The sequence below is a fragment of the Ambystoma mexicanum genome, chromosome 1q (genome assembly GCF_040938575.1).
Source record: "Ambystoma mexicanum isolate Mex_15411 chromosome 1q, UKY_AmexF1_1, whole genome shotgun sequence".
In the NCBI taxonomy this organism is placed as follows: Eukaryota; Metazoa; Chordata; class Amphibia; order Caudata; family Ambystomatidae; genus Ambystoma; species Ambystoma mexicanum.
In genome coordinates, this window is record NC_090922.1 from 316273825 (window position 1) to 316562182 (window position 288358).

Sequence of the window (288358 nt, forward strand, 5' to 3'; positions counted from 1 at the left end):
GAATATCCCATAGGGAAATATTTACGGTCGAATATTTACGGTAGTAACCACTGCCACCAGCCAGAAACTTTAGAGAGAAGTACTGTACGGTACCCTCTTGAAAATGAACACAGGGGAAAAACGATTAACCCCTTCCAGTACCTCCATGGTAAAATGGGTTGTACTGGTTAAGTTCATAAAAAATGACTAGTAAAGTCAATTGGGACTTTACATGCCCTGGGAGACAGTAGTCAGTCCCAGAGTATGGAGTCTATGTTTGGGGGTTGCTACGACACCCCTGTGTCACTGCACCGAGGGTGCTGTGTAACATATGTGAATAAAGATGGTTCCTATGGGGTTGAGAAAATCCCATAGACATTAAACACAAAAATAGCCTAGAACACACATAGCAAAAATGTCTAAGAGTGGGGAAAAGTGTCTCACTCTTAGCAGGAGAAAAGAAACAAACCCTTCAGATCCAGCAAAGCTGCTGGGGAACTCCATAGATAAGGGAAATTAGCCATAGAATGAGAATTCTCCCTAACACTCCTACATCTACAGGGGAAAATGCTTTGGTTTATATGGAGAGGGAGGAAAGCAAGAATTTTACAAAACGTAATGATGGGCAGTTCTTGCCTGGGAGGCCTGGGGGTTCCCAATGTGCGTAAATATCAAGTGGCATCTCAACTGGCACGCTTCCAGGCCTGGCTCACATTGACAGGGCCCCCAAAGTGGGTAGAACTGGAACAATCCAGACTCCTGGTCCCCCTCCGCTTTCTCCCATACATCCCATCCCTGCTGCAGAGAACCTGGCCAGGGATACTCACCTCTACCAAAAGCACCCTCAGCATGTGGGACTGGGTACTGAAATCGAGGGGAATCGCACGTGGCCTGGGCCCAAACTCCCAGATCCTCCATAATTCAGCTTTTTCTCCCGGATATCATCCCCCAAATTTTAAACATTGGGTTAGAGGAGGGCTTGAATCCCTAGCACTACTCTATGAGAACAGACAACCACGCACATTTGAAAATTGTAAATCGACCTTCCAGTTAGCCGAAACTGATAGATTCTCCTATTCTCAATTTCGTCACTGGTGCACTCACCCGCTAGTCCGACAGGAAGCCACCAGAACTCTTAGCCCCATTGAACTTACCTTACAGGGTGCGCCAGTGAGAGGTTAGATCTCCAGCCTTTACAAACTGCTACAAGAAGACATGCTTTCCCTTAGGCTCCCATACATGGCACAATGGGAAACTGACCTGGGGCATGCGGTAGAGGACCATACAGGAGTGGACATATGGACCAGAAGTCACTCGTATTCATTTTTACTACCCTCCAGTAGGCATCCACCAGATCCAAAAATCCATAAGTCCTCATTGCTGGTGGAAATGTGGACAGCTCGTCTCATACTTTCACATGTGGTGGTCCTGCCCCACTGTGCAAACCTGGGACCTGTGCATATGTGTCATAGAAACGAACACCCAGGTTGTGCTCCCCTGAGAATTCTCTGTTTAGGCTGAATTTCCTAACCTAGTGAGTCCCCCAGCAGCTTTGCTGGATTTTTGGGGTTTATTTCTTTCTCCTGCCAAGAGTGAGACTCTTTTACCCTCACTCTTGGACATAATTTGAGAGTGTTTCTGTAACTTGCTATGTGCTTATGGGCTATGGGGTATTTTTTCCCCATAGGCTATCATTGGTTTTTGAATGTGTGTTACACAGCACCCTCAGTGCAGTAACACAGGGGTGTCATAGGGACCCCCAAACATAGACTCCACACCCTGGGACTGACTACTGTCTCCCTGGGTCTGTAAAGTCACCATTGACTTTACTAGCCTTAATTTAGGAACTTAACCAGTACAAACCATCGTACTGTGGAAGTACTGGTAGGGGCAATTAGATTGCCCCTGGGTCTGTTGTCGAGGGGGTACTGTCCCGTCCGCCCTTGCCGAGTTCTGGCTGGTGGCAGTGGATACCACGGAAATATTCCACCGGAATATTTCCCAATGGGATTTCCCATTGTTTTTAATGCACCACTTTTTGGTGCAATGTTAAAGATACCGCCGGTTTATTTATTCAATATAAATTCACCGGTTGGGATTTTTCGCCAGAACTCGCTGCCAAAATGGCGTCTAGGTTCACTTCAGTAACCCTGAACCCGAGTCGAGCCTTTGTTCCACTTTTGGCGGGCTTCTACACAGAAGCCCTCCAAAGTGGTGCCATTCTGTCTGGGTACCACAGGGGGTGTGGGAGGGGGTTTAGGCACCCTGGACTGAGTTGCCTTGCCAACTCATGTCGCACTCTGGTGTGATTGGCCCAAGTGGTGAGCCACCCCGCTCACCACTTAGCATGTTTGAGTGACAGCTAGGCTGTATGAATGGGGGTTTGCTGCATAAAAGCAGGGTTTTTGGGACTGGTTCTTCAGAAGTCGCCACAGGACCTAAGAAGCCGAAGAGGGAGAAGCCGAGCCAACCTGCCAAGACGACACCACCGGTGGAGCCCTGCGGAACCGTCTCACCACTTTTCCCGACGACAGAGGAGATCTCCAGCCGGAGAGTCTTCTTCCCTTAACTGGTGGGGACAACCAGTTTCTGCCTTCTTTCCGCGAAAGAGGGGTAAAATCCTTTGCAACCGGAAAACTCCACGGCTGGTCTCATCCCTGGTAGTGCAACGACCTTCAGCTTTCCTCCACGTCGAGATCACCTCTTCCTCTGGACGACGCCGCGACTTGCACCCACTACCAGGAACAACTGCCACCGCTGGAGGATCCTTTCCACTTTTAAAGGTACTGTGTTCCGCCCGGCTTCCCTTGCCACCGATTGTACGGGGTAGATTTAGCCCTCGGCTCTCGAACCTGGGTAAGCCTGGGACACCCTAACTAAACTTTTCTAAACTTAGTAAAACCTTTTCTACTCACCTGCAAAGACTTGTGACATTGTGTGATCTTGGGCATATTTTCGCCTGGCTCTCTCTAAAGCGGGCCTCGAAGCAATTCTCCTTGATCCACAATAGACTACCTTTCTAACCTTATGTGAAAAGTGTTTTACCGTGCTGCTTTCATTACTTCTGCCTTTTTTCCCTCCCTTTTTCACTAACTTGTTGGAGTGCCATCTGACGTTAAGCGCTCACCTCTGTTTGGAAATAAGTGGTGTTAACTTAGACTTGTCCAACAAATGACTAGGGATGTACATATAAGTAATAGTGACTGTGTTTTGACTTGCTTACCTTTTTCTGTGCTAGTGTAATTTATGAGTGTGCCTTTGAAATAAATAAGTATATACTTTTACACCTAGCTCTGGTCAGTGTTTGCTTGTACTACTGTGCCTCTGTACCTATTATGTATCCTCTATATACTGCCTAACTCTTCTTGAGGGAAGTCTGACTGCTCAGCCACAGCTACCACAGTGAATCTGTGTGGTGCAGACTGCTACCAAGTGGGTTTACTGCCAACACCTGTAGTCTTAAATCTTTTGCAGTGGTCTCAGAGGGAACTGCACAGGTTTCTGCCTAACACCCTGAGAGCCTGAGGTGGTCCTACTGTGCGCACCAGCGCCCGGGTCGTACCCAAGGACAGGGAGATCAGCTGTTCTTATTACACAACTTCTACTAGCGGGAATGATCATGATTGCCCAAACCTGGAAGACCGCAGAAGACCGCAGAGGGCACCTCGATGACCCTGTGGTGGATCAAAATCGGGGACATTCTGATTGCAGAAAAAGTTACTGCAGCCAAAGCAGGCCTAATGCATAGGTTCGCAAACATTTGGGCCCTGGTTATAGAACACGATCAGATGTTCCCAGCGCAGACTCACAAACCCCGCTCTGCACAACTGGCCCTACAGGACAATGCTGAACTAAGACTAATTACCCGGCATCACTGGACTAAGGGAACATATGAGCCTGTGGAGTGGGTGGGGGAATAGGGGGAGGAGAGGAAGGGAATATCGGAAAAGGACCATTCAACTGTAAACAGCTATTGTGGTTTTGTGTATATGTTTTTGTCACCACATGTGCAACCAGTTTAAAATAAAATTGTTTAAAAAAAAACATTCTAGTTTAGACCAAGGTAGACGGCTAGAAATTGTACCGGGAAGTACCCGCGTGGGTAGTTGATTACCTCCAGGTGCCGAGTATCAAAAACCCTAAGAGCAAGGGAGTTGATTGTAAGATATTGCACAAATAAGTAGCTGTGAGAGGACATCGCCTTGCCCGTCTGGACAAAGAATAGCCACTGAACAATGCCAGCTTCCGGATCCAAGTATACAAACTGAGTACAGCCTGGATAAATACAGCTACGGCAGGAAGCCAAGCATTGTGAAATAAATGGACAGAGGGACTCTAATTCCTGAGACTATGTTTTGGGTGGGTGCCTGGGAACCTTTTGTTTAGATTGGATGCGCTTTGAACTGTTGTGGCAAATTGACCACTGATTTAATAATCAACTCATCAGGTAGGTTGTTAAACCTCTTTTTAATGGCAGTCAGCAACACATCATACCAACCTTTTAGACGAGTGGATTATTGCGGCTGTGGTCAATTTTCCTCAACAGATTTGTGCTGTTACCTGTATTCCTGCTGCCCTGTGGCGAATACCCAGGGGTTGCCAAACACGACTCTCAGTGATCCCCAAGAGCCCATGGCAAGACTATTTAGTCTGGAAAAGGGGACTGCTGGCAGGTGCGCCCTGGGAGTCGGGAGAAGTAGACCGAGCAGATGTGGAAGAGGAGGCGACAAAATCATCGATTAGTGAGCTCAGTTAATCACATTGCTATCTGTCATGATTTTATGTTCTGTTTTTCGTGGTGTGCCTGATCATGGTTGTGGTAGTGGTATCTCTTGTAAAGTGGAAGAGCAGATCATAGAAACGGTCGGCAATCCTAGAAACAAGGTGGGACGGTACCCTGTCTATTTCATATCACCCTAATCTGGTCTGGATGAAGATATTCAGGAAGTGTTTGGCCACTGCGGTACTAGAGTAACAAATAGGTTTACCAATACATGTCTGTATAAAGTCAATGCCTGTATGCCTAATGCTACTGCCTATGTGCCCATGACCACTACCTGTATGCAGAAAGTCAATGCCTGTATGCCTAATGCTACTTCCTATGTGCCCACGACCACTACCTCTGTGCCCAAAGTCAGTGCCTGGATGCTTAATGCTAGTGCCCATGACCACAACCTGTGTGCCTAGGGTCAGTGCCTGTATGCCTAATGCTACTGCATATGTGCCCATGACCACTACCTGTGTGCCAAAATTCAATACCTGTATGTCTAATGCTTATGTGCCCATGACCACTACCTGTGTGCCCAAAGTCAATGCCTGTATGCCTAATGCTACTGCCCATACTACCAATCTATGCTCCCAGTGCTATTGCCTGTGCACCCAAGGGCAGTACCCTTTCTCTCAAACCAAACACCTGTACGACCAATGCTTGTGCATGTCTGCCCAATTCCAGCGACAGTGCACCCATCAATTTCGCTGTTACTCAGCCCCACAACCACCATCTATTACCAAACTCCTACAACATAGTACCAGATGCTCCCCCTAGCCTGTCTCTCACCCTAGCCTTAATCAATGCCTGATCTCTGCCAACTCACGCTCTAGACATCCACGACCGTCTAACAGCCAACAACTTTGATGCCCTCGCAATCACAGAATCATGGTTGCCCGCTGCCGCAGGGCCAGCTCTCTCCATTGCCACCCCACAAGGATAAACTATCTTTAGGAGCAACAGATTGAATGCCAAAGGGGGCAAAGTTGCCCTCATCAGCAAAGATCACCTACATATTAGACTCAACGCCTCACTGAGCGAAAATTGCGACATCCTATCCATAAAATTGACCACTTCCCCTACCAAAATGATCACTGCCCACCTAGTCTTTCGCCCTCCTGGTCCTATCCTCTCATTCAAAGAAGACCTTCTCCAGACCTTAGAAGAAAACACCAAACCGTCCTCGCAAGTGCTCCTCATGGGAGACTTGAACCTAGGCCTCAACGATCCGATTGACCTACCATCCATGTCATTGGCTAACTCGTCTGCCATCGGCTTTGGTCATCACATCCACAACCCCACGCACGTCAAAGGGCGATCCCATGATTGGATATCCGATTTCACCTGCCACATCTCTATCACATCCAATACCTCATGCCCATGGCCCCACCACCTTGTAATTACATTCACCCTTTCCCTCGATCCACATTCCAAAGCACCCATCACCATCAACGCACTGACTCCCTTCCTTGTCCGCAGTGCCCACAAACTAACCAAAGAAAATCTGCTGCCGTTCCTTGATGCCCTCAACCCAGAGATCCTAGACATCTCAGACACAAACCACGTGCCACGTTTGATCGACTGCTACACTTATGCAATCGCCGTGTGATCTTCATCTACTGCACAAAGAATATTAGCCTGCCCAACTTTGGCTACCATCACCTGCATCCACATGCTCTGCCTTCCGATTTGCAGGCAGATTTGTGTTTAGGCTGTGAGTGCCACGCGGAGCGTCAGCCTCGGCATTTCCCAGCTGACTCTAAAATGGCCGTCAACACACTGTTCTGATTTTGTTTATACGGTTTCTAAGCAACAGGAGGCTGCGCAGTGTTCTATAGCCAATAGACTCCACCGGCAGGCGGAAGCCGGCCTCAACGCCTAAGGCCCCAAGCATAAGGCCCTGTCCCGAGCCATTTGGAGCCAGGAGGACCGATGGACCGTCCTAAGCTCTTTGCCCATTTCAAACTCTATCACTCCGAACATTTTTCCTAGGCTTGTACGCAAACTACCCGCTCTGACACACCAGCTACAACAACTTGACACAGCTGTTTCCTCTGGTTGCATGCATTATCCTGCGTTCGCTCGACCTCTGTGGTAAGAGTGCTCTTATCCCATATGCCCTCCTCATAGTATCCATAGCTTTCCTCTAACTAAAGCCTACTTCCATTGCGAGTACGCACCCCCCCTATTTTTGCCCCACGGCATCTGCACTCTTATTACCATTGCCTCCTACCTGCAAAAGTTATCCCACTAGCATATCCACTCCGCTGCCTCGAGGGCAAAGGTCTCTGTAGTCGATCACGCTTCGCATTCCTACTTCCTGCTCCTCACACCGTTCGATCATCACCTATCTGAAAACTCACTTCCGCCGGTGTTCCAGATCCGCATTGCTGCTGCGCGGTACAGTTGCGAGGTGCACCGCTACAGCTGTGAGAGCACTGTGCACCACCGATCTGTGAGGTGGCCATTGCACTCTATTTCCTCTGCACCTCTATGAGTTAACGCTCCATGTCATCATCGTAAATCATATACTGATTGTCATCTCTAGGCGTGCCTTGTATTACTTTTGTCACTATTACAGTGCTTCACCTGCCATACTATGACAATTTCACTAAAATGATTTACTAATGTTATATTAAGCACCTGATGGCACTGTTTTTGACTATTATGCGATTACAATCTAGAAATAACGACTAGGAATGTACCCAAATGTTTTTTTGACTATTCCGTGATCACTATCCAGAAATAACAAACTAGGATTGTGCCCAAATGTATCGTGTCATCTTACAACACAAGCTAACATCCATCGAGGCCCCCCCCCCAACCATGTGTCTATATGTTAGCATATGCCCATTAGCCTACTTTTAACAAAATGTGGTACCATTGCTTACATAACCGCCAGACTGCCCCGTTGCTTGTATTGACACCTACGTCTTGACACCCACGATTGTTCCGCGCACCTAGCTCTGCCATCTGACCTCCTAGCACACCACCAACTATATTTACGCTTGGTCCTTAGACCTCTGCTGCAAGCAACCCTCCCACCATAGGTCTTCATGGCGAATCTATGGGCTGTCAGTCTCACCATGGCCACTTTGCTACCACTCTTCAACACCATTGCACCTACTAAATTCCTCCCCCAACTTGCCTATAGCCACTTGCCTAGACCTAATAGCGCAATCTTAGAGAGCAACAACTACCCCCTGACACCTAGTCAGTGGATACTGCGTTATGCCACAAGGCCCACTCCTAACATACCATGCTCTACCATGTTCAGAGATGCTAGACTTCGTTCTCACACCAACCTCAAGAACACCCTACACTACAAGACTCCATTGACTAAATCTATTTGTCGACATTGACCTCCTCAATGCAATCAATACTGTTCCCCTACAGACACCTAAGCCCATCCTTTCAGTACCTCCTCTGTCGACAGATGCCTCCCCCATCAAAGGAGCTCTCATGAACGCCAGGTCTTTGATTGCTCATGCGCTAGATATAGCAGACATCATCTCGTCTAACCACCTAGACTTTTTAGCAGTCACAGAAACGTGGCTTCACCCAGCAGCAGGACCGTCCCTCATGCTAGCATTACCTGAAAACTACACAATCATTAGAGCTGACAGAACAACCAGTAGAGGTGGTGGAGTCGCATTAATTTCCAAAAATGACTTGGCCTCAGAGAATTCGCTAGCCAACCAATTTAATCGGGAGAACTCCTCTCTGCTAAACTCCCCCTATCAGCTACTCGCACATTACTTATCCACCTTCTGTACAGACCACCTGGCCCTTTGTCTCCCTTCGAGGAAGACATCACACACCTCATCACCCAAAACACCAAACCTAGCTCCCAAATTTTGTTACTGGGTGATCTAAACCTAGGCCTTCACGACACCCAAGATGCTAATGCCATAACCTTAGAAAACTCTCACAGCGTATCTACGATCCAATGCATAGCAAAGGCAGAACCCTGGATTGGCTAGCTGACCTAAACTGTAATGCAAAAATCCTCTCAAATTCCCTGTGCGCATGGTCTGACCACCACGTCATATCTTTGAGTTTCATGACATCAGTCGCCTACCACTTAGTGGTCAACAAGCACCCCCTGCCTTAACCAGAAACAACCGCCTGATTACCATGGAGAACCTACTCCAACCTATTATCAGCCCCCACAAGAATTCAGACAAGCATCCAGCCAACCTAGTGGACCTGTATAACCAGAACCTACTCCAAGCTCTAGATCAAATTGCTCTGCTCAAATTGAGAAAAGCCAAGCCTCCAGCACATTTAAAGAAATGGTTTTCACTAGACTTGAAAGCCTTAAGTAAATCCAAAAGATACGCAGAAGCTATCTGGAAAAATAAACTTGGTCCGGAATAAGAAAAATGTCAACACTGCCTCAAACACATATAATAATAAAAAATAAAAAAAATTTGCCACTTATATAGCGCTACGAACCCTCAGGTATCTGAGCACTGCTTATTATTACCCACGTTGTGTGGTGCTCATTTATCGACCTCGGAAAGATGAAAGGCTGAGTTTGGCCCCGCCGGGATTCGAACCTACGTTAGCAGGCTCTGCACGGATGTCAAAGCGAGCGCTCTACTCGCTGTGCCACTTGACCGGCTTAACCGGCTATAAAACTGCTATCTTGAAAACCAAAAGTGACAATTTCAATATTAAAATTCAAAACGCCAAGTCCAGCTCCAAAGAACTCTTCACCATCCTCAAAGAGCTGGAGTCACCTATCTCTCCACCGGACCTGTGCAACAAAGATGCCCTCTGGTGTGCCAACATCCAAAAGGCCCTTACTAGACAAAATCACACTATTACAAGCGAAAATTGAAGCATCTAGTGCCAAATCAAGGAAGCTCCACTCTTCTCCCTCCAAATCCTGTAGCCTATTTGAATTCTTCCCAGCCACTAGCAAAGAGGTAGTAGCCATAATTGCTAGCCTTAAACCGTCTAGATGCCAGGGAGATGTCTGCCCAGCCATAATCATAAAAGAGGGGGCTAAGGAATTTGCTCCCTTTTATCACATCCTTCATCAATGCCTCATTCGCCTTGTGTTCTGTCCCAAAACATCTTAGAGGCCTCGGTCATGCTTCTCATCAAAAAACTTAACCTTGACTCCAGTATTCCAACCAACTACAGACCGATAACAAACGTTCCTTTTCTTTACAAAATACTAGATAAAGCAGCTTATAACCAAATACAGAACCATCTCGAAGCCAATAATCTTCTGCGCCTCTGGCAATCCAGATTCAGACCTAGACATGGCACAGAGACAGCCCTCTTGGACTTAAAAATCCAAATGGATGAAGCCAAAGATAATGGAAAGCCTGCCTTACTCCTCTTACTCGACCTATCAGCAGCGTTTGATTTAGACGATCATAACATCCTAACTACTCACTTGACTGCAGCAGCTTCTTTTTCCTCTAAAACCGCTGCTTGGGTCCAATCCTTCCTTTCAGACGAACTATGAGGGTCGTCTCTCCTTCAGCTTCAAAAGAACCCTCTCCAATCACATGTGGAGTCCTGCAAGGCTCTTGCGTCTCCCCCAACCCTATATAACATCTTTACAAAGCTGCTGTTCAACCACTTAGATGACCTGGGCAACCCCTTTGCAAATTACGTGGATGATAGGCAAATTCTCATCACTCTCTCAGGCTCATATGACAAAGATTTCACATTCCCAAATTAAATATACCTCAGAATTCAAGCCATGATAGCCAAGAATGGTCTTTGTCTCAATGATGACAAGACCGAGCTACTGCTTATTGTTACAAGGCAACGCCTCAACAAACTAGATCCCCAATAGACCTCATTCAATATTGATGGGAATAATATCAAAGTGTCTAAGAATGCCAAAACGCTAGGGGCCTCATTACGACCCTGGCGGTCCCGTAATGAACGGTGCCGGTACGGGACCTGCACCGTTCATTACGGCATGCCCTATTATGAGGTTCCCTTGCGGGACCTGCTCAGAACGTCTGGTCAGACCAGACGCCCTTAGCGGGTCCTGCAAGGGGACCAGGGAGCTAACCGTTATTAGCTCCCTCCCCATTCCCATTGAGCCCAATGGGGGCTCAAATGGGAATGGGGATGGGTTCCTTCAATGAGGAATTACTGGGTCCTCCAAGGTTGGAAATGGCCCAGTAATTCCTCATTGAAGGAACCCGGAGCTGGAACCCGGTATGGAGGCAGCCATGCCCTTATTAAGGGCATGGCTGCCTCCATACCCGTAATGAGGCCCTAGGAGTCTATCTGGATTCCACTCTCTCCCTCTCAAGACAAGCAAATTGCAACATCTTCAGCAACTGCCTACACCTCCAAATTAATAAATGCATGCATACCCTTCCTGTCTACTATCAGTTGGATCAATCTTGCAAGAGCACTTATACTTTCTAAACTGGACTACTGTAACACTCTATGCTTAGGTACCAGTAAGCGAAATTTAAACACATTACAAGTGCTGCAAAACAATGCCCTCAGAGTGGCTCTAAACATTCCTCGCTCAAACCGCATCTCACAAGCCTGACGAGACACTAACTGGCTTCCACTGCAAGACAGGATTACATTCAGAACCCTAATGATCACCCATAAATGTCAGTCAAATTCGGCCCCCAAATATCTGGTCGATAAAATCTCAAGAAAGGCATCTTCCAGAACTTCCAGAACTCCCTACACTGCCTCAACATTCCCAAGTTCAAGTTGCTTAAAGCAGGTGGGTCTAGCTTCCCAGTGTTGGCAGCTAAGACCTGGAACTCCCTGCCTCCTGCTCTAACCATCCTTTCCGTCCCTCAGAAATAAGGTAAAATCTTGGCTCTTCTCCTTGCTTAATTAAGGATGTGTCTCCTAGATATGTAACACTAGGCGCTCACCTTTCGCAGGACTCATCCTAGAATTTTATCCTCATTTGTATAGAACTCTGTACGTAACTTTATATTATTTTTCAAGTCATTTGACTCTGACCTGTAACACAAGTGAAATGCCTTCCTTGTATATTTTTGTATCTTGTAATCACAATTCAAATGCTTACCTTTGTATATTTGTGTATCTTGTTATTGAATGTATGAGAACACTGCGTGTTCCCTGTAACACTAGTACCATTATGTAACAATTGTTGTAAATTCAAGCAAAAGCGCCTGGATACCCTTGGGTTTGGTGCGCTATATAAGCAAATAAAGAAAACTAAACTAAAGAATATTGTGGATCTCTATACCAAAACCTTGATGGATGCATTTGAATTCACACCCAAAAAAGCCAAACCATTAGCGCATTCAAACTCCTGGTACACCCAGGAGCTCATAGAACTGAGTGCTGAAAAAAGGCGAACCGAAAGCTCTTGGAAACCCACGCAAACAAGACCTCCTAAACCTCTCCAAGAAATATATGAAGGTAAAAAGGCAATCATCCAAACCAAAGCCAACACATTCAACTACAGAATTGCCAACGCGACCTCCAACACCAGAGAATTATTCTCCATCCTCAGGGAATTGGAAGCTCCATTCTCCCCCGCACCACCCCTCCCCTCGTCCACACTGTCCAAAGACTGTGCTTGGTGCCGTAGCATTCAGAATGCCATGCTGCATAAAATCGGTATGCTCCAAAAGAAAGTTCTCGCCAAACAAGCCACCCTGAATCCTACCAAACAAGCAACCATGAATCACGCTGATATTGAGTCTAAGCCCACACCCCCCCTCTGAATAACCCTATCCCGCCTTTATTTAGATTCAATGCAATCACCACCCCAGATACCCTACTTATCCTGAAAAGCCTTAAGCCCTCAAAATGCACAGAAAATATCTGTACAGCCCCCTTGATCAAAGACTGTGCTGAAGCATTGGCCCCTTTTTATCATGGTGGTCATTAATTCATCCTTCACAACAAGCCGGGTACCCTCCAGCCTCAAAGAAGCCTGGGTCTTAATGCTCATTAAAAAAAACACCCTGGTCCCCACCTCTCCAAACTACTATCATCCCATCACGACGGTCACCTTTCTGCTAAAAATACTCAACAGAGCAGCCTATGTCCAAATCCAGAGGCAACTTGAAGCTAACCATATATTTGGAGTTCGCCAATCTGGATTCCACTCAGGACACGGAACCAAATCATCTCTCTTTGATCTAAAAAATCAAATGGATGACATCAAGGATGATGGTAAACTTGCCCTATTGCTTCTACTAGACCTGTCCGCGGCATTTGATCTGGTTGACCCACAACATACTCTGCCGCCACCTCACCCATGCATCCTCCTTCGCACCATAAGCAGCCTCTTGGAGTGCCTCCCTCCTTGAAGGAAGAATAATGAAAGTCTTCTCAGAGAATCCCAGTGCAACACCTTCACCTATCAATTGCGGTGTCCCTCAAGGGTCTTGCGTCCCCTCATTTCTCTATAACATCTTCACAAAGCCCCTCTTCGACATCCTATACTCTCTCGGCATCGCATATACCAACTATGCTAACGATACACAAATTCCCCTCCCGCTCTCTGGTACATATTCTGAAGATGCGGCCACGCTAAATTCCACCTTCGCCATCATTCAAGCATGGATGGCCACATACAGCCTATGTCTGAATGATGACAAAACGGAACTCCTCACCATCGGGCAAGCAGCTGCACTAAAAAAATGAACCCTAAATAATCAGCCTTCGTCATCAACGGCATAGCAATCGCAATCTTACCTGCTGTCAAAACCCTCAAAGTCCATCTGGATGCCTCATTGTCACTATCCAGACAAGTAAACACCGGTTTATAGTCATAACATCGAAAACCAAAAAATCGAAAGTCAAAATCTCGAAAATAAAAGTAAAAAAAAAAGTTGCATTTTTTTATGACATTTTTTATTCAAAAATGGGAGGGGTTTCCCCCCCCAAACCCCTCCTTTTTTTTTACATGCTAGAGCCGAAAAATAAATGTAAATAAAAAAATGTATTATTCGACTTTTTTTTCGGCATTTTTTTTTCTCGAGATTATGACTGCACAAGGTAAACACCATTGCTTCTTCAGCAGCTTACTCCACCAAACTATTAAACGCCTCTAGACCCTTCTTATCGACAGACAGCTGCCTGACGATCGCCCGTGCAGTGGTGGGAGCCAGGCTAGATTACTCAATGTACTTTTTGCCAGCACCTCAACCCACAATCTAAAAGAGCTCCAAACCATACAAAATAATGCCCTACAAGTTGCCCTTAACCCCCCTAGAGCAGAACACATATCAGCTGTCCGTAAGGCAGTACACTGGCTCTCCATCTGGGAAAGAATCTTATTCAAGACCTTTACCATTACTTGCAGATGCATTTCCAAATCAGCACCACCTTACCTTACCCAAAGAATCTCCAAATCTCACTCGACCAGGCCCATCAGAACACCATATACTCATAGATTAGTTCAACCTAAATTCAGACGCGCTAAAGCTGGAGGAACACACTTCCCAGTTACAGCAGTGAAGCAATGGAACTCCCTCCCACTCAACCTAAGATCAGAGGACTCCTACAGGGCCTTCTGCAGAGACCTCAAGACATGGCTCTTCAATTAACCTGCGAAATTGTAGTCTCTGCCACATACATCTCTGCTTCTAGATAAGCTTGTACATCTATCTGTAACTATGTATGACTTCTGCCTGTGCCTACGGCTTCATGTAACTGGTTCTAGCGCCCTGATGCCTGAGGGTTTGTGCGCGCTATACAAATGAAAAAATAAATCCATAGAAAAAGTAACCATGACACCCAAGAATTTCAGCCATGTACAGCACAGAATTAGAATTAATGAAACAAAGAAATAATAATGGTCAGAGTAGGGAATTACAGAACAGGGTCTTGTGTATGTGAGCTTGGTATGAATGCAAAGAAATAATACTGTATGCATGCCTCAGCGTCCTGTCTAATCCCTTTTCCTCACCCGAACCTTACCTGTGCAATGCAATCCCAGAAATACCTAGTTCTCCTCTTTCTATCCTAGTTCGGGAGCTGTAACAGGCTTTGTTTTCTGCTGTATGTGCCTTTGTCCTGACTGGTTCCTACCCCTGTCTCTGGAAGCTAGAGTGCTCTATGCACTGGGCAGCGTACCAAGAGACATGCACTGTGATGGACTGCTATGCCACAAAGCACAGTTACCAGGGTATAGATTTGGCCAACATTGGACAATTGTTTTACCAAATTTCTGTAACCAGGAAGGAGCAGAGCTTGTGTGACTCCACTCAAACCTCTGTATAGCAATGCTACAAAGCAGTCAGAATGCACAGGAATTACTCTGCCAGCCTCCGAGTGTGGTAGCACTTGGCGATGACAGAGGGGGGAAAGTGTCAGTTATGTTTTTCTTATAAAACCTCACAGTACACCTTCACTAGGCTCCCAATGGGGTATGTAGAGAGCTCAGTGCTTTAAGTGGGCCGGGGCCTGCTGGGGCCGGGCCCCGGCAGTCTCCAGAAAGTGGGGCTGAGCCGGTGCCCAGCCGGGGCCCCCCGTCCCACACAACATTGGCTGGATGCATTATCTCACCGCGGCCGCAGCCGCGACGGGAGATGCGCCCGTCATTATGTCGGCCAAGCTGACAGAAGTGCCAGCCAGCCACAGCGACGCTGAGGCTGGCAGCACTTCTGTCAGTTAGTGTGACTCCCTCTGATGACCCCTCATCAGGGTCATCAGAGGAAGTTACTGTCCCTTTGTTTTCCCTCCCCAGGTCACTGACCCCCGCGGGCTCCGTGATCTAATATGCAGATTAAATCACAGAGCCCCCGGGTTCACAGAGGGTGAAAGACGCCTCGGGCTCAGTGATCTATCTGCTCATAGCAGATAGATCACAGAGCCCGAGGTGCCTTTCTCCGGCGGCAAAGCTTTATAAAAGATGCCTTGAACTGTGTACGTTTCAAGCCATCTTTTATAAAGGTAGAAATATTTCTATGTTTATAAAAGACGGCTTGAAACGTGCACAATTCAAGGCATCTTTTATAAAGCTTTGTCGACGGACAAAGCCACCTTGCGGTTTGTTTTGTACGTCATCAACGCTTTATAAAAGATGCCTTGAATTGTTTACGTGTCAAGCCATCGTTTAGAAACATAGAAACATGTTACAAATATCTATGTTTCTCCAGCATGGGGTCTGGCATGGATTCACATGCTCATGAATATTCCCCGTCGTCAGGCTGGGAATCCTCGGTAAAGAAAAAACCAGTATCAGTTTCGTTTCTGATCTGTCTTTCGTAGCAATAACCAATCACTGGTCTCTGCGTCATACTGACCACAGCCAATGACTGCCCTCTACCTAAGCCCCGCCTCTGGCAGCCATCTTCAGATTTTTACCGCACGTTCATGTGTTGGGATCCTCGTGCTATTGCTCTCGAGCGTTAGTGCTATTTTTTCACGTTTTTTCTCCGTTTTTTTGCGGTCAAAAGAGCCTCAAGCTCCACCGACTCTTCATCCGATCAACGGGGACCCGTGTCGGATCCGTCTGCGCCCCTTAAGGGTGAAGATTTCGTCGAGCTACGCTTTTGGAGGACTCCAGAAGTTTCTCAGGCCCGGACATGGCCCAGGAGAAGGGAAGCTCGACGCCCGGAAAGCTGTTCAGGGTCTGCCCTGGATGCCAGCTGCAGAACGTCTTTAAGGAGGACGAACACTCGTTTTGTCTCTACTGCTTACATGAGGACAAGACGCACGTGGAGAAGGACTGTGCGTTTTGCGGCAATATGTCGGAGCGGACCATGAAGGACCGCCATCAACGTCTCGCCAACTGGCTGGAAGGGAAGAGCCCGTCAGGCGAGAAGAAGAGGAAGAAATCCGAGCGGTCTTCTAAGACCTTTGAGGACGCTCCGGCGACGGGGGTCCAACACAAGGCCAAGCACCGCGAGTCCGCTGGCACCGGGAGCGCCGAACGGTCGGGCTCTACGGGCGCCAGGCAGGGCGCACCCTCCCCGGCACCATCAACCACAAGCCAACGCTCTGGGTCGGGTAAGAGGAAGGCCGAGCACCCGGCGGAGCTCCTGGAGAGGCCCCGGTCGAGCTCGAAGGCCCCATCGGAGGGGGAGCGAGGCAGTGTCCCCCCCTCAAGGATAAGGCAGTGAGCGCACCTAAGGTGGTGAAGGCCTTAATCCATCCGGCCAAGCCCTCTATCGAAACTGTCGCGGCGGTCCTGGCTCAGCCTGTGGAGGCTACACCAGTGGTGGCGACCTCGGGGCTCAGTCTCCCTGCCACCTCGGAGGGAGTCCTCCTTTGTGCCCATCGATAGGACCCCCGTGAAATCCCCGGCGGGGAAGAAAAAGGGGGGGCAGGGTGTCGTCGTAGATTCGGCTTCAACCTCGGAGGAAGAGCTGATCGAGGTCTTAAGCCAAGGCCTCGGCGTGGAAGAAGACCGGCCCGTCGGGATGGATCCCGACGCAGGTGACGACGACATCGTCGAGGGTGCCGACGGGGCCCCTGATCGCCCGTCGGATTCCCCTCTGCCAGCGCCGCAAGACAACTCGGCCGCCATTTTGTTGGCTATACAGTCCTTATGCTCGGAGATAAGGACGAGACTACCGTTGCCGACGGAGGAACCTCTCCCGTCGGGGGACCCAGAACCGGGACCTTCTGGCGTTCCCCCGCCCAAGAAAAGAAGGATTCATCCTCCACCTCCTTTTCAGCCGTCGCGCCCCGTCCAGCCCTCCTCCCGTCCACCCGAGGGGATGATACGGGGACTGACACGGCAGCGACGGGTACGGACGACGAGGTCTACGACGAGGATCTACCGTCGTCACCTCCCACCAGGGCTTCTCCGCCCGACGAGATTGGATCGTTCCACTCCATGATCGCCAGGGCGTCCGAGCTTTTCCAACTCTGCGCTGAGGAGAAGAAAAAGGAAGGATTCCTTTATCAACGGCGCGAGGCCAAGAGGAAGACTGCCCTCGCTGTGCCTCTACTGGACGACATCTGGGATGAGGGCCTCGCCCTCCTCAAGAACCCTTCCATGACGCCAGCTAGGAGAGACCGGTACGAGAAGAAGTACCGGGTCCCGGACGCGGCCCCCCTGTGCCTCCGGGCGCAGCCTACCCCAGACTCCGTCGTCTCCGCGGCGGCCAGGAAGAAAGTGGGGGGGGGGTGCGGCCTCCACATCGACTTCCCCGCCGGACGGCTAGGGAAAGAAATTGGACACTATGGGACGCAGGGTCATCTCGTCGGCAGCGACGACGATTAAGGCGGCCAACGCCTTGGCTATCGTGGCCCGCTACGACAGGGAGCTATGGTACAAACTGGCTCCCCTGCTGGACTTCCTACCGGACGACAAGAGGGCGGAGGCCCTGGAGATCCTACAGGAAGGTGAGGTGGCGTCGGACCACGCCATCACTATTGCGACGGACATCGCCGACACTGGATTCCGCCAGTTGGGCAACGGCGTGTGCCTTAGGCGGCGTGGATGGCTCAAGGCTACGGACTTCCGTCAAGACGTACAGACCAGAGTCCTGGACATGCCGTTCGATGGGAACAACCTGTTTGGGAAAACAGTGGACAATTCCCTTCAGGCCATTAAAGCGGACACGGAGACGGCCCGAGCCCTTGGGGTTCTACAACAACGACGGCCGCCCTTTCGGAGCAGCGGAGGCAAGGGCGCCTCCAAAGGTCCCGGCGGCGGTTTCTCCACCTACCGTCAAGCGGCCCGCTCGTCGTCTCAGGAGGCCTACAGGGGACGAGGCAAGTCCGGCGGACCCCGCCGTCGTCGCCAAGGAGGCCAAGGCGGCAAAGCCTCATCGAAACAGGATTGAACCGGCCGTGGGGTCGGGCCCCCACCGATGCACCCCGGTGGGTGGCCGGCTGGCAAGCTTCGTCGGCGTGTGGGAGTCCATCTCCACCGACCGTTGGGTGCTGGACGCCTTAGCCCGGGGCCACGCGCTCGAGTTTCAAAGAAGGTGCCCGCGCGTCCCCCCCGTGGCCAGGAAAGAGCTTCACGTCCCTCAGCTTCTCCTGGAGGTAAAGGCGATGCTCAGGAAGGGCGCCATCGAACTCGTCCCAAAGAGGCTTCAGGGCTCCGGAGTTTACTCGAGATACTTCCTCATGAAGAAGAAGACGGGAGGATGGCGCCCCATCCTAGACCTGCGACGTCTGAACAAGTTCATCAAGGCGCAGAAGTTCCGGATGATCACCCTCCAGCACGTCCTGGGTCAGCTGGATGAAGGAGACTTCCTGTCGTCGTTGGATTTGGAGGATGCCTACTTCCATATTCCCATCCTAAAGGGGCACCGAAAATTCCTCAGGTTTGTGGTCTAAGGGCATCACTATCAGTTCAAAGCATTCCCCTTCGGACTGCGGTCAGCACCCAGGGTATTCACCAAGTGCCTTGCACCGGTGGCGGCGCAGCTGCGCCGCGAGGGGATCCACGTCTACCCCTACCTGGACGACTGGCTCATCCAAGCCAAGACGAGAGAACTTGCCGTGGAGCACACGGCAAGGACCGTCCAACTTCTCACGGACCTGGGATTCTCCGTGAACTACGCCAAATCCCACCTGGTACCCGCGCAAGACGCACTGTTTCTGGGAGCGAGGATCGACACAGTGTCCCTTCTGGCCTCCCCGTCGGAGGAGAGGACCAGGACCATCCTGGGCAAGGTACAGCGGATGTTGGTGGCCGACGCGGCCAAGGTGAGGTCCATCAAGTCCCTCCTCGGAATGATGTCTTCCTGCATCTACCTCATTCCCATGTGCAGGCTCCGGATGCGCCCGTTGCAGGAGTTCCTGGAAGCGCGCTGGATCCAAACGACGGGCAGCTTCGAGGAAAGGATCACACTCGACGAGAGTTTCCGACGAGCAATCCGGTGGTGGGGCCCCCGCGCGCATCTGACGGCGGGCATGGACTTCCAGACCCCCGCCCACCAGGAGACAGTGACCACGGATGCCTCCCTGGAAGGGTGGGGAGCGCACACCGAAAATCTGCACGCAAGAGGCCTTTGGCTCCCGACGGAGAAATCCCTGCATATCAATGTCCTGGAGCTCCGTGCAGTGTTTTGGGCCCTCAGGTCTTTCCTTCCGTCCCTCAAGGGCAAGGTGGTGAGGATCTTCACCGACAACACCACCACCATGTTTTACATCAGGAAGCAGGGCGGAACCAGGTCCCCAGCCCTGTCCAAGGAAGCGCAGGACCTGTGGCATTGGGCCATCGCCCAAGGGATATTTCTGGTGCCGTTTCATCTGGCAGGGATAAAAAACACCATCGCCGACTCACTCAGCAGGGAGCTGCGCTCGGGCCACGAGTGGGAACTACGGCAGGATCTGGTGCATCGCCTCTTCCGATGGTGGGGCACACCCCAGATCGACCTGTTCGCGACGGCGACAAACTCCAAGTGCCGGAGGTTCGCCAGCAGGTTTCCCCAGGCGAGGAGCATGGGCGATGCTTTCTCGTTCCCCTGGGAGGGCCTGTTCCTCTACGCGTTCCCTCCATTGCCACTGCTAATCCGGCTCGTCAACCAGCTCAAGAGGTCACGGTGCAGGATGATTCTCGTCGCACCTGCGTGGCCGAGGCAGATATGGTTCCCGGACCTTCTGGACTTGTCAGCGTCCCCGTCAATCAAGCTGCCGGTGGACGCGGATCTACTCTCCAGGGAAGGAGGCGCCATCCTCCACCACGACCTGAAGTTGCTGAACTTGCAGGCCTGTCTCCTGCAGCGCTAGAGTTTGGAGGATACGACATACCGGCCAACTGCAGAGAGGTTCTTGCAAAGGCCAGGCCGTCCTCGACTCTTAAATGCTACGGACACAAATGCAAGAGGTTCTCTGTCTGGTGCCACGCACAGAAGATTAACCCTCTACGGATTACGGCTCCCCAAGTACTGCCGTACCTGCTGACGCTGGCCAAAGCTGGACTGGCACACGCGTCCATCAAGATTCATCTTGCTGCGATCTCCCGATACACCAGAACCACGGGGCGGACGTTCTCGTGGTCTCATCGTCTGGTGAAAGAGTTCATGAAGGGACTGTTCAGATCGTTCCCACCGGTGAAGGCTCCGGCCCCGGCGTGGGAGCTCAACGTGGTGCTGACCAAGCTCATGGGACCTCCGTTCGAGCCACTGCACTCGGCCCCGTTGAAGTTTCTGTCGTGGAAAACAGCGTTTCTTGTGGCCATCACCTCCGCACGACGAGTGGGAGAGATCCAGGCCCTTTCCTGCAAGGCCCCGTACTTGACTTTTCACGACACGAGGGTAGTGCTCAGGACGCACCCCTCCTTCATGCCCAGGGTGCCGTCGGACTTCCACCTCAACGAACCCTTGGTGTTGCCTGTGTTCTTCCCGTCGCCTTCGTCGCCGGCTGAGAGGACTTTGCACTCGCTGGATGTGGCTAGAGCGCTGAAGTTCTACGTGGACCGCACGAAGTGCTTTCGGAAGACGTCACAACTCTTTGTGAATTTTGGACCTGTCAATCAGGGGAAGGCTCTCTCGAAGGCTTCCATTTCCAGATGGCTCTCCGGCTGTATCATGTACTGTCATCGGTTGGCAAACCGACCGCTGCCTGGCCGTCCGAGAGCCCATTCCACCAGAGCGATCGCAGCTACCACGGCGTTCCTTTCTGGTGTGCCCCTGCTGGACATATGCAGGGCTGCTACGTGGAGGTCGACGCACACCTTCACGAAATTCTACTGCGTCGATCGGGATTCCAGGGAGGAGTCCAGGGTCGGCCAAGCAGTGCTGCGCAACCTGTTCGCCTGAGGTGAGCCTGGTGAGGAGGTAAGATGCTTAATGTTGAGTTTGATGTAATGCTTAATGTTGAGCCGTTGCCACCTCCCGTGGTTGTGCATGTGTGTACTGCTATGTATTCTTTATTCATGAGCATGTGAATCCATGCTAGACCCCATGCTGGAGAAGGAACAAGTTACTTACCTGTAACTGTTGTTCTCCAGCATGGGTCTGGCATGGATTCACATGCGAACCCTCCCGCCTACCCCTCTGCGGCTCTTCACTTGGTCATACTGCCACTTCACGTGCTTCCAAATCTGAAGATGGCTGCCCGAGGCGGGGCTTAGGTAGAGGGCAGTCATTGGCTGTGGCCAGTATGACGCAGAGACCAGTGATTGGTTATTGCTACGAAAGACAGATCAGAAACGAAACTGATACTGGTTTTTTCTTTACCGAGGATTCCCAGCCTGACGACGGGGAATATTCATGAGCATGTGAATCCATGCCAGACCCATGCTGGAGAACAGCAGTTACAGGTAAGTAACTTGTTCCTTATAAAAGGTGGCTTGAAAAGTACACAAACCATAGTAAGGTAAGCACACAAGTGTGCGTAACTTACTATGGTTTGTACACTTTTCAAGCCACCTTTTATAAACATAGAAATATGTAACATTGCTATGTTTATAAAATATGGCTTGAAAAGTACACACACCATAGTAGTACGCATACAAACATATAAATGCTCACATACATTTATATATTTGTTTGCGCACCTTACTATGATTTGTGCACTTTTAGGCCACGCCCACAATGAAAGCCACGCCCCCAAACGAGGGCCCCCCCTCAATTTCTTACCCCACTTAAAGCACTGAGAGAGCTCCACCCTGTTCTGCCAAATCTTGAAAAGAGATCTTGCCTTGCTTGAGTTCAAAGGAGAGTCTGTCCTGGTGCTGTACGTGGATAATCTCTTACTGGCATCACTCCGTGGAGAGCATGCAAACAGGACACTCTTGTGCTACTGGCAGCTTTTGCTCACAAGAGTCACAAGGCTTTCAAACATAAGTTGCAGTTGTGTTTGCCTCGTTTGCAGTACTTGGGCCGTGATATTTCTGCAGGCCAGAGGCACTTCTCCCAAGATCACATTAAAGTGATTCAGCAGGATCCCAAGCCCCAGACTAGAAAGCAATTGAGGGGATTCCTCAGGATGGTCAGTTACTGCAGACAATGGATACACCATCATAGTTAAGCCTCTCTAAGCATGATTTGATCACCAAACCCAGCCATGTTCTGAGGCAGCAATGGAAGCCTTTGTCACCATCCAGCAAGAGCTCTCAGAAGCTCCAGCCTTAGGATTGCCATATTATCAAATCCTTTGTGTTGTTTTGTGATGAACCTAATGGGTTTGCCCAAGGGATATTAGCTCAGCTACCCGGGGAGAAGCACTGGCCGTATCCTACCACAGTATGACCCTGGACCCGGTAGTTGCTGGCTTGCACGCCTACCTGTGCGCTGTCGCCGCCACAACCCTGCTCATGGAGAAAGCTGATGTATTAGTCCAGGGACATCCTGTTAATGTTGCTGTGCCCCACTCTGTGCTTGCTCACCTGCTAAAAGGGAAGACACAGCACATTTCTAACTCCCGATTGACCGAGTATGAAAAGCTCCTTATTTCCGCTGCCAATGTTACCCTTACCCAATGCTCTATGATAAACCTTACCTCTTTGTTGCCAACCACCCAGGATGGGGAACCTCATGATTGCTTATTGGTCGTAAAAAAACTGTTGTTGCCATGTGCCAATTTGAAAGATGTTCTATAGCTTAACCCAGAGTTGATTCTATTTGTGGATGGTGTGAGAAACCTGAGAATATTCACACTCCTACTCCCTGGGATCCTCTGCGCAGGTGGAATCCTCTGCCCCGATGCCAGGGAAAGGCCATTGCTATTGGATCCTGTCCCTGGGGCGGAGAAACAAGGGAGATCACCTGGGTGGAGGGTCCTTGAGGATTGGGAGTGGGAGTGGGATGCCTTTAGGCAAAGAGATGGTAACCCCATTTGCCTATTGACAACCAAACTAACCCTCTCCCAAGCCAGTTGGCTATAATCATTCACACGTAACAAGTGACAGTACTGCGACGAAGAAGTGACCACAAGAGCAGTGAAGATTACATCGTTTCATCACTTTGGTACTGGGATGAGGAAGATGCCTATTAAGAGTTGTGAGGGTCAGGCATGTCCCTTTGATTGTGGTCAGACAGTGCTAATTGGCACTTGACAGGCTGCATGTGTATAAATGGATATCAGCCAGATAGGGAAAGAGAGAAGGAGCGCGACACGGGGAGCAACGCATGAGGAGGCAGCCATGGTGGGATTGGAGCTGCACAAGCCAGGATGCTGGCAAGAAACTCAGTGTACTTGGGGGACCCGATGTAGGTGGGCCGTGTGATTTCCCTAAGCCTGGGAGCTTTCAGACCCCTGAGCGTGCAGCAGGAGCTGCCATGGAGCCGGAGCAGAGACGATGCTGCCCGTGTGCCGATCGAGGCATTGAAGCTGCCGGTGTGCAGAGAGAGGCACAAGGCAGGCGGGCTGTGCTTGCACCGGTAAAGCACAGAAGACCGGGGAGTGTCGAGCTCCGGTGCACTCAAACAGGACCGCGAGGGAACACCGATCTGCAATAAGAAAAAAACGATGTGTTTATTGATGATCAAACTAAAGAGAAACTTAACTTTGAACTATCAAATGCTCATTGAATACCGAACTAAAGAGAAACTTAATTATGAACAACTAAATGTGCTTTGAATACTGAACAAAGGTCAAACTTAAGCATTGAAACCAAAAAGTGCGTGCATACTGAATATTGAACTGAATAGAACTTTGAATCTGAACAATTAAAGTGCACATTTTAACACTGAACCGAATTATGCACACGTGGCACAACGATTTAATTCAAACATCAAAGTCACGAGTATTGAAAGAGGATAAGAGTGAAACAGTGAACGTTTAAGAGTGAATGCAGTGTGACAAGGCCACAGCTTGCCAGGGGGTGGGGGACACATGGTGGCAGAGCCACAAGTCTAATAAGGAGAAACCAAGGAAGTGTGAAAATACCCACAATGCCAAAAGGCCAATAAAAGGACCTAAATGACAGTGACTTGGTGCACAGGAGCAAATGCCGAGGAAAACCTGTGTGTGTGTTCTGAAGAGTCCTGGGGCTCTGGTTGCACAACCTGTAATGGGTGGACCGTGCGGTCTAACAACGCCTCCTAGACCAGAGAGCCCTGCATGGTGAAACATAAGGACACTGAGTAACAGCCCAAGGAAACCACTGCATAAGAGCTGGCCAAGCGGGCCAGAAAGACAGGTTGACCTGGTGTTTCTTATGACTCTTTACTCTGGAAAGACTTTAACAAGTATAAGCAGCAGAATTGAAGTCTTGGGGAAGGGAACCCCGAGGATTACAAAATCCTCACTTGTTGTCTTGAGAGCGTAATCTCAAGACCTCTTTTGCTTTTGGATTGTGTTAGTTGAAACTTGGGGAAAGGAACCTCAAGGATTTGTTTAGAACTATATCGCCTTAAACTAGGAAAAGGTGAACTTTAAGACTTTTTCATGTAACTTTCTTGTGCTTGGGGAATGGGAGCTGAAAGTAAGCTGTGAGCTGGAAGATGCTTGGAACTTTGAGCTGAAGACTATTTCCTTTGACTTTGACATCCCTATACATTGGTTAATTGTGAGGGCAAGGATAGGTTTTCAACACAGACAGACTTTTAAGTTGAACTCTTTGACTCATACTTCGCTTTGTTTCGTTCAGGTAGAGAAATCCCACCTTAGCATAGGACAAGTTAGGCCTTCAACCATCCTGACATTTAAGTCAATAAATATCGTTTGTTTGAATTTTAAATCTGTTGTCTGTGTCGTACTTCATGATGCCTTCACAATGCTGTGTGCCTACAAAGTTAGGGCCGGGGTGGGTTGATTTCTGGTTATTTAATGTGCACCCCTCGTGCCGTACTGGAAGCATATCGACTGCCAAGTCCGCTGAGGTAGCTGAGCGTTTGGCCCGCACTCAAGTGAGCATCCTGAGTAAAGATAAGTCAGCTACTATTGATACCGACTTGCAGTATGCTCATGGGGTAGTTTATGACTTCAATGCCCTGTGGCAGCAGAGAGGTTACTTGACCTCATCAGGAACCCCGATTTGATTTTCAATGTCAAATATGTGTCTCCTTTGCTACATGCCTTGCTACTCCCAACTATCCTTGTCATAGTTAAGTGTCATGGACATGAGCCTTCTCAATTCTTCACTGCTGCTGGCAACTCTAGCTTATAAAGCAGCTCATTCGGCAGCCTTAAATGTGCCCCTGGCTCCTAATGATGTCCTTATCTGTGTTTCAGTCCAACAGTCACTGATTGCCTCTCTTTCCAGTCTAACTGTGCTTCAAGACCAAGCACCTGAGTCTGAAACTGAGTTTTGGTCAGGATATCTTTGTAAGTTTAGCTCTGATTCACTTTGGCGCTATCCAGGCTGCCGCGTGGGGACACCCACATTTATTTATCTATTTATTCCATTTGTAAAGCACCTAAGCCCTCGGGCATCAAGGCGCTGTTGCGAGCCAGTTAGGTTTTTTTTGCAGAGCTTCAAATCAATTTACATTTTAGACATAGCTTAAGGGAGGGTAAACATATTGTCAAAGGGGTAGTCAAACGACTTGCAGTGATTATGCAAAGAGCCAGGTTTTCAGAGCTTTGTGGAATGCCCAGTAGGATTCCAGTTTTCTGAGGTCTGTTGGCATTCCATTAGTGTGCAGCGACTGAAGGGAAACGCAATCCTCCCCTTTAGCCCTTTTCACTCTGGGCTTGAGTAATTTACAGTGGAGGGATCTGGTAGGCCTGTTTGGCTGTGCTCTCAATCTGGCCTGAATGGCACAATCCATAGCACATTCAGGTAAAGGAGCCCTGACTGCCATAGTGAATTGTTATTGGTATGCCCTTATCTTCACTGCAGTAGCTAAGGTCTATTGTTAAAATTGCTCTGTATGTTTGTCTCATAATGTGGGGTGAGCGGTGAGAACAAGACAATCTGCACATCCGATAGTGGAAGGTCCATTCCCGAACATGCAGATTGACTTTATCCAGCTCCCCTGTTGCATGAATTTTGAATATTATCTTGTTGAGGTTGATATTTTCTCTATACCCCATGCCGGAAAGTGCATGCAGGTGCTGTTGGCGAAGTGTATTCCCTGCTTTGGGCTCCCCCTCCTCCTTGACAATGACAGAGGCACCCATTTCACAGGGCAGGTTATCAGGCAGTTGTGTGCAGCACTTAGAATTTCCCAACAGTTCCACTGTGTGTATCACCTTTCTCCAGCATGGGGTCTGGCATGGATTCACATGCTCATGAATATTCCCCGTCGTCAGGCCGGGAATCCTCGGTAAAGAAAAATCAGTATCAGTTTTGTTTCTAATCTGTCTTTCTCAGTAGTAACCAATCACTGATCTCTGGGTCATACTGCCCCCAGCCAATGACTGCCCTCTCCCTAAGCCCCACCTCTGGCAGCCATCTTCAGATTTTTACCGCACGATCAAGTGTTGGGAGTCCTCGTGTTTAGCTCTCGAGCTTTTGCCGCGTTTTCGTGCTTTTTCAAAGAGAATTTCTCATTTTTCGGTCAAATAGATCCTCAAGCTCCACCGTCTCTACATCCGATTAACGGGGATCCGTGTCAGATTTTTCTACACCCCTCAAGGGTGAAGATTTCGTCGAGTTACGCTTCTTGGAGGATTCCAGAAGTTTCTGCTGCCTACCCGAACATGGCCCAGAAGAAAGGAAGCTGGACGCCCGGAAAGCTGTTCAGGGTTTGCCCTGGGTGCCAGCTGCAGAATGTGTTCAAGGAGGATGAGCACTCGAAATGTCTCTACTGCCTTCATGAGGACAAAACGCACGTGGAGAAGGACTGTGCGTTTTGCGGGAACATGTCGGAAGGGACCATCAGGGACCGACACCTTCGTCTCTCCAACTGGCTGGAAGGAAAGAGCCCGTCAGGTGAGAAGAAGAAGAAGAAGTCTGAGCGGTCTTCTAAGTCCTGTGAGGGTGCCCCGGCGACGGGGGCCCAACAGAAGGCAAAGCACTGCGAGTCCGCAGGCAGGGCGCACCCTCTCCAGCATCATCAACCGCGAGCCAATGCTCTGACTCAGGGAAGAGGAAGGCCGAGAACCCGGTGAAGCTTCTGGAGAGGCCCCGGTCGAGCTCGAAGGATCCGGCCGAGGGGGAGCGAGGCGGTGACCCTCCCCCCAAGGTGAAGGCCACAGGCCCACACAAGGTGGTAAAGGCCTTGATTCACCCGGCCAAGGCCTCTATCGAGGAAGTCGCGACGGCCCTGGCGCAGCCTGTGGAGGCTACACCAGTGGAGGCGACCTTGGGGCCCAGAGTCTCCCTGCCTCCGCAGAGGGAAGCCTCTTTCAGACCCATCGAAAAGACCCCCGTGAAGACCCTGGCGGAAAAAGAGGGGGGGCGGTGGCCATTGTGGACACAGACACAGCATCCGAGGAGGAGCTGGTAGAAGTCTTAGAGGGATCCCGATGAAGGTGACGACGAGAGTGACGGCGGCACTGGCGAGGGTCCTAGTCACCAGTTGCTTCCGGAGCCGCAGGATAACTCGGCGGCCATTTTGTTGGTGATACAATCCTTATGTTCGGAGATAAGGACAAGACTACCCTTACCACCAACGGAGGATCCGGAACCAGGCTCGACGGAGGAGCCAGAGCCAGAACCACGCCCGGCGGGAAGCCCCCCGAACAAGAGAAGACGGATCCATCCAGCCCTGCCTTTTCAGCCCTCGCGGCCTGCTCAGCCTTTACCCACATCCCCCGTCCCTGGGGATGACACAGGAACGGACACAGCCACGACGGGTACCAACAACGACGGCGGTGACGACGGGACGGAGCTCCCATCGCCCCGAGCCCAGGCCTCCCCGCCCGATGAGATCGGATCTTTCCATGCAATGATCGCCAGGGCATCAGAGCTTTTTCAGCTCTGCCCCGAAGAGAAGAAGAAGGAAGGTTTCCTTTACCAACGGCGCAAGACCAAGAGGAAGACAGTCCTCGCCGTGCCTCTGCTGGATGACATCTGGGACGAGGGTCTGATCCTTCTCAAGAACCCATCTACGACGCCTGCCAAGAGGGATCGGTACGAGAAGAAGTACCGGGTCCCCGACGCGGCCCCTTTGTGCCTTAGGGCACAACCGACACCTGACTCGGTCATCTCAGTGGCGACCAAGAAGAAAGCGGGGGGGGGGCATCGGCCTCAACGTCAACTTCCCCGTCAGACGGCGAAGGAAAGAAGCTGGATGCAATGGGACGACGAGTTATCTCGTCGGCGCAACAACGATTAAGGCGGCCAACGCCCTCGCGATCGTGGCCCGCTACGACAGGGAGTTATGGTACAAGATCGCCCCCCTGTTGGACTTCCTACCAGATGACAAGAGGGCCGAGGCTCTGGAGATCTTGCAAGAAGGCGAAGTGGCATCGGATCACACCATTACGGTGGCAACGGACATTGCCTACACCGGTTTCCGCCAGCTAGGCAACAGCGTTTGCCTTAGACGACGAGGGTGGCTCAAGGCGACGGATTTCCGCCAGGACTTACAAGCCAAGGTTTTGGACATGGCGTTGGACGGAACAATCTGTTTGGGAAAACAGTGGATGAGTCCCTCCAAGTCACCAAGGTGGACACGGAGACAGCTAAGGCCCTAGGCGTTCTCCGACAACGAAGGCCGTCCTTTCGGAGCACCGGAGGCAAGCAGGGTGCCTCCAAGGGATTCGGTGGTGGCTCCTCTACGTACCGCCAAGTGGCCCGCTCCTCGTCTCAGGAAGCCTATAGAGGACGAGGCAAGTCGGGTGGACCCCGCCGTCATCGCCAGGGAGGCCAAGGCGGCAAGGCGTCCTCCAAGCAAGATTGAACCGACAGCGGTGTCGGGCCCCCACCGAAGCACCCCGGTGGGAGGCCGGCTGGCGAAGTTCGTCAGCGTGTGGGAGTCCATCTCCACTGACCGTTGGGTGCTGGACGCCCTGGCCCAGGGGCACGCCCTCGAATTTCTAAAAAAGTGCCCCAGCATTCCACCCGTGGCCAGGAAAGCGAGGGTGGTGCTGTTTTTGGAGGTAAGGACGATGCTCAAAAAAGGTGCCATCGAGCTCGTCCCGAAGAGGCTCTGGAGCTCCGGAGTATACTCAAGGTACTTCCTCATGAAAAAGAAGACAGGAGGATGGCGCCCCATCCTGGACCTGCGACGACTGAACAAGTACATCAAGGCACAGAAGTTCTGGATGGTCAACGTCCAGCACGTGCTGGGACAGCTGGAGGAGGGCGATTTCCTGTCGTCGTTGGAGTTGGAGGATGCGTACTTCCAAATCCCCATTCTAAAAGGACACCAAAAGGTCCTCATGTTCGTGGTCCAAGGACGGCACTACCAGTTCAAGGCCCTCCCGTTCGGATTGAAGTCAGCACCCAGGGTGTTCACCAAGTGCCTCGCACCGGTGGTGCTGCTGCTGCGCCTGCAGGGGATCCACGTCTACCCCTACCTGGACGACTGGCTCATCCGAGCAGGGACAAGGGAGCTCGCCGTAGATCACACAGCGAAGACCGTCCAGCTTCTCACGGACCTGGGATTCTCCATCAACTTTCCCAAATCCCACCTGGTCCCGTCGCAAGTCGCACTGTTTCTGGGAGCCAAGCTCGACACAGTGGCGCATCTGGCCTCGCCGTCGGAGGAAAGGACGAAGGCCATCCTGGGCAAGGTGCAGCATCTGCTGGCCACGGACGTGGCCAAGGTGAGGTCCATCAAGTCCCACCTCGGGATGATGTCCTCCTGCATATATCTTGTGCGCCTGTGCAGGCTTCGGATACGCCCTCTGCAAGAGTTCCTCGATGCCCGCTGGATCCAAGCGACGGGCAGCTTTGAGGACAGGATCCTGTTCAACGAGACCTTCCGACGAGCGATCCGTTGGTGGGGCACCCGCGCTCATCTGATGGCGGGCACAGACTTTCAGACCCCATCCCACCAGATAACGGTGACGACAGATGCCTCCCTGGAAGGGTGGGGAGCACACACCGGAGAACGTCACGCCAGAGGCCTTTGGCTCCCGTAGGAGAAACCGCTTCACATCAACATCCTGGAGCTCCCTGCAGTGTTCTGGGCCCTCAGGTCCTTTCTCCCGTCCCTCAAGGGCAAGGTGGTGAGAATCTTCACCGACAACACCACCACGATGTTCTACATCCGGAAGCAGGGAGGAACCAGATCCCCAGCCCTCTCCAAGGAAGCCCAGGATCTGTGGCATTGGGCCGTCGCCCAAGGGATGTTTCTAGTGCCCTTTCATCTGGCAGGGATAAAGAACACCATCGCCGACTCACTCAGCAGGTAGCTGCGCTCGTGCCACGAGTGGGATCTACGTCAGGATCAAGTGGATCGACTCTTCCGAGGATGGGGAAAACCGCAGATCGACCTGTTCGCGACGGCGACGAACTCCAAGTGCCAGAGGTTCGCCAGCAGGGTCCCCCAGCCGAGGAGCATGGGCGATGCCTTCTCGTTCCCCTGGGACGGCCCGTTCCTATATGCGTTCCCTCCGTTGCCGTTGCTGCTCCGACTCGTCAACCAGCTCAAGAGGTCCCGGTGCAGGATGATCCTCGTCGCACCGGCGTGGCCGAGGCAGATCTGGTTCCCGGACCTTCTGGACTTGTCAGCGTCCCCACCAGTCAAGCTGCCGATGGACGCGGATCTTCTCTCCAGAGAAGGAGGCGCCATACTTCATCACGACCCGGAGTCGCTGAACTTGCAAGCCTGGCTCCTGCAGCACTACAGTTTGGAGGGTACGATATCCCGGCTGACTGCAGAGAGGTCCTTGCAAAGGCCAGGGCGTCCTCAACTCTCAAGTGCTATGGACATAAGTGGAAGAGGCTCTCTGTCTGGTGCCGTGCACAGAAGATTAACCCTCTACAGATTACGGCCCCTCAAGTGCTGCCGTACCTACTGTCGCTGGCCAAGGCTGGACTGGCTCACGCCTCCATCAAGATACATCTGGCTGCGATCTCCCGATACACCAGAACCACAGGACGGGCGTCCTTGTGGTCCCATCGCCTGGTGAAGGAATTTATGAAGGGACTGTTCCGATCGTTCCCCCCGGTGAAGGCCCCTGCCCCGGCGTGGGAGCTCAACGTCGTGCTGACCAGGCTCATGGGGGCGCCATTCAAGCCCCTGCATTTGGCACCGTTGAGGTTCCTGTCGTGGAAGACTGCGTTTCTTGTGGCCATCACCTCCGCACGACGAGTGGGAGAGATCCAGGCCCTATCCTGCAAGTCTCCATACTTGACTTTTCACGACACGAGGATTTATGCCCAAGGTGCCGTCGGACTTCCACCTCAACGAACCCTTGGTGTTACCTGTTTTCTTCCCTTCGCCTTCGTCACCGGCCGAGAGGACTTTGCACTCGCTGGATGTGGCTAGAGCGCTGAAGTTCTACGTGGACCGCACAAAGAGTTTTCGGAAGACATCACAGCTATTTGTGAACTTTGGACCTGTGAACCAAGGGAAGGCTCTCTCGAAGGCTTCCATTTCCAGATGGCTCTCCAGCTGCATCATGTACTGTCATCGGTTGGCAAACCGACCGTTGCCTGGCCGTCCGAGAGCCCATTCGACCAGAGCTACCGCTGCTACGATGGCGTTCTTGTCTGGTGTGCCCCTGCTGGACATCTGCAGGGCTGCTACGTGGAGGTCGATGCACACCTTCACGAGATTCTACTGCGTCGACCGGGATTCCAGGGAGGAGTCCAGGGTCGGCCAAGCAGTGCTGCGCAACCTGTTCGCTTAAGGTGAGCCTGGTGAGGAGGTAAGAAATGCTTAATGTTGAGTTTTGATGTAATGCTTAATATTGAGCCTTTGCCACCTCCCGTGGTTGTGCATGTGTGTGCTGCTATGTATTCTTATATTCATGAGCATGTGAATCCATGCCAGAGCCCATGCTGGAGAAGGAACAAGTTACTTACCTATAACTGTTGTTCTCCAGCATGGGTCTGGCATGGATTCACATGCGATCCCTCCCTCCTACCCCTCTGCGGCTCTTCACTTGGTCATACTGCCACTTTGCGTGCTACCAAATCTGAAGATGGCTGCCAGAGGTGGGGCTTAGGGAGAGGTCAGTCATTGGCTGGGGGCAGTATGACCCAGAGACCAGTGATTGGTTACTACTGAGAAAGACCGATCAGAAACGAAACTAATACTGATTTTTCTTTACCGGGGATTCCCGGCCTGACGACTGGGAATATTCATGAGCATGTGAATCCATGCCAGACCCATGCTGGAGAACAACAGTTCCAGGTAAGTAACTTGTTCCTTGTCTAGCGGACCAGTGGATTGCCGAAACAGTGACTTGAACCTCAGACTTTATGAAGTGTCAGGAGACCAGACTGAAATTGCCCAGTCGCTAGGCCTTGCCCTGCTCCACACGCACAATCACCACATGGCAAGCATGGTTTGTCCCAGCATGAGATCCTCACAGGGCGCTGTGAGGGGTCAGAAATGAGAGACGGACACAAAGTTGTACTTTCCTCAACTTTTGATCTATTTTTTCAAATCAAAAGGTGATGGATTAACACGTATCTGTCCCTATCCTAACCAATATTTTCCTACCTTACACACTAAAAGCTAAAGAAAGATGACCTTGTGTTCAAATGTATCTGACCTTCGTACTAGTCCATACAATCAAAGCGCATAAGGTAAATATGTCTATTTTTTGTTCAACCAAAATGTGCAAGCATTCAAACTCAGATTTCTCATAAAGCAATCCTTATGAGCAGGGTTCGATTACCTTCGCCTGAGTCGATTCAGGGAGATGTTTGCAAGAGTTTTGTTTCAACAGTGTTCGATTCAGATCAATGAAAATGGTTCCTTTCATCCAACACTTCTTTCAAATGGGTAAAAGAAATGTCTCTTTCACAAAACACTTGTTCAAAACCAAAGCATCTTTTTCTTCCGCAAAGTGTCCTTTTCAAGTAGAAAGAATGATTACTTAGAAAAATGTCACAACCCTTCATTGCACACTCATGTCAGCACAGCACATCATCTCTCTTGTTACACATTAGTTTATCAAAAGAACAAAGTAATGATAAGGTAAATATCTTATTTTCTCAGTACTCCTTATAACAACAAAGGTTTCTTCTTAAAGACAACTGTTCCTTTCCTGGTTCACTTGCCTACCAGGAATGATTTCAATTTCACACACACTACTTTTATGATAACAATGTTCTCTTCTTGAATACAACTCTTCCTTTCTTGGTTTACTTGCTTGCCATGATTTGTTTCTTACTTCACAAACATACAACCTTCATATAGCCTCACATTTTTCTGTTTGAAAGCAACTGTAACTGTTCCTTTCCTATTCTACTCGCCTGCCCGGAATGGACTTCAACTTCACACAACTCTCAATGGTTTCTCTGCTTGTAGCAAAGGCAATGTGGGTTCCAGGTTTTCCTAAATTGGCATCCCCTGTGAGGAGAATTGCACCCTTCTTGCCCTGCTTTCTCTTTCTTAGTCTTTTGGCTGGTGGCAAAGCGGGTTACAGGTTTCCCCAGACTGGTATCCCCCCATGAGGAGAGTTGTACCTTGTTTGCCCTTCTTCCTCTGCTTGATAGGCTCTTTGCTGGTGGAAATGCAGTTTCCAGTTTTCCGCAAGCTGATGTCCCATGTGAGGATAATTGTCCCCAGTTTGCCCTTCTTATCTACTTAGCCAGATTTCTGAATTGTCTTTAAATTGCAATTGTCCCTTATGGAGCACCACAGGGTTAACTCTCTAGGTAAACTCGCCGGCTTCCTTCTGCATCTCTGGGTGTTTTCACAGGGCTAGTGTGTGGTCTCAATTCAGACGGGACCATGACCTGCTGTCAGGCCCTCTCTGGTCTTCCAGCGCTGCCAACAGCTCTCTGGTGGTTGCTGCTGCTTACGTAGTACTTCACTGGAGCCCACCATGCTCCACCAGGTTTTCAGGTATGCTGGTCTGCTGGAGCAGTCCTCTGTCACCGGTGGGCTTTGCGTACCTCAGCATTCCACACCTCTGCTTCCCGCTGTGCAGACACTGCAGAATCCTGCTGTTTCCTCTTTGACTGCAACCATCGCCATGGCCTCTGCTTTGGCTTCTTCTGCTGCTTCTGCCACTCTCCTTCTCCTTCCTCTGATACTCAGCTGGGCTTTCAATTTAAATGTCCCGCTCAGCTGTTCAAAATCAAGTTTCCCAAAGTCACTTTGTACAACATTGTTTGGTTCCACTTTACGGTATTCCGTCAGAGCATTAGGGAAAAGGGAAGATTCTTGTGTTAATGGAGTTACGACCTTCCCTTGATATGCTTCTCCCCCCACATGATACTCCCTCATAATACCATCCCCATGGGCAGGATCAGGTAGCAGCTGCCTTCCCCCATGCCATGTGAGAGGAGTTCCATACAGGGGCTTTGGTGATGATTTCACTGAATTTATCAAATACACTTCCCCTAATGGCGCTGGTTTTCACAGCCTCTATTAAAAACTGTGAGAAACCCGAAGGTGTCTCACCGACTAGTGCCTGAGGATCAGTCATCCAGGTGGCCAGGACACAGCCATCACTTTTGGATCCAGTTCCTGGCGGTGGACCAGTGTAGGAGGATCACCTGGGTGAGGGGTCTTTGGGGAGTGGGACACCAGGTGGTGAGACGCAGTATCCCCTTCCCTGTAACACCTTTACTCCATCCTACCCAGTAGGATATTTAGGAACTCTACCCCCAACCCTTTTACCACACGGACAGCCCGCTATGAGAGAAAACAGACTAACACCCGAGTAGTATACCTGACGTGTCCCAATACAATGGTCAAGCAATTACTGACCATCACACACACCTGACTTCCATCAAGCTTCCCCACACGGATAAAAGGTGGAGCACGAGAGCACACTCTGAGCGAGGCAAAGCTCACAAGGGAACCAAAGTTTCGAGACAGCAGCTGAACGAGAGAGGAAAGATGGCAAAACCGAAGGGGATCGCAAGGAGGGAAGTTCCCTTGACCTTTTCGACAAGGAACCATTACTTTCAAGAAACCTCGAGTATAGACAGCGTAAGACCAGGCAACCAGGCTGAAGAATCCTGCAGAGATACCCGGGCCCCTCCCACTTCAATAATCAAAGCGGGGAGAATCACCAGCCGCCGTTTACCGTACTTGCCTCCAAGAACAAAGCAGTATCAGTGAAATCAACACAGTCAGTGAGGTGAGGAGACCGATAAAAGACCGGTCTGTGTTGAAGTCAAGGTTGCAAGCAGCAACATTGTATGGCGAGCGCTGAAACGAACATGATAAAATGCGTGTGATAAGAGACGCAAGTAAAGTTGAACTGTTGATTAGTGACTGAACTTTAAAAAGCAATATACAATACCTTTGACACAGTGGTCCGGCAGTGCGTTAGTGCTCAATCGAAGGTCTCTGTAAGGTATCCAGTTGAGAAGTTGAAAAAGTGAAAGTGAGAAAAAGGTTATATCAAGAAGATAACAAGTAATTGTGAATCATAGTGGTCCTGCGACGGGTCAAGCAAAATTCTGCCCACAGTCGAAAGTCTTAGATTTTGATGAAGTAGAGAAATTTGGTCTGAGCCTGGCAGAGGGAGACCAACTGAAGGTTTTGTGTGGGAGCCCGGCGGAGGGGGCCTAGGGGTGAACATTAAATCACCCGAGAAGTTGTATATGTGAAATCCTAAGAAAAAAGGAACTTTAATGTTTGTCGTGTTGCATCAGGCCCTCTGAAATAAGAGACTTTGAATGGCAAAGAGACTTTGGCTCAGAAGGCCTTGATGTTGAGGTTTTAAAATGCATCCTCGTGCTAGAGAAGCCAAAACGTATGCTAAGCTCGAGTGTGCCGCCTTGTCCCATGCTGAAAGGGAAGCCAACAGCTTGACTATCCTGACATATCATTTCTTGAACACTTTTGTTTTGCATAATATTGTTTCCCACAGTATTTGTATTTAGAGCTAAGGATTAGCAATAGGTTTATTAGTATAGGCCCTTTTATTTTGGCAGGCTTCACTAGGACTGCGTTATTATTATTTGATGGTCGTAGCTTGCTCCCATCTTTAGATTTAGGATTAGATAGTCGTTTTCCAAACCCAATTGAAGTTCAATAAACACCCTTGAACTGTGATCACTTGTGTCTATGTTACTGTTTGATAACATGCCTTCCTTACAAAACCGAGAAAGGAACTCTACATTACCCTGTTCATTTTCTTTCCGATGTTCTACAGAAAAGAAATAGGGGCTGTAAATCAAGAAACCGAGCATTACTCTTGCATAGTGTCCTTACGGAGGCTTAACCATTTAAGGGGCACATGATCTGTGATAAGATGAAACTTCCCACCAGTTAAATTATATTTTAAGTAGATCACAGCCCATTTGATAGCCAAAGCCTCCAGTTCAAGAGTAGCATAGTTCTTCTCTCAAGGGAACAACTTCCGAATGATATAAAGGATAGGGTGTTCTATACCATCATGACACTGAAAGAACCGCCCGTAGACCATTATGTGAGGCATCCATTTGTAGGATAAATTCCCTATTGAAATATGCCACTTTCAACATGAGTTCACTACACAAGATACGTTTTAGTTTGTCAAAACATACTTGATCTTTTGGGTGCCATTTAAGCTTCTGGAGTTCTGCATTCCTATGTTTGTCTGTTAGAATAGAGGTTATAGATGAAAAATTGGAAATTAATCGCCTATAATATCCTACTAGTCCAAGAAATGCTCTGAATTCTTTCTTAGGAGCTGGAGTTTCTTCAACTGCTTTAACCTTTTTCATTTGAGGCTGGACCAATCCATTCCATACAAAGAACCCTAGGTATTTCACTGCTTATCTGTCTAGATGACATTTCTTTGCGTTTGCAGTAAATCCTATATTCCTTAACGCTCCGGTAACCAGATACAGATATTTCATATGTTCCTTCCATGACTTACTTTATATGATGATATAATCAATACAAGCAGCACAAAAGGAAGTATATGGTCAAAGAACTTGAGCCATTAACCTTTGGAAGGTTGCTGTAGCCCCATGCAAACCAAAAGGTAAAACTTTGAATTGAAAAAGACCCATGGGAGTGGAAAAGGTCGTTTTTGGTTTATCAGGAGGGCTTACGGGAACTTGCAAATAACCTTTAGTCATAACAATGGTGGACAGATACACTGGAGCTTCTAAGCTGTCAATAAGATCGTCAATCCTAGGCATGGGCTTACTATCAAATTGGGATACTTCATTAACTTTTCGCAAGTCAATACAAAATCTCCAAGACTGGCCTGGTTTAGCGTCTTATACGATCGGCGAGAACCAGGGGCTTCTGCAAAGACTGTATAAGACTAGCGTTCAACATGACCTTTAACTCCTCTTGAATAATTATTTTCCCACTCTCAGGAATTCGGTAAGGCTTTAGATGTACAACCTTTCCCGGAGCAGTGCAAATGAAAAGCAAAACTCCTTTAACTCTTCCTGGTTCAGCCCTGAATACATCAGGGAATTGTTTCAAAAGGTCCATTAGGTCTTGTTTTTGATTTTGCGGCAGGTCTGAAGGAATTCACTGATTAGTGTAATTCTACTCTGACAGTAGACTAGAGAACCTCACTGAGGTATCTAGAATGGGATTTTCTCACCATTCTTTAAGGAGGTTAATATGATAGATATGGGTTTTAATTTTCCTATTTGGTTGTGAAACCGTGTAATTAGAAGATGTTCTGTAATCTCATAGGGTCCATGCCATCTAGAGAACATGTTGTTCTCTGAAGAAGGTAGGAGAACTAAGACTTTCTGACCTATGGAAAAGGACCTTGTTACTGCTTTCTTATCATTGTATTCTTTCTGGTGTTCTTGTGTTTTAACCATATTAGCCTGCACTAAAAAACTCGGATGGCTGCCATATGTTCTTTCAGTCGTTGAGCGGTTTGGGATAAGGGCAGGACTGCTTTCGCTCTCGCTTCCCACGTCTCTCGGAGCATATCCAAAAATCCCTTGGTTCTCTCCAGTATAATAACTCAAATGGGGAAAATCCCATCGAAGACTATGGTTTTCTCCGGATGGCAAACAGGGCCCATGGTATCATAACATCCCAATTATTTCCATATACTTCCACTAACTTCTTCAAGATGTGTTTCAAAGTGTTTTTAAATCTTTCAACCAAGCCATCAGTTTGGAGATGGTAAATGGAAGTACGCAAGTTCTTAATCTGAAGCATCTCTTTGACTTCTGCCACAAGCTTACTCATGAATGTAGATTCTTGATCAGTCAACATTTCCTTTGGTAAACCAACTCCAGAGAAAGAAGGAACTAGATACTTCAAAATGTGCTGTGAGGTGTTATTCCGTAGAGGAAAAGCCTCAGAGTAGCGAGTTGCGTAATTTATTACCACCGCGATATACAGATTCTGCAACTTTGATCGTACTAGGGGACCCACTATATCAGCATTTCATGCGGGAGAAAGGTACATCTATAATGGGTAAAGGATGGAGGAGAATCTGCGTACTTGTTTTCTGGCATAATGCGCAAGTGCTCACAAAATTCTTGATATCAGCATATATTCCTGACCAATAAAATTAGTTTTCAATGTGTGCCTGTGTTTTTGTTCCCAAATACCCCCCTGTCAGATGAGAATGAGCAATCACTAACACAATAGTTGTATGGCTCTTGTGTACCATGATTTGTAATATAGGGGTACCATCTGGTCCAACATCTCCTTTATATAATAACCCTTATTTGAGGAAAAAGAATGCCCCACCCCCTTTTCCCTTCCTTCCTCTTCGATTAATGTTTGACAAAAAGGTTCTGCAAGCAAGGTGTCATTTCTTTGATGACAAGCTAAATCTGGAATAATCTCAGATTCTTCCTCTACTATGGGGATATATTTAATTACTGATTCAGGAGGAAAATGCATATTTGCCTCTCCAAAATCCTTTATACCGCTGACAGTCGAATCGTTGTTCTTCATTTCTTGTGGTTTTGGAAACAGAGCCTTTTCCAATATTCCTTGAGCTATTCTTTCTCCTGCTTTAATTTGGTTGGGATTTTTCCCGTTATTTTTTATCATCACTTTTATATCTCCCCTATTATCAGGGTCAATTACTCTGGCTAATACATCCAAGCCATAGCACCAGGCCATTCCCGATTTGGAAGCTTATCTAATGTAAGTACCAGGAGGGGGCACTGCACCAGATTGGTGGATATCTTTGCTCTGTGTCCTGGCTGAAGTAATTCACCCATACTATTACATAGGTCAAATCCTTTAGAGTGTTCAACAGCAATGGTAGCATCAGAGGCTCTTTTACTGAGTTTCTCAAATGTAAGGGTTCCCCAGTTTGTGTCAACTGAATCCGATCCCACCCTGACACCGTATGTGAGGGGTCAGAAATGAGAGACGGACACAAACTGTAGTTTCCTCAACTTTATAAATATTTGTTCAAATCAAAAGCAGATGGGCTAAACACCTATCTGTCCCAACCAAAATGTTCCTACCTAACAAACTAAAAGCTAAAGAAATATGACCTTGTGTACAAAATTATCTGACCCTCACACTAGTATATACAATCAAAGTGCATTAGGTAAATATGTCAGTTTTTAGTTCAACCAAACTGTGCAAAAGTTCAAACTCAGATTTCCCATAAACCAATCCTTGTGACCATGGTTCGATTCCCTTCCGCTGAGTCAATTCAGGAAGACTTTTGCCAGACTTCCATTTCCACAATGTTCTATTCAGTTCAATGAAAAAGGATCCTTTTATCCAACACTTCTTTCAAATAGGTAAAGAAAATGTCTCTTCCACAAAACACTTGTTCAAAACCAAAGCATCTGTTTCTTCCACAACGTGTCCTATTCAAGTAGCAAGAATGTTTACCGACAAAAATTTCACAACCCTTCTTTCCACAGCATATCTTTGCCAGGACTGCTCAGCAAATGTCTCTTACTACACAATAATTTACCAAAAGAACACAATTATGATAAGGTAAATATCTTCTTTTCTCAGTACTCCTTATAACAACAAAGGTTTCTTGAAAACAACTGTTTCTTTCCTGGTTCACTTGCCTGTCGGGAATGGTTTCAATTTCACACACAACCCTTTTATGATAACAAATTTCTCTTCTTGAAAACAACTCTTCCTTTCCTAGTTTACTTGCCCGCCAGGATTTCTTTCTGACCTCACACACACAACCATCTTTATAGCCACAACGTTTTCTGTTTGAAAGCCACTGTAACTGTTCCTTTCCTGGTCTACTCATCTGCTAGGAATGGACTTCAAATTCCTGCAACTTATTTCTCTCATTGTTTACTTGCCTGCCAGAAATAGATTTCAACTTCACACAACTCTCAATGGTTTCTCTGCTTGTGGCAATGGCAATGTGGGTTCCAGGTTTCTCCAAACTGGTATCCCCTGTGAAGGGAATTGCACCCTCCTTGCCCTTCTTTCTCTTTCTCAGTCTTTTGGCTGGTGGCAATGCGGATTCCAGGTTTCGCCAAACTGGTATCCCCTGTGAGGAGAGTTGTACCCTGTTTGCCCTTCTTTCTCTGCTTGATAGGATCTTGGCTGGTGGCAATGCGGGTTCCAGGTTTTTACCCAAATTGATGTCCCGTGTGAGGAGAATTGTACCCAGTTTGCCCTTCTTGTCTACTTAGTCGGATTTCCCAATTGTCTTTACATTTCAATTGTCCCTTACTGAGCGCCGTGGGGTTACCTTGCTCTCTAGGAAAACTCATTGGCTTCCTTCTGCGTCTCCGGGTGTTTTGATGGGGCTGCAGTGAGGTCTCATTTGCAGGCAGGACCTCAGTCCGCTGTCAGACTCTCTCCTGCCCGCCAGCACTGCTGACAGCTATCTGGTGTTTGCTGCTCCTTGCGCAGCACTTTCCAGGAGCCTGCCAGGCTTCACTGTGTTTTTGGGTATGCCGGTCTGCTGGAGCCGCCTATCAGGTCCCTGTGCACCCTCCCAATCCTCCTCACCTGATTCCACTGAAGTAAGGTCCTCGGATACAGTACCAGATGGTTTGCTCTTCTTTTTCTTGTCGAAATATGGCTTTTCCTTAGGCTTGTGGTCCTTCCGTTCGTGTAAATAGGGTCTGGCTCCCCCGGAGGCCACCTTGGCAGAGCTGGAACCTGCCCTTGGGGGACCCCGGGGAGCCAGCCCCAAAGCAGGGAAAAAGCCAAGTGGCGGAAAAAACCCTGATGTCCAAGAGTCTTGATTGGAGTTAAACGTTCCGGAGTGCAGAGTAGAAACAAATGAAACGTGGCAGCAGGAAGTATAAGCAGCTATTCCCTGGGATCGGAAGCAATAGCCTCCAAAATAGAAGCAGGATAAACACGGAGAGTTTAAAGCAGGTGAGTGGTGCGGTAAGGAATAACTAACACCAAAACCAAAAATGCAGAGGTCCGCGTAAGGATCCCTGGCGCAGGAGTGCTCCAGGCAAAGAGAGCAGAGCACCGCTGAAAGAAGGGGGCGAACAGCAGGAAACGAAGGTAAGAAATGAGCGGCGATAGATGCCGAAATAGTACTAGAAGTGAACCGCAAGACAGCGGAAGAAACCCGATCCCAAAACAGGATGCGGATAGTAGGAATGCCGGCAAGACGCCGAAAGAAAGTAACGCGCGAAAAGGTACGGAAAGACAGAAAGAAACAAACCTTAGTAGGGAGGCAGGAATAAGAGATACACACAGAAAAAACAAGGAAGAAAGTCAGGGCGAAACTGACAGGTAAGAGGACTAAAGTTTAAGTCGCACAGAGCGTTGTGCCAAGAACAACAGATACAACGCAATGAGCGCGGGGGCGGGGTCTGGTAATATACTAGATGCCGCCATGTTGGATGAGGACTAGAGCGGTAGGAGAGCTAAAGTCAATGCCTCCAGCGCTCCCACAGCTTCCACTCGCAGTTCCTGACAGTATACCCCTGTCTCCTCGGAACCCCCCCGGCTTTCCGGGATGAAGTTGATGGAACCTTCTTAGCAATCGGGGGGCATGAATATGGGAGCATGGTTCCCAGGACCTCTCTTCTACAGGGTAGCCCTTCCAATGCACCAAGTATTGTACCCTGCCCTTACGATATCGTGAATCAACCAGGTAGGAAACCTCAAACTCATCAGGAACTGGGGCTACAGGAGTTTGCACTCTAAGAAACCGTCTCTGAAAAGGGTCTTCCTTGTGCAGTTTCAGGAGGGAGGTGTGGAAAACTGGATGAACCCTCTGGAGATATTCGGGTAACTTAAGCTTATAGGCCACCAGATTGATTCTGGACAGGACGGGAAAGGGACCCAAATATCTTGAAGAGAATTTACCAGTGTGAACCCATTTTGGCAGGAACTTGGTAGACAACCAGACTAACTGACCGGCTTTCCAGTCTGGGTTATTAAGCCGGCCCTTGTCGGCCCACCTCTTTTGTGATTGTTGACTGGTTTCGTGTGCCTTCTTGGCTAAAGTATGTACTTCATGTAGGTCCTTCAGTATACTGTCTAGGGCAGGTACATTGGTTGAAGGTCTGTTATTCCAAGGTAAGTGTTGAGGATGATAGCCATAGGTACAGTAGAAAGGGCTCATCTGGATGGTTGTATGGAAGGAATTGTTATAGGCGAATTCTGCCTGTGGAAGGAATCGAAACCATTCGTCCTGCTGGGGGCTACAAAAGCATCTTAGGTACTGTTCGAGGCTTGCATTAAGCCTCTCTGTCTGCCCGTTACTCTGGGGATGGTACCCTGAAGAAAGAGCCCTGTGAATACCCAATGATTGACAGAGCGCTGACCAGAACCTGGAGGTGAACTGAGAACCTCGATCCGATACAATGGTCTTGGGTAAACCATGAAGACGAACCACATCACAGAGGAAAGTGGCTGCGGTTTCTGGTGCTGTCGGTATATGGGAGAAGGCGGAGAAATGAGCTAGTTTACTGTAGGAATCTACCGTAACCATGATTAAGATTTTACCATATGATCTGGGGAGGTCAACAATGAAGTCTGTGGAAATGTGCTCCCACGGACGTTCTGGCAACTGTGGCTGTTGCAATAATCCAACCGGTTTCCCCGTTTGGTACTTGCTAGATGCGCAAACAGGGCAAGAGGATACGTATTCCTGTACGTCCTTCCTAATGTTGGGCCACCAGAAACCCCTGTGAAGTAGCTCGTATGTCTTCCTGATTCCAGGGTGGCCTACCAGGGGGGCATCGTGACACCAGGAAAGCACTTGTCTCTGTAACGGCTTAGTGGGAATAAAGAGACCAGAATCATGGTAAAAGAGACCATCACTAGCTTGAGTAACAGTAGAAGGTAATCCGGCTTGCACATTATACTGTTGGATCAGATCCTGAAGAAAAAGGGAGGCTGCTGCAACTATCTTAAGATCCGGAAACACCAGTTTGTGATTCTTATCGTTCCCTGAGTCGTCCCCGTATCTGCGGGACAAAGCATCAGCCTTATGGTTCTCCGAACCTGGAATGTGAGTAATTATAAAGTCAAATTGTAAGAAGAAGTAAGCCCACCTGGCATGACGGGCATTTGTGCATTCCATCTGTTGAAGGACTTGTAGGTTGCGGTGGTCGGTGCGGATTAGGAAGCTATGGGCCGCACCTTGCAGGAGATGGCGCCATTCTTGGCAAGCTAACTTGATAGCCAACAGTTCTCTCTCAAGGACAGAATAGTTCCGTTCACTGCTGGTCAACGTTTTAGAGTAGTAGGCAACCGGGTGTTCTTCCCCATCATCAGCCTTCTGGAGTAGAATGGCCCCTACTGCCCCAATGGAAGCGTCTGTTTCCAAGATGAACTGTTTAGCCTGATCTGGTTGGACGAGAATGGGAGCTGAAATAAACAATTCCTTTAGTCGTTGAAAGGCTTCTCTGGGTCTTATGTCAAAGATGAATTTGACTCCCTTTTTTAGAAGAGATGTGATGGGTAACACTATGTTGGAAAAATTGGGTATAAAACGTCTGTAAAAATTTGCCAACCCAAGAAACCTTTGTACTTCTTTGACGTTCGAGGGTTCCTTCCATTCCACTATGGCCTTTATGTTCCTTGGGTCCATCTCGATGCCGCCCTTAGATAGGATGAAACCTAAGTAGGATATAGTGGTCACCTCGAACTCACACTTCTCTGGTTTGACCAGCAGTTGATGGATTTGTAGACGATGTAGTACCTCCTTGACAAGTCGGCGGTGGTCTTGTAAAGTGCGAGAAAATATCAATATATCGTCTAGGTAGACGACAACAGACAGAAAGAGCATGTCCGAAAATATCTTATCCATGAACCGTTGGAATTTAGCTGGTGCATTTACCAGCCCAAAGGGCATCACCCTATATTCAAAGAGCCCCAAAGGGGTACGAAAGGCAGTCTTCCATTCGTCGCCTTTTCGTATCCTCAAAAGATGCTATGCACCTCTTAAATCAAGCTTGGTAAAATAGACACCCCCCTGGACTGCCTCCAGGACTTCTCGTATCAATGGCATAGGGTATCTGTCGCGAATGGTGACTTGATTTAGGCCCCTGTAGTCTATGCATGGTCGTAGTTCAGAGGTGTCTTTCTTTGGGATAAAGAACAAGGAAGCCCCACAAGAAGAATTGGATTCTTGGATAAGTCCGTTTTGTAAATTAGCGTCCAGGTAGTCTTTGAGAGCACGTTTTTCTGGCATGGATAATGGATACATGCGACCAAAGGGCACCACTGCTTCCGGCGTAAGGTCTATGGAACAATCTTCATTCCTATGAGGGGGTAAGATTCTTGGCAGTGTATCTTGGAACACCTCAGCATATTCCTGGTATTGGAAGTTTCATGCAGTTAGATCCGCAGTATGGTGAGTTGAAACTCACTCTGTTGGACGTCCAGTCGATGGTGGGGTTATGCCGTCTCAACCAAGGTATCCCGATAACCAGGGGGAAGTGAGCTGCCCTGATAAGATCGAAAACCATATACTCTTGATGATCTCCCAGTTTCATCCTCAATGGAATAGTCTCGTTGATTATGGGACCTGAAGACAACGGTGTACCGTCCACTCCTTCGACTGGTATGGGTCTTGGCTTAGGTCTTGAAGGAACCATCTTCTTCTTGGCCCAATTTAAATCGATAAAGTTACCCGCTGCACCGCAGTCCAGCATATCCAAAACTTCTATGGGTCCTGAATCAGATAGCCAAAGGTGTACTCTGAATACCATGAGTTGATTGTCGTCTGAATCCTCTATTGGTTTGGAAGAGTTGCAAGGGTGGCAGGTGGCTCCCCCGATACTTCCCTTGCGTAAGAACGGGGGCTGGAGTTTTCCTTCCTCCTGGGTGGTACTTCTGGACAGTTCCTTAAGAGATGTTTGGAAGAACCACAATACATACATAACCCAGCTTCACGACGTCGTCTTCTCTCTTCCTGGGTTAACGGTCCTCGCATGGATCCAATCTGCATTGGCTCTTCCGTAGAATGCGTGTTCCTAGGTGATGGTGATTGGGAAGGCGGTGTGGATGTCTGAGGAACGCTGCGACCTCTTCTTCTTTCCTGACGACGTTCTAGTATCCGATACTCAATCTGTAAAGACAATGTTACCAAATCCTGAAAGGAGGCCGGCCTGGCCACTCTGGATAGTTCATCCTTAATCTCGTCTTGGAGACCCCGGCGGAAAATGGTCTGTTTAGCGGAGTCCGGCCAGTCGGACTTAGCTGCTAGCCTCATAAAACGGGATATGTACGTCTGTAGGTCTGTGGTTCCCTGCCGTACATCGAGTATTGCTTCCAGAGAGGTGTACAGCACTTCTGGTCGGTCGAATCGCGCTTTAAGCGATTCCACAAAGTGGTCAAAGTTGTTTAAGGAGGGTTCATTCCCGGTGACCAAGGGAGTGGCCCAGGATAGAGCATTTCCCATAAGATTGGCGATGATGAATCCAACTCTGGATCGAGCGGTGTCATAGGCATAAGGTCTGAAAGTGAAATGGACCTGGCAGGCGTCAAGTAAGTCCCTCAGACCCCCAGGATGTCCGTCGTATTTACCGAAGGACAAAGCCATGGGTGGTAAGTCCCCCTGGTCCTCGCAGCGCAGCACCACCTGCTGCCTCAAGCCGATATTCTCATTACGTAAAGCCTGTACTTCAACCGTAAGGTTCTGCATGGCAGCCGCCAGTTCTTGATACTGTTCCAGGGACGCCTTGGGTATCTTTGGGCATTGTATGCTGTCAGGTCCCTGTGCACCCTCCCAATCCTCCTCACCTGATTCCACTGAAGTAAGGTCCTCGGATACAGTACCAGATGGTTTGCTCTTCTTTTTCTTGTCGAAATATGGCTTTTCTTTAGGCTTGTGGTCCTTCTGTTCGTGTAAATAGGGTCTGGCTCCCCCGGAGGCCACCTTGGCAGAGCTGGAACTTGCCCTTGGAGGACCCCGGGGAGCCAGCCCCAAAGCAGGGAAAAAGCCAAGTGGCGGAAAAAACCCTGATGTCCAAGAGTCTTGATTGGAGTTAAACGTTCCGGAGTGCAGAGTAGAAACAAATGAAACGTGGCAGCAGGAAGTATAAGCAGCTATTCCCTGGGATCGGAAGCAATAGCCTCCAAAATAGAAGCAGGATAAACACGGAGAGTTTAAAGCAGGTGAGTGGTGCAGTAAGGAATAACTAACACCAAAACCAAAAATGCGGAGGTCCGCGTAAGGATCCCTGGCGCACGAGTGCTCCAGGCAAAGAGAGCGGAGCACCGCTGAAAGAAGGAGGCGAACAGCAGGAAACGAAGGTAAGAAATGAGCGGCGATAGATGCCGAAATAGTACTAGAAGTGAACCGCAAGACAGCGGAAGAAACCCGATCCCAAAACAGGACGCGGATAGTAGGAATGCCGGCAAGACACCGAAAGAAAGTAACGCGGGAAAAGGTACGGAAAGACAGAAAGAAACAAACCTTAGTAGGGAGGCAGGAATAAGAGATACACACAGAAAAAAACAAGGAAGAAAGTCAGGGCGAAACTGACAGGTAAGAGGACTAAAGTTTAAGTCGCACAGAACAACAGATACAACGCAATGAGCGCGGGGGCGGGGTCTGGTAATATACTAGACGCCGCCATGTTGGATGAGGACTAGAGCGGTAGGAGAGCTAAAGTCAATGCCTCCAGCGCTCCCACAGCTTCCACCCGCAGTTCCTGACACCGCCCTCCTCACCCAGGAGCACTTCTTCCTCTCTGCTGTGCTTCTTGCACCTCCAGTGTTCTTCCACGCCTCTGCTTCCCCCTGTGCATACTCTGCAGTATCCTGCGGTTTCGTCTCCGACTGCTACCTCTGCTTCGGCTTCTGCGTCTGCTGCTTCTGCCACTCTCCTTCTCCTTCCTCCACTACTCCACTGCGTCTGGGCTTTCAATTTAAATGTCCCGCTCAGCTGTTTAAAATTGCAACAACTAGACTGCACGGTCTGCTTGACATCAGCAGTGATCCTCTTCAACTCTTCACTCCTCTTCCTCTTCCCAGTACTATAGGCATTCTGGGCATTGAAGTCCATAATGTTTCTAAGTTTCCCAAAGTCACTTTGTGCAACATTTCTTGGTTCCACTTTACGATATGCCATCAGATTTTTAGGGAATAGGGAAGATGAATGTGTTGATGGAGCTACCACCTTCCCTTGATATGGTTCTCCCCCCAAATGATCATCCCTCATAATACCTCGCCACCGGTCAGGATCAGGTAGCACCTGCCTTCCTCATGCCACGTGAGAGGAGTCCCATACCAGGACTTTGGTGATGATTTTGCAGAATTCATCCCAGCACCCAATGACCACAGCAACAGTGCAACTTGTACCTAGAAAATTAAACTGTTCTTAATTATTGTCGTTCACTGGTCAAGACTGTTCATTCTCTCCACCCCCAGGTCCAGGCTGCCTCACCAGAACCGCTCCTTAACCCTGCCATTCAATGCAACAAGGGCACTGGATCTACATACACATGCACCAGTGGAAGTCGGCACTCCAAACCTGTTGGCGTGGACCACAACCAAGTCTTGCTCACAACCCGGACTGCAGTGAAGTGCAAAGTCACCACCTCCTAGTCACATGCTGCCCATGGTGCCAGCAGCCAGCACTGGAACTGACTCTCAAGGTCACCAGCTCCCAAGGACCTGAACTACCCTGCTGGACAGCTCTCCCTGTAGAGGTCCAACCACTGCCTGCCTGTTGCTGCCAGCCCACCTCAATCCTTCAAGCCATCCTTGAGCAGGGTCGGAACTCGATTCCACAACTCCTGTACATCCAGGTCTTGAAGCAAGACCCACAGATACTCAGCCTGTTCGACGTGGTAGGGTCTCTGCAGGAGTTGCTGTTCAGGCTTACTCTATCAGGCGACAGAGCTCCCCAAGGGGGCAGCCCTTATTCCAGCTCCTCTCCCTGCCTACTTCCTCCAGCATCTGACCCCCCTACACCTTACCACGCGACATGGGGAAGATACTCTCTGCGACCCTGGCGAGGTCCTCCTCGGGGTCAATAAACCCAAAGCAGTTTTTTGCGTGTACCTTCACACACTCCTGGACCTGTGAGCCGACAGGAGATGTAACTCCCAGATGTGGTAGAACTCTGGCAAAGTTCAGACACTGTGACTGCTGATATGCTCTTTCCTAAGGGATTGGAATCCTTCTATCACCTGGTGGTCGTTCTCTTTGTGGTGATGACCTGTATTTTTCTGTGGATTTGGTATCTCTCACTCTGCCACCACTGGATAAGAGGACTGGTCTGGAACTGTCCCATCGCCTGGTCCTAACTGCAATTGCTCGGACCCGAGAACATTTTATTTCAACTTGTGCCTTGACCATTGGAACTGAACTTAGAACTTTTCTTCTCCAGAAGAAGAGCCTGCATTGTTGTGACTTTTACTAATATTCTTTTTCCCTTATGATCTGAAATATCAACCCTTTGCCCAAACTTGATGCTTTCTATCTGACAGCCCAGACTAAGAACTTTCCCATGCATGGGAGACTCAACCATGTCCCACGCGTGTCTGCAGAAATCATTATTGTTTAGCTCACTCTGATTGCTGCTTTTAGAACCTTGTGCCAAGAGTACGACAGTCCATCCGCTCATCCCTGGACTCACATTGAGAACACTTTCTTACATCTCACATGGCAATATGCCTGTGTATTAACTGTATCTGAATGTTGGATCTGTGTTCATCTCCCACATGATTAATTGTCTGGGTTCCTGATAGTGCCCCTTCCCTTACATTGGGGAGATGTCTGCCTGCATCTCCATCACTTGGGCCAAACGTCCCGGACCCTGTGGTGGTCACCACATCCAGATGGGGGTTACTAGTCCTCCAAATGTTCCCTCCCAGACAAGGTATTTCAGGAAAGCAGCTGCACTTCACCTTTCCTCTCAGGCTACTGGCTTTGAATGCTATGTCATCCAGGATGCCCTATTAATGTGAAACTGTAAATGCCAATATTACTTTTCAACCAATACCAATGTGATTATGAACAATGTTACCTTTTCATTCTCCCCTAGGTTCTCATGTTGCAAATCTGGGTAGGCCACATATTGAGGGACATACTTTATCTGTGTGATCAGATTCTACTCCTGGTTATCCCGCGACTGGGGAAGGAGCTGTTAAATGGGCCATGTTCCTGCCAGCCATTCAACACACCCACACCTTTCTGTCCCACTCCTGCCTGAAGAGGGGCTCAGGTTGGGAAAGCATCATCAGTGGCATGGGTTACCTCATTCCCGGATATATGTAAAATGTAAATGAAATTAATTGTCCCAACATTCTAGACTCATAGAAGACTTTTCACAGGCCACCACCGTTTCCCTGTCACAAAAGCAAGAGGCTATCCGTTCGATGGTACTATAAAACATATGGCATTGGACACCCTCTTAGCATCCAATGGGGCCGTGCGTGCTCTTGTGAAGAGTGAATTCTGCACTTCGATACCCAATTCCAATGGTAATATCACTGATATTGTCTCTCACATTCATCAGACGGTAGCTGTTCTTTGTGCGAATACTAGTCTTTAGTGGACGTGAGTTATCAATATCCTGGAGTCATTTGGTATCTCTGTCCTCCAAGTCACTATGATGGTACTGTTTCTCCTCTTTAGTGTGTATTGTTTCTTGAAACTGTGTAGATGGATGTGTACTTGTATCTGTAAAAGGTATGAAAAGTCTTCCACGGTAACACAAATAAAATACATTTGCACACCACCTGCCAGGATATAGTACTCGGTGCCGTATTCTTCTCAGAAGTAATGAATGGATCAGACTGGAGTGATGATGTCATATGAGGGGGTTGTGGCGGAAAACGTAAGTTCTACCCACCCTTTGTGTTTACTCTGATTTTTCACATGTGAAAGCTCAGGCAGCTGTGGTTGCCATGTTAAACTGTGCTTTACCGCCTATAACCGTATTATCCTATGTCGTTGTGCTCAAGTCCTAACCAAAATGTGCCCCTTAAAGGCTCCAAGAAGCTTCATGCCTCATAAATTGCCTGCTTCTTACGTAGGTCTTGTGTGGCATAGACCAGTGTGTTTTAGATCTCCGATTCGCCAAGCGAGACGGTATCAGTATATATCATTAGCAATGTTGGGTGGGCCAAGCACTGCTTGAGCCCTGTGAGAAATGTAGTCATAGAAGCTGCTGACTTGCTAGAAATGTATCTGAAAATGTCTGCTGCTTGTTGCAAAGTTTACTCGCCATTGTGTAAAAACCTTACGGGTACTTGTAGATCACATTATAAGAATCATGTAGTACAAGTTGAAACCGCCTAAAACATTGTATACTGTTGCCACTTAAAATGCATGGGCGTCCCTTCCATAGAAAGCCTGTGTAAGTTACAGTATAAAAACTACAAAAGCCTTTGGAAGGGGAATTGTTGTGTCGTATTGTTTTGTGTCTTGTCTTGTGTATTATTTGTGTCTTGCTTTGCTGACTACCATTAAGGACGCTTACCAACCTAAATAATGAGTGGATTCTTGAGTTTGTGGTCAATTTGTCATGACAGGACTTTGTCCTTTATTTTTATTTATTTTTAAGAAAAGGGATGTCGTTGATTAGAAATGACTTGTAATAACACATATAAAGATGGCTAATGCATTCCCCGAAAGGGTGTCTGTAAAAATATTGAAAACGACTGGTGAGCCAGTTTATGGGTGTGTGAACAAAGTGGGACATAGACCAGGGACAAAACAAGAATAAAATAAGAAACGGGTGCCTTACAAAGATAATATTAACCTAGGGTGGGGTAAGTGCTTCCAACTACAGAGGAACACCGTACAAATATACAAAAGTACATTATTATGCAGCATGGGTGGGAGTGGTGCAGTCAGGTAGGGACAAATGGGCGTGGGTGCGGCGATGTTCCTCTTTCACAAGTAAGTGAAGCTTATGACAAGTTTTGAAGAGATCAGTCAGACTCCTTACTTGGAAGACCATATTTGAAGTGGTGATCACTTTGGCACAAAGGTTGATGTGATGAATCCTACTGAGTCATCACCAAAATCCAGCCTAAAGTCTCCTCCCATGTGGCCAGGGGAAGGCAGCCGCTACCTGGGGGTGCTATCACGGGGGAGGATCACATGGGAGGAGATGGCTATCAAGGGGAAGTGGTGACTCTGTTGGAAAAGAAGCAGTATTCATCTTCTGAAGATGAGAATCCTATTATTCCTAGATACCTACTGGCTTGTTATCAATGTACCTGTCCCTCTCATGTAACTACTCAAAGAATTGGTTATGGAAAATCATCTAAACAGAACAGGGTTTGTGCTTCAGAAGTTCAAGAGTTAAATGTGAAAACTCTGAACAGTCCTAATTCTGCATTGGTTAGAAATCCTTATTCGAGGGGATTGGGTCCTCTGACGTATTCCATATCTATGACATGTAATCACCACAGCTGTGCTGCTTCGGAAACTTTTTTTGGCGTCTGCGTCCTGCGTCGATGACGTCGATGAGCCGTCGTCGAGGACCTCCTCCGACGTCATCCGATGTGATAAGTAGGATGCCCGTAGCCTCAGTTCCGTTTTTTCCGCGAACGCGTTGCTTCGTGTTTCTCGGTTAACGCCTCGACTCTTTGGAGTTCTGTTCTTCTCGGTTCTTCGAACCTGTTCGTTTTGTGAAAATCCTTCGTGTGAAGATGTCTTCTACTTCGTCTTCGACCCCGCGTCCGTGCTTCAAGAAGTGCGGGGAGTGTGGGTCCAAGATGTCGGTGACGGACTCGCACGACGCCTGCCTCTGGTGCCTGGGGGAGGCCCACGACACGGATGACTGTATCGACTGCCAGTCGCTCACGTCCAAAGCCTTACGCGAACGTAAGAAGAAGTTGTCGGTATGTCGGGTGTCCAAGCCCTGGAAGTCGAAGTCGGCAGGGTTTTCGACGGATGATTCGAGGGGTGACTCTCCGCGTCATCGTCGGAAGTCTCGTGGGTCTCCTTCTAGGAGTCGGTCTCGCCACTCCTCAGCCTCTTCGAGGCATTCTCGGAAGCGCCGACACCGGTCGTCTTCCAAGTCCTCTTCGGAGGACTCTGCCCGGCATGTCGCTTTCCCCACCAGCCGTGCGACGCCGGAGGAATGGGCTTCTTTCGGGAAGAAAATGCTGGCGATTCTTGAGTCGCAGGGTACTAAGCCGTCCGCGCCTCCGAGTGGGGTCGGCCGTGAGAGGTCGAGAGACACCGCTCGCAAGAGTGGTCGGCACGAGTCACGGGAGAGGTCCCGTTCGGACAAGGAGACTCGTTCTCGACGTACCCGTTCCAGGTCCCGGTCCTCGACGCGTTCGAGACCGTGTGCACCGGTGAGGTCTTCGAGGAAGACATCGACGTCTGAGGCGTCGAGAGCGTCGACAGGCTTTCTCGAGGCTCCGAGGAAGTCGTCGAAGCCGTCGACGCTCAGGTCGTCGAGGGACGCGCTCGGGGCTCCGGCTTCGAGGGCTGTGTCGACGCCGCCGATGCTGGAGGCGCTGCATCTGACGTCGACGCCGATTTCCTCGGCGTCGACGCCGATCCTCTCGGCGTCGATGCCGGTTCTCTCGACGCCGGTGCCGATTCGTTCGACGCCATCGACGCCTTTCGTGTCGGAGGTACCCCGTGGCACGGGAGTACCCCCTAGGAAGGCTCTGGTTAAGAGCAAGCACTCTCGGGTGCCTTCTTTTCGCCACCTGGAATATATTTCAGAGGCGGATGAGGATTCTGATGGCCTGGTTCCTAGTCAGGTTCCAGATGAAATTGTCTCGGGCCATAGTCAGTTTGACGATTTGAGGCAGTCACTGCATGATGCCAGTGGACTGGACACCTCTCCGGAGGTGGAGTTTTGTAGGCCTGAGCCTGGCTCTCATGCCGATTCCTCGTACCGGCGCCTTATGGCTAGTGTTTCAGAGTACTTGGGATGGTCTGCTCCCCCAGGGGAGTTTGTGCAGGATGATCTAACGGACATCCTTGATGTTGGTCCCCCAACTCACCCGGTACTGCCGTTCCATATGGCTTTACAGAAAAGGGTGGCGGCGGCTTGGACTGCTCCGGAGAGTCTCCCGGCGGTGGGCAGATCCTTGTCGCGAAAATACTGTCCAGCCAGTAGCGACCCCTGCTACTTGACCAGGCACCCCACTCCGGAGAGTTTGGTGGTGCAGGCGGCCACGGCCCCGGCAAAGCAGGCGTCGTACCCTACCATCCCTCCTGATAGGGACGACAAACGTTTTGATGGCTGGGTGAAGAAAGTGTTTTCTTCTGGTGGTATGGCGCTTCAGGCGGCCAACTCCATTTGTGCCTTGTCTCGTTTCACACACACTCTGTGGAACTGTGTTGCGTTAGCGGCTGAACATATTCCCGAAGGGGACGAACGGGATGGTTTCCTTGCTATGGTCCAGGATGGTAAGGATGCCATGTGTGAGTCCGTTCAGTCGGGTTTGGACTTAGCTGAATGCGTCAGTAGGTCCATGGCGGCGAGCACCGTGATACGCAGGTTTGCGTGGTTGCGGAAGTCGGGGTTTGCTCCTGATGTGCAGTCCCGGCTCCTCAACATGCCCTTTGACGGTGAACACCTTTTTGGCAGCAAGGCTGACGAGAGCCTTGAGAGGTTGCAGACCTCAAAAGCTGCAGCGAAGTCGTTGGGCGCTGCAGTTCGCCAACCTCTGCCTTTTCGTCCTAGGGGACAGCAGTGGAGGGGTGGTTCCTTTCGCTATTACTTGTCCTTCAGTAAAGCGAGAGGAGCTGGCAGTCAAAGAGGCCAACGCAGGGGTACCAGAGGTGGACGACAGGGGACCCGTGGTGCCAAGGCCGCTCGGGCAGTTGCCTCTTTGCCCTCAGGTAACGCTGCAGCCGCTCCCACTCAGTCATGAGGCCATGTCCCATGGTTCGCCGGTTGGGGGAAGGCTGGCGCAGCATCTTGTAGAGTGGCAAGCCATTACTTCAGATGTGTGGGTTCTAGAGATCATAACCCACGGCTACTGTATTCCCTTTCGGCACAGGCCTCGCGACAATCCACCGGGGAACCTCTCTTTGCAGAGTCCGGATCCGCTCCTTGCGCAGGAAATTCAAGCCCTGCTGGAGAAAGGCGCCATAGAACTGGTGCCTGTAGCGGAGAGGAACAAGGGATGGTATTCCCCTTATTTTTTGATTTCGAAGAAAGACGGGGGATTGAGACCCATCATGGACTTGTGCGGTTTGAACAAACTCCTCAGGAAGGACAAGTTCAAGATGGTTACTCTCTCTCAAGTCCTCCAGGCCCTTCAGCTTCAGGACTGGTTGGTGTCACTCGACCTCAAGGATGCTTACTTCCATGTGCCGATCCATCCCAAGCACAAGAAGTACCTGAGGTTCGCGGTTGGCGACTCGCACTTTCAGTTTCGGGTCCTGCCGTTCGGATTGACCTCCGCCCCGAGGGTTTTCACCAAGCTCATGGTGGTGGTGGCAGCGCATCTCAGGCAAGGGGGGATTCACGTCTACCCCTACCTGGACGATTGGTTGATCAGGGGGAGCTCTCCCGAGCAAGTCCTGGATCATCTGTCCGTCACCTGCCACTCCCTTCACAGGCTGGGCTTCTCCCTCAATTTAAATAAGTCCCATTTGACGCCAACACAGCGGCTCCAGTACATCGGAGCAGTGCTCGACACTTCCCTGGGGCAGTGTTTTCCTTCCCAGGTGAGGGCTCTTCACATTCAGCAGATGGAGCACAAGTTTCAGCATGCCCAGACGCTCCCAGCGTTCGAGTTCTTGAGGTTGCTCGGCCTCATGGCATCCTGCATTCTTCTGGTGCCAGAGGCTCGCCTGCGGATGAGATCTTTGCAGTGGGCACTCAAGACGCAATGGTCGCAGTCCTCCGGCAGGATGTCGGACTCGGTTCAGGTGCCGCCCTCGGTCGCCCGGGACCTTCTGTGGTGGGCCGTCGAAGGCAACTTGATGAAGGGGGCTCCATTTTGGCTTCCCTGGCCGGAGGTGACGATCGTGACGGATGCATCCCTCACGGGATGGGGAGCTCATGCCAACGGGCTGACAGTCAGCGGTCGTTGGTCTCCGTCGAAGTCCATACTCCATATCAATCTGTTGGAGCTGAGGGCCGTCAGGCTAGCCCTGAAGGCTTTTCTGCCGACTGTGCGAGGAAAGAATGTCCTGATCCTGACGGACAACACAGTGGCCATGCACTACCTCAACTAAAAGGGGGGGGCAGGGTCACTTCCTCTGTGCAGGGAGGCGATGCAGCTCGAGTTCCGGGCCATCCAGCAGGAAGTTTCGATCTCGGCAAGTTCATCTGGCCGGAGACGAAAACGTGACGGCGGACGCTCTGAGCAGGCAGAGCGTGATCTCTCACGAGTGGGAGTTGGCTCAGGAGATTCTCCTGGAGATCTTCGCCCTTTGGGGGACCCCTCAAGTGGATCTCTTCGCCTCCAGTGTCAACCGGAAGTGCGAAAGGTTTTGCTTGCGGGAATTTCCTCCAAAAGGAGCCTTAGGAGACGCGTTCGTGGTGGAGTGGTCATTCCCGCTGCTGTACGCGTTTCCTCCAGTCCCCGTCATCCCGCAAGTGCTGCGGAGGTTACGGAAGTTAGGTTCCCGGATGATCCTCATTGCTCCGGCGTGGGCTCGGAGGACGTGGTACCCGGACCTTCTCGACTTGTCCATCTGCCCTCCACGTCGTCTTCCCTACCGAGACGATCTGCTCTCACGGGAGGGGGGTCAGGTTCTCCATCCAGAGGTCAGATCCCTCAACCTTCACGCTTGGCTTCTGAAAGGTTGAGGTATAAGGATTGGGACCTCCCTGAAGACGTGATGGAGGTGTTGCTTTCAGCCCGAAGGCCAGCAACAAAGTCTCTGTACCGTTGCCGTTGGCGTAAGTTCTGCGACTGGTGCAGAGTTCAGAATGTGTATCCTTTTGCATGTGACATCCCCATGGTTCTGTCCTTTTTACTTTCTTTGGCCCACAGGGGCTTGCAAGTGGGTACCATTAAAGGTTACCTGGCGGCGCTGTCCATCTTAAAGCGCTCGTCTGAAGAGTGTTCTTACTTTAAAATCCCTTTAATTTCACAGTTTCTGAAAGGGCTCACTAATGTGTTCCCTCCGTCCCCTTTCCTGGTGCCCGTTTGGGATTTAAACCTTGTTCTTAAATTTCTTATGGGTGCTCCGTTTGAGCCTTTACATTCTTGCCCTTTGAGGCTGTTAACTCTGAAAACTGTATTTTAGTTGCGGTTACTTTCGCTCGCAGAGTGAGTGAGTTACAGGCACTTTCAGTTAAGCCACCCTTCACTGTATTTCACAAGGACAGGGTTGTCCTTAGAGTTCGTCCTTCTTTTCTTCCGAAGGTAGTGACGGAATTTCATTTGGCCCAGAAGGTTGTTCTTCCGGCATTCTATCCTCCTCCGCATCCTGGTAAGGAAGAGGAGAGGCTCCATAGGCTTGATCCTAGGAGAGCTTTAAGCTTTTATGTTTCACGCATGTCCCGGGTCAGAGTGGACGATCAACTCTTTATTGGTTACGCTGGAAAGCGTTTGTCTCGCTGGATTATTTTAGCCATCTCGGAGTGTTACCGATTGGCGGGTAAGGACCCACCGGCTGGCTTGCGGGCCCATTCTACCAGGGGTGTGGCTGCATCTACTGCCCTGCAGAGGGGTGTTCCTATTCGCAACATCTGTGATGCAGCCATCTGGGCTTCAGTACATACATTTGTACGTCACTATTCCCTCGATTCCATCCGAGGGCAGGATCTGGCCTTTGGCAAGGCGGTCCTTTGCTCTGCTATTTGATTGGCTATTCTAAATTTTGATTCTAAATTCTTTCCCTCCTCCTTGCTCTGCTACTGCTTTGGGAGTCTGTCATAGATATGGAATACGTCGGAGGACCCAATCCCCTCGAAGAACAAGTTACTTTCTTACCTGGTAACGTTCTTTCGATGGGATGGTCCGACGACGTATTCCATATCGCTCCCGCCCTGCCTTCCCCGCTGCAGAATTTCTTTTGCGATTGCAGCTTACGTTCCGCAAGGCTTTGTGTCTGACTGGCAGTTGACTAATGTCACATGTTCTGGGGGAAAAAACTACAACTGAGGCTACGGGCGTCGTGCGTCCTACTTATCACATCGGATGACGTCGGAGGAGGTCCTCGACGACGGCGCATCGATGTCATCGACGCAGACGCCAAAAAAAGTTTCCGAAGCAGCACAGCTGTGGTGATTACATGTCATAGATATGGAATACGTCGTCGGACCATCCCATCGAAAGAACGTTACCAGGTAAGAAAGTAACTTGTTCTTCTAATGTTGGGTCACCAACTGTTATCACTTCTCTCTCTCACAGACCTCTCAATCTACAAAACAGGAAAAACTAACTAAGTATAAGACGACTCATACTCCTATGGATTTCAGTACCCATAATGCTTGTGGTACTGGGACGAGGAAGACCGGCTCATACTCAGTGAAGATTCAGAAGGTTACTTTCCCAAAGGTGCAGTCTAGCTGTTGCAGACCAAGGCACCTGAGCAGAATATTTAAATACAAAAATGAAGCACAGCTGCAGGAAGGAGAAGGTGGTGAAGGAGATGTTGAATGCTATATAGAAGCAGACTCTGTCCGAGGTGCAGGAGCAGCCACAGAAAGAACAACGCCAGTGGAATCCCTCACGAAAGGTGAAGGGCAGCAGAAGTACAGAGTACTCGCTGCAGGAAGCAGCAAGTTAAAAAGAAACCCAGCTGATTAGGAGATGTGCTACCAGTTCAGCATATGCTGAAGTGAGAGAAGCTGCGGAAGATCAACAGAGCTGTCGGGGCTCCAGGGGATCGAAGTGCGACTCACCGAAGGTACGCAGAAGCAGGAGAGAGAGCAGGCGGGACACTAGAGGTAAGCCACCACAGCTGTCCGCAACAAGGAGCTGCCACAGAAAGCTGGTGAGTTGGCAAAACAATAACGCTGATCCCTGGGCACTCCGCATGAGAAAAAAACAGTAAAAAACAGGCAATTTTGAATACCGAATAGTTAATGATACAAAGCAGAAAACATACAATTTTGAATACCGAACAAATAACGATACAAAGCAGAAATTTTACAATTTCGAATATGGAACAGTTAATGATCCTCAGGAAAAGTGGCAAAAGCAGAAGTTCCCTTATAGAGGATTACAATTGGGAAAAGCTAATAACCAGCATCGCCAACAGCAAAGAGACTGTGAAACCATACAGAGGTGACAAGGGCTCATCTCTCCCTTTGGGTGAAACGTGTAATCCAAACTGCCAACAGTCAAGAAGCCCGCTAGAAGTAGTTAAAAGACACTTTTAGAATAATCCTTCTATATTATATTGGTGGTAAACTGGAACACCAGAGACTATCAGAGGAAGCAGTTGGCGTGGAGTGTCTTGGAATCAATATTGGCGCCAAGTTTAATCGTAGCTGTAGAAGTTTTCTTCTGTCAAGTTAGTATACCAGGAAAGAGATTATAGTAGTTGGTCCTGGCAGGCAAATGAACCCTGAAAGAAGATGTCTGAAGAAGTATGTTTATGATGAAAAGGTGTGTTGGGGGATTCCAAGATGGCGGCCGACGTAGGAGGGCATGCTTGAGTGTCTCTCCCTGCCGGGCCGCACAATAAAAGCACAACAAATAAGCATTTTGGGCGAGCCCTGGCCCTTAAAATCAATTAAGAACACAGCGAGCCCAAAGCTTCATTAGTAGGGTCCGCCGGCGGTCCTAGTAGCCGATACTCTGCACTTGTGAGTGGACCGAAGACCAGGGCGCACCGACCCAGAGAGCGCATCCCGAGAAGGAGAAGCAGCAATCGCCCAGTCTCCCCAGCGAAGAGCGGACCGCAGCAGATATTACAACCCCAGCAGGCGTCTCCGGCAAAACACGGAGATACTCCTGAGCGACCACACCGAACCCCCAGCTCTGCAATCACCCCCGCCGCCCCCTGGAGACAAGGGTCTGGCAACTACATCCTGAAAGAAGCGGGCACAAGTGAATCCCCAGTGGGAGGTCTGGGACCATAAAGAGCCCGATAGGTTAAACCTCATACGAGTCTCCCCAGGCACGACAGGGGAAGGCCTGGGATATTCTGCAGCCGGGGCATTGGAGACCCCCTGCCCCTGCGGTAGAGGCCCCAACCCCACATACCACCGTTTCTATAACAACCTGACCCCGCACACGGGTAGAGGAACTCTCTGGTTGCCATCAGTAGCTTAATCAAGACCAACACGAGTCGGGCATTGATGTCCAAGTCAAGGACGGAGACCCTGGCACACTCCCCACCTCCTCGGAAACAAAACAGGAATCTAAGACAGTTTTGGTCCACGCAGGACATCCCAAGCACCACGTCCAAAGAAGCCCTGCCCACACCTCACAATTCCCTACAGGAAGGCATGGCTGGGAACTCCATGAACAGAACGGAGATGCAGGAATGTTTCAAGCACAATTAATCAGCTCAGTGCAAACCCAATTCAAAATGCTACGGGACGATATGAAGCAGTCCATCCAGGAAATCAAGCAAGATATAGCAAAACTGGAGGAACAGACGGACATCCTGGAGAGGCAAGTCCAGCAGGTGGAGGAAGACACGAACAAGTCAGACGAAACACTTGACCCAATAGCGCAGGCCACCACTTACCTCGAACTCCAATGTGAGGATCTAGAAAATAGGTCGAGAAGGTCCAACATAAGGATTAAGAACCTACCTGAATCAATAGCCGACAGCGACCTCATGGGGACTGTTAAACAACTATTCACTGAAATTCTGGCAGATGACTCGGAACAGCAAGTGAAAATAGACAGACTTCATAGAGTAGTACCTAAAAGGTCAACAGAACAGGGAGCAAGACCACGGGATGACCTGGCGGCAATAACGTCATATAACCAAAAGGAGCAGATACTCTACAAGGCAAGGTCCGCAGCTCCAATGAGAATAAACGGGCAGGAGGTATATCTCTGCCAAGATCTATCTCAATCCACCCTGCTCAAGAGACGGAAGATGGGCCCAGTAGTTCAACACTTAACAAGCAACAACGTGAAATATAGATGGACGTTCCCCTTTGGCCTCCTGTTCACTTGGGAGGGGGCACAGCACAGAGTCACGTTGTGTGAAGAGGGAGAAAAGATCTTGGGCATACAAAGTGGAGCAACCAGTACACAATCTCTCCCACTACGAAGAGAGAGGGGTTTAAATAGACTGCAAAGTTTGACAACGGTGCATAAGAAAGGCAAAGTGGGAAACCACAAATAGGGCAAGGATCCCTCATGAACTCGCTACGTGGAACAGAGAGCAACGATAGGGCAACACACGAAACTCAATGCAGTAGGCGCAAATTATGTGACTCGTCCGAAAAGACTTTAGCAGGCCCGGCCGAAGGGCAGAGCATGACGATTGGCATCGATAGTGGGGTTTAGGATCCCCCACGACCTACACCCGAGGAGGAAAAAGGGACCGGGAGCTCTGGACAATTCGTCCCAGGACGTATAGCACCCCGCCACCCCCCCTCACAGAACAGTTATGATAGGGAAGGGGGAAGAGGGAGGGATAAGATGGCGAAGAGGAAACAGGGTAAGGTGCTCAGACTAGCAGAGGGGAGCCGACACTGGGGCCCTGAGACAAGGGAGCGAATCACACCAAGAACCTCATGAATCAAGTGACAATTCTATCACAAAACATCAGAGGTATGACTACACCAGCGAAGAGAGCCAAGTTGGACAGACAGGCGAAGAGATGGAAAGCAAACATTCTTCTGTACCAAGAGACCCATATAAAGAGATGTGAGAGAGCCAAGATGAAGATAAGGGGTTACGCAAAAATATATCAATCCAACACAGAGGGGAAGAGGGCAGGAATCCTTATAGCGGCACGAGACACACTTAACATGAAGATCCAGGAACACAGGGCAGACAAAGGGGGAAGATATATTTCTTGAACGCTCAGCTAGGGGGAAAGCGGATAACACTAGCATCATTATACGCCCCCAACATGGGACAGGAATGTTTTATTAAGAAAACTTTGGAAGCACTGGAAGAATTTGCGCCGGGAGACATCATTCTTGGAGGCGACTTGAACTTAGCATGGAACCCCAGTCTAGACAGGAGCGCCGTAACTAGCTACGATACCAAGGCCCTGTCAAAATCCCTGAGAAAGGTATTCGAGACGCTGTCCCTCCACGACCTTTGGCGAGCCAAATAAGGAGACAAACGGGGCTATACGTACTTCTCTCATGTACACAATACGCAATCGAGGATAGATTATATTTGGACATAAACTGGGTTAAAGCGGGAAAACCAAAGAGATACTCCAGGTCCCGATTTCCTTCTTGGATCACGCCCCTCTGATCGCGTCTTTGGCCTTAGGAACCCGCGTGGTACGACTGTGGTCCTGGAGATTCTCTGAAGACCTCCTCTGAGACGCCACAGTCGTGGAAGGGATAGATGAGAAAATAAATTCTTATTTCAGTGAGAACGACACTGGGGATATCCCACAGGGAGTGGTATGGGATGCCTTCAAAGCGGTGTTGCGGAGGGAGCTGATAGCATAGCTCTCATGGCAAAGAGAGACAAACAATTAACACAATGGGAGGAGGTCTTGGAGCAGAAACTAGAAGAAGCAAGGAGGGAAGTGGCAAACAACCCCAGCAGATCATCGAAAAGAGCAATGAAACACATTGAAGGCCAACTAAACCTTCTGCAAACGAGAAAGAACGAGACGGCCCTACTCAAAACGAAACAAAAGGATTACATGTATGCTAACAAGGCCAATAAGCTAGTGGCCCGGAAGCTCAGTGAAAAAATTTGCGAAGGGATAATTTTAGCTCTAAAATACTCACACAGAAACATGGTAACAACGAATGAAGAAATGGGGGAAGTAATAAAAGAGTTCTATCAGAATCTATATACCACAGCGAACCCAAACAGAGATGATCAGATGGCATACCTAGAACAGATAGCTTTACCCCAGCTGTCGGAGGAAAGCAGAAGAATCTTAGACAGGGAAATAGAACCGGAAGAAGTTGCGGAAGCCATCAAGAAGCTCCCCAAAAACAGAGCCCCGGGACCTGACGGCTATACAGAAGCCTTCTACAAAAAATTCCAGACATCTCTAATTCCCAGACTTACCACTTTGTTTAACACATTCAGGAATCAAGGAAATATAACACCCTCCATGAATGAAGCAAATCTGGTGCTATTTCCCAAGCCGGGAAAAGACCCATCTCAGCCAGGCTCCTACCACCCGATTGCCCTTATCAATTCGGACACTAAATTATACACAAAGGTATTAGCAAACAGGCTTTCTATGCACCTAATAGCCCTGGTGAATACAGACCAAGCAGGCTTTATCCCGACACATCAGACAGCAGACAACACAAGGCGGGTGTGCCATCTGATCCAGAAGGCCGAGCATTCGAAGATTCAAGCAACACTGGTCGCTTTGGACGCTGAAAAAGCGTTCGACAGGTTCGAATGGTCACAGCTCTTCCACACGATGGAACGCATGGGATTCGGGAGAGAGTTTATTGAAATTGTAAAAGCAAATTATAGGAGCCCCACAATAAGAATCTCATTAAACTGAACACTTACATCTAAAGTGGTGTTAGACAGAATCCTGTGCGATGCCCTTAGGGACCACTAGACAAAACTAAGACTACAGGTGGCAATACAAGTTTACCTTTGGTACAAGCCTGTACTACTATGTCAGAGTGGTAGCAGTGGCGGAGCAGCCAGGCTTATCTCAAGAGTATATGAGTAGTAACAGAGATTACACAAAGGGACCACAATTACTGTGACTCAAGCAAACACTGACTCAAGGTTTCAGGTAAAAAATATAAGTACATTTATTTTGAAACCATCTGTTATAAACACAACACTTCTATTAAACTTAAACACAAACCACACGTCAAATATACTACAACTAACCAGTTCACTTTGTACAGTATTTCTCAAGTTAAGTACCCTGTGTTTGAATGAACCGGTGTTATGAACAAAACACGTTACCGCGAATACTATTGCGATCACTTTTTGACAGTTCGTTCTACTAAATAAACGCGTATCCGTGACATGAAATGCTACCGGGGCAAAAATACACTTAGCACCTGAGATACCCAGAGGGAGTTGGAGGCAATCACAGGCAATATTTTGGTTAGGCAGACAGAATCGAGAAACACTCAGAGACAGGAGTTCAAAAGTCAAAGGGCTGGAGCCAGGGTCAAGTGACACCGGAGACCTGTTGCCGAAGATCACACAGTCAGACAGTTCACGATTCAACGATTCAAGCCAAGAGTACTTCGATATTGTCAATGTTCGGAAGCAAAAGTTATAAGAAGGAGGGAAGACAAGGCCAAGCCTTGGAGATGAAGAAAAGGGATTTACCCAGTTTCCTCAAGCAGAACACAGTACCTTATTTCAATGAGGCAGCTGATGCCCTGGCAGTTGTTCCTGTTGGTTTCCCGCAGACCCACGATTCCTGGAGCTTCGTTCGCGAAGGAGGGCGTCTGAAGGGGGTCTGCACCACACAAGGATGAAGCCGGCAGCAGCAACGATGAACAAAAGGTGCGCTCCTTAAAAACCGGAGAGGCTCTTCAGATGGCTATCCAGACCACTACAGCAGGGTGTAGCAATTTCGACCATGAAGACAACCTCTGGCTGAAGAAGATGAGCTGGCTATCCCCACCAGGCTCAAGGGAAGAAAACTGCGGACTGGATCTTCTCTTAGTCGTTGAAGGGTAGATAGCTCAGGACTGCAGCAGGGCTTCACCGGGACGGGATAGTTGCTGCAGTCGTCGTTCTCGCTGCTTCTCTTCGGTTCCTTGTAGTTCCAGTGGTGACTCTGACTTCTAGCCCAAGAGACCTGCCTTTTATGCGCAAAACCCCCATTCACACAGCCTGTCAATCACGCAGCAGGGGGGTAGCCTGGACAGCCACCTCAGCCAATCACGGCAAAGTGCAACTTGGGTTTCCTAGGATACTCTGTGCAGGGGATGACTACACCCTTCTGTTGCCTAGGGATCTAGGCCCAAATGAAAGACGCACACACGGAGAGATAGGAGGAACTTCTTTATCCTTTCACAACCAAACAGCCGTTCGATTTCTTGCTTGTTCACGCCCGGGTGAGCTAGAGTGGCTCTGTGGTGATCTTTCCACTTGTTGGCCGTCGTGAGGCTGATCGCCAGGGCTGTTGTCGGATCGGCTGCCGATGCGGCCGCTACCCTTTCAAGTGATAGTGCCGGGGGCAGCGCCTGAGCCGCCACATATTGCACATACGCAACGTCACCCTTCCGTGCCAGCGGGGCCCCTACTGGGTGTCGGGAGAGGTAGTCAGCGGGGTTAAGGTCGCCCCCCGGGCGGTGTACGATATCGTAATCGTATTCCTGGAGGCGGATGCCCCACCTCTCAATCCTCGGTGGCATCTTGGTATGCGGGTTCCCAAACAATGAGAGGAGTGCCTGATGATCGGTGATCAGCGTAAACTTCTTTCCGATTATAAAGTTATGAAAATGCTCACACGCCCAGACCGCTGCCAAGCTCTCCTTCTCGGCTTGGGAGTAGGCTAGTTCAGGTGTTGATAGCGCTCGGCTCGCGTATGCAATCACGTGTCTGGGGTTAACATCCGCGCCACTGGTTTGGGCCAGAATGGCGCCGAGGCCTACGGGGCTGGCATCGACTACCACCTCGGTGTGCCACTGTGGGTTGAAATATGCGAGGCGATGGGCCTCGGCGAGGGCTTGCTTGATGTCCGCAAAAGCCTGTTGGCAGGCCTGTGTCCATTCAAACGGCGACTCCTTCTGTAGTAGTTTCCTCAGCGGGTCTGTGATGGAGGCATAGTGGGGGATGTACCTCGCACAGTATCCTGCCATGCCGAGGAACGAGCGGACGTCCGCCACTTGTCGGGGCTCGGCGAGGTTGGTGATCGTCTCGACCTTCTCGGGGTCAGGCAGCATGCCGTCCTTGGAGAAGATATGTCCAAAGAACTTGAGTTTTGTTTTGCTGAACCGGCATTTTGATATGTTGAGCGTGAGGCCGGCACTCTGAAGGGCTTCGCATGTGTCGTGTAGAGCCCTGTCATGGGATTCCTTGGACGATCCAAAGACGAGAATGTCGTCGCTGTAATTGAGAGCCCCCTTGATAGGTCGGATGATCTGGCGTATAGCTTCCTGGAAGATCTCAGCGGCAGATGAGATTCCAAAGTTCAGCCTCCGGTATCTAAAGAGCCCATCGTGTGTCGCAAACGTGGTTATGGGCCGGGAATCAGGGTGGAGCTCCAGCTGATGGTATCCCTGATTTAAGTCCAGTTTGGAGAACATTTGGGCACTGTTCAGCAGCACAATCATGTCCTCAATACATGGTCCCGGGTGTCGCTCCCGTTGAATCGCCGTGTTGGCCACCCGCATGTCCACACACAAGCGGATCTTACCCCCTTCCTTGGGTACCACCACAAGGGGGGACACCCACGGCGTCGGCCCCGTCGCCGGTTCAATAATGTCGTCGCGGAGCAGTTGCTGGAGCGCCTCCGAAACTGTCTCCTGAAGGTGGAATCCGACCCTTCTGGGATGTTGCGGCACTGGACGCACGTTGGGGTCAATGTGGAGCCGGATGGGGGGTCCCCGTAGTTTTCCTAGCCCCACGCAGAGCTTGGGGAAGGCCTCCGCGATGTCTTCTTGTGAGACGAGCGATTGAGTTTGATGATAGGCAATCGCATCTACCGTGTTCCCCTGGCCAGGTTTGGCCGCTGCGGCAGTGATCACGTCTCCCGCATTCACGTGAATTTCGATCAGTCCGAGGTGCGACGCCGTGTGGTAGCTAAGGAGGCATCGGCTCTTGGCGAGGGACCGTATCACGTGAATGGTCGCATCGACTTGCCGCCCATTCAGGAGAAGGCACTGGGTGAATTGACCCACCGTTTGGAGCGGGGTGGCGGCACCCCACTGGAAGATTCTGGAGCGAGACGGACTGAGCTGTGGCGGGCATGGTATCCTGACGTAGTCTTGTTCGCCCATGATGTTCACTGTGGCCCCAGAGTCGATCATAAATTGAAATTGGCAATTCGCCATCTTGAGCGGGATCTGCGGGGCCCCCCTGGCCTCTTTGTTGTCGAGGATGAGGTTCACGAACTCATCCTGGTCGTAGTGGTCCTGCGGCGCGTAGTAGGCCGCCGCCTGGTCGTCTTGGCAGAGGGTTTCCGGCCTGTATTCTGCAGGCGGGTTGTCGTATTCGTCTGTGAAATGTCTGGGCTGTTCGGCCTGGTCATACGGAGGGGCATATCCTGCCGCTAGGTATTCGTCCATCGCACGAACGTAACGCCTCTGGCCGAGGCCCTGTTGATATGGTCTCGGCTGGCTGTATTGCAGGGGTTGCGGGCGGAACGGCATTCTGGGGGCCGCCTGGGGCCGCATCGGTGGAAATGGTACGCCCTCCCTGCAGACGGAGTGAAAGTGTCCTTCTCTCCCGCAGTTGGTACATCGCTGGGACAGGGCTGGGCAGGACCCTGAGTGGGGGAAGGACATCCCGCAGCGGTAGCACTGTCTTTGCAGACGCGGGGTTGACATCGACGGGGCAATCGGTGGTCTATATGGCTGAGGGCCCCTGTCGCCTTGACGGGGGGGGCAGTATGGCGGCCACGAATTCCCCTGAGTCCACTTTCGCGTTGTTGGAGTGGCCCATGGCTGAGGCCTGCGCATCCACCCTCTCGTGGATGCGGGCGAGTTCACTGACCTCGGGCATGGTGAGCGGTTTCTTGAGGAGCTGTTTCTTGAGTGCGGGGGAGAGGCATCCCTCGATCACCCTCAGCCGGATAGCTTCCTCTAACGAGAACGCATCAAATTGGCAGTTCGCCCCTTTCACCCGTAGACGTGTGATGAATTCGTCGACGGTCTCTTGCGGGAGTTGGGTGCATTGATTGAACAGGTATCTTTCATAGTCCCGATTGACTTCGATGATAAGCAGTTTGTCCAAAGCGCCGATCAGCTTGGGAAAAGTGTCCTGGTCTGCGGGCGGAATGGCCTTGACGACCGTTTTGATCTCTCCCCCTACCAGGTTAAGGAAAATGTCTCTCATATTGGGGGAGTCCCCGTCGCCGGAACCTCTCACGAAGTGTCGAAAATCGTCCATCCAGTCGGTCCATCTGGGGCCTTTGGTGGCCTGAGGAGTCATAGTGAACGGCGGGGGCAGTCGTAGTTGAATCGACTTCGCCACCCGCGGCAGTTGAGGCGAGCCCTGGCTGGACCCCGGGTTGGACCCAGGGTTGGAGGTGCTCATGGCGCCTGGGAGAGAAGGCCCGCGCGTGCGGGGTCGCTTCCGCGGAGGTTCGACGGAGGAGGTCCGGCAAGGCGGATTCGGCGGAGTGCCGTGTTGCGCGGAGGTGGAGCAGGAGGAGGAGGCTCGCTGGATCGGCCACCACAGGCGGACTGCCGTAGGAGGAGGACTCCGGTGCGCGGGAGAGTTCCTCGTCGCCAAATGTTGCCTAGGGATCTAGGCCCAAATGAAAGACGCACACACGGAGAGATAGGAGGAACTTCTTTATCCTTTCACAACCAAACAGGAACTGGCATTCGCAGCGCACGTGCCCCATAACCCCCTTGCCCAGTCAAACTCCGCCTTTCCAACGGAGGGGGCTCACGAGCGTTAACCCCTTGAGTCCCGGGTAACACCTTCCCTCACATTCAGCCCACCTAGACACCCAGGCGCCAAGAGGAGGGCTTCTCTGCAGAAGCCCGCCAAAAGACAGTGAAATAAGAAGGAAAACCTGGTTTGCCACGCAAAGTAAAACACAAGAAGAACTTTAACAAAAAGAAATGGCAAATAAACCCGACCAGAGCCAAAAGAAAGACAATTTGGTCAAGCAGGTTTATGCTTAAGGCTGCTAAAATAGCCAAAAGCATTACCACGTTTATATAATATAATCGCGGTAGAAAAGTTAGGGTTGATACCACTGCCACCAGCCAAGTCTAAATGTTAAAAGAGCGAAACAATGCTCTAGGAGGTACAGATAAAAAGTGCTAAGGATTAACCCTTTCCAGTACTCCATGGAAGATGGGGTGTACTGGATCTGTGGTTCAAGTGACTATGTAAAGTTAATGGTAACTTTACTTTTCTCTGGGGGACAGTAGTCAGCCCCAGGGAAATGGAGTCAGCGGGAAGTCTAAAAGACAACCCTGTGTTACTGCACTGAAGGTGCTTTGTAACACACAACAAAGGAGGCTCCTGGAGTGGTATGCTCCAGAGCCCAAGATCACACAAATAGTAGAAACGCACATGGCAAAACACATGTAAGAGTGGACAAAAGGGGTACACTCTTACCAAGTGGAAAAAATAAACTCCAGAAATCCAGGAAGGCTGCTAGGGGACTCACTAGGTGAGGGAAATTAGCCCTAGAAGGAGAATTCTCCCTAACAAGTGGCCCTATGCAGAGGCACGAAACAAGGCTGCCCCTTGTCCCCCCTTCTCTATGCCCTTTTCCTAGAACCTTTCTTAGCGAAATTACGGTCGCATCAACTCATCAAAGGGATCCCTATGGGGGATAAAGAACATAAAGCTATGGCCTTTGCAGACGACATGCTGTAGCCCTCACTGAACCAGAACAATCCCTTCCAGCATTAATTCAGGGACTCGAAGAGTTTGGGAACGTCTCAGGCCTCAAAATAAACGAGAACAAATCAGAGATCCTAAACCTATCGGCCGACCCAGGGACAATCTTAACTCTATCCCGGACGTTCGGGATGAAGATAGCGTAACAAAGCATTTCCTACCTGGGCATCAAATTGACCCCATCCACAACAAGTCTCTATGCAGCTAACTTCCCGCCCCTGCTCACCCATCACCAACATCTCTTGGAAAAATGGAACCCCCTCAACACATCGTGGTGGGGGAGGATAACCGCAGTCAAGATGACCATTTTACCAAATGTCCTCTACTACTTCCAAGCCCTTCCGCTGAAACCTCCAAACACATTCTTCAGGTCACTGAACAAAATGACAACCGCATACGTCTGGCAACGTAAGAAGCCAAGAGTGGCCATGACAATGATGACAGCCCATGCACAGGAAGGAGGGCGGCTCTACCGCATTTCAGGAGATATCATGAAGCGGCATAATTGAGGGTGGTGAAGGAATGGGTAGCAAACTCCCCTCAACAAATATGGACCAGGCAAGATGAGACGAGGCCGTGGCAGGCGCCCTGCTATCCAGCCTTTTGTGGAACAAAAAGAATCTCAGACACCCAAACACCAAAATCAGCATTGTCTTGAAAGCTGGCCTGGGGTCGTTGGAAACGGCGGTCAGTAGAGGAAACATAACCACAATCCCATCCCCATTCACCTCGCTATTCGGGAATCCAGACTTTTACCCCAGGAATGAATCCCAATGCATACTCAGCTTGGAAGCAGGCCGGCTTCACCAAGATTAAAGATATGTTCGAAGGCCAAGCTATAAGGACATTCGAAGAATGTGTACGAGACTTCGGCATATCATAAAAAGAGAAATTTCAACACATTCAACTAGCACACTGGTTATCAACCCCATTGTATAGGGAAGCAGGGACGAGACGACTGACAAATTTCGAGACGTTCCTAACAACAGACTCAGGCTCCAGTAAACAGATTTCGAATTTGTATACCCTCCTGAACGAACAAGGAGAATGCGTCTGTTGGTCATACATGAAGAGGTGGGAGCAAACATTAGGGAGAACATTACCAAGATCCCAGTGGCAAGAAGTATGGCGCGAGATGCCGAAATTGACACTATCAATCCAATTGAGGGAAATGTGGCAAAAGGTCCTTCTCCAATGGCATCTAACCTCGCTGAAATTGCAGACCACCTATCCAAACACCGATGGAACATGCTGGCGAGACTGCAAGCAACAAGGAGATTGGAAACATATCTGGTGGGGGTGCCCGGCTCTCTCGGACTTCTGGATGGACATTAAAACGCAAATGGGGAAAATGGATCAAGAAGCAGAAGAGCTAGAAGAAAGTGTGTGACCAGCGGGCCTGTGGGACCCGACGAGACAAACACACACCAACCGCCAACAGAAAGGGATAATGGCTCTGATCATAGCAGCATGGTTGACAATAGCCCAATGCTAGAAACAGAGGGACCCCCCACACAGTTCCAATGGCTCCAGAAGGTTTGGAACTCCCTCTCCTTAGAATGGATGACCTGCAAGATACAGGGCTCCCGAGAAGAATTTCAGGAAAATTGGGGAGACATACTGCAGTACCTTCAAAGTGACTACATGTTGCAATGGTGTCCGCACAAGATCTGCATCCTGAACATTCTCTAATCCATTGGAATCAAGACATTGTAAACTCATGTTGTCTCTCCGTTATCAAAGGGGGAGAAGAGGGGAGGGAGGGGGGAGGGAAAGGGAATGTTATAAATTGTCTTTTTGCTGTTATGAAAATCAATAAAAATTACTTTAAAAAAAAAAGGTGTGTTGGAAAGACCTTTGGTGAATCAAAGAACTTATTGATTGTATAATTTGTTTGATAAGCTGTGGTATCACCAAGAAAAGTGTTTTACAATCCCGATAAAAGTAGTACTTTTGAACAAGGTGTGATATGCTAATAATTGCTGAACATTTTTTGAAGAACAATTGCTTTGGGTTTGAACTTGAGTTGTGAAAGAAAGATATTTCCTCTTCCAAGAATGAAGTTGTTTTGATTTGAGAACGAACATTGTGGAAAAGCTATTTGGTTGTGTCAGGGGGAAAGACACAGTGGATGGAAGAGACTTTTTGTGTTATCTGGAACCAAAACTTGTTAAATCAGAACTGTGTACAAAGTATTCCTGAATTGATTGAGTGGAAGGGAGCCCAACCCTGATTGCAAGACCTTTTAAGTTTGAATTGATAAACTATCTTGTTGAACTGAAATGAGTCATACAATCCTTGTATAATGCTGTAGTGCATATTAGTGTGAGAGTCAGATACTTTTTGGACACATGGTCATTTTTCTTTCGTTTTCGTTTGCTAAGTAGGGATTTCTTTGTTAGGTTAGGGAAAGATAGGCGTTTGTCCCATCCTTTTTCCGTCAAACTTTGAGAAAACTCTGCCTATGTGTCAGGAATGGCACTCTGTCAAGAGTGGCACAGGGTACCCAGGTAGGGTTTGGGTGGCTGTGCTGAAGTAAGGTTGCAGATAAGCACACACAGCAGCAAGTTCAACAAGAAAGAAGAGTAGGAAACTGTAGCTGTGAGCCAAAAGGGGCAAAAGATACAAAGGTACAAACAAACTGGATTCCCTCTTGGGGTGTATGCTGAAATAGGAAAGAGTGTTCCACGAACCTTAGGAAACTCCAGCCTTCTGCACAGATTGCTATAACAGAGGCCCACGCTGTATGCTCATGGCTGGGAACAACAGCAGTGGGTGTCTGTAACACTGAAAACGGGACAAGGGAAGGGGCAGAGGTTGCCTGCCAGAAACCAACAGGCAAGCTCTGTACAAAGGGATTACATAAGACACATGAGAAGACAAGAACAGGTATATCCAGCTAAAAGGAAGTCAATGAGCAATCTAGCAGAAGGAAATGAAGGAAAGGCAGATAGACTGAAGTAGATAACCTAAGGTGGAGTACAGAGGACTCAAGGAAGAGAACAAGGGAGCAGCAGTCAGGAAAACAGAAGGGCTGCAAAGTAGGAAGCAGGTCTGCAGTCAAGAGTGGGACTAGGTGCAGGCAAACTGTAGTGGACTGCGGAGGACTGTAGTAGGCTGCATGGCAGGGAGTCCAGAAGAACAGGACAGAGAGAGATTAGTAGTAGGCGACAGACAGAGAGCCCAAAAGAATAGGGCCGCGAGGTAGGGAGCCCAGAGGAGCAGGGCCGTAGGTAGCTGAGTGTAAAACAGGCTGTAAGGCAGAGGAGTGTAGCAAGCCGCAAGGCAGGAAGCCCAGAGGACAAGGGCTGTAGGCAGCGGAGGGAGACAAGCTGCAAGGAAGGAGCCCAGAGGACACGGGCTGTAGGCAGCAGAGGGAGCAGGCTGCAAGGAAGGAGTCCAGAGGACAAGGGCTGTAGGCAGCGAAGAGGTGCAGGCTGCAAGGTAGGGAGCCCAGAGGACAAGGGCTTGGAGACAGCAGAGGGTTGCAAGCTGCAAGGTAGGGAGCCCAGAGGACAAGGGCTGTAGGCAGCCGGAGTGAGGCAGGCTGTAGGCAGGGAGCCCAGAGGACAAGGACTGTAGGCAGCCGGAGTGAGGCAGGCTGCAGGACAGGGAGCCCAGAGGACAAGGACTGTATGCAGCCAGAGTGAGGCAGGCTGCAGGGCTGGGAGCCCAGAGGACAAGGACTGTAGGCAGCCGGAGTGAGGCAGGCTGCAGAGCAGGGAGCCCAGAGGACAAGGGCTGTAGGTAGAAGGCAGCGGAGCGAGATCGGCTGCAAGGCAGGGAGCCCGGAAAGGGCACTGGATCAAAACAGGATAATGCAGCAACAGGAACAGCATACAATGTAGCGGGTCAAGGCAAACAGGAGCGGGGTGATCTCAAGATGCAAGACACTGTGCTCCTGCAGGCAGCTGCTTATATACAGCCCTGCCCTGTTCTGAGGCAGGCTAATTGACAGCACCTGTAGCAGCACACCTGAAGACAATCTGCCTCCTCCCTCTCTGGTCCTGAGCAGGTGGAAGCAGCACTGGCCGCTAGGGCTTCTGGGGATTGTGGTCCCAATAACGATGAATGAGAATAGCCAGGAATTGAGGACTGCCGCCAGGTGTATTATGGTAAAGATAGTTAATTGAATAAAATAAGAAAGAACCAAAGTTGAGCAAATGGAAATAAAAGACCAAGGCGTGAAAAGGAGTTGTTCAAGGAGTATTAGGAGGATAAATGAATACCAAGTAGTCCATGATGGTTGCCAATGCGTGCGCCAGCGGCGCGGGCATGACACTATGTGTCCCTCTTGCATTTCTGACCCCTCACAGTCATCAAGCTGCAAGCACTATCCTGTAAGCCTCTACTCTGTATTCTAACAGACACAGTTACCCTTATACTTAGACCAACGTTTTTGTCAAAATTAGTCTCTATACGACATCTTTCTCAAAACATGAATCTCCCATTTGTTTACCCTCCGCCACATCTGTCTGAGGAGGCGGAAAGGTTTCATAGGTAAAATCCCAAGAGGTCTCCAAGTGTCTATATTTCAGGATTAAGAGAGTTTAGAGTAGATGACCAACTGGTTGTGTGATATTCAGGCTCTGGAATGGGTAGGTCAGTTACAAAACGAACACTGTCCAGGTGGATAGTATTATGTATTTCTAAATGCTATTCTATTGCAGGAAAGGAAGTGACTGAAGGACTCAGAGCAGATACAACCAGAGGGCATGGCTGCCACTCCAAATAGGGGTGGTAGGGCTCATATAATAGATATTTGCTGAGCTGCTACCTGGTCACTGTTGCATACCTTTTCTAAGCACTGCTGCCTATATTTCTGTTTGGCTACGATGCCTGCTTTTGCAGGGCAATCCTCCAAGGCTTTCTGATTGGGCTGTCGCCTCTGTGTTCACTCTCCCCACCTCCAGGATATTCATGCTGCAGTGGGGAGTCTGTCTAAGACGTGGAATCTGTGAGAGGACACTATCCATTAGTAGAACAAATTACTTAACTACAGTAATGTTCTTTTGATGGATGTTCCTCCCAGGGATTCCTCATCGGCCTCACCTCTGACCCCTCTGAATGAGAGCTCTTCCCCAAAATGTTGTTTGGTTTTTCCCCAAACGCCACTGACCATGAGGAAAAAATAACAAACTGAGGTCAGAAGTCGTCGTGCGAGCTATATGTATGGAGGCTGCCATCACATCCAGCGTTGAGGGAGACGCTCATTGAGGGATTCCTGATGCTGGGGTTGTACAGCGCCCCCTGCTGGTAATGTTTTTCCGTGATCAGCTGAAGCTGCTGGAATATATCTAAGATTAGGAATCTGTGGGAGGAACCTTGTGAACGGAGGATAGCACAGGGGCAACACGCTGGTCTTGGAAGCAAGAGCACGCAGAGGAACAGAGGTTCGAATCCTGGATCTGTCTTTAGAAACCGAACTCAGGTACGGTATTAGGCGCGTTATAAAAAAACAATTAAATTAAATCCACCAGAAAGAACATAACTGGAGGTAAGTAATTTGTTCTACTTACCCAGGTGTTACACCTTAAGGCAGGCTGCTATTCCCTTCTTGTTCAAGAGGGCCCTATTCCTGCTCAGAGTCTCTATGCTCAAATTCAGGAGTACCCATAGATGACTCCCCAAAATACCACCTTGCCCCTAATAGCCCTTTGAGGTAATTTCTCTCTCAGCTCTATGGAGTCTAGTACCACCATTACTGTTCCTCTGCACCTCAGCCTTTGTTAAGGTCTCTAGTGGGAAGTCTATTTGCAACAAATCAGTTTTATGTCACTTCCTCCAGTGTCATCAATAACTTCAGCCAGCGCCGCCTCAATTTTCAGTGACCACTGCTCTGTTGAATTCTCCTTGGTCACCCTCAGCTCCCATAATTGCAAAGCCTCTTCATCCATTTTCTAAGGCTGTCTGTTGAGCACCTACTCCAAGAAAGATTGCAATAGCTTTGTGTTTGAATTCCTGTACCCGGTCGAAATTGGCAGAACATTTCTTAGTACATTTCACGACGGCAGAAATCTCCCCCTGCACCCAGCTACTGTCTTCTATGTCTGCATCACCCTACTGAACAGCTCCTCCATCTTAGATTCCAAGAATCGGACTGATGTCGCAATTTCTCAAAACTTAAACACTAATCTATCACAACAGGTCATATCCTACAGACCCCTTTAGCTCCACCTTCTGCGACTCCTTGATATGAACAAGTTAATCTACTCCCCTTGTTTGCATTTCCAGAGTGTGGTGAGAACCAAGATGTTGAAGGGACTGTTCTAATCCAGGTGTGCAAACAGGGCCTGCTACAACTGCCAGGGATTGTACATCTGTCTTCTGGGTTTGACTTTTATAATCAGCCATGGTGTTGTGAGGTGAGGAACCGTCATCTGCACCTGTAGCACTCTCGCATCTCTTTGCACACCGTCCTGCAGCACCCCCTCTTCTCTGCACTAGAAATGGAGAAAGAGAATCATTGGGCTGACGCAGCTGGGCACCAAGTTCTCCACTGGCTATCGCAGATCCCAGTAAGGAACTAAAATGGCACTGCGTTGATCTTGGTGGAGGTGTGGGTGCTTAGTTCTCAGTAATCACCCTGCCTGTCACAGAGTCCCATTCTCCTTTGTCCCCACGTTCAGATCAGTGGCAACGCACTCGTCTTGGAAGCAAGGCAATGCAAAGCCACACAAGTTCGTATCTCGGGCCCGCGCTTTGGTATTAAGCGTGTTATGAAATAACCTATTATAAATATATTATATATATTATATATACCAGACGAAGCCCGAGTAGGGTGAAACTCGTCGTTCTTTCTTTTGCATCAAAGACTGCTGTTGTCTTCCTTGTCCATGTATTTTAACTAATAAAGGACACTTTAATTGCACGGTACACCAAGACTGCCTGTGGATTATTTGGAGAAATTCAGCTTTCTGTTGGGAATACAGCCGGAGTGCCGATGTGACTCGGATCGGTTTCCAATCCACCTTTTCTGTTTATATATATATTTATATATATATATTTTAAAAAAGACGTTCGGGCTGCCGCGAAAGAAATGACAGACAACGGCAAACCTCTAACGCACAAAAAAGACCCGGGCACTCATTGGGCAAATTTGCGAAAGTGCAGCCAATGCTGTATATTTACTTAATTTCCACAAATCTGAATCAACAGACTGAAAACAATACAGTCTTCATATGAAAATCAGAGTGCATGAAAAAATAGCACCTGCATGGAATATCGCCACACGTTCCATCCGTATAGAGTTTTGAAAAACGGAACTTCTTATTCTCAATGCCATCATGTGAGTCAACTGATCTCTCATTCGCTGTATGTGTCACAGTTCTGCCATTTTGGACTGCCTTTAACTGAAACATCACCATACATGCTAAGATAGTTTTATATTTAAAACAATGAACCTTCTTTGCCTTATTGAAAATATTATGAAAATTCAAAGCAATAAAGTGCTAGTGCATTAATAAATACATATCTCAGATGGATTACTAGATCACCTTCTGGTCCAGATTCCAGCTGTGTCTTACCTCGAATGTAACTGCATAAATGGAAGCGGCATCAATGACCTGCTCCGTGAGCATAAAAAATAAATGTAACATAAGAGATAGGCTATTGCCTAAACAAATCATATTCAAGTCATATAATTATCGAGCTTGCCACAATGACTGAGACACACGTTTGTGCTTAGTAACAAGCTAAGATTCATGAAATAACAATCTCATCAAGTATTTTACAAACAGTAAAATACAGAATTACCACATTCTCTAAAGATCTAAACACAATTGTGTGTCCTTAAAGAGATGTTCATGGGTAGCTCTATGGCTGTCTAGAAATCCAGACTACCATTAGAGAGGCACTGCCTACATGGATGGCTATAGCAGATATCCCAACTTAATACCTGAAAGCTAGCAGCAGAATGAAAATTATTAAATAGCAAAAGTCTCTCTCTCTCTCTCTCTCTCTCTATATATATATATATATATATATATATATATATATATATATATATATATTTCTGAGGCTTGTGGAATCTGCTTAGATCACATGCTGCGCATAGTCCGACATCTAGTGCAAGCTGCCGAGTATTACAGTTTGTTTTTCGAAAATGGGCGTTGACACAGGGCGTGCCAGTAATACTATCCCTAGTGTGACGTCCACTGTACCCATGATCCCTCACGCGTGTAGGACCCTCAGATTGTTTTTTTCCACCATACTTGTCGGAAGTGTCCCGCGGAGTTATATATATATATATATATCTGTCGTCCTGGCTCTCCCTCCTTCCCAACTGGTTGAGAACGCCTGCATCCGCAGTCGGGTGGGAAAAGCTGGCTGCAAAAGATAGCTGTCACTTTAAGAGTTTTGGAAGGGTTTAATACTACATCATGCATACGTCCCTCCGTGCACAGGGCCCACACCTTACCCCTACGTCACCAACGTTCCACACCCAGTTCCTGTTTTTCCGTCTACTGGGTGGGTCGGAATGTTTGCTGCGCTGCGACTCCCTTTTCAGGTGTTTCTTTTTCACTATCCATCTCTTTTTTCTTTGTGATTGTTTCTTTATTTAAATGTTTTACATTAGTGGCGCCTCCCTCTAGGCATGCTCTATGTGACAGGTTTCAAGCAGTGTATCCATTGCCAGAAGCATTTTTCTGCGGCCGATCCCCATCATGCCTGCGTCCGCTGTTTGGGTATACTTCACCTGGTGAGTACCTGTGTCTTTTGCTGTGGGATTGACCCGAGGTCTCTGCAGGCTCGTCTTCTCTCCATGTCAATGCTGGGACCAGTACCGAAGCCGACCGAAGACTTTGTTCAGAACAGGAGGGAGGCCGACATTGGTAAGAGGGGGACTGTACCTTCAGTTAAGGTTCTAGTTTCAGCACCGGCCGTCGGCACCCAGGAGAAGCCTGCCTCCTTAGTTCCAGAGTTTTCACGGGATCGTTCAGGGGGAAATCCCTGGCCTATTCACCTGAAAGTACCTCTGGGTGGGAAAGCACTAGTACCTTCTGGCGGGAAAGTGTTAGTACCTCCAGGTGGGAAAGGGTCTCAGAAGACCCACCCGGTACCGGAAGAGTTATTTACAACAGACAAAATAATGACGGTAACGGGAAAACCCTTTATTGCCTCAGTAAATCAAACAGGCAAGGGTACATGCAAAGAGGCCCACGTCTCTGGGGTTGATTCGGTCCACTCCTGTTCCCCTGTACCGGAAAAAGTCAAGTCGGCTTCTGCATGTACAACTTCGGTACCGAAAGAAAAGGATTTAAGCTTTACTACCGCAGTTGAGCTTTCAAGCTCCTCGGTACCGAGGAAATTACTTAAGTCCTCTCACAAGAGGCATAAGCACTCTCATTCGAGATGTAGTCCAATACCAAATTCTCCAAAAAAAAATTACAAACAGAAGAAATCTTCTGTCTCGGGCTTGTTACCAGATAGTCAGAAGGATAATTCTACTGTAATTTCTGACTCAGAAGACTTTGATGCTTCTAAATCTTTTACGGTTCCTCCGGAACAATTATTCAGCACTCCTGTCACATTTTGCCTCAATTTTCTCCTCAGTCTGAGGACAATTTTGGTCAACCTACTCTAGTACCAACACAACCTGGACCACAGCTGGTTCTAACCAATATCCAGGTGCCTAGACCCGTGGTTTTGAACATCTATAATCCTAGTCAACCGCCTAAAAGGGCTGACTCTTCAATTTCTCCAATCAGACTTGAAGACCCTCAACCTAGCCCTTCCCAAATGGTGAATGACATCACCAATACTGTGCTGGAAACCATGCTTTCTGAGCCCTTCGTAGAAGTTCTGGCTCAATGCATCACAGACAAAATGTGACATAGAATACCTCAGGGATCGATACCAATCAATACTATTCCTGAGCCTATCACGGTACCAGTGGACAATGAGGACGCTGCTCCTCCTCCCAAAAGATTCAGAGGATGACACCACTCAGTCACCATCTAAGGTGTCTACTGACATCGTGACTTAAGCCATACAGGCACTAGACATCCTTCCAAAGGATAAGCCTGAAACGGCTGGTGTTTTTGGGAAACTGCCATCCCAGCAGTTAGAAATTCCACTTCCCATGGAATTTTATGTTATTGAACAAGCTCTACCTCATTGGGGAAAGCCTCATTCCGATCCACACATCTCCAAGGCCCTAGATAACAAATACAAGGTGCCTAAGGATGAACCTTTCATATTCATGGGCAATTTTCCGGCTCAATCGGCAGTAGTCTCAGCTGCCCTTGGCACAAAGGGTAAAGGCCCTTCTCCCACTTCAGTGCTAGATAAAAACGCAAAAGCATGGGAGTCTCAAGGTAAGAAGTCATATACCAACTACCTTACAACCTGGGCAGGTTAATACTGCTACAGTTCTGGCAGGATTTAATATCCTTGATTGGGAGCATCTTGAACGCTTTACTGACATGCTCCCTAAGGAGGCTGCGGCCAAGTTTTCCTTCTGGATTTCAGATTGTAGAGAAGCTGCTATCCAACAGCTTCAAGTGGTCAAAGATCTCACTGGCACAACAGCAAGAGCAGTCACTAGTGCAGTCTGCATGCATAGGCACGTGTATATTTCAGCCTCTTCCCTTCACCAAGACATACAGGAGAATGTGCTTGACCTTCCTTTCGATGGCAAAACACTGTTTGATCCATCCACAGATGAGGTCCTACAGAAATGTAAGGCCAGTGTCACAGCAGCTAATACTCTTTGCTCAGTTTCGGTGAAACAGCCATATTACCAAAATGTTAAATCATTTATACCACGTCCACAAGGAAACAGTGGTTCTGCCACTTCTGCTAAGTCTTACTACTCTTCTTAAAACAGAAGATAAAGACCCAAGTCTAAGTCGGGAATTCCCCCTTCCCCGAATTCTGCTGAAGAGCAAAATAAGTCTATTTGACTTGCTTCCGTGCATTTACATACCTTCCACTCCAACTATCATCAAGGAGCATACATCCGCTGTAGCAGGGAAACTTTCCAACTTCCTCCCTTTTTGGAAAACCATTACTCAAGAGGAATGAGTTCTGAATATTATTCAGCATGGTTACCGCCTTGCCCTTCCAGCTATTCCACCTTCCTCTCCTCCAAAGCTCCAAAAATCATCCCCGGAGCTGCTGGAGGAGATCCAAAAACTCCTTTTCCTTGGAGCGATAGAGTTGGTTCCTCAAGAGGAAGTAGGTCAGGGATGTTACTTTCGTTACTTCCTGATCCCGAAGAAATCAGACTGGATCCGTCCAATTCTGGACCTTTCAGACCTCAACCAATTTCTGTCAATCGAAACCTTCCACATGATAACCATTCCTCAGATTCTGGCTTCTCTTCATCCAAATGATTGGATGGCATCTGTAGATTTACAGGATGCTTATTTTCACATCCTGAACTACAAACATCATCATCAGTTCCTGAGATTCATAATAGGTCTCATTACCAGTCCACATGTCTTCCATTCGGCTAACTTCTGCTCCCAGGGGTTTCACAAAGGTTCTGGGTTCAGTGGCAGCCTACTTTTGGTTAAGGACACTCCACCTATACCCCTACCTAGACAACCGTCTTCTCAAGTCCCAGTCTCTAGAGAAATTGCTTCAGAAGATGCAATTAACATGCCATACTGTTTTCAACCTGGGGTTTTCCATAAATGTGACAAGATCCCAGCTCATTCCCTCGCAAAGGATCCAATTCCTAGGAGCAGTTATAGATACTACTCTACACATAGCCTTTCTACCCCTGGAAAGGGTGGAAGCTATTGAACAAGCCATTGTAAAGTTCAATACCCACCTAACCCCCTAAGAGCTTGGTGGTTTCAAAGTATCTTGGGCCTTATGGCCTCTTGCGTAAACCTAGTTCCCTTTGCAAGGTTCCATATGAGAACGGTCCAGTTGCATCTTGCTCGCAACTGGAACGCTTTACTGACATGCTCCCTAAGGAGGCTGCGGCCAAGTTTTCCTTCTGGATTTCAGATTGTAGAGAAGGTGCTATCCAACAGCTTCAAGTGGTGAAAGTTCTCACTGGCACAACAGCAAGAGCAGTCACTAGTGTAGTCTGCATGCATAGGCACGCGTATTTGTCAGCCTCTTCCCTTCACCAAGACATGAAAATCCAAATTCCAAAACAAGTTGATGACTCACTACTGTAGTGGAACTCCCCAGAGAACCTGTTAATAGGTTTTCCTTTTCAACCTCCTCCTCACTAAATAGTCATAACAACAGACTCTTCAGAGTACGGTTGGGGAGCCCATTGTCTAAGTCTAACAGCTCACAGTCTTTGGTCCTCTCAGGAAAAGAAGGATCACATAAATGTCCTGGAACTAAGAGGCATATTTTTTCCTCTGAACTCCTTTCTTCCCTCACTTCAAGGAAAGGTGGTGAAAATTGTAATGGACAATACCACAGCAATGTTTTATATCAACAAGCAGCGTGGTACTCATTCTCTTCCCATGTGCCTCCTAGCAGAGAAGATTTGGTATTGGGCCATTCAAAATCACATTTCTTGTTGGCGTCCCATTTGGAGCGAAAGAAGAACGTCCTTGCAGACGAACTAAGCAGGCTACAGTCTGCTCTGCACGAGTGGGAGCTGAAACAGTCAGATATTGAAGTGGGGCCATACGTCAGTAGACCTCTTTGCCAAACAGCACAACTCGCTATGTCCTCAGTTTGCATCAAGGCAAGGTCAGGGTCTTCAATCCCTGGGAGATGCTCTACATCTGGATTGGTCGAATCTAACACTTTATGCGTTCCCACCTCTTCCATTAATTCACAAAATATTACTCACATTCAAAATATTACAGAATCTGACAATGATTCTAATAGCTCCGTTCTGGCTTCGCCAGATGTGGTTTCCAGACCTTCCAGAGTTAGCATGGACTTCCCTATTAGATCTCCCATTATTGAGAGATCTTTTGACTCAGCAGAAAGGGCAGGTCCTTCACCCCTCCCCTCAATTGCTCAACTTGAAAGCTTGGTTCCTGAAAATCTAACCTTTACCCACTTAAGTTCATCAGAGCAAAACATAACCATCATGTCAGCTTTTAGAAACGTGTGGTAGCCTGGACATTCTGTTGATTGCATGTGTGAGTGCTGAGGCTTGTGGAATGTTCCTGTGGAGTTTGGAGTGTTGGGGCACCTGGGAGTTCCACAGGTTACAGTTGGGGGACTTGTAGCTGGGCAGGGAACCAGGGTGGAGGCCTGTGACTATCTCTCCTACTTTACTACCTGTACTATGGACCATAAATAGCACGGAAGCAGGATACATCAAAAAGATTCTACTAAGAAAAAATATTGTAGCAAATGGTTCCGTTTCTGTCACTGGGCCTTGGACCACGTCCACTAAAGGCCTCTATTCATAATGTCATGTCCTTCATGTCTTATCTAGTTTCCACTGGTGTCAAAGTAGACACGTGCAAACACTACTTCGAAGGGATTGTATCCTCTGACGTATTCCATATCTATGACAGGTAATGTCCACAGCTGTGCTGCTTCGGAACATTTTCGGCAGAGGGCGTCCTGCGTCGATGGCGTCGATCCGATGTCCCTCGAGGGCCTCCGTCGAGGGTCGATGTCACCGAATGATATATTTAGGACGCATAACGCCCGTAGCCTCCGTTCCGTTTTTTCCGCAAACGTGTTTGCTTCGGAATCTCGGCACGCTCGATTCTTCTCTTCAAACAATGTCTTCATCTTCCTCTACTACCCCAGGGTCGGGCTTTAAAAAATGTCGGGTCTGCAGTTCAAAAATGTCCATCACGGACCTGCACGACATCTACCTCTGGTGCCTCGGCGAAAGCCATGCCACTGACGACTGCGAGGACTGCCAGTCCCTGATGTCTAAGGCCTTGCGAGAGCGTAAGGGGAAATGAAAGGTATGTAGGGTGTCCAAACCCCGTAAATCGAAGTCCACTGGGCTTTCGACCGATGACTCGAGGGGCGACTCTCTGCGTCGGCAGAAATCCAGGGGGTCTCGGTCTAGGAATGGTTCCTGCCATTCCTCTGCCTCAAGGCATACTAGGAAGCGCCGGCACCGGTCGCCTTCCCCGTCCTCGTCGGATGAGGACTCCGCCGGGTGGTTGACTTGTCCCACCAAGTCTTCGTCGCCGGCCGAATGGGATTCATTCCGCCAGCAGATGTTAGCGATTTTTCAGTCGCAAGGCACAGTTCCATCCGTGCCTTCGAAAGAAGCCGGAAGGGTAACGGGCTCGGTCCACCACTCGCACGCCTTTGGGCTCGGGAGGTCGGCGCAATCATCGGGAGCCGTGGAGGTTGCGTTCAGACAAGGGAGATCGCCATAGCCGTGCCAGGTCCCGGTCCTCGACACCATCGAGAACGTTGAAACCTGTGAAGCCGTCGTAGAAGGCGTCAACGCCATCAGCGCTGTGTCCCTCGATGGATGATCTCGAGGCTCCACCCTCAAAGAGGTCGTCGGCACCATGTCTGTCGAAGGACACTCTCGGGGCTCCACCCTTGAAGAAGTCGTCGACGCCGTCGGCACCTTGGTCGACGCCGATTCCCTCAGCGCCATTGACGCCGTTTGTGGAGGATTTGCTGAGGTGCCCCTGAGGGCTGTGGAGCCTCTGAGGAAGGCTTGCAGTAAGTCTGTGAGGCCTGTTTTTGAGCCCAGGTCTGTACCGCCTCCTAGATTGGATTTTTTCCAACCTTTGCAAGACATTTCGGAGGTTGATGAACTGTCTGATCAGGAGATGGGCTTGCCTGTGCATCCTGATGTCCCTGATGACCTTTTGTCTGGCCATAGTCAGATGGAGGAACTCAGTCAGTCATTGCATGACGCCAGTGGCCTCGACACCTCTCCGGAGGTGGAGTTTGGCCGGCCAGAACCGTGGGCACATGCTGAGTCTTCCTATAGGCGTCTCATGTCGAGGATGACGGAGTACTTGGGGTGGTCTGCCCCTCCAGTGGAGTTTGATCAGGATGACTTGACTGATATCCTGGATCACGGTCCGTCCACTGACCCGCTTTTGCCATTTCACATGGCTTTGCAAAAGAGGGTGGCAGCGGCTTGGACTGCTCCGGAGAGTCTGTCGGCAGTTAACAGGTCAGGTTGGAAGCGGCTGCGTGTTTATTCTGTTCACTCTCAGTGCGGCTTGACATGTGTCTGTGGGTTCTGTGGTCCTTTTCTCTAACCAGAAGTGCCAGAGTTCTCGGTCGACGAGAAAGAGAAAGAGTGGTGGACCGGAGCGGGTGATTGAGCCGGTGAATGAGACTCGACCCGCGCAACACCTGAGGCTGCGGACACCTCGGAGTTGCTGGATACTGCCTGTTTCATTTTGGGTAGCAGGCAGTGATGAGGCTCATCGTGTTGCGGAGGGTAAGCGGCTACAAACACCTTTAATCGGAGGCAGCGTCTCTATCGAGTGAATCCTTTGTGGCATTCCGGCTGAGGCTTGGTCGGTGTTGTGCTTTTTCTGCTGTGCTCGCGAGCCTGAGCCACTCGATTCGTTGTTACAGCTGAGCTGCCTTGAATTGCGCTGCGCTCAGACTGATTTTCTGTGTTTTATTTTTTAACCATACAAATTCATATTTTTCATATATATTTACAAAAAGAGAATAAAAAATGTTTTATTTTTTTTACTTTTCTGGCCTTCTTTGGCTGTTGTGCTCAAGCGGTGACTGTTGGCATTTTGCCTTTGAGCCGCTCAAGCGCATCTTCAATCTTCAATTGTGACAACTGCACCAAGTTCAAACTGCTTGCAATGAACAATTGTTGTGCTCGCACGACCACTGTTGCCGCTCACTCTTGAATTAACCGAGTGTACCCAAGCAAGTCCCCTCTAGTCCCGCTTAGCCGCAGAGCTGCGGCGCTGAGGCGGGGAAATCTTGCTAAAAACTATACAATTTTCTTACTTGATAACTTTTAGGGTGTTTGAACTCTCTTGCCCTAGCAAGTTGCCTGAGAGGACTCTATTTATGCAACTTATGCAACCGTATACCTTAAAATCAAATATGCCTAATACACTCCCCCAAATAGGCACCCCGCTACGTCCTATCTCGAGCAAAATAAAGGACAAATCACAGAGAGTGTCTTCTTGTACATCTATAACACTCACGCCTCGAGTTAAAAATCGAGTGAAAACTCCAACCTCGAGCAAGGATATCAGCCAGTTTTGCCCTCCACTGAAAATCATGCCTCAGGATCTTACTCCACTTGACTTACAGTCTGATTCCCACCCTGTTACAACAATGAATCGGGAGGATTTCCAAGACTCACCGAACTATGTCACTCAAGTCATCACTCCATCAGTACTCCTGTCTGCTCCGCCTAAAGACACCTTAATAAATCAAGGAGAATTAGAAAAGTCAATAAATACGACAGCTCAAGGGTCTAGGGACACTTCTCCAACGCAGTCTAGCGCCTCTCAGAGTGCGCCTACAAATCATAAAGTGATACAAAATCATGAGGACCTTCCAGTCTCTGATGATACAATGTTGCAAGCAATTAAGATCGCCGAAAAAGACAAACCATCTCGACCACAGTTAGACCAAATTGAGGAAATCTCAGACACTGAAGACAATCAAAAAGTTTTTTCTGAAATTTCAATTCATGCAAGTACTCGAGGGAAAAATTCATCTCCCCATTCTGCATCACCGGATTACCACCAACGATGTTCAATGGACTCATCTATCTCTCTAACAGCCTCATATATTCTACCTACTCCCAGACATCAAGCTTCCTCTCGAGAAAAAGTGACCACAATTTCAAACTCTGGCCTAATTGAATTTACTTTGGTGGCGGTAAACTCAACAGTCGCTCGAATCAAAAATTAATATTTAATCCGAAAAGATTGATCAAATTACAACATGGATGAAAATGCATCCTCATCAGAAATTGTTGCCTTTACAACAATCTACAGCCAAAAAAGAAATTACCAGGGCGACTCCAAATGTCTCAATACCATCAGCCCTTTCAATTAATACAGCACAAACCTTACCTTCATTTGAGCACATCATCCACCCTATTGAATCTGATATTCCAACAACAGCTGACCACAACTCTTTGTGGATAAGTGTGGATAATAACCCAATAATTGAAAAGCGACTAGCAAATAGGGTAGCCTATGACGTTTTTAATAAGCGCCCTCGCGCTAAAGGCAAGGCACCTTATGACCAAACCCTATCAACCAAGCAATAAAACAGCGAAAGTCAACAATCTGACATCTTGTCCTATTTCAATTGAGTTAACCAAAACCACGAAATTTCCTTGTAAACAAACTAAGGTGGTTGGTGAATTGCTTGAAAATCAACTTCCAATAACACAAATTGAAAACCCAGTCTGTCCTCCTACGAATCACTCACCATTGAACCAACTTGTCGTTGCTTTGGATGACGATGTTCTTGACTCTCCATCAAGTAATTTCCCAGGGTCCATGCGCTAAATCCAAAAATGCAGTAGACCGTGTGCCTCAACCGGCCATTGTACGGCAAGCATCTAATCCAAAAGATCCGACTCAGAATGATGCCATTAAAGCAGCGGTTGATGCATATCTCTTACAACGTGCCATCAAAACAAATATGGTGGCTCCTGTAAATGAGTCTGGTCTAAAAGCACCACTTGAAATCGCTCAAAATCCTAAAGCAAGTGAAATCCAGCCTAAATTGAACCAACAGGTGGACTTGGATCAACCAAGACAAGTGACCTTTGCGAACTCTCCGCAAGCAATCCCTAAGGAAGGAAAGCAATCTCGTACGGTGAACGAACAAAATGAGATCATAAAGACAGCTATTGATGCATACATTACGCAACATAATCTAGTGCCAACTCATAGCACTCAACTAAGAAACACAGAATTAAGTGCCTCACATTCAAATAGCAATGTTTTGACCAATGACTTCACGCTATGGCAAAGGACTCCCAGCTCTGCAAAAAAAAACCTCTGCATAAAAAACAACACATGACAGAGGGCTCTAACATTAAGCAGCAGAAAACAGATGCCAAAATAAAAAATAGCTTTGCCAATTATCATACGCTCATACTGAAATGCCGAGCAGCGCCACACCAACAATATGATCTTTCAAGAGCAAGTGTTCTTAACATCTTCAATGACATTCCTGAACTAGAAGATCTGACATCAGCTGATATCGACCAAGTAGAATTCATTTGTGATGTGAATTTATCCATAGTTTGATTATGGATGAAATCTGGTGTGGTGTTGAATACGTTATGGCGAGCAAAGATGGTACTATTCAAAATGGGGTTTCTCTTGGCTCAAGATACCGAAAGAAAGAACTATGAAACATCTTGTGAGACACAGAAGCCCAGAAACAGCTGCCTAACTGAATGTTAGTGCTCTCTCTGCTCTTTGGACCAAAAAATAACCAACGTACAGCATACTAACACCCAAGCATAACCATCATTGCAGCAAGGCCCTTCTGAAAACCCATTGAGTTCGTTTACACTTATAAGTTGAAACATGAGGGGTCATAGCCATTTGCAATGGGATCAAAATAGTAAGCTCTCTGAGGGGGATATAGTAATTCTACAGGAAACTTGGATGACCACTCTTCCCTTATGGGACAACCATTACATAGTCTTCACCCCAGCAATATCGGCACAAAAGGATTGTCCTATGGCGGGCCTCTTAGTAGCTGTTAAATCTAGCTCAGCTATCGAACTACTTCAGTGGGCTAGTCCGAACAGCTATATGCAACTTGTCAAAATTACATTTGACGATCATCGGGACCTAGCTGTAATTAATCTATATAGAAACCCTGCAGCAATATCGGATGGCCTCTTCTATAGAGACTTGTCTATGCTATTTGAACTGATTGCGAAAACGAATGGAATTACATCTATCATTCTAGCTTAAAATCTCAATCTGGACTGCACTAAAACATCCAGTGGGAAGAAAACCCAAGAAGTAAATAAATGGAATAGCTACATGAGCCATCTTGGCTTGCGCATGGCTAATTGCTCCCTGCCTGGTGATACTCCATCTCATTTCATCTGGCAGAGAGGTACATCAACCAGCACAATAGACTACATTTTTTTTTATCAAATGCGCATTTTATGCAGTCAACAAGTCTCAAAATAAAAACGCAATCTGCAAGCGATCACCATATGTTAATGCTAACTTGGCCCAGAATTGGCCCTGAGAATCAACAAAAGCGCTTGTGGATATCCCAACATCTGAGTATAAACAACTCCAAGACACGTTTTAAGTGGACTCTAAAGTCTCTATCTACATTCAACGCAACCTTGTGCGAACAATTAATATCGTGTCAACCTCAGTCCTTTGTAGATGTCAATTTTTAAAAATCTTTATATTCCTATTGGGAATAAACACAATCATGCATTTAACCAACATATGCAACAGGCAAAAAAAGTATATCGTAGAGAATTGCCAGCCACTAATGGTTTACCCTTGATCGAGAGGATCAAAGCTTGCAAGATCATTAAATCTCGCTTCAGAACCTGGGCCAGATCCCACAAAGGTAAATTGTACCAACAGGATGGTGAAGCTTTTTTAGTGGCTACATCAAATAAAAATTTGGCTCAAATTTGGCAATTGAATCTAAATACAACCCATAATCAATTTGTTTCACAAGCAAACTGAGTTTCGGACATCCAGTGGATTGGTCATTTTACAGCTCTATATGCGGATAAGTCCTTTGATTCATTCCACCATGAAATACACCCTACATCATCATGGAATTTGGAATGCTCGGAGGCCATTATAGAAGAACTTATATCAAAATCATCTTCTTCGCGAGCTGCTGGACTGGATGGAATCACTAATCAAATGCTAAAACAGCATCCTAAACATTGGGCTACCATACTTAACAATATTTTTCAACGAATTCTCTTCACAAAGAAAATTCCAGATACATGGTGTACTTCACTCATAGTACCAATCTTTAAAAAGGGTGATCGTGGAATTCCGTGAAACTATCGACCGATAGATCTTTTGGATTCCACGGCAAAATCTTTAATCGACTGGTCCTAAGAGACTTCAATAAATGGTCACAGTCATCCAATTCCTGTGATCGAAATCAAACGGATTTTGTTCCAGGCCTTGGGACCTCAGTTAACTTAATGATAATTAATGCTTTAAAAGAACAAGCAAAAAATACAAATACATCACTGTTCTTTGCGTTTATTGATTTAAACGCAGCATTTGACTCTGTCTCAAGAGTGAAGCTAATCGAGAAATTGGTTAAAGCCCAATGTCCCCAGGATCTGATTGATATCATCTACCTGTTGCACTCCTCAACCTCTATTCAGGTTCGTCTGACCTTTATGGGACTGTTGTCTGCTGTAATAGGAACTGCAAGAGGATTGAAACAGGGCTGTATTCTGGCTTCGGCCCTGTTCAATTTTTTCATCCATGATGCTAGAGATATTTTCATCCATATTGCATCAGATTCTCCAAAGATAAACACGATTGCAATACAAGCATTATGGTACGCCGATGATCTCGTTCTTATCTCTAAGACCCCTACAGGACTGCAAAAGCTACTATCAGTTCTCACTACTTACTTTGATGAAAATGAATTTTCAATGAATGCGAAAAAGTCACAAATTGTAGCATATACCCCTTAATCAATACGCAGAAATAAATTTGAATGGAGAGTTAAAGACATCACCTTGGATGTTGTTTCTCACTATAGATACCTAGGCCTACCATTTGAAGGTAATAATGCTGCCTCAGTGCACACACACATGTTACGAGATAAGTTAACATCAGCCATAACTTAAACCAAAATAATACTCTATAAATATGGCAAATCCACCATCAATGCAGCGCTCTTCTTTTGGCAACAAAGTTTCTCCTGTTTTGTTGTATGGGTTAGAATCAAGACTAATAACTCCTACCCAATTCTTGAATAAATTAGAAGCCAAGTTCTGGAGATAGATTCTCAAAGTACCACAATGTACCCCTGGGTCATGTTTGAAATATGAGTTAGGTCTCATATCTTTAAGTGCAATATATCATTGGCAACTATGTGCCCTTCTGCGTAAATGTCTTGTAAATACCAATGAATCATCAATTCTTGCAGTTCTAGCGTCCTACCTGTTTACATCAGACCATGTTTTCATCGAGAAATGGACTAGATATGTTTACCAAGTCCTAGCAATGGCAGATGTTAACTTGGAAATGCTCATAATGAATCCAGTGAGAGCTAAAAAGAAAATCTTTCTCCAAGATTGTATCCTAACACGGTCATTATGTCTGTAGTATAAGCACTTTAAAAGCTATGCTGATAAGAGAATGGGAGTTGTTGAACCATATTTGACTAGAGCCCCCTCACCACAAATACGCATGGCTATGGTGAGAATGCGATTTACCTATGGCTCACCCGAGATGTCTTGGCCCAACGAAAACAAATCCCTGTGTCAGAGAATTTTTGTAGATTCTGCAATGATTTAGCACAAAAAGAAACCTTAGAGCACTTAATTGTGGAATGTACAGCGCTGATTTCCCTGAGAAACAAATGTTTGTGAAACATATGGACTCAGTTGCAAATGTACAGCCTGAATTTAGAGGGGCTTTCCTTCTTAACTCTGCCAACATGAGCTTGAACATAGCCTTGTTGATTTTTTTTATTTTACTACGCTTCTTCATGATGATGAAATTGGTTAATATGCGAATGACGAGATCCTTTATTAGATTTCATGCCATTCATGTTCTGTTCTCTATATAATAGTTATGTAAATAATCAAGGCTTAAATTTATAAATAATTTAGTATGTTTTTCTTTCTGTAATTTAGTATGAATGTAAATAGCCAAGGTTATATGTATATAATCATTTAGAATGTCTTGTCTGTAATTACTATGAATATATGAAAACCCGTTTCTTTATAAATTGAAAAAAGTAGATTCATTTCTGCTAAATTTCAATAAAAAAATAAAATAAAACAGGTAATTTCCGAAAAAATACCGGCCATCCAGTAGTGACCCCTGCTACTTATCATCACACCCTACTCCAGAGAGTTTGGTGGTGCAGGCGACTACGGCGTCCTCGAAGCTGGCTGTGTACCCTACCATCCCTCCTCATAGGGACGACAGGCGCTTCGATGGTTGGACGAGGAAGGTATTTTCTGCTGGTAGTATGGCGTTGAAGTCGGCCAACTCCACTTGTGCCTTGGCAAAGTTTACACACACTCTGTGCAACTGTGCGTCTTTGGTGGCTGAGCATATTCCCGAGGGGGAAGAAAGGGGTGGTTTTCTGGCCCTCGTGCAAGATGGCAAGCATGCTATGTGCGAATCCCTTCAGTCGGGTTTGGACACGGCAGATAGTGTCAGCCGGTCCATGGCTGCGAGCGCCGTGATACGCAGGTTTGCATGGTTGCGGAAGTCGGGTTTTGACCCGGATGTGCAATCTCATCTTCTGAACATGCCCTTTGACAGTGTTCATTTGTTTGGCAGCAAGGCTGACGAGAGCCTTGAGAGGTTGCAGACCTCCAAAGCTGCAGCAAAGTCTTTGAGCGCTGCAGTACAGCAACCCCCGCCTTTTCATCCTATGGGACAGCAATGGAGGAGAGGTTCCTTTCGCTACTACTCCTCTTTTGGTAGAGCGAGAGTGGCTGTCAGTAAAAAGGGGCAGTGAAAAAGTACCCTTGGTGGTCGGGGAAATCGTGGTGCCAAAGCTGCTCGGGCAGTTGCCTCTTTGTCATCAGGCGCTGCCGCAGCCGCTACAACTCAGTCATGAGGCCATGTCCCATGGATTGCTGGTTGGGGGCAGGCTAGCACAGCATCTCGGAGAATGGCGGGCCATTACTTCAGATGCATGGGTTCTGGATACCATAGCCTACGGCTACTGCCTTCCCTTCCTGCAGCGGCCTCACGACAATCCACCGGGGAAGCTCTCTTTGAAGTGTCCGGATCTGCTCCCTGCGCAGGAAATCCTATCCCTGCTGTAGAAAGGTGCCATAGAACTGGTGCCTGTGGCGGAGAGGAACAAGGGATGGTATTCACCATATTTTTTGATTCCCAAGAAAGACGGAGGACTGAGACCCGTCATGGACTTGCGTTGGTTGAACAAACTTCTCAGGAAGGACAAGTTCAAGATGGTTACTCTTTCTCAGGTCCTCCAGGCACTTCGGCTTCAGGATTGGTTGGTGTCTCGCGACCTCAAGGACGTGCACTTTCATGTGCCGATTCATCCCAAGCACAGGAAGTACTTGAGGTTTGTGGCTGGCGACTCGCACTTTCAGTTTCAGGTCCTGCCATTCGGTTTGACCTCCGCCCCGAGGGTCTTCACCAAACTCATGGTGGTGGTGGCAGCGTACCTCATGCGAAGGGGGATTCACGTCTACCCCTACCTGGACGAGTGGCTGATCCGAGCGCGCTCTCCCGAGCAAGTGTTGGATCATCTCGGTCTCACCTGCCGCATCCTCCACAGGCTGGGCTTCTCCCTGAATTTCAAGAAGTCGCATTTGACACCTTCCCAACAGCTCCAGTACATCGGTGCTCTGCAAGACGCATCCCTGGGGAAGTGTTCGCCTCCCCAGGTCAGGGCTCATTACATTGTGCAGATGATGGACAAGTTTCAAAGTGCCCAGTGTCTCCCGGCTTTCGACGTCTTAACGTTGCTTGGCCTCATGACATCCTGCATCTTTCTGGTGCTGGAGGCCAGACTACGGATGAGATCCCTGCAATGGGCACTCAAACTGCAGTGGTCCCAGTTCTCAGGCAAGATATCGGATCCCGTGCAGATTCCACTCTCGGTCGCCCATGATCTTTGTGGTGGGCCGACGAAAGGAACCTGCTGAAGGGGGAACCGTTTTGGCAACCATGGCCGGAGGTGACGATTGTGACGGAGGCTTCCTTCACAGGATGGGGTGCTCATGCCAACGGACTGATAGTGAGCAGTCGTTGGTCTCTGTCGGAGTCCAGACTCCACATCAACCTGTTAGAGCTGAGAGCCATCAGGCTTGCCCTGAAGGCTTTTCTGCCGACTGTACGGGGGAAAGGTGTCCTGATTATGACAGACAACACAGTGCCTTGCATTACCTCAACAAAAAAGGGTGGTAGGGTCGCTCCCGTTGTGCAGGGAGGCGATGCAGCTCTGGTTCTGGGCCATCGAACAAGGTCTTTCGATCTCGGCAGTTCATCTGGCCGGAGACGAAAACGAGGTGGCGGATGCTCTGAGCAGGCAGAGCACAGTCTCTCACGAGTGGGAGTGGGCTCAGGAAGTCCTTCTGGAGATCTTCGCCCTTTGGGGAACCACAAGATCATTTTGGCACCAGTGTCAACCGGAAGTGTGAGAGATTCTGCTCAAGGGAATTTCCTCCGAGAGGAGCCTTAGGAGACGCGTTTGTGGTGGATTGGTCATTCCCACTGCTGTATGCGTTTCCTCTAGTCCCCATCATTCCTCAAGTGTTGCGGTGGTTGCAGAGGTTTGGGACCCGCATGATTCTTGTGGTTCCGGATTGGGCCAGGAGAGCGTTGTAGCCGGACCTTCTCGAATTGTCCATTTGCCCTCCACGCCGTCTTCCTTACAGAGAGGATCTGACCTTCATGCTTGGTATCTGAAAGGTTGAGATACAAGGATTGGGACCTCCCGGATGATGTGATGGAGGTGTTGCTTTCGGCCAGGCGGCCAGCAATGAAGTCCCTATACCGTTGGCATAGGTTCTGCGACTGGTGCAGAGGACAGAATGTTGATCCTTTCCAATGTTCCATTCCTATGGTTTTGTCTTTTCTGGTTTCTTTGGCCCACAAGTTCCTGCAAGTGGGTACCATTAAGGGTTACCTGGCGGCGCTGTCCATATTTAAGCGCTTGTCTGAAGAGTGTTCTTACTTTAAGATACCTTTGATTTTGCAGTTTTTAAAAGGACTGACTAATGTGTTTCCGCCGTCCCCTTTCCAGGTGCCGGTTTGGGATTTGAATTTGGTTTTGAAGTTTCTGATGGGTGCTCCGTTTGAGCCCTTTCACTCTTATCCTTTGAGACTGTTGCCTTTCAAGACAGTGTTTAGTTGCGGTTACTCGCAGAGTGAGTGAATTACAGGCATTTTCAGCCAAGCCACCATTTACTGTTTTCCATAAGGACAGGGTTGTCCTTCGGGTGCGGCCTTCTTTTCTGCCGAAGGTCGTGTCTGAATTTCATTTAAGCCAGAAGGTAGTTCTTCCGGCGTTTTATCCTCCTCCGCATCCTGGCAAGGAAGATGAGAGGCTCCATAGGTTGGATCCTAGGAGAGCTCTGAGCTTTTATATTTCACGGATGTGCCGGGTCAGAGTGGACGATCCGCTCATTATCGGTTATGCTGGACACTGGTTGGGCCAGGCTGTTACCAAACAGACATTGTCCAGGTGGATTATCCTCACTATTACTGAGTGTTACTGTTTGGTGGGTAAGGACCCTCCGGTAGGATTATGTGCTCACTCTACTAGGGGTGTGGCTACCTCTACTGCCCTTCAGTGGGGTGTTCCTATTCGGAACATTTGTGAAGCAGCCACATGGGCTTCTCTGCATACTTTTGTCAAACATTACGCCCTGGATTCAATCCACCGGCAGGATCTGGCCTTTGGTAAGGTGGTTCTTTATTCCGCCATTCGATTGGGTATTCTAAATTCTTTTCCCACCTCCATAGTTTGGTACTGCTTTGGGAGTCTGTCATAGATATGGAATACGCCGGAGGACACAATCCCTTTGAAGAACAAGTTTCTTACCGAATCTGGTAATGTTCTTTCGATGGGATGTTCCTCCAACGTATTCCACATCGCCCTCCCAACCTGCCCCTCTGGAGAATCTCCTATGCGATTGCAGCTTACGTTTCCGCAAGGCTATCTGCAGTCAGACTGGCAGGAGATTGGTGCCACACGTTCTGGGAAAAAACTACAACTGAGGCTACGGGCGTCGTGCGTCCTATATATAACATCCGGTGACGTCGACCCTCGACGGAGGCCCTCGAGGGACATCGGATCGACGCCATTGACGCATGACGCCCTCTGCCGAGAATGTTTCGAAGCAGCACAGCTGTGGACATTACCTGTCATAGATATGGAGTACGTCAGAGGAACATCCCATTGAAAGAACGTTACCAGATTTGGTAAGTAACTTGTTCTTATCAGCTATTGGTGCTTACATGAAGAGAGAACACAAGTCTTTCTCTCTTTCCAACTAAGCCATTAAAACGCACTTCGAGGGCCTTTTACGCTTATATTCCACTATTCGTGAACCTCCACCTCAGTGGGATCTCAAAATGGTCTCATCAGCCCTAATGCAATAACCATTCAAGCCATTCAATCCTATGTGAATTAGAATTTCTAACTTGGAAAACAGCATTTTTAGCAGCCATTACGTTGGCTAGAAGGATTGGAGAGCTCCAGGCTCTCTCATCAAAGGAGCCATTTATAGTGTTCCATAACGACAAAGTTGTCCTACATACGGTCCTCTCCTTTCTACCCAAGGTGGTTTGCGACTTTTATTTAAACCAGGAAATATGTCTTCCCGTTTTTCTTCCTAGACCACATGCTTCTGCGGCCGAAGAAATATTACATAACCTAGATGTTGTAAGAACTTTAAAATTCTACCTAGAAAGGACCAAACCTTTTAGAAAAGCAGACTGCTCTTGGTTACATACAGTGGTCCTTCTCCTGGCAATAAGGAAGCTAAAGCTTTCTTTGCGAGATTGGTTGTCTCCTGTAACTCCAAGGCTTACGACATGAAAGGGCTGTAAAGCGGCTACCTGGGCTACCCCGCTTGCTTTTTCAGGCACTATGCTTGCATCGTCTAGAAAAGATGCAAGATTTGGCCAAGAGGTGCTCCACAACCTGTTTTCCTAAATCCTGTACATGCTGTCTCCTCCACCCTTACTTATTCTAAGGCTTTTTAGTTTTTAACCAACGTTCCACAACCGGTTCCTGTGGTTCCGACAATGGCAGTAGAATTTACATTAATGCATACTGTAGGGGATGGCTGGGTGGGTGTTCTGAAGGAGCGAGAGCCAGAACGACAGAGAAATGAAAAATGACCTTCACTGTGATTCAGGTTCTCTTAGTCCAGGCTCTCCCTCCTTCACAACATCGCTCCAGCCATCCCCCACATTATGCATATACTTAAATCCTACCGCCATTGGCGGAACCACAGGAACTGGTTGTGGAACATTGGTTACATAGGGGTAAGGTGTGGGCCCGGTGCGCCGAGGGACGCACACATGATGTAGGCCCTACCCCTTCCAAAACTCTTAAAGGGACAGCTATCTTTTGCAGGCAGCTTTTCTGGCCCGCCTGCAGATGCAGGCGTTCCCAACCAGTTGTAAAGAAGGGAGAGCCTGGATTAAGAGAACCTGAATCACCATGAAGGTAATTTTTCATATATGCAAGATGATAACATCTATATATCGAGTCATGCTACATGAATACGTAACAAATGGTTGATAGTGAAGAAGGAACAAATAAAGTGCAAAGTGCACAATATTGTCCAGAAGGGGGACAGAAAGTCTCTACAGTACAAAATAATATTAAGTCTGATTGCTGTGCAAATAGCAAGTGTGAAACACGCAAAATGCAAAAAAGGCTAAATTGTGCAAAAAAGGCAATATACAGTACCTATAATGTGAGATCTCAATACTCACCTCAGTACAGAAAGATGTAGTCTGATTGTTGTGCAAAATAGCAAGTGCAAAACATGCAAGTGCAAAAAATGCCAAATTATTAAAGAAGTTTAATATACAGAACCTATGATATAAGCTTTCAATACGTGCACAAATAAATATAACTTGTATGCAAGTGCAAACATTTCAAGATCATCTTGCTTATAGTGACCAGTACATAATCAAATGTTCCTTGATGCATCAATATAAAGTGCACGTGCAAAGTATATTCAACTATACAGCAAAGCTCAAATCTGCTTAATAAATAGCCAACCTGAATGTTTAAACAAAGTATGTATCAAAGTGCAGAGTTAAAAAAAGAAAGCAACAGAATAGAGCAAGATTTCATCCAACATGGTCCAATTAGTTGATCCTGGGGATGCAGAGAATTATCCAGATGAATCAAGAATACAAGAATAGCTGGAGGTTAATTCAAAAAGACGTAATTCCTCATCGCCATTCAATCAACGTGGTTTAAGGGTCTCAAAACACGAATAATTAATTTGGATTCCAATTTTCTTCATTTAAATTGTCTGTTGCCTTGTCGAGGATGCTCAGAAATGTGTCTTAACCCTACACATTTCATGCAACGAACATCTACTATGCTTCTCCAAAAAATGTGCAGTCATGGGATAATTGTTGTCTGCATTTTTTATTGCACGATAACGTTGTGCGAGGATCCCAATGGCATTCTCAGTCCTACTCCTCTTGGATACTCTGCCTAGGTGGCGGGCCAGTGAAAGGCCATAGTTCTTGGATCCTGACCCTGTGGGTGGAGAATCGAGGGAGCATCACCAGGGTGGAAGGTTCTAGCGGATTGGGAGAGGGGAACCCTTGGATGAGGAATGGTATCCCCTTTTCCCATTGATGACAAACTAAACGCTCACCCAAACTATAAACCAGCTCCCCTCATTTTTTCACACATGACATTTGACAGTACTGGGACGAGGAAGAGGCAGCTAGGTGTTATGCACACCAACATGCACCAGTTTGGTACTGAGATGAGGCAGAGGACCTCAGAGGAGTACCATTGCAAAGACCAGCCATGTCTTGCTAATAAGCCTAACTATAGTCAAGCAATTAATGGAAAGGACTCACACCTGCAACCCCATTACACAACCCGGGTGTATAAAAGGGGTGTGTGCAGGAAGGACAGAGGCGAGACGCTAATGGAAGCCATGGTGAGCCGTGTTGCAGCCGTAGAAGCACACTGAGGACCGAAGCAGCTGAGGGTCAGGGCGAATGTGAAGTGGGAGCAAGAGCTCTGTGGCGCAGAGGCGAGGCAAACGAAGGAGACCGGATGAAGGGTCGTCCTTCATTCCATCTAAAGGACTGCTTGTTCTCCCATGGTGCTGCGAGAGTGCCTGAGGGGCAGAGAAAGACCTATTGGAAGGAACCAGCCAAGTTTGTGGCCAGCGCGATACAGTGATGGACGTCAAAGTGAGCCGGTGAGTTTTTCAGTTTTTCGGTGTTAGTGTAACCGCGAATCTCATAAAGTGAACCGCTATTGTTGAAGAGGCCCGATACTGGTTCAGTGTAGCGGAATGGTCGCATGTCTTGTTAAAGGAACAAGCCCATTTTCGAAAGTCTCCAAACATTATGAATCCTTCCTTTTTTGAACTAATTAAGCTTGTTGAAGTGGTGGCGAGCCTTAAAAAAGGAACTCTTTCGAAAATCTTGAACCAAGGAATGAGAGTACTGAAAAGTTAAATATATTTACCAAACTAAAAGGAAGTTTGACATTAAAAAGTCTAGTAAAACGCTGAATGCTGAATGCAAGTTCCACATCAAATTAACTCAAAAGTGAATGCATATTGAATACCGAATTAAAAGGGAAATGTGAAATTGAAGCAAACCAGCAAAATGCTGGTTACTGAATGCATGTTGCACAACAACTGAACTCAAATCTTGAAGCTGAATCTAATTCAGCAATATAAGACTGCATCTAACTCTGAACTGCAATTGAATAATATTCAATGAGTGTTCCACAATGAAGAAAGCCTAAACAGTGAACCTTAAGGAGAGAATAAACACTTGTGTGACAAGGCTACCAATCGGAAAGGGGTGTGTGACATATTGTGGCGATTCACGGGGCGTCTAAGGAGAAACCAGAGGGGCCCATAGAGCACACCCTAAGTCTAAAAACCAATAAATGGAAGCAAGTGAAGGTAACTTGGTGCACAGGAGCAAGTACCAAGGAATCATCTGTGTGCGGCATTGCAGTCTTGAGGAAGGGAACCCTGAGACTTGGCAAGTTTATGTGTGACCCCCTTTTGTTTGGATTGTGATATTTGAAACGTCTGGAAGGGAACCCCAGGAGTGATTCTGAACTATATTGCCTTGAACTGGAGAAAGGTAAACTCAAGACTCTTTTTCATGGAACTTTCTTACGCTTGGGGAAGGGGAGCTGAGAGAAAGCTGCGAGCTAGAAGAAGCTCAGAACTTTGAGTTAAACAATGTTTATTTTGACTTTGACATCCCTGCACATTTGTTTGTTCTAGTTGTTAGTGCAACAATAGGTTTTGGACACAGACAGACTGTTAAGTTGAACGCTTTGGGCCTCCTCACGAGTTTGGCCTATGTCTTTAAATGTGGCGGTAACAGTATTACTGCTGCATTTAAGGGCTGGCCAAATCACCAGTTGGCCGGGAAATGGCATTTTTACCTCCAGTTATTTTCTGGAGGTAAAAATGACAATTTCCGGGCCGTTTTCGGCACTGTTACCACCAGCGCAATTACCAACAGCTGTAATTGCTCTCCCCCGCCCCATTGGGTCCTGTGGATCCAGTGGGGAATGGAGATTTATTGTCTCTCTCGCGCAACTCGTGATCCAGTGCAAATTGCACCAGACCAAGTTGCGGTAGCACTACTAGCGCTGGACGGTATTACTGCTGGGATACCTCCCAACTAGTGATGAGGCTTTTGACTCCAACTTTCCTTAGTTTTGTTCAGGCAACTTTCCTTAGTTTCGTTCAAGTAGGGAAATGCCACCTTAGCATGGGGCAAGTTAGACCTTCAACCATCCTGACATTAAAGTTAAAACATTTCTTTTGTTTGAACTTTAAGTCTGTTGTCTGGGTCTTGCTTCATGTTTCCTTCACATTTGTAGAATGCTTAATTTCAAAGGTCCTGTTGTGATTCCTACATACCCGAATCCACGGATGGATTCAATCAAGTAGACGACAAATTTAGACAAACAAGTATTTTTGTGTTTGAAGGACCAAGTCTTGCCACCAAGTAGCCTAATCTCTGCATCGCTAAAAATAAAATCACACATTTTACAATTATTATATTTGAAGAAGCCAGTAGTCACAATTTTGCTCACTAACCAATTGTTCTGTGAAATATTAGATTGTATTAAATTAAGTGCCAGCAAAGATGTTAATGAAGGAGCCTTATAAAAAGTAATAGGGGCGGGGGGGGGGGGGTGTTTGAATTTAAGGCACATTTCAGATCACAATAACTTAATAACACTGGCCAGTATGTTCTAAGAATAGATCTGATATTACTGGTTTGATAAAGTGGTGATAAACCTTACTTCATTCTTTACAAAATTCTTCTTAACGCCCCTAGGGATCTCTTTTCTGTTTTTCTATTTGACTTTTTCAAAGGAGCTATTTATGTTCTTAGGAGAGTAGCCCCGTTTCATAAAACGTTCTTATATGATTTTGGCTTTTTCTCCAAAACATTTCCTCTGTGGAACAATAACATCTAGCTCTCAAAAATTCACCATCAGGGATGGGTTAACTAAAGTTTCAGGATGGTGGCTAGATGCACAGCATTCGAGCTTGTAGGTTTTCTGAGCATAGACATGGTTAATATATTATTCTCAACCTCAAATCTAACTTCCAGAAATGTTAATGCAGTTGTACTGCTACTCATTGTCAAGTCACAGGTTAATTTAATTGTTATTCATACAGGCTACATATCCCATCAGTTTCTCTTGTGAACCATTTCAAATCGAGAATAAATCATTGAGGAACCTGTGCCAAATCACAACATGCTCTACAAAGTCATCAAAAGTATCAACCCAAGCTGTAGTCTGTTCCCACCACCCAATGTATAAATTAGCATCAGTGGGTACAATGCAAGACCCCATAGCTGTGCCTCAGGTTTGTTTAAAATGCTTCTTATTGAAAATAAAAAGAATTGTGTTCCCAACAGTATCTTAACTATATTGAACGTGTGTCCAGAAAATATTGGCAGGCTCTGAGTCCAAAATGATGCTCTATAGAAGTATAAATGGACAACACGTCCAGTGAAACCAATATATAAGAAGGTTTGCAGCTGATATAATGTATTCAATAGATCCAAAGTATCTCGTATATACAAGTTAAGACTGTACAAATGGCTGGAGGAAGGAGTCAATACATTTAGAAGTAGCTTCCAAGAGACTCATCATTGAAGGCACAATAGGCCTTCCTGGTGGATTTAATATGTTTTTTTGAACCTTTGGCAGTAGGTATAGAATAGGTGTAACAGGATATTCAGTTTTTAGAAAAGAATATTCATCTATGTCAAGCAAATCTTTATCATGCCACTCATTAATAGGAGGTATTCACATTTCGTCTCTTGGAGTATAGATTCTTCAACCAACAGATAACAGAATCATAAAGTTGGTTTGTGGCTTCTGCTAAGTAAAGTGATTTGTCCCATATAACAACTCCACCTCCCTTATCCGCAGGGCGAATAACTATAGCAGTATCATCCTGGAGAGCTAGAATAGCTTCTCTTTGTTGAAAAGAGAGATTGAATTCTCGATGTTTAACTTGTGGGGGGAGTGTTTCCGCTACTCATCCTTGTACTATTTTTTCACTATTTTATCTAAGTTCCTATAGGTGTTTATCCGTCCCATATCACAAACCTCATGTTCACTAATAAAGGTGGTTTAAACTTTGACTTAGTTGTATTATACTTGACCTTCCTACACATGGCATCAGAAAAGGGATTGAGAGCTATGTGTCACGACCCTCGCCCAAAACCCCCTCTGGCAAACCCATTGGCCAGGTGGAGTAAGGACTCTGGCCTCTAGAGCCTGGCCCTCTTCAAAAGCCCTCATGGGGCCAGTCCTGGCACCTATGGCGCCAGGCTCATACACCATGAAAAACAATGTGCTTGGGAACTACTTTATTGTATTGTCAGCCAACATGGAGGCATCCACATAGCTTGGTTCCTGAGAACCAAGCTATGCAGTCTAGTGTTTTGGGTGTGGTAGCCTAGGGACTACTTTACCTGGACTATTTTGTTGGGGCTATTTAAACCACACCCGAGCAAGACAACACGCTTCGCGTTACTTTGCAGCTTGCAGCTCACCGTGTCCAGCTATTCCCTCGAACCTCGGAGAAGCAGAACCTGCAAGTAGACAAAAGGAACATCATTAGCAGCAGCATCTTACCTGCAATCTTCATCTTTAAACACTTGCAGCTACTGAGAACAGCTTCCTCGAATCTGCACGCCTCCCGGACAGAACGACCTGAAAGAGGAAGATAGTGGCAACATTAAAGAAAGCAGTAGAGACATTTACAAATTACGAACTGCTCAAAAGGCTTACCTGGCTGGTCGCCTCTCGGCTGGCACCATTCCGGACATTCCACTCGTGCTGAAGAACACCGCGACCTACAAGGAAAGAAAACACAGGTTAGCAAAGGCAAGACTTGGCAGCGCTGCGCATAGCGCTTACTTACCGCATCATAGCGCTCTTAATGCACCATCATTTACCAGCAGGGCTCAACCAAGCCAGTTTGCCGCGCTGAAGCTCCTCATCCCTAAGGGAGAAAAAAAGAGACATTTTAAACAAAGAAAGGCATGCAGGATAGCAACAAAACTAAAGAACAGCAATAAGACCTACCTGAACAATATCAAACGGGCCGGCGTCAGTGAAGTAACTGGACCGCACTCGTCCATGAAAGACAACGCGCCCCTGCAAAGAAGGCAGGACGGACAGCACGCCTAATTCTACCACAAGGTGAGGAGAGGGCGCCAGAGGGACTGAAATCATACGGGGGTGGAGGGAGGATACTTACCCCAGTCGGTCAGTCTTGAACACAGTCCTCCTGTATTTTCAGGCCGAACCTTCCCCGCAGACCACATCAGGGCAAAGCTGAGAAGCATACCAGCGAGTAAACCGGCTGGGTGGCGTCCCTGTGGATACCAAGTGAGCGTAGCACTATGATACAAGCTTAGCCCATCACCCAATTCATTGCCCATTAGAATCCCAGATTTATACATAAGCGGAACATAATGCCCACCCTAAACAAATGCATAAAACCGGCCCTTTTTGATGGGCCAAGACCTTATTATAGGGAATGCAGGTAAGAGTCCAGGCATGTATGTCTGGATCCCAGTGAACAACTATGCATAGAGACGATGACTGGGAAAGCTCAGACACTGTTGCAAACCTTTCCGCCAAGATCCTAGTAGAAAATTATGCCTGGAGAGGCCATGCAATAGCTCAGTGCAAAGCATACAAACCGGCTGTACCAACACAGGGGCTGGCTTCTGTGTAGGTGCATAAAGAAGAGTCCTTGGCTCTCTAAACCCTAACCCTCAGCAAGAACATGAGCCAACTCACCCTAGAAAGTTAGAAAGTGTCTTGATCCAACTAGTGGCAAACCAAGTAGTTGCAAAGAAAAGACATGAGGACTTCTTGAGAGAACTAAGGAGTGACATTGATAGGGATGGAAGTGCATACTTTCTATCCAGGCTCCTAGAACCTCTCAGGAAGTAGAGGATGTCTCCTTGAGAGCTACTGCTGCCCTAGATTGAGCTCTCGAATCAGAAGGACTGCTATTTCGAGATTTCTTTTCTGGCAGAAATAAATTTGGCGTCAGGGCCTTCACGGGGGATGGGGGAGGGGCAGGAGAGGCAAACTGCCCCTCGCCTCGTGCTTTTGAGGGGCCTTGCGGCATCATCTCCTCGCCTGAGTAGAAGGCAGCACAGTCCACCCAAGTCATTCACCAAGGGGACTGTGCTGCCTGCTCTGAGCCCTTGCAATAGCAGCAGAATAATGGGAGACGGCAGGGCTCGGAGGAGAGCTCTGAAGCCTCCCATTATTGAGCAGACCACGTAGACACACTGAATGACGATTGGACTCCTCTCCTGTCAGTCAGCAAGTTCACGTTGCAGTTGGGGAACACTGACTTACCGAGAGTGCCTCTTAGCGTGTCTAAGTGCTGGAGTGAAGTTAGGGCCATCCGGTAACTCTAGTCGAACTGGAGGAGGCGTGAAGAGTGCGCATAGGCGGACTGTGCAAGGGGTGCGGAGAGGCTGTAGTGCAGCCTGCAGCAGAACGTGCAACGTACAATGCCTGGGGATAACTAATGGTTATAAAGCTTGGGGTTGTTGTGTGTTGGCCTAGTTATTTTGCCAGAGAGCATCATGACCTTGTCATGATGCCTCTGTAATAAAAGGGGCTCTGCTGGCACGCACACAGCAGTGCAGCAGCAGAGCCCCAGGATGCAGCAACTCGTGTCTGTGTTATTGTGCATTGCCTGTCTGCCACGTGATCGCGGCCTTGTTTGCATCGCGGCCAAGGTGCTCTTGGCGCTGCGCCAGCTGAGAAGAGGGGGTGACCCCACAGACCGTGGAGATCCCGCCTGGTGATCCGAGCCGGGTAGGGTGTCCCCTGCCTGTGGAACGCTGTGTGCCCCCAGCGTGCCAGCCCTGTCGGGTGACCCCGACAACACGTGTGGCCTGCCCCGGTGACCGGAGGCGGGCCCACCACAGGGGTTGCCATTGAACATCCCAGCTTGAGTCACCGAAGAGGACCATGGCTAAGATGGGGCACTGCGCAAAATGAATGAGCAATGCACACGAGCTCCAAGGCAAGCTTTGATTGAATACCACATATTTATAAATATCATTTGTGTAGGGTGGGCTGTTGCTCCTCTCCCTCTTTCACACAGTGTGCTATGCTTCTAGAAAAACTGGACTGATTATGGTAACGTGCATGTTCTGGGAAACGTGGTCCTATGTGTTCCCTGCAAACCAGCTCTTAAGGATGGCTAGAGGGCTTCATGTAAAGGTGCTCTTGCCTCATACTCCTAGAACGGCACTACTCTGTCATCTATAGCACACATGGAAAAGGGGGGTTAGTTGGGCAGGAAAAATCTGCTAGTTAGATTCTGTCTGACTTCTTGCTGTCGCTCGTTCTGCAGCACCACTCTGGATCTCTGTCAAAACTCCCTCGTGTCGTATTTCCTATGACCCTACCGATAATCCTCCTCACCCCCTAAAGAAGCTAATAATGTGGGAGATTGATCAGGCATCTGCCTGTCAAGGCAGCACCGTGTGGTTATAGGGGAGTCTCTATTATCTGCCTTCTACTGAGTGTTTCTAATCCCCTAGAATTGGTGTGCAGGTGCGCCGGCTTCCGCATTCATAATCATGTAATTGGTTCCCTGAATGTGGAGGGTGGGTTTACATCCCTAGTCTGCCATCTTGCCGTCAAGCCGAAGTTTTCCCATTGCTGCACTGCTGCCTGCTTTGTCTGTTGAGTCACAGGGACTCTGCTCCTTTTTCATGTATCAAATGGGGGTTCACGGCCCCCGCACCTGCTACTTGCAGGTGGCTTTGCCCATTGGAACAGCATCTTCTTCAAGGGGGCTAGCTCCTACCATGGTTGTGTGCTCACTTATGAAGTGGTATGTTAAGTGTTTTGTTTCAATTTTAAATTAAATGTGTATATATTTATATTTAAATGTGTATATATATGTGTATGAATGTGCGCGTGAATGTTGGTATTTATGTTGGTGTCAATGCTGTGTTTGGTTTTATGTATGCGTGCATGCAAGGAGTTGTGTGTCTGGTGAATGAATGCATGGGTGAAGGTGTATGTGAGTGTGTGTGCTAGCCCCCACCCCTACATTTGGCAGCCCTGCAATCTTTTTAGTTTGGACCATTAGATGGCACTAAGCGCCACCAATAAGCCAAAACTATTGCATTAGAGGACAGATACAGAGCAATGGCATATGAGGAGGGACACAAAGCTTGTAGATGTTGGTTGGTTATTTGGCCACTCATTGACTGCCCATGGCCATGCTAATTCCTATGGCAGTACCCACTCAGTCCCTGACACTGGCCCTCCAAAATAACCTCCTCATGGGAACACTTTGAGCTAGCTTTACTCAAACCTTACCATCAAACTTTGCACTCAAAGTGCCTGCCAGTGTTTTCTCAAAGGAGTCTTCTTAGAGTGAATAACTTAATGGGCTCTGAAAACATACCACTGGTGTAATTAAAATATCTTGACCGGGTCTGCCTTTAGCCATCTGTTAAAAACAAGCATTGGCAAAGCCAACAGTTTTGGTGTGTGCATAAGTATTAGGCATTTGCCAGGCACTGCTATTAGATGCTCAGGTTCTCGAACCATTTTGCACCTGGTGCCATCAACGGCCAGTTAATAACAATACAGCAGTTCTTTTCCCATGCCTACACAAAAGGAAAAACTGTTGCCAGTGCAAATGCTTGTTTTGCACAGGACTATGCAACAGGGGTAGAGCAAACATAAGTGTTATTATGTGGCTAATCTGGACCACATTGAATGTAGTCTAGCCAGTAATAACACTGATGGTGCACACAGCCAGCCTGGATATACCCTTGATGCACAGGACCATGCAACAGGGGCAGAGCAAACATAAGTGTTACTACATGGCTAATCTGGACCACATTGAATGTAGTCTAGCCAGTAATAACACTGATGGTGCACACAGCCAGCCTGGATATACTTTCTGTGCACACAGCCAGCCTGGATATACTGGGTGTCCTTATATGGTAATACTGGCGTATATTGGTGCATCCTGCATGGACATACATGGGAAAAGCCAGCATGAACATATTTTTATACTGGCATATGTTGTGTGCAAAGGCTGTATAAAATGCATTTGAAAATGTTCCTGTACATGGTTGATGACTCGCAACTATTGAGTTTTTACATGTGCTACCGTACAAAACCAATTGCAAACTATTGCTTTTTACACCATTTTTTCAAGAAAGTAATGTAAAACGCACCAATTTAACCAAAGGTTTCAAACGTTTTCTTGGGAGTGGGAACCCCTCTCAAGCACCCCTTGTTTGGTTTGGGCTCCTTCACCACCCTCCACTGTACATGTCACTGTGTATGATGTGTGTTTTAATGTGCATAAAGGGGCAGAGCACTCCTTAATGCTGGTGCCTCGTACCACATGCCTCCATACCATCCTGTATGAATATGATACAAAAGTTAGTCTGGCATAAACCTTTCTTGCATAGAGCAACCTAACTTTGCTGTAGTTGATTCGCAGCTGTAGGATTAAACCAAATTTCGATTCCCCCACAGATAAACTCAAGGGGAGATTGCTTGTGTCTCCTGTTTGCGCTGTGCCACTGCTGGCTCAGTGCAAATAGTCGTAAGGGGGCCTCACCAAATGTTTTGCCCTGGGCCTTACTGCACTTTGTGACAGCCCTGATTGGCGTATCAAGTGGTTAGTTTTGATTGTCAAACTCCAGATGCCAACTTAAAGAAACCATTGTTTGAGAGGACACTGCATATTCACGAGTACTTCTGCAAGAAACTGTGGGAAATACAACTCAAACCCAATGAATACCTGAGGTAGATGCTTGTAGAATCAGAGACCTAGTTAAGAAGCAGATAAGGAGCCAAGAGGTAGAAATCGCTATTAAACTATTGACATTGCAGAAGTTTGTCCACTCTCTATCCACCCTTCTACAACACATTGTCAGGCAGCTCTGTGCTCTAACTTCAGAATATGCCATACAAACTGCCATTGGCCATTAGGAAGTCAACAGTTCTTCCACCGTCCCCACAGAGAGATTCCCTCAATCAATGAAAATGGTGCCTCGCAAGGAAAATCAATAGTATCGGAGATGGGACATTCTACCAGACCCTGTGTTAAGAGACACTCCACCAATAGGGTGTCCCTAGCGGGACTGCGATTTAGAACAAAAAGGCCATAAACCTTTTTTGAGAGTGTTTCATGTTCTAAGCTGCAGGGAGCAACTGAAAGAGCCACTTTGTTAGACCAGCCTTGACATTGTTTTTTTTAAAACTTTTTCCTTAGTTTATATAGGCGTTTTTTCCAGCCCATATGCCAAACCCCATGCTCACTAATAAAGGTGTTTTAAACTATGATTGTTTACTTCGCTATATCAATGCTCTGCCTTCCTACAGTTACCAAAAAAGCATTGATCTCTGTTCCATTTTTGATTATGCTGATCTAAATTACTTCTCGCCATAGGACATTTTCCACAAGGTGGTATCTCTAGCTCATATTATAAAGTGGTTACACTTGAGCCCTTGGTTGTGTTTTGTGGACCTCCAGGATGCATATTTATTTATCTCAATCCTAGGGGAATAAAAGAAATGCCTGAACTTTGTCATAGACATAGAACTTTCATATCTCATGTACCTGCCTTTCAGACTAAATGCAGCTCAGAGAGTGTTGATGAAGGTTCATTTAATGCTATAGTGGCACATCTGTGTTTTTACTCCTACCTCAACGACTGGCTGATTTGCACCTTGCCTTAGAACTAGTTCCAAGCAAGTCTGTCAAAAGTGTAAAATGCCCTAGTTGTTTGGAATTTTCAACACGCATTTCAGTGTTGGTTCTCTGCCATTTCAAAAGTTTCAGTACATCCAAGTGGTCCTTAATGTGCTGAAGAGAAAACCGCGCAACTAGAAGATGATCTTATCAATTCAGGGTTCTCATGCATTTTCTGAACACCACTAAGCATCAGCTTGGGGTTCCCTGAGACTTTTTATGGCACACCATGCATTCACGGCCAACCTGTACATTAGGATGTTGCAGAGGCATTGCACAAACTAGGATTAGTTTGTGGAGTCCCAGTTCATTAAGATTTCAGTTACTTACCTCCTTCACGCCTTTGTTGGTCCATTCTCTTCATTGGCGGTCTTGAGAACACATTCCTCTGAAAGGTGCTCTTATCTTTCCGCCTCTACACCAGATTTCTGTTACAACATATTCTATGAAATTCAGAAGCTGGTTGCGGGGGGGGCCTTGCCAGAACCTTGCCAGAACCTGAAGACACTCAGCCTCTGTGTATCTATCAGATCATTTATTAAATATTTTCATCTTTATAAAAAGATAGTCCAAGTTATAATGAACAACATGACTGCTATGTTAAAAGTGAAAAAGCAAGGGTATAGAAGCAGCAAGCGGAGCTCCTGGTGCCTGTGGCCTATTTCTCTATCTCCCCTGGCCCCACCCACCTGGGAAGTGCATCAGAGTGTAGGCGAAATGCGGATTGACCGGGGGGGGGGGGGCAAGAGACCCAATACTGACCGTTGCGGAGGGACTGCAGTGCGCGGCGCCATGGTCGTGCATGCCGACAACTTCAATGGTGGACCCTGGCAAGTGAGCCCGGCAGGGTGTGGGGAGCCCGGGGGGGCATGCACTCTGTCCGTGTCTGTCCCGCTGACCCCAGAGCACTACGCAGCCTGCTCAGGCTGGGAGACCTTGTGGTTGTTTGCCTGGGGCTGGGAGCCCTCTGCGACCTCTGAAAAACACCCAGGAGGGTGCCAACGTTCCTTCTACTCCCCAATAAGAGCAGCGGTCCTGCAGTGGGGCTGGAGAGGGCGAATAAGGGGAGGAGAAACTGAGGCGGGAAGTAGTCAGATGGAATTTGAGCGAGCAGCGTGTGGTGCTCGAGCGGAGGGTGCAGGGCAAGCACACAGAAATTAGTTATTACCCCAAGATGAGAAGAGGCTTAAAAGCAGGGCGTTCCGATAGGGGTACTTCAGTTAACGCTGGGGTCAAGAGGAGGGGGTGGCAATACTGATTAGGAGGGGAATCCCCTTCACAGTGGGGGCAATCAAGTGGGACCCAGAGGGAAGATATTTATTCTTGCGGGGCTCATTGGATGGATACCCGATAACGATAGTGGGTCTATACGGCCGAACGATAATCAAGATCAATTTTACAGAGACCTGGTGCCCATAATCTTGGGTGTTAAAGAGGGGGCCCTGATCATAGCGGGATACTTCAACTGTGTGGTCAATCCACAATGGGACAAGACGTCTCCAGCCTTTCAAACAGAGCTCAGAAATGTTAGGGCACTTAAAAGTATGTTGAGGGAACATATCAAGACTTGATTGTAGCGAGGAATATGAATACCTCTGCCCCTAAGCAACCAACAGCGAGATACAAGATACTCGCTGTTCGAGGATTAGGGCCACAGGTGAAGAAAACAGGAACACTGGGTCCTCCAGATGGGTGCTGAAAGGAAAATGAGCAGGTTAGGGCAAGGTTAAATATCTATCTACAACCAGAATCTGAACTGACACAAAGCACCTACCGGAGGATGGACACTGGTTTGTTGTAACTGAGGTGGTGAATAGGGTGTCCCCACTATGGTTCCTGTTAATTGGTGGGCTCACAAAAGGAGATGGAAGATAGAGCCCAGTGCGTTCACCCACAGCACCTGAGTTGATGTATCAGCAATCCAAAAGAACGTGATTACTGAGGCTCGTGGAATCGAACAGCAGTTCAGCAAGTCAAGGGGAATCCAAATGCAATCCGTGGAAACAGTCCGTGGTCGAAGACAACAACAGAATCCTGATGAGCCAGAAGGGATAGGCAGTTGCAGTCCAGGGTGAGAATCCGTGGTCGGAGTCGGAAGAAAGCAGCTCCGTCCGAAACCAAACGTAACCAGAAGGGAGGAGCAAATCAATCCAGGTAAACGGAGTCCGTGGTCAGCACAACAAGAAACGAGGTCCAACAAGGTTGCAAGCCAAACGCTGTGATAAACAGCTGAGAAGCAATGATTGTACGAGAACTGGCGTTTAAATGCCTGTTGCTGCGGTCACGTGATTACGGTCTGTGCGTCACGTGATGGCAGCACGGATCGTTGCCATGGGACGTGGCGGCGCCGCGTTCGGCGACATGTCCGTAATTCCGTCACCTGGGCAGGTGCTCCCAATGAAACCTGTCGGGACGGGCCCCCCGCCGGATTGCCCTTCGTGGATACCAACGCCATGGGAGTTGCCACGGGCGAGCCGCTGTCCGGGAAAGTAGGCGTAATCTGCCAAACCTTTGGTGCTACAGGTGAGCGGCTCAGTGACCATAGGATACAGTGGTGAACTTATGATGGTGGGGGTGCGGAACCGGGGCACAGTTATCCTGCAGGAAGGTTTTGGAGAGGATGAGGAGAACATGACATGATAGAGGCCTGGCGGTTCTATCACAGCAAAGAGCGTGACTGCACTTTTTACTTGTCGGTATATATGTCCTTCTTGAGAATAGACATGATTTGGATAGCAACAACCATAGAGATAGAAACCGTGCAACTCACAGATCACACCCGAGTGACACTCACCTTACAGGGACTTAACGCACCGCCTGTGGAACGGGCCCCATGGCAACTAGACAGTGCAATATTGCAAGACCCAGTACTGAAAACGGGAAATGGGGGAGATAATTGAGAATTTTTTTAGAGGGAACAATAGGTGGGAAATGGATTTGCGTCTGAGCTGGGATGCGGGAAAAGCAGTATTCCGGCGAGAGTTCATAGGGAAAGCACCAGCCTAGAAACGAGCGAAGGCACAGGTGAAAGCAGCGTTAGAGGAGGAACTCGGAGAGGGAAAGGCAACACAAACAGAGGTGTACCTTGCACTCACTTGGGGCTCTTAGGGTGATATGGGCTAAGCTAGAAGCACTTCAGGCGGGGACGGCGGTGCAATCCCTTTTACATGTCAAGCAATACTACTACACCAGGGGGGACAAAGCGAATAACATGCTATTAGCAAAGCTGAAATCAATGCAAACGTGCCATAGGATCGGAGCCCTGTGAAATCGGTAGCAGGACCGATGCTGGGAGGAACAAGATAAGGCCCAAATAGTTGAATCCTACTTTATGGAATTTCAGAGTGAGGCTTGGGCTACCAAAGGTGAAATCAGTTCCTTTCTTGACATCCCCTGGTTACCCAAAATCTCAGAAGAGGAGAAGGCCGAGTTAGACAGACTGATTACGGCCCTTGAGATAGACACCGTTATTAGAAACCTTCCGAGTAACAAGGCCCCAGGGCCGGATGGGTCCCCAAAGCCTTTTATAAAAACAGTCGGCCTAGTTTGTTCCCCAAGCTGGTGAAGATATTCAACTCATTTGGGAAAGGTGGAAAGGTCTCGGGTACGATGGGTGAATCCAGAACGACCCTTATTTTGAAGCCAAAGATCCGACCAAATGCTCTTCATATAGGCCTGTAGCATTACTCAAGAGCAATGTGACCAGTTTTAAGAAACTACTGCTGAATAGACTACCATATATACTTCCTAAGCGGATTGATGAAGACCAGAGAGGGTTTATACATGGCAGATCTACATTTGATAATATCAGATGAGCGTTGAACTTTTATAGAAGTAAAGTCGGATGGGGGCGTACTAAACAGAAGGCGGTAGTCTTGTCCCTAGACTTGAATAAAGCTTCAATATTGTGGCTTGGACCTACTTGCGGGAAATGCTAGGAGACGGTGGTTTCGGCCCACAATATTGCAAATGGGTGTTTGCTAGCATTGTAGCCCCATCTATGCGAGTGAGGGTCAACAAGATTCACACCAATCGGATTCACATTAAGAGGGGAACGAGACTGGGCTGTCCCTTGTCCCCACTACTATTTGCCCTAGCCTTGGAACCCCTAGCTCACCTAATACAGGAAGATCAGGGCTTAAAGGGAATACAAGTAGGGGCGCGTCAACACAAAATCGGTTTATAAGCCGATAACATCATTCTATACTTAACAGATCCATCTCATTCGGTTCCTCAGGCATTGGAAGTCATTGATCACTTCGGGTCTCTCCTGGGGTTCTCAATCAATTATGGGAAATCGGTGGGTATGACTATTGAGGGACCAGATGAGGGATTCCAAAATATTCTCCCCTCCCTGCGTCTTAGTAGGGCAACTGACAAAATAAAATACCTCAGTACTTTCCTGACACGCCGACCAGATGGGCTCTATAAAGCAAACTTTCCTAGCTCATTTAGGGAATGTGAGGGAGACCTGGGAAAATGGGAGCCTCAGCAAATGTCTTGGCTAGTGAGAGTAGCAGCAGTTAAGATGTTGCGTATTCCTAAACTGTTATATATGTTTCATGCTCTTCCGGTCAGGATCCCGGCAAAACCCATCTCCCAACTGCAGGGGAATATTTATCTAGGGAGGACGGAAGCCCAGAGTAGCAAGAAAGGTGCTGCTGCATTCACTGTGTCAGGGTCGCCTGGGTATTAACTGGCTCAAAAGATATCTCTTGGTGGCACATATTGGCTAAATATGCGTACTGGCAGGAGGGACACAGCAAGAAGTGGTTGGAGCTGGAATAAGAGACTACGAGGTTGCCGCTGGCTAACACCCCATTACTCACACCCAGGTCCTGGGTGAGTAGAGGAAAATTGTTAGGCACGACCCAGGCGTCCTTATGGTATTGGGAACAGGGAATTCGAACACTGTGAATCCTGGTGGGAACTGGCCCCCAATCTCCAATACTGGGGAACCCTGACTTCAGCACCGGGTTGATAAGCCTACCCTTTGCAAAGTGGGAAACAGTGGGGAAACTCAGTCTAGCCCACATGTATGTGGACCCGACCCCTCTGACTTTTGAAGAGTGTAAAAACAGGTTTCAGGTGGATAAAGGGCAACGGGTTAGGTACAGTCAAATTTGTCATTGGGTCACAAATGTGGAAGTGAAAAGTAAGGGTATGAGGGACCCCAAGGGGATAGGGGTGACTCTGGTAGAGGACCTCAGCTCAAAGCGCACAACTACGTTCTATAGGTTGCTCGACCCGGTGAATAAAGCAGAGACTGTACCGTATATGGCAAAGTGGCAGACCGAGTTGGGGATAAATATTCAGCCAGAATCATGGTCACATATAAGGGGAAAGGCTCACAGAGCATTGCGATGCACAACTATGAAGGAATGCGGGTAAAACATTTTGTGTAGATGGTACATGTCCCCCAGTCGCCTACATGAGATCAACCCTGGGTACTCTGACAGATGCTGGAGAGGATGTGGGGAGAAAGGAACAATGGGTCATCTGTGGTAGACCTGCCCCCGTTCTCAATTGTACTGGACGGAGATTCTCTCGCACATCAGAGAACTCACAGGAAGGAATCTTCCTTGGGAACCCAGAATAGTGGTTTTGGGTGACTCAGCCGAGGAGGGATTCATTCTGTGCTGTTCATTGGCGTGTGTGGTAACGCAACTCTTGATTGTGGCCAGACTAACTGTGGCCATGCCCTGGAAACAGGCGGAAGGACCGATAGTTGCACAGTGGTGGGTCAGAGTCTGGACATTAGTCGCATTGGAAAATATCCATGTTATCCTCACTAACTCGTACCAGAACTTCTGTGCAGTTTAGCTCCCCCTTATGCAATACCTGGGTTCTAAGGAACATTGTACCCAAAAACCACATGCTTTTCGGCACTACGAACTGTTGTGATGCAATAGCAATGAACTGTCCTCGTTGATACTGTTGGAACTTCATTTCAGTTGTATTTTAATTGTTCACAAATGAAATAGTTGATTTGTTGTTTGGTTGTTGAACCAGCCAAATTCTCTAGTTTGTGATTAGAAATGAAAAATGATAAATAAAGCTTGAAGAAAAAGCAAGGTGATGCTACGTCCCTTCCCACGGCCTAGCAATCAAGATTTGGAAGTGGTCACGTCCGAATCTGACATTTCTGGCACTACATTTGGATGTGAAAAGCAATTTTTTAGCAGACTCCATCATGCGCCACAAATGGACCCTCACACATTTAGTGTCCAAGAAAATATTCCAACTCTGTGGCTTTCTGCAAATGGACCTGTTTGCTAAACACCAAGATGCTTGATCTGGGCATCTACCTTAAATCTCTGTGCAGTGCTCTGCTCTTAGACAAACACATTCCTGTATGTCTTTCTTCCATCTATTATTTTTTTAGAACACTTTGGTAGTTCAGGTGGTCTACAAACTTTCAGATTGTAGTAAATCAAACCTGATTATGTCAGGTATGATATTCAAATCTCCTTTTCGCTCTCAGAATGCCAGCTCTTCTTACTTGGTAAAAGGGGTTCATTCTATAATCACACCTCTCATTGCTGAACTTGAAGACTTATGCCTGAAAAGTTAAGATGCCATTTCAGATGGAAGTCTGGCAACAATGTCCGCAGCGCCACAGATGGCCTCAAGGGCACACCAACTCTCGAAAACAGTTCAAAGTTTTTTAGGTTAATATTTGAAAAGAGGCTCACTTAGGATGTTCCCTCTCTATCTCGCCTACTGTGTGCCCTTACCTCCCATGCCCAGGCATCCCTCAACCCCTGGATCTTATCTAGAGATCTTTTTCTTAAGATACTGTCTGTCTTATGGTGATGGCCTTAATCAAAATGCTTTCTTTCTCTAACTGCTTCCAGGAACAATTGCTCTTCCCCCGCTAGGTATAAGGGATCTTGAAGTCCTACGGGATAAGAAAGAAACCATCCAGCAATGTGAAATAAAGGCATGGGGGTAGAAGAGGTTCTTGTTTCAAACATGCAGTTATCTGCTTCTGGCATGGTTTTCTCAAGACCATTAAGAAGGTCCTCCCAACACCCACACCCCGGTCGGGGGCAGGATTGGCTCCGGTGAACACTCTGGTGTAGGCCTCCCACCCCTGGTGAGGAGGGGGTCCCCATGCCCTCTAGACAGGATTAAGTCGCTGACCCTGTCAAACCAGTGAGGAAGAAGTCTTCTCAAAAGCATATAACACTGATAGCTTTGCACTTTCCTTTGGGCAGTTTGCAAGAGGGTTTGATCTCTTTTGGCAAGCTTGAATTGATGTCATTTCCTTCGCAACCTACCTAGCCTGCACAGGGATTCCCACAGATTCTTGCAAGGCTACTGCCACATATATGAACTCTCCAGATTATTTGTTTTCTTATTGCAATGAGACAATGACAAACCACTTTGATTATATTCTTCATCTTAACCTTCCTGTGAGAGAGCCTTTTCCTCGGCTGGATTTGAATCTGATTCTAGGCTTGATAATACACATACCCTTTGAGCATGGGGTGTAACATGATCTAGACTTACTGTACTGGGAGACTTCTTTTCTTGTGGTGATAACATCTGCTGGAGGAATTGGCAAACTACAGGGCCCATTTTCATTCTTGCTTAGGGAAAGGTTGTTTATCAAAAAATTCCTTCTTTCATCCCTACATTGTTTTCGAACTTACATCCCAATCAGGAGAACAGGCCTTCGAGTCTTCCATACCAGACCACATATCTTCTTGGTTGAGGTGATAGTGCAAAGTATGGATGTTTCGAAGGCATTGAAGTTCTACCCCATACCCAAATAAATGACCTAATCTACAACTATATATGCATCTGCTTATCACCCACAGTGATGTTGCTCCTTGCAAGAATGCAGTTAAGGGGATCTTTGCTAGATGGATTGTCTCCAGCATCTACGAACTTGAAGGTATTCATGTACTTCCAAACCTTCGTGCACATTCTACTGTAGCAAATGCAGAAACGGTGCTCTTTCTCTATCGCCATAACTCTTGCACGCTCTCTCTCTGATAAATGATCTGTGTTAGAGTAGGCATGTTTAATGACTGCTTTCTGTTTCCTTTATATTTTCGAGTTGGTATGTCAACACCCTTTTTCTCGTTTCAGAGATCCTTTGTCTAAATCAAACAAGTTTCAGAACAGCACTACAGGTCTGCAGGATTGCATTACATTTTCCAAAAATTGCTGTGAACCGCAAACAGTAGAGAAGACAAAGCATGGTAAGAACCTGATGTAATGATAGTAATGATGGCTTTGCAATGTTTTACACAGTAACAACGATAGACACTGAAAGAGTAAAATAATCTTTATTTTTAAAATTACAAGTATCTGTTCAGATGGCTTTGATAAGCAAAAAATGGTTATCAATAGGTGCACACCTAATTTTCTGTCTCTGTGAAGAGTAGTCACATAAACATTTTACAAAATTCCGGGTGCTGGGGAGGAATGCAGACCCTGGCACTGGAGCCTGTGTAAAACATGAACTAAGAAAATGTGTCTAAATTGAAAGACACTCCCGTCCCCTGCACACCATTAAAGCTGAAATAAATCGGTCAATACAGTATTTATATTTTCAAAAATATGTAATTCAGAGTAATCAACTCAAGGTAAAAATATATATACATTTGGTTTAGCAAATGAATTTGTACAAACAATAGTAATTTACATATAAGGCCATCATAAAAGGCAAAGGAAAAAACCAAACAATATGTTCTTATGTTCAGGTGTGATTTCCAACTCTACACGTTTCGGGGAAACTCCCCTTCTTCAGGAGCAATAGAAATCTGCAATTACATATATACATACAATTATGAATCCCCTTTTAAATAAACGAAACCTCAAAATCAATTAGACAAAGCATTCACATTATTCATTTCTAACTTAATGCAGAAAGAGAAATAGCTCATTCCCTATATGTTTTACTTGATGGTTGGTGAACCATAATTCTAACACCGGTATGACTCCAAAATAAAAGAACTAAAAAAGCAATAGTGTAAAAAGTTACCTCTACTGTGTCTTTATATGTAGTCTACCCCACTGAATGAATATTATGTAAGTCAAGAATATCCACAGCTGTCTCTAATCTATGGGGAATCCATCAAGGATATCTAATTTAGACAGGAGGTCATGTTCACTAATCCAAACATCAAGTCCTGATTCAACTAATCGTCAACCAAAGATGTGTAAAGCAAAAATAGATAAATAAAGACCCAAGTGCTTACTCAAAGGTTTGGAAGTTAGAGAATAATTCCCAATGGAACTTAAGTAGGAAAAACAACCAGGTTGTACAATCTCCGTTTTAGATATAATCGAAGTATCCTAAGGCTGGCAGAAGTCCTAAATGAATGTAAAAACTCACAGTTAGAGTTGAAATTAATCTAAATGAGCATATCGATATCTCGCTATGGACCACCCTTACCTCAGTGAAGTATCTGTTGAGCATACAGTAATTCCCAACTAATCGGCAAAGATAATTCCACTCGTCATAAATGGATGACACCAGTGTTCCAGTCAAAACGTCTAGGTACTTGCAGATTCAAAATCACGTACTGTTAGATTCTAGAAGGGGTAAGCATACAACAATGCTCATTATAATTCAATGAACCACAATGGCCCCATATTAAAAACAGATCCAGATACTTCTAAATGAAGTCACCATCGTGATGCTTACAACAGATGAAAACGATCTTCTGCTCAGGCAAAATCCCGGCGATTAATTGTAACGTGCACCACTCGCACGGTGTACACGTACTGAATGAGCATTTTTTGCCGGATTTAATGAAACCAGGAAGAGGTAGGTCACATGACCACGTCAGAAAAAAACCCAAGATTCCAGAGTCAAAAGATGTAAAAGAATACCTAGTCCACCAACCCTTTCCATAACTACCTATATATATCTATATATATATCTTTGACTGTAAAATAGTTATGGAAAGGGTTGATGGACTAGGTATTCTTTTACATCTTTTGACTCTGGAATCTTGGTTTTTTTTCTGTCTTTAATTTACAATGCATCCCTTTTTTAAAAGAATGTTTTCTCTCTTGTTTTCTTTCCTTACCTGGATTGGCATCTATCTCTTTACATTTCCGCAGCTCGAACTATCTTCCTAGCATGTGACACCAATATGTGACTCTGTCACGTGACACCGACATGTAATACAGTCATACGCACGTAAGATTTATTCATGAATGGTGAATTAAGTGTTCTTTTCCTCTAACATTTCTTGTTTTTTATTTTTAGGATTTGAATTTGATTGTGCATCAGGACCTAGTTTGTAATATTATCCTCCTTTTCTTTTGTTCATCTTCCACACCTGGAGTGGCATCCATTATTGTACATTTCCGTAGTTCAAATTACCTCTTTAGAAGTTTTTGATCAACATCACCATTACTTGAGTTCTATTAGCATCTCGGAAAGCAATCTTTTGGGCTTTCAGAGTAGAGTGACGTGGTCAGGTGATGATTTGTCCGTCTTGGAAATTTCCGGGTCACATGACATGGTCATGTGACCTACCTCTTCCTGGTTTCATTAAATCCAGCAAAAAATGCTCATTCAGTGCGCGGGCACCGTGCGAGTGGTGCACGTTACACTTAATCGCTGGGATTTTGCCTGAGCAGAAGATCGTTTTCATCTGTTGTAAGCATCACGATGGTGACTTCATTTAGAAGTATCTGGATCTGTATTTAATATGGGGCCATCGTGGTTCATTGAATTATAATGAGCGTTGTTGTATGCTTACCCCTTCTAGAATCTAACAGTATGTGATTTTGAATCTACAAGTGCCTAGATGTTTTGACTGGAACACTGGTGTCATCCATTTATGACGAGTCGAATTATCTTTGCCGATTAGTTGGGAATTACTGTATGTTCAACAGATACTTCACTGAGGTAAGGGTGGTCCATAGCGAGATATCGATATGCTCATTTAGATTAATTTCAACACGAACTGTGAGTTTTTACATTCATTTAGGACTTCTGCCAGCCTTAGCATACTTCGATTATATCTAAAACGGAGATTGTACAACCTGTTTTTTTTTCTACTTAAGTTCCATTGGGAATTATTCTCTATCTTCCAAACCTTTGAGTAAGCACTTGGGTCTTTATTTATCTATTTTTGGTTTACACATCTTTGGTTGACGATTAGTTGAATCAGGACTTGATGTTTGGCTTTTTGATTAGTGAGTATGACGACCTGTCTAAATTAGATATCCTTGATGGATTCCCCATAGATTAGAGACAGCTGTGGATATTCTTGACTTACATAATATTCATTCAGTGGGATAGACTACATATAAAGACACAGTAGAGGTAACTTTTTACACTATTGCTTTTTTAGTTCTTTTCTTTTGTAGTCACACCGGTGTTAGAATTATGGTTCACCAACCATCAAGTAAAACATATAGGGAATGAGCTATTTCTCTTTCTGCATTAAGTTAGAAATTGTTGTGCGTTGAGAGTCGTGAAGATATAGGAGACCTCCGTCCCCAAGTGCCGCACAGGGAGAATCACTAATCACTCCCTGTGCCACCTTTGAGGCCACAGGTGGAGAGATCCGAAGCCAGAACCGAAGTACTAGGAACCCCAAGGCAGCTGTGGGAAAAAAGGCAATGATTATATACCAAGCAGGCAGGATACTACATGAATTAAACAGAGAACAATCAGGGTCTTACCGGGGATTTGATGAAAGGGGTGTTGAACCTGAAAGATGGTTCCGGGACTCACGTAGGCAAGGAACCCACCCTAAGGGATAGGTCCGGATGTCTTTCGCCAGTCTCCACCTGGAGGTGTTGTATTGGAGAAGGGCCCCAATTAGTCAGATGACAACCACCACCTGGGAAGTGTGACCAATTGTGCAGAGATGCAATCTGGGAAATACAAGACAGGTCCGTTGAGCAGAAAAAAAGGGTCTGAAGCCAGGAAGAGCCGTCCGAATCAAAAGGAAAAACAAAGAGCAAGATCCAAAGGAAGTCCGTGATTCAGTCCGAGGTCAGAAGCCGTGATGAACAGGAGAGCCGATGTAGCCATAGCCAGACGTGATCCACAAGAAGTCCAAAAACAAGAGCCAGATTCAAGGACGCCGGGTAAGCAACACGGGTAAGTCAGCCAAACAGAGTCTCCAAGGAAATCAGCTGTGAAGCGTGGTGTACAGGCACTGCACAGTTTAAATACCGTTTTACTTCCTGGTCATATGACACTAAATGGAGTCACGTGACCGCGAACCTGGGGCACATGACTGCCTAATCAAGTCACGTGACCGGGTCACAACGGTACGAGCGCGTGTGTTACTGCTCGAGCGGCTGTCTAATCTCCATGGCAACTGCCAATGGAGAAACGGCCGTAAGCGCGACTGTACAGTATATGGCGATTGTTTTGCCAGCGCACGAGCCAAACAGGGTTGCCTGCGTGAGCCCCGGGAGACAGGTGAATGGGAGAGAGTGGTTACGTGACTGGGTGACGGGACATGGCCGGAGGAACGACCTGAGGGCATGACAGAGCCCCCCCCCAAAGGCCCACGACCCCGTGGGCACGAAGGATGCTCCCAATGAAACCGAGCAACCAACTGGGGGGCCCGGACATCCGAGGCAGAGACCCAGGAACGCTCCTCCGGACCATAACCTAACCAATCGACTAGGTACTGCAGGCGACCCCTAAGGAAACGGGACCCCAGAATGTCCGAGACCTCAAAAACATCAGGTGCATCCAGGGAAACAGGGGCAGGATAGGGGCGAAGACGTGTCGAGGAGGGACGGGGCTTGAGGAGGGAGGTATGGAACACAGGATGAACCCGCCAAGAGGAAGGGAGAACCAGGCGATAGGCCACCGGATTGATGACCCGGGAAACCAGATAAGGACCCACAAAACGGGGCAACAGCTTGCGACAGCCCTTCAAGTGGAGATGTCGGGAGGACAACCAAACTCGGGAACCAACGGGATACAAAGGGGCCATGGCGCGCCTAGCATCCGAGGAGGCCTTCATGGAAGCCTGTGCTTCCTGCAGATGAACGAGGACCTGGGCATGGAGGGTCGCCATATCCCTAACGCAGGCTGCTGCGGCAGGGTTCTCAGAGGGTGAAATGTCGGGGACAGGGAGGAGTCGGGGATGTTGACCATACATGGCGTAGAACGGAGAGAAACCAGTGGAAGAGTGTGTAGCGTTGTTATAGGCAAACTCAGCATAACGGATGTTCTGCAACCAGATCGTCTGCTGTTGCAGCATCAAACAACGCAGATACTGTTCCATGGACTGATTTGTTCTCTCCGTCTGACCATCGGTTTCTGGGTGGTAAGCGGAGGAGAACCGTGCATCGATACCTAGCAGAGTGGTCAAAGCACGCCAGAAACGGGAAGTGAACTGAGAGCCACGATCGGACACTAGGACAGACGGAAGGCCGTATAGACAAAAAATGGAATCAAAGAAAAGTTTGGCCAAGGCAGGGGCAGAAGGGATACCACGACAAGGGACGAAACGGGCCATCTTGGTGAAGACATCGACCACTACCCAATCCGGTGTCATAACCCTGGATCCTGGGTAAATCGGTCACGAAGTCCATGCTCAGGGTGTGCCAGGGCTTTGGTGGCATGGGTAAGGGGCGTAAAAGTCCCAATGGACGACCCCTACGATGTTTGCCCTGAGCACAGACTGAGCAGGAGTCTACGTAACAGCCTACGTCACGTCTCATGGAAGGCCACCAACACCAACGTTTTAGGAGGTCCAAGGTACGGGCCTGGCCCGGGTGACCATTGATCGGGGCGTCATGGGACCACTCCAGGGCTAGGTGTCTGGTGTCAGTGGTAGGAAGAACTAGGCGGTCCTGTACATACGGCAGACCGTTGTGATAGGTGGGATCCCATTCCGACAGTTGATCGGGGTGTTTTGCGACCCAAGAACGAATCTCCTCTAGTAGTGTCAGAGGAGGTGTACAAGTGCAGACAACATGCCCCCGGGGTAAGAGCGTGTCAGGAAACACCGGTAATGAGACCCCCCCCTGGGGAGCGAGACAAAGCATCGGCCTTGCTATGCTCAGAGCGATGTTTAATCTGAAAGTCAAAAGCGGCGAAGAACAGGTGCCATCCGACCTGTCTACTGTTTATACATTTCAGGGCTGCCAGGTCTTGCAAGTTTCTGTGGTCGGTGTATACCGTAACTTTATGTTTGGCCCCCAACAGGTGATGACGCCAAGTTCGAAAGGCGTCCATTACCGCCAGCAACTCTTTTTCGGTTACGGTATAGTGGGTTTCTGCAGGGTTGAACTTGCGTGAATGGAAAGCTACAGGATGAAGTCGCCCTGTAGTAGGACAGGTTTGTGACAGGATTGCCCCAATGCAAAAGAAGAGGCGTCAGCCTCAACAACGTATGGCTGGTCAGGGTCGGGGTGCTGGAGCACAGGGGCAGTGGTAAAGGCGTTCTTCAATGCCTCGAAGGCCTGCTGGTGTATCTCCTGCCACTTGAACGGAACAAGAGGACTGGTAAGGGATGTGAGAGGAGACACAAGAGAAGAGAACCCAGAGATAAAACGCCGATAGAAATTAGCGAAACCTAAGAAGGATTGCAAGGCTTTTAGGGTTTTTGGTGTTGGCCATTCGAGGACCGCCCGTACTTTGGTGTGGTTCATGGCCAGACCACCAGGTGTGATGTTAAACCCTAAAAACTCCACGTTAGATACATGGAACAAGCATTTTTCCGGTTTCACAAACAACGAGTGGTTACGCAGCCGGGACAACACTTCTCGTACATGTTGTATATGTTCTTTCAGAGTGTGAGAGAAAATGAGTATATCATCAAGATACACCACCACAAACATGTCTAATATGTCCGAGAAGATGTCATTCATGAAATGCTGAAAAGTGGCCGGGGCGTTGCATAGACCGAAGGGCATGACCGTATACTCATAAAGGCCATACCGCGTACAGAAGGCGGTTTTCCATTCGTCCCCCTTTCGGATGCGGACGAGGTTATAAGCCCCCCGCAAATCCAACTTGGTATAAATGGAGGCATGGGTTAACCGGTCCAGAAGAGGAGAGATGAGTGGAATTGGGTAACGGTTCTTAACAGTGACGGCATTGAGCCGACGATAATCAACACAAGGACGAAGGTCGCCCTCTTTTTTGGGCACGAAAAATATGGGGCTAGCTGCAGATGATTTAGACGGTCTTATGTGACCCAGGCGCAGCGCTTTATCGATGTACTCCTTCAGAGTCAGATCCTCCGACAGGGACAAAGAATAGATGCGGCCCGAGGGTACCACAGCCCCGGGAACCAAGTCAATCGGGCAATCATATGGGCGGTGAGGAGGGAGTACTTCGGAGGAGCCCTGATCGAATAGCATGCTGTAATCCTGATAAACCACAGGAATGTGATTGGTGACTAAACCCACTATGTGTGTGGCAGGAGGAATTTCGTCGCCCAGTATTGACAGTTGGGCAACAGCACCAAGAGCCAATGCTGGGGTGTCTGTCTCTCTGTCCACAGGTAGACAGAAGACCTGACAGAGCTCGGATTCGAAATGTATGTGTCCCGTTCCCCAATCGATATGCGGATTGTGTTCCCGTAACCACGGTATTCCTACAATGATGCCAAACTGGGGCATGGATATTAAATCAAAATGGAGGGTTTCCTTATGAACCGATTGGATGGTCAGAACGAGGGGAGCGGTCTGTTGCTTGATGGGACCAGAAACAAGTTCTGTCCCGCCGACTGCTTGAACCGGTTCGGGTCGGGGTTTGTTGATCAAAGGCAGGTTCAGTGTTTGGGCTAGAGTGATGTCAATATAGTTCCCGGAGGCCCCGGAATCAATAGTGATCTGTACGGAATGAATGATATCAGGGGCAGGCTGTATGGTGGCTTCTACTTGAATAGGCCTGATTCGACCAAACGATGGAGTGAGACTCGGGGAAGGGCATGGGGAACTCGATCCTACCCCCGTATCTAGGATCGAGCTGGACGAAAATCCGGTTTCTTGGATTTGGGTTTCCGGGGACACTCCTTCACTAAATGCCCCCCCAAGCAGTAAAAGCAGGCGTTCTCAGCCCTTCTGCGCTCCCTTTCCCTTGAGGTAATGGGACTCCTAACACCCCCTATTTGCATAGGCTCGCCGGTGGACTCAGTGTAAGACGATGAGACGGCAGAGCTGGCAGACTGGGAAAACCCGGCCTCAGCCCTGCGTTCAGAGCGCCGTGCATCCACTTGGAGAGCCAAATCCGCCAGGGCCGGGAACTGAACTGGTAGAGATGGTACCATGGCCAAAGCGTCTTTCATAGGGTTGCTTAGCCCTCTATAGAATACAACCGATCTTTTGCTTTCGGGCCATGAGGTCTCAGCTGCCAGTTGATTGAATCGTGTAATGTACTCAATGAGGGAGCCCTTACCCTGGGACAGGTCCAGTAATTCTAGATCATGAGATTGTGCTTTATATCTGGTGTCAAACACTCTGGACATTTCTGATATTAATTGATCAAAATCATAGAGGGCAGGATGATCGGTTTCTAACAGTGGATTTGCCCAAGCAGCAGCCGTGCCGGCTAGGTGAGACAGAGTGAAGGCCGCCTTGGTGGTAGGATCAGGAAAAGCAAGGGGTCGACACAAAAAGTGCAGTTTGCACTGATTAAGGAAAGTCCTAAACTTCCTCGGGTCTTCCTCGGGTCCCCATGGAACTTTTCTGGGGCAGCCAAAGGAAAAGGAGAGGGCAGGACCACCGGAACGGGAGCTGGGGAACTCGAGAGAGGGTGTGCAAGGGGTACTGATGCTGGAGTGGCGTCGCCGAGCTCCGGATCTGCGGGTAAGGGATGCTGGGTGCTCTGTAAAAGGTTGAGACGCTGATGGACTGCTGCATTAGCAGCCACCATGTCGGCCCGTAGTACCGTAAGTGCTTGGATGACAGCGGCCAGGGGGTCTTCAGCGGCACCCTCCATATCTTACACGACAGGCTTCACAGTCTGTTGTGCGTTGAGAGTCGTGAAGATATAGGAGACCTCCGTCCCCAAGTGCCGCACAGGGAGAATCACTAATCACTCCCTGTGCCACCTTTGAGGCCACAGGTGGAGAGATCCGAAGCCAGAACCGAAGTACTAGGAACCCCAAGGCAGCTGTGGGGAAAAAAGGCAATGATTATATACCAAGCAGGCAGGATACTACATGTATTAAACAGAGAACAATCAGGGTCTTACCGGGGATTTGATGAAAGGGGTGTTGAACCTGAAAGATGGTTCCGGGACTCACGTAGGCAAGGAACCCACCCTAAGGGATAGGTCCGGATGTCTTTCGCCAGTCTCCACCTGGAGGTGTTGTATTGGAGAAGGGCCCCAATTAGTCAGATGACAACCACCACCTGGGAAGTGTGACCAATTGTGCAGAGATGCAATCTGGGAAATACAAGAGAGGTCCGTTGAGCAGAAAAAAAGGGTCTGAAGCCAGGAAGAGCCGTCCGAATCAAAAGGAAAAACAAAGAGCAAGATCCAAAGGAAGTCCGTGATTCAGTCCGAGGTCAGAAGCCGTGATGAACAGGAGAGCCGATGTAGCCGTAGCCAGACGTGATCCACAAGAAGTCCAAAAACAAGAGCCAGATTCAAGGACGCCGGGTAAGCAACACGGGTAAGTCAGCCAAACGGAGTCTCCAAGGAAATCAGCTGTGAAGCGTGGTGTACAGGCACTGCACAGTTTAAATACCGTTTTACTTCCTGGTCATATGACACTAAATGGAGTCACGTGACCGCGAACCTGGGGCACATGACCGCCTAATCAAGTCACGTGACCGGGTCACAACGGTACGAGCGCGTGTGTTACTGCTCGAGCGGCTGCCTAATCTCCATGGCAACTGCCAATGGAGAAACGGCCGTAAGCGCGACTGTACAGTATATGGCGATTGTTTTGCCAGCGCGCGAGCCAAACAGGGTTGCCTGCGTGAGCCCCGGGAGACAGGTGAATGGGAGAGAGTGGTTACGTGACTGGGTGACGGGACATGGCCGGAGGAACGACCTGAGGGCATGACAGAAATGAATAATGTGAATGCTTTGTCTAATTGATTTTGAGGTTTCGTTTATTTAAAAGGTGATTAATAATTGTATGTATATATGTAATTGCAGATTTCTATTGCTCCTGAAGAAGGGGAGTTTCCCCGAAACGCGTAGAGTTGGAAATCATACCTGAACATAAGAACATATTGTTTGTTTTTTTCCTTTGCTTTTTATGATGCCCTTATGTGTAAATCACTATTGTTTGTACAAATTCATTTGCTAAACCAAATGTATATATATTTTTACCTTGAGTTGATTACTCTGAATTATATATTTTTGAAAATATAAATACTGTATTGACTGATTTATTTCAGCTTTAATGGTGTGCAGGGGACGGGAGTGTCTTTAAATTTAGACACTTTTTCTTAGTTCAGATGGCTTTGATGTTAATGTCAAAGTTTTGAGTTGACTAGTTCTTTCTGTCTTCCTGAATTACTTTAGACAGGTTTTTTGACATCACTTGGAATTTATTAGGACCCTTGCACCACAGTTTCTGTCGATGAGATTCACAGTTCCAAGCAACTAGTTCTCTTAGTAAGCTAGCTAAGTGAAATAGTGCATTCTCTGCTGAGATTTGTGAGCAACTTGAATGTCATAAGTTCGATCCCAGCAGGTTCACTCAGCCTTTCATCGTTCCAAGGTCAATAAAATGAATACCCTTGCATTGAGTAATAACACCTGTTTTTATCCATTACAGTTCACATAATAGGTGTCCCATATACTCTTACGCCCCGTCCCCTTTTCTCCATACTGTAGGGGCGTCCCTTCCTAGGGACGGGAGATTTAGAGGCACGTGGGGGTGCTGCCCTGGGAGAAATCGCTACCCTGACTCTGCCCACCGGCGCCACTTCCCAGTCCTCTTTTCCACATCAACGGGAATGGGACGATTTCACCAGCGCTCCTAGTTTTCACCAGCGCTCCGGGGAAGAATCAGGGAAATCTTCCCCAGATTCTTATCTTTTTGTCTTTATTTGTCATCTAGTTACTTGGTCCTCCGGCGTCACGCTTCTCCCCGGCGCATGCCGACTTCAGCAGGCGTCAGCAGGTGTCCAGCCTGCGAGGGACTCTTTTCCCACGTCTGACCCCCGCAGTCTTTGCCTCTGCTGCCTTGGTCCCGACCATGGCTGGGAAGGTTGCACCGCGTTCGACTCTCTGACTCCACGCGCACTGAAGAACAGGCTAGGTGGCGAGAACTCTTCAAAGCGTCGCCGCCAGAGGACTTGAAGAAGTTTGTCCAGTAGAGATTGAGGGCCGTTATTTTCCATCGCACCCCGTAAGGGCGACTCCTTCCCGAGGAAACACCCAAGCGGGAGGGACCTCTCAGGTTCTGTTACCAGCACACGCACTCAGGCTAACCCAGCTACCGGCCTTATGGCTGAGGGGTCTTCGGACCCTACCAGTATCAGTGCTGAGGGTCTGTAAGGTTCTTCTACCAGGTCTACACCCGTCAGGCTTTGCCCTAGTACCGGCTCCATGTCCGAGGGGGCGCCTGAAGTGCGTGGATAGGCCTCATGTTCTAACACCAAGAGTCTTGGGCAAGGCTGTGTCCAAAGGGCCATGCACCACGACACAGGCACGTGGCACGCAGCTCGGAAAAATGGCTGCCAAGCCAGACAACATGGCCGCTCGTCTGATGCCACTCCTAGGAACAGAGCAAGCGGGTGAATGGGTTTCAAGGTGGGACTGGTGTCAACCAGGTATGTGGCCTACAGTGTATCCATCAGTAGTACAGGGCAGGTTCCCCCTGCAATTGGGCTTCGGCCCTAGCAGCCATTCCGTCAGTATCCCCTGCCTCCTCTTCAGCCTCCGAGGATAGGTTCTTCTGAAGGTTTTTGGGGCTGATGCAAACCCCCGAGATGGGGGGCATCCTAAGGGATGCAGTCAGGGACTTGCTCCCTCCGATCACTCCACCAGTGCCTTTTGTCATTCCTCCCATGGCTCCGGCACCACAGGCCCCAGCGCAGACCCTGCTGCCAGCTCCTTCGAATTCGCTCCAGTGCAGCCAGTTCTGAGCCAACCTACGTAGCAGCCTAAGTGAGGTCCCAGAGAGGATTATGCTTCTATTCCAGGATTTTTGCCATACAAAAAAGAACCAGGCTGGCCTGAGAGTTGTGTTGGACCTCTCCGCCATCAACCTCTCCCTCCCTCTTCAAAGGTTCAAGATGGTTACGCCAACACTCGTTGCAGAGGCACTAGGCAAGGGAGATTGGATGTGCTCCCTGGATTTAAAGGATGCCTACCTACACATTCCGATTTGGCAGCCCCATCACTCCTTCCTACGCTTCAGGATCATGGGTTGTCATTTCCAGTTAAAGTGCTACCCTTTGGCCTCAACGCAGCTCCCAGGGTGTTCACCAAACTTATGAATGCAGTGGCAGCCCTCCTCAGGGCCCAGACCCACCATGTCTACCCATACCTGGACGACTGGCTCGTCAGGGTGAGATCCCTGCAGGGGGTTGTCCACACTTACTCCACGCTTATGAGTACACTCCACGACCTGGGGTTTACCATCAACCTCAAGAAATCTCAGCTGCAGCCCAAGCAGAGCCTCACCTTCCTGGGCCTCATCTGGGATACGAGCTCCGAGAGGTATTTCCCTCAGAGGACAGGATTACGGCCCTCAAGAGAGCCACTACACACTTCCTTACCAGACCTGTGACTTTGGCCTGGTGGTACCAGCACTTACTGGGTATCAAGTCAGCGGTCCGGTTGGCAGTGCAACAAATGAGGCTCTGAATGAGGAGAGTGCTGCTGCACTTCGCAGCCTCATAGAATCAGAAGAAGGGCTACCAAGCGGAGCTGGTCAGCATACCACCTTCTCTCCACTCTGCAATCTGCAGACGGGCAGGCCATTCCGGCAGCCGACTCTGCAGGTCACCATTACTACAAACTCCTCCCTAGAGGGCTTGGGAGCCACTCTGGACAGCCAGAGCATCCATGGAGTCTGGACCCGGCAGGACCCTGCAGGAGTCGCACAGCAACTGGCTGGAGCTCAGAGCCATTTGGTTAGCCTTCAGGGCCTTCCTTCTGTTCATCAAGGGCAGGACCGTCCTGATCCAGACTGACAACTCCACCAGCATGTACTATGGTGGCCACCGACATTACCTCGACCACGGGAAGTAAAACTCAAGCCTCTTCTCTACAAGTGTGCCTTAAAACGGCCCCTATGTTTAAACCAACACCACCTGTACAGAAACCCGAGCAACGATCTGAGGGTAATCCACAACAAAAACATCTATTATCTGGTGCGAAAGACACAGATCCAAAAGATCCCTTAAGGCAGCAGAAACCATCAGAAGTCAATTCCCATTCTCCAAAATTGATAAATGACTTTCTTAATCACAAGGAGTTAATGGACTTAAGCCAACATCTGGACGCCAGTGCTGACAGTCAGTTAGAAGGTGTTGCTCTCCACTCACCTAGTGAGACGCCCCTCCTCTAAACTGTCACCCGAGATCTCTCAAGCTTCTGTTCATTGAGTGATCGCTTCAAAGAATTACGGAATAACCAAGGATATCGACCCATTAAGTGTAACGAAGACCGCACACAAAATTACCTTCTACCAGACTCATCAGTTCGATGGCCACCGACCAAATACACTTCGAGGGTCCACACTCAAAGACAAACAGAACTCTCGGATAAGGCTGCCAATAGCATTCAATCTCAGCATAAACAATCTCATCAGGATAACAAAACACAGTTGAGATCTTCTTACAAATTACAACACCAGAAGACATCTAACCAAGAGCAGCATAAGCAGAGGCTGAGGCCTTCCTTCAAAATTCACCAACGCACAGGCAACCAAAAATACTTAGTGCTAAACAGACGCACTGTGATGACCCTGATAGATAGCATCTCGGCTTTAAGAGAAATCAAATCAGAAGACTTCAAAACAGTGGAACCATCCCACAAGGGGCAAAAGGTTTTCTCTATACTACATCTGACAGAGTGGTCACGCTGCTGACCAAGGCAATGGACGTAATGTATAAACAAGGATTCGAACTAACACGTCTCAAATCAGATAGAAATGAGCATACAGTCTTGAAGGATCGAGACACAGAGTCCACACAAACAGCCTCACAAAATCTTGAATCATGGCCAAGAGAAGAGCCACATTCAGGTTCCTCAGGCTATAGATCGGACGTCGCTCAGTCATCTCCCCACAGGGAAGATCCAACACCTCGTCCAATAAATCACGCAAAACCTAACAGGGCACTAGGGGAGGAACAGAAGGTGACCCCCTGCAGACCAGACCTTAAATCCGAAACATGGTCGTGGATTCCGAAAGCCCTTTCAACTCGCCTGCACAAATAGCCACCATTACATGCCACCACGTTCGAAGATCCCCAGTTAATTTCCTTGGCCAGCTGGAATACAAGAGGGTTCCTTCACCTAACATCCCCAGGTGACATCAAACTAGCGGGATACGACATTTTATGCCTACAAGAGCTGTGGTTGAAAACTAAACCAACCCTTGACGGATTTAAAATTGCTTTTTCAGAGGCACTGACGGGGGATAAAGGCAGGCCTTCTTCAGGATTGATAATCGCAGTTCGGATGGGCAGCGGCTTACAAATATTTAAGATCATCTTGAAATCCCCATTCGTCCTAGCCGTCCTCATCTCTTGGCTTCACAAAGAGGTTGGCGCAGAATCTTTTACGCACACATATCTGCTGGTTATGACCATCTATTGGAACCCCAAGGCAACCCAAAGGGACCTACTGTTTGACCTAGTAACAACTATGCTGCACTCCGTATATTTATAGCGGGGAGCTTCTGAGGAAATTATTTGTGTAGACCTTAACATCAAATGCCCTATGGTTCTTCCAGAAACTGCAGAGTCCTTACAGTACAAACCCTGCCTACGGGGAAAGGAGTGGTCCAAACTAATGACATCAAGACAACTTTTCAACACAGCAACTACGTTACCCGACACTATTATCTTACCCACGTGGAAGCGTGGTCTGGCTTACTCAGCTATCGATTACATCTTCGCCTCAGAACTTCTCCTTGCTCGGCTGATTGAATTCAGTGTCCAACAGTCAACTAAAAGCGACCACAATCTTCTATTTATAAAATGGTCATCAACAAAACCTCCAAATACCATCTACCCGGGAGCAGTCGAACCAGAAGGCAAAGGAAACCGGGTAAGGGTCACCGGGGCGAACATTTGGATATCACAGTCTCCTATGGAAGCAGTGTGAACCACCTCGAGGTTGACTATAGACCACTCCTGGAACCCTATAGATCGGCCATGAAAGGCGCACACGATTCTAAATCGGAACCTCTGTGTCATACACACAATTTCGACGCTCTGTTGGTGGCGAAGCGCAATATCCTCTGTAGAGCTAAAAGAACTGCTGCACGACACAACACGGCTGCCAACAGAATCTATGCAACTGAGGCAATAAGATCTTACAAAAACTGGTTAAGATCGCATCGCCTTGCTCTTTACCAAAAAGATTCGGAGGCCATACTGGAACAAATCAAGAACAGCAATTCTAGAGATTTCTGGAAGCTGATCAACCCACGGGCCAAAGCCACAGACTCAATGATGTTAAACAGTATTCCGGAGTCAACATGGATTCATTTTTACTCAACACTGTTTAGCTCCCCAAATGCGCTACCTCTAGCTTCTCTACCACTGGCACCCGATCCCTGGGACTACCTCCATGACAAATCAGACATATTACGCTCAATAATCAAGCTGAAGAATTAAAGGGCGCCGGGCCTGACGGCCTCTCCAATGCAAACTTAAAATCTGCGCCAGAAGACTGGGCAAATCTTCTGAGCTTGATTATCAAAAAATGTTCGATTTACAGCAGAATCCCGCCTACTTGGACCTCTGCGGTGATCATTCCAATATTCAAAAAAGGAAGAAAAGACGATCCAAGGAATTTCCGCCCGGTTGCTTTACTTGATGTCATTGGGAAGGTTTACGGATCCTTACTCCTAGAACACTTCAATTCATGGGCAAAAAAATCACCCTTCAATGACCCTCTTCAATCCGGGTTCAAAAAGGGAATAGGAACCAGTATCAATATCTTCCTATTGAGCATACTAAAATCAAAAGTCCTGGAAGCCAATCAGAAATTATACCTGGCATTCATAGACCTTACCCAGGCTATTGATTTAGTTAATAGAAGAAAACTCTGGGAAAAATTAAGCAACTGGGAGTGCCCACCGGAGATCCTGAGCCCGCTACAAGCCTCTACCACCGTCCAGGTTCGGCTCAACTCAAAGGGACTACTTCCGCAGGAATACCACCACCCGTGGGGTCAAACACGGCTGCCCTCTCGCCCCGGCCCTAATCCTGGCATATTTTGGGGACTATAAAAAACTGACACGATCTTTTCCCCTAGTAATGGGCCATATGAAAGTTCCAAGACTCTTGTACGCGGATGATCTCATACAACTTGACCAGCCCCCAATTGGTCTACAACGCCAGCTTGCCTCATTACTAAATACACGGAAGCCAATGATCTGGAAGTAAACAAACAAAAAACAAAGATCATGGTCTTTGAAAAAAGGACTAAAAAAAGATGCAATTACTCATGGTTTTTGGCTGGAGAAAAAGTAGAACAGTTGTCAGAATTTAAATATCTTGGGGGGCTGATCGACTCTACATCCAAAGACTCAGCAATGCAACTACACCTTTTCGCAAAAATGAGAAACCTTATCTCACAGGCCAAAGTCTTGGACAGAAAATACGTCTGTTTCTCTCTGATGCCCCTACTCAAATTCTATTGGGGGAAAGTGGTTCCAACAATCACCTACGGAACAGACGCCATGCCATTTCTGCCTAACTCCTTGTGGCCCAGATTGGAGAGCCTTTTTTGGCGTTCGGTCCTGAACCTTCTAACTTCTACACCTTTAGTTTTGATCAGACGGGAACTCTCACTCTCATCCTTGGAGTCAATAGTAATGAGAGCTTCGAATATGCTATACAGGAAGATCAAGGACCCATCTTCTCCTACGATTTTCTCCATGGTACAAGAGGAGATGAATACAGGAAAATGCAAACTGCTGACCACCTGGGAGTCAAATTGCAAACTACAGCTGGAAGTTTGCGGCCGCTCCACGGAAGAACTGCTGGGCAATCCGACAAAAACCAAAAAACGCTTAGACAAAATGGACTGGATAAACACGTTGGAGAAGGCATCTGCTTATAAATTGACCCAGCATCTGCCCCCATCACACAGAAAACTAAATGAAGTCCAACCATTTCTCATAAGACACCCGAGTAGAAAAACACGATCAACACTTCTTCGCGCCAGGTTGAACTTAATGCCCACAAATGAGATTCTGCACATAAGAGGCCTCTCTGCGACTAACATCTGCCGCTTTTGCAAATACAATCAAACCATTGAAACACTCCGACACCTCCTCCTATTATGTTCAGGAACATCTCCACATAGAACTCCTTACTTGCTTCATCACTTTGAGAAAGTATACTTGACAGACAAAGCTCTCTGGTGGGACCGTCTAATAGGGGGACTTAGACCTTCTTGGACGATAGCAGCTACCAGAATCCTGGAGTTAATCTTTGAAGATAAAGTACTGGAGACTTTGCAGAATTGCTAAAGTTGGCACAAGCCTTTGTCGGAAGAGGCTGTTCTGTTCTGCTCTGTTATGTTCTTTCTCTGACTATAGTGCTGAAACTACTGATTTTATACTCCTGTTTCTTTCTCCTGCTTACTTTTTACACTCCAGTAACTTGGAGATTGTCATGATCTCTGCTTCCAAAAGGTCAGGGTTTTCCCAACTCCCTTGGAAGCAGATCCATAACCCAGGTTCCGAGTGCCAACCAGTCCCAATTGGGACCTTTTGGACCCAGTCCTGACGCCAGTGGCACCAGGCTCATAAATATGCCCAGTCCCAGCGCTGGAAGCGCCGGGCTCATAATGCTTGGGTGGACTTACTTGCCTGCCAGTTGAGCCTCTGATCCTCTTCTGTTTGGAACTACTTTTCCTGTTGGGTGGGGCAGGAGCCACTCCCTAGATTCAGAACACTGGAACTCTTCTGGAAAGCAGGAACTCTTTTCTTACCTAGGCGTGGCTGTGGAAGGAGACACCTAAGCACTACAGGAGGCTATTTAAACCACACCCGATGGATGAATCTTGCTTTGCGTTATTCTGCATCCTCTGCAGCAGAACGCTCATCGTGTCTTCTGCATCTGATCCTGGGCCTAAGGGAAAAGGCTTACCATCCTGAATCCAGTCTTCAGCAACACCTATAAAGACAAGAAAGAACAGGTTAGCATTACGGTCTTCAGTGACAGCTCTTCACTTCCCTGGTCCATCGGCTGTCACCAACGCCTCGCGCTGCATTCCGGCATCTGAAAGACAAAACAAGGTGCGTTTAAAGACATTGGGGAACTTTAATACTCACGTGCCATTACTCCTTTCCACATCTAACCCAGTGGGTATTCCGGCACCCTGCAGCCGCTCCGAACTTGTACCTGCAAAATAAAAAGACAGTTAGGGCGCATCGTGAAGCAGGCAACAAGCGCTTACTTACGTGCTTCCAGGCGCTTCTGTTCATCACACGGGCTCCATTTTCAACTCACTTCAGCCCGTCATCCGCCATCGCCGGAACCCTGCAAAACAAGAGACATCATTACTAAAGACTTTAAAGACATTAGAATTACTCGAAACTTACCGTTCGTGCAGTAAACGACGGACAGCAGTCCTCTGAAGTCAAGAGGCCTGCTCCCCTTATCCAGTGAAGAAACTGGTTACAGCACCCTGCCCCGAGGCAGATGGAGAGCACGGCGTTCACTTACCTAAGGTGAGAGCGTTAACCTTTGGGGTTCTACAGGAGAAAAGAAAGGGAAGAAGAGAGAGACATTCAATAACCCAGTTCCTTAATCCCATATTTTCTATCTGCAGACATCTTTCCCTTCGAGTCAGACATACAGTGCACAGAGGTCCAGCCCAAAGAGCCAGCCGTGTGTTACACATCACCTTTGAAGATACGGTATACGCCCAGTCAAGACCGGCGCCTCTACGGGAATCAGGTGAGCGTTACAGAACGCAAAGCCTACCACAAAACTCCCGTCCAGGCGCTATGGAAACCTCGGATACCGACCAGCTAGCCCAGTTACTTGGGGAACTAAGGGCAGAAGTGCATGCAGCCCGTCAGGAAACGAACGCTCTAAGAAGGGAACTGATTATTTCCAAGGAGCGAACAGATGATCTCGCTAGACAATTGCTACAGTCACAAGCCGGACAGACCCCGTTACCCGCATCTGGGGGAAATCTTCCTTCTACATCCTCTATGAATCCAGTGCAGATCAACCTACCTGGGAATGTACCTCTGGCTCCGCCCGAACGATTTTCTGGTGACCCAAAGAGGTTTGCAGTATTTATCAATCAGTGCCGGTTGCATTTCTTATGCCGGCCAGCAGCCTTTCCAACTGATCAAGCTAAAGTAGCTTTCGTGCTTTCGTACCTTATTGGCAATGCGGCAGACTGGTCGATCCCTCTAGTAAATCAAGATGATCCGGTCCTCCATGATTTTCAAGCTTTTCAGCTCAGTATGGAAAAACTGTTCGCAAGACATTCACAGGGGCAGGCCTTGGACAATGAGCTTCTTTCGTTGCAACAAGGTAATCAAGACCTTTTGGCTTATATTGCGTCTTTCAACAGACTGATAGTGGAAACTCAATGGCCTGAGGACAAAAGGATTACGCTGTTTTATAGAGGTCTACGTGGAGAGCTCAAAGATGTTTTAGCCCAAGTAGTGAATCCCCCACAGGATTGTTCGGACTATATAGACTTAGTCGTTCAAATAGATCACAGACTGCAGAACAGGAAGGCCGATCGTTCCAAGTTTGATGCTCGAGTATTTTCCAAACCGCCAACTCCTTCCAAAGGAGTAGACTCCGGGGAACCCATGCAAATAGGGGGTCTGAAAGGTCCTCTAACACAAAAGGAACGGGAAAGGAGAAAACAGTTGCAATTATGCCTCTATTGCGGAAACTCAGGGCACTTTCTTCGAGACTGTCCGGTGAAACCTGCCAAGAAGGCAGTAGGAGCTGCAGTTACCAAAGTTACAAACTCTGAGCAGGGAAACGACCTCGCCCGACAAGAATAGAGGTCCTCTTGCCGAGCGTGAAAACCAGTTCCGTGACCTCGCATTTCGTGATACCTATGGTCCTCATTAGCCCTGATAATCCGGATCGATTACATGCAATTGAAGCTTACGTCGACAGCGGTGCCATCGGCAATTATGTGGATCATGAAATGGTTTTGTGGATGAATCTAACTCTTTGTCCCAAGGCTGTAAAGGACGCCATTACTACGGTGGATGGTACGGAGATAGCCTCCGGGCCAGTAACGCATACCACTCAAGAAGTGACGCTAGTAAGTCAAGATGGACACCATGAGAAGATCGTGTTCGATGTGATCAAGGCCCCTCAGTTTCAGATTATTCTAGGAATACCTTGGTTAGAGAAACACAATCCTCTGATCGATTGGCGAGCAAGAACGGTCCAGTTTCCAGAATGTGTTTCTACTTGTCACCCTCCACCTGGTGTTGCACTGGCAGCAATTTCTTCAGAGACTCCCCAGTTACCTCCCGAATACCTAGAATACCAAGATGTTTTCCGGAAGGATCAGGCTAACTCTCTACCTCCTCATAGACTGCCAGATAGACCTGATACCTGGATCTACTCCTCCTTGTAGTAGAATTTATGCCCTCACCGAGCCTGAGAACCTTCACCTTCGACAATACCTGGATCAATACCTGGCAAATGGGTTTATTCGTCCTTCCAAGTCCCCTGCTTCTTCAGCTTTGTTCTTCGTTCCAAAAAAGGAAGGAGACCTTAGAACTTGTATAGATTATCGCTCTCTGAACCAGATCACCGTTAAGAATAGATATCCGTTACCTTTGATCCCTGAACTCCTGGACCAAGTCAGAAAAGCATGCATATATACAAAGCTGGATCTTAGAGGAGCTTACCACTTGGTACGAGTAAAAGAGGGCGATGAATGGAAGACGGCCTTCCGCACCAAGTATGGGCTATTTGAATATCAGGTCATGCCCTTCGGACGTTGCAATTCCCCGGCCGCCTTTCAATATTTTATGAACGATGTCCTCAGAGAGCTCATAGATGTGTGTGTTGTTGTTTACATTGACGACATCCTCGTTTATTCTTCATCGGAATCTGAACATCGGAAACACGTGAAAATGGTCCTTGAAAGATTGCGTCAACACAAACTTTTCGCTAAGTTGGAAAAATGTGTTTTCAACGTGACTGAAGTTGAATTCTTGGGATTCATATTATCACCTGACGGAGTGCGTATGGATTCAAAGAAGGTCGATGCAGTTCTCAAATGGCCATCACCATCCTCCGTAAAAGGTGTGCAAAGCATGTTAGGCTTCGCTAACTTTTACCGCAGGTTTATCCCCGAATTCTCTCGAATAGTCCAGCCCATCACTGCCTTGTTAAAGAAAAACAAACGTTTTGTATGGTCTACCGAGGCGGAACAAGCTTTCCAGGATTTGAAGACTAAATTTATCTCTGCACCAATCTTAAAACATCCTCGCCCCGAACTCCCCTACATCGTGGAAACTGATGCTTCAAGCCTTGCCATGGGGGCAGTTCTATCACAAAAGGACCCGGTAACCAATCAGTTGCATCCCGTGGCATTTTGGTCCCGCAAATTCTCGCCTCCTGAAATCAATTACACGATTACTGACAAGGAACTTCTGGCTATCAAGTCTGCCTTTAAGACTTGGCGGCATTATCTGCTGGGGGCCCGACACACCGTTACTGTGATTACGGATCACCGAAACCTGCAATATTTGAAAACCGCAAAAGCCCAATCCTCTAGACAACTCCGTTGGGCATTATTCTTTGCCGAGTTTGACTTCATAATTACCTATCGACCTGGTACAAAGAACGGTAAAGCTGATGCCCTTTCTCGGATGGGAGTGGAAGAACACTTGATCAACCCTAAACCTGTACCAATCATTCCCGAACAAAGAATTCTGGGTTTAATCGCCACAGAATCCATAGAGGAAGTTAAGGATAAAGCCAGGCAACTTGTAACTCCAGCAGACATACAGAATTGGCATCTGCAGGGAAAGGACTTTGCAGTAAAGGACAACTTATTGTATTTCCAAGAACGATTATACCTACCCAGCACAGATTTACAGAAAAAACTAATCTCTTGTTATCACGATTCTTTAATGGAAGGACACCCCGGTATGGCCAAGACCTCAGAAAAGATCAAGCGCTACTTCTGGTGGCCGTCTTGGAAAAAAGATATCAGAGACTTTATAATGTCCTGTGGAGTATGCGCCCAAAACAAGATTCAAAAGGAAAGACCAGCAGGCCTCTTACGCCCTATTGACATCCCACCTCGCCCTTGGCATACGCTTTCTATGGACTTCATCACCGATCTACCTCCATGCTCCAGATACAATACGATTCTAGTAATCGTGGACTTATTCTCCAAGATGGCGCATTTCATTCTGCTCAAAGGCTTGCCAACAGCAGCAACTCTGGCCCGAGAATTTCTCGAAAACATCGTCCGACTACACGGTTTTCCTTCGGTTCTAATTTCGAATCGAGGTAGTCAATTTATTTCTCATTTTTGGCGAAGTTGCTGTCGGTCGGCTCAAATTGATGTGAGAATATCGACCAGTCACCACCCTCAGACCGAAGGACAAACCGAGAGGACAAATCAAATTCTGGAACAGTATTTACGCTGCATGCTGCAACAAACTGAAAAAACTTGGAAAGACATTTTTTGATAGCCGAATATGCCTACAATAACTCTGTCCATTCGGGAACTGGGAAAACCCCGTTTTTTGTTTTGTACGGCAGTCACCCTCGAACCTCGGAGTTGGATCCCCTCCAAGATCTTGAAACACCAGCAGTAGACTACCTGCATTCTACAATCACCCAAGCCTTTAAGGAAGCTGTTTCCCACCTTCAAAGGGCTAAAGAACAATACAAGAAAGGAGCAGATCAACATCGGAAGGAAGCCCCTCAATATCAAGTAGGGGATCAAGTCTGGTTATCCACCAAGTATCTACCTCTAAAAGGGCCACGCACATTCAACCCAAGATACCTTGGTCCCTATTCCATCACTACCATAGTAAACCCAGTAGCGGTCAAGTTGGACTTGCCCCCGCACATGAAGATACATCCGGTCTTCCACGTCTCTCTATTAAAACCCGTGCAACCTCAAACCCGACTAACTAAATCTCCAAAACCTATCCTAGTTGATGGAGAACTCGAGTTTGAAGTCAAAAGCATTCTGGACTCCAAGATCTCCAAATCTAAACTATTTTACCTAATTGACTGGAAAGGCTACGGCCCCCAAGAGAGATCCTGGGAACCTGCTGAATATGTCCACGCTCCTCGCCTAATCAAAAGATTTCACCGAGCATTTCCTGACAAGCCAAAACCCCCAGAGAAGCCCGGTTTGGGAGGGGCCTTGAGGGGGGTACTGTCATGATCTCTGCTTCCAAAAGGTCAGGGTTTTCCCAACTCCCTTGGAAGCAGATCCATAACCCAGGTTCCGAGTGCCAATTGGGACCTTTTGGACCCAGTCCTGGCGCCAGTGGCACCAGGCTCATAAATATGCCCAGTCCCAGCGCTGGAAGCGCCGGGCTCATAATGCTTGGGTGGACTTAACTGCAGCAGACCATGCTGCTTACTTGCCTGCCAGTTGAGCCTCTGATCCTCTTCTGTTTGGAACTACTTTTCCTGTTGGGTGGGGCAGGAGCCACTCCCTAGATTCAGAACACTGGAACTCTTCTGGAAAGCAGGAACTCTTTTCTTACCTAGGCGTGGCTGTGGAACGAGACACCTAAGCACTACAGGAGGCTATTTAAACCACACCCGATGGATGAATATTGCTTTGCGTTATTCTGCATCCTCTGCAGCAGAACGCTCATCGTGTCTTCTGCATCTGATCCTGGGCCTAAGGGAAAAGGCTTACCATCCTGAATCCAGTCTTCAGCAACACCTATAAAGACAAGAAAGAACAGGTTAGCATTACGGTCTTCAGTGACAGCTCTTCACTTCCCTGGTCCATCGGCTGTCACCAACGCCTCGCGCTGCATTCCGGCATCTGAAAGACAAAGGCTTACCTACTCTTTGTGCGCTCCGGAGGTCTTCACACTGCATTCCGGCATCTGAAAGACAAAAGCTTACCAACTCTTCGCACGTTCCGGAGGCCTTCGGCGCTGCATCCCGCATCTGAAAGACAAAACAAGGTGCGTTTTAAGACATTGGGGAACTTTAATACTCACGTGCCATTACTCCTTTCCACATCTAACCCAGTGGGTATTCCGGCACCCTGCAGCCGCTCCGAACTTGTACCTGCAAAATAAAAAGACAGTTAGAGCGCATCGTGAAGCAGGCAACAAGCGCTTACTTACGTGCTTCCAGGCACTTCTATTCATCACACGGGCTCCATTTTCAACTCACTTCAGCCCGTCATCCGCCATCGCCGGAACCCTGCAAAACAAGAGACATCATTACTAAAGACTTTAAAGACATTAGAATTACTCGAAACTTACCGTTCGTGCAGTAAACGACGGACAGCAGTCCTCTGAAGTCAAGAGGCCTGCTCCCCTTATCCAGTGAAGAAACTGGTTACAGCACCCTGCCCCGAGGCAGATGGAGAGCACGGCGTTCACTTACTTAAGGTGAGAGCGTTAACCTTTGGGGTTCTACAGGAGAAGAGAAAGGGAAGAAGAGAGAGACATTCAATAACCCAGTTCCTTAATCCCATATTTTCTATCTGCAGACATCTTTCCCTTCGAGTCAGACATACAGTGCACAGAGGTCCAGCCCAAAGAGCCAGCCGTGTGTTACACATCACCTTTGAAGATACGGTATACGCCCAGTCAAGACCGGCGCCTCTACGGGAATCAGGTGAGCGTTAGAGATTTTACATCTATCTTGTAAAAATTACTTCAGTGATTATAAACTCGTAATTAAAAAAAAACGATGTCAACAAGCAGGGGTGTACCAGGTCCCCTCCACTGTGCAACCTAGCGGTCAGCATGTGACAATGCGCGGCCTGGAAAACAACATTTACCTCATGGCCAACCACCTCCCGGGGGAGGACAACCTGGGAGCGGACAATTACGAGTGGCAATTGAACGACCAGGTGCTGCAGGTGGTCTTCAACACATGGGACCATCCTCAGGTGGATACATTCGCCAACTGGAGGAACAGGAAGTGCCATCAGTTTGTGTCTTGGCAGGGACTAGGTCCCGGCTCGCTGGGTGACACCATGCAGATTCAATGGGAGGGCATGACAGCCTATGCTTTTCCGCCCACAACACTGATCCCCAGAGTACTCTGCAGGATAAATGAGGCTTGTCACGTCAGCATCATAGTGATAGTGCCTTGGTGGCCGGCGAGACCGTGGTTCTCCGAATTGCTCAGCCTCTCGGACCAACCACCCATTCACCTTCCGCTGGGCCCAGCACCTCTCCTGTCCCAGCAGGGGGGCAGGGTTCTCCACCCTGCTCCTCAGAATCTAGCCCTTGCAGCCTGGTTCCTGAGCAGATCACCCTCAAGCACCTGAACCTATCTCAGGCTAACCTGGAGATGATCCAGGGCGCTAGGAGCAAGGCCAATAGGAGCCAATACAGGAGTAAATGGAGCAGGTTCTGTCACAGGGCAGGTTCTAATGAGATCAACCCCCTGACTCGCACACTGGACGATGTGCTCTCTTTCTCGGCATACCTTGCCCACTCAGGAGTACAGGTGGACACATGTTGCACCTATCTCCTAGCCATAGGGGCCTTCAGAAATTCATCAGAGGAGGTCTTCTTCTCTTCCAACCTGATAGTCAAGAAACATCTGGCGGGCTTGTCCAGGCTTTACCTGCCCATCAAGAAGCCCCACACCCTGTGTGGAACCTCAATATGGTTTTGGGCGCCTTGGCGCACAAACCCTTCGAGCCAATGGCCTCCGCGGATATCAAGCTGGTCACCATCAAGACAGCTCTACTAGTAGGTCTAGCCTCTGCTCACAGAGTCAGCAAGATCAGGCTCTGGTGGCTTCAGAACCCTATACCACTTTCCACAGGGATAAGGTGGTCCTGCAGACTCACCCGGCGTTCCTACCTAAGGTATCCTCCGAGTTCCATCTAAACGAGGAAATAGTCCTACCTACATTCTTTGCCGACCCCAAGGACGAGGCTCAGAGGGTCTTGCACTGTCTGGATGTCAGACGCGCTCTGAAATTCTATCTGGATAGGGCCAAGGGCTTCCGCAAGTCAGACACACTCTTTGTCACCTTTGGGGGCTCCAGACCCGGTTATCAGGCATCCAAGGCCTCCATCGCAAGGTGGATGGTTGTGGCCATCAAAGAGGTGAACTGGTTCACTGTAGCCCTTTAAGATGTGGTAGCAATACCCTTGAGATGGATGGGGATGCAGAAGTTACTCAAACATCAATAATCAAAACCCCTGGGTAGTTGGCAAAACATGTCAATATCAATTATCTAAAACAGGGAGTATAATGGACATCACGGACGTCTCAGCGTATGGTCTCTCAATGCAGTTTAAAAAAAGCTTTCTTTTATAGCAAAGAATTGTCATTGATGACGTTAACCTACGTATTTACTATCGTCATCCTACGTGGCAAACTATAAAAACCTAATAGCTATTGTGATTGGGTCTACAAGAACATCTAAGTATACCATCCATACTAGTCTAAGAGAGTGAGAGAAAGTGATTGATTTCTTAACATCAGGTGGGGCAACTAAGCCCTTCACTTAAACAGGTCACTATGAACGTCACTAAATACACGACTTCCCATTGGTTACACAAACTATAGGACCCTTAATCACGCGGCACCCTACCATTGGTTGGCACTCTAACCTCTGTCAGTAATTTTCCACCTACGTTAGCAGCACGCAGGCTGGTCTCCCAGGTGCTGGTGAGCTAGTCTTAACCATAGCTTGCCACCAATTAGCATATTCACCTATCATCACCTCAGTGGTCTGCTGTCAATTAAGGCTTTGAACTTGTCCTTGGGAGTGTCCTTTGCTCTGGAGAATTCAGGGGAGTGAAGGCACGCTCTGCCCTCATTTATAGGTGTGGTCGTCATGTTCATCCAACTTCATCCTTCCACGTGACTGAAGACCACAAAATCGAGCTATACTGTATTTAAAATACTATTTTCTAATAGACCTCTGACGTCTTCCTTTTTTTTGTCTATCTCTTCTAAACAGGAGTTTCATTCTTCCACACGATTTGTATCCAATGTCTGCTCACCCCAGCCTAATACGGCCTTGGCTTCTTGGGGCTCGTCCAGCCTTGCCTTTCTGAGTTTCACTCCTGTTAATTCGTTCAATTGTTTTTATCTGTGACACACTGGAAAGCAGGTCTTCCTTTTTTAGTCCAGTTCTGCTACAATACGTAGTGGAAACATCCATTCTTTACTCACTTCAATATATGTATATGTTGGCGCATGCCGCAATCTATACACTGTAAAGCTAGCATCAGGAATACTTTGCCTGCTTGCGTTTCTTTGCATCTGTACATGTGTAAAATGACTTGATATCTTCATCGTTTCCGTAGCATACGTTTCTTCATCTTGATCCCAAGATGTCACTTATCTGTGATACCTTCTTGATGCATTAGAGAATATCTTCAATCTCTTATCTCTGCATCTCTTCTATGTACATCAGCTTGCTTCGTGAGTGACGGTGATGTCACCATTCTTCTCTTCCATTAATTTGCTCTGCTTCTTCTGTGATTTCATTCAAATGACCATCATGCTGCCTCATATGCAGGTATGGCTTTCTCAATGGGAAACGTGCTTCCAGGATTCTCCTGGTTATCAGTATTTTCACTAGTACCGCACATGTCTCACACTCTGGTTCCCAACATATAGACAATATGGGCGAAGTGGTTGATGTAGGGGTACGTGGTTCCTTCTCTATAATCCCCCTCTGGGTGATTAATCAACCACTCTCCCATCATCCTTCATATCTAAACATCCTTGTCTGAAGAAATGCCTCTTTGGGATCCATATCTTTATGACTCCCTTCAGGCATCCAGCTGATTTCACATTCTCATCCTTATTCCAAGTCATGAGCATGCACTGTCCACTTGGGCTACAATAGATCCACTTTCCCACCTACTTCTTATGGTTCTTTGGATACAGGAACTTCGTTCCCTCAGGTGCATGGATGCTGGCCTTCACAAAGTCTCTGATTTCTTCATCTGTCACGTCTCTGGTCTTCCATCCTGACTCAACATCGATCATGATTTTCATCCCTATGGCTTTCTTCTCAGTTCTCTTGCATTGTGACAGTATTATCCTGATCACACAAAATCTAAACAATACCAACACGATCAGGGCTCCAAGGAACCTGAACATGTGTGCTATTCATTGTGGAACCCTGGAAAAGAGTGATCCAAACCAGCTGTCGTCAGCAATGTCTTCTACTTCGTCTATCATTTGGACGTGTATTTTTGGCAGCATTTCTATGGCCTCTGTCAAGGTGCCATTCTCGTCATCATGAGACGGTATGGACGTGCAACATGATTCTCCGTTTTTTGCACAAACACTTCCATCCATAGTTGTAATCATGTCCAGGACGTATCTATTCTGAAAAGTCATCAGTCGTATTGCTCTCATCTCTTCTCTGATAGCATTGAATCCCTTTATGTTAGTGTTGATTGTCTGCAGCAATTCCCTTCTGGTAATCTGCAGCCATTTGGTGTTTGCTCCGACCTGTATTCTCGGCATGAAGATCAACGTGAATACCGACGAAGTCAGGCTGAACAATTTTTGCTCATACAGGATGGAGTCAAAAGCTTCTATTGACTTGGCCGAGAAATAGGTCTCCCTCTTCATTCAATTAATCAGCTTCACAGATCTCCTCTTCCTCAGGTGAGCATCTGCTTTCGGGAAACTGTTAAGGTTCAAATCACTTTAAGGAATCAACAACGCAGGAACATGAACATTAACTAGTGCGCATACTGTTATGCTCACCTGGCTCCCACAGGGGCGTCGGTCAGACCCGGACAGCTGCGGTCTCCACCCACTGATGCGTAGTGCAGCGATGACTGACTGGATCTGCCCTCCTAATCTTGTCTGCTTAACCCGTAGAAATATTCTCCTGCAAGTGGAGGGATGGATTTAGCCACTTGTGGATTCAAGTGATGGCACCCCCACAGTCCTCCCCAACTAATCGCCTCCGAAATGCCCTCACAGCAATCTCACCTTATATTCTTGAAAGGTGAGCTCTCCATCCTGCGTGGATTTGCAGGGGCGCGTCGATTCCAGTTACTTCACTGGTTTGAAGGCTCGGGAGAGTTCCGGAGAGTATTGACTCTGAGGTGCCTGGTGAGGACCAGTAAGTATTAAGTTCATAGAGTTCAATATGTCTGAAGTTCACTCTTGTTCCCCCCTTCCTTTCTTGTCTTGCAGCTGGCTCGTGAAAAGATGCTTTTGTGGCAGCTGGTGGCGCTCAGGTAAGAGTCTGTATTACCCGGCGCTGTCCGGTAAATGTTGCACGAGGAAAAGGTGTTGTTTTGTCTCTCTTTACAGATGCGGCACGTGAAAATATGGAGAGTCCCAAAAGGATGCCTCCGGTGGTAAATTAGGTAAGTCTATGGTGGTAAGAATTATATTTGTTGGTTCCCTCGGCTCACCTTGTGGTTTTCTTTTGTCTCCTAGGTGCCGAAGTTCGGCGAAGAAATGATGGAGGCAGCGCCGACCCGAAGGATGCTGTGAAGACTGGTGAGTATGGGGCGGCCCTGCAGCTGGAGGTGCGGCGCGTGCAGAAATTATGTTCTTTACAGGTCCGGAGACGAGATGGATCCAGAATCAGGTGTGGAATAGAAATAAGTTAGTTTTCTAACCTTGTCCCTTTCTTTCCTCTTTGTGTTGGGAGCTCCGGATTCGAGGCGGGCGTGGCAGAAGACTGGATGCAGGCTGCAGGCACGGTGAGTGTTACGCTGCTGGATGCAGAATAACGCGAAGCGTGTGTTGCTGGTCAGGTGTGGTTTAAATAGCCTCAAAGTAGTCCCAGGTGTTAGGCAGAAACCTGTGCAGTTCCCTTGGGGAACACTGCAAAAGATTTAAGACTACAGGTATAGCAGTAAACCCACTTGGTAGCAGTCTGCACCACCCAGATTTACCTGGTAGCTGTGGCTGAGCAGTCAGACTTCCCTCAAGAAGAGTTAGGCAGTATGTAAAGTATACACAATATGTACTCAGACACAATAGTACAAGCAAACACTGACAAGAGCTTGGTTTCAAAAGTATATAGTTATTTATTTGAAGAACACATAAGTTGAAAACACTCTAGCAATATATAGTAAAACACTCCAAACACAGTTATATGAAAAACAGCCCCAACCCTTATTCCTTAACTAGACAACTCTTGGTTAACACCACGTAATTCAAACAGAGGTGAGTGCTAAACTTTAGATGACACTCTAGTAGGTTTAAAGAAGGGAGGGAAAAAAAACAGATATCGGATAAACACACCACTCTAAGGTCAAGAACACTTTTGGTAAGTTCAGAGAAGCACAAAGTCACAGGTGAGCAAAAGTCACTAGGCCGGGCCCACTCTTAGAGCAGACAGAGCGAAAATGTGCTCAAGATCACACAGTTATTAGGGATTCAGAGTCTTGCAAAAGAGTTCGGAAAGAGTTTAGAGAGGCTTAGAAAGTTTAGCCAGGGTGTCCCAGGCGGTCCCAGGTTCGAAAGCCGGGGGCTAAAACTACCCCGTACAGTCGGTGGCAAGGGAAGCCAGGCGGAACACGGTACCTTAAACGGGAAGGATCCTCCAGCGGTGGCAGTTGTTCCAGGCAGTGGCAGCAAGGCTCGACGTCGGTCAGAGAAGGAGAAGATCTCGCTGAAGAGCAGAAGAAGGAGGTCGTTGCACTGCCCGGGAACAAACCAGCCGCGGAGTCCTCCGGTTAAAGGGTTGTACCGACTTTCGCGGTTGTGGTAAAAGTGTGGTATTCCGGTTGCCGGGGTGCTTGGCACTGGCAAGGCGGCCACCAGATACCTCGAAGAAGCGGAAAGAAGGTGAAAACTGGTTGTCCCCACCAGTCACGGGAAGGAGACACTCTGTTAAGAGCTCTCCTCGGTCGTTGGGAAAAGTGGTGAGACGGTTCAGCAGGGCTCCACCGGTGGTGTCGTCGTAGCAGGTCGGCTCAGCTCTTCCCTCGTCGGATTCTTAGGTCCTGTGGCGACTTCTAAAGTTCCAGTCCCCAAAGCCCTGCTTTTATGCAGCAAACCCCCATTCACCCAGCCTAGCTGTCACTCAAACATGCTAAGTGGTGAGCCGGCCGGCTCACCACTTGGGCCAATCAGGACGGAGTGCGACTTGAGTTACCAAGGTAACTCAGTCCAGGGTGCCTAAATCCCCCTCCACCCCTCCTAAGAACCCCAGACAGAGTGGCACCACTTTGGAGGGCTTCTGTGGAGAAGCCCGCCAAAAGTGGAACAAAGGGCTCCACTTTGGGTCAGAGTTACAGAGGCGAACGCCAACGCCATTTTAGGATCAAGTTTTGGCAAAATATCCCAACTGGAGTTATAATAATAAATATATAAACCGGCGGTATGTTTGAGGCTACCGTAAATAAATAAATAATTGTATTAGCCTAAAACAATGGGAAATCCCATAGGAAAATATTTGCGGTTGAATATAAAAAGTAGTTTCCACTGCCACCAGCCAAAACTCGATCAGGGGGGACGGAGACGTGCCCCCTCGACTAACAGACCCTGGGGCAATCGAATTGCCCCAGCCAGTACGTCCACAATATGATGGTTTGTACTGGTTCTGTTCAGGATTTAAGACTAGTAAAGTCATTGGTGACTTTACATGCCCTGGGAGACAGTAGTCAGTCCCAGGGTATGGAGTCTATGTTGGGGAGTCCCTAGGACACCCCTGGGTCACTGCACAGAGGGTGCTGTGTAACCCACATCACAAAAATACATGAGGCCCTATGGAGTAAAAGACCCCATAGCCCATTCAACACAAGGTTAACCAAAGAAACACTCTCACTCTTCAAACATGTCCAAGAGTGAGGGTAAAAGAGTCTCACTCTTGGCAGGAGAAAAAAAGAAACCCCAGAAATCCATCAAAGCTGCTGGGGGACTCACTAGGTAGGGAAATTCAGCCTAAACAGAGAATTCTCCCTAACACCAGGTAAGAAGTCCCTAGAACCACACCCGAGTAAAAAATAGTCCCTGTAGAAAAATAGTCCCTTTCAGGCTTCATGTTGGATTGGACTCATTTGCAGCATGTTCTGCCTGAGGTAAGTAATGACTATGAGCCTGGCGCCTTAGGCGCCAGGACTGATTCCTACTATGAGCCTGGTGCCTAAGGTGCAAGGACTGAACCCAGATAGCTGCTGAGGTTTTATTAAATGTCTAGATGCCTGCTCCCGGGGCTGATGGGCTTGGTCCGGATGCCTGGGGGTAGGCATCATGACAGCACTCCCCTCCAAGGCCCCTCCTAAAGTTGTTCTTCCCCTGGGCCCTGGTTTGTCTGGGAAGTTCCGATGGAATCTTTTCACCAACCGAGGTGCATGGACGTGGTCACTAGGTTCCCATGACCTTTCTTGTGGTCCGTAGCCATTCCAATCGATTAAATAAAAAAGTTTTGATTTAACCATCTTGGAGTCCAGGATATTTTTTACCTTGAATTCAGGTTCTCCATCTATCAAGATGGGGTCGGGTGGTTTGGTTAATCTTGTTCCTGATTGAACTGGTTTTAAAAGTGAAACATGAAAGACAGGATGAATACGCATAATTAGAGGGTAATTCCAATTTGACTGCTACCGGGTTGATAATGGCCTTAATAGTGTAAGGTCCCAAATATCTAGGGTTAAAAGTCTGAGGTATGTGTTTTATAGCCAGCCAAACTTGATCCCCAATCTGGTATTATGGAGTTTCACTTCTATGTTGATCGGCATTTTTCTTATATTTCTCTTTTGCTTGTTTCAAATGTTCTGTTGCCTCTTTAAAGGCTTGTGTAATAGTAGAATGCAAATGACTAACTGCAGGCATTTCTAAATGCTGAGGCGAATCTAGTTCTGAGGTTCGAGGGTGATGTCCATATATGGTATAAAAGGGGCTATCTCCGGTTCCTGAATGTACAGAGTTATTGTATGCATACTCGGAAATCCATAAAATATCTTTCCAATTACTTTCGGTCTGGTGTAGCATGCAACGTAGGTACTGTTCAAGGGTCTGGTTGGTCCTCTCTGTCTGACCATCGGTCTGGAGATGGTGACTGGTTGATAACCTCACGTCGATTTGCGCCAGTTGACAACATTTCTTCCAAAAATGTGAAATTAATTGACTACCTCGGTCAGAGACCAATACAGAAGGAAATCTGTGTATTCGAACAATGTTTTCGAGGAACTCCTTGGCCAGAATTGAAGCAGAAGGTAATCCCTTTAGAGGAATAAAGTGGGCCATCTTGGAAAAAAGATCCACAATAACTAGAATGGTGTTAAATCCATTACATGGCGGTAGATCTGAAATAAAGTCTAACGATAAGGTGTGCCGTGGTGTAGGTGGAATATCCAAAGGTTGTAAGAGGCCGCTGGTGTTTTCTTCTGACTTTTGTTTTGGGCGCAAATGCCACAAGACATTACAAATGACTTTACGTCTTTTCGCCAGGTGGGCCACCAGAACTGTCTCTTAATTTTAGCTTCAGTTTTTGCGATACCTGGGTGTCCTTCCATCAGGGTGTCATGATAATTGGAGATGACTAGTTCTTGTAGTTCCTTGTGTGGTAGAAATAGTCACCCTTGATAATAAGGTAGGTCATTGATGACTGAGTAGTCCGGGCCTTTCTTCACCCAGTCCTGCAGGGCTGTTGGATCGAAGAGTTGTTGGATCTTTACTTGAATATCCTCTAGTGTCTGTAGAGTGGTTATGCCAAGAATTCTTTGTTCTGAAATTATAGGCACCGGTTCCAGGTTCGCATATGCTTCTCCCATCCCTATTCGGAATAAGGCATCTGCCTTGCCATTTTTACAACCTGGTCGATAAGTGATCACGAAATCGAACTCGGTAAAGAACAATGCCCATCGAAGTTGACGCAACGATTGGGCCTTGGCTGTTTTTAAATACTGCAAGTTCCGGTGATCGGTGATTACCGTAATGGTATGCCTGGCACCGAGAAGATAATGCCGCCAAGCCTTGAAGGCGGATTTGATGGCTAATAATTCTTTATCGTAACCGCATAGTTTAACTCGGGTGCCGAGAATTTTCTGGACCAAAATGCTACTGGGTGAAGTTGACCGGTTTCAGGATCCTTCTGGGACAGGACAGCTCCCATGGCTAAACTGGATGCATCAGTTTCAACTATGTATTGAAGTTCGGGGCGTGGATGCTTTAAGACAGGTGCAGACGTGAATTTCGCTTTCAGCTCTTGGAAGGCCTTTTCAGCTTCTTCGGTCCACAAGAAGCGTTTGTTTTTTCGCAAAAGTGCTCTGATAGGGTGTACAACATGTGAGAAATACGGAATGAATCTGTGGTAGAAATTAGCAAATCCGAGCATGCTTTGTACCCCTTTAACTGAACTGGGTGATGGCCACTTGATGATTGCGTCCACCTTTCGAAAGTCCATTCGGACTCCTTTTGGAGTCAGGATAAATCCAAGGGATTCACCTTCCGTAGCATGAAAAACACATTTTTTCAATTTTGCATATAACTTGTGCTGGCGTAGTTTCTCAAGTACTGCACGAACGTGCTTCACATGGTCTGATTCTGAAGAGGAGTACACTAGAATATCGTCTATGTATACAACAACACAGACGTCAATGAGTTCACAAAGGACATCGTTCATAAAATACTGGAAGGCTGCTGGTGCATTGCACAACCCGAAGGGCATCACCTGGTATTCGAATAACCTGTACTTAGTGCGAAAAGCAGTCTTCGTCGCCTTTATTTACACGTACCAGATGATATGCCTCTCAGAGATCTAATTTAGTGTAGATGCAAGCGTCCTTTACTTGGTCTAGTAATTCGGGGATCAGAGGCAATGGGTATCGGTTCTTAACCGTGATCTGATTTAAAGCGCGGTAGTCTATGCATGTTCTGAGGTCACCTTCCTTTTTAGGCACGAAGAACAAAGCTGAAGATGCAGGGGACTTGGATGGACGAATGAAGCCATTAGCAAGGTATTGGTGCAAGTATTGTCGTAGGTGAAGGTTTTCGGGTTCCGTAAGGGCGTAGATCCTACTACATGGAGGTTGTGCACTGGGCATGAGATCGATTTGACAATCATATGATCTGTGAGGTGGTAGGGTGTTTGCCTGTTCCTTTTGGAAAACATCCTGGAATTCTTGATATTCCTGAGGTAACTGCATGACTGGAGTAGCGACTGTGGCCAGGCCTTGGTTCAAGGGTTTTTTTGGGTAACAAGTATGTGCACAATCCGGGAAGGTTATTCTCTTCTCTCTCCAATCAATATAAGGATTATGTGTTTCCAACCAAGGTATCCCCAGTATTATTTGAAACTGCGGGGCTTTGATTAAATCAAACACAATAGTCTCTCGATGCCCATCCTGACCCAATAGTGTCATCTCTGCGGTGGAATAAGTTACAGGCCCAGAGGCAATTTCAGTTCCATCGACTGTGGTGATGACATCCGAAGTGGTCTTTTTGCAGAGAGATAGATTCATCCTAGAAGCCAACTCGTGGTCCACATAGTTTCCTATGGCCCCGCTATCAATGTATGCCCTCACTGCGTGCATACGTGATGGCTGCCTTGGATCTATAAGGACCATTGGTATGATGAAGTGCGAGGTCTGAGTATCCTTCTTCAAGCTCGGCAAGCGGACCTCTATGCTTGTCGGGCGTGGTCGTTTCCCGAATCAGGCTCTGTTTGATTTTATCAGCAACTCTGACTACTTTTTTAGATGTTTTTATAGGGCAATCCCGTAGAAAATGTCCTGTGGCCCCACAGTACAGACACAATTGCATCTGCCGTCTTCTTTCTCTTTCCTTTTGAGTTAAGGATCCCTTGACCCCCCCCCCCCGATCTGCATCGGTTCTGATACATCTGTTCCTTTGAGGGTAACATTGGGTTTAACCAATACCCGATTCTCGAATTTAGCTCGATCAGCCTTTCTATTCTGAAGTCAGTGGTCTAACTGGACCACTAAGTCTATATATTCTGCACAATCCTGAGGTGGGTTCACAATTGGGCCAAAACTTCTTTGAGTTCACCCCGAAGTCCACAATGAAATAATGTAATTCGTTTTACCTCTGGCCATCCGGTTTCCACCACTAACCTATTGAAAGTGGCGATATAGGTTAGTAGATCCTGGTTACCTTGTCGTAATGATAAAAGTTTGCTATCCAGGGCCTGTCCCTGTAAATGTCTGGCAAATAGTCTTTCCATGCTCAATTGAAAACCTTGTAAATCCCGAAGAAGAGGGTCATCCTGGTTAACTAATGGAATTGACCAATCCGCTGCGCTGCCACTAAGATATGATAGTACAAAGGCTACTTTGGTTTGGTCGTTCGGAAAAGCTCCAGGTCTGCATAAAAAGTGCAAGCGGCATTGGTTCATAAACACGGCAAACTTTTTTGGGTCCCCAGCAAAACGTTCGGGTGGAGCTAAAGGAATGCTCCCTGGTAGTGTCAGTCTAGAAATCTAATTTGAGACCGCAAACGCATTTTGGTGGCCGTGGGCCAACCGTCTCATGCACGATACGACAGAATATAGGTTTTCGAGTTTGCCAATGAACGGCCATTTTGATGTAACAAGAATCGCCATTTTGTTTTCTCACCATTGCTCATTGCTTTCTGTTACTATTGCTTCGCAGTATATTTTCCGCTTACACTGCTCGACTGTGGAACATTGTTGTCTGTATGTGAAAAGGACAAGGCCACAGGGCCGAGAGGATAAAAAGAGTTTCGCTGAAACACAAACGTAGGCAGCGCCAGGAAGAATCCCATGCTCCCACCTTATAGTAACAGAGGTTTAGAGATACACGTCACGGGGCGTGAGAACCGAGTTGGCCAACAGAGACTTTTGCTTTGCAATAAAACCCTAGCTTTGGGAATACAACCTTGTGTCTGGCGTCTCTATCGTGTGTGGTGACCCGCCTTGTTTCCATAGATGTCAGGGTCCCCTAGGGGCCCCTTTCAAGATGGCGCCCGAATAGGGACCCTCCCCCACTTGTTCCTTCGCGTAACGTTGTAATTGAGAAAGGCAGAGAACAGCAAGGACGGGACGATCGAGCCGGGATCAAGAGGTGTTCGGAGCGCCCTGTAAAAGTGATGAGAGACTCCTTTGCAGATCTGCACACATCTGATCCCTGATCGACGTGCCTGGCTAGAGAACAAGGAGGCGAGGGTCCCGAACTGAGGCGGAAGCCAAGAAACGCAGACACAACATCCTTTGGTGCGTCAGTATACAGACGACTTGATTTATCAGGTGAGTCATTCCCCGATTCAAAGCATCCTGATATTGGTTGAGAGTTGACTTTGCAAAATCAAACGCCCCAGGTAAGGTTGATTAACCAAGGGGAAGGTTGAAACATGCCTGGGGTATTGTCCACCTTAGCAGGGTTTTTCCGCTGTGGTAGGCAATCTTTGGAAAATGGCCAAATTGTACCACCCCGGGGAACGCCGTCGTATGAGATGTATGTGACGTATGGAGTGGGTGCGATAATATTCTGTGAGACTTGGCATAGGCAAACCAGAAAGCAACAAGACCATCAGTGGCCGATTAATGGTAGTTTTGAGATGGCGAGGATAGATAACTTGGAAAGGGTGTTGATAAGAAAGAAAGCGCGTCCTGCAGCATTTGAGACTATTAAAGACTGGAGAAAGGAAGCAATGCTCTGATTTAAAAGCAGAGCAAAGCATGCGCTCAGTCATAAATCAAACGGGGAGGTAGCGGAAGAAAAAGAAGAGGAGGAGTGGACTGAGAGTCTAAGAAGGGCAGGCAGGCGTGACCAGTTGAATATAGAAAAGATATACCCACAACGAGAATTACACATAGCAGATTAATTGATAGAAAATATATTGACCCATACAAAACAAGGCCCAAGATCAGAAGTAAGAACAGATACGTCAGTAGCCATTGCCAAGACCCTGCCCGTAGCTCAAGCTCCCCCTCCGGTAGCTCAAGCCCTCCCACAGCCACAGACCGCGCACGTAACACTTCCTACTAGCCAACCAGGCCCACAACAGACACTCGCTGTTGCCATTGTCCCATCCGCACCTCCCGCCTTAGACACAGACACGGTACCGTCCGTTCCTCCTGGGGTTGAAGTTGAAACCACGGGGGCAGGAGGCGGGACTGACCAACGGCAGTGCACGAGGGTAACCCGCAGCGCAATCAGCAAGGAAATGAAGGTGGAATTGCAGCAACAGGCAGAGATGTATATAGACGGGAACGATGGGACGGCAACATTGGCTTTGATATATGACTTTCGTAGAAGCAACGAAAGACAGGTAGTCTTGAAATGCATGGGAGAATATTTGGTGGAGAGATGGAAACAGCTAACTGGGAAATTACCACTGCAGCGATTGTTAGATTTGAATGCATTAGCACGCTGTAGGAGGGGGATGAAGAAGTGAGAGGACATGTGTATAGACTTCTTGAGTTTAGAGATGAATTAGATAATGATTATGTCGAAATGTTTACTGCACCTGCCAAAATGTTTACTACACCTACGTACAGGAGTAGGGATATCGGGAGACCTGGGAAGGGGAAAAAGGGGTTGCATAATAAATGGCAGCAGTTACCATCGCCGGGGCAGAAGGAGATGCTGAACGAATTATCGTTGCTAAAACAGGTGGGGGCAGACTTGAAGGAATGTCTAATTAGAACACAGGTACTATTGCAGCAAGTAACAGAACATAATATAGGGCGGGGGAACGCACAAGTAAGGAGTAGTTTGAATATGCATGGGGGAACAGTGGGGCCGAATCAGTGTGCATATTGTAAAGAGGAAGGACATTGGCGAGCACAATGCCCGCATCTACAGAACAGAAATGGGTCTGGTCAGAGGAGACAGCATCGAGGACACCCAGGAGCAAATGGACCCAATAGGAATAGTATGCAGCAGCATCATAATAATGGAGGTAATCAAAACCAAGGCCAAAACCAAAATGCCCCAAACCAGAGTCATGGACAGCAAAAACAACAATATGGAAATCAGAGTGGGGGAAATCAAAGTTAATGTTAATGTTAAAGGTCATTTGTACCGCGCACTATCACCACCGGAGTAGTCCCCTGGCGCTCTGGAGGCTCTGAAAGAGGGAGGGAGGGGTGGGTTAGTGGGTGGAGGCTGGAAAAGTGCAAGATTGCAGTGATGTGCTGTTGGCAGCCTCAGCCCGGTGGTTCCGTCGGCTGGGCCTGGGGTGTATGCGGCCGGTAGTCGTCGTGTGCTGATGTGCGAGTCTATGTGACATGTGGAAATGTTTTCGATACACAGCCAAACACGTATTACAGTAATAGTAATGATTACACATCGGACGATGTGTTTTTTCCCCAATAGGACAACCCAGGACAGGGGTCGGAACCAGTGTCTATTCCCGTGAATCAGAGAGGACCCTACGTAGAAATGAGAGTCGGGAATGAGGAACACCGCTTTCTTGTAGCTACAGGAGCACAGAAGTGTTCAATAGACCATCACTTGGTTCCGAATATACCACTGTCAGGGCAAAAGAATATTTCCGTAGGGTTCGCAGGTACACCAGTCATAAACCCAGTGTCCAAACCAGTCCCAGTTACCATAGGACCATTTACCGAACATTGTCCTTTCCTTCTAACAGAAAATTGTGGAGAAAATTTGTTGGGATTAAATTTGTTGAAAAAACTAGGTTCTGTTATACATTGCACGGCAGACGGAGTGTTTCTAACGATATGGCCACCCGATGCCCCTGTGTCAGAATTCATGTCCGAAGCGTTACCAGGGGAACTAAGTAAAGTACCAACCTGTATATGGGCAATGCATGACAACGATGTGGGATGTTTAAAGATAGAGCCAGTAAAGATTATTTTAAAAGAAGGTGTTACCCTACCGCGAATACCCCAATACAAAATTTCGGTTGAAGGTGAGAAAGGATTGAAGAGTATTGTTACTGATTTGGTGAAATTAGGGGTAATAGAGGAAATCACAGGCAGTACATCCCGATCCTTCCGGTTTATAAAAAAGGAGGTAATGAGGTACCATACCGTTTCATAATTGATCTACGCGCATTGAATAAAGTAGTACATCCGCAATTCCCTCTAGTTCCAGACGTCACTACAATGTTGACAATGATACCTGTTTCAGCAGAATATTTTAGTGTAATAGATTTGAAGAACGCATTCTTTAGTATTCCAGTGGACAAGGACAGTAGATACTTGTTCGCGTTCACATTAGGAGGACGATCATTTACATTTACACGGATTCCGCAAGGTTATACGGAAAGTCCAAGTATTTACAGTAGAGCATTAAAAGAACAACTAGACATGCTAGGTTGTGTACTTTTGCAATACATAGACGATTTATTGCTAGCTGCAGACATAGAGGAGATTTGTAAAGAAAGCACTGTATTACTACTGTCACACCTAGCGGCACATGGCCATAAAGCTAGTTTGAAGAAATTTCAGTATAATCGAAAGAAGTTAGTTTACTTGGGCTACCTACTTTCGAAAGGAGGGAGAAGACTAACGCCAGAACGCATAGAAAGTATTTCTTGTATGCCTATTCCAAAGACACAAAAAGGAGTCAGAGCCATAATAGGCATGGCTTCATATTGCTGACAATGGATTGGTAATTTTGCGTTGATTGTGAAACCATTAGTGAATTTGACTAGAAAAGATGCGGTTATGCCTTTGCAGTGGGATGAGGAATGTCAGAGAGCATTTGATGGATTGAAAACTGCATTATGTTCGGCTCCAGTTTTAGGTACGCCGAACTATAAGAACATTTTCAGACTATTTGTGTGTGAAAGTGAAGGATGTGCATTGGTGGTTTTGACACAGGAACAAGGTGGAAGAAATAGGCTGTGCGGCTATTATTCTTCTGCGCTGGATCCTGTAGCGCGCACACTACCACAATGTTTTGCGATCTGTCGCGGCGGCTGCTGCGTCAGTGAAACAAACGGAAGGGATTGTATTGGGGCACACTTTAATTCTGATGGTGCCACATGCCATAGACGTTCTATTAAATAGGACACAGACGCAACACCTCACCTCTGCTAGATTGACAAGATATGAGATTATCTTGTTCGCGCCCCATATCCAAATTATGAGGTGTAGCGCTTTGAATCCTGCAGAATTAATGGCATTAACCATAAAAGAAATTGGGAAGAATGAATCCACCCCCCACGATTGCTTAATCGTCACTGAGGAAGAAACCAAGGGGAGAGTTGATTTAAGTGATATTCCACAGAAAGAGCCGGATGGAGAGTTATTTTGTGACGGCTCATGTTTTAAATTACCAGATGGCACGACAACTGCCGCATACGCTATCACTAACCTAGAGAGAGTGTTGTAGAAAGTAAAAGAATCCCCTATAATTCAGCACAAGCCGCGGAAATAGCAGTAACTAGAGCCTGCGAGATTTCTGAAAATTTGAATGTGAATATATATACTGATAGTACACGTTTGGAGTGGTTCATAACTTTGGACGACTCTGTGCTGAGAGAGGGTTTCTGACATCACATGGTGCCAGTATTCAACATGGCCCTTTGATTGTACGATTGCTGTCTGCACTCACATTTCCAAAGCCTCTAGCAATAGTGAAATGCGAGGCACATAAAAAGGTAACATGCAAAATAGGAGAGGGAAACGCGTTTGCAGACAGGATTGCGAAACAAACTGCCACTGATTTGAATACCAAGATGATGACGGTTCAGACAGAGGAAGTACCCTGTATGATAGAAGATGGAGTTGAGACTGTCAAAGAAATGCAGGCCGAGGCTACGGCTGATGAAATACAGGGATGGGCAGAGGGATCTGCTGAGTTGGATTTGGATGGTTGTTGGGTGGACAAGGGAACTAGAAACTGGATGTTGCCAAATTCATATGTGACCGCAATGGTCACAATGGCCCACAGCCCTACACACATCTGTGCAAAGAAAATGATACAGCACCTTTCTACAGTATGGCACAATGTAAACATAAAAAAGAATGCAGAGAGGTTGGTGCAGAACTGGATCACGTGTTTACAACACAATGTAGGAAAGGGAACAGTGACACCAACAGGCAGTTTTGGCCCGCCCTCCATGCCGTTTGAGGTAGTTCATTTTGATTTCATAGAGATGGAAAGGTGCCAAAACTTAAAATACGTCTTGGTGGTAATCTGTGCATTCAGTAAGTGGGTGGAGGCATATCCTTTAAAAGACTGCACAGCGATGACTACGGCAAAAGTAATGTTGAAGGAGTATTTTTCCAGATTTGGCTTGCCCCGTGTCCTATGGTCCGATAATGGACCACATTTTGTGGGTGCCGTGGTGTTACAGATATGTGCAGGTCTCCAGATTGATAAGAGATTCCATAGTTCAAGGCATCCGAGTTCTGCCGGTCTTGTGGAGAGGCACAACGGGATTCTTAAATCAAAGATTAGCAAGATTTGTGCGGGAAGCAAGTTCAGTTGGGTAGATGCATTACCAATAGCACTATTATGCATGCGTACGTCTGTACAGGCTAAAACTGGGCTCTCCCCGTACAAGATCATAATGGGGAGGCCGGCAAATGTATGGTGCGCACCTCAGCCAAAACGACTCAGTGAAATAGAACATCCTGTGCTTAGTACTTATGGTGGCCTTTTAATGCAGAAATTGCGTTTGATTCATCAGCAAGTGCAGGAGGCATTTCCCGTGCGGTATACCCGTCCGGGGCACGCGCTGGAGCCAGGAGACTGGGTGCTGCTAAAAAACGTCGAAAGAAAGTCATCATTAGCACCCAGGTGGCGCGGGCCTTATCAAATACTTTTGGCGACGCAGACGGCAATACGGGTGGATGGAAGGAAGTCGCGGATCCATGCCACCCATGCCAAGAAGAATCCAACTGCACTGAAAGTCTTGCCTGACACTGATGACCGGAAAGAGAGAGCGGTCGCAGAAACGAAAGAAACTGTTGCCAGTGTGCGGCCACCTGATCTGCCAAAACGTGAAGTGAAACTCGAAACAAAGCCTGAGACGATTGCCAAAGAGGGGGAAGGGCATAGAGTGCCCCGACGTTGCCCAGCAGAATCGACATCACTGCTGACCGACGTGAAATCTGCCTTGCAGATACCAGCAAAACCAAATCGTGTACCCCTTTAGCGCCCACCAGCACGCCAAAGACCGAATCTGCATCATTGGCGCGGCGCACACCAGCACCTGCAGAAGCGCCACAGGCTGACTTCAAGCCTGAATCTGAAAGTGCACCGTCCCTGTTCACGGATCATACGATACCAGGAGTGAGGCGATACAACCTGCGGCCTCGGAAGACAAAGTGATCCGCATTCTTTTTGTTTTGGTGTTTATGTCAACCTCTGGTTCAGCTCATGGACGGAGAAGGAACCAGGGGTGTAGAGGAGAGAAGCGTGAGAATTGTGCAAGTCGGACAATTCAAGACTCGCGGCTCCTCGATGCGATCATAAAAGTACATGTGTCCGGAACCAGAGCAGACAAGCTGGGCGCACATGATACTGAGGCGATAACTGATCAAAGGTCCTCTGAGCATTATAAGAAGGGACAAGTGATCTCGCCTAAAAACGAATAATCGAATCCAGGCTAAAAAGGACAGGCAAAACTGAACTGTGAGAATTCCATTGCACTTATAGACATCAGAGCAAGCGCGACGAAGAAAGATATCCACAACGAACTGTGATAAGGAAGAAGGACGACGAGAAACATGCCGGGACCGGTTCCAGCCTCCTCCTGCACCACCACCGCTGAGAATGAGTCAGTTATAAAGACTATAAGTTTAAGAAAAACGCATGGTAAAACAAATTGTACGCTGGCACTAACGATAATAATGTGCTTTATGAGCGTGGTAGCACCAATATCAACAGCCCTAATATTATGGTGGGTAGAAACAATACACCCATTAGAAATGTTTTTACCAATAATTAATATATCCACTACTGAAAGCCCGGTTCAGGTGATCACTTATACCCTACCCCCAATGGAAGAAAGACACAGGGAAGGTTTTGGGAATAACACATGCAATCCTGAAGAAAACAAACTGGTGGGTATGTGCCCATTTACCACAGCATGCTGGGAAAGGAATAGGGTGGTATGTGCAGCCATTACCATTAAGTTCTGCATGTAGTGCATCTTTAGGTGCAATGTTCTATGGGAGGTGGAATGAGAGTAATACGGGTCAATTAGACAGAACCAACATGATGTCATGATGCCTGCTCCCGGGGAGCCGGTTCAAGCCCTGCGTCCCCGAAAGCGGACATCCAGTCCCCAAGGAAGGACCCAGCAACCCCATATAGGGGCCCTTTGGACAGTGTCCTGGCGCCTATGGCGCCAGGCTCATAAAAGACATCAGTCCTGGCGCCATAGGCGCCAGGCTCATTATGGATGTGCTTGGGTGCACTTACCTGATGCAGACCATGCTGCAGGATCCCGGCCTCATTGAGGCCTGAAAGGAACTACTTTCCCTGTGGGACTAATTTACCATCCGGGCGTGGTCGGGGAAGGATACATACCTGATTGGAGGAAGGATACATACCTGGAACTTCTTCCAAGGCTATTTAAACCCCACCCGAACAGCCACACGTGCTTCGCGTTGTTCTGCATCTAGCAGCTGGACGCTCACCGTGTCTGCTCCTGCATCCTGACTTCTGCCACGCCTGCCAGCATCCTGGATCACCTGCAAAGGAAGAGAAGAAGAGAACAGAAGAAGGAAAAGTCCTTACCTGCTAAATCCGCATCCCGGAGACATCTCGCCGACAATCCTGAAAAGGAAGACTTTTATTTAAAAGCTCATCGCGTCGATCGCTGCAGCGCCGCATTCCACTCACCTTTACTGGGCGCCTCCATGTTCAGCAGCGATCATCCGGATTCGCAGTCACGCCCCAGCGCCTAGGGAGAAAAAGACCAGAACAAAAGGTGAGAGAGAGAAGGGAATAAGGAAAGCTAAATCTCCATGTTAAGACTTACCTGTTGATTCATTCCCTCTTCATTTCGGGTCCGCGCCACATCCTGGCATTTCCGGACCCCGGCCCCTAAGGGGAAAAAGAGACATCAGCGTTAATGAGTGAATGAAAAGACATTACCAAAAAACGCTCATTAAAGACTTACCTGATTTCTACAAGGATTTCACCTCTCATCTCGGGTCGGTACCTGTTCCCCGGCATTCCGGACCCCGGCCCCTATGGGGAAAAAGACACTAGCATTAGTACATTAATGCATGGACACAAGGGGAATCTCTTATCAAAAAACTTACCTGGAAGCCAAGCAAGTTTGGTTCTCACCAATCCAAAAATCCAGTGAAGTAACTGGATACCAACACACCCCTGCATCAGAAGCAGGATGGAGAGCTCGTCCTTCCAGACCCTAAGGTGAGACGCTACGAGGAATCACAGAAGGGTTTCGAGGAGGGTGAGAGGGGAAAGTGGGAGGCTGATTGCATTATCCCGCAGACAGTTAATCCCCTATTTTCGCCTACAGAAGGATACTTCTGCGAGCCAGACAAGCCAGATTTGGGTCCAGTCCGTCTTCCGAACCCTGCGCATCACCTTAGAAGAGGTCACAGCAGCGCGAACCAGGCCAGCGCCTCCGTGGGAGTCAGGTGAGCGTTACAGATGAATGAGTTTGAGGAGATAATAATGAAGCCTGTGGGTTGTTCCATTTTCCATAAAGCACAAGTAATAGCCCCAGAGCCCACGAGGAAAAGTACATGGAAGATAACACGACAAAATAGACGAGATAGATTGTCCCCGCCAGAAAAACATCTGTAATGACGTTTCGTGTAAGAACAGAAGGGTACAAAGATGCAATTCCCCCATCTTACACGGTGAATTATAGCCCAAGAACTGTCCCTTTTTGTCTAAAAAAGAAAGGCTCTTTTTCAGTGGGAACATATACTGGTTGTATGAATACAGCGGTACTAAAATGGGAAATAGAACCAGCATTCGTAGGTGATCCATTTTATTTTATATGTGGAGAGAAAGCATACCCTTGGTTGCCCAGAAACTGGGGAGGTACATGTTACCTAGGGCTACTGTTCCCAGGAGTATTCCTCTTAGAAACAGCAGCCATGGCCAGATTATCCAGAACTAGAGTCAAGAGGACTGACAAAGGTGTTTTAATAGCAACTGATGTAGCGAAATCATTAATTCCATTCTTAGGACAGATAGTGAACTCCTATAATATAAGGCAACTGTCCAGAATCCTAAAGAATACAATAAACACAACAACAGATATATTATTTAACATGACGTTGGAAAAAAGAGGAATCAGGGTAATGATGCTGCAAAATAGAATGGCTCTCGATGCAATCCTGGTTGATCGTGGGGGAATTTGCAAAATAGTGGGATCAGCATGTTGCGTTTATGTCGATGACTATTCCCCCACGATCTTTGAAGCAATAAAGAAAATGCACGTTCTAAGCTCTGAACTCCCCACGGGAGAAGGGAGCTGGGGAATAGGATCTTGGTTTTGGGGAATACTACGATCTTGGGGATGAAAGTTGATCTCAATATTAGTAGTGGTGTTCGGAATATTCCTAACGTGTTGTTGTTGTATACATTGTTTACCCATAGTTTGTGCAGAGGTAACTGAGGGATGTACGGAAGGATGCATGCATATGATAACAAAGAAAAAACAACCTCATGATCGAATTAGCCCAGACCCAAATGAGATGAGACTAATGAAAGAGTTGATGGCAATAGATATTAATGAAGACAATGATGACCACGATAGCATGCGAGACTCAGACATAAGTAATTCAGATTCATCATCACTAGAGGAGGTTTCAATAAATAGATGAGACGATTGGCATACGGCCAAAGGAGGGTTTGTCAGTCTAGAAATCTAATTTGAGACCGCAAACGCATTTTGGTGGCCGTGGGCCAACCATCTCATGCACGATACGACAGAATATAGGTTTTCGAGTTTGCCAATGAACGGCCATTTTGATGTAACAAGAATCGCCATTTTGTTTTCTAACCATTGCTCATTGCTTTCTGTTCCTATTGCTTCACAGTATATTTTCCGCTTACACTGCTCGACTGTGGAACATTGTTGTCTGTATGTGAAAAGGACAAGGCCACAGGGCCGAGAGGATAACAAGAGTTTCGCTGAAACACAAACGTAGGCCGCGCCAGGAAGAATGCCCGGCTCCCTCCTTAATGTAGCCTTGAAGCAGAGCCGCAGGGCATTTAATCATTTCACAACCGCTAGCCAGTCTCGTTATATGGTAGAATATGTTAGAATAATACTGCAAAAGGCTTGAATTATGCTTTTCTAACGGCCCCCGTTTGCTGAGCCCGCTAAGAGCATGTCGGCTCCCAGGACACGAATAGCACCTGATAGATAGCAAGGTCTGGAATGCAACTCCCTCTGTATGTAGTTCGCTTCCAAGAACAGAAGTGCCATGTTCTATTCAATAACCGAAAGATGCCTACGCACTCACAAATTGCAAATTGTTACTAGAATAGATGTTTGAAGGTGTCATAGTGGTTGGAGATGTCCATCATCACACCAAGTTCAAAGAAACCCAATGAAGGGGGGTGTTATACATGTCATAGCTGATTGTTTGATAGGCATTTTGTATATATGTAACTGATGTACGTAATTCACTCTCTTGCGTCCCTCGAGGTTTAGAGATGCATGTCGCAGGGCGTGAGAACAGAGTTGGCCAACTGAGACTTTTGCTTTGCAATAAAACCCTAGCTTTGGGAATACAACCTTGTGTCTGGCGTCTCTATCGTGTGTGGTGACCCGCCTTGTTTCCATAGACGTCAGGGTCCCCTAGGCGCCCCTTTCAGTAGAACCACTTGCACAGGATTGCTCGATGAAACAGGAGTTGGATTCCCCCCGAGTCCAGGTAATGGTGTTTGCCCAGCTTGGTTTTGCAGTAATTGTCTAGCAAGATCATCAGTGCGCTCCTTTGACACAATCCGTTCTCTCCTGAGGGCATTAGTCTCTTGGCGCGTGGAGTGCACTTCTGCCCTAAGTTCCCCTAACAATAGGGCTAGTTGGTAGGTTTCTGAGGTTTCCATAACGCCCGGGTGGGGATTTGTAGATAGGCTTTGCGTTCTGTTACGCTGACCTGGCTCCCACTGGGGCGTCAGTCAGACCCGGACAGCTGCGGTCTCCACCCACGTGATGCGTAGTGCAGCGATGACTGACTGGATCTGCCCTCCTAATCTTGTCTGCTTAACCCGTAGAAATATTCTCCTGCAAGTGGAGAGATGGATTTAGCCACTTGTGGATTCAAGTGATGGCACCCCCACAGTCCTCCCCAACTAATCACCTCCGAAATGCCCTCACAGAAATCTCACCTTATATTCTTGAAAGATGAGCTCTCCATCCTGCATGTATTTGCAGGGGCGCGTCGATTCCAGTTACTTCACTGGTTTGAAGGCTCGGGAGAGTTCCGGAGAGTATTGACCCTGAGGTTCCTGGTGAGGACCAGTAAGTATTAAGTTCATAGAGTTCAATATGTCCGATGTTCACTCTTGTTCCCCCCTTCCTTTCTTGTCTTGCAGCTGGCTCGTGAAAAGATGCTCTTGTGGCAGCTGGTGGCGCTCAAGTAAGAGTCTATATTACCCGGCGCTGTCCGGTAAATGTTGCACGAGGAAAACGTGTTGTTTTGTCTCTCTTTACAGATGCGGCACGTGAAAATATGAGGAGTCACAAAAGGATGCCTCCGGTGGTAAATCAGGTAAGTCTATGGTGGTAAGAATTATATTTGTTGGTTCCCTCGGCTCACCTTGTGGTTTCTTTTGTCTCCTAGATACCGAAGTTCGGCTATGAAATGATGGAGGCAGCGCCGACTGTGAAGACTGGTGAGTATGGCGCGGCCCTGCAGCTGGAGGTGCGGCGCGTGCAGAAATTATGTTCTTTACAGGTCCGGAGACAAGCTGGATCCAGAATCAGGTGTGGAATAGAAATAAGTTCATTTTCTAACCTTGTCCCTTTCTTTCCTCTTTGTTTTAGGAGCTCCGGATTCGAGGCGGGCGTGGCAGAAGACTAGATGCAGGCTGCAGGCACGGTGAGTGTTACGCTGCTGGATGCAGAATAACGCGAAGCGTGTGTTGCTGGTCGGGTGTGGTTTAAATATCCTCAAAAGTAGTCCCAGGTAAGAAGTCCCTAGAACCACACCCGAGTAAAAAATAGTCCCTGTAGAAAAATAGTCCCTTTCAGGCTTCATGTTGGATTGGAGTCATTTGCAGCATGGTCTGCCTGAGGTAAGTAATGACTATGAGCCTGGCGCCTTAGGCGCCAGGACTGATTCCTACTATGAGCCTGGCGCCTAAGGCGCCAGGACTGAACCCAGATAGCCCCTAGCCGGGGCTGCCGAGGTTTTATTAAATGTCTAGATGCCTGCTCCCGGGGCTGATGGGCTTGGTCCGGATGCCTGGGGGTAGGCATCATGACGCATACTCCTTCCCAATCCTTGGTTAACTTCATATACGCTCTAGATCCACAAGCCCAATAGTGATCCATGATCACTGCTGTCCCAATGTTCTTTCCTTGTGCTTCAAAGATTCGACCACAGTTCTGATTCTCTCCAACTTTTCTTGTGCCATTGTTTCTGAAGCACAGCTTTGCACTCTCCAAAGGAACTATCTGCAAGGGTCCTCCTCTGTCTTTGACTCAGGTCAGTAATTTAGCAAGTTTCCACCATAAAGGCTTACACAGCATTTGTGCATTCTCAATAGTTGGCTGGTAGTGAACCATTATTATCAGTCTCTGCAAATCGCTACACCTTCTTCCCAACCATCTGGTGATAACACTGTTCCCCAAATCTGCATCTGTCCTCTGTTTTTCCATTTACGAATGTCTTCTGCAGGTTTTCCTAGACTCTACAGTCTTCTATTTACTTCCCATTTGATTCCAGCTCCTTTCACTCCATGCTTTTCTTATCTGATCACGTGATTCTTAGTATGATCTCTTAGCCTTGTCTTTGTATCTTGGACATAGTCGTCTTCATTTGGATCTGTCCATCATTCAGTTGCCCATTTGAGATAGGCTGTTTGACCCAAGAACTGGCCTCTTGCACACCAGAATGCCAGGTGTGATATGCAGTGTGCAGTCAGGACATCTATTTCAATAGCTATGAAGATCTTCGACTTCCCCATGCTATAAGGCAGGAGTGCACACACAAATCATTCCTCCTTTGAGGTCCTCCTTCCCACTTGTGCTGTACTATCCAGGCAATCATTTAGCTCATGATCATCCTCCCTAGCATTTCTCTTAGGTCTTGTTCTTTTCTTATGAGCCTCTATAATTATCTCATGAATCATATCAGCATAACTCTTCCTTACTGGACGAATCATACAAACATTTGTCAGTGGACTGGGTGTTTTTACATGTTCTACCTGTGTAGGTTCACTCCTAGACAATCTCTTCCTTTGTCTCTCCTTTCGAGCCTGTTTCTGGTGCTCAAGAACAATCTCCTCGACACTTTTTTCTAAAGAAAGATGTCTGGTGACATTCGTCATAGACCCAGGCAATTTGACACTGTCTACTGGAATAGGGATGATTGCATAGGGTCTTGGTTTCTTAGTAGTTGCCACATACACAGGAATCTTGACTCTATTTGGATCTAAATAGTAAGCAGTATGTACTGTAAGTGAGAGCAGTATCACTATGAACAAAATGCATGTGTAAATCACACATAAGTAAGACCATTTACAACAATAGCTTCTTGCACATTGTGGACGTCTCTCATGGTCTGCCATAATGATATTACTATTGATGCTGCCCATTTTTACTCTTTTTTTTTTTTAAGGAAGGAAAATAAAAACTTTAACCGGGTAACATTACGTAATACACTGGAAGCTGCTGAGTCTGCTCCACAAGTTCCTTTGATCAACTTCAGCTGGCTGACTATACGATGATGAACAAAAGTTCCCAGGGAAGACCACAAATTGGCCTTTTACCAGTAGACATGAAGATTTTCCTTCAGCATGAAACAAAGTACTTTAATCCACAGACTCTAGGATCTCTTCCCTCGAAAGTCTCTTTCAGTTCTCAGTGTTCTCTCAGAATAAAGGTTCATCTGTGCTATTATGTCTCTTAGTATTTCATTAAGTGCTGCATTATTCCTCTGATCCCTCAGGAACTTGCTGACATCAGTTTGTCTTCCAACAAGATGCAGGCACTCCTCAATTAAATAATAGAACACCAAGCCGACCAGTATATGCGCATTATTCGCTGATAGGGGCATTTGTGTTTTCCCCACTGTACTCAGGAAGCTGAAGGATTTGCTCAATGATAGCTAGGAGCAATCTCCTCACGATTGGACCATTCTTAGGATCTTGCAGGAACAGATGAACGCTAGTAGTTCTCACCACAAGTGCAGGTTATGCGTGCAGAATAAACAGGAAAACTGCAAGAACGATCCGTGAAACATTGTCATTGGGCACCACCATGAGCACCTCTGAAAAACAATTCAGTGAGAAAGGAATCTGGGAACTGTTCCCTCTTCCAGTCGTCGAAAAGGAACTCCAAATCTGGCATGCTCTCCTTTATAATCAAGACTTAAACATGTCTCAGTCCAATGTCAACAAACTCCTGTGGCTCAAGAACCAATAACTTCTCTTAACTCCTTTTTTAGTGACTGAAAAGAGTGTCCTGACAATAAGCTACAGTCCAATATATTCTTTGTCTTCTTATTTGACAGCTTCTGCGTCATTCTTCCTAATCATAGACCTAGTCTGCATGTGCTGTGGTTCTTCCCGATTGCTTCAGACAGGGGTCGGGGTGAAGGGGCTTCTCCAGCATAGATTTTCACGTCTCTGAGAAATATCCCAGTGTGAGAGAATAACTCCTCTAATTGTGTGCAGTGTGTGCCCAGCAGTAAACCTTTGACATACGATACAATTTACTACATAAAATGCAACTTGTTCTACTATATTAGGAACGTACCAATCCTCTGCAATAGTTGCGGCAAGGCTCTCTCTAGTAACGTGCGCAGGGTAGTGTAGCTGTTCCAACGCCACCCTTAATAAGGCTACAGGAATCACCGATTTACCAGTGCTGTCTTGTCGCCACAATGCTTCAGAGGTGTTTAAAGAACACCCTCTCAGCGTCCACAAGTCTTTCTCATCTTGGGGCGTTTCCCCTTGAATCTCTACCAAATGAGTCCTAGACAAATTATTATAACACTCAAACACTCATCACCACTGTGCTTTCATTCACATCTGGCATATTAAACAACATAACAATATCTGAACATGCAACTCATTGTGCTTCCTCATCTGCCTCTTGATTTCCAAGTGAGATAAAGTCTGCTCTTTTAGTGTGTGCTGCGCATTTAACAAGCGCGATGGCTATTGGGAGTTGTAGTGCTTTAATGAGTCTGTCCAATAAGGCTACATGCTGCACTGAAGTGCCATCCGCTCAGAGGTAGCCCCTCCTTTTCCAACGTGCTAGTCCTGCGTGCACTGTTGATGTTACATAGGTGAAGTCGCTCTACACTGTTACTTCCTGGCCTGCCTGTCTCTCGAGCGCGATAATCAGTGCCACTAATTCTGCAGCCTGTGCCGAAAAGAGAGACGGTAGTCGTGCACTTTTCAATACTTAAAACTCTCTGTTGGCCATGTGCTTCACCACAGCAGCACCTGTATATCTTTGTCCATCATTTTGATCCATTCTAGAAGAACCATCAATAATAAGAATCTCTCCAGCTACCAACGCATTATCCTTTATCCTTGGGAGTTCATCATAGAATTCCTCATAATAGGGCAATCATGTGCATGCTCGTCCTCTGCCAGTGGTTCTGCTAGAAACATGGCAGGAGTTCCTATTTTCCATCAGACTAATTTATTCACTGGATTCGATATGACTACCTCGTAGGCAGAAGCTCTTTGAGAGGTCTGCGTCCCTTTAGGCTTTTCCAAAATGGCAAACAATGCATGTTCAACAAATAACGTCATGGAACACCCCATTACGATGCTAGCAGCCTTCTAAATGGCAAACGTGGCGGCTACCAAAGACTTCGCACAGGAAGTGACCCCTCATTACTTGGTCTAGAATTCCCCTGTAATATGCAAGGGGCTTGTACCCCAACGTGGTTCTCTGCGGAAGTGCAGCTGTCATAACAGTGCCATTTGTGTGTGAGAACAAAAAGAATTCCTCAGCATAATTGGTAATCCCTACAACTGGAGCTGTGCAAATTGCCTTTTTCAACTCATCAAACCCTTCTTCCATTTCCTCAGTCCAAACTATTTTCTTATGTATTGCCTTTGCTTTTTTCAGAGCTTGTAACAAGGGCCTTATTTATGAACTGTAATCAAAGACCCATGCTCTTACATAGTTACACAGTCCCAAAAATCCAAAAATCTTTGCGTGTGCTTTATCGTGACTGACTTTAATGTTTTCAAAATAGCCTCCGCCCTCTCAGGAGTAACTATCTTTCCGTCATTCGAAATTAACTACCCTATGTACAGTACTACTTCTTGACAATACTGCAATTTCTCCTTGTCTACTTTATATCTTTTGTCTGCAAGAATAATCATTAACTGAATTGAATCTCGTCTGCACTCTTCCTCTGAAGTGCTGCAGATCAATTTGTTGTCCACGTATTGCAACACAACACTTTCCAAATCAATATTGCTCAAGTCCATCTGCAGGATTGAAAATCGATGGAGACTCACAGTACCCCTGGGGCAGGCAAGTACTTTTCAGATGAGTTTGTCTGAACGTAAATGACATCAGATCTTGCGAGTCTTTATACAATGGGATTGAGAAAAACACATTTTTCAAGTCAATCACAGTGAAATATTGTGCCTCAAAAGGGATATTGCAGAAGATCGTCACAGGATTAGGAACTAGAGGGAACTCGGCCTCTACAATCTGGTTAATCGGGTGAAGGTCTTGCACTAGATGCCACGACCCCCCTTTTCCTTTTTTCACAGGATAAATTGCGGTTTTACACAGTGACTCTAACGTCACTAGGATGCCCTGTTCCATCATAGCAGATATTGTCTTAAAAATGCCTACATCTGCCTGTCGAGACATAGGATACTGTTGTGCGCGAGGTAAAATTGCGCCTGGTTTCCATTTAATCTTCACTTCTCCAACCCCCTTCAATAGGCCTACGCCATATAGGCCTGTTGTCTATAATGAAACTGGCACTCTCGCCATGTCTTTATTGAAATACTCGGGGCGTTTCTGTGCTAACATCATTTTCTGAGGAACCTTATGTTTAATTGTTCTTACCCAATAAGTAATGCTCATCTCAAATATTACTTTGTCATCTGATGGATGATCTCTAAACATATCCTCATCAGTGACGTCAGTCAATCTGTAACCTTCCCCAATGGCAATCACTGTGCACCTTTGTCTACCTTCATAATCATTTCCATGAAGCAAAGCCATTTCCGCTCGCACTATGGCTGCTTGTAATTCTAAACGAAAGACTTGCCCTTCCTCTTCATCCATAGGTATCTTTGGCCTGAATAAAAATTCACCAGGTATTCTCATAGCTCTGCCCACTAAACCTGGGAGCCATGTTAACAGGATGCGTACCCCGTAGTGAAAAACGTGTTCTAGCAGTACTCCTCGTATGGCCATTTGTCCTGCAAACGCCATAATAAATTCACTCACGTTCAAATAATGCATTCCTGGTGTTGAACATACTATTTATCAGTGAACAAAATCATCATGTTCAATTTGGTCATTAAATCTCAACCTAATATATTGACAGGTGTCTGCACAGACATGTCACACTCTCTTATAGAGGCTGGAAATTCTTCAGTAAAAGGAACTCTACTTGTAGCTCCTGTGAAACCTTGAGTATTCATGGAATTTCCAGACATCGAAAATGTCCCCTCTCGGGGGGCGCTGTTGAGCAGCCGTCAAAATGGCTGCCTAGCTTTTTAGCTCCGTGCGCGGCTGCTTCGAATCTGCTTCCATCTGCGGTTTGCTACTTTCTCCCGACCTGAGACCTGGTCCATACCTTGCTGACACTTGGAACTACCTACCTGCGAAATTTGGCCCTGAATCGGACCTTCTGTCCCTGTATTCGGCTGCGGGCTCTGCCCCCGCGCTGGCCCGGCCGGGCCCTCGCGCTTCCGATGGACGGCTTGCGCGGCGGCGCCGAATAAGCTGCTGCGGGCGACCTGCGGCTCGCCTTCTGGGCTGGCTCTCCACCGCTGCGCCCAGCTGCCCCGAGCTGCGGACCTGATTTGGTGCCTGGGGGTCGCCTGTGTGGACCGCGGTGACGGGGCGGGGCCGACGTGGGCGCCCGGCGCCGGACACCTGAAACCCCCAGCGACTGCCCGCCGCGGCCCACCCGAGGGACCACTGATCGGCGTTGGGATTGGATCGCCGCTCCTGAGGTGAGGTGGTGTGGGGACCGCAGCGTGTAAACTTATTTTGCTTTTCCCGAGCCCGCCCGGCTGCTGCCCCCCCACCTCCCTGCTGGAACTGTGCTCCGCGGCGCGGCGTCCCACGACGCGCAACTACTTCACCTCCTGTGATACGCCGGAGTGCACTGCCTGATCATACTGTCCAGATCCTGGCCTAGAGGTACCGGTGACTCTTCTCTGATAGCTCTACCTACCTGCTAAATCTGGCCCTGAATCGGACCTTCTGTCCCTGTATTCCGCTGCGACGCCGAATAGTCTGCTGCGGGCGACCTGCGGCTCGCTTTCTGGGCTGGCTCTCCACCGCTGCGCCCAACTGCCCCGAGCTACGGGCCTGATTGGGTGCCTGGGGGCCGCCTGTGTGGCCCGCGACGACGGGGTGGAACCGACGTGGGCGCCCGGCGCCGGACACCTGAACCCCCCGCCGCGGCCCACCTGAGTGACCACTGATCGGCGTTGGGACTGGATCGCCGCCACTGAGGTGAGGGGTTGTGGGACCGCAGCGTGTAAACTTATTTTGCAACTCCTGAGCCCGTCCGGCTGCTGCCCCCCCACCCCCCTGCTGGGACTGTGCTCCGCGGCGCGGCGTCCCACGACGCGCAACTACTTCACCTCCTGAGATACACCGGAGCGAACTGCCTGATCATACTATCCAGATCCTGGCCTAGTGGTACCGGTGACTCTTCTCTGATAGCTCTGCCGGCTGCTGCCGCGGACCGGTGGTACAGCGACCCACGTGACTAACTACGGCCCTAGGGCTCCAGGACTCCGCGCCACACAATGTCCAACAGGTCTAGAAACACCAGCAAGACCGGGGCCATGGACAAATTCGCAAAAGCTGCCCCGAGGTCTGACCCGGCCCGTGCATTGGGCGACCAGGACGACTCACCACTCCCTGAGGGGCCCCCCGCAGACCTGACTGTCATGATGGAGTCTATGGCTAGAAATTTTGCGGCCTTCCACGAGAAATTGGATGACATTAATGCAAACGTGGCGTCTCTCAAGACTAAACTAGATCAACAGGGGGTGCGAATCACCGAATCTGAACACAGGATCAGCTCCAATGAGGACAATATTCTCACACTGCAGAGTACGGTGTCCACCCTTGTCGCAGACATGAAGTCGGTAAAGGCCAAATGCGATGACCTCGAATCCAGATCACGCAGAAACAACATACGTATCATTGGAGTCCCGGAAAATGCACTGAAGGGCCGACTTGAACTGGCTGTCGAGACCCTCCTAAAGGAGCTGTTAGACAATCCGGATCTCTCTCCCTTTTTCACAGTCGAAAGGGCCCACAGAGCGCTGGCTCCGCGTCCCAAGCCGGGGGACTTCCCGAGGCCCATCATCGCGAAAATTCTGAGCTTCAGAGACCGTGATCGGATCCTCCGCCTTGCTCGTGAAAAGGGTGAGCTTAGATTGGACTCGCAAGTGATTCGAATCTTCCCTGACTTTTCGACCGGAGTTCAACAGGAGCGTCGTCAATTCCTTGGCGTTAAAAAACTGCTCAGGGAGAGAAGCATTCCCTATGCCATCCTGTTTCCTGCGCGTCTGAAGTTCACATTTAATGATAAGCTCTACTTCTTCACTGTGCCCTCGGAAGCGGTGAAATTCATAGAAGCGCATATTCCCCCTCGCCCACCTGCTGACATGATGGAGAATGACTGAAGGTCGGTTATTATTTGCAACTGCTGACCGTCCTTTGGACAGGCGTTCTGTTGGCTCCACTGCCCATTTGCCTCCTCTACAACTACCCTGCTGTTAGGTTCAAGTTTCTCATTCACTCTGAGCTTCACTCGCAGCACCTAATTGCCCAACTACGTTCCTTTAAATTACCAGATTGCTGCACTACTCAACGTCCCCTTGTTGACTCTCTATTGTTGTTGCATGGAATGCTACTTTGACTTTCATTGTGACTCGTACGATCCCTCCATGCTGAAACGTTCTACATTAGTAAACCGCACACAATGCTTGTTTTCTCTCGTATCCCTTTGGTTCCAGGCATGCTGGCACACGGCAATGGCGTTCCCCACTGCGATTGCACTGTTCTTTATAACTATGTTTTGGGTTAGCCCCTGTTGGGCTCCTGCACAAGCTGGTTCATGTTGGGGTCGACCCAGCTGTGCACTGGGTGGGATGGGTGGGGTTTACACTGCTGAGCTTGGGTTGGTGGTGAGGGTGGGGGTCGGGCACGGGGTATTGTTTCTAAAAGGCACACGAGGTTGCATGAGGCGTACACTACAGAGCCACGATTGCAGGGTTGATTCTAGACTTGGGAGCACGCACTACAGTCGGGTTTGGGATGTCCATTGAGAATATGCGATATGTAATGGAATATCTGTCATTGCAATGTCTACCATCCTAATGTCATGGAATGTCCGTGGGTTGAGCAACCACACTAAAGCCCGCAAAATAATGGCCTATGCCAACAGGCATGATTGCAAAATATTGTTCCTACAGGAGACTCATTCCGATGGCCACATTCCTAGGACTATGGCTCCGGCCTGGGGCCTGGCGAGATTCTTCACCTCCTACTCCACTCAATCCAGGGGTGTTCTAACCATGATTCATAAATCTATTAAGTTTACATTACACAAAAGTTACATTGACCCTGAGGGTCGCTATGTAATACTGCATTGCACTCTGGTTAACAGAGAATATTTACTTGCTAACACCTATTGCCCCAATGTCGACTCCCCTGGATTTTTCGACTCTATTGCCACCATTCTGTTGGGATATGTGGGCATACCGATTCTCTGGGGTGGTGATCTGAACCTTATCCTCGACACGGTCCTTGACAGAACTGGTACTACTTCCCGCCCCCTGTCTAGTGCTGCGCGCAGATTGCACTCCCACATCAGAGGCCTTGACATCTGTGATGCCTGGAGGACGCTACACCCCCAATCGAGGGACTACACGTTCTACTCATCAGTGCACGATAGCTCCTCTAGGATTGACCTATTCCTTGTGTCTAGAGGGATTATGGGTGGGGTGGCGGACTCCCAGATCCTATCCCGCACACTATCTGATCATGCCCCGATTACACTCTCGGTTAGGCTGGGTGTGCCCGTCCCGACATTTAGTACCTGGCGTTTCAAATCGGATGCCCTAAGGGATGTGGTGTTCAAGGCCGAAATACTTGCCGACATTTTGTCTTTCTTCGAACACAACACTCTTCGGGACACCTCGGCTGCAGTCCGATGGGACGCCTTCAAAGTGTATATAAGGGGTATGTCCATTTCTCGGGAGGCTGGAGTACTGAAAACGATTAGAACCGCACTGGGCCGATCTGAAGCCAAATTAAAGCAACTGGAACTGCAGTGTGCCACCGGGGCTGACCCTGCCATACTCGCCCAAGTCTCCGATGAACTCCGGGCGTTCAATACGCTCGCCGTTAGCGAAATACAATACCTTGGCCGCCCTCAGGCGGCCAAGAAGTATGGGGAGGGGGATAGGCCTGGGAGAACGTTAGCTACACTAGTCAAATGGGAATCTGGCCGTACGCAAATCACCTCCATTAAAGACAAACATGGCAATGTTCAATGGGCTGACCAACAAATTCTGGATACATTCACTGACTTCTATAGGTCCCTTTACTCCCAACCTACCGAACACTCTGAGCAACATATGCGAGAACTTCTCGACCAGATCCCCACCACTGAAATTTCCTCCACTACCCGCGATGAGTTGGACTCCCCCATTACACTGGATGAGATAGTGACAGCCATCTCTGATCTACCCAAAGGCAAAGCCCCGGGACCTGACGGTCTGACTGCCGCTTTCTACCAAGAACACGTTGCCATTATTGCCCCCAGGCTACTCGAGGTCTGGGATGAATCGCTCCGATTATCTATCCTCCCCCTCTCCATGCGCGAGGCGGCTATTACAGTGCTGATTAAACCTGGCAAGCCGGAGGATGAATGTGGGTCCTATCGGCCCCTCTCCCTCATGAATATAGACACGAAGATCTTTGCGAAAATCATTGCAAACCGATTTTTGCCCATTATGCCGTACCTGGTACATGAAGATCAAGCCGGCTTCGTACCGGGGAGATCTACTTCCCATAATATCAGGAGACTATTTAACGTAATGTCCCGCATTGATCAAAAGGTGCACGCCGTGGCGGTCGCTTTGGACGCCCAGAAGGCCTTTGATATGGTCTCCTGGAAATATACATGGCTTGTGCTGGAGGTTATGGGTATTGGCCCGAACATGCTCAGGTTTATCAAATTGTTATATACCTTCCCTGTGGCGCGCGTTAGGTCCAATGCCCTGACGTCCGACCTTATCACACTGCTGAGGGGTACCCGACAGGGATGCCCCTTCTCTCCGATACTGTTTGCTCTAGCAATAGAGCCCATGGCAGACTATGTCCGCGCTCATCACGCCCGCAGGGGAATAAGATTAAAAGACACCCCCGAGATAATATCTCTTTATGCAGATGATGTTTTACTTTATATCAGAGACCCCACGGTGAATTTAGATCCAATACTGAGAGATATCACCCGTATTGGCACCCACTCCGGCTTTGCCATTAACTACTCCAAATCAGAGATTTTCCCGCTCACGGCATCCACCCAACAGCCCACCACTGAATACCCCCTCCGATGGTCACCGGAGGGTATCAGATATTTAGGTGTGCAAATATCCCTAACTAAATCCGCCCTCCTCGCTGATAATTATTGTGCGGTAGCACAGTTGGTCGAGTCTAAAGTTTTACGGTGGCGTGCCCTTCCACTGTCCATCGCAGGTCGGCTTTCCCTCGTTAAAATGATCTTACTTCCCAAACTGCTTTACACCTTTAGCAATGTACCGCTGTGGCCCGGGAGGGACTACTTTGCCAGGCTACACACAACATGCGCCCAGTTCCTCTGGCACTCGGGTGCGGTCCGCAAAAAGTGGACTGACATGACACTCCCATACAGACAAGGAGGACTCACGGCTCCGGAGCTGACGCTCTACTGGTGCGCGGCCCAGGCACAATATGCCACTCACTGGTATCCTGGTACTCCGGTGCGTCCCCATGTCAAATTGGAACGGCTGGCTGCCGCTGGCACTGACCTGATGTCCATCATACTAACTCGACAATACACACCCGACTCTCCTTTTGACCCACTCGTCACGACCCTACTAGCCTGGGCTCGCCTGCTGTTTCAGACTCCGGAGAGCTCCCCGTACTACAGATGGCTTCCTGTATGGGCCTTTCCCGGCCTGGAGCCCACTCATGATGTGGCGTTGGCTCGGCATTGGGAGGGGCTGGGATACCATGCACTGACGGACTTCTACCCTGATGGCAGGTTCATTGACCCTCAAACTTGGAAACCGGGCCACACGGGGTCCGCCTTGGAAACCTTTCAGTACTTTAGACTACGGGCTGCGTTCCGCACCAAATGGCCCTCCTTCCCCGAGGAGCCCCCTGACAATCCGGCCATTGCATATATCGCCAACTCCGGTGGCGCCCGTGGTATAGTGTCAGCGCTTTACAAGTTCCTTCAGGCTACTACCCCTACTCCCACCCTCAGGGCCCGAGGGGAATGGGCCGCCGAGCTGGGTCTGGAGGTATCGGATGGGACCTGGTCGGCTATGTGCCTACACACTCAAAAAGTCTCCCTCAATTTCCGTTTCCGCGCCATGCAATATAAACTTCTAAATAGACTGTACTATACCCCGTATAGGACCTCGAGGTTTGCCCGGGCTGCGGTGCATCCCTGCCCCCGTTGTGGGGCCATGGAGGCTGATCACTTACACATGTTCTGGGCCTGTAACAAGCTGCATAGATTTTGGGAAAGTATTCTAGAAACACTCACGGCTATCACTGACACTGTAATCGACCCCGACCCATTGGCTGTCCTATTCGGAATCTGGAAGACTGAGGACACCAGAGGCTCGGCTAGATTTCTTAACATTGGTTGCATGATAGCTAAGAAATGTATCCTTCAGTGCTGGAAAAGCCCCTTCCCCCCGACTCACCAGAAATGGCTTCACATGCTTACTTGGTCGCGCAACTGTGAAGAGGAATACATATCCATGCTCCCGGCCACCTCTCGTCCCAGAAATATCTGGTTGGAATTCAACTCATACTTGAACTGCCAAGGAGAGGGCATCTCCAGCTCTGTCTCGTCTCCCATCCCGTTGGCGTCCACTCCTACTGCATGAACCTTTACCTACGGGATTCCTAAGTGACCGTTGCTTGACACTGTTATCAACAACGTATTATGCTCTATGTACTGCTCCATCTCATGTTATCTGACCATGATTGTTGGCTTGATGTATGTACCATGCTGCCTCTGCCGCCAAAAATAAAAGTTTAAAAAAAAAAAAGAAAATGTCCCCTCTCGTATACATGAGCGAGTTGCACCAGTGTCTACTAAAAAAGAAAAAGATTTGCCTCCTTTATTATCGTAAACCCTCAGTTCCTCTTGAGGATTGGGCGTCACTGATACTATCGAACACATCAAGTCTCCCATTGAGCTGTGCTATTGTGGATACATTCTCATCCCTGTACCTGTGAAAGGATTCCCTCGATCAACGGTAACACCCCCTATTCTAGGAGTCATTAAATGTCCCATGCTTGTGCTTTGCTGTATCTGCAAGGGTGACTGCTGTGACTGCCCTTGTGGCGGATTCATTGTTACCTTCTGTGTTTGTAAATCTTGTTGCATTCTCAGGGCTTGTGTTTGCTGCACTGTCTGATTCTGAGCAAACCCATCTCCATTCTGCTGCGACTATGCAGGCAGGTTTGTGGTCCCCCCCCTTGAGAATTGCCCATTTTGCACAAATCCTTGACTTCTGCATTTGCGAGCAAAGTGCCCTGACATACCACATGTCCAACATATAGGAAGAGGACTCCTAACTTGCCCCTTCTGCATGCCTCGACTATCGTTCTGTGTGTTTTGAAACCCACTTTGATTATTCTGGAAGTTTCCCTGATTGTTCTGGAAACCTCTACCTCGAAAGCCTCTCCTTCCCCGTGGTACAAATCCATTATTTCCTTGATCGAACTGCCTTTGGTTATTCACCTGCGGTATGCTTGCTGTGAACTTGAGCTGTCTCCGCTAGTCAACATCGCCCCTTCAATGGCGTACTTTGATAGTTGTTTCTGCACTAACTTTGCCTCTTCACCTTTCCTGACATCGTCTTTCTTTAGATTCTTCTCTTGCAACAGCCTACAATAATGTGCAATGATCAGCTGTATTTCTGACCATGGCTTTGCTTCCACGCCCACCAATTTCTTGAGCTGCTTTTGTACTGCTTCTGGCAGCCCTTGGCACAATATATGGTAAAATACAGGTATTGATTTCCCCCAAGCTTTGCGTGTCTCCAAAGCCCCCTGCTCTTGGAAATTCTGACTATAAACAAGAGGATCATCCCCTTCCTGCATCTTGTTTGCCATAATAGCTCCCATATCTGACGTGTCTGGATACAGTACTCTAAGTGCTCTCCAGACCGCATACCCTATAGTTATTGGACGGTTCTCCATCATGAGCAGTGTTTACCGTGGTAACACTAGAATACCCTACTCTTCACCAAACCTCATTAGCTATTCCTCAAGGATGACGATCGGAGACCTTTAATGTCGCCTATAGCTAACGTGTTTCCTCCTGTCATTTTCTCTAACTCATGTATCCATTTCCCAGCACCAGAACTTAAACTCTGGAGTTTACACCTTTAAATTATCCTTATCCATCTTTGGTCAAGGTATATACTGTGGCCTAGCACCTTCCTTTTCTAACAATGGAAACTGAGAGATCCCAAACTCACATTTGTCTCCCATCTGTTTATCCATAGCAGGGACAATGGTTCTGCACTGCCTTCTACCTGGCAGTGACGTTAACCTGCTCACGTAAGGTGGCGAGTTCTCCCTCTCACCATGGGATCGCCCTCTAGGTGGATCTAGCCGTGTCAATGATTCTGACACCCAAGATTTGGGTAGGTCTAGATCCGACCATCTTACTTCCTTATCCATTGAAAAACTCCCTTCAGGGCCACATGCATTGCCTTCCTCCTCCCCATGGAAGGTTTCCCTGTCCTCGTCTGACATATCCTGTCCCCAACTCGTGTGACTTCTCTCCTCGTCATCTCTATTCAGAGTCAGTTTATCTAAAGACAGCTCCTTTGGCTCAAAACTGAATGAGGCTCCTTCTTAGTCGTACAACTGCATACTCTCGAGTCGATCATTTTTACCCTTCCCCTGCAGCATTTTCTTAGTCCTCATATCGAGATAGACTTTATCGATAGCATCCCCAATACATTTGCAGCCAAGCTCATCCTCTAGATGTGCTCTAGAGAGACCTGCTATTGGCTCATGTGCTGGGATGAACTCTTCTATGTCTTATCATGCCACTACTGCATTAGGATCCATTACTTACTTTTCCATACGCTCAATGCTGCGTGCTCTCTGCCTTCTCTTTCGTTCTAGTTCATCATCAAACTCTCTTAATTTCCTTGCTTCTTCTCTTACTCTTGCTTCCTCTTTTCTTTTCATATCTCTTCTCTCATTTTCCCTTCGTATCTCTTCGTCTTTTCATCTTTGTATTCTTTTATCCCTTAATTTCGGTTCCTCCTCTTCCTCTGTCCTTCTTTATGTTCTTTCTCGTTCTTCGATTGCCCTGCGTCTATTATCATACTTTCTCTGCTCCTCTGCTCTTTCCCGCTTTTTCAGTTGCTCCGCTTGATACAACTGTTTCCGTCTTTGTCTATCCTTCCTTTTCGCTCCATCTTCTTTCAATTTTTCCTCTCTCTCTCTATCATTTTTGTCCTGTTCCTCTCGATCTTCCCTTTGCCTCACGTCCTTGATGCTCTTACCATCGGGTTTAAGCAAAATCTGACCACCCATCCATACATTTTGTATAAGTGCTAACTCATCAGCCTTTTCTTTTTCTCCTGTCCATCTTTTTATTTCTTGTCCTATATCTAAGGATGTACGTTGTCGATCACTTCTTTCCTTGTCACGTGTCTCCTTGTCCCTCAGGACCTTAGCGATTACATCTTTCTCAGAAATTTTCTCTGGGCCCTCGTCGCTGCTCTGCGCAGGCGACTCATATGCCGGGTTGCTGTACCCTGTTGCTGCCTTAAGCTCTATTAATGGATATAACTCATCATCTTTCTTACTATCGCTGTCTGCTTTAGGCACGGTGGGGGAAGCAGAAGGCTCCTCACCCCCCTCTTTGCATATATTCAATATCCAGTCTTCAGGAGGTGGTTCTTCTCTTTCCTCCTGCTACATTTTCCAGAACTCTAAGCTCGCTAATCGTTTATCTACCTTTTTTCCCATATATACTGCATGCAAATATGTCGTCATATGCTGCAAAACTGCTTTCGATAAGGATCCCCCTTGTGGCCATGGCATGAACATTTTATCTGCCGTTCCTTTAACCCATTGTGCACTGTACTGCTTAAGTTTCAGTGCGCGTTTCAGCAACTGTTTGCAGGGCTGTATAAGTGGAGTAATATCCTCCATTCTGACTCGTCACACTTGACTGTCAATACTCACGCTTACTCGTTACAGATTTCAAAAATATGTTTCAGAAAAACAAAACAATATGTGCATGCACCAATCGTCGCAGGCTCCAAACCCTCTATATAAAGTTTTTTTTAATTTAATCTACTTTTTCATTAAACACCATCAATTCAATTTCTACTAAATAAATAATAAATTCTCAAATCTTGTGTTTTCTTTTCACATCTATCAATTCCTCTATTATTTTTTTCACCATATTCAGTCACATAAAACAAACAGACATACTCGACCGGCCACATATATCTTAGTCTTGTCTTTAAGACTTATCCTACCCCTGAAAATACACTGATTGGGATGTGAATCGTTCTCTTTAAACTTGTCTTTAACCAAGTTCGTAGCCTACGTCACCCGTAAATAGGGCTCTAGAAACAATTCCTTCTTTTAAGTCTTTACGACGAAGGAAACTGGTCGTACTCTTTATCGTGGCACCTTCCCTCACAATACCTCTTAATTGCTTGGCCTCTCCTCAAGTCAACTACTTAATATTCAACGCTCATCGTTCTCAAGGTACTTTACCCCAACCTCCCTCCGTTACTCGTTTTTCCCTTATCACTTTCTCCACTTACTGCCCATTCACAATTTTGCCACCTCACTCAGTTTTTACTCACCATTCGTTTTTTCGACTTCCGACTCTCGGGATCGCCCGCCTCTTTATCAGCCTTTTCAACTTCCGTTTATTCAGCTTCCTGTAGATGCCGACAGGGGATTCTGCCTGAAAACAAGGGACCTGTCTCACCTAGCTTGCAAGTCTGATAATTAAACATGTTTCTGCTATCTACAGGGAGCTTCACGTCCTTTCAACCTAATGGCAGAGGTTGTGCGATATTTCCAGGACCCCAAAGCCTATTATCCCGATGGATTTTTAACCATCCTCTCTGCTACCACGTGAACTGGTTGACCCCAGCCCTTTAAGATGAGGTAGCAATACCCTTGAGATGGATGAGAATGCAGAAGTTACTCAAACACCAATAATCGAAACGACATGGCAAAAAGAGAACTATTTTAATATCAATTATCTAAAACAGGGAGTACAACGGACATCAACGGACGTCTCAGCTTATGGTCTCTCAATGCCTTTAAAAAAAAGCTTTCTTTTATAGCAAAAAATAGTTGTCGATGACGTCAACCTACGTATTTACTATCGTCGTCCTACGTGGCAAACTGTAAATACCTAGTAGCTATTGTGATTGGGTCTACAGGAACATCTAAGTATGCGATCCATACTAGCAATCTTAGTGAGGAATATTTTGTGCGATACCAATTCTGGATCCTCGTGAGCAAGTCCTGTTCGGTTTAAGAAAGTGTTGCGTTGCTGCTTGAAACTACGGAGATCTTGTGTTCCGCTACTCCGTTGTTAATTAGAGACTACATGTGTTTCAACCACTCCACTTACTACGCCACATAAAACATTCTGTTTGCAAAAATAGCAAGAGTAATTGTGAGAGGAAGTATAGGGTTAAGAATTGATACAAGAAAAAGGAGAGAAACCTAAAGACATCATAGCAAGAGATTAGTACCCTGGTCCCCCCTCCGGAATCTCAGTCTTTATTAATTATTTTTTATTTTTCTATCTTTTATTCATCATTTTAAACATTGTTATATTACTAAACTCTTTACTGTGGATTGTTTGCTCACTAATTTATGTCGATCTACCCCATTCGGGGTCTACATACTGATGCAACCACATTGACATGTCTTTTGTTACCAATGTTCAGGAATTGGTTTTTGATTTGTATATGATTTACCATTTTCAACATAATGTTTTTGACTTTCTAACATGCTAACTAAGTAGATATGCCCTGATTTGAGAAAGTTTAGTGCTGAAACACATGTAATCACATAGGGCCAACAATAAATACTCCTGCCAAATCATCTCACAATTACTCTTGCTATTTTTGCAAACAGAATGTTTTATGTGGCGCAGTAAGTGGTGTGGTTGAAACACATGTTGTCTACAATCCATACTAGTCTAAGAGAGTGAGAGAAAGTGATCAGTTTCTTAACATCAGGTCGGGCAACTAAGCACTCCCCTTAAACAGGTCACTATGAACGGCACTAAATACACAATGTTCCATTGGTTACACAAACAATAGGACCCTCAATGATGCGGCCCCCTACCATTGGTTGGCACTCTAACCTCCGTCAGTACTTTTCCACCTAAATTAGCAGCACGCAGGCTGGTCTTCCAGGTGCTGGTGAGCTAGTCTTAACCATAGCTTCCCACCAATTAGCATATTCATCTATCGTCACCTCAGTGGTCTGCTGTCAATTAAGGCTTTGAACTTGTCCTTGGGAGTGTTCTTTGCTCTGGAGAATTCAGGGGAGTGAAGGCACGCTCTGCCCTCATGCATAGGTGTGGTCGTCACGTTCGTCCAATTTCATCATTCCACGTGACTGAAGACCACAAAATCGAGCTCTAGTGTATTTAAAATACTATTTTCTAATAGACATCTTCCTTGTTTTTGTCCATGTCTTCTGAACAGGAGTTTCATTCTTTCACACGATTTGTATCCAATGTCTGCTCGCCCCAGCCTAATACGGCCTTGGCTTCTTGGGGCTCGTCCAGCCTTGCCTTTCTGAGTTTCACTCCTGTTAATTTGTTCAATTGTTTTTAACTGCAATACACTGGAAAAGAGGCCTTCCTTTTTTAGTCCAGCTCTGCTATTATACGTAGTGGAAACACTCATTCTTTACTCCCTTCAGTATATGTATATGTTGATGCATGCCGCAATCTATTTACTATAAAGCTAGCCTCAAGAATACTTTGTCTGCTTGCTTTTCTTTGCTTCTGTACACGTGTAAAAAGACGTTATATCTTCGTTTCTGTAGCATACATTTCTTCATCTTGATCCCAAGATGTCACTGATCTTTGATCCTTTCTTGGTGCCTTATAGAATATCTTCATTCTGTTGTCTCTGCATCGCTTCTATGTACGTCAGCTTGCTTCGTGAGTGACGGTGACATCACCATTCTTCTCTTCCATTCATTTGCTCTGCTTCTTCTGGGATTTCATTCAAATGGCCATCATACTGTCTTGTATGCAGGTATGGCTTTCTCAATGGGAACCTTGCTTCCAGGATTCTCCTCGGTATCAGTATTTTAACTGGTACTGCATGTGTCTCACACTCTGGTTCCCAACATATAGGCAGTATGGGTGAAGTGGTTGAGGTAGGAGTACTTGGCTCCTTCTCTACACTGGCCTATGAGGGGCAACGCAAGCCGCTGCCAGCCAACATGCACGCCAATGCTGTCGGGGCCAAGGGTAGGGGAATTGCATTCCAGCGGCAGGTTCCGTGGCAGGTCATAAGCAGGGCAGCTACCTGGGCCACCCCTTCAGCTTTCTGTAAGCATTGCTGTTTGGACGCCGGCTCTAAGTCAGACGCGGCCTTCTGACAGGCGGTTCTAAGGAACTTGTTTGCTTAAGGAGGGTCTCCTCTCCACCCTGGGGCTATATTCTGTTGTAATCGCCCATACAGTATGGAGGAAAGGGGACGGGACGTAAGAGTAGCTACAAGTTACTCACCCTAGTGACGAACTTAATCCCCTTTCCTCCATACATCCCACCATCCTCCTGCCTAATAATACTGGTGTCATTAGGTAATAATAAATATTGTTGACACGTCAATGGGGACAGAGGAGTGGCACTGGTGGGCGGATTCAGGCTAGCACATGCTCCCAGGGCCGCACTCCAGTGTGCCTCCAACTCTCCCGTCCCTAGGAAGGGATGCCCAAACAGTAAGGAGGAAAGCACACTACTATGGTGAGTAACTTGTAATTTTTTCACTTCGATCGTTTATGGATTGTCATTTCCACTGAACCCCTTTTTATTGATGGTAAAAACGACAATTTCAAGTATTCTAATGTACGCCTTCCTCCCATAAATTCCTCATCTCACAGTTATCCTGGCACCAGACTAGCTTCAGAATTTTTAGCCACTAGGGGGTGTGAATCAGCATCGGCGTCAATGACACTGATTACTCTGGATGTGATGTCATGAATAGTATATATGGAGCAGGCTTCGCCCCATGATCTCATTTCCTATTTTCTGCATGCTACTTTTGGAACACTCCACTGCTTCACATCAATTTTATCTAGGTCATGTCTCCCCCGAAAGCCTCTGGCTTTCAGACCTTCAAAGACTATGTGAAACATACGTTGGTGTCTGCACTGCTTTTGGTGCATGAGTCCTTATCCCGTCACACAGTTGATAACAGATCTTGTCAATCCATGCGCCCAAAGACTTTCCAGCAAAGTATAGCCACGCTTTTCACTGCTCTCCGCAAGAGCGGTGTGACAATCTCCCCTGGCTTACCTTGGACACTGACAGCTGGGTGGTCAGAGCAGAGGGTAGTGGGAGGGGCTGCCCTGAACTACTGGATGCTGGAACGGAAGGAGGTGTACGGGGAGCCCCAGACCACCCATAGAGGGTACCTGTACTACAGCATCAGACAGTCACAAGAGCACTCACACCTTCACAGAGACCCATGCTCACCATGGCGAAAGGGGAGAGTGAAAAGACCCTTAAAGGTACCTCTTACCGTAAGGTTGACCCAGTCTGAGAGCCATTCCTATTCCCTCTCCAGACTCAGACACACAGTGGTAAAATCAAGCCTTCCACTTTAGGGAAACTTAGTTGCATCATTTCAAAGTCACCAACCTGGGGGGAAAATACATGTATTTCATTTGCATTGGTACCAAGAGAACCATTCCTTGTTAGGAGTCCAGAAGCTTTGAGGAGAAATAAATGAAGAAACCCCATTCTGCGCTCCTGTGAATCCCGTTGCTAGTTTCAAATTCTCCACAGCACAGGAGGTACAATTATAATAGGACACATGTAGTGCTAACCAGGGGGTTTCTTGACTTTCAGTTCACAGACTAGTAAAGCAGAGAATGCAAGGGTAAAGCAAATAGTGCTAGCCGAACTTCTAAGAGAAAGGTAGGAGTCCTCACATGTGTCCATGGAGGTTCTATGTTATAAAGTGGTGACTGGCCTTAACGTATACTTAGGCCTAATCCCCTTTAAGCCCACATGACCCAAAGCACATTGCGCAATCAGAAAACAACATAACCACACACTACCCAGGTGCATGCTGCCCCCGATGTCCCAAAGCACCGCTCCAGAGGAGGGGAAGCCATACTATGGAAAGCAGTACATGCAGTCTGGTAGAGTAATGTATAAGGTGGAGCTGGAGAACGGTGTTAGAAGAGTTTGACGAGTTAGAGGTCTTGCAAATGAAGAGGTCAAGGAGAGAACTGGATTTTGGAGAGAAGAATTGATTGGATGGAGAATATTGAGTATTGAGGCTTGAGGAGGAATTGATACTACATGAAAGAGCTGGAGTTTTTCATAGGCTGGAAAGCAAAAGAGGTACCATTTGAAGGCGAGGGACAGTGATTGGAGAGAGACTGAGGAGATTGGAGATAGAGACTTAAACGATTGGAGGAGAAGGTTAATCTGGCAGAAAGGCATGGAAGTTGGGAAGGGGTAGAATCTCTCCTAGCTGAGGAGAAGGATGGAAGAAAGCTATATTTTGGAGATCCCACCTCTGTCTATGTTGCAACAATTAGACAATATGTTCCTCAGTGCCCACTTGCCATGACCACTGTACAGATTGCACCAATGTAGGCCGTTGGTCCACGCCTCCTTCCCCCACTTTTTAATTCAATGATACATTATCATGCTAACAAAGCATGGGTACATAAATGCTGTGTTCTATTCCCTCTGTAATCATTCCCGTGGTAACTGGAAAAAGCTTGATGATTAAAAATCTTCCCCATCCCCACTACTCCTCTCCTTGTGTCCCCCTCCTCCTTGCTGAGTCCCCAAACTCCCCTCCTTGTGTAAATCCTACCTGACCCTCTCCAATTCTCTTCTTTCACTCTCCGGTTCATGTGATGCATTTTATTTTACAGCGCATCTTGTGATGTTACCGAGGGAATTTCGCAAGACACCTGCGGGATTCGCCTAGTAAGATTAAAGCTTTCAGGCACAAACGGGCTCCCTAGCTCACCCCTAACTCACGAACTACACATGTGATCTCCTTTCCGCCTTCCCAGCTCTACTCTGACGTGAAACCCCCCTTCTTTACCCCTCCCAGATGTTGCTTTGAGCACTTTTCTTTTTCGGCTTCCCTCAGAATCACTGCAGTAATTGCTTGCATCCAGCGAAAAAAGAAAAATGGCAGGTTTTCATTTTTGAAGTGTCTCACTGCTGCAATGTGCCATGGAATGGGGTAGCAAGCACTGCCAATGTATTTAAAATTACTAGACCTATGTATACCAAAACAACAAAAGGCCCATATACATTGCTTTGTGCCCAAGTTGATCCTTATTTGGGGCCGACCCGTCCACTGGTTTTCACGCTATGAGTGTTCAATGAAAGCCCATTTTCAATGGATTGCTTTTCTCCCGCAGATTCCTCATCTTGATAGATCTCCATCATCCAGCTCTGCTGTTCGTAAACCTTTCGACAGTGGGCATAGTGGACCTTGACACGTCCGTCGACCCGTCTTGCTCGGCTCTCGATCGTTGGTTCCGGAAGTGATGTCAGGCATCGTACATATAGCACGTCACTACACCCTATGCTTCAGTTCTTTTTTTCTGCGTACTTGCACGCTGCATCGGGAACACGACCTGAGTTTACTCAAGGTTTTTTTGTACCTATTTGTTCGTTTTCTCAGAAGACCTCAACACAATGTCATCTCACAGGGTCTCAGGCTTCAAGCGATGCTGCGATTGCAAGGCCAACATGTTGGTAACCCTCCCCCACGACATGTGACTGTTGTGCCTAGGTGTTGGTCATGACACAGAGGCCTGCTCGTCGTGCGCAAAGATGCAACCCAAGTCCTTACGTGAGAGGGCCCGGGAAACTGTCTTTGGGCCAACCGGTAGCTAAATCTCTGGCGCGGTCCCTCCTTTGGTCTTCCAAAGCCGAGACGGAAGAGCCCACTGCCGACAAAGGGAAAGAACGACATTGCAAGTAGACTAAAAAACGGTACCACTCCAGAAGTCATTCCTCAGTGTCTTCCTTGTGAAAAAATAAGCGCCACCACCGCCATCGACGCAAGTCCAGCTCGTCGTTGGATTGAGGTAAACCCTCAGCGGGGCCGACCAGTCGGGATGAGTGTGAAAGCTTTAAGACTTCCATGCTTGACAACAAGCTGCTGTAGGTGCGGCTCTGGCCATCGACCAGCAACTTTGGCAGCAAAAGCAGCGCTTGGTGCTCCCGACCCCAAGCCAACCGTTCCGTTAACAGTGTCGCTATCGAAAATGCCTTTGGGCGTCACGCCTACCAGGCATAAGTCGCGGGAGGGCTGTAAGGCTGAAGCACACAACTACCATTGGTTATCCGAGCGCCCCTCGGCATCGAAAGATTCGGCTTCGAAACCTATTCTCAAGCCCTCAGCATCGACAGTCAGCAACAGTTCATTTGTGCCACTGTCGAGATCGGGTTTCTTCCGACTCGATGCAATCCATATTTGGCGTTGATTCCCAGTTGACCATGTTTACATGGGAGCCAGTGGTGTTGATTATTTAGAAGACCAGGCCGATTTATTGGCCGTAGCTCAGGGTCTACAGGACGCCAGTGGCCTGGATACTTCAGACCTTGAGTTACAACAGAACCAGCCCTTTACCCATGGCAATATCAAGTTCCGGGAACTGGTTCACAGGGTTGTTGACACCCTTGGGTTGAAGGTGTCCACCACATCTTCAGGGGTATGACATTTTAGACAAAGGTCCCACAGTTGAGCATAACATGCCACTCAACCCATCCATTCCGGACCTTTTTGCCTCGATATGGCAGCACCCTTGTACTTTTACCCCTGTGAATGCCAATTTTACAGTGAAGTATAGGCCAGCAAGAGGAGACCCTTCTTTCCTCGCCAAATACCCTTCCCCGCAAGGGTTGGTTATACAGGCTGCTACTATTTCCACCAGATGTCTGCAGCATCCACTTCCAATCTGCCTACGGACAGAGAGGGAAAGAAATTGGCCGCATTGGCCAGAAAGGTGTTCACCTTTCAGCATGGCGCTCAAAGCCACTAACATAGCATGTGGATTCTCCAAGTAATCCTTTGGCTTATGGAAGGCTGTGGAACATGCTGCTGAATACGTCCCTGAGGGTGCCATGCAGGACATATTTTTACACCTGGTGGAAGATGGGAAGGAGGTAGCCAAGCAGTCACTGCAAACAGGCTCGAACGTAGCAGACTGCATTGGCAGAGAAATGGGTTCAGCGGTAGTAATGAGACGCCATGCCCATCTAAAAACTTCTGGCTTCTCTCCGAATGCTCAGAACAGGTTGCTGAACATGCCCTTCAAAGGTGACCTGCTTTTCGGTCAGAAAGCAGACAAATCCTTAGTGAAATTTAAGGAATCCAAGTTGCCTGCTAATTCATTGGGCATAGCGGTGCAGCCGGCCAAACCTGATTTCAGCTTCGCCTCCAGGGGGCAGAGCTATAGACGTTATGTACCCTATGGCAGGAAGGCGCAGTTCCCGTAAACCAGGCAAGGTCAGAGGCGCTTCTCACGTCCTGGAAGGGGCAGAGGGGCCTCTAGAGGCCAGCAAGCAGCATCAGCGGGAGGGTCTCCCGTGCCCTCTAAACCACTTTGATTTTCCCCTCCCACGATGCACTGGTTGATGGACAGTTGGCAGGGCATTGGCCCCAGTGGCAGGAACTAACTTCCGATGCCTGGGCCCTGCAGTTGATTCAGTGGGGTTATTGTCTGCCTTTTCTAAAGAGTCCTTCAGACAGACCTCCACCTCCCCCAATCCAACCGGGACAGGAGCTCCAGGAAGAACTGATAGCCCTGTTGTCGAAGGGTGCCATGGAAGAGGTACCCCCTGATCAGAGAGGGTCAGGTTGGTATTTTTGTTATTTTCTGGTACCCAACAAGGGAGGCAGTCTCCGTCCCATCCTGGACCTCAGGGCCTTGAACAAGTTCCTGAGGAAAGGCAAATTTAGGATGGTGACGTTGAGAAAGATTCGCCACGCTCTCGAACTTCAGGACTGGCAAGTGTCAATAGACTTACAGGACGCTTATTTCCATGTGCCGATACACCAAAAGCACAGGAAGTTCTTAAGGTTCCTCGTAGGGGACAAGCACTATCAGTTCAAAGTGATTCCCTTTGGGTTGACCTCCGCGCTAAGAGTCTTCACCAAGCTCATGGCAGTAGTTGTGGCACACCTCAGGAGATCCGGGGTCCACGTATTCCGATACCTGGACGACTGGCTAATCCGAGGGAAGTCGGCAGGGCAGGTTTTGTCTCATCTAGAGGACACCTACCTTCTACTGCACAGGCTGGGTTTCTCACTCAACATGAAAAAGTCCCATTTGACACCAGTTCAGCGGCTCCAGTTCATCGGAGCAGTCCTAGAAAACCTGGGTAGGGAAGGATTTCTCTCCCGAAGAGAGAGCCAGCAACATAGCTCAGTTGGTGCAGTTGTTTCAGAACCATGCCACCCTTCCAGCGGTTTCCTTCCTCCTCCTCTTGGGTCTCATGGCCTCCTGTATTTTCTAGTGCCAGAGGCCACGCTGCGTATGAGATCCCTCCAGCGGCTCCTGAGGGACTAATGGTGCCAGTATCTGGGAGCGCTCACTGATCGGCTTTTAGTGTCCAGCCAGGTAGTCTGCGAACTCAGCTGGTGGAACACTGCAGCAATCTCCTGGCAGGGGAACCCTTCTGGCCTCCTTGGCCCCAGGCCAGAGTGGTCATGGATGCGTCCCTAAAGGGTTTGAGAGCTCATTGCGAGGATTTGAAGATGAGCGGCCTCTAGTCAGAAGCCAGGTGGCACTTCAACAGGCTGGAGTTGCGGGCAATCAGGTTAGCCCTGAGGGCTTTTACCCCGTCTCTCAGAGGGAAGCATGTCCTCTTCCTGACAGTCAACACAGTGGCCATGCACTACCTCAACAAGCAGGGTATTGTGCACTACCGGCCACTCTGCACAGAGGCAATTCATCTGTGGTTCTGGTTACGAGAGAACCAAATCTTGGTCTCTGCAGTTCATCTGGTGGGGGGCATAGAACACCTTGGCGGATGCTCTGAGCAGTCAGAGCACAGTCTCAAACGAGTGGGAAGTGTGCCAGGAAGTCCTAGAGGATGTCTTCACTATCTGGGGTACCCCAGCAGTGGATTTGTTCGCCACGGAGTCCAACAGAAAATGTGAACAGTTTTGCTCGAGGGAATTCCCAGCAAACTGTGCACTCGGGGGACGCGTTTGTAGTGGACTGGATCTTCCCTCTACACTACACCTTCCCCCCGATTCCCGTCATTCCTTGGGTTCTCAGGAGGTTGAAGAGATTCTGAGCGACCATGATCTTGATCGCCCTGGATTATGCGAGGAGAACGTGTTACTCCGATCCCCTGGATCTGACCATCTGTCCACCTCACCGGTTGCCTCAGCTTACGGATCACCTGACCCTAGATTTCCTCAACTTACATGCGTGGCTCTTGAGAGGCTGAGGTACGATGACTGGGACCTCTCAGAGGAGGTACTTGAGGTGTTGCTGGCTGCGCGAAGACCTTCTACAAGATCTCTGTAAGTGTTCAGGTGGAGAAGATTTGAGGCATGGTGCAGGGAATGCGAGACTGACGGCATCTCTTGCCACACTAACACAGTGATGGAGTTTCTTCTGTCACTAACCTCTTCAGGCCTTCACGTTACCACAGTCAAGGGGTATTTGATGGCCCTGTCTGTGTTCAAGAGGTACTCAGACCAAGGTTCCTTTTTTACTATTCCGTTCATGGCCCAGTTCCTGAAGGGCCTTCTCAACAAGTTTCCGCCAACACCGTTTCTTGTCTCAGATTGGGATTTTACTCTGGTTTTAACCTACTTGATGGCGGCTCCATTTGAGCATATGCATTTGTGTTCTTTGCGGCTGTTTTCCCTTAAAACAGGGAAACACACAACTGTATGTAGTTTAGAAAGAGCAGTGAGGAAGTCCCTCCAACTCAGAGAGTAGCGCATGTACAGTGACCAAGGAGATACTGGGTCGGTAAGAAGGACAGAAGGATAAGTGGAAAACAACTTCCTGTCCCTGCCTGATCCCAGACGCAGGAAAATTTCCTTAGAAAACGCTGGTGCAACGCTTACAAAAACAGGGGCAGTAAAAGAAGGCAAAGAGAAGTCATTTTTCAAGAAACGTAACAATTTAGAAATTGGAAGACACTTTTGAACCTCTGCAATTGGGAGCTGCCCATTGGCACCTCACTCCAGAACAAAGGTCTTGCAGGAGCGCACAAGGACACTGGATGTTCTGTGGTTTGAAGGAGCACTTGGTAAAGGAATGCCCGTTGGTCCCAAAAAAAGAAACGGTTTCTAGCAGTTGTGATGGGAACATCGACTGTGGAGCATTATCATGGTTCCCAGGAAAGCCCTGATACTTTCGTTATACCCTCTTTTCCGTCTTCACCCTTGTTTGTAATCTCCATGGATCTGTACTGGGAAACTTGTGGCATAAAGTCCATACCTGCCATAGTAGATTCAGGTGCTGCTGTAAATATAATGGACGATTAATGGGCACCAGAGTATACTATTCTCTGACAAAGAAAGGACTTGACCATACTTTTTCAAGGTATGGATGGAAAACCCTTGACTTCAGGACCCATTTCCAGACATACCTTGGTCCTGGGGATGAGGATAGCGAAGCATGAAGAATCCTTATCCTTTGACATTATTCAAACTGCCCACTTCCCGATAATGCTGTGTCTGCCTTGGTTAAGGAGACACAATCCTTACATAATTTGGGCAGCAAACACCTGTTTTTTGGGCTCAGAATTTTCCATGAAGAGTTCTTTGCCTTACCCAAATTGAAAGAGTTGTGTCTCACTTCATTACAATAACCGTATCCAGGTATCATGGTGTCTCTTATATAGAATACATACCACCTTAACACTTCGAATTTCCTAATGTCTTTTTTGATATCTTGGAGATGGTATTGCCTCTACATCGGCCCTATGACTGTGCTATTGAGATCCAGCCCAATATCGTGATACCTTTTTGAAAGATGTACATATTGTTAGAAACAGAGAAGCAAGCCCTTCAGGAATACCTCCAGATCAATTTAAAAAACGAGCTAGTTACAGAATCCAAGTCACCTGTTCTTTGTCCCCAGAAAAGACACAACAGAGCAGCAATCCTGCCTGTACTATAGAGGTTTAAACAGAATCACCATCAAGGACAAGTATCCTTTGTCTCTTATCCCTGACATTCTTGCTGCTGTACAGGAAGCGAAGATGTTTACCAAGCTAGATTTGAGGGGCACTTACCATCTCATCCTAATCTGAGAGGGCAACAAATGGAAAACAGTCCTTTGGGCACCATTTGGGTATTAATAAATACAATGTAATGCCATTTGGGTTATCCAATGCTCCGGCGGTGTTCCAAAGGTACATAGACTACGTCTTTGGCGATTTGTTGTAGGAAAGTGTTGTTGTCTACCTAAACTACATCCATGTTTTTTCTGCATCAAAGGAAGTACATACTTCCCATTTGCGTAAAGTCCTGCAGACGCTTTGTGAGCAAAGTCTCCTGGCCAAGCCTGAAAAATTTGATAAGGAGACAGTGTCATATCTGGGATACGTCCTCTCTCTTGATAGCATTTCTTTGGACGCCAGGGTGATATCTGCCATAACATCTTGGACCACTCCCAAATCTATCAAGGACGTACGGAGTGTTTTAGGTATTTTGAATGTCTTTTGAAAGTTTATAACTCCTTTTTCTGCCTTGGCCCCACCACTCACGGATTTTCATTGTGGGAGGAAACCATTTGTCTGGACCTCACAATCCAAGGAAAGCTTCCAGAAGCTTGAAGAACGATTTGTGGCAGCAGCAATTCTTTGTCATCCTGATACCACTAATCCCTTTATCATTGAGACAGATGCTTTAGATGGTGCTATGGGAATTATAATAATAAAATAGCAGACGATGATGGTTTGAAACATCCAGTAGCTTACCTGTCCTTAAAGCTTACCTTTTACGAACGCAACTACTCCATTTTGGAGAAAGAACTCTTGTCTGTAAAACATGCCTTCCTCGACTGTTTTCATCCTTGTTAGCAGCCGTGTTTAAAGTGGAAGTAAGACCAGACCACTCTAACCTCCAATTCCTGCAACAGATGTGGTGAAGGAACAGAGGACAAGCTGGCCTGGACTAGTTCTTTCAGCAATTCCTCTTATGGATTACTTAAATACCTGGCACCCAAAACACCACGTTGGATGCAGTGTCTCGTTGCTTCTCTGATCTTAAACCTGAAGTTATAACCCCTCCTGTGTTAAGCCAGGAGAATTTCCTAGTCCAAGTAACCAGAATCCTGACTTCAAGATTTTGAACTCGTCGTGTAGCAGACGAATTCTTTTTGTCAATGTACCAAACAGAGAGGAAATAAAAACTCTCTGATCAGCCAATCAACCAAAAGATGGTTTTGAGATGAGAGGACGTCACAGGAACCAGTCAACCTGCAAAGAAACCATGCATTAGTGACAGAAGACGACTACAATAGCTACGCTCTACCAACTAAACTGCAAGTACCTGAGAAATTATAGTTGACTGACTGGCAAATCACAATGGGAATATGACGTCAGAATTCTGAGGAGAACAAAGAATAATCAGTAACTAACCAGGAACTCAACAAGGACCAAAAAACAGGATAGAAGAATTAAAGGAACAGTCTTACCAGATGAAAGTTTCTTAGGAAGTCCAAAAATTGAAGAATTCAATTAAGAGTAGAAAATCCGCAAGCAATGAGTGATCCACCTACCCACCGCCGGCACGAGGACGCCTAAACAAGAATCCGGTAAGGAACAAATGTCCACCTGAGACCGACGGCACGAGGACGCCTAGATAAGTGTTCAGTTCCCAGGGAAAACAAGGAAGTCCGTAGAAAAGTTCCAGTAGCAGACGAATGAAGGACGGAGATGACAAGAAGAATCCGTGAGCAGTTCCAATAGTCGAAAACCAAGCGGGCCAAATTCGATCAGACGTCCGTAATCCGTAGCAGTTCCAATAAGCCGTTCCGAGGATCGAGGTAATATCAAGAGGGGCGCAGAAGCAGGAAATCCAGTAGGCAGTCCGGGTCAAAATACACTAAACTCAGCAGAAGCAAGGTAAGAAACTTAGCGGCAAGAGAAATGACAATTTCAGAAGCAGTGAGTATCGGGGAAGGCGGGACATAAGAACGCAAAACAAAAGTCACGTGATATTCTAACCATGCGTAAAGACACGTGACTTCAAGTACGCAGCGTGAGAGCGTTTCCATGGTAAAGACCAATGTTTCTTAAAGAACACGGAACGAAGTGGCTGAGCAAACTTCCGTGTTCTGAAATAACGTCTTCGTGACAGAAGCGAAGGAACCTCACGTGAAGAAAACAATCGAGTAGGGAAAGAAAGGTTGTGTATTTGCCTCCTTGACTTACAAATCCTGACATCCTGCATGAATAGTAGCTCATACCATGTCTATTCTAGATCGACTCCGGCTACGCAAGTGACTCCGGTCTCTGAAAATGCTCAGGACCTGAAGGAAAGAGGATCTCCAGATTACATTTCCGTCCAAGCATATTTATTTTTTCATAGGCGAGTGTTCGTTCCGACTAAAAAACTACAGTTGCAAGTATTGCAATTATGCATTACAATCCCAGTGCTGGACGTAGAGGTGTGTATTCTACCAGGAACCTACTAGAAAGACGTTTTTGGTGGCCAACTGTAAAGCTGCAGCAGGAGGAGCCTGAATTGCAGGTGGCATAGATATTGCTATAGACTTTTATTTACGGTCAGAATAAAGAGAAAACCTACCTTTTCCTTATTTCTATGAGGGGTTTCCCAGCCTCAACTAAAAGAGAAAATGGCTCTGTCGGGATGTCTTTGCAGCTAAATAGAGTCCAATGTGATGTGTCAAATGTCCCTATCTCTGTCCCTTACACTCATAACTAAACTAAAGTTGTACCAATGTTCTTGGTCCAGGAGAAAGAGTCCCTCCTCCTGGACTGGACGGCACAATTCTGTTTGCAAACTCTCGCCAGGGGGAATGACTCCCTTCCTCTGTTTTCAATACTTCAAAACAAAGGATTGCTGTCTTAGCATCAATAGTACATTATTTTCTTCCTTGCCGGGGGGATGACTCCCTTCCCCTGGATCACTGTTTTGATTCTCTTGGTAAACTCAATTACCTGGAGAATTATTCCCTTCTCTGCGTGTCTGACTCTGTGTTTTCCCACGCACAAAGATAGGGGGAATGACTCCCTTGCCCTGGACTTTCTTTTCACTTGGTTTCACGATTTCACAATGCCTGGGTAATTACTCCCTTCCCCTGGCCTTCCTTGGCTTTATTCTCACACTCTCTGGGCTTTTAATTTCACAAGTCACACTACCAGTCAGAATGACTCCCTTCCCCTGGCCTTTCTCAGGCTTTGTATCATAATTGAATTTAATTGATATTTTATTTCTATCGTGCTCGTACACAAGTGTTCCAGAGCATGACAAGGCCAGGGAGGGGAACAGGTGAGAACAAAACAATGATCTTAATAGCCCCAGTGACATTGAGAATGTGCAAGTGCATGGGAGAGGGAGAGGGGAAAAGTGCATGAAAGGGGGGAGAAGTGGAAAGTGCAGAGCAAAGAGAAATAGATAAATAATAATAAATACATAAATAATAAAGGCAACAAACAGTGGTAGTGCAGCCAGCAAGTGGCAAGTGCTGGGTTTAAGGCAGCAGACAGGGTAGGTCTGATAAGTGCAGGAAGAAAAGGGGGGGGTGTGAGCTGTATGGGTACAGATACAGACCCCAGTGCAAGGGGTGGCCTGGTGGCAGTGCGGGAGGGTGGCAAGGTGAGCAGGTACCTGGGCCCGAGGACAGAGGGTGGCCAGGTGCACAGTGCTGAGAGAGAACAGATCAGCAGGGGGGAGGGGGCGAAGGCAGAAGCAAAGAGGAAGGTCTTGAGGTGTTTCCGGAACAAAAGATGGTTCTCCTCAAGGTTTAGAGTGGCGGGGAGGCTGTTCCAGAGGAGGCCCAAGCCAAGGACAGAGATCTACACACTGCTAGGTTCTTTGAAAAATGACTGACCCTGAGGGAGTTAGAGGTAGAGGAGTAAAGAGCTCGAGAAGGGAGGAATTAATTGGCGGAGGGATAGCTGAAGGTATTTTGGCCCCAAACCCCAGGAAGCCATGTGGACAATGCAGAGGGTTTTGAATTTAATCCTTGCATCCACTGGGAGCCAATGTAGAGATTTCAGAACTGGAGAAATAAGATCACAGGGCTTGAGGCCAAGGACAAGTCTCGCTGTCCTGTTCTGCATTAGTTGCAGAGGGCAGAGAGTAGAGGCAGGTAAATTTGGAAAGAGGCTGTTACTATAGTCCAACCTAGAGAGAACCAGAGTTTGGGAGACAGTAAGCTTCTGGGGGAAAGAGAGGAAAGGCCGAGTACCTCTGAGGAGGTGCAGTAGGAAGTTTGACTTTTTAGAGACATCAGAGATGTGGGCGGAGAAGGAAAGTGTGGAGTCAAAGATGACCCTGAGGTTCTTAGCGTCGCAGGTGGGGTAGGATGAGGGCCAATGGAGGCCGGCCAGAGAGTGAGGGGAAAGGATGGTGAAGGTGTGCCAATGAGGAGGATCTCCGTCTTGCTGGCATTCAGACAAAGATCGTTGGCGGCACACCAATCTTGAATGGCAGTTAGGCAATCAGCGATGAGAGAGGGAGAGGAGGTGGCCGAGGGCAGCCTGAAAATGAGTTGTGTCTTCAGCGTAGCACTGACAATTTGAGCAGAAAATGGCAATGCAGTGGTCGAGAGTTGCCAGGTATTGGTTGAAGAGCCAGGGCGAGAGGTTAGACCCCTGGGGAACACCACAGGTAGAGAGGGAGATAGATGATAGGACTGACCCAAGATGGGCCTGGGGGGGTCGATCAGAGAGGAAAGAGGTCAGCCAGGCCAGAGCCTGATCAGTGATACCCAGGTTATCACGGAGACTGTTGAGCAGGATGGTATGGTTGACTGTGTCCAAGGCACAAGAGAGATCGAGCAGGATGAGGACAGAGGGAATGTTAAAGTCAAGGTTGGAGAGCAGATCTTCACGGATGTTCAGGAGAGCAATTTCCGTGCTTCTGGCTGCTCTGAAGCCAGACTGGTGGTCATGGAGACAGCCTACAGAATCGGAATGAAGGTCAAGCTGAGAGATGGCCAGCTTTTCCAGGAGTTTGCCCAAAAAGGGATTAATGGAAATTGGGCGATAGTTAGCTGAACAAGAAGGATCAGCTGTGGGTTTCTTGAGAAGAGGATGCACAAGGGAGTGCTTCAGAGGGGAGAGGAAGGATCCTGAGCCAAAGGAGTGGTTGCAAATATCAGCAAGGGCCGGAGCGAGGGTATCACAGAGGTCCTTGATGGTTTTAGAGGAACAGGGATGAACCTGTTTTAACTAGGCTTTCATAGATCGGACTTGTCTAGCCATCTCATCAGGGGAGAAAAGAGGAAAGGACGAGAAGGAGGTTGTGGGGGTGGCTGAAGGAGGCTCTGTTCCCCCATGCATAGTTCACAATGGCTGGGGGAATAGGCCCCCTTCCCCTGGCTATTCTCATTTATAAGCTTGTTGCTGCAGGTCCTAGACCTGGGTTTCTTTAGGGCTTCTGTTGGGATGCAGGTCCAACTCCCTCTCCCACCCATGTGGTAAAGGGAGCTGCAAGGGATAACATAAGGTAGCAGTGGGGAGGGCAGAAGTGGATGCTAATGATACCGTAATTAATTTAGGGGTCCAATATGGGTGGTACCTTTAGTGAGAAGCATGCTGAACCATCGCCATTTTGGAGAGCTTTTCCAAACATGGAGAAGACCCAGCACAATCGGAACATAGTCAACAGTGTTCAGCTACAGTGCACATTTTTATTCCTGTTCCCCGATCAGGCAGGGGAAAGAAGTTCATTTAGCTCACAAGATAAAACAGTTAATTGTGCACTCTGCAGGCCCTTGTCAGTAGAAAGGATTGCGAGCAGCGGAACTCAGGCAGGGATGTGTCTGACTTCGAAGAACACTCTCACGAGAAACAGGGCAGAGGTCTGAAGCTGCCAACACATGGATTCCAGATTTCGAGCTCCCACGTCCCCAACAATCCCCAGCCGTCCTGTTTGAACTACGAGAAGCCCTCATCCCAAGGTCTAAATCCTTCAACTGACGTTTGATTAGTGTGCCAGCACCATGCAACCCAAGGGAGGGGGCAGATGTCAAGGGAGGAGTTCAAAGACCATGCCCAGTGATTTGTGCTGCGAGATGCGTGGGATGGGAATAACAAATTTAGGCCAACGATCCATCTGCACCTGAGTCGGGGCACGCTCTGGGCCAAACCAAAACGGCGAGACCTACTTCCTCGCGCCTGGGCTTTCAGCTACTGCTGGGGTTGTGCTTCACCCCCCAGATCCACCTGATGTTGGCTATACGTGCTCTGTTGCTCGCGGGAGTGAGGAAGTGCCAGAACTCCTGTGGGACTGCATAGAAGCTGTCGGCACGTCTACAGAGTGCCGGTGGCCATCTTGGAATTGTGCTCTTTTTAAATGGGTTCTGAACTTGTCCCCATCGGTTCATGTGTCTTCTACATCTAATTCCTCTGTCCTCTCGGGTCGATGAGTGTTCCTAGCAGGTTGTCTTTCAAGGCTTTTTAGGAAATCGTTAGCTAAGGAAGGAGACATGAAGAAATGAGTCTTCCCATCCTAGATCACTCTTAGTTTAGCAGGGTACATCATTAAACTTTGCAATTGTATTTTCCCAAGTTGCATCTTCACACTGCTGAAGGATTTCCTTGCTGATTGCACTGTGCTGGTAAAATCCGGGTATTTCGATATAGCTCTATCTTGTTACCTCAAAGCACCCTTTTCCCTGGCCATACGAAGATTGTATCTCTGTCCCAAAAGATTTGCAATAATTGATCAGAATGGCATGCATGGGATTGGTTTGGCGGTGAGTGCTCGATGTGCTCTTTTAACTATAAACACTGAGTGGAAGACGCTTGTGCCTGATATGTCTGTAAACGTTTTCCACAAACATTTCCATGGACTCTGCTACTGCAAAGATACATATTGGGCCTCATTACGATTCTGGCGGTAGCCGTGCCGGAAAAACCATCAGGCTGCCGCTGGACCGGTCATTCCATTCCGCGTCCGTGATTGCCGGAATCACTGGGGCATTACAACCCCGGTGACCCAGTAATTCTTGAGGCGGAATTCTGTTAAGCCCCATTCCCATGAAGTCTCATTGGCCTCCATGGGGATGGGGATCATGGAAACACAAAGTTCTGTCTATGACAGAGCTGGTGTTTCGATGTCCGCCTGCAGGTGGGTGGTGTTACTTCCGCCAGGTCAGACCTGGCGGGAGTGACACCTCCCGTCTGCAGGACTCAGAATCAGCCAGTCCGTAAACAATGGTGGTGGCGGATTTACTGCCACCGTTGTTTCCGGCCCGGCTGACTTGTAATAAGGCCCATTGTGTTCCTCCTTGACCTTGCTACAAATTCGTTATTACTCCTATGCCCAATCCCCTTTCCTCCATACTCTATGGGCGTCCCTCCTTGGCGACGGGACTGGAACCTTTTTTCCTAAAAAGAATTGCATTTCCTCCTTTAAATTTAAGGTGCGGCTACCGACATGGCCACGCCCTCATTGCCCAGCCCGCCGGCGCCTGTCCCCAGTTCGCTTTTCCACGGTGACGGGAAAGGACCTTTCTCTTGCATGCTCTGTTAGATTTTGCTATTTTCTGGCCTTTACCGGTTCTGTTTTTCAATTCATACCAGCCTCCGGTGCCTTGCCTGCATGTGAGCTCGGTCAGGCTCTAGCAGGTGTTTTTCCAGTCCCGCACTTGTACTGTGTTCAGTTTTTAGGCACTGTCCATCAGTGGGATGACTGCGCGGCGTGTAACGCTCTTACTTCACATTCTTACTCCATGATACTTGAAGAACCATTTTGCTAGGTGGAGGGTGATCTTTGCGGCTTCCCCTGCTGACCATATTAAGGACTGTGTGCCGCAGAAGCAAGTCAGACAAGGTAAGTATCCTCCATACTGCGTCCCAGTGCAGGGGGACTGAAACCTTTATCCCTCACAAAATAGGCAATTCCCCTTTACATTTAGAGTGTGCTGGGGCAACCCCATGAGTGTAACCACGGCCACCAGCACCTTACCTCAGTGCTCTTTTCAGCTTGGATGGGATTGGACCTGCCTCGCGTTAGAGCATGAGTTTTTTCGCTGCATAGGTAATTTTTTTACCCGTGTTTTTTTTTCTTACCCGACCTCCATTGCCTCGCTACTTGGTGTATTTCGGTTCTGGTCAGTTTTTCCAGGTGGGCATCCTGCGAGAAATCCTTTTCAGCTTCAGAGCCCCATTCGATCTGCTTAGAGTGTCTGTGGGCTAATTACTGGTGGGCTTCTTGTGCGGCATGTGACGTACTTACCCAAAGGTCACTCAAGAACCGCCTGTCAAGGTGGAGGGACACCTCGCAGTCCCTTCCTGATCTTCTCAAGGCCTTCACTCGACAGAAGTCAAAGAAACAAGTAAGTCACATGTTTTCTTCACCACCTTAGCAAGCAGACTCCTTCCCATGGAGTTTTTCTGTTGGGAGGGTTCTTCAAGACTCTCACACCAGAGCTAGGCCTGAGTCCCGAGGGATACCGGTGCATGCACCGAGGGGGTTATCTGACTCTACCAGGTCGGGTGTCGAGGGGCCAACAGGTATTTCTATCGGACTCCAGTTCGAAGGACTTTTTAGCTCTAATACCAGGCTTAGGCCTGATTGGGCGCCTGTACGCGACAAGACTACCAGGCGAGAGCCTGAGTGCAATAAGCCTTCTGGAGTTACTTCTGAGGTCGTTGGTAACACAGGAATAACTCCTGAGGGCACCAAAGAGGCTATAGGTCTGGGCTCGGCAATGAGAAACAGCCTCAGGTTATCCCACTTAGACCTTGCGCAGATATGGCGGCCAAATAAGTAGACACCACAGGGCGTATGTCGCAGGAGGAATCACAGTATTCAGTGGGGTCTTCCGTCTCAGAGTAGGCCTAGCAACCAAACAGACGCTCATCACAAATGGTGGAGACAGGCTATGGAGATTCCAGATCAAGAGGGGAACGGCATCAAGGTCAGTCGCTGTGGTGCACTCTGTATCCTTTATTACATTTGTCTCCATAGCACCAGGCAGAGAAGGTGACCGCATTTCGAAAATAATGATATCTCTAGATGGATAGTCAGATGTATCCAACTGTGCTATTCCCTATAAAATGAAACACTGTCTTTTACACCCAGGGCTCACTCCACAAGAGGTACTGGAGCCACTTTCAAGGAATTTTGGCCTCGAAAGCGGCGAAAATGACTGCTTCCTCTTTGTCCAGAAGGTTTGTTAGTGAGTTGACCAAGGGATTTTAAAGTATCATACTCCTCTTTCGCCGTTTTGAAGGCATCTTCGACAGCTTTGCCGAATAATACATTAGGCTCGACCGGCATGTCAATCAGTGTTGCCTGAGTTTCAGGCTTAAATCCTGATTGTCTCAGCCATGCACGCCTTTTAATGATCGTACTCTCAGCAATTATTCTACCGGCATTATCAGCCACGTCGAAGTTATTTTTAAGGAGGCAGCCGGACACTGACCCCCCTCATCTGCCACTTGTGCTAACTGGGTTTTTAAAGGTCCTGGTGCAGAGGAGAGTAAGGCGGAAACTTCCTCCCACTTGTGGCAATTATAGCTTGCCAAGAGGGTGGCACTGTTGGCTATTCTAGCCTGAAAAGCCGCAGAGGAGGTGAATTTCCTACCTAGGCCATGAATCCTCTTGCTTTCTTTATCTGGAGGAGCCTCTGAGGAAGCAAGTGGGGTGCCCGCTCTCTTCCTCGTGGTGGTGACAACTAGGGAATCTGGTTTTAGTTGTCCCCTAATATATGAAGGGTCAGAGGGTGCGGCACGAAATAACTTCTCAACACACGGATTTACTGCACGTGTGAGGTTAGGGGTTTGTAGAGATGGCTGAATCCTGCGCTGAATAGATTTTAGTAGCGGGAAGGACTGAGTTATGGCCCTTTTGTCCCCATGGATTTGCTCTGCGAAATCCTTGTCCTCTTGAACTTCCCGAGTATCGATATGGAAGTGTTCAGCAGCTTTGACCAATACCTCATTAAGGAGGGGTTGGTTATCGACTGGAGAATCGTTAGCAGGAGGGTCTTTAGGAATTGGGGAGTCTAAAGTGTAAGCGTCAGCTTCATCTGCAGCCTCCTGTTCCTCATCATCCCCGTCCTGATCGAATTGAGGGTCAGGGTCTTCATGGTAGGAAGCAGGGTCAGAAGGCTCCACAACAAAGGGGTCTATGACTAAGCCCTGAAAGGGGGTCTCAGTGTGAGACCTCTTATGAGGGGGTTGAGGAGACACAGGTGTGGCATTGGAACCAGATGGAGCTGAGGTGGGAGGGGTGGTCATATAACTTTGAAAATAATTTGGATCCTTTTCATAAAAGTTGGCCATAAAGGTCACCCTCTTCATTACTTTGTCTATTTCTGCAGAGCTCCATTACTTGGAGCTTGGTATTGTAACAGCCTGAGGGGTGAGGTCCATGTCCGCATCTGTGGGAGGTGTAACCTTGGTTTTAGGGGCAGGCTGAGTTTCTTTAGACTTTTTTGCACACTTGTCATCCCCATGCTTCTCTTTAGGAGTGTAGGGAACTTCAGAGGACTTTTTACCCACTCCCCCATGGCCAGAAGTGGTTTTTCCAGACTTTTTGGGGCCTTCCACCTGGTCTGACGCAGCGCGGTGACTTTCGGAGGTGGGATCAGACACGGAGCGTTGAATTTCGGATGTGGGATTAGACACGGAGCGTCTAGACTTGGAAGTGGGTTGGGACACAGCATCGTCATCAGACGACCGGGTCTCGAAGGTAGTTTTATGGGCGACACCTTTTCCGTCCGAGGACACTGGGCCCTGTCGTGAGGCGACAGCGAGCGGGAACGCCCAGAAGACAGGGATTCGGTGGACCGCTCCCTAGGTGTCGACCGTTGCCGATCACTCGACATGCGTGTCGAGTCCCGGCCTGGATTAATGTGCTCGGTGGTGGGTGTACGTGTTGCGCTCTTGCCGCCGGGTGTGGTCTCCACAACATGGCCACCGGCCTGTCCTAAGGGGTCGGGGGCCTGCTCCTGGGTAGCCAAAGCTACCAAGTCACCCTCGCCGTCCGATTCGTCGGCGTTGCTGCCATCGCTGAAAGTGCCCTCTACGTCCATGGCTTCGAGCTGCCTGCCGTAGTGGGCCCAGCACTTCGTGGAGCGCTCTTTGAGGGTTTTAGGCTTGAAGAGCCTACAGCCCCGACAAGATGCCTCGATGTGGTCTCGAGGGAGACACAAATTACAAGTTAAATGTTTATCTACCCAAGGGAACTTACTGTTACATTTGGGGCAAAACTTAATTGGAGTACTCTCCATAAGGTCAAGGTATGGCAGCGGGGCAAATAAATGTAGGAAAAGGGGAATATAATCTATATGACCTTCCCCCACTCTCCCTACTGACTGGGCCGAGGCCCAGCGTGGCCTTCCAAGGCCAAGGGTCTGTCGCGGCAGTCTCCGAAGGAAGTCTCTTCCATCCTCACCGGCGTCGTTCTTAGGGTTCGGTGGACAAAGGATAGGAAGAAATCTAACGTAATTGAAAGTAGATAAAGACTTTACGCCGAAAGGAACTCTGCACACATGCGTCCGACTAGTATGGTGGAAAAAAACAATCTGAGGGTCCTACATGCATGAGGGATCATGGATAAAGTGGACGTCACACTAGGGATAGTATTACTGGCACGCCCTGTCGACGTCCCTTTTTGAGTTTCGAAAACAATATCTGTAATACTCTGCAGCTTCCACTAGATGTCGGCCTATGCACAGAATGTGATCTAAGCAGATTCCACAAGCCTCAGAAATATATATATATATGTGGTGTCCCTCCATTCTGAGAATTGCAGCAATGGTGTTCATTATTTTTGTGAAAACTTGTGGGGCTGAGTTCCGGCCAAATGGAAGCCCTTTGTACTGAAACTATTGACCTATCACTGTTAATTGGAGCATTTGCCTGTGCGGCTGTGAAATGGGAACATGCAGGTATGCTTCCTTCAGGTCCAGGGAGCACATAAAGTCTCCCCTACAGAGCAGCTCAGATATGTGCACTGGCGTCACCATCTTGAACTTTTCTACGGGATGGGAAAGGTTGATGCATGATAGATCCAGTATTACTTGCAGTCCTGCCTGGTTCGTCCTGTGAATTGCAAAGTAGAAGCCTAGACCCTTCTCTGCTTGTGGGACTTTTTCCACTGTCTGATCTTGTGCCAACTTTATAATCTCTCTGGGAAAAGCTGGCAAAACCTATTTGCAGAAAGAGGAGAGGGGGAGTTGGAAGTGGGAGCCAAAAACCTGTAGAAGTGACTAATATGAGCCACGGACCATGAAAGAGGTAATGCTACACTGGCACATGTCGGGCCAATCTGCCACCAAACAGGATTTCGTTGAGCTGGATGCCGGCCTCATTGTTATTTAAAATCTGAGGCCTCTGATAAGGAGGGAGACGAGAAAAACCCCTTGGCTGCTGTAAGCTATTGTTTCCTGCGATGTGTACTGTGTGAGCAGTCAGGCTGCATGGCACTCCTGTCCTGAAATCCTCTAAAGCCACTGAAGGATTGTGCTCTGTGGTCGGATCTCTGTTGGGAACTTTGGTGCAGGTGTAGAAAAGATCGCCTGGGATTTAGCTGACTGGGTGCTTGCCATTTTTTAAAATAATTATTCATCTCTCGAGGAATGAAAGTGGTCTGCTCCCTCTAAAGGAAGGTCAATATTCTGTCCTGGACGTTCGCTGTAAATTTTGTGGCGTGCATTCATGCTGAACGTCTCATGTCTGTGCCAACACACATGGCCATGTTGGCTACATCAATGTGATATACGGAAACCTCCATCATGTCTTGAGAAATTACCTTTGCTTCTGGTAAACCTGTTTTAAAGGCTGCCTGCCGTTCAATAGGAAGATCTGTTAGAAAATAACCTATCTCACGCCATAGGTTCTGGTGACCCGCTGCCAGTAATGCATCTGCATTTACTTGTCTGAGGTGTAAGCCCGCATTTTGGTACTCCTTTTTGCCAAAGTATTCCAGAGGTCTGTATGCTCTGGATAAACAAGAACATGCCGATGAAGCTGGCCGTGCAGTAGACTTTAAATATAGAGGAGGCGGCTACCACCGACGAATGAGTTCTGGCATGAGAGGCCAAAAGCACTAATTTATCCTCCAGTTGCCTGAGCCTGGCCTCCAGGTGTTTGTCGACAGAGTCGAGTGAGGCTGGAGCTACAGCTTTTCTGCAACCGGAAACACATCCTTCTGTAACAGTATGCCTGATTGGTTAGTCTTTCTTAATGACAGAATCTCAGATATTACTCCTGCTTCCAGCTGTTCCTGATGTGGTCCCAGTACTCCCAGGAATTCAGCCAGGCCTTCCATACGGTTGTGAAACCCCTTTGCAGAATATGCCATTTCCTCCTCTTCCTCATCATCAGTGTCTCTGTGAATAACATTTCACACTTGGGTAACTGACTTCCGAAGCCATATTCTGGAAAGTGGGCTCAAGTGGCTGGTGGAGCCTGTATCAAAATACGAGCCGACTGTGTTGATGGAATCTTCACCTTTACAGGAAGTGGTGATGGTGGTGCAGGCAGGGCAACTGGTGGAGGCATCTACATTTGAACCTGGGGTAAGACTTCCCTAATTAGATTCTTCAGCATGCCATTTGCTGTGATCTCATTAGCAGCATAAACTGGTCAAAAAATGTAATAAAGGACACATCCGAGAAAGTGTTCCCTACCCAAGAGAGATTCAGGGATATTGTTGCAGAGGTCAACCTTTTTCTCATGAGAGACTCGACGTCAGCATGGTGGTACCAGCACATATTGGTGCTCCTAGCTTCTTGCATCCTGCCAGTAGTGCTGGCCAAATGCAAGATGAGGGGCAATCAAGATGCACTTGTCGAGCTCTTGGGATCAGGAAATAGGTAATTAATCAGACAGAATTTTAATCCTTTCCTATTTGGAACAAGATCTCATATGGTGAAGCAAGTCCAGTGCGATTAGAGGGGCTCCCTTTCGCCAAGCCCCCCCATTCAGTGATGATTACTATAGATTCTTCCATGGAAGGTTGGGGTGTCCCCTTCGGCGAGCTCATTATTCACTGAACATGGAGTCCATCGGAAAAGTATTTCCACATAAACTATCTGGGGCTATTGGCTATCGCTCTAGCGTTGAAATCGTTCCAGCTTATCATAAAAAACAAGACTGTCCTTATCAGAACAGACAGTTCAGAGGCAATGTACTATGCCAACATGCAGGGGTGGATGAGGTCTACATCTCTATGCAGATTAGAAGTGGAGAATTGGCGCTGGGCTATATGTCGAGCATACATCTTAAAGCTGTTCACTTACCTGGGGAAAAGTACACGGAAGGCTCAGCAGACTAGGATCCACCTCGTACAATTGGGCACTGAACTAGAGAGCTCTCAGCATGGTGTTCAGTTCTTGGGGACTTCCAAATGTGCATCTTTTTGCCACAAAGGAGAACACCAAATGTCCTCAGCATGCTTCTTGGACAGGTCACAGCAAAAGATTGTTGGGGAATACTTTCCAGATCCCCTGGGATGGGCTTTGATATTATGCATTACCCTCAACCCCCTTAATTAAGAGGGCAATTTGCAAACTGAAGGACTTCTTGAATTGCACATTGATATTAATAGCGACACAATGGTTCACCAGAGGGTGCTACTCAGATCTCATATCTCTGGCTCCGAAAAATCCAATTCAGGTGCTCAGAAAGCAAATTCACCTTTTAACCACACGTAGAGGAGGAGTGATTTACCCGGCCCTAGTCAAGTTAGCCCTCAGGGCATGGTTCCAGAAGAATTTACTCCTGGACAATTATAAGGATAGCATGGTATCAAAGCAAGAGGGACACAAGTGATCACAGTTCAAGGGTGTTTATCAAACTGTAAAATGGGTGAGATAAACACCTAATCTAAACCTAAATCTAAGATGGGAGCAAGCTACGACCATCAAATAATAATAATACAGCCTATTAATGAGGAACCTTTCCAGTGGACACTAAATTCCGGACCTCAGCGCCCTCCTTATTACATATAGGTTGTTGTCCGTGTCGCATGAGGCAGGTAACTACGGAGTAATTGTGGTTCCTCCACTCCGTTTTTCTAAAAAACTGATTCTAGTGTTGGTTACACTTTAATTTGCTCATGCGCCAAATGAAACCAAACAAATGAGACATGACTCAATTTTGTGATGAAAAAATTATATATTTTTAGTGAAATTGCCCTTTAAGATGACACGTGTTTCAACGGTCCACACCGTCTTTTTCAAATCAGGGCAATACTCAGTGTTTAAAAAAATAATTACCCATCATTGGGAAAAAACACACATGTGAATATTTGTGTTAACAATTATTGGAGGCAAACATAAATATACATTGAGCACAATGTGTTGGGTAGACACGTGAGAGTGTTCGTAAACTTTTCATCTGGAAGAAAGGATGGGCTCAAAACCTTCTTCAGTGTTCTTGTTCGTCTGAAAATAACCGATGGGCTATCTTCAATTAGATCTTTGATTTATGGATCTAGTTTCAACAAGTGCCAATTCCTCTTTAGAATCTTTCTCAAAATTATGTTGTTTGCACAATCAAGTTCTAATGAAATGTATTTGTTCTGGTTTGCTGACTTTCTGCTTGCTTGGAGTTAAGGTGGCTTCTCTATTTAGTTTCCTCACTTGACCACGTGCTTTCGCTATGCTTCTCCTGGCATAGCCTCTAGCTGAGAATCTAGATGTTAACAGATCACATTCTTCATCAAACGTTTTTTGTGCCGTGCAGTTCCTCCTTGCTCGTATATATTCTCCTTTGGGAATATTCTTAATTACAGGATTTTAGTGGCAACTCATCACGAACAGCGTTGAGTGGGCTTCTCTTAATACAGTCCTAATAGAGTTTAGTCAAATAAAAAGGGCCTATACTTAAAAACCTATTGCCAATCCTTACTGCTATGTTAGAAATTAGTGTGAGTTATTGTTTCACAAGAAAAGAAAGAAGTGTTCAGAAAATGGTAAGTCAGGATGTTATGGCTGTGATCATCCTTCCCCACGTTTTTAGCATGGGACAAGGCAGGACTCTTGAGCCCAGCACACTCCTGGGTTTCTCGGGCACAAGCTTACATTTATTTTTCTCTATATCAGGGCCTTCTTCGTTCAAGTCTCTTCTCATGCAAAGTCTCTTGCTTCAGACGGCCCGATATGCCAAAAACAGCAAAACAAACGGTTTCTTAAAACCTTCATGTCGGGTGAAATATTCTTGACCATAGGAACCCCCACCCCACCCCCCCACCCTCCAGCCAGGCTCTGATCCTTCTTGTCAGCGTTAGCCTTTCAAGCTACATGCCAATTTAAACAGAGGCTTCCGAAGGGCGATAACGTTTCGCTGGTTTACTCTGTTATTCTATGGCAAGTGCGTGCTTCATAATATTACAGTTGTTAATGGCGTTCCCCCTCAGCCGGGTGCAAACGCCAATTTCACAATTCCCACAGTTCACAATTTCTACAACGTGTCAAGGACTTTCGATGGTACAATGGGTTTGGCTTGACCCTTGTATGACCACCTTGACACGTCACGCTGGCCTTCTCTATGGCCTCTTAAAACTTGTTACTATCTTTCAGTTCAATACTTTCCTTGTTCAGGGGAGGGGTACCAGCCAGACACCTTCGAATGAGCGCCCACGTGGCACCGGACCACTCTTTCTCTGGTATCAAGTTTGTTCGCAAAAGACCTCTGTCTCTTAATCTTCTTAATGTTTCCACTGCAACCTTGGATCTAACACAGTCAAGTCCACTATCAGGTTCTTCCGACTCACTGACTGTGCTGAACTTGGCATTTCTTTTGCCGTTGCAGTCAAGGACGGTACCACGATGGCAACCTCATCTTCCTGCCCTGGCAATGAGTGTGTGAGGGTTCCATGTACCACTGACATCCGTCCCACCATTCGCCAGCTGTGATTCCTGTTCTTCTATTTCTTTTGTCGCAGGCTTCGCTGGTCTGGTTTGAAAAGGCCAAGGCAACTCCCTCCTTGATGTCCTTTCAGGTCTTGCTGCCTTTCTCCTCGGTTTGAACTGCCATCCTGGAATAGCTGCTTCCTCGTGCATTTGGCCTTGCTCAGAGTGTGCTCTTATGCTCCACTTTTTATTCCAGTGGGGAAGGGAAAGGCCAGTCAGGTGTGTGTAGTTGTCGGCGATTGCCTGACTCTGCCTGACCCTTGTGTTGGGACATGTCAGGTAAACGGCTCTGGTATTAATCTGTTGTCGCTCACTGTGTGAGAAAGTGTTTGTGTTGGAAAAGGAGGGAGGTAGAGTTTCTAAGTATCCTACTGAGCAGGAGGGGGAAAAGGTGTCATAAGGAAGGGGAAACCGCGTCTCATCCTTCAGTGTCCCACTTCCACTCCCCATTCAGGTGATCCTCCCGTATTGGTCCACCCTCAGGAATTGGATCCAAAAGCGATGGCCGTGTCCTGGCCACCTGAATGACAGATCCTGGGGACTAGCGGGTGAGACACCTTCAGGTTTCTCACAACACCTACGACATTCGCAGCAGGATTTATAGATAAGTCAAAAAGCTCAAATAATTTACCAGGTCCCAGTATAAAAGTAAATGTTTGCAGTTCTGCTTCTGGGCTAAGGAAAGCAATGTCAAGCCATTGCAGTGTTCTCTGGATGATGTTATTTCTTTCGCGCCACCTTTTGCATAGTCAGGGGTACCGGTGGATACTTGTTGAACCTATTTAGCCACCTTTGCAGCATACAGAAATTCGGACAAACTATTGCTATCATCAACTAACCAGGTGGTCAAGAGACATATGCAAGGACTAACACAGATGTATCTGCCTGTCTCCTGCCCCATCCTGTGTTCGATTTGAATATAATTCTGACGGCACTGGCACATAAACCTTTTGAGCCAATAGCATCCACTGACATAAAGCTAGTTAGCGAAATTCAGGCGTTAGTGGCAAAGGAGCTCTACACAGTGTTCCATAAGGACAAGGTGGTTCTGTAAACCCACCCAGGTTTCTTGCCTAAGGTTGTCTCACCCTTCCACCTCAATCATGAGATAGTATTTCTCACAATTTTTTCCAAATCCCACATCTGAGGCGGCCCAATTTTTGCATTGCCTAGACATGCACAGAACATTCCAATTCTATTTGGACATATTTGGATAGGCCCAAAAACCTCAGAAAGACAGAAGCCCTGTTTGTCACTTTTGGAGGTTCCTCCCCAAAGTTACAAGCATCCAAAGCTTCAATAGCCAAATGGATGGTATCAGCTATTTCAGAATCGTACAAATAATAATAACCACTGACAGAAATGCATGCACATGCTGTCAGGACTAAGGCCACAGTGGTAGATTTCCAAAGACAAGTCCGGTGGGATGTCATAAGTAAGACGGCCACATGGGCGTCCCCTTCAGCCTTCTGTAAACATCACTGTCTCGACGCTAGTGCAAGTCCAGATGAGGCTTTCTGACAGGCAGTACTAAAAAAACTGTTCTCCAACAGTTTATAACAAATTGGTCCTCCTCCCTGAGAAATGGTGCGTTGGAATTGCCCATACAGCATGGAGGAAAGGGGACAGAGCGTAGGAGTAATAAAAAGTTACGGTAGTGATTGAAGTACATGGTCCCCTTTCCTCCATATGACCCACCAACTATCCCTCTAATTAAAATATCTAGCAGACTAATCCGTCTCAGCTCCAATGCTACAAAGGGGACTGAGTTGCTGGCACTGGTGGGAGGGGCTAGTGGGGCATGGTTATAACCGCGACCCAGCGTGCTCTGAAATTTAAAGGAAATTGCATTTTTTGCAAGGCAAAATAGTTCCCGTCCCTTTACCGGGGCGCCCATACAGTATGGAGGAAAGGGTACTATGTACTAGGTACTTCAGTAACTACTGTGAGTAACTTTTTATTATTCCACGGGCTCGCTATTGCCTTCCAAGATTGCTCACTCCTTAGGTGGTTTTCCTGCTCACCATCCATCCGCTATACGGGTGAGAGTACTCCAGGCATTGTCAGTTAAACCTCCTTACTTGGTTTACTCCAAAGAGAAGGTGATGTTGAAAGTGTAAACTTCTATCCTTCTGAAGGTGATCTCTAATTTTCATCGCTTTCAGAAAATCCATCTTCCTGTCTTTTTTCCTCTGTGTCCCAAGGCAGAGGAAGGTTTACATTGGCTGGACCCGGTCCAGGCCTTCAGATACTTTGTCTCTCGGACCAGAGAGGCAGGAAAGATATCCAGCTTCAATTATGCTGGTGCCCGTGCTGGCAAGGCTGTGACTAAACAGACCCCGTTAAGATGGATCATTACCTGCATCTCGGAATGCTATAATTTGCTCGTAAGGAGGTGCCTGAGGGTTTCGTGGCACTCTCTGCCACCTCGGATCCTCTTCAACGTAGAGTCCTAATTTTGGATATTTGCCAAGCTGCTACGCGGGCATCCGTCCACATATTTGCTAAACATTACTGCTTGGATACTCTGTCTGGTCGGGATGCTTGTTTTGGGAGTGCTGTCCTTCAGAGTTTTATGATTTAGGCAGTGTCCTTGCTATACCCCCTTCTTCAGGTCTACGTACTGCTTTGGAAATCTATCAAAGATGAGGAATCTGTGGGAGGAAAGATTCCATTAGGAGAACAATTAACTTGCCTCTCTGTAATGTTCTTTCTACATAACCCTCTTGGCAGATAGCTAGTAGACCTTGGTTCTGCGGTCCATCATCATCAAAGTGCCTCTAAATAAGCTGGCCCAAACCTCATATAGGGTGTGAAGAGGTATCAGCCGGAACTGATGTGAAGCCGCGCTGTGCCAACATTTCTGAAGAGCAGCTGCACTGATAAAAATTAAATATGCGGAATGCATGGTAGGAACATCCATCAGAAAGAAAATTACAGAGAGGTATGTAATTTGTTCTTCAAGCCATTAAAAGTACCTGCCATGCACAGAGCAAAACCAGCAATCATTTTCTCTCACTTAGCCAGCGCTACTCAGAAACGTACCTGGGACAACAAAGCCGCCTATCTCTGTTGGTACTGGTAAACTCCAAAACCAAGATCGCTGACCAAGCTTTTAAAGCTATTGTCCGGCCGCCAAATGAGAAAACTGTTCCAGCACTTGTAATGAATGAACTGTTAAGAATCAGCTAATCCGCCATTCAAGTTCAAAACAAAACTCAAGTTTTGGGACGCCCATTCCCCAAAGGAGTGACAGCAGGGTATCAAAAGCTGTGAAGGGATGGTGAAGTGAGGGTGTTCCGGGTGAGGCAAGATCAGTGTTCTTACTGCTGGATGGTTGATAGTTTGAAAAGAGAAGCTGGGGAGTTTTAGGGAAAAAGGGAACAAGTGGAGGAGATCAAAGGCAGAGAAGAGAAAGTAGTGAGAAGGGCATAAGAAAATGGTGAGAGGAGAAAAGAAACTGCAACGGTAGTAGAGGAAAGGGGGTGGAAGAAGGAAAGAAACATGTGAACTTTCTTTTGTAAAGGAGAACGTTTAACTGAGAATATTAATATCGTTTGTTTGCTTTCTTTAAGGTACCTAAGGTGTTTCTTTCTAGAAATTTGACACCATATTGGTTGTTTGAATAGTTTCAAGCCCAGCGATAACAGAGTAACACTTTGTTTTCATTCCATCTGGCAACCTTACTTAAACCAACACACCTTTAGTTGTAATCCCCTGTTCCTAATTCTCTGGAAAGTTTGGAAGAAATCCTTTTCTTGCCTCGCTTAAGGACTGCGGAGAAAGGTTGCTGTTTCCCTTCCTTATTTTTCTTTGATGAACTTGGAAAGGAAAGGGGAGAGAAACCCCTGTCCCAAGTGTATTCCTTGTATTTGTTTGAAATCCCTGAACATAACATTTAGAAAATATTGAGACCACAAATAAATCAATGTTGTGAACCTCACAATTTGACTGTGCTTTGGTCTGTTAATCATTGTGCAAGGTATGGCAGTACTTACACAGCTCTCAATCAATACCTACTTTGGTTTGATTTATTGCTCTGAAAATAGTGCTCGTGTGAATTTTCTTCTTAAAGGGATGTTACCCCAGCAACTAGTCGAGCACATAATTACATCCAGGAAATCTCCTGCTTCCTCTCTGCAACTGGCAATTGTTGCCTACAAGAAAGCTTGAGAGGGAGAGTGGCAGGGGATTAAAAAGGGAGTCGTGCAGTCTGCTACCCCTATTTCATCTCAGTCTTTCTTCAGTGGCTACCTTACTGTGAGGCGTGCTTCCCAGCTCCTACTACAAAAACTCATTACCTCCGCGGAGTGGACGCGGAGTGGCGGCGAGTGGCAGTCGTGCAGTCTGCTACCCCTATTTCATCTCAGTCTTTCTTCAGTGGCTACCTTACTGTGAGGCGTGCTTCCCAGCTCCTACTACAAAAACTCATTACCTCCGCGGAGCGGACGCGGAGTGGCGGCGAGTGGCCGTCGTGCAGTCTGCTACCCCTATTTCATCTCAGTCTTTCTTCAGTGGCTACCTTACTGTGAGGCGTGCTTCCCAGCTCCTACTACAAAAACTCATTACCTCCACGGAGCGGACGCGGAGTGGCGGCGAGTGGCAGTCGTGCAGTCATGCCAGGCAAGCCTGGCAAGCCTGCAAAGACGCCCACTCTTCCGCCGATACAAACGGAGCTTCAAGACAACGTGGGCCGTCGTTTAAGAAGCACTAGCTCAAGCGCTAGTGCCAGGAAAAACACAGTGCAACCCACTTCAAACTTCCCCTTTGACATTGTCCAGCCTCAGGCTCACTTTACTCCAGACTCCAGGCAGAAAAGCCTATCGATAAGAGCAAGCGACACAACCTCCGCATTGTCTAATCCTCAACCTCCTCTAACCTATGGAAAACGTACATCAGACTCACCAGACTTATCCAGCAATTCGCGAACATCTTCGCCAGGGGCTTCCCCCCCTCATGGAGAAACTGAAGCTGGTAGGCACGTCGACAGCCCAGCAAGTCCGCAGCGTCCCTCGGAAACTCTAGGGACCTCCACCCGCCTGCGTCCTGTGTCAGTCATGACCGATGCTCTGCCGTCCCCCGGAGGGGAGACGGCGTTGAGATCTCTGGACGGGCTGACTGACGACGCGGTGGACGCCGGTCACCGGAGGGGTGGCGCAGTCACGACCAAGTCTGCCGCCAACCAATCGAGGAGAGGGGCCCAGGAGGAGGTGGTCACCTCACCAGATGGGGGCCAACAAGCCAACCCAACGACCCCAACGATACACGAACCTGCGAGCATCCCGGCCACCCGGGAGGTCGACTTACAACAACTTCCGCCTGTCACCGTATTAACGGTACTAGCCCAGATCCATCAACCTACAAAGCATGTTGCAAACGAAAATCCACTACTTCTACCCGCCGTCGAACCTACACCTTCATCATCCACTGCGGCTGACGAAATCCTCACCTCAACAAACCAGAAAAAAACACCACGACCCACGGACGTTCCTTCTAAAAAAAACAAAAAAACACAGGAAAAAAAAAACAGAAAAAGAAGACTCCTAACCCACCAGTAAAGCAAGGAGCTAACGGCAACCCTGGAAAAGTAAACAAGACCCCCAACTCGAACCCAAGCAAAAACTTGAAAAAGGGAACAAAACAACTCCAACAACCACTGAAACTTTTAACAGATTTTTTCCGTAAGCACTCAAAGGCCTTTCAAGGACTACGCCAAGACTTGACCGACGAGGAAATACTGGAAGCGACCATTGAAAGCACCCCTCCAAATAAACAACGCATACTGAATCTCTCATCTAACATTTCTACCCCGCCTCAACCAAAAGCGGTTGAACATCCTACGTCACCCCCATCCAAAGAGAATGGGCAACATGTGGCATCATCACCAGTAACATTCGTTACTTTAAAACCTGACCTTCAACACTTAGGACCCACCACAACGGAAGGTGCCGTTACTATAACACAGCTTGCACCCCGGCTGCTAAACAGCACCGATATTACCTCAGAAATACCAGTGTCAATTGAGGGCGACACTGGTCCCTCAGCCCCTACAGAGAGTAATCCAACATTGCAAGACTCTATGCAGCCTGAAGGAGTGCCCTACGAGACTCTTCCAAACCACCCTACGGCCAGCCTAAGCCCAACCACTATCGGCAAAAGCCTACCGGACCACCCAACCCTACTAGAGGAAGCCCCAGAAAAGCACGACTTGATCCGCCACGTCGAGGAGCAAACATCGGGGAAAGACCTAACGAAAAAGCCCTCGCCTTCGGGGAGGGATGATATCACCAGAACAAACAATTCCCCCCTTGGTTTTTCCCAGAGAACAAAGTTTCCTCAAACGCCCAAACCAAACCTTCAAAATGAGAGATCCTTGGACACTTTCTATTCCAATCTAAATACCTACAATAACCAAAGAAGACACTCATTAGACCACCCCTCTAGAACATCAAATACAGGAACCACGTCTACAAACCCATCAATCCCTCCGGGTAACATCCCCTTCTCTCAAGGCTTAATATCCTCAAAAGATCCCCCACCAAAAAAACTTGATATGTGTACTCTGATGTCGGCCTTGACAATCGCCCTTGCCCCTTTTACCAAACTTTATGAGACCATCGGAGACACCCTGAAAGATCAATTTTCAATACAGTCAGCCATGTCAACTAAATTGACTTTCCTTGAAGGGTAAATAACGGCCCTAGAACTGAAAAAAAAACAGGAGGAGCCTCCAAAACCACAACATCCTATAACACCTAACGACACAGGAAACGTCGCAGAAACAGAAGCGATCACGCGGTTACTCCACATACCACGAGAAGCGAAAGCGACCCAAACCGCTGTATTTATTGACTTAACAACGACCTCAAATTTACAAACAACGACAGAAAAAACCACAAAAGACCCTCCGGAGAGTACTACGAAACCTACGATCTCTCTGGCCCTAGAACCAATATTTCAAAACCAAGCACACAACAGGGCTAAACTCCCACCGCTGATAAAGGCCCTAGCAGCCCAACCGACCTCACTGTTAACACCGAAGGCTAAACAAAGACCGCCTCTCGACGTAAACGACCCTGGTAACCCCTCACCCAGAGGGGTTCAGGAGTTCCTAAATCAAGAAGAGCTGATGAACATCACACAGCACCTAACAGAGGAATCTACACCCCTTTTAACAAAAGAAAATCCCATGTCTGATATAAGCACGACCCAGGCTCAGCAACAAACCAGAGCCAACGCAGAAGACTCTGGATCAGAGTCTTCATCTTTAACTCCGAAGAACCGTAGAAGGTCCATCACCAGGAAACAAGATGAAGAGAGTAAACATCATCTCCACCATATTAATTACAACACAAAGAAAAGATCCGCGCCCCAAAAGCGAGAAGAACGACCACGCTCCTATCACCGGCGGAACCGGAACGATTACCACGAAGAAACTAAACGCCTCTCTCGTGACGCCAGAAGACTACGATCTCGTCCACAAGGGGCCTCTAACATTCCCTTTACAAACAATAAAACAACCAGAGCCTCACTGCAAAAAGATCCTCAGATTAGATGGATTCTGAAGCTGGAGCAAGTTCAAGAAAACCATGACAGAGTTACTTTAAACAGAAGAACAGTTCTTGACCTCTTCAGCTACATCCCTAATTTGTGTGCGTTACAATCCGCAGACATCCGGATAGTTGACCCAAGTCATAGCCACCATAAGGCGATTGCCCATCTTTACATTTCATCCTCAACCACGAATAAAACCTTAAGAGCAGCAGTTGAAGATCTGCAAACCATGGGTTACGATCTAACTGAATCGACAAGGGAAATAAAAGCACTTAAAAACGTGGCAATAAAATCTACCACGAACGGTTCAAAGAGTAAAATCGATCCAAAACACGCCCACCAATACCAACATCGCCCCATGAAAAGCGTTAGAGACATAGGAAGACTGAACGACCATACAAACCGAACTGTCCGGAAAGAGCCTCCGACACTACCCACCAAACCAACTGGTTACTCGCGCCCATCAGGCGACCACTTTCAGGAAGCGCCGTCCTTCTCAGCACTCCAACGAGCCAATCAGGAACAACGACATACGACAGACCCAAGGAAAATCCAAAGGAAGGTCCAAAACGAGACCTACTCAAACGTGGTCAAAACCAGGCCAGCTTCCACCCTGGAGACAATGTGGTCATGGCTGCCTAAAGCCTTGAAGTCCCAGCGCCAAAAATAGCCACTAATGTGCTACAACAACTGCGACATGACCAACGACCTACATAGTCCGTCTTCCAACAGAATAAAATTATGCTCATGGAACACCAGAGGCTTCCACCACCTAACCACCCAGAGCTCTATTGACTGGAACGAATATGACATCATCTGCTTACAAGAGACCTGGCTCCTTCAACCTCCGATCATCGACGGGTTCGTGACTAATATAGTCTCAGCCAAAAAAGGTCTAACAGGTAGGCCAACTGCTGGCCTACTTGTTGCGATTCGAAGCGGTCGCGGCCTAACGAATATAGAAAAGCTGAAAGAGACCCATGACACGCTGATGATAAAGCTAAACTGGTCATTAGCCACAGAGAGCACCTTAGCTCACACAAAGTCGATGATCATCATTACTACATACTGGAACCCGGCCACGATAAGCACTTCAAAATTTATCAAGGAAATGGAACGTGACATCGACTGGATCCATTTAAACCACCAAGTCGACCACATTCTTATATGTGGGGACCTCAACATCAGATGTCGCAACCAGGATAATCCTCCTCCAGCCAAACTGAAAGACCTCTCCACCGACCAAAGGGCATCCAAATGGCTAAAGTTAATGGAATCTAGAGCATTCTACAACCTCAACCACACCTTCCTCGACCCAACGAGGCTCCCAACATGGGAAAGAGCTAACTCCAAACCAAGATCGTGATGCCCAACAACATCGACCTAGCTTCGCAAGGCACAAGACTGAAAATGACTGAAAAAGCTGTTAACTCGTTAACAACAGCATACAAAGACCTAACTTCGCAAAACCAGCTGCCACCGACTGACTACACTCCTCTGTTGACAGCTTTTAGAATCCCACGTGGAAAGAACAGGGAAAACCGTCCACAGCGGATGCATACATTTGACAAATTAATCCAAGAGAAAAAGAGAGAGCTAAGAAGAACTAAAAGACTCGCTCTGACACTGGAACAACCCTTCGCAGCAGCTGCCACCTTAACAGCAGTTAAAACCTACAAAAACTGGCTGAGAAGCCACCGACATAATCTTCTCCAACAAGACGCGGAAAACATCCTCAGGGCAATAAACGGCAATCACGCCAGAGACTTATGGACGCTTATCCATTCTGCCACCCCAGGAGCCCCGCCCGACCAACTAAATGGAATCGCGGCCGCAACATGGGAGGCATACTTCGAAGCCTTATTTAAAGAACCGAAGTCCACCGAGGTTAAACCATCCGAAACCACCTCAGCATGGATCAACATCATCGACCTGGATGAAATTCAAACTCAGATAAGAAAACTAAAACTGTCCCGTGCACCAGGACCGGATGGGATAACAAACGTCGACCTCAAAACCTACCCGGAGGCATGGTCCCAACTCCTGAGCACTATTTTTGCTCGCTGCGCAGCTTCCAGATCAATACCTCCATCATGGACCCGGGCGAACATAGTTCCAATCTTCAAAAAGGGTAACAGAGCTGATCCTACAAACTTTCGCCCCATAGCCCTTCTGGACTCAATAGGCAAACTGTTCGGAGCCCTCCTTCTGCAACACTTCCTTAGGTGGGCAACCAACGCCCCCTGTCAAGACAACCTCCAAACCGGATTTAAGAAGAACCTGGGTACCAACGCAAATATCCTGATATTGAACACACTGAAAAACAAGATCCTCGAAGGCAAACCTAACCTATACATTGTGTTCGTCGACCTAACACAGGCCTTCGACAAAGTGGATCGCTCCAGACTATGGCAGAAACTAACAAATTGGAAGTGTCCAGCCGAAATCTTGAACCCGATCAAAGCCTTATACTCAGGCACGTCAATGAGAGTGAGGTTAAACCAACAAGGGTCCCTCTCGGGCGAGATAAAAACATTTAGAGGTGTCAAGCAGGGCTGCCCTCTTGCCCCCGCGCTGTTCTGGACTTATCTAGGGGACTTTCAAGACTCCGAAAAACAAATTTGCTCTTTCCCTCCAAAGCTGGGTGGAATCCAGATCAGCCTCCTACTGCATGCCGATGACTTGATCTTGCTAGACCACACTCCCATAGGACTCCAACGACAACTAAATAACCTCCAAAGGTACATGGCGGAAAACAACCTAGAAATTAATGAGTCCAAAACAAAAATGATGAGTCTCCAAAAACCATCAAAGAGAGTGCAAAAGATCAATCTTCGTCTCGGCACAACTCAAATCGAAACGGTTAACAGCTTTAAGTACCTGGGAGTCACGCTAGACAGCTCCGCGAAAGATAAACCAATGCAAGAAACCCTCATCGACAAAGTCAAAAACTTATCCAACCAGGGTAAGGCAATCGACCTCCAATTTGGTCGTTACTCCATAATTCCAGTTAGAGACTTCTACAAAAAGAAGGTGATCCCCTCGATTACTTACGGATCAGACGCCATGCCCAATCTTCCTGCAGAGCTTTGGCCAAAATTGGAAGCTTTATTCTGGAGGAAAATTTTGAGCCTCCCGAAATCGACACCGATGGCACCACTCAGGAGAGAACTTGGCCTTCTATCTCTGGGAACCCTGGTCGCGTTGAACAGTGTCCTACTCTACAGGAAATGCATTATGCCAGGATCCCCATATGCCTACCGTTTGATAAACCAAGAACTTGAATCGAAATCTCGTAATTCCCTTTCGAAATGGGAATCAAACATGCTTGCCCTTCTACATTCAGCCGAAAGCAGTAAGGAAGAGCTGAAATCCAACCCAGTAAAAGCTTCTAAAAAAAATCAAAGAGTGGGACTGGATCCAAACCGCAGAAATAGCAAATAAATACAAACTCACCAGCCACCTTCCTCCTTTCTTTAAGAAACAGGATACACTGCAAACCTACCTCAAACTTTTCCCAAGCAGAGCAGCCCGTCTCTTCTTTTTGAAAATTCGACTAAATCTTCTAGAGACAAACGAAATTCTGGCAATCAGAGGATTATCGAATACAAATCGATGCCGTCACTGCAAATCCCCTACAGAAAAAGAAACGATTCGCCATCTTCTGCTGAACTGCCCCAAGACACGAGAAATCCGTCGCACCTACCTGAAGAACAACATCTCAGACTTTGCATCATTGGATGAGGAAAACTGTTGGAACAAGCTGATTGCAGACGACAAGCCAGGCTGGGCCCTAGCCACAGTAAACATTATGCAATACATCATCAACTTGACGCGTCCCTTAGATGCATAGCCGACCGCAGCTCTTCTGTCGACTCCTTCGACAAAGGGCAGATACAATTCAGGTCTCACTCCTGGTTCTTTTGCTGGCCCTGAGCCCCTCGCCAATACGCTGCGCGCCCCAACAACAGCCGCCTGTTTCTTTTGGCATAGGATGGTCGACCGCTTTTTCCCTCGCCTACAATCGAGAACTTCCAACTACTCGAACGGCCCATTGGTCTCGAAAATAACTAAAACGGATCTTCAGTCTTTTCTTTCGTTTTGTAAAAAATCTGAAGAGATTAAATTACAAAAAAAAAAAAAAAAAAAAAAAGGGATTTTACCTTGGGTTGTGGCTGGATTTGCCACTTCATCACTTTACAACCTCTACCGAAAAGCACCTTCCCAATCCCACTCTTTCATCTTCCTCCTTCCGTCAGGTGACTCTTTCCTTACATGCTAGACATGGAGACGAAGAAGGTGCTTCGCTGCTTGGCCTGACAGAGTATTGATACCTTTCCCTTTAGTAAGGACTGGAGATTTCCCAATGCTCCCAGAGCTTAATTCTGGCACACAAAGTGTCAGTGTGTGGGAAGGGACAGAAGTCTTGCATGGTGGTTCTCCCGCATACCTGTGAGTGACTTTTCAAATTCTGCCACAGTACCTTTGCAAATGGCGGTCAGATGTTGATTGGTCAGCAGCGATTCTGAATGCAGCATTCCCCATAAATAATGTTGAGTGAGTTAAGAATGATTAATATCATTGTAAAGATGTGCCCTGTTTTGCTGATCATTTACTTCTATTGGAATCTAATTATTTTTTATTTGTTAATAGATGTAGTTGATGACAGTGTTGAGAAGAAGACAGTCGTTGATACTCCAATGGTGACTACATCTTCTGATCACAAGAGGTAGCAAACCTTTCATATTGTTTTGCAGAACATAACTAAAACCTTGTTATCATTTTGTGGCAGTATTCAAGCTTGAATCAAGTCAAAGTACACTGTTTTTACTTTCAGATATTACTCCCATGTCCCTTCAGTTAATGTTCCTGTGTCCTGTCCCCATTTCCTCCATACTCTTTGGCCTTCTATCCACGAGGAACAAGACTGGGACATTTTCTAGCAGCAAATCCTAATACTATTTTTTTAAGGTGCAATCTTACAGCATGTGTACGAGTGAATGCAACCATGCCCGCCAGGTGCCAGCCTCCAACCAGTCGCTTTTTCCAGTAGATGAACTGGAGCTTCCAGCAAATGGTGCAGCTTTCATGCTTTTATTGTTGCTTTTCTCACTTTATTTTTATTTTGTTTTTTCCCTCCGGTGCCTGGCATTTCCACTTCTGCTTGGCACATCTGGTTTCCCCACCTATGTTTGTAGCTACTGTCAGCTCCTGTGGTGGACCCACACTAACCCAGTTTGGAGTGTTAGGCGCTTGACCCAGCGTTGAGAGTGCTGATGGTCTACTGTTCGCTTTCTGCTTGTTCTCAAGCTCACCATCTTCAGAGATGGGAGGAGATCTTTTCTAGGCCCTATCTGCAGCATCTTCAGGATTTCGTAGATTAAAAAATAAAATGGCAGTTTATTGCCCTATATCTTTAGTGGCACCCTGTCCTGGTTACACCTTACTAGGGAAAATAAAATGGTGATCTTCAGCTTGACAGGGGCAACTTAATGGGTCTACATCCCAGCCAGGGGCACATTTTCCACTGCAGAGGGTTGAACTGGAACTGCCCAGGCTCTGCAATGAGGATTGCAAAAAAGGGGATAAAGCTGGGCAGAAGTCTGGGGATCCTGAAACAATGGCTAAGTTTGTGTCCAAACCTGAGAATACCCATAACAGGACTAAGACAATGAAAGGGTGCAAGGATATTAGCAAAGTGGCTAAGGTGGCCCATAAAGCATGCAAGAACCTCCATATCATAGAAGGACTTAATGCTGCCACTGTGGCGCCATTGAACTCCTCAGGGCAATCAAGGTCCACTGCAGCCAATGCCAGTCAGTCTTAGAAAATTGCTGATAGACAAAAAAAGGAGGAATCTGCGCCCACTATTTTTCCCCAGCTCATTAGTGGTGCCAAGAGCGCCTGGTGCAATCAAGCATTGATATGAGCTCCACATTGACTGAAGACCCTTTTGCCCCCTCAATACAATGGTCGGTGTGACTCATATGTCCCTGCCTCTGACCTTGGATTTACCTGTGACATCTTAACTATTTTTTTATTTTTAAACCCATGAATGTTGGTGGCACATGGTTGTCCTGCACTCTGGCATCTACGGCTTTGTGGCCTTGGCTTCCTCCCAATCGTAGGACACTGCGTCCGAAGACCACTTCTTTGCCAAGTTCCAGGCCATTATCCAGTCACCATCAATGAAAGGTTGCTTTATAACATTATAGGAGAAATGCTCCCTCGGTCTTCTCCGGTGCCACTGGTCACGCAGACCTCTCAGACAGCGCCAGATGCCTCTCTGAGCTTCCACCCCTCCTGAATGTGGAGTGCTCCCAGCTTCTTCATTGCCACCCATAGCAGTGCCTCTAGCACTTCAGGCACCATTTCCAGCGCCAACTTCCCCACCACCCCCACAGGCCCTGGCGTTTCCTGACCAGGTAGATGCAGGTGGCACAGATGGGGATTATGATGATGATCATGTTGGCGCAGAGGAGGAGTTACTGTCCACAGCCAGGGTTTTCACTGAATTAACAGAGTTCCTGGACATTCTTCTAGAAATCTTGCAATCTGACACCAGGCATGACACGCAGCCTCCTCTCCTCTCTCGCACATTCCTGACTGTCGATCCGCAATCCTTCTAATCGGGACCCCTGCTCCCGCTTCCCCTCTCTCACTCTGGCCGCCCTCCATGGGCACTCTTCCTTCGCCTTCCTTTGCCGTTTTGTGAGGCAAAAAACCTTTGTGTCATATTCCACCCCACCCTCTCCTTCTCTCCTCACATCCCAGACCTTTCCAAGAAGGCCCACTACCAGCTGCACCTCCTCAGAGGTACTCTTCCTTTTCTCACTTTCCCCAGAAGCTCATTTTCTCCAGAGCCCTGGTTCTCTCTAGTTTGGACTACTGTAACAGCCTCTTTTTCAATCTGCCTTCCTCTACTCTCCGCCCTCTGCAACTAATCCAGAACAGGACTGCAAGACTTATCCTTGGCCTCAAGCCCAGGGACTGTATCTCTCCAGCCTTGAAATCTCTTCACTGGCTCCCGGTGGCTGCAAGGATCAAGTTCAAGACCCTCTGCATCGTCCACAAGGCTTTCTGGGACGGGGCCCGCACTACATTCAACACTCTCTTCCTAAATAACTTCCTTCTCGAGCCCTTCGCTCTGCTGCCTCCAACTCTGAGGGTCAAATGCTTCTCCAGGCAGAGAGTAGGGGGTAGATCACTTTCCTCTGCAGGTGTCTCCCTCTGGAACGGCCTCCCTGCCCCTCTCAAACTTAAGCCGGATCACCTGAAAACCTTCTTTTCTCCTCTGCTTTCTCGCCCTCCCTCCCCTGCTGACCTACCTGTCTGCTGCGCTGACTGGTTGCTTGGTTTACCCTCAGAGTCTCACTGGGTACCTGGTTCCTCTTGACAAGTCTCCCTGCACTGCCTCCGGGCCTGTCACGCACTAGGGACTGTATCTGTAACCTCTACATTCCCAGTCTCCTTGCATTTACCCTGAACTGCGCTGTCTGGCTGCACTTAGTCAGAGCAATGCTGCCCTGATTGCACTTTCCCCTTCCCCCCTTGCACTTCCCCTGCACTTTTTGTTAAGTGCCTTGCACGATCTGAATGATACATGGCCTACTAAAGTCGTTTGTGTTATGCTCCCTCCGTCCCCTCCCTTGTCTTGTCGCGCCTAGAAACACATGTGTACAGGTGCGTTTGTAAATGGCTTATCTCATATCACATTTTGTGGATCAGGGTCAAGACAACTCTGGACTGTGTTGAGAAGTTAGTGAAAAATCTTTTGGTACCCCACCCTTTAGCAAACCCATCATTAACCTTCCCATGGGTTTTTTGCAGGAATAGTGTGTGCACATTGGGCCGGTTCACATGGGACACATTCTTCCTAGCTTTCAAGTAGTTACGAGTCCCCTTACATTCCAGCTCAAAATATTGACCGCCCTCCATCAAGATAAAATGAACATCAGTATTCTTTAAATTGTGCATGCCAGAGCAATTTCCTCCAACAGACCCAACCGTCGCACCCTCCCTCATCGCCCCCCCAACCAGGGCCATGCCAGTCCCCCCACTCCCTAACCCCAACTCGAACGCCAATACAATACCAGCAACCTTGCTTAGGGGGACATCACCTCTACTTCCATCAGCCTACAATACTATCCATCCGTCTGTACAAGGATAACTGAGCAATACATCTGGTTGCAGCAGTTGTCATCACAGCTTATCAAACCAATGCAGTTTAACCATGCCAAAGTGATCAGCACATTATCGGTACATTTCAACAAGTGCCAATGATGTCAAGTGGTTCAGGGTCCACTACCACACTACCAGTGCGTTTGTCCCGTGGAGGAGGCCGGCATATCTGCCTCTCTTTTGATATTTTGTAAGGCCTGGATAGGTATATGAGCCTCTATGATGGACACAGCTTCCTCCGGTATCATGAAAAAGATAACTTCACTCCAATGTTGTATTCAGTACTTTGCCAGGAAAAGCATTGCATGTGGGACTGCTCGTTCTCTAAGCATGTTTTTGACTACAAGGAATGATTTACGCTCTATTTGCACAGCTGTAGAAAAGTCTGGGTATATATGAATAGTGGCACCCTCGTAGCATAGTGGACATTTTTCTCTTGCCAACCGCAGGATAGTGTTGCGGTCCCAGTGATTAAGGAGCTTTGCGATGACAGCCCTGGGGGGGCTCCCGGCTTTGGATTCATTGTTGTTCTGCGTGCCCATTCAACCGCAAACGAAGATGAAAAACCTTGGTCACCGAGCAGTTCATGAAGCAGGGCCTCAACAGCTTTTTCCATTAAGCCCCTTCCAAATCCCCCAGGGAGGCCCAATGACCTTGATTCCAGAGCCTTGCATTTTATTATGGCTCTCTTCAGGTTCTTGGCCATGTCAGACACTTGGTTTTTAAGTGCAAGGATGTCGTCCTCCGCTATACCAATACGCGTCTCCGCCTCTGTCACTCTTGTGCACACCTGTTCCATTTTGTTATTGATGGTGCCGAAATTCGCAGTGGTATGGTCTAGTGTACTCGTCATGTGGGTAAAGCCCGCCTGCTGCTCTCTTTGACTTGCCCCAGGTTCGGGGCATCTTGTTCTCCCTGCCTCAGCTGCTCACCCAACTCCGGAGACTGTTGACCGCGGGGCCTGGTAGTGTGCAGTGCAAATGCCTCCAGGCTGCTCTGTTCTTTCTGGTTGCCCCCTCCTTTTGTCATATTAGTACTCACATGTTCACCAACGTATGTCAAGAAAATGCAAATACATTTTCCACGCTGGGGCGCTGTTGCATGGACAGGAAATGGCCGTCTGAACGTGCCGCTCCGACTTGAGCAGCATTGTTATGTCCTGAATATCATTGTCGGTGCCGCGTTACGGCCTGGATAGCAGCAGAACTGGTGCCCGTTAGCACTGTGCAGCAACTGCAGGATTGCTGTATCCCACAATGGTCCTGAAACTGAGATATCGACATCAGCCATAACGCAGAGGGTGCTCGTGACGCAATCCGCTGTGCACTTCCATGGTGGGCAGGCTCCCGGGAGATGCTGCCTGTGTGGCCTTGGTTTATAGTGATATTTTCGAACGTAATATTTTCGAATGCCATTTTCTCTACACAATTTTGCCAAATGTTTTTTTTTTCGAATGCTTTTTTTAAAAACACATTTTTTAAATGGGGGGTTCCCCCACCCCAAACCTGTTTTTTTAACACTTTTTTCACGTTCGAAACACAAAAAAACATATAAAATAAAAAAATAAAATTTGAAGAAAAAAAATTCTGCAAAATGTTTTCGAGAAAATGGTATTTCGAAAATATTTTTTCGAAAATATGACCGGATGCCTGTGGCTTTATTGGGGGGAGGAGCCTCCTCTGCTCTCCAGCCCAGACTACACAACTCTCTGTGCGGAGCCCTCAGGCGACTCGAACGACACTCTACGAGTTGGGACTTGGAGCCGGGAGAGGGGGGGTGATCCCCCTTAGTTTTCCACCTGGCATTCTGCAGGTCCTCTGGAGGGGCCTGCAGCCCGGACCCCACTAGCTCAGCGAACTTTGGAGTGACTGCGATTCCATTGCTCCTGCTTGGAGCCGTCCCGTGGCCCAGCCAACTCACCTCTCATAGTCACTCCATCACCGTACAGGCGACATGGAGCTGCGGCGCTCCAGCAAGCAACTGCGGACACATTAACATAGGACGGCCTTTGCATCCGGGGCTTGTGCTCTGATCCTTAGATCCAAGACATAGGCAGTGAGGAAGCAGAACCGCTCCCGCTCTCTTTGCACAGTGCGTAGCAGTTCTCTCTGGGAACTGCAGGCCAAGGGAAGCTCTGCCAGGCCCTCCGGGCCTCCTGTGAGTTCATTAGTGCATTTTGAATTGATAGTTCTGTTCGAACTCCGAGCGCGTTGTTGTGCCTGCTCCCCCCTCCCACTTCCTGGTCCTCCTCTCCCTTCCCGCCTCCCTGCCTGCCCACACCCCCCCCCTCCCCTTCCTCACCACCCTCTGCCTTTTAACTGTTCCCCCCTGGGCAGCCCCCTGCCCGGCAGCCCCCCTCGGCTAAGGGCCCCTTAGGCAAAGGGCGGCTCCTTGGTTGCGGCTCCCTCTGTGTCTGCAGGTGTCTGTTGCTTCACCTCCTGCTCTCCTGGCCCACTCCCCCACACCTGTTCACTTCATTCGCATGGTGTCTACACGTCACTGTGTTCCGCAATTGTGGTATACTAGGGCCTTTTTTCTCCCCTTGCAGGATTCTCAAACTTAGGTGGCCTCTCCACTGGGTACCTAATACACATTTACTGCGTTACTGTTGTTTTCTGAAATGTGGTAAACTAGGGCCTTTTTCTCCCCTCGCAGGATTCTCAAACTTAGGTGGCCTTTCCACTGGGTGCCTAATACTCATTTACTGTGTTACTGTTGTTTTCTGTAATGTGGTAAACTAGGGCTCACCGCTCACTTCCTGTCCGCTTGCTCTCGTCTGTCTCCCCCCCCCACTCCCTCCTATTCCATGGTGCTCTCTATCTCACCTATCTTCTCTAACTGCTTCTCCATTGACTATCCTGCTCTCCTCACTAAATCTGATAGGAAAAAGTTTAAAAAGGACATCCTGGTCTCCAGCCCAGGCCTCCCTATCGCTGACACCTACACCAGTGCCTCCTCCAAGGACACTCTCACTGACATAATCTTTTTCATGCCTTCGCCTGACCTATGGACCCTTCATATGGTCTCTGTGCTCTCTCCATTCTCCTCTTCTCCCATTAATGGTGGCTCCCGCTGGGATGTCCTCCTGGCCCCCTTCCACTCCTCTAAGGCCATCATTAATGTCTACGCTAACGGGACCGTCTTGGTCCATGGCCCTCAGGCCAACCTTCACCTCTTTGATAGACACTTCCCGCGCCTCATCAACTTCCTTTCCTCTCCTGCTGTCCCCCCTCCTCTGTCCTCGGCTACCTTGCCTCTACCCTCCCTCCCTGCTCCCTCTCTTTCTCCTTCCTCACCTCCGCAGGGCGTACTTCTGATTTGTACCCCTCCCCGGAAGTCCTTCAAGGTTGGCAACCTTCTCCACATTGCCACTCTTAACTCTCGCTCTGCCATCAAACATTCCTCTGATATCTGTCGCCTTCTTGTGGAACTGGACCTTGACGTCCTCGGTCTCACTGAGACATGGTTCACGGCCAGCTCTGTTACCAGCTTTGACACACTCCTACCTGACGGTTACAAGATCCTCTCCGTGCCCAGGCCCAGCCGTGCTGGGGGGGTGTGGCCTTTATCTTCCCTGAGTGGATTCCTGCCACTGTCACTCCTACGCCAACCTACTCCTCTTTTGAATGCCTTGTCTGCCGACTGTCTCTCTCTCCAAGTCATTCCACCTGGATGCCTCCTGTTCCCCCTCTGGACTCTTTCGTGACCTCTGTGACTCTCTCTCACTCTCTATTCTCCCGTCTGGGCCGACTCATTCGGCAGGGCACACCCTTGATGCTCTGATCTCTTCTGACCTTCCCCTCTCCGTCCCTCTCTCCACTCCTCTCTCCTGGAGTGATCACTTTCTCCTATCCCCCCACCTCACCCTCCCTACCCCACAGGCAAAGCCACCCTCATCACTGCCACCCTCCTTCTCGGTCATCCAACCCATGAAGCGCGTGTCAGTTGAGGCTTTCTCTGCCACCTTCTCGCCCCCCCCGTCTCCCTGCGGCTGACTCCCACCCTGACACAGCCCTCTCTACGCTCCACTCTGCTATATCTGATTCTCTTGATATCCTTGCTCTTGTCATGAGAATCCGCCTGAAGCCCAAAGCCAAATGTAAATCCTTGTATGACTCAGATCTCGTCACCCTAAAACCCTAAAACGCAAGTGCAGGGTGGCAGAGAGGAAAATAGCGTGCTTCATGTTCATCCTCTGACAAACTGGCCTGCCGCCTGCTCCAAAGCAAATACCGGCTCTCCGTTCTCACCAAGAAGAGAGCCCTTATCCAAGCCCGCATCTCTGCGGCATCTAACAATTCGACCGAACTCTTTAAAATCTGCAAGGAGCTGGCCAACCCTGCTGCAGTCTCTACCTCTCCTGTCCCCTCCCAGGCCCTCTGCACGGCACTGGCCTCTCACTTCATCTCTAAAACTCAGGACATCCTGTCCTCACTCTCCTCCCACCACCTCCCTCCCTCTATTCCCTGCTCTTCCTGTGGCCCCTCTGCAGCCACCCCTCCTCCCTCCTTCTCTGCCTTTCCCCTTCTCTCTGCTGACGAGGTTTCCAGACAAGTCCGATCTATGAAAGTCTCGTCAAAACAGGATCACCCCTGTTCCTCCAAAACTATCAAGGACCACATCGACTCCCTGGCTCCTGCCCTGGCTGACTTTTGCAACCACTCCTTCGCCTCTGGAGTCTTCCCATCCCCCCCTTAAGCACTCCCTTGTGCACCCTCTTCTTAAGAAACCCTCTTCCAACCCCTCCTGCCCGGCCAACTATCGCCCAATCTCCATCACTCCCTTCCTGGGCAAGCTCCTGGAGAAACTGGCCATCTCCCAGCTTAATCTTCATGCTGAATCTATTGGTAGTCTTCATGACCATCAGTCTGGCTTCAGAGCTGCCAGAAGCATGGAAACTGCTCTCCTGAACATCCGTGAGGACCTGCTCTCGAACCTTGACTCCAACACTCTGTGTGTTCTCATTTTGCTCGGTCTCTCTTCTGCCTTTGATACTGACAACCATGCCATCCTGCTCAACCGTCTCCGTGATAACCTGGGTATTACTGGTCAGGCTCTGGCGTGGCTGACCTCTTTCCTCTCCAATCGACCCTCCCAGGTCCAACTGGGGTCCTTCCTCTCTCATCTTTTTTTCTACCTGTGGTGTCCCCCAGGGATCTAACCTCTCTCCCTGGCTGTTCAACCAATATCTGGCACTCCTTGCCCACCGCATCGCCGCTCTCTGCCCCAACTTTCATTGCTATGCGGATGATACCCAGCTCATTTTCAGGCTACCCTCGGCCTCCTCCCCTCCTTCCCTCATCTCTGACTGTCTGTCTGCTATCCAGGAATGGTGTGCCGCCAACGACCTCTGCCTTAATGCCAGTAAGACTGAGATTCTACTCATCGGCACACCCACTCTCTCCTTCCCTGCAACTCTCTGGCCGGCCTCTCTTGGCCCTCCTCCTGCTCCTACCTGCAAGGCAAAAAACCTCAGGGTCATCTTCGACTCCACACTCTCCTTCTCTCCTCACATATCTGACGTCTCTAAGAAGTCACACTACCAGCTGCACCTCCTCAGAGGTATTCTTCCTTTGCTCTCCTTCCCCCAGAAGCTCACTGTCTCCCAAGCCCTGGTTCTCTCGAAGCTGGACTACTGTAACAGCCTCTATCTAAATCTGCCTGCCTCAACTCTCCGCCCTCTGCAACTTATCCAGAACAGGACTGCAAGACTTATCCTTGGCCTCAAGCCCAGGGATCGTATCTCTCCAGGACTGAAATCTCTACACTGGCTCCCAGTGGCTGCGAGGATTAAGTTCAAAACCCTCTGCATTGTCCACAAGGCCTTCTGGGCCCTGGGGCCTAAACACCTTCAACTCTCTCTTCCTAAATATCTTCCTTCTCGAGCTCTTCGCTCCTCCGTCTCCAGCTCCCTCAGGGTCAGCCGCTTCTCCAAGCAACGAGTTGGGGGTAGATCTCTCTCTGCGGCAGGGGCCTCCCTCTGGAACAGCCTTCCTGCCTCCTGAAACTTGAGGAGAACCATCTCCGGTTCCGAAAGCACCTCAAAACCTTCCTCTTTGCTTCTGCCTTCTCCCCTGCTAAATTCTTGACTGAAACGGCACTCAACCTGCAACTGGGCCACTCTCCACTTGCACTGCCTCCCTGGCAACCCCTGCACTGCGGGACTGTCTCTGTATCCCGACAGCCCCCCTTTCCCAGCACTTATTTGCACTTAACTTGCACTTGCCACCAGTCTGGCCCTATTATTTATCTGTTGTTCCACTACCCTGTACTGCACTCTCCCCCCTCCCTTTTCCCCTTGCACTTTTCCCTTCCCTCCACCCATGCACTTACGCGATCTGAATGACACCTGGCCTAGTAGGATCGTTGTTTGTCTTCCCTTTGTGTCCCCCCTCCCTGCCTCATTGCGCCTTGAAACACTTGTGTATAGGCGCGTTACAAATGCCATATCATATCATATCATTATCATATCATACGGTAAGCTCGCCCCTACATTATATGGACTCAAGGAGGCTGAAGGGGCTGCTCACTCCTGGCCTTGGCTTCTACAGCGGAGGCTCCCCCCCACCTTCTCCCTTGCCTACACAACTAGCCTCCTCCTAGGCACAGCTACCATACTCTGGTCGGCGGAGGGGCCCCCTCAGTACTCTAACCCCAAGCCCGTCCCCCAATTTGACTCTGGTTCTCCCCAGCCAATGGCCCCACATCATGGCAGGCGCCCTCACCGAGCAGGGTCCTATAGGGCTTGTGGGGGTCTGTTTCATTTGGACCTGACATGGGGGGGCTGGGCTTCGTGGTGGTGGCCTGCACCTCACCCCTCTGTCACCGGGCGGGGCAGTTGAGGCGCTTCACACTCCCGCTACACCACATCTCGGATCACTGCCATCATGTGAACCAGCACCCTACTGGACTAGATCTACCAGCCACCTACTCCCAGAGGCCACATCCAGTTACCGGCTGGCTGCCCAGGACACCCCTAATACCCATACTTGAGTCTTCAGAATAAGCTAGAACGTACGGGGGAGAACACAACCCATCCTATCCTGCGTTGACTGCGTTTAGTCAGATTTTTACATCGGCTGGCACAGAACACCCCAGATTTAAACTACAAGAACGGTTCTGACACAGCATTGCCAGGGTGCCAGTCAGATGGTCTACACAACCTGTGCCGGTGCCCTGCAGTGCAGTTACCGACTATATGAATAAGACTGTGAAACCCAACCATATTGTGACCCAGTTCCCCCTCACGGCGAACCTATACATCAGAGGGGGTCTACTCCCTGCCTTCCAACTCCACTCTCTGAATTCTCTGAACTACGCACGCCTGCCATCTAACGCCCTTACACCTTCTTCTCATACCCTAGCCACCTCTGCAGTTGCTCTGGGACCATGAGCCCTGCACCCCATCGACCGGCTTAGGTGCTCCGCTGGAGGACCTCTCTCCTACCACTGGCAATTGAAGAGAGCACCTCAGACCCCTTCCTCCACACCTTGTCACCAATCGCTGTGCTTTGCAGCGACCCTGCAGACCCCCCCCCAGCGTGGTCATGACTAAAGGGGCCAGTAAAAAGCCGAGCTCTATCAACATGTTCACTAAGGGAACACCGAAACCAAACGAAGCCCCGCCTGAGGCCGAATCCCCTCTGGCCGAACCTTCAGAAGTTAAAAAAATGATGCACTACATGCGGGAGGGGTTCACTGCCCTCCACTCAAAGCTTGATGACATGACCGGGACAATTAGTTCAATTAAAGCCCGGATGGAGAAGTCTGACTCCAGGGTGATGAAGGTGGAAACCAGGGTTGGATTGGCGGAAGATGACATCGTCGTGCTCTGTGCTGAGGTGGCCACGCTCTCCAGACAGGTCCAAACGGTCCTGAAGCAAGAAGAATGATGACCTAGAGTCGCGGTCCAGGCAGAATAATCTGCACATCATCGGTGTCCCGGAAGATAAAATAGACAGCCCTATGGAGGAGTACGTGGAGCACTTCCTCCTCACCATACCGAATTCCCAGAAGGTCGACCTCAGTTCGCAATCGAACTGGCCCGTCGATCCTTAGCTGCGAAGCCCAAGCCTGGCACGCCCCCACATCCCATAATCGCAAGGGTACTAAACTACTGAGACTGAGACAGGGACACCTTACTACGGGCTCCAAGAACCAAAGGCAAACTGATGCTCGTCTCAGCCAGGATCCATCTATACCAAGACTTCTCAGTAGCTATCCAACTTGAGCGCAAGACTTTCCTAGCCCTCAAGAAAAAGAAACGTGTGCTGGGATTCAAATACTCAATGCTCCTGCTTTATCGACTTACATGACCTACTTCAATATAAATAGCTCCAATGTCACCAAAACATTGTGTAATAAATTGAGTGTGTACATCTATAAACCTGATGATCCATGAACCCAATAATTTGTGTCTACATAAAGAACAGAGGTAGCAAGAAATGCATTTATTATGTCACACAGTTTGGCAATTTAACTAGCGCTAAACAATGAATACATTTAATTATTAGAAAGAACCTAGGTTATGTTAACTCTTTGGTTGTGGGGACCAGACTGATGGTATGTTGGGAGTATGACACCAGGTACATTACTGTTTAAGGTATAATCATATACAAGACTATGGATTGGGTACGGAGAAGAATGAACAAGAGGTTACATATAAAACACTAAAGACAATTATCAATTTATATTCTCTTGCAGAGTTTATTTAAACTTTTAAAATGACATTTAACAACTCAAGACTTTATAAACTTCATAGAACCATTTTGCAGCTATTTATATCATGCTACATGCTGGAGTCCTGCCTCTAAGCACTGTTCAGTGTTGTCTTGCTTCCAGGACTAGCACGTTGCCCCTGAGCTGTCCTCCTGGCCGATTCATATAGCATTCAAACATATTGCAAAGTTTTCAGATCAGTAGAATACTCAAGAAGCTCATTACACAGAGCAAGAAATCAACATTTGCATCCTGAAAAAGATGTACATACTGTATATAGGCCCTTGTGTGATTGTGCAACGACAACCTGATTATAAGCAATTAAAATATTCTAAAGATGAATTTCCACACTGCCATGGGTTACCCCAAATCATATTGCAGTTCATTTACTTTACTTTATTAAACTTATAATGCGCAGGCATGATGGCGCGGACAAAACATAGAACAAACGTGGGAATATGTACGGAGGTCTGCCAGATGGAGGAACAAGGTAAGAAGCAGCAGAATTAGTCAACCAAGTTTTAAACTTTTTCTTAAAATGCTGCAGTTTGGATTCCAGCCTTTAATCCAGTGGCAGGCCATTCCAGGCCACCGGGGCTGCTGTTGCGAAAGCTCCCTTTTCCACCCTATTGGATTTACTTCTAGGAATCACTAGCATTTTTGTTTCATTTGACCTGAGTGATCGAGCGGTAGTCTTGATCACAATAAGATCGTTCAGATGGGCATGATACCCTATAGACTCTTGAAGTTGATCAAAAGGAGGCGATAACAAATTCTGTGTCAAGACCGTAGGCTCACATTATGCTTCTCTTTCTTTATTTAAATATATAAAGAAAAAGCTCAGCAGCAAGATATTTTTTCTTACAGTGCCCCTGAGTACCATATAACATATGCATAGAAAAGTTGCACTAGAAAAACATATATAACCAATTTAACAAGTAGAAAAATCTCTTATGTCCTTAAGTCCTTGAAACAACATTAAAACTCCATTTCCCAGAAGGCTTGTGGAATGTTCATTTCAAGGCCACCAACACGTGACCTGGGTCCTCCAATGAGTGTCTGAATCCCCACATAAACAGTCTTGAACATGATGCAAGTTCCTCTTTCTTTGCTGCTTACAGCAAGAGATAAGTGCATCATGTTCTAGAACTGTTTTATATTCTTTGTATTGTCGTGTTTCACTTCTATTTAATTGTATTGATTTATGGCAGCGCGTTTCATTTCCATTATGTTGAATGCTTTTATAAGTTTCTGAGGAACGCATTGCGCCCTCTCGGCCTCCGTGATTTCCTCTCCGACGCCAACTGCTTCCTGCTGGCGTCAGAGAATACCATGCGCTTCTATAATTGCTTAATTCGGCTTCTATGAGCCACGCACACGTGTAACGTGAGGGTCCGTTTCTGCAAATCCTCGCGCGTGTCCCTCGTTTCGCTTCCCCGACTCGGCTCGAGTTGCCTGAGCAGCTCGGAGCTCCCGTGTGACCGCGGCGCCACCCGCGGTCACAAGAGGGAGCACCTGGCCTGCAGGTTCCTTTCTCTGCATCCTGGCGCTCGCGAGTGCATTTCCGTTACCCTCTTCATAACGGTTTTGCGATCGCGAGTGTCAGGAGCAGGATTAGTACTGAGGAGTGTAATTTTAGCGAATTTACACTAAAAAAAAAGGAGACTTTCACAACCCATTGATCAGGGCTACATTGAAGCTCCCTATATATTTGACAGTGGGCTTGAGAGAAGAGGCGTTCTGTGCCCACATATATAAAAAGAAAATACACACATTTATATATATACCAAAAACAAAAAAAGGGAGAACAGAAAGGTGTGCAGTACAAGAATGGCAGCCCAGTATTTCTTTCAGGATGGCCAGTATTGGTCTGAATACGAGGAAGATACTTACCAGATAGATGAAGTGGTGATGGCAAACAGCCTAAAAACAGTGCTGAGTTCTTCAGTGGAGACCAGCATCAAAAGAGCTGTATCTGAAATGCTCCTGCCTATCCAGCAGCCACTGGACAACATGGAGGAGCACCTATAAGAAAACTCCCTACCAATAAAGAAGACACAAAAGAGAAAGCACCTTTCAGATGGGGGATGTACTCTGGCTCGCTTGAGTAAAAACTCTACGACCCCCGCCCCCCACCCAAGCCAGTCAGAACCAGCCACTGCTGCCTTATCAGACGCCTTCTGCAGGCTGAAAAAGGCCTTTTTGGATAGGAAGGAAACCCCTTCCACTGATGGACCCTTTTACCCAGAGGAAGAAAACAAGGGCACTAGACCCTCAAGCCCTGAGGGTTACCAACAGGGCACTGATCAAGAGAGATTTGATTTTGGCAATCAATCTGCCACCTCTTCAGAAGAGGACACGCAAACATTAGGGTCACAACCCTCAACTTCAGGGATTGCGGCAGCCCCCATCCCTAAGAAACCAACCACGGAACTCTCTCCTTCTAAGGGGATGTTTACTCCGGAAGACTTAGTGCATCCCAGATCCACCGACTGGGAACCGTCTCCGAGAACAGCGGAATACATAAAAGACAGGTCACGCAAACCCCTGGAAATGGAGGTTAGAGCGAGACTCGGGTAGAATGCCCACGCCCGGAGATTCCCGACAAAGTGGCCCGGACGCCGCAGTTAGACTCCAAAATGATTACTTTTCTCGAAAAGCATGTCAAAGATCCACGAAAAGGGATAGATCGTGCCTGGAGGTCCTGCCAGGACACAGCATTGGACGTCACTGGTCCTCTAGCAAAGATGATGGACCTAGCCAAAACAGCCATAGATTCTGGAGACCCCGTTGATCCAGTAATCCTCTCTGGTTGGGCCCAGAGAGCCATCTGTTTGCTGGGTAACGCCAGCTGTGCCCTCTCGGCAGAACGCCGCAAAGGCATCCTCTACAAAATTGACGCCAAACTAAGCGACCTAGCAGGCACCGAATCTGGGGCCGCGGCACAGGGTCTGCTCTTCGGCGATACCTTCATGAAGGAAATGTCCAACTTCGTTGGCAACTTCACAGCTTTAGACAAAGCTCAAGCCTCTATAAAAAGAGTTTTCTCCTCAAAAATGTTCTCCAGAGCCGGACGAGGTAGAGGTCGCTCTTCTGGCCGATACTTTTTTGATTGAAGACCTCAGCAATCCAGGGATCAACACAATGCCTGGCAGGATCGCTCAGATACCTTCTTCCCTCCGAGAGGGCGAGGAAGAGGTTGCGGTTGGAGGAGAGCCGCTCGATACCCAGCACAGCAGCAAACCACAGGTCAGTCTGCCTATAGCAGCGCCAGCGTCATAAACGCCTACAGGAGGGAGGTTAGCTCCTTTTGCGCATGCATAGGATTCCTTATCAGGGGATGCATGGGTCAGAGACACAGTTTGCGATATGCGCCTAGAACTCTTCGCACAACCCTTTCAAGCAGGTCGCCCCATTCCGATTACAAGAGGACGAGGTAGCGCTGGACAAGGAAATACACAGTTTAGCTTTGAAACAAGCGATTCACCCCTGCACAAGCCAAGGCGGTTTCTTCAGCCCCATATTTCTGGTACGCAGAAAGCAAAAAGTACGCCCAGTGATAAACCTAAGGGCCCTCAACGACTTTATTATTTACCGCCATTTCAAAATGGAGGGTATTCACATGCTCAGGGACCTCCTGAGACCCAACGACTGGCTTATGCGTCTGGATCTGAAAGATGCTTACCTTGCCGTACCCATACATGGGGACCACGCAAGTTATCTGAGATTCTCCTGGAAGCACCGAGACTGGGAGTTCACGAGTTTACCATTCGGACTCTCCTCAGCTCCTTGAGCTATCACCAAGCTACTGAGACCAGTAGTAGCGCATTTAAGAGAACAAGGTGTCCGGCTGATAATATACCTGGATGATATTATTTTCATGGCACAATCTCAAGCTCTGGTAGAACAAGAGACCAGGCTGGCCATAGACCTACTACACAGTCTCGGATTCCTCATAAATTGGGAGAAATAGATCCTTCACTCATCAAGGAACCTAGAGTTTCTAGGATTTGTAGTAGACACCGAATCTGCTCAGCTCCGTCTCCCGACGGCCAAAATTCACTCCACCAAACGGGAGATTCTCAGACTCCTGCAGAGGGACGACTAACCTCTTCGAGACTTATCGAGCGTAATAGGACTTCTCTCCTCTTCTATCCAAGCTATATTTCCCGGACCTCTCCACTACCGGGAATTACAGAGACTAAAAGATCAGCACTTAAGACACAGTCTCTCTTACTCCCTGCGGCTAACACTATCACCAGAAGCGAGAACGGAACTCAACTGGTGGCTCACACACATGGAGGACTGGAACGGCAGAGCAATCTTCGGATCTGCCCCAGACATAGTGATAGAATCAGATGCCAGCCGCTCCGACTGGGGAGCGAGATGTGGTCCGGTGGCCACAGGAGGAACTTGGTCACCTCAGGAACCCGAGATGCATATAAACACTCTAGAGCTCCTAGCTGGCTCCTTCCCAGTGCACTCTTTTGCCAGAGGCAGAGCGAGGTGCTGTATCTTGCTGAAGATGAACAACATTTCATCAGTACGATACATCAATCATATGGGTGGCACCAAATCCCGTCTCTTAGCGGAACTAGCCAAAGACTTTTGGTATTTCTGTCTAGAACACTGGATTTCGGTCACGGCTGAGTATTTACCAGGCCTTACGAACGTAGTGGCAGATTGGTACTCCCGACATACGATCGATTACAGCGACTGGAAGTTCGACAGAGAAGTTTTCCTTTGCCTTCAGCAGGTTTGGGGTCCCTTATCCAAGGACCTGTTTGCCTCACGCCTCAGCTCCAGCTACCAGTGTTTTTCAGCTGGAACCAAGATCTGGCAGCTACCGCGACGGACGCTTTCCTACAAGATTGGACCGAAGGAGTACACTATGCCTTTCCCCCCTTCAACATGATTGCGAGGACCCTGGCGAAGGCCCGTCAGGAACGAACGGAACTGGTCCTCATAGCCCCGGTCTGGACCTCTCAGACCTGGTATCCAGTTCGTCTGGAACTTTCTTCGGATTTTCCAGTCCTTCTACCCCACTTTCCCGATCTCCTTTTGGATACATCGGGCCAGCGTCACACCCTAATCCTCAATGGATCCCTGAGCCTAGCAGCTTGGAGGATTTCAGATCCAGATGGAGAGTTCCCGGCATGTCACACATGGTGGTCAGCCTTATTGAAGAGAGCTGGGCCCCTGCTATTCTTAAAAGATACTCCAACTCATGGAACACCTGGAGGATCTGGTGCCAAGACAAAGGATTACATCCAGTTTCAGCACCTATAGAGGAAATTCTAAATTTCCTAGCATCCCTAGTTGAAAGAGGTCTCGCCTACAGGACAGTTAACCCCCCTACCGCTCTGCTATCTCAGCAGGCCACGACCTCATACAAGGGATCCCAGTAGGAGAGCATCACCTTGTTTGCAGACTACTCAAAGGTGTTAGACTTATGGTCCCGCCTCCGTCCTGCTACGGCAAGCTTTGGGACGTTAACAAAGTTCTGAATCTCTTCTTATCTTGACAAGATAATGAGGAATTATCCCGCACTGCTCTATCCGGCAAACTCACTACACTGCTCTGCCTCGTCTCCTGCAGGAGAGTTTCTGACCTCAGAGCCCTCGATCTAGCGGGCAGAACCTTTTCCCCGATGGCATTGTGTTCCATATACATAGAAGGACGAAGTGCAACTTAAGAGTGATTTCTTACCCTGCACCCTGCTTTTAGGGACCAGCCCAAGCTCTGTTTAGATGCCTGAAGGCCTACGAAGAAGTTACGGCTCCTCTTAGAGTCTCTCTTAATGGGCAGCTATTAATAGCTTTGCGCAAACCCCATAAAGCAGTTTCCGCTCCAACCCTTGCACGCTGCGTGCGGTGGACTTTAACCCAAGTAGGAATAGATACCTTGCACTTCGGAGCCCACTCCGTGAGAGGAGACATGGCTTCCAAGGCCTTCCAGGTCGGAATCCGACTGGAAGATATCATGAGAATGGCGGACTGGGCAAGTGAATCTGTATTCAAGCAATTCTACCTGAAACCGGTAGAACAGCTGGCATCCATTGGGGTAAGTAAGCTTTAAACGAGTGTAATGTGAGCCTCCGGTCTTGACATAGAATAAAGATTTTCAATAATAACTTACTAGAAAGTCTTAATTCTATTAAAGACACGGAGGCAAGCATTATCCCACCCCTCGAGAAATTAAGAATGTATCACGCTTGATAATTATTATATATATATACATTGCTAAGGATATTACATCATTTTGAATGCATGATTGTTCCTCAAAATAACACACTCTATTTCTCTCCCACCCCTCTAAGGGAACTAGGGTTGTGATTTACATGAAGTAACTTGAGCTCTCTATCTCTCTCTTGACAGTGTCAACAGACAAGACCGCCTAATCCACAGCACCTTTCTATCTTCTGCTATGAGATGGCTTCAGTTCCAATCCTTCTATCGGCCAAGTTCGCAGCCTTGAAAGAGGAAGTTGCATCATGTTCAAAACTGTTTATGTGGGGATTCAGACACTCATTGGAGGACCCATGTCACGTGTTTGTGGCCTTGAAATGAACTTTCCACAAGCCTTCTGGGAAATGGAGTTTTAATGTTGTTTCAAGGACTTAAGGACATATTATGAGATTTTTCTACTTGTTAAATTGGTTATATATGTTTTTTCTAGTGCACCTTTTCTATGCATATGTTATATGGTACTCAGGTGCACTGTAAGAAAAAATATCTTGCTGCTGAGCTTTTTTCTTTATATATTTAAATATTTAATAATGCTCGCCTCCGTGTCTTTAATAGAATTAAGACTTTCTAGTAAGTTATAGAAAATCTTTATTCTCGCCTCCACATGGAGCCAATACAGAGTTCTTCTGGCTGGCGTGACATGGTTGAGTCTTGCAAGGCCCGAAACAACCCTCACAGCCCCATTTTGAATCACCTGAAGCTGGTTTATTTAAGTTTTGCTAATGCCTGTCAAGAGGCTACAGCAATAATCATTTGTTCCACCTACAATGGCTCTTGCTAGCGTTTCCGCATTAGTCTGAGAATTCAGAGGTCTCATGTGCGCAAATTGTCTTAGGTAGTATGCGGCACCAGAGACCACACTCCCCACCTGGGCCTTCATGGAGAGGTGCTGGTCTAGGATAACCCCTAGTGACTTTATTTTCTTGAGAGGATTGATCTTAATGTCACCAAGTTGAATGTTTCTGTACAAAGAGTGCAGCTCAGAGGTCATGCTGGGTGACCCCAAAATCATGAGTTCTGTCTTGGACCTGTTCAAGGCCAATCCGTTCATGACCATCCAATTTTCAATGCATGTGTATGCTTTGTTAATCCGAGCTTCATCTTGTACATGGACACCGGTCAAAGGGATGATACCTTGAGTATCATCCGCAAAGTTGGTAAACCAAATGCCTTCTTGCTCAAGCATGGCAAAGAATGTGGCAGTGAATATGTAATAGAAACGCGGGGAAAGACTTGCTCCCTGCGGAACTCCATATTCAATCGGCACCATAATTGCTTCTGCAGTTTCCAAGCAGACCCAGCTTTCCCTGTTCTGAAGAAAGGAGGCTACCCAATGGGAGGCCTCTGATGAAAAAGCTGCCACTTTTTTCGAGCCTGGTGACCAACAACTGTTGGTCAACCAGGTCGAAAGCAGCAGAGAGGTCCAACAGCATAAGCATGGAGGCCTCTCCTTTGTCGATATTGGAAAAAAGCCTGGATTTGAGTTCCAGGAGAGCTGTTTTAGTACTATGCCCGGCTCTGAAGCCTGATTGTCGTCAATTAAGTATGGGGAAGCTTTCAAGATGATTGGCTATCTGCTTATAAGCAACCCTGTCCAATATTTTTATCGGGAATGCTTAGTTAGTAATAGGCATGTAGTTCAGGGGGGTCCTCTTTTCGGAGGTCTGCTTTTTTTAGCAGTGGAGTCACCCATGAACGTTTCAGGTCATCAGGCACAATACTCTCTCTGAAGGACGCATTAACAAACTGTAGATTAGCGTCCAACAGGGTCTGGGGACAGGTATTGATAATAATAGCAGAAAAAGGGTCCCCCTTGCAACTGGTCGTTTTAAGATGCTTCACAACATCCGTCAACTCTGCCAGTGTAATAGCGGTGAATGAAAATTCAGGAATGGTCGGGCATCTAGTACTCCGGCAAGAGTCTGGTGTGGAATCTTGCTCTTTAAGGATTTTAAAGAGCTCCTTATCCTCAGACTAATAGGAGTTCTTAATAGGAATGCTTTAAAAGAAAGATTTACTGAAGAAAGAATGTCAGGCCTTCACCATCTTTGTGTTTTACATTGGTTTAATATAATCCTTTCACTGCCCTTGTGTCCTATCCATTTGTTTGATATAAATTGTCAAATCCGGCCCTTGGGACCTATCGCAAATTGGAGGTAAGGGTCAGAGGGAGGGTGACATTTCTGTCCCCTGACCCCCACTATTGCCAGTCATGGTTAGCTATTTTTTTAGGCAGTGTCAGTATGGGACCTGGGTGAGGGAGGGGTAATCATTAAAATGGGTATTGCTAACTAGCAGTCATGTTTTATAACCAAAAACACTGATACTCAAGAATTCAGATACACAATAAGACCATTGTACTTTTCCCTTGTAGCGGATCTCACGTGAATCCCTCTCACTATAGTCTGCTCATACATAAAGCCTGATCAAACCCACAAAGTTGTATAACTTAAGATGGCATAAACTCTTTTCAGGAGAATGCATTTGGTGTATTTCCTTTTAACCACATTCTAGTGCCTTAAGTAACAGAGGTCTTTGATTTAATGTTTTGGAGTAAAAAAAGCAGTTATTAGTTGTTCATTTTGAATTTTCTGGAGTTGTATGCATTAATGGAAATACATGTATTTACTGTGAACCTTTTTCCTACTCTTTTTAGTTTCCACCCAGAAATTAAATGGTTCCAAAAGGAAGAGAGTCTCACTTTGGCTATAAAAATTAGAAATGTGTCAGAACACAATTGCACATTTTCCCCTAACAGAGTTGTATTCAGGTAAATAAAAATGCATTATATCGATATTTTTTAACTGTTATAATATTTAAAAACTGATATATATATATATTTTTTTTGTTTGTTTTAATAGTGCTTTTGCAGGAGACAGACATTATTTGGCTGACTTGGAGTTAAATGGTGACATTTTGACAGATCAGTCTTTGTGCATATTAAAGAACGAAGAACCTGTTCTCATTCTGTCTAAAGCACACATTGGCCCTTGGGATAACTTGCTGAAGCAGAAGGTGAAACATTGTTACAATAGAAATGTTATCATAGCTGTCTGTAATTCATTTGATAGTACTTGCACCTAAACATCTTGTTTTATATGATGTATTTTCATTTCATACACATCATAATCTACCTGCCTAATACTTTAGTTGAGTGTTATGAAGCAGTGTTGTAGTGTGATTTGAGGTTTGACCTTTACTCAAAGGACTGTTTCTCTTTGAGAAATTTGTTATTTGGACTGTTTGTAGTTACCTTAACATTGACATTTCCAGTGTTTGTAGACATTGCATTTTATTTATTTGTATTATTGTATTTGTCCATTATCCTTGTGATTTACATCACACCTTCTGCTCTCATACAACACATTCATGGAAATATAAATTCATATAATATAAATACATATAATTTAATTCAAAGATTGTTCAATCTATTTATCTTTCACATTATTAAAATTTTAAAATAAACCCAACTTTATACCGCCTACATTTTATTCAATAAAAGATGTATTATGAATACATTTCCAGAATGCAATTGTGGTGATCATCAGTGAGATCTGCTTTCCAACCATTAATCTATCACGAAATAATATGCTTTTAAAAATAAAATTGCATTATGTAGAAATCATCCAAATGTTAAAATTCTCATCTCATTCAATTTTTGACATTCAATAAATAAATGTTGTAGCGATTCCTCCTGCTCTTTCATTTCTCAAACACAACAACATGGCATGTTGTGATGGATTTTCTTTCAAGCCATAATAACTTCATTTGTAGTTGGTAAATTAGCCTAAATCTCAAAATGTCTTGCTATTTTTTGCTCTGAAACCTTTTACAATAATTTTGTATTTCAACATCTGACATAAAGTTTCAATTTTTAACCATAGAATAGCCCATGATCATTACTTTAATTTTTCAACTCCAGGTCATTTTCCACTGGATATTTATTTCCACCTTGTAGACTCAGTTGCAAACCTGATGGCATTTTATCCATTAGTATAATTTCATCAGCAAATGCAATCCAAGCAATTGCCACGGTACACAACTTGGAAGGATAGATGTTATTTTCCAAGGCATGGCCTAAATCATATATATAGGCTTGTGGAATCTGCTTAGATCACATGCTATGCATATATCGACATCTATTGGAAGCTTCAGAGTATTACAGTTGTTGTTTTCAAAACTCAAAAAGGGACGTCGACGGGGCGTGCCAGTAATACTATCCCTAGTGTGACATCCATTGTACCCATGGTCCTTCACGCGTCCACCTTCATTGTCTGACGCTAAACGCAGAGTTCCTTTTGGCTAACGCCATTTATTAACAACGCAATTAGAGCTATTTATTCTTTCTGTCCTTTACATTGCCATTCTTCAACGAACATCTAAGACAACGGTTTCAAGGACAAACATCATCGGACACAGAACTTGCCTCGACAACACTCCTACGGCCTCAGAAGGCCGCTCCGGGCTTCGACCAATTAATCATCCAAAATACACCCTTAAAATTTTGCCCCAACTTTAGTAAAAAATGTCCCATTAAGGACAAGCATCGGGTGTGCAACGTCTTCCGAGGTATTGTCTGCTTTTCAAGACCAAGACCCGAAAGGACCGAAAAACAAAGCGTTGGGCCCACCACGCCATGCAGGCCGAGGCCGCCATAGACGTGGAGGGTGCTTCCAGCAACGCAGCATCAGCGTCTTCGAGGGGATTGTGTCCTCCCACGTATTCCACATCTATGACAGGTAATGACCACAGCTGTGCTGCTTCGGAACATTTTCGGCAGAGGGCATCCTGCGTCGATGACGTCGATACGTTGTTCCTCGAGGGCCTCCGTTGAGGGTCGACGTCACCGGATGTTATATATAGAACACATGGCGCCCGTAGCCTCAGTTCAGTTTTTTTCGCAAACGTGTTTGCTTCGGAATCTCGGCGCGCTCGATTCTTCTCTCTGATAGCAATGTCTTCTTCTACTACCCCAAAGTCGGGTTTTAAAAAATGTCGGGACTGCTGTTAGGGAGAATTCTCTGTTTAGGCTGAATTTCCTAACCTAGTGAGTCCCCCAGCAGCTTTGCTGGATTTTTGGGGTTTATTTCTTTTCCTGCCAGAGAGTGAGGCTCTCTTACCCTCACCCTTGGACATGATTTGAGAGTGTTTCCGTGACTTGGTATGTGCTTATGGGCTTTGGGGTAATTTTTCCCCATAGGCTATCATTGGTTTTTGAATGTGTGTTACACAGCACCCTCAGTGCAGTAACACAGGGGTGTCATAGAGACCCCCAAACATAGACTCCACACCCTGGGACTGACTACTGTCTCCCTGGGTCTGTAAAGTCACCATTGACTTTACTAGTCTTAAACTAGGAACTTAACCAGTACAAACCATCTTATTGTGGAAGTACTGGTAGGGGCAATTAGATTGCCCCTGGGTCTATTGTCGAGGGGGGTACTGTCCCGTCCCCCCCTCGCCGAGTTCTGGCTGGTGGCAGTGGATACCACGGAAATATTCCACCGGAATATTTCCCAATGGGATTTCCCATTGGTTTTTATGCACCACTTTTTGGTGCCATGTTAAAGATACCGCCGGTTTATTTATTTAATACAAATTCACCGGTCGGGATTTTTTGCCAGAACTCGCCGCCAAAATGGCGTCTAGGTTCACTTCAGTAACCCTGAACCCGAGTCGAGCCTTTGTTCCACTTTTGGCGGGCTTCTGCACAGAAGCCCTCCAAAGTGGTGCTATTCTGTCTGGGTACCACAGGGGGTGTGGGAGGGGGTTTAGGCACCCTGGACTGAGTTGCCTTGCCAACTCATGTCGCACTCTAGTGTGATTGGCCCAAGTGGTGAGCCACGCCGCTCACCACTTAGCATGTTTGAGTGACAGCTAGGCTGTATGAATGGGGGGTTTGCTGCATAAAAGCAGGGTTTTTGGGACTGGTTCTTCAGAAGTCGCCACAGGACCTAAGAAGCCGAAGAGGGAGAAGCCGAGCCGACCTGCCAAGACGACACCACCGGTGTAGCCCTGCGGAACCGTCTCACCACTTTTTCCGACGACAGAGGAGATCTCCCGCCGGAGAGTCTTCTTCCCTTAACTGGTGGGGACAACCAGTTGCTGCCTTCTTTTCGCCGTCCCGAAGCATCTCGTGGCCGCCTTGCCTGTGCCAAGCACCCCGGCAACCGGGATACCACTTTTTACCTCAACCGCGAAAGAGGGGTAAATTCCTTTGTGTGCGGAAAACTCCACGGCTGGCCTCATCCCTGGTAGTGCAACGACCTTCAGCTTTCCTCCACGTCGAGATCACCTCTTCCTCTGGACGACGCCGCGACTTGCACCCACTACCAGGAACGACTACCACCGCTGGAGGATCCTTTCCACGTTTACAACGTACTGTGTTCCGCCCAGCCTCCCTTGCCACCGATTGTACGGGGTAGATTTAGCCCTCGGCTCTCGAACCTGGGTAGGCCTGGGACACCCTAACTAAACATTTCTGAAAGTAGTAAAACCTTTTCTACGCACCTGCAAAGACTTGTGACATTGTGTGATCTTGGGCATATTTTCACCTGGCTCCCTCTAAAGCGGGCCCCGAACTGATTCTCCTTGTTCCACAATTGACTGCCTTTTCTAACTTTAAGTGAAAAGTGTTTTACCTTGCTGCTCTCTTTATTTCTGCCTTTTCCCTCCCTCTTTTAATAACTTGTCAGAGTACCATCTAATGTTAAGCGCTCACCTCTGGTTGGAAATAAGTGGTGTTAACTTAGAATTGTCTAACAAGTAAAATAGGGATGTACATATGAGTGATAGTAACTGAGTTTTGACTTTCTTACCTTTTTCTGTGCTAGTGTGATTTATGAGTGTGCCTTTAATAAATAAGTTTATACTTTTACACCTAGCTCTGGTCAGTGTTTGCTTGTACTACTGTGCCTCTGTACCTATTGTGTATCCTCTGTATACTGTCTAACTCTTCTTGAGGGAAGTCTGACTGCTCAGCCACAGCTACCACAGTGAATCTGTGTGGTACAGACTGCTACCAAGTGGGTTTACTGCCAACACCTGTAGTCTTAAATCTTTTGCAGTGGTCCCAGAGGGAACTGCACAGGTTTCTGCCTAACAACTGCGGTTCGAAAATGTCCATCACGGACCCTCACAACATCTGCCTCTGGTGCCTCGCCGAAAGCTACGCCACCGACAACTGCAATGATTGCCAGTCCCTGACATCTAAGGCCTTGCGGACACGTAAAAAGGAATTAAAGGTAGGTAGGGTGTCTAAGCCCCATAAATCGAAGTCCGCTGGGCTTTTGACCGATGACTCGAGGGGCGACTCTCCGCGTCGGTGAAAATCCAGGGGGTCTCGGTCTGGGAGTGGTCCCTGCCATTCCTCTGCCTCTTCGAGGTATTCTAGAAAGCGCAGTCACCAGTCGCCTTCCTTGTCGGAGGACTCTGCCAGACCCACCAAGTCTTTGTTGCGGGCTGAATGGGATGCATTCCGCCAGCAGATGACGGCAATTTTCCGATCGCAAGGCACAGTTCCGGCCGCGCCTTTGAAAGAAGTCGGCAGGGAACGGGCTCGGTCCACCACTCGCACGCCTTTGGCCTCAGGCAGTAGGCACGATCTTCTGGAGCCGTCGAGGTCCCACTCGGACAAGGGAGATCGCCATAGCCGTACCAGATCCAGGTCCCGGTCCTCGACACCATCAAGACCGTCGGAACCTGTGAAGCCTTCAAGGAAGGCGTCAACGCCATTGGCGCCGTGTCCGTCAAAGGACGCTCTCGGGGCACCGCCCTCGAAGCAGTCCTCGACGCCATCGGCGTCGTGTCCATCGAGGGACACTCTCGGGGCTCTGCCCTCGGAGAAGTTGTCGACGCCGTCGGCACCTCGGTCGATGCCGTTTGTGGAGGATTTGGCTCTGAGGAAGGCTCTCAGTAAGTCTGTGAGGCCTGTTTTTTAGCCCTACTCTGTTCCTCCTCCCAGATTGGATTTGTTCCAACCTTTGGATTATATTTCGGAGGTGGAGGAAGGGTCTGATGAGGAGATGGTTGTGCCTCCTAATGTCTCTGATGACCTTTTGTCTGGGCACAGTCAGATGGAGGAACTCTGTCAGTCCTAGCATGTCGCCCAGTGGTCTTGACACCTCTCCAGAGGTGGAGTTTGGCAGGCCTGAGCCTGGGACGCATGCCGAATCCTTCTATAGGCGTCTCATGTCAAGGGTGACTGAATACTTGGGGTGGTCTGCTCCACCTGTTGATTTTGATGAGGATGATCTGACGGACACTGAATGGTATTGCCATTTCACATGGCTTTGCAAAGAAGGGTGGCAGTGGCTTGGACTGCTCCGGAGAGTCTCCCGGCAGTGAATAAGTTGCTTCTGAAAAAATACCACCCAGCCAGTAGTGACCCCTGCTACTTGTCGACGCACCCTACTCCGGAGAGTTTGGTGGTGCAGGTGGCTATGGCCCCCGCGAAGCAGGCTGCGTACCCTACCATCCCTCCTGATAGGGACGATAAACGCTTTGATGGTTGGGCGAAGAAAGTATTTTCATCTGGGGGTATGGCTTTGAAGGCAGCCAACTCTGTTTGTGCCTTGGGGAGATTAACTCACACGCTGTGGAATTGTGCATCTTTGGTGGCAGAGCATATTCCCGAAGGGGAAAAACGGGATGGTTTTCTAGCCCTCGTGCAAGACGGCAAAGATGCCATGTGTGTATCTGTTCAGTCGGGTTTGGACACGGCTGTCATGATGCCTACCCCCGGAGCACCAGGCCAGGCCCAGCACCCCCGGGAGCAGGCATCACGCCCCCGGGTAAAAGCCCAGCGGCCCTTTATAGGGGCTCTTTGGACTCTGTCCTGGCGCCGTTGGCGCCAGGCTCCTGTTGGACATCAGTCCTGGCGCCATAGGCGCCAGGCTCATAAGGGGAAGTGTTTGGTGCACTTACCTGAAGCAGACAATGCTGCATACTCACCTGATGCAGACCATGCTGCATGAAGAACCAAGCCAAATGAGGCTGAGGAGGGACTATTTTTCTGAAGGAACTATTTTGTTACTTGGGTGGGGCTGTGGAAGAATACTCACCTGGAACTTCTTCCAAGGCTATTTAAGCCACGCCCGGACAGCCACACGTGCTTCGCGTTGTTCTGCATCCCAGCAGCTGAACGCTCACCGTGTCAGCTCCTGCACCTAGACTCCAGCCACGCCCGCCTCGAACCTGCCCCAGCCACTGCCCCTTTTATATCCTATATGGACATCACCCTCGTACTTCAGACTTGGACTCACCTTTGAGCCTCGAAATGCCCGCAGTGGACCATTTGCATTCTACTATTACTCAAGCCTTCAAGGATGCTACTGCACACTTACAACATGCGAAAGGGAAATACAAAAAGAATGCGGATCTGCATCGAAAGGAGGCGCCTCCATACCAAATAGGGGATCAAGTATGGTTGGCTAATAAACACTTATCGCTCAAGGGACCTCAGACTTTTAATCCAAGGTATTTAGGCCCTTACTCGATCAAAGCTATAATTAACCCAGTGGCAGTCAAGCTAGATCAACCAGCTAACATGCGGATTCACCCCGTTTTTCATGTGTCGATTTTGAAACCAGTGCAACCAGGAACCAGATTAATAAAGCCACCAGAACCAGTCCAGATAGATGCGGAGCCTGAATTCGAGGTGAAGAACATTTTGGACTCTAAGATCTCGAAATCAAAACTTTTCTATCTAATTGATTGGAAGGGGTACGGGCCTCAGGAAAGATCTTGGGAACCCAGCGACCACGTACATGCACCTCGGCTAGTAAAAAGGTTCCATCGGAATTTCCCGAACAAACCGAAACCTCCTGAGGGAACGACCTTGGGAGGGGCCTTGGAGGGGAGTGCTGTCATGATGCCTACCCCCGGAGCACCAGGCCAGGCCCAGCACCCCCGGGAGCAGGTATCACGCCCCCGGGTAAAAGCCCAGCGGCCCTTTATAGGGGCTCGTTGGCGCCAGGCTCATGTTGGACATCAGTCCTGGCGCCATAGGCGCCAGGCTCATAAGGGGAAGTGTTTGGTGCACTTACCTGAAGCAGACCATGCTGCATACTCACCTGATGCAGACCATGCTGCATGAAGAACCAAGCCAAATGAGGCTTAGGAGGGACTATTTTTCTGAAGGAACTATTTTGTTACTTGGGTGGGGCTGTGGAAGAATACTCACCTGGAACTTCTTCCAAGGCTATTTAAGCCACGCCCGGACAGCCACACGTGCTTCGCGTTGTTCTGCATCCCAGCAGCTGAACGCTCACTGTGTCAGCTCCTGCACCTGGGCTCCAGCCACGCCCGCCTCGAACCTGGAACACCTGTAAGGAAAGAAGAGAAGAGAAAGGTGAAAACCAAGAACTTATTGCGGCTCTCAGCACCGGTCGCCACATCCCTGCACCTAGGGGAGAGAAGAAGAGACAAAAGGTGAGCAAGGGAACACAAGAGGAAAGCCGAATTTTCAACCATATTACTTACCGGCTTTTCTTGGTGAACCATTCCACATCTTGGGTCGGCGCCGCATCTTTGGCAGGTACCGCACCCCGGCCCCTATAGGGAAAGGACAAAAGACATTACTGGGGAATTATAAAGACATTTAGAGGGGTCGCCCTCAGCACTAACTCACCTGATTTTACCACCGGCAATTTAACCCCTCAACGCATCGCCTTCGTTCTGCACCTGAAATAAAGGACAGATCACAGGTTAGGAAAAACGACATAAAAGGAGGCTCACACTAGAACTTTTGCATCTTCATACTTACGGCGTATCGCTCAGAAAAGTCAAGTGGATTTGCCAGCGCCATTCTGAAAACCAGTGAAGTAACTGGACGAATGCGCGCCCCTGCACCAGAAGCAGGATGGAGAGTTCATCCTTCCAAACCATAAGGTGAGCTTAAACCGGGGGTTTTGGAGGAAGTCAGAGAAGAACGAAGGAGGAAAGGGGGGAGCAAGCACACTATTCAGCAGACAGTTTATCCCCTTTCTCATCTGCAGAAGGATATTCCTACGAGCCAGACAAGCAAGAGTCCTGTTCAATCGGTGGTCTGAATTCTGCGCATCACGCTTGAAGAGGCCACAGCAACCCAGACCAGACCAGCGCCTCCGTGGGAGCCAGGTGAGCGTTACAAAGGCAGACTGTGTCAGCCGGTCCATGGCTGCGAACACCGTGATACGCAGGTGTGCGTGGTTGCGGAAGTCGGGGTTTGCTCCTGATGTGCAATCCCGGCTTCTCAACATGCCCTTTGATGGTGTCCATCTATTTGGCAGCAAGGCTGACGAGAGCCTTGAGAGGTTGCAGACCTCGAAAACTGCAGCAAACTCTTTGAGCGTTGCAGTACGTCAACCTCCGCCTTTTCGTCCTAGGGGACAACAATGGAGGGGAGGTTCCTTTCGGTACTACTCTACCTTTGGTAGATCGAGAGGCGCTGCCAGTCAAAGGGGCCACCGTAGGAGTACCAGAGGTGGAAAGCAAGGTACTCGAGGTGCCAAAGCCGCTCGGGCAGTTGCTCTTTGCCCTCAGGCACTGCCGCAGCCGCGTCCACTCAGTCATGAGGCCATGTTCCCATGGTTCGCCGGTTGGGGGCAGACTTGCGCAGCATCGTGGAGAATGGCGAGCCATTACTTCAGATGTGTGGGTTCTGGAAATCATAAACCACGGCTACTGTCTTCCCTTCTGGCAGAGGCCTCACGACACTCCACCGGGGAAGCTCTCTTTGAAGCGTCCGGATCCACTCCTTGCGCAGGAAATCCTATCCCTGCTGGAGAAAGGGGCCATAGAACTGGTGCCTGTAGCGGAGGTGAACAACAGATGGTTTTCCCCTTATTTTTTGATCCAAAAAAAGACAGGGGATTGAGACCCATCATGGACTTGTGTTGGCTGAACAAGCTCCTCAGGAAGGACAAGTTCAAGATGGTAACTCTTTCTCAAGTCCTCCAGGCCCTTCAACTTCACGATTGGTTGGTGTCTCTCGACCTCAAGGATGCTTAATTTCATGTGCCGATTCATTCAAAGCACAGGAAGTACCTGAGGTTTGCGGTTGGCGACTTGCATTTTCAGTTTCGGATCCTGCCGTTCGGATTGACCTCCGCCCAAGGGTCTTCACCAAGCTGATGGTAGTGGTGGCAGCGTATCTCAGGAAAGGGGGGGATTCATGTCTACCCCTACCTGGATGATTGGTTGATCAGGGCGCGCTCTCCCGAGCAAGCCCTAGATCATCTGTCCATCACCTGCCACTCCCTTCACAAGCTGGGCTTCTCCCTCAATTTAAAGAAGTCCCATTTGACACATACCCAGCGGCTCCAATACATCGGAGCAGTGCTTGACACATCCCTGGGGCAGTCATCGCCTCCCCAGGTGAGGGCTCATCACATTCTGCAGATGGTGGACAAATTTCAATGTGCATAGAGTCTTCCGGCGTTCGAGTTCTTGAGGTTACTCGGCCTCATGGCATCCTGCATTTTCCTGGTGCTTTGCTCGATTTCTGGGGTTTATTTTTTCCACCTGGTAAGAGTGTGAGCCTTTTTCACACTCTTACATGTGTTTTGCCATGTGTATTTCTACTGTTTATGTGATCTTGAGCTCTGGAGCTACACCACTCTATGAGCCCCACTTATTGTGTGTGTTACACAGTACCTTCAGTGCAGTGACACAGGTTTGTCTTTGAGAATTCCCACTGACTCATTTTTTCTGGGGCTGATTACTGTCCCCCAGAAACATGTAAAGTTGCCATTAACTTTATATAGTCACTTAAAAACTACAAACCCAGTACACCCCATCTTAAATGGAGTATTGTAAAGGGTTAGTTCCTATCCCTTTTTGTCTGTGCCTCTTTGAGCTTTATTTTGCTCTCTTAACACTAAGGGCCTCATTACACGGTAGGCGCTAAAAAACGGGATTTACCGGCATGGCGCTATTATCGTGTCCGCCCTCACAGGAGACCGCCAATAGCGCACCATTACGAGTAAGCGGACACGCGCATAGGGCCATGCCGGTAAATGACCCTACCGCCATGGCGCAAAAGCACCTTACCGGGCCCGCCCAAAGTGCTGATAGCACCTCCGCCCTCACTGTACATGCTATTTGCGGTCACCGCTATTAGCGATGACCGCTATTAGCGGTGACCGCTATTTGCATCGACCGTTAAATAGCGGAAGCGGAAATAGCGTCATCGCACCGGAACGGGAAAGAGCACGGTGGCCATCTTTAATAACACAATCCATTGCCATCCTCTGCCCCCTGGACCATATTGGAGTAGTGAGCTGTGTGAAATCGACCGTGACACCTGCATCATGCCCAAGGCCCTGAAGAAAACATGTGACAGGCAGCGGAAGGAAAAGTACACCAACGAGGAACTGGCCATGTTGACGCAGACCCTTGCAGAGCATGCAGAGGTCGTCTTTGCAAATGATCTGCGCCGTGCCACCTTGCTCAAGAAGAAAGCCATCTGGGAGGAGGTGGCAGTCAAAGTCAGTGCCGTGGGCACCAGCACGCGCACTGTGCGCGAATGCAGGAAGAGGTGGGACGACCTCAGGCTGCGGGTGAGGGGCATCCTGGCGGAGAACCACCGCATTGCCAGTGCTGGCGGAGATGGCTCCCCAATGCATCTGAAGGAATGGGAGGAGACATGCGCCAACATGATTGCCACCGAGAGCATTGAGGGAGTGGGCAGCATGGAGGTCGGCGTGGCTACCACTTCTGATGCAGGTGAGTGTACACATGACAGGATGCGGTGTGAATGCACAGTCACCCCCATATGTGAGCCCAGACCCCACTCATGCATGGACACACATCCACACATGCACCCATCCATCACCATGTCAGTGTCAGACCCAAACACACACACATGCACACATCACCAGAGACAAGTCCCAAACTCAAACATGCATGGATGAGGCACTGAACTGGCACATCACCTGCATCCATAACTGCTAAGTCCCAATGTCCACAACTGCATGATCCCTGTAATTTACATTGAGTATATTGAAACGCAACCAATGCCATCCCCCTTCTCGTCCCTGACAGGTTCACATACAGATGGGGAGGATGCTGCTGATGCATCAAAGGCACCACCTACATCAAAGAGGCCAAGGGCACAGGAGCCGGAGGAAACCCCTGCAACATCCAGGGGCAAGGGTGGAAGGCCACACCTGAAGAGTGGCAGCCTACGTCACAGTGCCACTGCCAGGGCAGCAGTAGCTGCACCACCAACTGTGGCTCCACCACCGGAGGCAAACCCACTGGCAACAATGCCAGACACCCAGGGCCCACCATCAGCTGCGGCAAGCTCTGCTGGTGAGGCAGCCGCCACTGGCCCCCAGTCCGATCCAGAGGACACCCTACTCCAGCACATGGAGATGCACACCCCAAGCCCCCCAGGAAGCCCAGAGCCCATGGCATCCCAGACCCCTGGTTCTGATAGGACTTACGAGGACACCAACCCTGCAATAATGTCACCCATGCTACCATCACCAGTTGCATTGGAGCCATCTGTGGGCACGGCATCCAATGCACGGTCACCCGGCACTGATCAGCAATTCACCGCCATCCTGCAGCGCCAACAGGAGCTGACCGTGCTGGTTGGGCAGCATGTCGCTGAGGCAGCAAATCTCACCGAGAAGATAGTCTAGACGGCGAGGCACTCCACTGAGCGCATGGACGCCAACACGGACAGGATATGCAATGAAATTGCAAGTCTTAGGGAGGTGCTTGTCCGCATGGCAGACACAATGGACCGCCACTTTCACCCACAAGGCCAGTCTGCCCCATCCTCGACTTCCGGGTCGACTGAAACAAGCCCCCTCAGGCACTCGATGAGAACCACCAGGCGCACGTCTGGCAACCCTCAAGACCCTTCCAAGGACAATTGCAATTAGGGGGCTAATGGGGATACCCCGGTGTGCATTGGCCATGGCAGAAATGGCAGAGACATGAGGGACTGTTGTGGGGGGTGGTGGGAAGGGTGTTATGGGTCTGTTGGGGGGGGGGAGGGTGTTATGGGTCTGTTGGGGGGGGGAAGGGTGTTGGGATGTTGTGGGGGGGTGGGAAGGGTGTTATGGGTCTGTTGGGGGGGGAAGGGTGGTGGGATGTTTTTGGGCTTGCACTACTACACCTTCATGTCACTCAATACACTGGTTTCTGAACAAAACACAGGCTTGGACATCTTCATTGTGTGTGTGTACTTTATTGGCAACAGGGTCCATTGCGTGCTTCAAAACATACACCAGTGCATTACCCCCCATATCCATGTGACAGTACGGAAACATGTTCCTCAGAATATTTGGTGGATCAGATGCTGTCTCACAGCACGTCCCTCCTGGCCATCCCCTCTTGCAACACCTGCATCCCCTTCACCTCCGTCCTCATCACCATCATCATCCTCATCAGGTGCTTCTATTTCTACGTCAGGGGGCAGTGGCACATTCCGTCTGATACACATATTGTGCAGCATGACACATGCCATGGTGATCTTGGACACCTTCTCATGTCCATACAGGAGAGCACCACCAGACCTGCTAATGCACCTGAAACGTGACTTCAATAGTCCAAAAGTCTGCTCGATCACGATGCGGGTACGGGTATGTGCACGATTGTATTCCTCCTCGTGCCTGTTCTGTGGGTTCCGTACAGGTGTGAGGAGCCAGGGCTTCAGGGGATAGCCCGCATCACCTGTATGGGGGAATGAACGGGGTCCTGTTACTGTTCACCTCAAGATCGGCCTGTTCACATCACACAAATTGACATTGCATTGTGATTCAAGTACTAGATTGACAGCATTCATGCAGATGGTCTGTGTGACAGCAACGTGCAAGGGGGAGGTCGACCCTGCAAGTAGAAATGCCACATTCATGCCTCCAACAGTAATTGACATGTCCTGGGTGAGGCCAGGTCTTAGGTGTCCCTGGCCCATACAAATTAGGTAACACACTGCTAGTGTACTGACATCCTGACACCGATGTTGCCATACTGTGAAGCATCACTTCAGTGGTGCCATAGGTGTGTGGTTCAGTGCTATGTCTAGGGGTGATCCCTTTGCATGCATTCAAGGGCGCGTTGCTGGATTGATGTTGTGCTGCACTGATTCTGTATTACGGTCTTGACACCATGTTGCAGGTTTGTGTAATATGTGGCGTGGCATGATGTGCAATGTGGATGGATGTGTGATATTTTGCAACCTGCATTGTTCTCAATGTTCTGCACCTTCGAATTGCATGTGGGTTCCTCTCAAGTACATCGTGGCCTTCCCTGAAGGACATTGGCGTACATCTGTATGTCCATTTTCCCTACGGACGCCAGTCAACACCCAGTTGGAGTATGTATCTCCCCCCCCCCCCATTCACACCCAGTTGGAGTATGTATCTCTTCCCCCCCCATTCACACCCCGTTGGAGTATGTATCTCCCCCCCCCATTCACACCCAGTTGGAGTATGTATCTCTCTCCCCCCCCTTCACACCCAGTTGGAGTATGCATCTCTCCCCCCCCAAATCACGCAGCCATGTGCTTGCCCTGCTACTCACCAAGTAGCCACGAACGTTGTCCGGTGTGTCGCTCCATGTAGCGTGGGATAGTTGAGTTCCGCAGAACCATGGAATCATGTGTTGATCCTGGGAATCTGGCACAGCAATGTGTGATTATCTTGTTGGCGTCACATACCATTTGGACATTGATAGAGTGGAATTGCTTCCTGTTTCGGTACACTACTTCATTGTGATGTGGGACCACCAATTCCACATGGGTTCAGTCAATGGCCCCGATGCAACTTGGAATGCCTGCCAGTGAATAGAAGCCAACTTTGGTGTTTGCAATCTCCTGGGCAGTCTGTGGCATGGATATGTGTTCAGGTGCATGCTTCAGGAGTGCATCAAGTACCTGGTTCAGCGTGCGTGAGAATACTGGTTGTGATATGCCATGCATCTGTCCCACTGTATGCTGATAGGTGCCTGTGGCCAGGAAGTGGAGCACACTCACCACCTTCAGTAGCGGGGGGATGGCAGTTCTGATGTCTATGAGGCTCACAATGTCGTCGTGGATCATGTCCACGATGCTGGTGATGGTAGCCCTGTCCAGACGGTACAGGGTGTGTATCTGCTCAGGGGTCAGGTTGAATGGACTGGCTCTGATCCTGGGTATTGGTGGGTGCCTCTGTGGTATGATTAGGTGGCGTTGTGGTGCCTGCTGTGCCTGTCTTGCCCTCCTCCTCCTCCTGCGTCTCCTTTGTGCTGCCTGTTGTTGTAGCAGCTGCGCTGCAATGAGGTCCTCCAGGCCATGTAATGCTGCCAGTATTGGAACCATCTTGGTGTGGTGAGGGGTGTGGTGAGGGGTGTGGGGAGGGGTGTGGGAAGGGGTGTGGTGTGCTCCTTTTGAGCTGCCACAGTCTCCATTGCCTTCACCTGTGCTGATTTGGTGCACCTGTGGCAGGTGGGAACACTGCTCATTTCCCTTAACGGGTGGTCCGCGATGCCGGTATTTGCACCATGGCGGTAAGGGGTTTGGGGGGATTTACCATGCTGCTATTAGCATGTGCACTGACCTTGTGATGCTGTGCTAATAGCGGCATGGCGTAATTGACTGGATGGAAGGTCGCGCGCACGCGTCCTGCCCGCTATTAGTGGCACCGTAATTAGCGGTGCCGCTAATAGTGGTGTGCCGGGTCTTGATCCACATGGGGATTTAACGTTACCAGTAATACATTACCGGTAACGTAAAATACCTACCGCCATCCGTGTAATGAGGCCCTAAGACTTGGCTGGTGGCAGTGGTATCTACCCTATATTTTCTTTTTTTTTTTTTTTTTACTTTTGTTTATTGGCAAAACGGAAAGTCAAGACAGGAATAGCATAATTTGCACAGAATTACACACATTCACATTAGTACAGTCGGGTATTACAGCATACATTTTGGAATGGCTCGAGGAGGGGGGGTGCTGACAACTTAAGAGGAGGGGGGGCAAGGTGCCCAGTCTTTATGGTGACGTGTCCGGAGGATTGGGCGGGGGCGCAGGGCCCTCAATTTCATCTTTATTGTTCAAATAAGTGCAGAACTCCGTCCACACGTTCTTTGGGCGAGACGGTGCGGGCAGAGATCCAATATACTCCTCCTCACAGGTTTGTACCCAGGTGAGGGCTTTCAACCACATTTCAAAGGTGGGGGGAGAACGGCGTTTCCAACATTGCAAGATGAATCTTTTAGCAACCATAGCACCCAAGTTCAAGAATTTAGAAATTTTTTTAACGTTTTCTCCGGACCATATTCCAAACAGGGCCTGCGGGGCGAGGTCTACAGGGGACCCAATTGTCTCTGTGAGCGCTCTCGTTACCTCCAGCCAGAACGCTCTCAGCGCGGCACAGGACCAAAACATGTGCACATGATCTGCCTCTTCGGAGTTACATTTCGGGCACCTGTGGGTAGAAGAGCGTGTGAAGTTCGCTACTCTAAGCGGTGTGTAATAAAGTCTGTTGAGTAGTTTATATTGTATGCAGCGGAATCTTGCACTTAGGGAGACTTTGCGTGTGTGCGCACACATGTTGTTCCACATATCGTCAGTGATTTCTATTTCCAGCTCCCTGGCCCAGGCTTCCCGTGGTTTTAGGGACGTATTCTCCCGCTTTGCCAGCTGCATTTTATACAGGGAGGAGACTATACCCTTGCCATCCATGGAGTTTGCTATGAATTGGAGTTCGGGCGAGTCTGGGGGCTCGTTTGGGTACGATGGCCACATTACCCGGACCGCCGCCTGTAGCCTGAAGTATTGTAGTAGCTCCAGCGCTGAGTTAGAGTGCCCGGGTTTCCATGTTTGGGGGGTAATGAATTTGCCCCCTGGATATAGGTCCGTGAGTGCACGGTATCCCAGGGCTTCCCAGTGTTGGATGAAATGGTGGTCATGCGTGGGGGAGAGACCTGGGAATTGTCGCAAGGGTAGCCATTTATAGTATGGGCGGAGCCCATTTGCTGGGTTCAAAATCATATTCCATGCTCTGATCGTAGTGGCCACAGGGTCTGCAGGAGCGTCAGTCTGGAACATATGGTGTAGCAACAGGGTCATAATGTTAGTGCCGTCCCCCGCAAATTCCTCTAATTTGACGTGTGGAGGTGGGTTCAGGTATGTATACCAGTGCGTGGCGTGTTGGGCCTGTGCCGCAATCCAGTACACGGTTAGGTCTGGGGCTGCAAAACCCCCTTTCTCGTAGGGAGGGGTCATGTGCAGCCACTTTTTTTGGACTGCCCCGGAATGCCAGAGGAATTGGGCACACGCAGCGTGGAGTCTCTTAAAATATTGCTTCCCGGGCCAAACTGGAACATTAGCAAAGATGTAAAGGAGCTTAGGCACCACAATCATTTTGACTAGTGACAGTCTACCTGCGAGGGACAGAGGGAGGTTGCGCCATTTGAGCATCTTGGATTCAAAGTGCTCTGCCGTTGCCTCATAATTATCCGCCAATAAGGAGGCCTTGGTCAATGAAACTTGCACCCCTAAGTACTTGATGCCTCCCGGGGACCATCGCAGGGGGAATTCACATGTTGGCTGCCGGGTTGCCGTAGTGAGGGGAAATATCTCGGATTTCGAATAATTGATGGTAAAAGCCAGAGTACGTTCCTATTTTTGTTATGTCTCGGATAATCGGGTCGAGATGTGTAGAGGGGTCTCTGACGTATAGGAGAACGTCATCGGCATATAATGAAATGATTTCCGGTATGCCCTGTAGGCGGATACCCTTGCGAGTATGTCTCTTCCTAATGTGATCGGCCATGGGCTCGATGGCGAGCGCAAAAAGGATGGGGGAGAACGGGCAACCCTGTCGGGTGCCCCTTTGTAGCACAAAGGGGGGGGAAACAATGGAGTTAACCAGCACCTTGGCCCGTGGGTCAGCATACAAAAGTTTTATAAAGGAAAGCATGTTCGGACCTATCCCCATTTTTTCCAGCACCGCCCACAGGTACTTCCAGAAAACCATGTCAAATGCCTTCTGGGCATCCAGCGTGACTGCCACTGCGTCTGCCTTCGGGTCAATTCTGGACATTATATTGAATAATCGGCAGATGTTAAGTGCAGTGGAGCGGCTCGGAACAAATCCACTTTGGTCTGCATGGATCATATGGGGCATGAATGGGAGAAATCTATTCGCAATTACTTTGGCAAAAATGTTCATGTCCGTATTGATAAGCGATACGGGCCTATAGGATCCACATTCATCTGGGGGTTTCCCTGGTTTGGGGAGGACAATGATTAGGGCTTCCCTTAAGGAGGGAGGGAGAGATGCCATTCGAAGGGATTCCGTCCAGACACAGTGCAATATGGGGGCTAGGATGGCGACGTGTTAACGGTAGAATTCAGATGTGAGCCCGTCGGGGCCCGGGGCCTTGTTTTTCGGGAGGTCGGAGATCACCTGGACTATCTCATCCAGGGTGAACGGAATGTCAAGTTGTTCCTTGGTGCTCTGGGAGATGATGGTCATAGGGATGCGTTCCAACATGTCGTCTAGGTCTTGAGTGTTGTGTTCTGGCTGGGGGCCATAGAGCTTGGCGTAGAAGCCAGAGAAGATGTCAGATATGGCCTGGTCAGACCAATGCCGCTCGTTATGCTCGTCCAGGATGCTATCTATTCGGGATCTGCCACCCTCCACTCGTACCAGTTTAGCCAGGGTCCTGCCAGGTCTGTCACCCTCGCCGTAACGGCGGGCGGCCACGGGCGGGCTAAATACCGCAATTCGCCCTGGGCATGAGATTCGAACATTTCTAATTCCTGTCTGATTTTTGCGAGGGTAGCCGGAGTCGGGGCGGAAGTGTGTTGTCGTTCTAGCATTTTGAGCTTCGTTTCGGAGCAGTGTAGGGTTTGCCTTATAGCTTTGAGAACCCCGGCCTCCCTCGAGATACACATCCCTCTGATGTAAACTTTAAATGCTTCCCAACGGGTCCTCTCAGTTGTATCCTGTGTGTTGTTGTTTTCAAAAAAAGTATTTATGTCTGACAATATCTCGGCTTTGAAGACAATATCAGACAAGGCCTCCGATTTAAAGCGCCAGGCTGGTCGGGCGGCCAAAGTGTTACCCAGTTGGATCTGCAACAGCACGGGAGAGTGATCAGAGAGTGTGCGGGGGAGTATCCTGACATCCAGCACCCTGCCCACCCGACATCCCGACAGCAAGAACATGTCTATTCGGGAAGAGCTATCATGCACCGTGGAGTAGAAGGTGTAATCTCTGTCCAGGGGATGGAGCGTTCTCCACACATCATATAGGTTCAGGGAGTTCATATGTGTAAGGAGCCGTCTGGCGGCTCGGGGCACAACCCTGCGAGTCGAGGTTGTCCTGTCCATGTCGTTATCGAGTATGAGGTTCATATCCCCACCCCATATAATGGGCACTGCCACATATTTCATGATAATGGCCGTCACAGCATCTATAAATTCGGGGGAGTCGGTGTTGGGGCCATACGAATTCACAAGTAGGCATTCCTCACCCGCTAGGGTGCAATGAAGGATCACATACCTGCCTTCCGTATCGATGTGGGATGCATGGAGTTTAAATTTTACAGATTTGTGAATGAGTGTTAGGACTCCTCTGGATTGAGTGGAGAATTGGGTATAAAATCTGTTGGGGCCCCAGGGTGGTGCAAGATTGGATGATAGGAGTTTCTGGGCGTGTGTCTCCTGCAGCAGGAGTACTTTAATTCCATGTCTTTGTGCGTACGCTGTGATCCTACGGGACTTTGTAAAGTTTGTCAGTCCCCGAATGTTCCGTGTCATTATTTTAAGAGCCATGTTGACATTTTATGGGACATCCCAACTGTAAGAGCTAGAGGATCTGTGTCTGTTTACCAAGGGATGTGCATCTGTGGCGTTGTCGTGCATCAGTTCAAACCCAGTCATCACTTTCCTGCCAATTTTCTTATAACTTCCCACAACTTCCCCGGCCCCCTCCCTCACCGCCCAGGCAGAGCCAGCAGTGTAACTAAACCCACACCCAATACAACCAACCGCGTGCCATTCCAAATTAGGCAACGCTTCACCAACGGCCCAACAGGGACTAAACCATGAACACTTCGCCTCAGAGGGCATTGCAGCTGCAGTGGGGGCTACCGCTGCCGACGACCCACATTTGTTAACACATGTCATGATGGTACATCATTGATATTTTACACGGCTGATGAAACAAAGGGTTACAAGGAAAGCAAGCATGACCTTAGGTCCCAAGGTCCGCGCCGTTGTTGGAGTGGTTTGGTGCCTAGTTGATAGGCTGGGGTGACGAGGTTCGGGACCAGAGGGTGCCACCCTGGTCTCAAATTGCAGTGGCACACCTTTCTTCTACATATCGTGCGAATGGAGCCATCGGGACTAGTTAGGCCCCAATGCGCGGGTGGGGGGGGAGGGAGAGGACCAATTCACCCCCCGAGGGGGGGGCTGCTTTTGGGAGAGACGTAGCTGGTAAGGTCTATAGCAGGGTCATGCGAACTCGTGTTTCAGACATCGTTCACTGGTTCCCCCATTTGGTCCACTGGGGGGATTTGCGCCTCGATAAATTTGACTGCCTCATCTGGAACTGTGAAGAAGTATATTTTGTTACGATAAGTAAATTTTAGGCGAGCCGGGAAGAGCATAGCATATTAAATTTTTCTGTCTCTCAGCATCTTTTTGACTCCTCCAAATTGGCGACGTTCCATTTGTACTCCCACAGAGAAGTCAGGGAAGATTCTAATTGTTTGGGAGTCCAGCCTTAGTTCCCCCTTCTCTCTGGCCAGGCGGAGTATATGGTCTCTGTCTTTGTAACTGAGCAGTTTTGCGATTATTGGTCTAGGAAAGTCTCCGGGCTTGGCTCGGGGTGCCAGTGAGCGATGTGCCCTCTCCACCGTGAAGAATGGTGATAGCTCAGGGTTGCCGAGTAGGTCTTTAAGTAGTTGTTCGACCGCTAGTTCCATGCGACCTTTTAGAGCAGTTTCGGGAACCCCCACGATGCGAATATTATTTCTTCGCGACCTCGATTCGAGGTCATCACACTTGGCTTTGACTTGTTTCATATGCCGGACGAGTCCTGCGACTGTGCCCAGTAGTGCGTGAACATTGTCCTCATTGGTCCCTATTCTTTGTTCCGCCTCTGTGATTTTTGCACCATGTTGGTCCAGTTTGGCTCTGAGGGAGGCCACATTGGCGTTAATATCGTCAAGTTTTTCATGGAACGCTGCAATGTTTTTGGCCATAGACTCCATCGTTACAGTCAGGTCAGGCTGAGGTGGATCCGGCAGGGCATCGCTGTCTTCTTGTATGGTGGAGGAGGATGCCTGGTCTGGCCTGGGCGCCGCCTTGGTGAACTTGTCCATAGCGCCCGCCTTGTTTGCTCCCCGTGCTCTGTTCGACATCACTATCTCAGGTGGGCGGTTTAGTAGCGAAATCTGGTTCAGGAGCACAGTAACAGGGGTGGCAGCCGGCCAGTGGTTTGGCGAATAGATGAAATGCCTAATATTACAGGTATTGTCCCAATCCGTGGACTATGGACAGCGCAGTGTGTGCTTTGTGGAGAGGGGCTGGCCAGGGGGGGCCCGTAGGGTATAGTTGGAGGGATTTGATGGTCTCCAGGGAGACTAGTGCTGTACTTGGCAGTATTTGGGGCCCTCTGAGGTAAATTCCATGAATGGGCAATTCGGGGGCCCTCCTAGGCAAGGGATCGTTCTGCTGTTGATTGCAGGAATTACCAGTGGAGGGTGCTCTCCCTTCTTGGGGTTTGTGTTGTTGTTGCAGCTCCCTGGCTGCATCTGTCCCCAATGTGGACCGAGGGCTCTCCAGGGCGTGAATGCAGCCCGCGGGTGTCAGCCGCTCCCTCCGCGGCTCCGTTCGTGTGCCGCTCCCAGCCCGTGGATGAGTGAGGGGGGCCCCAGTTCCAGCCTCAGGGTTGGGGTGTCGAGGCCGCGGAGGGCCGCAGCCAGCAGGGCCCGGGGGCGGGCACGGGGTGCTGAAGGACGCCGCCGCGCTTGGAAGGGAAAACAGCCGAGGTGAGGGGGATAGACGGGAGCGAGCCGCAGCTGCCTCGGGGATGATGCCGGGCTCGAGGGAGCTCCGGCGAGGCAGCGGATGGTTGGCGGCTCGCTCGACCGTCCCCGGGCACTCACCTTCTCCGCCCACGGTCCGTGGGCCTCGCGGCGGCAATACCGCCGGGGTTCGCGCCGGCATCCCAAGGTGGCGGCTCGGCAGGAGATCTCTCCGCGGCACAGACTCCCCGGCCCGGTGGGGGCGCACCCGGATGGGCAATCACTCCACTCCCCAGGGCACCAGGAGGCGGGCCCAACGGTTGCACAGGGCTGGCCGGCGCCGTCGGTTGTATCTTGGCCGCTGCTGGATCCTGGCCGGCGGGATTTCGACGGTGTGTGCCCCACAACTAGGGGAATAAGCTGGTGCAGTTGTTGGGGTCAGAGATGTGCGGATTCCGCCGTTGTTTATCGATAGTGATCTGTGGGTCTCGGAGCTCCGTAGTTAGGCGGCCATCTTGTCGGCGGCTCAACAGCGCCCCCTCTACCCTATATTTTCTACCGCGATTATATTATATAAACGTGTTACTGTTTTAGGCTATTATATTAGCCTCGAACTTAAACCCACTTGACCAAATACTTTTTATTTCGGCTCCGGTTGGGTTTATTCGCCATTTCTTTTTGGTAAAGTCCTTCTTGTGTTTTACTTTGCGCGGCAAACCAGGTTTGCCTTCTTTGTCCACCGTCATTTGGCGGGCTTCCCTCCTCCTGGTGCCTGGGTGTCTAGGTGGGCTGAATTTGAGGGAGGGGTGTAGTCACCCCCTGCACAGGGTCTCCTTGGAAACCTAAGTCGCACTTCGTCTTGATTGGCTGAGGTGGTTGTCCGGGCCGGCAAAAACCCCTGCTGAGTGATTGACAGCTAGGCTGTGTGAATGGGGGATTTTGGCATAAAAGGCAGGACTCATGAGCTGGAAGTCAGAGTCGCCACTGGAACTGCAAAGAACCAAAGAGAAGCGGAGAAGAAGACTGCTGCTGCAACTCCCGAGTCCGGTGAAGCCCTGCTGCAGTCCTGAGCTATCTACCCTTAAACGACAAGAGAAGATCCAGTCCGGAGTCTTCTTCCCTTGAGCCTGGTGGGATCAACCAGCTCACCGTCCACAGGCAGAAGATCCTCTTCTTGGTCGAAATCGCTGCACACAGCTGTAATGGTCCAGATAGCCATCTGAAGAGCCTCTCCTGTTTTAAAGGAGCGCACCTTTTATTCACCGTTGCTTTTGCTGCTGCTGGCTTCATCCCAGGGTAGTGCAGATCGCTCCAGACGTCCTCCTTCTTGTCCCCACGACTGAAGCTTCAGGAACCGTGGTCTGCAGGAACTAACTGCCGTGACACCAGCTTTTTTTCATACGAATAAAGTACTGTGTCCGACTTCGAGGAACTAGGGTGAACCCTTTTCTCCTCACCAAAGGCTTGTCCTTCTCTTTCTTCCCTCTTATAACTTTTGCTTCCTCTTGTGACAATATCCAAGTACTCCTGGCAATCTCGAATCGTGAACTGTTCTAATCTTGTGATCCTCGACAACAGGAACCCTGTTCTATTGACACTGGCGCAGGCCTATCAACTTTTATCTACGTTTTAGAAAATGTCTCTTGATTCTATCTGCCTTGACAAAAGTATTGCCTATGATTTTTATCCCCAACTCTTTTGTGTTAATTCATGTGCTAAGTGTGTTTGACTTCGGTAACATTTCTTCTCGCGGGTACGCCTTTCTTTAGTAAGACTGAACTGTCATTACTGTCAAAAAGTGATTGCGTATTAACCCACGCTAATATCTTTGTTTCACAACACCGGTCTGTCAATTCCAAAGGTACTGACCTTGAATTGTTCTGCACAAGGGGAATTGGTTGTGTGTAGTGTATTTGAAATACGGTTTTAATTTAATAGAAGTGAAGTGTTTTGTGAACAGATGGTCTAAAAATAAATGTACTTGTATTTTTTAACCAGAAACCTTGAGTCAGTGTTTGCTTGAGTCACAGTAATTGTAGTCCTTTGTGTAATCTCTACTACTGCTCATTTGCTCTTGAGATAAGTCTCGCTGCTCCGCTACTGCTACCACTCTAACTGTGTAGTACAGGCTTGTACCAAAGGTGAAATTGTACTACCACCTGTAGTCTTAATCTTGTGTAGTGGTCCCTAAGGGCACTGCCCAGGATTCTGCCTAACACCAGGCTGCGGATGAGATCTCTGCAGTGGGCTCTCAAGATGCAGTGGTCGCAGTTCTCCGGCAGGATGTCGGATCCCATTCTGATTCCACCCTCGGTCACACAGGATCTTCTGTGGTGGGTCGTCAAAGGCAATCTGATGAAGGGAGCTCCATTTTGGCAACCTTGGCCGGAGGTGACAATCGTGACAGACGCATCCCTCACGGGTTGGGGAGCTCATGCCAATGAGTTGACAGCCAGCTCTTGGTCTTGGTCGTTGGTCTCCGTCGGAGTTCAGACTCCACATCAATCTTTTAGAGCTGCGGGCTGTCAGGCTAGCCCTGAAGGTCTTTCTGCCGTCTGTGCGGGGGAGGATTGTCCTGATTATGATGGACAATACGGTGGCCATGCACTACCTCAACAAAAAAGGGGGGGCAGGGTCATTCCCATTGTGCAGGGAGGTGATGCAGCTCTGGTTCTGGGCCATCCAGCAGGAAATTTCAATCTCGGCAGTTTATCTGGCCGGATCGAAAATGCGGCGGCAGACGCTCTGAGCAGGCAGAGCAGGGTCCCTCACGAGTGGGAGCTGGCTCAGGAAGTTCTGTTGAAGATCTTCACCCTTTGGGTAACCCCACAAGTGGATCTCTTTGCCACCAGTGTCAACCGGAAGTGCGAAAGATTCTGCTCGCGGAGCCTTAGGGGATGCGTTCGTAGTGGAGTGGTGCTTTCCACTGCTGTACACGTTTCCTCCAGTCCCCGTAATTCTGCAAGTGTTGCGGAGGTTACGGAGGTTCGGTTCCCGGATGATCCTCATTGCTCCGGCATGGGCCCGGAAAGCGCATTTACCCCTTACCGGCATGGCGCTAATACCGCCATCGCGATCCACCCGTTAAAATAACTGTGCAGTGTTACCACCTGCCACAGGTGGCCACAATCAGCACAGGTGGAGGCAATGGAGACTGTGGCTGCTCAAAAGGAGCACACCACACCCCATCCCAAACCAAGATGGTTCCAATACTAGCAGCATTACATGGCCTGGAGGACCTGATAGCAGCGCAGCTGCAACAACAACAGGCAGCACAGAGGAGACGCAGGAGGAGGAGGAGGGCAAGACAGGTACAGCAAGCACCACCACGGCACCTAATCATACCACAGAGGCACCGACCAATTCCCAGGATCAGAGCCAGTCCATTTACCCTAACACCTGAGCAGATACACACCCTGTACCGTATGGACCGGGATACCATCACCAGCATCGTGGACATGATACACCACGACATTGTGAGCCTCATAGACATCAGAACTGCCATCCCCCCTCTACTGAAGGTGGTGACTGTGCTCCACTTCCTGGCCACAGGCACCTACCAGCATACAGTGGGGCAGATGCATGGCATCTCCCAACCAGTATTCTCACGCACACTGAATCAGGTACTCGATGCGCTCCTGAAGCATGCACCCGAACACATATACATGCCACGGACTGCCCAGGAGATTGCAAACACCAAAGTCGGTTTCTATTCACTGGCAGGCATCCCAAGTTGCATCGGGGCAATCGATAAACACATGTGGAATTGGTCGTCCCACATCACAATGAAGTAGTGTACCGAAACAGGAAGCAATTGCACTCCATCAATGTCAAAATAGTATGTGACGCCAACAAGATAATCACACATTGCTGTGCCCGACTTCCCGGATCTACCCATGATTCCATGGTCCTGCGGAACTCAACTATCCCACGCTAGATGGAGCGACAAACGGGATAGCGTTCGTGGCTACTTGGTGAGTAGCAGGCCAAGCACATGGCAGTGTGCGTGGGGGGAGCGGAGAGATAGATACTCCAACTGGGTGTGCGTGGGGGGGAGAGATAGATACTCCAACTAGGTGTGCGTGGGGGGGGATAGATACTCCAACTGGGTGTAGCCTGTAGTCCATCGTCCAAATGCACATACAGATGTAAGCCAATGAAATGAACAGGCCACAATTAAGGTAAACAGTAACAGGACCCCATTCCTTCCCCCATATAGGTGATGCCGGCTATCCCCTGAAGAGGTGGCTCCTCACACCTCTACGGAACCCACAGAACAGGCACAAAGAGGAATACAATCGTGCACATACCCGTACCCGCATCGTGATCGAGCAGACTTTTGGCCTATTGAAGTCACGGTTTAGGTGCATTAGCAGGTCTGGTGGCCATGAGAAGGTGGCCAAGATCACCATGGCATGTGTCATGCTGCACAATATGTGTATCAGACGGAATGTGCCACTGCCCCCTGACGTTGAAATAGAATCACCTGATGAGGATGATGAAGGTGATGAGGATGGAGGTGAAGGGGATTCAGGTCATGCAAGAGGGGATGGCCAGGAGGGACGTGCTGTGAGGCAGCATCTGATCAACCAAATATTCTGAGTAACAAGTTCTCGTACTGTCACCTGGATATGGCTAGTGGTGCACTGGTGTCTGTTTGTTAGCTCACAATGGACCCTGGCGTCTATAAATTAAACATACTCAATGAAGAAGTCCAGGCCTGTATTTTGCTCTAACACCAGTGTATTTATGAACTCAAACAGGAAAATGTGCATGTACCCAAACATCCCCCCACCCTACCCCCGCCCCCCACAACTGTCCCATCACACCCCACCCCCACAACTGTCTCATCACACCCTACCCCCCACAACTGTCCCATCACACCCTACCCCCCAGCCCCCACAACTGTCCCTCATGTGTCTTCCACAATTTTTGCATCCAGGCATGCACGCGGAAGCATGGATATTCACTCCCTATTGGTCATTGCCTAATCCAGCATTTGGAGGCTGTCGGGAGGAGCGCCTGGTGGTGCATGCGGAGCGTCGGAGTGGGCTTGTCTGGCGCGGACTGGCGGATGAAGAAGTGGCAGACTGTCCTGGTGCTGGTGGTGGTGGGAATTGACGGTCCATTGCATCCGCAATGCATGTGAGGACCTCACGAACTCTGATGAGCTCCCCACACAGCCTGTCTGTGCAGGTCTCCATACTCTCCCTGGAGTGCCTGGATGTCTCCCCAATCTCCGCCCTGAGACGGGCAGCCTCCGCCACATGCTGACCAACCAGCACAGTGAGACCCTGTTGCCGCTGGATGATGCTGGCCAGGTCAAGGGCAGTGTCGGCCTCTGGTGGTGTGGCTGCTTTGCATTGTGATGCTGGCAGGTGTACAGATGGAGGCACCGGGGGGCTACTGAAGGATCCCATGGTCTCGTCACCAGTGATGTTGGAGCCAGGTGTGTGATGGGGTGATGGCTCGGGGGTTCCAGGTGGGCTTGGGGTGTGCATGCCCAGCTCGAATTCAGTTGGGTCCTCCACATCAGTTAATGGTGCGGTGGCTGCCGCCTCTCCTGCCAAACTAGCAGTAGCTGAGGGTGGTCCCTCGGTGGCTGTGAGTGGTGGTGGTGGTGGTGAGTGAACCTCCTGAGGTGGGGCTGTTTGGTTTGGTGTGGCTTTGGCAGTGGCGCTTGAACGATGTTTGGAACTCTGCAAATGGAGCCTTGCGCCTATTCCCCTTGATGTCGTGGGGGTGCCCTCGGTGGGCTGTTGCCTTTTCTTCTTCTGCGCAGGGGGTGCCTGGGATGCATCCTCACTGTCTGTATGTGACCCTGTCGGGGACAAGAAGGGGGATGGCATTGGTTAGGGTTTGATGTACTTAATGCAGGATACATCATCAATGCAGTTGTGGGCATTTGCAATTCATTGTGAAGGGTGCAGGTGATGTGCCAGTTCAGTGGCTCATCCATGCAGTGTTGTGTGTGGCACTTGGCTCTGTTGATGTGTGCATGTGTGTGTGTTTGGGTCTGGCACTGACATGGGCAGGGTGGGATGCATGTGTGGATGTTTGGCCATCCACGAGGTGAGCCTGGGCTGACATTTGTGGGGACCTGTAGATAACATTGCATGCTTTCATCAGTACACTTACCTCCATCCGACATGTCTGCCACGCCATGCTCCATCCTCCCGACTCCCTCGATACATTCGACTCTAAACAGGTTGGCGCATGTCTCCTCCCATTCCTTTAGCTTGATTGGCGACCCAGATCCACCAGCGGTGGCAGTGTTATGATTCTCTGCCAGGATCATTCTGACCCGGAGTCTCAGGTCATCCCATGCTTTCCTGCACTCACGTACATTGCGGGTGCTACTTTCATTGCCACTTCGGCCCAGATAGCCTTTTTCTTAAGGAGGGTCTCCCGCCGCATGTCGTTAGCGAAGACCACTGCAGCATTGTCTGCTAAGGTTTGGGTCAGCATGAGTAACTCCTCATTAGAAAACGTTTCTTTCCGCTGACGGTCAGTTGTTTTTTTCAGTGCCTTGGGCATGGTAAGGGTATTCCAGTAAATCTCAGACAGCAAAGTACCACAACAGGTCCAGGGGGCAGAGGATGGCAATGGATTGTGTTTTTAAAGATGGCCGCCGTGCTCTTTCCCGTTCCTGTGCGATGACGCTATTTCCGGTTCCGCAATTTAACGGCGGTGACCGCTATTTGTATGCAGCGTGAGGGCGGAGGTGCTATCTGTACTTTCGTCGAGGGCGGTAAGTGACTTTTTGGGGTCTTTAGCGGCATGGCAGTTGAGTCATTACCGGCATGGTGCTATGCTCGTGTCCGCGTACTCGTAATGGTGCGCTATTAGCGCCCTCTTGCGAGGGCGGACACGTTAAGAGCGCCATGCTGGTAATTGTGGATTTTTACCGCACAACGTGTAATGAGGCCCTCTATCTATCACGGATGTCCCGGGTCAGAGTGGACGATCAGCTCTTTGTTGGTAATGCTGGAAGGCGCTTGGGTCAAGCTGTTTCCAAACAGAACTTGTCTAGATGGATCATTTTGACGATCTCTGAGTGTTACCGGTGGCGGGAAAGGACCCTCCAGTAGGCTTACGGGCTCACTCTACTAGGGTTGTGGCTTCCTCCACTGCTCTACAGAGGGGTGTTTCATTCGCAATATTTACAAAGCAGCCACATGGGCCTCTGTCCATACTTTTGTGAGACACTATTCCTTGGACTCCATATATGAGCAGGATTTGGCCTTTGGTAAGGCAGTCCTCTATTCAGCCATTTGATTGGGTATTCTAAAATTCTTAAATTGTAAATTCTTTTCCCACCTCCATACGTTGGTACTGCTTTGGGAGTCTGTCAAAGATGTGGAATACGTTGGAGGACACAATCCCCTCGAAGAACAAGTTACTTACTTATCTGGTAACGTTCTTTTGATGGGATGTTCCTCTGACGTATTCCACATCGCACCCTCCCAGCCTGCCCCCCTACAGAATTTCTTATGCAATTGCAGCTTACGTTTCCGCAAGGCTTTCTGCAGTCATACTGGCAGGAGATTGGTGCCACACGTTCTGGAGAAAAAACTACAACTCAGGCTACGGGCGCCGTGTGTCCTATATATAACATCCGGTGACGTCGACCCTCGACAGAAGCCCTCGAGGAACAAAGTATCGATGTCATCGACGCAGGATGCCCTCTGCCGAAAATTTTCCGAAGCAGCACAGCTGTGATCATTACCTGTCATAGATGTGGAATACGTCGGAGGAACATCCCATCGAACGAACGTTACCAGATAAGGTAAGTAACTTGTTCTTCTCAGACGACAAAGGTGAAAGGGAACCTCCGGATTCCCCTGTGCTAGCTCCCGACCCCATCAGACAGGCCGGCGGTGGTGTTACGGGGATGACACCCAGCGGTATCAGCACAGACGAATCATCCCACCGAAAGCACACAACCCAAGGCCAGAAGTCGACAACACCCTCAACATGGCAGCGCATAGCGTCGCGGGGAAGGTCCACTAGCGCCTTGTCCACTGAGCATTCAAGATCACGGTCGCCTCACGACAGGCCCCAAAAGTCGAGAGATAAATTCGATTCAGACGCCATGTCCAATACAGCCGCCGAAGACAGAGCGTTGAGAGACACGGTTCCGGCTCACCCATCCGCCATAATACGACAATCTTCAATAACGTTGAAATCGGCAAAACACCAGCAGACTTCGAAATTGTCTCATCTGGTACAAAAACATGTACTGAATCACTGCTTAAAGGGTGAACTTTGAAAAACACACTTCAAAGAGCCACCATTCCCAAAGGGAGAAAGAGAGTGCATCACATAAAGAAAAAATTATAAGTTACCGTAGTGACTAACATACGCTTAGTCCCCTTTCCTCCAGACTGCATGGGCGTCCCTTCGCGAGGGACGGGAGACGGAACCTTTTTCACCAGAAAAATCCTTCTTCCCCTTTTAATTTAGAGGCACTCGGGGGTGCAGCCCTGGGAGCATGCGCCGCCCTGACTCTACCCTCCGGTGCCACACCTCAGGCCCCTTTTCCACATCGACAGGAACAGGCCGAATTCGCCAGCGCTCCTGGGTTTGGCTTCGGCCATGTAATTCCATACACGGATACTCCTTCTCTTTGTCTTTTTTTGTCTTTTTATCATTCAGGTACTCGGTCCTCAGGCATCACGCTCCTCCCCGGCGCATGTCGACTCAGGGTTCAGCAGGTGTCCATCCTGCGATGGGTTTTTCCCGACTAAAGACCCCCACGCCCTCTGCCTATGGTGCCTTGGCCCTGACCATGGCTGGCTATCTTGTACCACATGTGACGGGCTTTCCTCAAGTTCTTTTTAAGAATAGACTGGCCAGGTGGAGGGAGCTCTTCCACAGATCGCCTCCAGAGGACTTAAAGGACTTTGTATATCATCGATCCAAGCCCAAGGTAGGGCTGCTCTTTTCCAGTGCACCCCACAAGGGAGACTCCTTCCCAAGTACTCGCCCGCGTGGGAGAGACCGCCCAGGTCCTCGTACCACCACAAGTACAGAAGCTGTATCAGCTACCGGCCGAGAGGCCGAGGGATCTGCCGATCCTCCCGGTGAGGGCGCTGAGGGACCCGGAAGGTCCTTTTACCGGGTCTTCACCCAAGGGGCTACGCCCTAGTACCAGCATCATGTCAGAGGGGGTGCCTTTAGGCAGATCTGCCGAGGGCGTAACACCTACTGGGCCTAGGCCTGAGGAACAATGCAGGCCCCATGATCCACACTCAAGAGTCCTGGATGGGGCGGGGCCCAGTGAGCCGAGCAACACAACGCAGGCACGTGGAAGGCAGCTCGACAAGAATATCCTATTAGACGCTACGGGAAAGAAATAGCCACAACACTAAGTGACATATTGGACATACATATACCGGCCAATCCTCAAAAATATTTACTGGGAGACATCGGCAAGGTCTCGGTAATCACTTGCAGATTCTTTGCCATTGCCGGCGCAGTGGCCAAAAGGAACATACTTAAAAGTTGGAAGGTGAAAATAGCCCCTACCTCACGAGCATCGCTAAAGGACCTGATATCTGTACAGGAATGTGAGGAGAAATATGTTAAAGGGGGACAGCTACTTGCAGACCAAAAGACATATGGGGCCCTCTCAGGAGATACCTGGATGCCGACCAAGTGCGAACTATCTACAAAGACTCTTTGGGTATAACCCCACTGGTGAACCTGGACCCCTTCTGCTTGCTCTCTCCAAGAGTTTGCAATTGACTTCCTTGCTCTCCAGTAGAACTCTGCCTATCCTGCCTTACTGTGGTTCTTTGAAAAAGTATTGAAACTTGTGTGCTTCTTTAACTCTGCCTTTTTCCCTCCCTTTCTTTACAACTTATTAGAGGGTCATTTTATGTTAAGCGCTCACCTCTGTCTGAAAATAAGTGGTGTTTCTCACTAAGACTTGTCTAATAAGTGAATAGGGTTGTATATATATATATGATAGTGACTGTGTGCTGAAATCACTTACCTCTTTTTTGCTAGTGTGATTTACAAGTGTGTTTTTAAATAAATTATTATATACTTTTACACCAAAGCTCTGGTCAGTGTTTGTTTGTACTACTGTGTCTCTGTACCTATTGTGTATACTCTGCATACTGCCTAACTCTTCTTGAGAGAAGTCTGACTGCTCAGCCACAGCTACCAAGTGAATCTGTGTGGTACAGACTGCTACCAAGTGGGTTTACTGCCAAACACATGTAGTCTTAAATCTTTTGCAGTGGTCCCTAAGGGAACTGCACAGGTTTCTGCCTAACAATGAGTTTTTAAGGGAAATTTGCTTACGCTTTTCCCCCAACTCCACTAATGAACAGAGTGGTGAACAAGATTCACAGAGAACAGATGACGCTTATCCTAGTTGCTCCTGTGTGGGCAAGACAACCCTGGTATCCACATCTGCACAAACTGGTGAAGTGCGATCCCATCAAACTCCCATGCCAGACCAATTTGCTATCCCAGCACAGGGGAACAACATTACACCCTCAACCTCAATCAATGAACTTCGCAGCGTGGCTCCTGAGGTCATAGAGTTTTGACATCTTAATTTACCACAAAGGTGTATGGATATCCTCAAGGAAGCATGTAAACAAAACACCAGACACTGTTATTTCGACAAGTGGAGGAAAATTGTAATTTGGTGCCAGTCGAAACAAACCCCATAGAATGTTCTCCATCCCACATTCTTCATTACATGCTCCACTTGCTAGACTCAGGGTTAGTCTTTAACTCTATAAAGGTTCACCTGGCGGCTTTATCAGCATACACCACCTCTCACAATAAAGTTTCATGGTGGAAAGTTCCTGTCATTAAGGCATTGATGGAGGGCGTGAAAAGACTCCACCCTCCTATTTCAAACCTACCGCCAGGCTGGGATCTCAATGTAGTACTTGGAAAGCTCATGGGACGCCCCTTTGAGCCTATGTATATGTCAAGTCTTAAACACCTCACATACAAGACTGCTTTCTTGGTGGCGATAACCTCCATAAGAAGAGTCAGTGAACTTCAAGCATTATCAGCGCAAGACCCATTCTTCGTCATCCACAAGGACAAATTGGTATTGAGAGCACACCCTAGGTTTTCACCCAAGTTTATTTCCAAATTTCACATAAACCAATCCATTGAGCTACCGGCCTTCTTTCAGAACCCAACAAGCTCAGCTGAGAAAAAACTCCATACACTAGATGTAAGGAGGGCAGTCCTTTACTATGTAAACAAGACCAGACCGCTCAGAAAAACAGACCAACTGTTTGTCTACGTAGCACCAGGCAGAGAAGGAGACCGCATTTCCAAAAATGCCATCTCCAGATGGATAGTCAGATGCATACAGCTCTGTTACTCTTTATCAATCAAGACACTGCCTTTCACACCAAGAGGTCACTCCACAAGTGGTACAGGAGCTACTTTGGCCTTTATCGCAAACGTCACGCTGGACACCATTTGCAAAGCAGCTACTTGGAGCTCAGTACACACTTTCACTCAGCACTATTGCATTGCCAGGCACTCTAAAGCAGATACCCAGGTGGGACAAGCGATTCTAAAACATCTGTTTGCTGCTGGACCTTCTCACAACCCACCACCTTCTCCTAACACTGCTTGCTAATATATGCATAGCATGTGATCTAAGCAGATTCAACAAGCCTCAGAAGGGATACATTACTCACCGTAATCGTATTTCTGATGCTTGTATCTGCTTGGATTCACATGCGCCCACCCTTCCTCCCCTTGGAGTAGAAGGTGCATAGATGTTTTTCTGAGCTTTATCTTATACATATCTGCTTTACAACCCCTGTTCTCCCACTACACTTCATGCAAACTCATGTCAGAACCAAAACAATCTGAGGGACCTCGATGCGTGAAGGGCCATGGGTACAGTGGATGTCACACTAGGGATAGTATTACTGGCACACCCTGTCGACGTCCCTTTGAGTTTCCAAAACAACAACTGTAATACTCTGCAGCTTCCACTAGATGTCGGCCTGTGCATAGCATGTGAATCTAAGCAGATACAAGCATCAGAAATACGATTACAGTGAGTAATGTATCCCATTAAAAAAAAAAAAATATATATATATATATATATATATATATTTCTGAGGCTTGTGGAATCTGCTGAGATCACATGCTGTGCATAGGCCGACATCTAGCGGAAGCTGCGGAGTATTAGTTTGTTTTTCGAAACTCAAAAATGGGTGTCGACACAGGGCGTGCCAGTAATACTATCCCTAGTGTGACGTCCACTGTACCCATGATCCCTCACGTGTCTAAGACCCTCAGATTGTTTTTTTCCGCCATACTGGTCGGAAGCATTCCACGGAGTTCCCTGGCCTTAGCCATACTTTTGCTAAAATATTGGGTTACCAGTCAATTGGTCGAAAACATTTGGTCGACAGGACAATTGGTCGACACCATTTGGTCGAATGCCAAATGGTCGAATTTTTTTTTTTTTTTTTTTTTTTTACCCCTTTTTTGGTTTTTTTTGGGGGGGTCCCCCCCCCCAACCCCCTTTTTTTTCTTTCCCCACACGAAAACCCACAAAAAAAAAATATAAATAAAAAAAAAAAATCGACCATTTGGCAGTCGACCAAATTGCAGTCGACCAATTGACAGGACACCAAAATATTGTTATATTTCCCCATTTCTCCACCCCAACGTCGAGTTACCGAACATCCACACTCGACGCCGGCACGGAGAAAGAATCGACCGTCGAGAGCTGCATGACGGATTTGGGCCTCCGAAGGCCTTTGGCCTTGGCCCGGGCCTAGGAAGGCCTATGGCCTCGGCCCTGCAAGTATGGAGAGTGGGGGGTGAACATACTCTACACTCTTTTGGTATATAGGTACATTCTTATATATTCCTATACTTATTAGCCCGCTGCCACAAGGTGCGTATGGAGGGTACCCCTTTCCAATTTTGCCCCAAGTGCAACCGCATGTACCCTTGGGTTGACAGACACGCCACGTGCAATATCTGCTTACCGAGGGACCACCCCGAGGCTAACTGCAGAGCGTGTAGTAGGTTCAAAACAAAAACACTCAAGGACCGTTCAATCAAGCGTTGGGCCCACCACGCCAGGCGTCAAAAGGCCATGGCAGCGGAGGGCGCCTTCAGCGATGGCAGCGACGCCGTGCTTTCGGACAGCGAGGGCAACGTGGCGTCAATTGACAGCCAAGCGCAAGTCCCTCACCTCGGAAGGTCGTCCGCAGGGTGGCTATGGGGAAGACCCCCGGCGACACAAGCGCTACCCACAGCACTTCCACAAAACACATGAAGTCCAACCGAGACTCGACGCGCACGTCGAGTACTCAGAAAGAGGCACATAGAGAACGGTCCGAATCGGTGTCCTCTGGGTGTTCTCGATCTAGATCGCCGCATGACTCCAGGCAACCATCCACTGTTGCCAGAAGTGCCTCGCTCCGCAAGGTAACGGAGGTTCGATCGTCAGAAGACGAAGCCGACCTCTATCCCCAGACCGCACTCCAGGAGTCGGCGTCAACAGGCCGCGCAACGGCTGTTGCTGAGTCCCAACCTCCACACTCCAGAGATAGGAACACTACCCCCGAACCTTTGCGCCAGGTGTCGAAAGGCTCCAAAGGGACGAAAAAACAGGATAAACACTCTTCCACCCATGGGGAAGGGGAAAAACACCAGAAGAAGCAGTCTCAACCTCCTTCCACACCTCAAAAACATTCTAACCCACATAAACAGATGGACAAGTCTCGGTCTTCTGTTATCCCAAAGACCCCTGTTCAAACCAGTAGGTCTAGTCAAGATAAAACTGGGAAAGGCCGTCAAGAAAGAATCATTCCCAGTTCAAGAGAATGGTCTAGTGATGACATAGACAGAGTCATGTCAAGGATGTCATCATTGGCAGATTTCTACGCCAAAAACCCTGAACACTTTCTCTCTTTTATCCCCGACGGGTCAACTCCCTCAGGCTCTAAGGATCCTATACCCCCAAGTAAGAAGTCCCGGGTTGAAGCTCCTACTTCAGACCCGTGCAGTATACAGCCCTATTCTCAATATCAGGGAGATCCATCCCTTTGTGAGGATCCAGATTTGGGCATGCTGGAAGAACAAACTGGGACGGGCTACTATGGGGATGACGAGGACCAAGAGGAGGAGGAGGACAATCCAGAAACCTACAGGCTAGATTTCCCGGTAGATAAAGAACCCCCGGTTACCCACTCCACTGTCGATAACCAGCCTCTCTTGAATGAAGTGCTGTCCAGAGCGGCAGAACACTTCCACATTGACACCCAGGGTTCTCAGGAAGAGAGGGACTTTGCCGAGGAGTTAGTGGGAGAAAGGATACCTGTTGCCCAGGCCATCCCTATCCTTAAGTCAATACAAAGAAGGATAGACCCTTCCCTTGTTAAACCCTATCTCACTAGGGCGGTAAACCCAGAGTTGAGAAGCTTTTCAGGGCAGCCCAAACAGACCCACTGTACATAAGAGGGCATCTGAAACCGGACTCCCTTGTAGTTAGAAACACCCGTAAGAGGGCGGGAACACCCTTGTCATCGTCGGAAGCTCCTCCTGACAAGGAGAGCAAGAAGATTTATGGCTTGGGCAGGAAAGTAGCCTCCACTTCCGCCTACCATGCAAGGATTGCCAACTCCACCACCCTGCTGGCGAGTTCCAACTGCCACTAGTGGGAAGAAGTCACGGCACTCATAGATTCCGCCCCAGAACCCTTAAAAAGCCAATTGGCACTAGTTTTGGCAGAAGGAAGAGCCGTGTCCGGTTGCATATAAAAAGCAACCTTTGATGCTGCGGATAATGCCGGCAGATTGATAGCAGAAGGTACTGTTATCAAAAGGCATGCTTGTTTGCGACATTCTGGGTTCAAAGCCGAAACCCAGGCATCATTGATAGATAAACCGGTGGAGCCGGATCTATTGTTTGGAAAGGCGGTCGAGTATGCGCTGAAAAATGCCAAGGACGAGTATGAGACACTCAAATCCCTAGGCCAACTGACCTATAAACCCCCAAACCAGAGAGGGAATGGCAATTTTCTTCACCAACGCGGACAAAATTCCCAGAGAGGGTCTAACTATTCCCAGGGGCAGGGTACACAATGGAACAACAGCCAGCAGTCTACCCAGGGTTATGGCAGGGGTTATAAGAGAGGACTTGGTAAAGGTAAAGGCAGCCCCAGTAGAGGCGGCGGCACGCCTCCACCAAAACAGTGACGCTCCGTTCAGGGTCCCTTCTCACGCATCCCCAGTAGGGGGACGCATTTCCAACTTCACCCAAGCTTGGGAAGGGATCACATCAGACAGATGGGTGCTGTCCACAGTGTCCGCAGGATACTGCATAGAACTGTTAGAGCATCCCCAAAACCAACCTCCACGACAAAGAATACATTCTTTGGACCACCAGAAGATCCTCCTCGAGGAGATCATCAATCTTCTAGCAAAGGACGCGATAGAACTCGTCCCGGGACAACAGGTAAACAAGGGTATTTATTCAACTTACTTCCTTGTGCCAAAAAAAGATTTGACAATGCGCCCAGTATTGGACTTAAGGCCTGCAAACAAGTATGTCAAGCCCCAAAAATTTCGCATGACTACTCTCCAAGAGGTAATCCCCCTCCTAAAAAAGGGGTATTACATGGCAACATTGGACATAAAAGATGCCTATTTTCATATTTCCATGTTCCCAGCGCACAGAAAGTACTTGCGCTTCAAGGTGGACAGTCGGCACTACCAGTTCAAGGTACTGCCTTTCAGGATAGCCTCGGCTACAAGGGTATTCACCAAGGTACTGGCGGTGGCGGCGGCAGGGAGGCTATCCCGGTGTACCCTTACCTGGACGACTGTCTCATCACGGGGGAGACCCCAGTAATTTGCAGAACAAACATTCAAAGGACGATCGACCTCCTCTTCGAATTAGGTTTCTCAATAAACGAGAAGTCAAGTCTGATGCCAAGCACCTCCAAACAGTTCCTAGGAGCTATCCTAGACACGCAAGAGGGATTGACCTTTCCATCAGAGGAAAGAATTCGGAATATACTGCTGCAAATTCCGCAATATCAGGCCGGTCGCCAGATAACGGTACGCAAAGCAATGCGTTTGCTGGCCATGATGGCGTCATGTATTTACCTGGTCCCCCACGCGCGCCTGCGCATGCATCCCATGCAGGAATGGTTGGCGAAACAGTGGTCTCAGGCAAGTGGTCAGTGGGACGATCTAGTGGTCGTTTCGCCAACACTGATACAAAGCCTTCACTGGTGGACAAGAGAAAATCTGTCCAAGGGGAAACCCTTTTACGATCCCAAGATCCAGGCGGTAGTCACAACCGATGCATTCCTGACAGGGTGGGGAGCTCACCACTTCCACCACACAGCTCAGGGTCTCTGGTCTCACTCAGTGGCTAAGAATCACATCAAGCTGCTAGAGCTTTTGGCAGTATTCAGACCTCTTCAAGCATTCGAGCCCTACCTGCTGAATCTGTCAGTGCAGATCCGGACGGACAGCACTACAGCCATGTTTTACCTAAACAAGCAAGGAGGGACTTGTTCGCCAAATCTGTCCAAGCTTGCCCAGAAAATTTGGATATGGGCACTCAGACGGAAGATCTTCCTGTCATCTCAACATGTTCCAGGGGATCTCAATTCTCTGGCGGATGTTTTGAGCAGAGATCCCCTCCCAGAGGAACACGAATGGTATCTACACAGAGAAATTGTAGAAGATATCTTCTCTCAGTGGGGTTTCCCCACTATAGACCTATTCGCCACAAGCGAAAACAGACAGTGCCCAGGATTTGCATCCAGGTTCCCCCAGCCAGGCTCCCAGGGGAACGCCCTACGGATGAACTGGCACGGGATGTTTGTGTTCGCTTTTCCACCATCACCTCTCATCAGGAAGGTGGTCAACAAGATGAACAGAGATTCAATGACGCTCGTCCTAGTTGCTCCCATGTGGGCGAGACAACCGTGGTTCCCACACCTGCGCAGACTAGCAGTGTGTGAACCCATCAAACTCCCGGGCTGGTACAACCTACTGTCCCAGCACCAAGGTCAAACAGTGCATCCTCAACCCACCTCAATAAAACTAGCAGCATGGCTCCTGAGGTCATAGAGTTCAGACATCTCAAATTACCACAGAGATGTATGGACATCCTAAAAGAATCTAGGAAGCCAAACACGAGGCACTGCTACTTTGACAAATGGAAACGATTCGTTATCTGGTGCCAGAATAAGCAAGTCAACCCAGTTGATTGCACTCCTTCCACAATTGTCACATACATGCTCCACCTGCTGGAGGCAGGACTGGTATTTAACTCACTGAATGTACACCTGGCAGCACTGTCAGCATACACCACATCCCATAACAAGGTGTTGTGGTGGAAGATACCAGTGGTTAAAGCTTTCATGGAAGGAGTAAAGAGACTTCACCCTCCTACTTCAAACCCACCACCAGGATGGGACCTTAACGTGGTGCTATCTAAACTCATGGGCCCCCCATTCGAACCCATGCATAAAAGCAGTCTCAAACACCTGATTTATAAGACGCCCTTCTTAGTAGCAATAACATCTATAAGAAGGGTCGGTGAAATTCAGGCTCTGTCAGTGCAGGATCCATTCTTTAAAGTTCATAAAGGTAAACTGGTTTTACGTACACACCCTAGGTTCTCACCTAAGTTTATTTCTAAATTCCACGTGAACCAGTCCATCGAGGTTCCGGCTTTCTTCCAAGACCCACAAAGCTCGGCTGAGGTGTAACTACACACCCTAGATGTGCGTAGGGCGGTCCTCTAGCATGTAAACAAAACCAGACCGCTAGCTAAGGAAAACAGATCAGCTGTTTGTCCCCGTAGCTACAGGCAGAGAGGGAGATCGCGTCTCTAAAGGTGCCATCTCTAAGTGGATCGTTAACTGTATCCAGCTGTGTTAGACCCAAGGGCCCACTCTACAAGAGGTACTGGAGCCACTCTGGCTTTCATTGAAAATGTACCCCTTGACACCATTTGCAAAGCAGCTACTTGGAGATCTATTCACACTTTTACTCGGCACTACTGCATTGACACCCATTCCAAGACAGATACTCAAGTGGGACAAGCAGTTTTAAGACATTTATTTGCTCATGACCCTTCTCACATCCCACCTCCTTCTTCTAACACTGCTCGCTAATCTATGCACAGCATGTGATCTAAGCAGATTCCACAAGCCTCAGAAGGGATACATTACTCACCGTAATTGTATTTCTGATACTTGTATCTGCTTAGATTCACATGCAACCAACCCTTCCTCCCCTCTGAGAGAAGGTGCATGGATGCTTGTAGTCTTATCTATCTATTTGTCTGCTTGGATTATCTGTACTCACGCTACTCCTCATGCTACCTCATGTCATTAAAAATACAATCTGAGGGTCAAAGACGCGTGAGGGATCATGGGTAAAGTGGACGTCACACTAGGGATAGTATTACTGGCACGCCCTGTGTCCCCGCCCAATTTCGAGTTTCGAAAAAACAAACTGTAATACTCTGCAGCTTCCACTAGATGTCGGCCTATGCACAGCGTGTGAATCTAAGCAGATACAAGCATCAGGAATACGATTACGGTGAGTAATATATCCCATATATATACATATTGACACACACACATTTAAAAGGCATGGCGCCAAAATGCAACCATGTTTTAGACCCCTTTCTTTTGGGATACAGTTCGAATAATCCCCCTGGCAGTTTAGCTTAATTGCATAGAAGTATTTTTATGATATTAGTTTTAGTAACCTCAATTTAACATTTATTTTAAAAAGTGTATTCCACAACACTTTTCTGTTGTATCAAGCATCGTTTTATAATCCAAAAATGCCACGTATAACCATCTTTTTTTCGCATAAGTTTGGCCTCCGAAGCCCTTCCTAAAATTCCTCTGTCTAATATCCAATACAACATTTTCTTTCATCCACATTTGTAATCTACTCAATACGCATGCTGCAAAACTTTTCTCTAAAATAACCAACAAAGCAATTGGTCTAACATTTTCTGGTTGATGTCTAGCACCTTTTTCATATAGGGATGTTGGGTTTGTTCCCCAAGAAGATGCGTGTCGGAGGCGGCCTCTATTCAGATCTCGTTCTGTTCCTGTCCAGAGGTGCGGCTTGACATGCTATGTACGAGGTCCTGTCCTCTGAACTTTTTTTCCAGATCTTTCTGTTCGCTCTTTGTAGATCGCTCTGTGCACTGCAAACGAAGGAAGTGAAACCCGGAAACTGAAATCCTGAACCTCGATCAAGAGCCAGGGGGCTTTGCGTGAGGCAATTGAGGCTGAGCTGAGCTGCTGAGTCTGAGCCATGTCCCTGTGTAGGGTGCACAGGGGTACCAGTGTGCTGCTATCTAGCTGGTATCCAGTGGGCCCGGCAGGCCTACCTGTGGCAGAGGTCTGCTTGGGTAAATGTGGAAATCAGCTATTTACTATAGTGCACCTACTGGAGTGACTAACTCACTGAGGCACCTCCCAGCGAATCCTTGGAGTGCCGGAGGGCCGTGCTCTCTCCACTTCTACCCTCTGGGTGTAGCAGTGAAGGCGGGTTGGTAGCTCTTCCCTCCTTCTTTGAGCCGTGTGTGTGCCAGCTATTTTGGAGCCTAAGTGATCGGGCCACCTGCCCCACTTTATTTGGCAACAGCAGTGACTGCTGGGTGGGGGTCTTCCCCCCACTCTTTGAACCATTTTGCGTGTCATCTACCTCGCCCCTGTGGCCTAGCCACCTGCTTCACCCATTTGTTTCGCCAGTAATTGCGGGGTGGAGGTTTGGCCCTCAAAGGCGGCTCAAAGCCGTTTTGTGTTCTAGCGGGTGGTCAATTTTACACCCTTTGGTTTTTGCAGTAACTGTGGTATGGGGGCTTCTCCCTCTTTATTTGAGACATTCCTGTATCATCTACACTGGTGGATGTGGGACAGGGCCCCTCCCCCCCGTTCTGAGTACCCTTTTGTGGATCATTGGTGACCATGGGGAGGGTTCTGCCTTTTCCTTCCTCAAGCGGCCTCTTCTTGGTACTGTGCTTTGGCCGTCCCTCATCTAGCACTTGTTGTACTTGTAAGGGGCCAGGAGTTTGACTTTTCAACTCTTGGTTCACCCTGAATCCGGATATGCGCAAAAGAGTGAAATCGGCACTCCCACGACTTGGTATTTTGGACGTTCCTCATATCTTTTCACCAAGAAGAGACAGTATGACTCGAGCTTTAGCATTGCCATTACCCCCCTCTCCTGAGGAACTAACTAACAACAACTACAATGTAAGTTATGGACAAGGAGCCAAATTCTAGACTCCCTAATAGTAGATCGAAGGACCATCAGTTCCTATGTACCGATTTTGATTTCAGATTCTGTACATCTTAGCAATGATGATTTTCCCAAATTTCCTCTATTCAAAACCAAATTCTGGTTATAGAGTCTTCGTGAGACTATTGAGCCCATAGAGGGAGGTCTAAATAGTTCCCTTAAGAACATTCCCTTCATTTTCCTAGAGGGTGATGCCTCCCTTCTGGCCTACTCGGGGCCCCTCATTTTTTCACAAGAAGAAGCAAGAAGCTTTGTTTAAGGTCCTGTGTACCCCCCCCCCCCATAACCTCCCCCACTGGATCGGATGCAAAGATCACCTCTTCGGTCATGCAACATTTTTTTAAAGAAATGTGTGGTGAATTGAAAAAGCATACATCATACCTATAGTTAATTGCAGGCAGATTGCATGCTTTGGAAACTAGTGTGTTGAATGAGCCGACTGTGCATAGGCGTACTTTTGAGTGGGTGGGTTTAGAACCCCTGTTCCTGAGAATGTAAACCCAATTTCTATAGGCTGTGATCCCATTCCCTTTCCTGACTTGGGTTCAGATCCTCTAGATGGGAAGGCTCAGAGTTCGGATGGTGCCCCTATCGGTGCGCCCTCCTCTCAAATCCACTGATGCGCCAATTTATCCAAAAAAACAAAAGAAAAAACAGAAGAAATCTTCAAGAAAGTTATTGCGTCATACTCTTACGTCCCGTCCCCTTTCCTCCATACTGTATGGGCGTCCCTTCCAAGGGACGGGCGACAGAACCTTTTTCACCAGAAAAAACCTTCTTCCCCTTTAAATTTAGAGGCATGCTGGGGTGCGGCCCAGGGAGCATGCGCTGCCCTGACTTCGCCATCCGGCGCCACTCCTCAGTCCCCTTTTCCGCATCGACGGGATCGGGGCGAATTCACCAGCGCTCCTGGGTTTGGCTTCGGCCATGTAATTCCACGCGCTGATACTTCTTCTCTTTGCCTTTTTTGTCTTATATGTCATTCAGGTACTCGTCCTTAGGCATCACGCTCCTCCCCGGCGCATGTCGACTTCTACAGGGTTCAGCAGGTGTCCTTCCTGCAACGGGCTCTTTCCAACTTCCGACCCCCACGCCCTCTGCCTACGTTGTCTTGGCCCAGACCACGGTTGGCAATCATGTTCAGTGTGTGACTCGCTGTCCTCGAAGGCACTGAAGAACAGACTAGCCAGGTGGAGGGAGCTCTTCCAGAGGTCACCTCCAGAGGTTCTCAAGAGCTTTGTGAAGCATCGAACCAGGCCCAAGGTAGGGCCGATATTTTCAAGCGCACCCTGCAAGGGAGACTTCCTTCCAAGGGACTCTCCTGCGCGGCAGGGACTGGCCAGGTACTTCTACTGGCACGTGCACCGAGGCTGCTTTACCTGCCGGCCTTCGGGTTGAGGGATCCTCGGTTCCTCTCAGGCGCAGTGTTGAGGGACCGGAAGGTTCTTTTACCGGGTCTACTCCCGAGGGGCTCTGCCCTTTTACCGGCACCATGGCCGAGGGGCTACGTCCTAATACCGCCAATACGTCCAAGGGGGCGCCTAAATGCAGCTCTACTGACCCCCGGGTCGAGGGTGTCACACCTCCCGGGCTGAGGCCCGAGGAGCAGGATAGGCCTTGTGATCCACACGCAAGAGTCTTGGACGAGGTCGGGCCCAGCGGACCGAGCACCACGTCGCAAGCATGTGGCAGGCAGCTCGACAAAATGGCCGCTGCGACAGAAAGAGGCACCCGTCCGACTCCATTCCATGAATTCAGCGAAGAACGAGTGTCAAGGTGGGACTGGCCTCAACCAGGTACGTGGCCTACAGTCTACCCCTCATTTGCGCAGGGCAGCTTTCCTTTGCCTCCTTATGGACAGGGTTTGCAGCAGCTCCCCGCTACCCCGTCGGCACCCCCTGCCACCTCTTTGGCCAGTGAGGAGGTGCTCTTCGAGAAGTTCCTCAGCCTCATGAAGTCACCTCAGATGGGGGTTATCATCATGGAGGTCCTCCCCGCAATGCTAGAAGCACCACAGATGCCTCTGCCGACGCCCCAGGCGCAGCCACCTCCTCCGGCTCCCCAGCCGACTCTGCCGCAGCCTCCGCCGCCTCTTCAGCCTCTGGCAGCGGGCTCTGTACCCCAGCCTCCGGCGCCAACTACTCCTCCTCCTCCACAGGATCCTCTAGATCCACAGGATACGGATGAGGAGGAGGATCCGGACACGCCATCCTCAGCCAGGGCCTTACACAAACGTCTTGCTGGTCTGGCAAAATACCTGGGCCTCCCCCAACCCGAGGTCGAGCAGCCAGCAGAAGGGGTTCTGGCTGAAGTCCTCACTCAACGCCCCTCTGACAAAAATCGGGGATTCCTATGCAGACTAATGTAGTCTCCCTGGCCAAGAAGGGCTGGCTCAAACCCCACTCGGCCCAGCCGGCCAATCGACACCTGAACGCCAAGTACAGTAAGATGGAGGGGGATACACTCTGGCTCTCGGCCCATCCTCAGCCACACTTGTCGGTGATCGCTGCGGCATCACTATGCTCCAAGTATTCGTGATTGGGCCCTATGTATGGAACCGACCTAGCTAGGCTCTGATTATTAGTGTGATGTCTTGATTTGATTTCTCTGCTTGGTCACAGGATGGGGTTGAGGTGAAGCCCACACCTCCTTTGTTTAGCATTCAGGGTTTTTATCCCGGATACCTTGCTTTTTGTTTGTTTTTTCAGGCCTGCTAGGCAAGGAGGAGAAGATCTTGGAGGCGTATGGCAAGAAACTCTATTACAAACGCATCCTTGCATCTTCGTCAGGCCAATACAGATGCCATACTGGCTGCTGCCAACCAAAGATTATGGCAGCAAATTGTGGACTTCCTCCCGGAACTCCCCACCCAGAGCCAATCCC